Below are 288,358 nucleotides of genomic sequence, written 5' to 3' on the forward strand. Positions count from 1 at the left end.
TGAAAACTAAGACGCTGATGAAAGAAACTGAAGATGACCCAAACACATGGAAAGATATACCATGTACTTGGATTGGAAGAATCAATATCGTCAAAATGACTATTACTACCCAAGGCAACCTAAAGATTCAATGCAATACGTATCAAATTATCAATGGCATTTTTCACAGAATTAGAACAAAAATTTTAAAATATGTATGGAAACACAAAAGTCCCTGACAGCCAAAGCAATCCCGAGAAAGAAAAATGGAGCTGGAGGAATCAGGCTCCCTGGCTTCAGACTATACTACAAAGCTACAGTAATCAAGACAGTATGCTATGGGCACAAAAACAGAAATATAGATCAATGGAACAGGATAGAAAGCCCAGAAATAAACCCATGCACCTTTGGTCAATTAATCTACAACAAAGGAAGCAAGTATATACCATGGAGAAAAGACAGCCTCTTCAATAAGTGGTACTGGGAAAATTGGACAGCTACATATAAAAGAATGAAATTAGAACATACTCTAACACCATACAGAAAAATAAACTCAAAATGGATTAAAGACCTAAATGTAAGGCCAGATACTATAAAACTTTTAGAGGAAAACATAGGCAGAACACTCTTTGACACAAATCTCAGCAGTATCTTTTTGCATCCACAACCTAGAGTAATGAAAATAAAAACAAAATGAACAAATGGGAGCTAATGAAACTTAAAAGCTTTCGCACAGCAAAGGAAGCCATAAACAGAACGAAAAGAGAAGCCACAGAATAGGAGAAAATATTTGCAAGTGAAGCAACTGACAAGGGATTAATCTCCAAAATATATAAATAGCTCAAGCAGCTCTGTATCAGAAAAAACAAATAATCCAATCAAAAATGTGCAGAAGATCTAAATAGACATTTCACCAAAGAAGACATACAGATGGCCAAAAAGCACATGAACAGATGCTCAACATCACTAATTATTAGAGAAATGCAAGTCAAAACTACACTGAGGTTGGGGATTCCCTTGCGGTCCAGTGGTTAGGACTCAACAATTTCACTGCCGCTGCCCAGGTTGAATCCCTGGTCGGGGAGCTAAGATGCAAGCTGCATGGTGGAAAACAAACAAACTATCAATACAATGAGGTATCACCTCATACCGGTCAGAATGGCCATCATCAAAAAGTCTACAAATAATATATGCTGGAGAAGGTGTGGAGAAAAGGGAACCCTCCTACACTGTTAGTGGGAATGTAAATTTGCACAACCACTATGGAGAACAGTATGAAGGTTCCTTAAAAAACTAAAAACACAGCTACCATATGATCCAGCAATCCCATTCCTGGGCATATATCCAGAGAAAACCATAATTTGAAAAGACATAAGCACCCCAATGTTCACTGCAGCACTATTTACAATAGCCAAGACATGGAAGCAACCTAGATGTCCATTGACAGAGGAATGGATAAAGAAGATGTGGCACATATATACAATGGAATATTAGTCAGCCATAAAAAAGAATGAAATAATGCCATTTGCAGCAATGTGGATGGACCTAGAGATTACCGTACTAAGTGAAATAAGTCAGAAGGAGAAAGACAAATATCATATATCACTTGTATGTGGAATCTAAAAAAATTGATACAAATGAACCTATTTACAAAACAGAAACAGACTCACAGACTTCAAAATCAAATTTTTGATTACCAAAGGTGAAACGTGGGGGGGGGGGGGAAGAATAAATTAGGAGTTTGGGATTAACATATACACACTACTATATATAAAACAGATAATCAAAAAGGACCCACTATATGGCACAGGGAACCCTACTCAGTATTCTGTAATAACCTATATGGGAAAAGAATCTGAAAAAGAATGGATATATGTAATGAGTAACTGAATCACTTAGCTGTACGCCTCAAACTAACACAACATTGTAAATCAACTATACTCCAATATAAAATAAAAATTAAAAAATAAAATCATACATCAAATTTCAATAATATTTTACTATAATTAAATCAGTTATACTTCTCTCCTGAATTCGAGAGCCTTTTATTTTGTGCCCCTGCTAGTGTTTTGTCATTATAATACTTAAAAATAAAGAGTGTTATGTGACCAAAAATGTTCGGGAAATTCTGCACTAAACCATGTGCTTCTTGGGAGAGTATTCTGGGAAATGAATTCTGAAAAGATAAGTGGTATCCAACAACAGGTGGCCTGGATGTCATACAATGAAAATCAGTAAAAGATTTTAACAAGGGAAGTTCATGAATAGATTTTTTTGTAATGATAAGTCAACTGGTACTATGGGAAATTAATTATAGAAGGCGTTTTGCATCAATGTTACCCATAACTATTATGCATTTTATGTAATCTCTAATAAAATCCATTATATAAAAGAAAAATATTAAAAATTAAAAAGTGTAAAAAGAGAAACCAGCTAGGATACATCCCTGGAAAATGTAAAGAGTCCCTAAAAGTTCATGTGAAAAGACAACTTAATAGAGGAATGTGCAAAAAGTGTAAACAGAAATTTCAAAGAAGAGAAAATCTGTAGAGCCAATAAATACATGGAAAGTGTATAATCTCCCCAATCACCACTTTGGCACCTATGAGATATAGCAAAACTTTAAGAAACAATTCCAGAATGCTGAGAAGGATGTGAGCAATGGACACCCTCATATACTGCAAGTGAGAGTTTAAATTGATAATGATTTTGGAGAATAATTTGGAAATATTTAGCAAAGATAAAATCCAATCTAGCAATTCTTCTCTTGGATATATCCTCTAGCAGCAGTCCTTAAAATTTCTGGCCCCAGGACCTTTCTTCTTTAAAAAAATATTTATTTATTTATTTTTAAAAAATTTATTTATTTATTTACTGGCTGTGTTGGGTGTCGGGTCTTAGTGGCCCTTCGTTGTGGTGTGTGGGCTTCTCTCTTGCTGTGGCACGGGCTCTAGAGTGCGTGGGCTCCATAGTTGCACCACTCAGGCTCTCTAGTTGTGGTGTGCGGGCTTAGTTGCCCCATGGCATGTGGGATCTTAGTTCCCTGACCAGGGATCTAACTGACGTCCCCTGCACTGCAAGATGGATTCTTAATCACTGGACCACCAGGGAAGTCCCCCCAGGAACTTTTTAAACCTTGAAAAATCATTGAGGATACCAAAGACCTTTTGTTTATGTGAGTGATGTCTATCAGTATTTACTGTATTAGAAAATAACGTTGAGAAATTTAAAAATACATTTATTAAGTCATTTAAAAAGTAACAAGCCCATTACATGTTAATATGAATAACATTTTTACAAAATAATTATATTTTCCAAAACAAAAATTTTAGTGATAAGAGTGGCATTATTTTACATTTCTGCAAATACCTTTAGGTCTAGCTTAATAGAAGACAGTAAGTTTATGTAATGTTTTAAAACTTTTGTTGTTATCTCAACAATCTTCATAACATCTTTACCAGGAGTAGATTCCATCTCAAGAAACCACTTTTTTTGCTCATCCATAAGAAACTCCTCATCAATTAAAGTTTTATCATGAGATTGCAGCAATTCAGTCACAACTTCAGGTCTCACTTCCAATTTTAGTTCTCTTGCTATTTCCACCACATCTGCAGTTACTTCATCCCCTGAAGTCTTGAACCCCTCAAAGTCATCCATGAGGGTTGGAATCAACTTCTTCCAAACTCCTGTTAATATTGTTATTTTGACATCTTCCCATGAATCATGAATGTTCTTAATGGCATGTAGAATGATTAATCTTTTCCAGAAGGTTTTCAATTAGCTTTGCTCAGATCCTTCAGAGGAATCACTATCTATGGCAGCTAGAGCACTATAAAATGTATTTTTTAACTGTTAAGTCTTGAAAGCCAAAATTATTCCTTGATTCATGGGCTGCAGAATGGATGTTGTGTTTGCAAGCATGAATAAATCTCATTGTACATCTCCATCAGCGCTCATGGGTGACCAGGTGCGTTATCAGTGAGCAGTAATATTTTGAAAGGGTTTTTTTTTCCTGAGCCGTAAGTCTCAACAGTGGGCTTAAAATATTCAGTAAATCATGTTGTTAACAGATGTGCTGTCATCTAGGTTTTATTTTTCCATTTATAGAGCAGAGGCAGAGTAGATTTAGCATAATTCTTAAGGGCCCTAGGATTTTCAGAATGGTAAATGAGCACTGGCTTCAATTTAAAATCACCAGCTGCGTTAGCCCCTAACAAGAGAGTCAGCCTGTCCTTTGAAGCTTTGAAGCCAGGCATTGATTTCTCCTCTCAAGCTATGAAAGTCCTAGATGGCATCTCTTTCCTATATAAGGCTGTTTTGTTTACACTGAAGATCTGTTGTTTAGTGTAGCCACCTCCATTCAGCACTTACTGCTTCACCCTGCACTTTTATGTCGTGGAGATGGCTTCTTTCCTTAAACCTCATTAACCAACCTCTGTTAGATTTCTTCTGCAGCTTCTTGGTCTCTCTCAGCCTTCACAGAATTGAGGAGAATTAGGGCCTTGCTCAGGGTTAGGTATGGCTTAAGGGAATGTTGTGGTTGGTGTGATCTTCTGTCCAGACCATTACTACTTTCTTCATATCAGCAATGAGGCTGTTTTTCTTTCTTATCATTCATGTATTCACTGGAGTAGCACTTTTAATTTCCTTCAAGAACTTTTCCTTTGCATTTACAATTTGGCTGTTTGGTGCAAGAGGCCTAGCTTTTGGCCTGCCTCAGCTGTTGACATGCCTTCCTCACTAAGCTTAGTCATTTTTAGTGTTTGATTTACAGTGAGAGATGTGTGACTCTTTCACTTGAACACTTAGAGGTCATTGTAGGGTTACAGTTGGCTGAATTTCAATATTATTGTGCCTCAGGGAATAGGGAGGCCCAAGGAGAGGGAGAGAGATGGGGAAAGGCTGGTCGGCAGAGCAGTCAGAACACAAGCAACATTTATCAATTAAGTTTGCGTCTGATACAGGCATAGTCTGTGGTGCCCCCAAACAATTACAATAGTAACAAAGATCACTGATCACAGATGACCATGACAAATATAATAATGAAAAAGTTTGAAATACTGCAAGCATTACCAAAATGGGACAAAGTCAGGAAGCGAGCAAATGCTGTTGAAAAAATGACTTGCTTGATGCAGGGTTGCCACAGACCTTCAATTTATAAAGAAATGCAGTATTTGCGAAGCACAATAAGGTGAAGTGCAATAAAACGGGTACACCTGTAAAGTGTACAAACTTCACAGTAATGGTGTCCTTCTCCCTAATAACGCCAAAAAGATATTCAGCTATATGGGGCTGCCTGTTTTCCTTAGCGGTAAGGACCACTCAAGCTCACTATTTAAATAGATTACCTTCAAGTCATTCCTTCTCATTTACAGAAAGCATCTCTCCATCTCTCCTTGCAGGTATAAACCAAAAGTGTCTGCTCCCACAGCAATCCAGACAGTTTAGAGGCTTCAGTTTTCAGCATTCTCAGCAGCCACAGCTCTGTGGCATCTGCTGTTTTAATTCCATCTTCAGGGGGCTCCTTGCCCTCTTGAACTTTGTAATTGAAGTGGAAGTACTTTGCTCTGCTACCGTCACTGTAACCTCAGCAGCCTTTGAACTTTCACCTTACTCAACACTGCCACCCCAAGCCTGTCCTTTCCAGGGATTTGAAAGGTAGAGCAAACTGCCTGGGCTTAGTTAGTGGTAACAGACACCAAAATAATCGTAATTTGCATAATGGCCTTTTCATTTTGCGAGACAACCTCAAGAGCAGGGCAACTGGTGAGGCCTTAACCCAAGTTAAATTAGTCTCTTGATGTATTTAGCGACATTCCTTTTTTTTTTTTTTTTTGCGGTACGCGGACCTCTCACTGTTGTGGCCTCTCCCGTTGCGGAGCACAGGCTCCGGACGCACAGGCTCAGTGGCCATGGCTCACGGGCCCAGCCGCTCCACGCCATGTGGGATCTTCCCGGACCGGGGCACGAACCCGTGTCCCCTGCATCGGCAGGTGGACTCTCAACCACTGTGCCACCAGGGAAGCCCGTGACATTCCTTTTTAATGTATAATTCATTTTCTTGTTTTTTTCCTGTTGATTGTGGTCTCCAAGATGAATGCAGTTTTAATGCCTTCATCCAAATCAGGGGATAATTTCCCTAGGAGGGCTTTAACCACTTCAGAGATTTTCTGTCCAGGTGGGATATGCTTCCACTCGTCCTAAAAAAGTGTCCACACAAACACTAGCAGGTTATCTGAAACTTCTTGCAGTCTAAGGCATGTGAGTAAAGTCTATTTTTCAGTCCTTGGTGGGACAGGTTCCTCTGTGTAGAGTTCCCATCTGGGGAGGTCTGACAGCAGTCTTTGGGTTATTTTTCAAGACCTTGGGGGAAAGAGCTCTGTCTCCTTTTCTGGGGTTTTCATGAGTGCCATCTGTAGGCTTAAAGCATGTTCTGGTGAGACTCTGATGTCAAGCTATTCTGGTGAAAAACTTCAGGGTGAGGTCATCAGGAAGTTAATCAGCTCATTCCCCACTGTCAGTTTTACCCAGGGAGATCCTTTTGTGGAGAATTAGGCACTCAAGTCCAAGGGAGGCCCTGGGCCTCTTCAGAGGTTCCTCTCTTTCTACCATGAGAGGCTCTCGTCTTTTATTGCTCTTCTGTTTTAGCCTAGGCAACCTGTTTTCCACTGTTCCTCCTCCTTACAGTAAGCACATTGTTCCTTCCCCAATGGGGGCTTACCTCTCTTCCAGTTACTCGCCTCTGGGAATCCAGTGCTGCTGCCAAAAAAGTGGCATTTCCTTTTGCATCTTCTTTCTTCTGTTGTTGTTCCCTGTTCAACACTTTAAAAGCAACATCTAGGGCTTCCCTGGTGGCGCAGCGGTTGAGAGTCCGCCTGCCAATGCAGGGGACACGGGTTCATGCCCCGGTCAGGGAGGATCCCACGTGCCGCGGAGCGACTGGGCCCGTGAGCCATGGCCGCTGGGCCTGCGCATCCGGAGCCTGTGCTCCGCAATGGGAGAGGCCACAACAGTGAGAGGCCCGCGTACCACAAAAACAAACCAAAACAAAAGCAACATCTACCAGTTGAGAAGGGTTCATTCCAAATGGCCCATCTAATTTTTGCAACTTTCTCTTGATACCTGAGGCACTTTGCCCCAAAAGGTCAAATTGACCACTTTAATATTTTCAGGGGCCTCGGGATCTGCATTAGTATGATGTCTGTAGGCCTGATAAATCCTTTCCAAAATTCAGAGAGGTTTTTGTTTTGCTGAATTTCTTGAATTTTGTTCAAAATCTTTTGCTTTGGTTTTCCTTTCCAAAGCTCTGCCAAGATGCACTAATAAGTAGTGCTCTAATAAGGGCCTTCTTCCCTTACGGGGGTCCCAGTTTGGTTCAGCTGTGAGTGCTACCAAGTGGGCTTCAGGTGTAGAGGATCCTCCCTATAAGGAGGGTTGCGATCTTTCTAACTAAAGAAGTCTGAGAAACCTAGCCGGCTGGTCGTTTGCATTTAGGCCCCCTACGAGATAATGGCACGAGAGAAATTGCACGAGAGAAATCCCCTGTCCTGAAACCAAATTGGGTGCCCTGTCGAGTCTTAGATCGCGATACCAGACCAAGTCCCTGTGCCAGAAACTAACACAGGATTTTCTAATCGATCCCTATAAGGAGGGGAAGCCCTGAGCCTCAGTGTCAGGAATTGGGGCTGCATAAGAATGGAAGGTGGTGGAAAGGGTGGATATATTGGCATAATGTCCAGAGCCTCTGGAACAGCTAGCTCAGCCAGAGGAGTTAAGGTTTGAAGCAACATATCCTCACTCTCACTCCCTTCTTTTTCTTATGTTTCCTGATAATAGTACAAATGCTTGCACATGAAGGATTTCACCATTCTTCCCTGTTTCTTCACAGAATAGCTATAGAGTTATTCAAAAGCCACTGTAAAACCATAGCTAGCAATTGATCATCTAACCATTAAAAGGATGGCTTTTTGCTTTGGCATCAACCAACTGGGATTACAATGCAATTGAACAGAATCTTGATTACCGCCGCGACAAACAATGTAAGATAATTAGTAAAATTATGACTGGCTTCACTTACCAGCATATACCAGAATTTCAGAAGTCCCATACAATTTCTAGAATGTGTATATTAATAACATTTACTCATATGATACAATCTAAGAAGTTTTATCACCACTCATTTGATAATGCCTCCCATGCAGTTCAACACACCAAATAAGCCCAATTAGTTTAATATTCCTCTCTCTCAGATGGAGAGAAAACAAGTAATGTGAGGTGTTCCAGGAACCCTCCAGAAAGCCCCAGAGTTAGCCAGAGACCAAATGAACCTCACTTAGAACTTGATCTTTGGGAAGTTTGTCAAAAATATCAGAAAGTTTTAACCAGTGATAAAAGATCTCAATGGCAAATACAGGTCACTTAAAAAAACTCACAATTACCAAAAGCAGTTCAATATTTTACGAAAACTTTGACCTCTTAGAGAACCAAATTCATGTTTTTTAACCACTTTACCTTTAAGATTTATTTTCTTAATTAAGTTCAGTCTTATTTTAGATTTTAGTTTAGTTTCAAGTTATGAAAATCTAGAAACACTATTCTAGATAGATATTCCTAAAACATTATTCCCATAGTTTACCCAAAACTCTTTACTTCATTTACCTCTATTTTATTTAGTTAAAAGCTTTTGTAACAGGAATAATAAGGTCTTATTTGATTTCTAGTAAACCTAGGCATAATAAAAGTATTATACTTAAAGTTGATGACTCTAAAGATATATCTGTATCAAACCAACAACCTTACGCTAACTGTAACACCAGATATTAATTCAATAGTGAATAGTTCCTAGATCACGTGAACCTGAAACTCATTCTGGCCAGTTTCTTTTATATTTGAGTATTTATATAAGAACTTAATTTCCTTTAACCAAATTAAATAGAGTTCTTTTACAAATTAATTTTGACAATGCCACACATCTATAAACACATGTACAAACACACAAACACAGGGACCTCATAGTTCCCATTCCAAAATTTTAACCATGAATTGGGTACAACAATGTAAAACCCATCAGTTGCAAAAGAGGCTGGATTCAAATTGGATTTCTGGCAGATGGGATAAATCAGGGTCACCCATCTAGATAGCTAAAGCCTTTTAAACTAATATTTATGGAAAAGACACTTCTGTTTCTATTTATAGTTTTGGTGATTTTCAAGTGGAACCTTTCTCTTCTTCCTCGGAATGCCCCACTCTTGGACAAGAACAGACAGTTTTTTTTTCCTGTTCCTTTCCTCCATTTGACATCAGTAAAAGTTTTAAGTATCACAAAACTGATTTGGCTATAAATGGAGAAACAGTACCAAACAAAATGAAAAACCCAAAGAACAAACAGAAAATCCTAAATAAACCCTCAGGTTTGGTCTTGGCCTTTTACATATGCCAATGACACAGGAGACCATAAACGACGTAATTAACACAGCAAGGGTAAGCAGTACATGGTGCACAGGGTGCCGAGATAACCCTGCCTAACCCTCCTGTGGAGATCCTAACAGGTATTGCAGCCATACATTGTTACAATAAAATATCATCTTCCTCTCACCCATGGGGTCATAGCTGTAATCAGATCCCTTATCCAAAATGCACCTTAGAGGACTTTCTTTAGGGATAGTTGAAACATTCCCCATTTTTAAAGATAGAAATTCAAGACAAACAAAACACAAACGGCACACACAATGCTAGCATCCAAAGAAACAAACGAACTGGTTCACAAATCGGGTAAAAGACCAACAACTCTTTCCTCTCTCCCACAAGGTACCCCACTCAAAAACAAAACAAATTGGCTTATTCTGGAGAAAAAGCCCCAAACAGAGAGGAAATAAAGTTTCCGGCTGTATACACTGTAGCAACTCACCCTACTGGATGGAGCCTGTTGGCTCCCAAATGTCGATTCCTTGCTCTAACTGCCAAGTGCTGGGGCAGCCGGTGCTGCTTGGGGGAACTTTGAAAAGAAGACTCTCAGGACAAGTGGTCCTGGCAGGTGCTAGGTCTACCTCCAAAATTCCCCAACTAGGACCGGCTAGCCACGAGCAGCAAGGCTCCTGGATGGCTCATCAAAATTTGTTACTGAGCCCTAGCTTGTACTGCTTGCCACACAACAGGCCAATAAACTGAGAGATGAGTTCCTGGGGCAAGGAACAGCGACTCTATTCAGAAACCCAGGAAAGTGAGAAGATGGTGGACTCGTGTCCCCAAAGAGCCATTTTGCCTGTGTTAGAATTCAGGCTTCTTCATGAAATTTAACTCTTAAATATGCCTTTCTATAAACTGTTTTATCCTGTTGCATCTGACCATGCTCCATTACTCTGTTTTTATTTCAAAGATTAGATGTTGGATCTTTGTCAAAACTGGGGACTGTTAAATCTAAATTCATGTTTGGTATTGTTTCATTTATCATTTTCATTCATTGATAATACACAGTGATCATATATTTCTATAACACCAAGACAGAATAAAATAAATATAAGATGCATCTCTCATCCTTAACTATACCCCTCCCCCTCCCTCAAAATAAAAAGAATTTGGGCTTCTTTATACTAAAAGGGGAGGGAGTAAAGTCATACATTTCCTGGTTCCAGTCAGCTTCCGGAGGGTGTGTTAATTCTTCCTCCCTGCAGTCATTCACAGGTGGGCCTGGTTAGGATGTTTCCTGTGAGCTAAACAAAGGTATTTTAGCTTAATGCTCATTACCTGGGAGGCCGGGTTCCCAGAGATGGGCCATTATGTATAACTTAAGCTTATAGGCAACATCCCTTTAGTGATTAACTTGTAATAGAATACAAAAGGTTCTTCCCTATTACAATATTATATAAATAAATAATAGAGAATCCTAATTCCACTTGGAGGATCATTGTGAAAGGATGCTTGAAAGTTGTGCAGTCAATCCATTCCTCCACTCTAAAATGTATCCCTTAAAGAAGGTGTGGTACATATATACAATGGAATGCTCAGCCACAAAAAAAGAACAAAATAATGCCACTTGCATAAACATGGATGGATTGGAGGGTATTATGCTAAGTGAAATAAGTCAGACAGAGAACGACAAATACTGTACGATATCACTTTTATGTGGAATCTAAAATATGACGCAAATGAACCTATCTATGAAACAGAAACAGACTCACAGACCCAGAGAACAGACTTCTGGTTGCCAAGGGGGGAGGGGGATGGGGGAGGGATGGATTGGGCGTTTGAGGTGGCAGATGCAAACTATTATATATAGAATGGATAGGCAAAAAGGTCCTACTTTATAGCACAGGGAACTAAATTCAATATTCTGTGATAAAACATAACGGAAAAGAATATAAAAAAGAAGGTGTATGTATGTACAACTGAACCACTTTGCTGTTCAGCAGAAATTAACACAACATTGTAAATCAACCATACTTCAATAAAAAAATACATCCCTGACTTAATTACACCTTACCACATGCTGTCTGTCTGGAGCACATAGTTTGAGCCCCTCACCCAAATTACTTTTTTTTTTTGCGGTACGCGAGCCTCTCACTGTTGTGGCCTCTCCCGTTGCAGAGCACAGGCTCCGGACGCGCAGGCTCAGCGGCCATGGCTCACGGGCCCAGCCGCTCCGCGGCATGTGGGATCTTCCGGGACCGGGGCACCAACCCGTGTCCCCTGCATCGGCAGGCGGACTCTCAACCACTGCGCCACTAGGGAAGCCCCCAAATTACTTTTATTTGTTCTATATACTAGTGTTGTGCTACTGGTTTTCACTGCAGAATATTATTTTGAAAAAATGATAACAGTCTATTAACCAATAAGCTTAAAAAAATCTCTTGTTATTAATTTGATCTCCTGTAGACCCATTTTTGCCCTCCCCTCCCACCTCTACCTTCTCATTCAGACTTTAGGAGGTATCCATTGCCTCAGAAAAGGGATGTGAAAAGAAGTTAGAAGTAACAGTGAATTGTCAGCCTTTGAATTTCAGAATAAACTTCTGAGACTCAGAGCAGAGATAATACTTTGAGAAAACAGGGTTTTAAGTCTCTCAAGTCAGGATTTTGAGGTTAAAAATTTCATGACCATGAAGAACCTTGGATATGAACCTTGTTGCATAAATAATACATTTGAGAATACTGTGGGGAAGGGGGACTAGGAAAAGCCTGAATAAATGGCGACTATTCCTAATTGGCTGAGTTTCCCCTGAACTGACTAAGATGACATTTTTTTCACCAGGTGAAATGGGATCCAGGGCTCAAGATATAAATTAAGTCTAATATAAAGTAATAAAGAAAATTACACATCTCGTGTAACTTTACACATCTCGTGAAACACGCTCCTGCCCTGAGCAGGGAGATATAGAGGCTATTGTTGCTATAGGGTTCTCATGGGGAGGCCCCACAGGAAAAAATTCTTGGGTCTCAGTATCAGGAATATTTTCTTCCTCTGGGCAAATGGTTTATTTTTAGTCTGGGAAATTGTGACTCATGGATCTGATTGAATGTCTCTCCTAATTTTGGCTGCATGGAAGCGTGGAGTCAGCTCTGAACCCTACCTGCCTTTTGCGGTGGGTAGAACCTCACAGCATGCATTTCATCTGCTTACGTCATACTGGTGACTATTTTTTCTGCTCTATGCCTTTACTTACTTTCAATCTGGCTGGACTTTCTGGGAAGCAGACCTTGAGACAGAATTTAAGGTGCAGGATGTTTACTAAGGAGTACCCTTAGAATCAACACCTATGGGAGGGTGTGGAGAAGAATCAAGATTGGGGAGGGGGAGAAGCTGAGCTTTAACGCAGCCCCAGTGATAGCCTCAGCTGACCCCATGGGGAGCTCTGGAGGTAGAATGGGCTCTCAGAGCTGTTCAAATTTGTGCTGGGGCACCAAGTTCTTCACTGGAGAAGGGCCTTGGTAATGCATCAGTCTGAATGTTTGTGTCCCCTAAAATTCAAGTGTTGAAACCTAGTCTTTGAAGTGGTGGTGTTTGGAGGTGGGACCTAATTTGGGAGGTAGTTAGGTGATGAGGGCATAGCCCTCATGAATGGGATCAGTGCCCTTATAAAAGAGACCCCAGAGAGCTCCCTCACCCCTCCTGCCATGTGAGGACACAGCAAGAAGATGGCCGTCTGTGAACCAGAAGCGGGACCTCACCAGACACTGAAACTGCTGGCACCTTGGTCTTGGTTTTCCCAGCCTCCAGAACTGTGAGAAATAAATGGCTGTCATTTCTATGCTACCCAGTCTAGGGTAATTTGTTATAGCAGCCTGAACACACTAGGACAATCAGTGTCCACCACACTTATTTTTAAAATCTACTATAAATTTTTAAAAAAATCATAAATTATTTTTGGAACAAGGGCACAAATAAAATAAGTAGTTAAAAATAAGTGACCCCTTGGGCTTCCCTGGTGGCACGGTGGTTGAGAGTCCACCTGCCGATGCAGGAGACACGGGTTTGTGCCCCAGTCCGGGAAGATCCCACATGCCACGGAGTGGCTGGGCCCGTGAGCCATGGCCGCTGAGCCTGCGCGTCCGGAGCATGTGCTCTGCAACGGGAAAGGCCACAACAGTGAGAGGCCTGCGTACCGTAAAAAAAAAAAAAAAAAAAAAAGAAAGAAAAAAAAAGTGACCCTGGGGACTTCTTTGGTGGTCCAGTGGTTAAGGCTCCATGCTTCCAGAACCGCAGGGGGCACAGATTCAATACCTGGTTAGGTGACTCTGTCCTCATTCTTGCTTACTTATGTTATGTCGTCTCTTAACTTAACTTTGATCCTGAGTCTTTGCATGCACTGTTCCCTAAGACTAGAATGAGCTCTCTCTTCTTTGACTGTGAGAGTGTGAAAGAACAGGTCTACAGTAGAAGAAAACTGGATTCCTTCTCCAAGGCCCAGAATGTTATCACCTCTTCGGTGGAGGGTTTGCTACCCCCTCTGAAGAGTCAGCTGCCTCCTTCTCTCTCTCTGCCAAGCCCCCAACATCACACACTTATAATCCCTCCTCCACAGACAAGACTTGTCCTCAAATCTGACCCCTTTTGAGCATTCTCTTTATAGAACAGTGCCACCACCAATCCACTGGTGCCAGAATCCTGAGGGTGGGTTCCTATCTATCGCCAAGTCCTGTAATTTTTATTTTAAAAATATCTCTCTAGCCCTCCATTTCTATTTCCAGTGCCACTCCCTCCTTACAAGCTCTTATTATATCTCTTGCCTGTACTATCTTAGTAGCCCCCTGTCTTTCTCCCAGTGTCTATTCTTGCTGTCCCAGCAACCCATTCTCCACACAGAAGCTGGAGGACTTATAAAACTGTTCACCTAATCGTGTCACCCTGTTTTAAGCCTGTTAATAGCTCTCCCTCTGGGCCTGCAAGACTTGCCCATATCCCCTGTCTCACCACCCTCATCAGTTTTCCTCTCCTCCCTGCTGTTTTCTGGACACACTGGCTTGTTTTTGATTCCTCCAATGGGCTGTGACGTTCTTCTCCCCACGGTCATCTCTCATTGTGATCTCTCTTTCTGGTCTGCTTTTCCTTCACCTCTTCTGAAGACTAATAACTCCTGTTCATCCTTCAGATTTCAGGTCAGAAAACTCACCCTCCAGGAAGCTGTCCTTAAATTCCTAACTAGGTCAGCCCTCTCATTTCATGATCTCTATCCATTGTGCTTTCGCAAAGTACTGGTCACATGGCAATTTCATAATTAAGAAAAGACTTTAACATCTTTCTCTTCTACTAGAATATAAATTCCACAAAGATTGGGATATCTTGATGACCTCAGCATTCCCAATGCCTAACACAGGTCCTGAACATAAGAGGTGCTTTCTGTTTTGTTTTACATACTGGATAAATATGTACTTATTTACTGAGTTTCTTAAAGGCATGGACAATTTACTAGTCAAGGTCCTGGCATAGTATCTGGCATATGTTGGATATGCAATACATGTTTGTTGGATGAATGTCTTGAATCAACTAATTGAAGGGCTGTCTTGGGGAAGAGGAAGCAGACATTTCGTGTGGCTGCAGGAAAGAGAATTAAGACCAAAGGTTAGAAATTACCAAAAGGCAGAATTTTCCAAAAAGCAATCCAAAGGATGAGTAACCTAATAGGAATCACATAATAGGATGCTTTTGGGTTTTGGGATTATGGGAAATTTTTGTTGTATTTTATTTTAATAGTCCTTTTTTGTTTTCTGCACTTTCTACAATAAATATTATTTTTATAATCAGAAAATATTAATTTAAAAAACATGTGGACTGGTGATAAAGTAATGGATTCTCTGTCCCTAGAAGTGTTTGAACAGCTGGGAATGACACCTGCCAATGATGACAAGGAAGGGACTTCTCCGTGGTTGGGGCAGAGGAGGTTGGACCCTACGTGCTCTAAGGGTCTTCTAACTCCAACACCCCATGATACTGTTAACTGAATGATAAGTGCTGAGCCCCCTTTCTTGGAAGAACTTGGCCTAGTTTACATGGCTGTCTTACATTCTGCCACTGACTTCCTTACACTGGAAGCTCACAATGACAGTATTGGCTGCAGTGGAATTTGATTTGTGTTCACCTGAGGCTGATATAACAGGAGGGTTTCTGGACATTATAGTGATGTCAAGAACATGAATATACAGGTGAGGGATGTTTGTGTGTAAAAGCTTAAGATATCCCTCTATGAAATGTTTTAGTGAGTCCTGATTAAAATGTTCTCAAATCAGCACTTAAAGCACACATATCCCAAGGATTATACTTCATGGTTAATCTTTCAAGATAGACATTTCCAAACCGTGGTTTTGGTTAAATTAAAAAGATGGGCCTTACTCTGATTTTTGTGTTTATGAGCTAGTTTGGGCAAACAGGATCATTGCTTTTCTCTCTTAACAGAAAAGACGTTTAGAACAATTCCTCCATATTACAATAGCTTTGAATTAAGAGGAATAGAATACTTCCAGAGGTTATCGCATGTGTAGGAGTGAATCTCAGTTAAGAACAGTGCAACACACACAAAGTTCTTCTGATTACATGAAATCCCGGCCTAATTACATAGATAGAGAGAGCGAGGGGGAAATCTAAGACAATGACATAATAAGACTGATTTCTACAAACTACATGTCAACATTGTTTTGCTGTCACAACTCCTGTGTAAAAGAATATGTGTATGTATATATGTATAAATGTGTACTATACTGACAAATCTGTATTATCCTGACATAAGTGGACTGGTAGTTAAAGAATAAAACAAGGCAAAAAAAGAATTCTAAAAGAATTCAAAAAAGAAAAATTAGAATTTACTATTATCTGTCTCCTCCCAAGTTTCCAGTGAGGTCTCATGGAGCACTTGTTATTTCTATTAACAAATAAGTTTGTCATTTGTTTGCGTACTTTCCACTTTTACATTACTTGAGTATTTTATAACTCTTCTAAGTTCTCAGTACCAAAGTGAATTCTAATCATTTTATGACTGAAAGACAAAGGAAGTGTATTTTCTTTCTATTTGACGAAAGCTTTAAAAAGGTTTGTTCAAAAAGGCATCAGGAATTATGTAAACACAATGTGTCTGATTATCATCTTATAGAGTAACGCACAAGAAAGTTCTAGGATTTCTGGCTCCCCTCCCCATACCCCCAGAAAGTTTTTTCTTTGAAGTAGACAAGTTCAATATGTGCGGCGTTGGGGGTGTAGAATGAGAAGAATGTCAATATGGAAACTGCTCTGCGAGGCTGGGGTTCTCATGGCAGCACCCAGGAGCTCAGGCCTCCAGTGGAGCTGGTGGCCTGTCCCACCAAGAACAAGGCTGGAAGGACTTGTGTAACCTGGTAATAGAAGGACAGAGAAGAGGAGGTGGAAACCTGTCTCATCAAAGCGCACTGAATAGAAGCTTCCTTACCCAGGCAAGTACCTGGAAAAGCCCAGCCTTGGGGCCTGTCCTGATCTGCTATAGTTCATACAGTGGATCCATTCTACCCACTGTGCTCCTCTGTGGGTCCCCAGCTTCCAACTTGGCTCCAGGCCTTGCCTCCCTACTCTTGTCTCTGGCATGACTGACCTCTATAGGACTCATCTGGATATGCCTCCTCCTTCTCGGTCTGGATTCCTCTTCAGACACCATCCCAATTTACCCCCATGCTCCCCCATCTGTGACAGTGGATAAAAGACACACCACATGCCCCTACCCTCAGCCCTGCCATCTTAGTCCATTCCCTATGGAGCTTCCCTGCCAGGGCAGGGTACTTGGATAAAGGAGAGTACAGGAAGGGAGGCACAGAGGCACCAGAAACATGGCTTGTTGTGTGGACATTAGCTATTTCTATTTCCATCAAAACAGAGGGTGTGGTGGTTAATTTTATATGTCTACTTGACTGGCCCAAGGGATGCCCAGATAGCTGGTAAAACTTATTTCTGGGTGTGTCTGTGAAGGTGTATCTGGAAGAGATTAGCACTTTGAATCAGTAGACTGAATAGAGATCCACCCTCACCAATGTGGGTGGGTCTCATCCAATCTATGGGGACCTGAACAGAACAAGGAGAACCCTGGCTAATACAGAGGGTAAGCACGCACAGGAAGGGCTGATCTCATACCTTTGAGAATGGGTGCATTTTGAAAGATTTTAAAATTTCTTATATTTGCCATATGATTTACTGTTCACAAAACTTTTACATACAGTTTTGAATACTGTGGAACCCTTAAATTAATACTTACTTTTGATCATTTATTTGCATTTTTTCTCCTATTATTTACCAGTTCTGAAATTGGGAGGTGTCTTACAATCAGTGGTGTTTTGCGATCGTCATCCGGCAGGAATGACTGTGACCAGGTATCACTTGAACTGGGCCCCAGCTCTTTGTGTTGTAACTTCAACTGAATTGTGTACATGGTTGACACTACATGTTTAGTATGTAAACTGCTGTTTAGTATGTCTTAACAAATTATAATATGATTTGACTTTGAAACAAAAATTTATCATGTACATAGAAAAGCACAGAAATAGAGGATTGGGATGAAATGTGACATTAGTGAACCAAAGAGCCAACATTGGAGTAATGACCACGGTTCCATATGGTCATGCAAAGCAACCACCAAGTGTTTTACCTAAGAAAGGAAGATATCAACACGTAATAAAGCCATGTTTCACTGTGTTGCTGAAATAGATACCAATCTATAGAATTACCTATCACATAACATGCAAAGTACCTAAAGTCAGAAAGAAATTGCTAAATCCCTCAGAATAGATAAAAGACATTTTGGTAAAACACTACTCATTGGACTGTTATTAAGGTATTGCATCATAATGTCATTGGTAGGATTTCTTTTTTCCATAGTGGTAGATAAAAAAGTGGAGTGTTATTACCATGCACCTATTAAGATAAAGGTTCTCTGCTGGAGGCTTTTACATGACATTTAATCCTCATAACAGTTGTACTCCATAGATAATATTATCCCCAACCCAGAGATGAGAGAGGAGTGATTTTCTCAGGTTGGTAATTCAGTTTGGGTAGAAGTAGGACTCGAATCCTCACGTGTCCATGCCCAAATCCTGTGCTGCTTTCTCCAGACTCCGCTGCCTGGGGAGAACTCTCCCTGATTTTCCAACCCCTTTGTCCTTCAGAAGCATCCCTGGGGAGGAACCTCCCCACCCCCAAGGGGTCTATACCCTGGTGCTATTCTGGAACAAGACAACATCTTGGGTTTTTCATCCAAAAACTTAGTTAGCTTTTGGGAACTAGAAATACTGACTGGGGCATCTGTGGTATTTACTTCTCTGCAACGCACCCTGAATTTATCTCACATATTCTCTTGCCTCATCTCAGAATTGTTTCCTAAAATGGGGAATGTTTTTTCAACCAGGTAATCTATATTTATGTTTAAGAATAAGTCATAATAAATAAGCCCTAAAGTAGGCAAACGGAAGATGACCCAGTAAATGTCCCTCAACATCACCAGCCAAGGATTTTCTAGAAAACCTAGTGTTAGAAAAATATTGAATATTTATTTTTACCAAACTCCAGGTTCTCAAGAAGTAACCAGATGGGAGTCTCACACATAAACATTTATGTTTCCACAGCTATCTGGGAGGAAAAAAGAGTCAAAATGAAGTCAAAATGAAAACCACTTGAATTTCTGTCTATGATTATAATTGTATTCATACCAACATATTTAAAGGTTTAAACATGTTTAGAAAAGTGGTTTCTTCGTAGGTCGGGATCAGCAACAGCAGCTCCCTTGGGAAAGGCCAATCTGTGGTAAGCCAGCTGGCCACAGGGGTGCAAGTGCCAGAAATATCAGTGGGAAGACAATGATTCTAAAATGCCTAGTGTGATGCTGAACTCGGGAAAATCTGCCTGCATTTGGAATTACTGCATCATGGAATGTAACCAGAAAGATCAGTCTTTACATTTCATATATTTACTTCTTTTTAGAACCGGTTCAAAGGCTCTGAGAGTTGTGCTTTAAACTAGAGGCATCTAGTTAATTAAACCACAAAAATAATTCTTTTCCTCCAAATTGAGTTCATAGGGCCATTCTCTTCTTTTTTTAAGACAAGCATTCAGTGAAAACAGAATCAGGGAGTAACTGGTGTTTTACTGTAATCCCTCTTCTGTGAAAGGTTTGAGCACATTACTGGCATTTAAATTATTAATAATATAGTGTCACTTACTACTCTATTTCTATTTGTCTGTTACCAATTTTTCCTAATTGATGAAACCATCTAGGGTTACTCACTGACTCTTAAGAATGAGCTGGCAGATTTAAAAACACTATTTAGAGAATTATTTAGGACTATGCGTATTCTCACCCTTTTCCTGCCCAACTTCATAGAAGGAGATGTCCCTTTAGTCCAAGGTGAATCACTTATCTAGACTCTGAATGTATACATTAAAATTAAATTTACCACCTGTCTCACCTCTCAAACTGTTGCTTTGGAATTTTCTATCTCAATGAATGCTATCATCATGCATCAAGCTTCCCCAGAGCACCTTGGAGTCATCAGAGACTCCTTCCTTCCCATTTTTATACCCCAGCTCCATCCAATCCACTAGTGTCCTGTCCATTTGATTAGTTCAATATTTTCCCTGCATTTCCATTTCCCTCTATCTCCTCTGCTACTACATCGGTCCTCACTACCTTCCAAGAACCTCCCAAATCACCTCCCTACTACAATCCATTCTCTATACCATGATCAAAATTATTTCTCTAAATGCAAATCTTCTTAAAACCTTTCAATATGTTTCACCATCTTAAGGAAAAAATTCAAGATCCTTAGCATGGAACCAAGCCCTTCATGCTATGACCCTGCAGGCCTTTCCAGCATCATTCTGCACCATCTCCCAACAGGTCCCTTATGTTCCAATCCCAGGCGAGGACTTGCTGTTTTGCAAGTAGACCATGTTCCCTCTTCCTCCTTCACCTCTGCAAGGCGGTTCCCTCTACTGGCCATTTGCTCCTTGTCTGCCCATGACACTCCTACTAGTTCTTTAAGACAAGCTCATTCTCTAACTCCTCTGGGGAACAGTAAGGGAGCCCAAGCTGAGTTCAAAGTCACTTACAGTGGTGCCTTCTCTTATGTTTCCTCAGGACCCTGTGCATACTTCCATCAAGGCACTTGCCACATAGCATTTCAATTTTTGTTGTACATGTCCATCTCTTCCACTACACTGTTAACTCCTTGAAGGGAAGAGCTGGATCTTTTATTTTTCTATCTCCAGGCCAACCATGGTACCTCTTTCTTGGTAGCTGCTCCATAAATTGCTGTGGAAAAAAGGAGTTTTAATCGTTTTCCTTCATTTCCGGAAACTTTGCTCAAGCAAAGTTATTTTTCCTCTTTCTTTCTGTGTTTTAAACTTCTTTCCCTTAAGTCTAATGCATCCTTAAAGCAAACAACAAAAAACACTTTCTCCATCTTAGCCCCACATTACTGAAAGGAGAGTTCAATTATTGCTTTAAACTCTTAATCTCCTGTTGATTCTTCAGTCCACTGAGATTGACTTTCACCTCATCACTCCAATGAAATTGTTCTTGCCAATGACACCAACTGCTTCTTGGTTGCAAAAGTCATTCTTTATCTTAAGTGATTAGTCTTCAGGATTTCACATGGCTGATCTCTCTCTTTTCCTTGAAAAACTTGGTGCTTGTGACATTATTTCCTCTGGTTTATAACATCTCTGAACACTAATCAGCCTCCTTGCTTAAATCCTGGGTGTCCCAAGGAAGCCCTTATAAATTCTTTTGTCTTATTCTCCCTGAGTAATTCCATCTTATCTCACATTTTCAGCAACCATCTATTTATATGATGAGGCCCAATTTTCACGTTCCAAATTCTATTTCCAACTTCTAAGAACTTCTACGATTCACAATACTCTCAAACTTTATGTTAAAACTTAAAATTGAATTGTTTCCTTCCCCAAACTTGGTTTCTTTTATATCTCCTATCCTAGTGAGTTAGCAGTAGAGTCAGGGTAGAATTCAGGGTATTGACCACTTATAATCCTTCTCCACGTTTCTACACTAGACTATGTTTAATAAATTTCAAAGAAAAAAATTAACCTGTATGTGCATTACAAGTAAGCTTTTGTATTAGTTATCTATTGCTACGTAACAAATGACCACACACTTAACAGCTTAGAACAGCACTTGTTTATTATCTCAAAGTATCCATGGATCAGGAGTCCAAGCATGGCTTAGCTGGGTCCTCTGCTCAAGGTTTCACAAAGCTGCAGTCAAGGTGTTGGCTGGGAATGGGCTTTATCTGAGGCTCAGGATCCTCTTCCAAGCGGCTCACTGATTGTGGCAAAGTTCATTTCCTTGAAGCTGTAGAACTTGTGGCAGCTTATTCAAGGCCAGTGGGAGAGACTCTGACTTGCTCACCCTCTTTCAAAGGGCTCAACTGATTAGGTCAGGCCCACCCAGGATCATATCCTCTCAATTAACTCAAAATCAGCTGATTAAGGACCTTAATTATATCTGGAAAATTTCCTTCATCTTTGCCACGTAATGTAACATAATCATGGTAGAGACTATCCTATCCCTTTTGCCATATTCTATTAGTTAGAAGCAAGTTATAGGTCCCACCACACTCAGGGTGAGGAGGTTATACCAGGGTTTGGGTCACTGGAAGTCATTCTAGAATTCTGCCTACTACAGCTTAATTTTTTTTAAATTATGGGTAATGGCAAAAACCAATAAATGTTTGTAATTTGGAGATATTAAAGTGCTGAATACAAAGAAGAAACGTATAGAACTTTAAAATCTCAAAGTTTAATGGAAATGACACATATTTTGAAGATGGGAAAATGGTTTTCTGTGCTTACCCTGGCTTACACTTACTGCCTTGGGCAGGAGAAATATCCAAGTATCTAAACTTTAGATCATATTATATGAACCTAAAAGGAATAATCAAATAAGGAGTTTGAAGGACATTTAATTACATAATTGGCTTAACTTGAGAACCATTTTACAAAGTGTTAGCCTCACTTGTATTAGGAGAGGATAAATGTAATTATATTTCCGTAAGTAAGTTATATGGTTTTCCTCAGTGTTCATCAATTTGACTTTTCCTTGTAGGTTTTTTTTTCTTTTAATACTTTTTTTTTTTTTTTTTTGTGGTACGCGGGCCTCTCACTCTTGTGGCCTCTCCTGTTCCGGAGCACAGGCTTCGGACGCACAGGCTCAGCGGCCATGGCTCACGGGCCCAGCCGCTCCGCGGCATGTGGGATCTTCCCGGACCGGGACTCGAACCCGTGTCCCCTGCATCGGCAGGCAGACTCTCAACCACTGCGCCACCAGGGAAGCCCCTTCTTTTAATACTTTTGACAGATTATTTTTCATCAGAAGTACATAATCTTCCCTTAGGATAGGTAGTTCAGGTATCTTTTAAAGTTGTTTTCTTACAATGTACAATAACATGTCTATGGAAGTTTCTAGATCCCTACTCTCCCCTTTCTGGCTTCATACCATCTGTAGCTCCTTTTCCCATATGCCTCACACAGCTGTTCTGGAGTTAATGCAAATGCTATGTGGATCTGAAATGTACTCAGGATCTTGCCACTTTTAGGTCCTGATTCTTGGGGAAAACTGCTCCATTGGTATTTAATAAAAAAACAGCATGACATGGTGAATTTATCTCTTTTTCCTGACATTGGCAATGACAGTGCAATGCCCATTGTATACAACTGGTGTGAGGTCGGCTTGCAAATCCCTACAGATATGTGGTTACTTCCCTACTTTCCCTCTCTTTTGCTTGGGCAACTGCCACATTGATGCACTGGAGCCACTCTTCTGCATTCTTCTCATCCTTGGCCTTGAAAACATAGCTTTTATTGTCTGTGAAGATTTCGAAAGCCCGAGGGAGAGAGCGGTCCCTGCGTTTCTTGGCCACAACTTTCACACTCTGTACTTTGCTGAGTTCTATTGGTGAGTCATCAGGATCATCTTTCTGAAATGCATGGGAAGGAAAGAACATGAGCTAGCTTTCAACAGCATGGAAAGATCTCTGGCTCCTGGAGAATTTTCTAAGAGGATCAGAATCCTTTCACTTCACGTGGCTTAAGACCTTTGTTATTTTGGGTGCTAAAGCCTCAAAGAGTCATTAGAGCAAATGAAGGAGTGAGCAACTGGCTTTTTGTTGTACTATCTAGGGTTGAAACAAAATAGCCAATTTATAGAAAATTATTATACAGTGGGATTGGGAAAAATGCTTGATTCATATTTCTTTGACTTTATGTCATTTTCTACTGACATTAACACTGTATTAATAGAGCAAAATGCAGCAGTACAATTTGGCGTAATATTAACTCAGAATCTGAGATAATTTTACAGGCTTGACATTTAATTTTCTTTTGTGTTACCTCTGAGAAAGAGGTATTAATTGAACAAACAGGGTTCCAATGTTTAAGTCGATGAAACTGTTTTTGAAACTCTCTTGAGCTTTGGAAGCATGATTTGTCCACAAACATTAAGGGAAGGAATATTTAATGATGTTACATTTTCTTTGCATTAAAGCAGATGCTTAAGGATCTCTCTAACACCAGAGTCATCATGATAGGCTAGCATGAATATTTTTAAGGAGTCAGATACTTCTTTAAAGCAATTTCAGGTCTTTAATATTCCTGAGCCCATTCTGTCCACTGGAGAATGTACCTGTGTTTGAGAATCTTGCCTACCCTCCTTTCCCATCTCCCTTTCACAATCACCCTTCTCTCACTTTGCAGTGGAAAGGCATCTTTTTCACTCGTCCTAAACTTTCTATGGTGTATTGTCCACCTTGGAAAAATCTCAGGAGCATCAAACAAAAAGAGTAATTCAAAATACTGATGTCAGCAGAAGAGAGAGTCCAGAAATAAACCCACCTATGGTTAATTAATCTTGAACAAAGGAGGCAAGAATATACAATGGGAAAAAGACAGTCTCTTCAGAAAGTGGTGTTGGGAAAGTTGGACAGCTGCATGTAAGTCAATGAAGTTAGAACACACCCTCATACCACACACAAAAATAAACTCAAAATTGAGTAAAGACTTAAACATAAGACATGACACCATAGACCTCTTAGAAGAGACCATAGGCAAAACATTCTCTGACATAAATAGTACCAATGTTTTCTTAGGTCAGTCTCCCAAGGCAATAGAAGTAAAAACAAAGTAAACAAATGAAACCTAATCAAACTTACAAGTTTTTGCACAGAAAAATAAACCATAAACAAAACGAAAAGACAAACTGCAGAATGGGATAAAATATTTGCAAATGATGCAGCTGACAAGGGCTTAATTTCCAAAATATGCATACAGCTCATACAACTCAACAACAAAAAAACAAACAACCCAATGGAAAAATGGGCGGAAGACCTAAATAGACATTTCTCCAAAGAAAAAATACAGATGGCCAATAGGCACATGGAAAGATGCTCAACATCGCTAATTATTAGAGAAATGCAAATCAAAACTGTAATAAGGTACCACCTCACACCAGTTGGAATGGCCATCATTAAAAAGTCTACAAATAACAAAATGCTGGAGAGGGTGTGGAGAAAAGGGAACCCTCCTACACTGTTGGTGGGAATGTAAGTTGGTGCAGCCACTGTGGAAACAGTACGGATGTTCCTCAGAAAACTAAAAATAGAATTACCGTATGATTCAGCAATCCCACTCCTGGGCATATATCTGGACAAAACTGTAATTCATAAAGATACATGCAACTCTATGTTCATAGCAGCACTATTCACAATAGCCAAGACATGGAAACAACCTAAATGTCCATCAACAGATGAATGGATAAGGAAGATGTGGTACATATATACAATGGACTATTACTCAGCCACAACTACCAAGCTCACGCACCACAACTACTGAAGCCCGCGTGCTTAGAGCCCATGCTCTGCAACAAGAGAAGCCACTGCAATGAGAAGCCCACACACTGCAACGAAGAGTAGCCCCCGCTCACCGCAACTAGAGAAAGACTGTGCACAGCAACGAAGACCCAGTGCAGCCAAAAAAAAAAGTGAAAAATAAGACACTATAGTCTTTTAGTTCTTACTTTAAAATGCACATTTTCCTCATTTACAAGAAAATCCCTTTATGATGTGGCTGAAGCTTCAGCTGGACTGCTGACCACTGCATGGTTACTGTCTCCCTGGGGATGAGAGGGATTTTGCTGTGGTCTTCATGCTATATTATATTATTTCCTAATATTTGAGCCAAATGTTCTGTCATATTTCTGGAATGTCAAACCATTATTTCCTGATAAAGATGTCAAATAAGTTAGCCAATTATACAATAGCTTATTCTCTAAACTTTATTAAAAAGCTCCGAATCAAGAAGTATAAAGGTCATTATTTGAGTTCAGGGAAAACATTCTTATGCACTAACTCTACTTTGTTAATGCATAAGAGGGATCTGAAAAATCACTACATCTTAACTTCTATTCTGATTTCTTTAATAAAGACAGGAAATTCAAATGGTCATTTTAAACACTTTAAAAATGCTTCAGTGTGAACTTATGCTAAAAAAATGTTTCCTTAAACCGCCAATAACTTTTCGAATTGAACACACCATTATACTTCCCATTTAAAAAGACCTTCAGCCCATCTGTATATTTTATAAAACACACAGATGAAGAAAGTAACATGAGTTCAAAATAGATGTCACCAAAATGTTCTTTTTCATTCAAAAAGTTAATGTGAAGTCTTATTAACTAAAAGAGCGTTGATCAGAATTTGTCATAATCCAGATACACCATACTTGATTCCTGTTGAGTAGTAAGTTCAAATAAATTTTGTAACGAGCACTCCAAAGATACAGTGCATGTGCTCTTAGTGAAATGTAATTTTTAAGTAATTTAACACTCTCATTAATTAATTCAGACACAGTTTGGTTTGCCTCTGACCCTGTATTTTAAGTGTACATGGGAAGCTGGACAGTGTACCCATTTAAGAACATGCTTTGGTGTCACATTGCCTGAGCCTAACTCCAGTTTTACCCTTTCTCACCTTACTGGCTCTAACCTTGGACAAGCCTATCAGTCTCTTTGTGCCTCAGTTTCTCCATCTATAAAATGGCAATAACAATAGTGTTGTCCTCAAAGGATTGTTCCGAAGATAGATAGAGGCAATCCAGTGTGGCATGTGATAAGCTCTGATAAGTTATTATTATTATATCTCAAAATGGTCAAGAAGTAGGTCAAAATTTCATGCTCCCTGATCTGTAATGAGTAGAGTTTAATGATAAATAAAACTGATTTGAAAAGAAAGGGATAACTTTGCATTGTTGATTGCAATAGAATATTATTTCACAAGTTTCCCACTGAAAATTCAGAATATGAATATTTACTGAGCATCCTACTTCAGATTGAAAATTATATTAAATGAATATTTATTAATTCTTTCAGAATTCTATTCTATTCATTAACTGAATATTAAATGAAAGAAAGATAGTAATATTTTTCCCTAATCAGAATTGAATTTGGTTGACTACAAAAAGTACTTAAAATAAATCAGCCTTTTTTTCTTCCTCCCTGCCTACTGTCTCCTTCGTCAGGTCCCTACCTCCAAATATAACCTTCAATCCTAAAAGAAGTCAGAGTCAATGTCATAAGCCACACATTTATTTAGGTGATCCACAAGGAAACAGAAGGTACGGTATTCAAGTCGAGATCCCCGGGTACACCTTCTGTGGTTCGTCTTCTAAAACTTAAGTTAACCAAAAAACCCTCCCGTAATAAACTGAAGAGGTACAGTGAACCAACTAACACAGGAATGAACAGAGTAGACAGTCAAAGGGGCATATATAATAAAATGACACTGTAAAATGGAGAAGGAAAACATTATTGGCCTTTTAACTCAAGACAAAATGCCTAGCTGGCAGAGATCAAGACCTTAAAAATGCAAGTGTAAAAGATGGTAGGGGTACTTACAGACTTTCCTTTTTGAAACAGAAGTTGATTTCCAGCCAGTGTAAAATAGCGAGTTTTCCACCTTTTGATGAACTTCCATCTGACTTGCTTCTCTTTAAGTTTTCCTTCTATGAGAGGCTGGCCATCTTGATTTACAACTGTTGAAGGTAACAGAACGATCAAGGCATTTATTTTCCATTATTTATTTGGCAAGTGATCAAAAGTCAGAATTGTACAGTGAACCAGACCCAGTAAGTACATTTGGATAGTGGGCTAACAAATTATTAATTTGGTTAACCTTCCCCCTTTGTCCCTAAAAGAATGCACAATTTAGATATGATAATGGAAAAGTGTTGAAAGCCCTCATTGAGATTTGCAAAAGGAACATAGTTCACGAAAAGAGCATTTGGTTAGCAGTTTTTTTTGTTTGTTTGTTTGTTTTTTTGGTATACGGGCCTCTCACTGTTGTGGCCCCTCCCGCTGCGGAGCACAGGCTCCGGACGCGCAGGCCCAGCGGCCATGGTTCACGGGCCCAGCAGCTCCGCAGCACGTGGGATCCTCCCGGACCGGGGCACGAACCTGTGTGCCCTGTAATGGCAGGCGGACTCTCAACCACTGCGCCACCAAGGAAGCCCTGGTTAGCAGTTTTGTAAGGTTCATCCAGACATTCAGCTTTCTGTGCTTCCTAACTCCTTTGTTTCATGGTATTCTGTTCACGTGAACTGCTTAGAAATATAACTTTATAAATAATCATAAACCAAGTATACTTAGCTATTTGGCAGCAAAAGTCAATGTAGTGCTCCAAAAGATGTGTTTTTCTGAATCCTTAACAGATGCAAAGGCAAACTTACCTAACTCTTTTGAACATGATTTTTCCACTCTGGTACACACACACTCTGTCTCCACTGTCCATATTTGAATCTTCACCTAGTTAAAAACTGATCGTTTCATGTTTCAACTCAAACGTTGCTTCCTCTGGGAGACCTTTCCCAAACCCAGACTCGAGTGACTTTGTCTTCTACACGTTCTCAAAGCAACTGGCGTGTTTCTTTTCTATCAGGTATCATCATTCGTAGATGATTATTGGTATTTACCTTATTAATGTCTTTCTTTCCCATTCAACTGAAAGCTCCATGAGGGCAGGGTCTTTGCTTTGTTCACTATTGTTACATCAGGCATCTAACCTAGTATGGAGTCTATAAATTTTTGTCGAATGAGTGAATGAATGGATTCATTTTACACTGAAGTAGAGTGTGTATGATTACACATAACCATAGAATTAGAAGTCCGGTTACAATGTCAGAAGTTTAAATGTTGAACTGAAGAATTCCATTTGTTTTACCAACTACATAAGATTCACTCTTCAAATTTCAAAATCATGTGAAAGCATCTGATTTCTGGGGAGTATGACAATATTTATTTATATACATTAATGTTCAATTTTCATAGCACCTTGAAAGTGATGAAATTTGTTCACCACTATGAAATTTGGACAGTACCTCTTTAACCATATGAACACAACCTATCCTTCCCATCTACCATTTCTCTTATCTAACGTAGGTAAAAAAATTACCTCAGACAGGGGATTTGTCTACCTTAACAGCACTGTTGGGTTAAGAATAATGCAATGTATAGTTTTTATAAACAAAGTTCTATTAAAGTTAATCTAGCTTTTTTCCCTTCTTGTCTGATGACTAGTCAATTGGATGTTCCATTGTCAATCCCAAATTAAGGCTAATAACTGAAACAACATATGAAATATATTGTTAGATAGTGATAGGGTTATGATGAAGATAGAATAGAGAGTGAGTGACTTGGGGGTTGGTGCACATGCATTTAAGTGGTCAGGAAAGAGCTTGCATATTTGAGGTGGCATTTAATCTGAGGCTTCAGTGATGAGAAGTGTACCCCATTTTCTGCGATGCTCCACGGTGGCTAGTACTAGGTATAGCATAGAGGGTATGGAAAGCAGTCACTCAAGAATCATTGACAATCAATGTCAAGAAAATTATCTCAGTGTTCTGCTTTGCTTTACTAGGAATCATCTGATTTAGAGCTTTCTTAAAGCTAGTATGCTCTTTGCAAATTTAAATTTTCCATAAACACAGTGCTTGCTTCCTTTGTGCAGCAGGTAAAGCACTTAGGACACCATGTCTTCCCCACGTGCTACTGGTCCTAGAGGGCAGGGACAGCCTGCTTGCCATGTGCTCACAGTGTCGTCCTGGGCTAGGGGTTCCATGAATGTCTGCTAACACGTGCTGTTGAGTCATGAAGAGTACAGCAGCCTGTCTGGGAGGAGGAAGGGAAGGTCCAACGGAGTTCCAAGAGGAGAAAACAAACCAACAAGCAACTAAGTAACAACAAGGAAAAACCCAAGCCAGAAATAGGATTAATTTTTTTCTAAAACACTCATTTCCTATGCTTTCAAATTAGAAAAAAATGCTGATCTAATTGTAATGTTGAAGGATTTTTGAATAACAATTCAGAAGAGTTAGATTCGAGTCCTCTTAACCACTGATTTCTGCTCAGCAAAGAGGAAATAATAATCGCTCCCACCTGCTTTACAAGGATGTTGAGAGATCAAAAATCAAAATAAAGAGATTTATGTGAGGACACTAGGTGAGTAGCAAAGAACTACTACCCCTGCCTCCCTCTTTTATTAAAGAATGTACTTCACCTTTTGTAACCACATTGCTGTCTTGCCATTTTTAATGGTAAGATGATTTAATATAATGCAATGTCATTTTTTTTTCTTTATAAATTTATTTATTTTTGGCTGTGTTGGGTCTTCGTTTCTGTGCAAGGGCTTTCTCTAGTTGTGGCAAGCGGGGGCCACTCTTCATCGCGGTGCGCGGGCCTCTCACTGTCGCGGCCTCTCTTGTTGCAGAGCACAGGCTCCAGATGCGCAGGCTCAGTAGTTGTGGCTCACGGGCCTAGTTGCTCCGCGGCATGTGGGATCTTCCCAGACCAGGTCTCGAACCCGTGTCCCCTGAATTGGCAGGCAGATTCTCAACCACTGCGCCACCAGGGAAGCCCCTGCAATGTCATTTAATAACAGAATATTTTTCCAGTCTTTCTCCCATATTTACTCAAAGAAACATTTGAAATAGTCATGATACCTGAGCTGATTTGAAATCACTATTGGTTTAGGTAATATTTAAGCACGTGTGTCCTTCTAGATCTGACATAGGGAATTAGCTACAAGAACTTCTCCTCAACACAGATCCAAATCTCAAGGCAGGTCCAAATGGTTCACTTTAAGTGTATGTGACAGAAGTCGCACTTGGCAAAATAGTCAAGGGAATTGTTTGAGACATGGAGTGGCTGGGATATCATACCCACATACCCACATGCCCACAATGACTGTGAGAGACTCCAGAGAAAATGATAGGCTTACTGGAGAACAAAAGGATGAAATGCTGCTAAGTGAAGACTTTTCACTGTAGCCCAGTGAAAGTGGATCCCAGGGGAAAAGTCCACGGAAAGGATTTTAGGAAGGAAATGTTAGCAGCACTTTAAACTAGCTGCATGTTAGGGCCTTAATTTAGGCATCAGAGTCGGCTTCAGATAATATGTAAAAGTCAGGCTATCTGTAGCTGTAGGATTAATTTAAAAATAGTTTCAAAAGGCAAAAAAAAGACTTAAATTTTTTTCCAGTGGCTATCCCAGGTCCTAAAAAATTTTTTTTTTATAATTATGTCTGGTTTATGCGTGACTGGCCATGTGTCCTTTTAATAGGCCTATTGCCCATAGCATGTCCTGGTAAGCAATAATTCTCATATGATATTGCAGTTTCTTCATGGTCAAAACAGGGAACTAATTCTTTCTAAGGATGATCATATTCCACTTGAAAAATAACATGTGGAATGAGCCTATGAGGGAATGATTGTGTGTCTAAAACTATCTTGTTTGCACATAATGCATAAAGGATATTTAAATATTTTCTCTCTTGCCAATTAACACATAATTTCATTCAAAGCACCACAATTTGGCTAAGACATTCTTTACCAACCAGGATCTGTTCCTTTTTTAAATTATCAGTTGGCTGAAAAAACTATGGAATATTAAACTGAATTCTCTAGTGCAATTGGAACCCAAACTATTACCGTGTTTATCAACTTAAAAGTCTTTTAGAATGCTAATACAAATGGTCATATATTAATTGTATTCCTTTTGTGCACCAAGAGTTGAAAATATTTATGTTGATAAAAGATAAAATTTGAAGGTGTTAGTCTTACTCAACACAAAGTTGGTGAATAAGAGTGAAATAATATCAGACCAGATACCTTAAAGCAAGAAAGAATATTCCTCTGTTGATCTACCAACGATATCCAGTCATCTCACACATAATTTTGAGCACAGATAAGCTGTAAGGCACTGTGTTTGGATCTGAGGGGGTCATAAAGCCCAGCTCAGAGAGAGCTTGAGTTTATCATCTTGTGGGGAGATAAAGCATTTTACGAATTTGACAACTCAGTGTAGAGTTTGGCAAGTGCCCCTGCAGAAGTAAAAGCCAAGCATTACAGAACTCAAAGAAAGGAAATTCTTCCAGCTGGGAGAGGGTGACATGGGGGCTGGGCCCCCGCTGAAGAAGGGAGAGAGGAACTTCTAGGAGGAGTACAGAGAAGACCTGAGGTAACAAGTGGGACGTGAGGGAAAGTGCATGAAAAGAAAAAAACTTAAAGAAGCTGGAAGAATCAATGAACTCAGAAGCAAGTTCACTTCTTTTGCAAGTAAAGCAGTCACTTTGGTCAAAGTCATGAGCTGAAGGTGGGGGATCGGCAGGCGACTCAAGACTTTTTGGTGTAAGATCCAGGAAAGAGATTGGGTATCAAATAGTCATGGGGAGGCCATATTGGACTTCATTTGAAAGTTCTTCTGAAATCCCATTAGAAAGGACCTTGCTTTTCTTAAGGACCAAGGAGGGGCCTAGAGCCCGCGAAGGTCCAGCTAGCACAGACATGAAGCCTCACAGACCCCAGATGGGATCTGCTATGGATCAGGCATGGCTGCAGCAGGAAACGGGGGCACCTCAAGCTGGGCAACTGAGGGCAGTTGATAAAGGGACTACTTACACAGATGTGGGCAAGGTGTAGGAAAAGCACCTTAGTACTCTGGGGCCAGGAGCCAGGAGGAGGCATAACACCCCTCTCTGGCTGAAGAGGAAAGCAAAGAGAACAGTTAGGACCCAGAAGGAGACCTGTATGCAAGAGCGCTGCCTGACAGGAGTTGTGGCTGTGGATTGAGGACACAGTCAACCTGCGGTGACCAAGCAGGGAGGGAGTCGGGAATAAATAAGCAGACCTCACTCTGCTCCCTCCCTCTGATCTCCTGCCAGAATGTAACTGAAAGCCAGAAGTAAGGAGAATGGAACACCCTGGGAGGCAACTATTCTAAACTGGGTGTAGGAAGCAGAAAAGCTTCTTGGAGAAAATGTGTCTGAGCTGAACTCTGAAGGACAAGTAGCAGTGATGAAGGTGAAGTGAAGAAGGATATTCTGGAAAAAAACCCCAAAACATATGCAAAGGGCTGAGGCCGACAGAGTGGGCATGAAATGCATTCTAGGAACTGTCACTCATTCTTTGTGATGGAACCTGGTGGGGCTTGGCAAACAAGAGATGTGATGTGAGATTCAAGAAGAGACTCATCCTGAAGATCCCTGGACATCGTGCAAAGTGGAAGCTAATACTTTGTAACATAACATCATAAAAAATAATAATTTCTGTAGTCATATAACCCCTTTATCTCAAGAGCACAAGAGCTCAATAATTCAAGGTCTCCACCTTGTTTTAAGATCTGTTGCAATTGTGAATATGTTTTTAGCCAATTATAATTTAGTTAAACATAGTGTGTTGAACGCCATGTTTACTCCTTACTATAATAAATCATACAGGGCTGTACCAAAGACTTTCTCTGGCCTAGGCCTAGGGCTGATGAGGTAAGGGCAGTGACTTTGGAGTCAGACCTCAGCTGAAGCCCAGAATCTGTTACTTTAACAGCTGACCTGTCTTGTACAAGTTGTTTAACTTCACTGAGCTTCAATTACCTCTTCTCCAAAGATGTCATGCTTAACAACAGGGCCACTGTGAATGGCTGTGCACTGCACAAAAACACTCAGCCAAGGGGTAAGTAGGGGCTGAAATTCAGCCCGAATTTTGCTGTTTAGGTCTACACTCCCAAGTGGACATCAACCACCATAAATAAAGGCACAAAAATGCTGTAAAGGTTAACAGTAGCCTTGCTTAACTAAGTCCTGGTACATAATAAGGGGTCAACAAATAGTAGCTACTATCATCATGATCATGACCATGATCATGAACATAAAATCATCATCATCTCTTACTGTGATGATGAACAGGTGGTTTTTATAAATACCATATCCTAATGACTTTAGGATAAAACCCATCTCCCTCCCTCCAATTAAGGATGCAATGAAACCTATACTATATTAAAGTGTTAGGAACAGTGAGAGAATTCAGAGTAAGACAGGAAACCCTTTTAAAGTTCAAGGACTGCAGGCTTTGAACTTGAGGTGTCACAAGCAATTCAAAGAGTCCCAAAGGGAGGTGAACTCTTCTGTTGTTGAGTAACAGATCCACTTGTTCACAAAGACTGCCATATTCAAGTTAATCCAATAGTGGATTGGGCTGCACTGGGAGCCTTTTCCACATCATTGGTGGTCGCTCCCTTTTATTCCAGAGTTCCTGCTTATTCTTATGACAGTAGGTGGTGACATGTCCCCCACCGTTAACTACTATTCACATTGTACCGACCTCTATCCATACCCAGAAGTTCCTTATATGTATGCTTTCTGGCTTACGCAACTTTTGTCTTGAAAATATTGCATTGTACAAGAATAATTAAGACGGTTGTGAATTTAATTTGTGATGTTCGAATTCTTAGATATTTTTTCTTGATTGTTAAAGACAAATACCTTCAAAAGAAGGCATATTCTGGAAGAAAAAATGTCAATCTCAAATACTTAGTTTTAAAAGAAGAACTGAGAAAAAGTATCTTTTAAAAACTTTTCCCTTGAAATGACTGCTTCTGGGAATTACAACTCCTGTACAGTCTGTGGGGAATTATTATTTATGTATTGAGAGTCTCATCTTTACTTCAATTCCCTTCTATGGTTTTACTGATTTTCTTGTATGTGTGCCAGTTCTAATAAAGCCAACTCTAATTACAGAGGATATGCTTAAAGAGGGATAGAATCATTAAATGAGGAGGTCATAGGAGCCACATTTAGTAGGCTGAGCATCTGTGGTTTCTGAAATCACTGAGGATTGTAATAAATGGCATGTTTCGTATGAATATCCAGGCAGTGTTTTAGAAGCTCATATTTCCTTACAGTAGTAAATAAACGAGGCGGTATCATCCAGCCTCCATTTTGTAACATTCTACAAGATGCGTGGGGCCCAAAAAAGGACAAACTCATTTTGACAGCAGCCCTTTGAGGGCACTTTCACATGTGCCGAATGGCTTCCTTTCTCAGTAATTTCATACCCATCAAAATGTAGTCTGCTTTCTAGGCTTTTCTATTAATCACTGAAATATTGTTCTAAAAAAAGCCTCAGAACTACTCTTTTATAAGCTTGTAGAGCAGTGTTTCCCAAACTGTGTTCTGAGGGCCACCTACATCAGAATTACCTGCTGGCTTCTTAAAATGCACGCTACAAGGAACCACCCCAAACCTACTGAAGCAAAATGTTGGGGTAGGGTGAGGGACCCTGCGTTTTTAACAGGATCCCCAGGTTATTCTAACATAGCTCAGGAACTTCTAGGAAATGATAGTAGCCTCATGGTAGACGACAGTAATAGGTCGTACAATATCCAAAATAGTAAAACTGCAAAACCAATAGTGGGAAGAAAATTGTTATGACCTTTCCATAAAATTAAAGAATTGGATAGCAGTATAAGATCACATGCATGTCCTTGGCTTAAGTTAATAGAGTTATAGAAGAAAATGTTCAGAATCAATGTTTGTGGAATTCGGCTTACTTATGGTTTCATCAGTGAAAGAAAAATTCTAAGGCCACTTGCCAAGCAGGTAACCTGCTCAGTAAGTTCTGAGCAGTAAGTATGGTCACCTTTGTGCCCTTATGGGAACCTATCAAAGAAGACTGGCCCAGACTTGCCCAGTAACGACTGACAGGGACCAATGGGAAAAGATCAGGGGTGGTAGAAATGAATGGAGAGAATCGCTCAAACTTATTCTTGAACTTTGAATAAAAAAGGGTTCCATACACACTTCCCATGTTGGTCCCATGCTGTCATCTCATTAATATGATGTCATAGATAGGTACTGCTGGCAACGCCTGACCATAGGATTTTAGACAGTTTAAAATGCTGAGTGCTTTCCGGCACGGCCTTGACATTGTACAGCTTTCTTTGTATGGAAAAAAATAGATCTGACACACTTGTACCAGCTCTGTGATAAGGAGGGTCACCTTGTTTGGGCTGTACAAGTTGCACACGTTAGCATTGTCCCACCTGCATGCACGTACATTCTTGGTGTTTAGGAGCATTCTAAGGTGTGTCTACACTGATTTTGTGGAATTACTTAACACAATTTCCATCTGGTGTGGTTCAACACTTGGCCTCAAACCTTTTGGCAATAAATAGAAGTTTTACAATGTCTGCATTGGAAGCTTTATCTGTATCATATACACCATAACAGTGTGTGCATTTGACATACATACATACACACACAATAACTACTCTCTGTTAAAATGATCTCTCATAGTACTTTTGAGAAGAGCTTATTTAAGAAAATACTGTTTATACAAAGAATACGTTTGGCACAAAAGATACACTGCAAATGTCATCATATGAATACCTTGTTTCTCTTACAATGAATTACTGTGAATTCATTAATTCGTTTTTTGTCACCACTTGCCTACGAAAAATTTTACTAAAAATTTTTTGAGAAAATACAAAATTGGTCATTCATTTATTTGGCAGATATTTATTGAGTACCTACTGTGTGCTAGGGGCTGAGGATAGATGGATGAGGGGGACTCCCTCCATAGAACTTGTTTACTGCAGGAAGTAGACATTAATCAGATAATCACATGCAAAAGCCAACCAAATGAAAGAATAACAACAACAAAAAACAAGATGACAGGTATATCAAGTATTATAGGGAGAGGCTCCGAAGTACTTTGAGGACCTTAGCATAAATCAGGAGGTTATAGAAAGGCAATGAATCTGAGTTGTAATGGGAAAGCTAAGATCTACATTAACTAGGTGATGAGGGGAGAAAGGGCACTCCTAGCAGAAGAACAGCAGATACAAAAGCATAGTGGCAGGAAGAAGTGAGGTGAGTATAAGAAACTGAAAGGAGTTCTTTCTGGGCAGAGCAGAGAGGAGCAGATGGCACTGGGGACAAGATGAGGCTGGAAAGGCTGGGAGGGAATGTTGCATGTGAAGCTCTCAGGCACATGATATGGAGTTTGGTCTTTAAGCTAAGAGCTGTGGGAAGCCATGGTAAGGTTTTATGCAGAGAGTGGTCCCATCAGATTTGTGCCTCGAAGAGGTCATTCTGGCTGCAATGTGGGAAGGAGGTTGGAAGGTCCAAGTAGCACAGTCAGGAGGCTATTGCCATTATTTTAGGTTAGAGGTGATGGTAGTTTGCTTTAGGGCAATGGAGAGAGGTGAACAGAGTTGAGCACAGTTGAGAAGGTAAATCCACAATACTGGGTGATAGATTAGATAGGGGTAGGAGAGAGGGCAGTGGGTCTCTGGCTGATACATCAGAATGAGTGATGTTGTATTTACTGAAATGGGGAATGCTGGAAGAAAATCAAGTGTTGTTTGTTTTTTTTTGCGGGGGGAGGGGACAAGGGCAGGACCCTTATGAGTTTTAATTTAAATGAACTGAGTTTGAGATGCCTTTGAAGTACCAAGCAGGTGATGGGAGAAGTCAATCAGAGGAGGGGCCTGGACTGCAGATACACATTTGGGAGTTTTGTCATAGAAGAGGTTACTGAAGCCGCAGAAGCAGTGGAGATCGACAGAGGAGAGAGTTACAGTGAGGGGAAGAGAGGTGCTCTGACAATGAATAGGTGGATAGAGGAAGGTGGGCCTGGAAAGGAGGCTGAGAAGGAGTGTCTAGAGTAGGAGGGAGACCCAAGGAGTGCTGTCTCAGAAGGCAAAGGGAGAAATGTTTGAGGAAGGAGGAATTGGCCAACAGAATTGAATGCTGCTTAAGGTAAGTGACACAAGGACTGAACATACCCCGTGCCTGGGACCTGTGTGGCCTTAAATGACCACAGAGATAATGGGCTTAGAGGCCAGATTAGAGAGGGTTGAAGCAGGAGGAGAAGGAGGCAAGGAAATTCAGAGTGAGCAGTGACGGGACTCTTTTGGCTTTCAAGAGGAGGTGAGAGAGAGGCAGTAGGTAAAGGGAAAGGAGACGTTAAGCCAGTTGAAAGTGTTTAAAAGCCCATGGGAGTTAAAGTTGGAGGGAGACATTGAATAAAAAAGAGAGAAAGGGTAATCTACGCTGTGGAGTTTCTGAGAAGGTGGAAGGGCTAAGATCCAAGGCAAAATATGAGGTATTTGATGACTTCATTCTCAGTGGCTGCTAAACGCACTTATATGTCTTTTACATAGGGGAGCTTGTGGCTGAAAAATAAATTTCATGCCTAATGTATTTGTATAGGTAGATAAAAAATTAAGATTACTCTGAAAGGTGATGACTAGAGCTCTTTTAAGAGATATTAAGTTCTTTATTTTAGAAAACTACATAAAAATTCTTATGTCACTTCAAATCTGTAAAGTGATAGAGACTGATTTATTCACTCTAGTCTGCCTTTCTAAAGCATGCTTCTCCTCCTCCACGGGTTGTGACTCGGCTTATTCTCTGAGTGGAAGAGGACACATTTCAATGCCTGATGATTTGTTTGTGGGTAACCACAGAGTGATTCACGCTTTGCTGCAAGTAAACTTTCAGCCTACCAAGATAAGATTGTTGTTGACCCAATATGGAAAGGCAGAAGGATTAGGATAGTGACGCTGGTTGAAAAATGGAAATTAACCCCTGCAGGGTATTAGGCTACTGATCTTAGCTTATTTCTCATAGAGGCTCACAGGTTATTAGCAAGCTTACTATGAACTCTGTGTGTATTGAAACCGTTTAGTAAAATATTAAAATTGGGTAACCATATAGTGTTGAAACTTTGTACATAGCAACATTTTCTTCTTATAAAAGCTTACTTTGCAAAAGCTGCTATTTCAAGGTTTCAGTTTAGTAAGTTATTTTTTTAATTTTGAGAAAGAATTAGATTTTAAAGTTGCATTTCAAAACAAATCTTATTTCTTCTATCATCATCCTATCACTTTACATGATCCATGAATTACTCCGTCATCCATCTATATGCCAAATACTTGTTAAATGTTACCATGTGCCAGGTACTGGGTAGGGCATACAAAGAAAAATAATGGATGGTTTTTCCACCTCTAGTTTACTGTCTAGTGGGAGAGATTGATGGCAATGTGCTGTGTACACTACAGAAGGTGTGGGCAGAGAACGGAAAGGACAGAGAGGAGAGAGTTTATTCTGTTGGGGTGGTGTGTCCATGTATGCCAGTGTGTATGCACGTCTGTGTGTGTGTGTCTGTGTTTGTATGTGTGTTTGAGAGAGACAGAGAGAGAATGTGAGTGTGGGAAGGCTTAACAGAGAGGCATAGAACAGGGAGATGGGAAGAGGGGAAAGGGAAAAAGATTTCAGGATAAGGATAATAACTTATCTGAGTTGATGAGCATGTATTTATTTTGTCATTAACTAATTCAAAGTATCTTTGAACAACAGTCTGGGGTTCAGTCTTATGAACCGAGACATTAACAGTATATACATGTGAAAATGTGATGTTATCCTGCCCAACCACTGTCCTGTTTTTGGCACTCCAACCACATTTAACATGGAAGACAACATGCTCACACACTGTGGTAGGAGAGAAGGCATCATAAGACAAACCCAGTCACTGCATAAATCCAAAGTGGGTTTTCTTTTGTCACCCTTAAAGTTCTGTGAAAGTTGGCACTAAAATTAAATGGAAAAGTTTCATACTAATGGACCCACAGGCTATTTATGTCTTATGAGTTCGGTCCTCAGAGGTCATTTAGCCCATTTTCTTTTTTTTTTTTTCGCCGTGCGGCATGCAGGATCCCAGTTCCCTGACCAGTGATCAAACCTGTGCCCCCTGCAGTGGAAGCACGGAGACTTAACCACTGAACCACCAGGGAAGTCCCTAGCCCATTTTCATGTTGGTGTCTGGAGTGGAAAGCCATCTAGCTCACGCTGAAGGTGTCCAGCAAAGGAGAGCCACACTGCTGTTACCAGTTTCTAGTGTCTGAAGAATATCTCCTGACAGAGGTCTTTCTTATCCTGATAGCATTTTGAAACCATCTCTATTTGCCCATGTGATATAATGGACAGCATGTTCTTATAGCACAAATGTTTGAAATCAAATTCTAAAGAGGAATCAAGATAGATGGTTGAAGTCTGTCTGAAAAAATGTTTTTCATTCTCTTTTATAACCTAAGGAGACCTCCTACAGACAATCACATTCAATATCTAAATATCCAGTGACTAAGAGAGTGATCACACTGGCGAGTGCTCAGATCTACAGAGGGAGACACAAGTGCCAAAACCAAGACATCGCTGAGTTGTTTTCTGTAGGGTGTAAGAACAAAGGCATCCCATGTGTCTCAAGAAACAAGAGTGAAAGTCACGATTTAGTTCCTCTTCTTCCTTTAAAAAAAACAATGTGACTGAATAGACAGCCAGATGTGTTCCAGGATGGTCCAGCTGATTAATTCTTACTGTTAACATGCACTAGTAGTTCCAGGACACAAGGATGACTGATAAAGGGATGTGTTTGGTTTTCCAGAAATAGATTCTGTTCTGTTTGATCTATTTGCTCAACCTCTATTCTCTCATTCATGTGGGGTAATGGGATTGGCAATAAACACCAACAAGCAAGTCTCTGAGGATTCTTGAGTTACTTCAGTGACTTTCTAACCTTCTACTCTGTACTTTTATAAAATGATTATCAGAAACTGAATCAGCAGTTGGAGGGATTGGAAATAGCTTCTACGTAACCATTTCCTACATGTAATCATTTCCCACACATTATCATACCAAACCCCCTGCTCATCTTTGAGTAGATTAAGTCATCAGAGAGGTATCAGTAGATCACTCCTTGGTCTTTCCAATGCAATATAACATTATGAAATAACTGTTCTTGTAATTTTCAATATTCCATGTGCTTAACTTGGATTTGCCCTAGAGATTGAAATTTCAGGTTCAGGAATTAACCTGGATTAAAATCCTAGTTGTACCACTTAGTAGCTGTGTGACCTTGGAAAAAGTACTTAACCTCTCTCTGTGTTTCAGTTTCTTGATCTGTAAAATGGACTCAATAATGGTGAGAAAAATGCATGTAAGACTTAGCACATAGTTAGTATGATAAATGCCAGCAATTATAATTTTAAGACCTTTACACTATGCTAGCATTTAGTTTCCTCTGACTTCACACCCAACTGGAAAAAAAAATATTTTTCTGAATACCAAATAGTAAACTTCTGTGCATTTCTGTGTGTTGATGGTAGAGTTGATGGGAAGATGACTGGGAGTTGGTGGGGTGATGTGACTTTTACCCAAGGAGGAGAATGTCCTTAAAGTGACCATGGAAGCCAGTTGATTTGCTGTCAATTTCTGGAGTCCCACAGTTTAGTTTACACATTATTAAGAAGGATTTATATTTCAGGATGACTTTCCTGATGTCTAACTGAAATGTTCTAATGGCCTCATTGAAAATATTGGAACAACAAATATTTGAGAACATTGTACCATTTGCCAATACCTTAAAAAAAAAAACCCAAATGCAATTTCTTCAGCCTTTTGTCCTAGGCACCAATCCTATCTCTTTAGATCCCTCCTCCCTGAGGCTGACAGGGCATCTGGGCCTTGCAGGAGCGCTCACCAAACCAGAGCAGTAACAGGACTTGGGCACAGTACATCAGGAGCAAAGACAGGGAAGCAGACTCTGATGTATACACGGTGACTTCTCTCAAAGAGGAAAGAAGCACCAACCTCCATTCACCAGACCCAGAATGCAATGGGTATGGTATAGTGATGTACTTGATATTATTAACACATAATCACAGTTTTGAAACATTTTAATATTCAAGATGTATTTGACTTTTCCATTTCTAAGTATTATTCATTCATTGACTCACTCAACAGGTATTTATTGCATGCTAAAAACATACAAGGAAGTATGTTAGATGTTTCCATATATGTCTTCTGGCCCTAACTGGATTATGAATCCTTTCAGAGCAGAGATATTGTACCTTATTCATATTTTATCCCAAGGCTCAGCCTGGAGAAGACATTCAAACAAAACAACAAACGTGCATTTCACAAATGAAAAATGGGACCCAAGTACTATGCTAGCTGTGCATAACCAAATAACAAAATATTTATTCCTTGGAAAAAAAAATTTTTTTTCCCAATATTTATGTCTTGATCACCTTTAAACTTACAATTTAAGTATAACATGAATGCAAATATCATCCCTATAAATAATATATGTGTCAGCAGTATTATGTTAGACCTTTCACTTAAATATATAATTTATATGCTATATAAAAATAAGAAAATTAGATCAACAACCTATATAAACTTTTCAGGGAGTCAAGAGTTTTTGGTGAAAATAATAATTTAAAATAGGATTTCTCTCAGATTCAAATCCCCTTTCATGGAGCAAAAGGAAATGAGAAAAGAAACCTAAGCACACTAAGTTTTCGGCACCAAACATTTTGATTCAGAATGTTCTGCTATAAAATATTTGGCCTTGTTTGAATTTTTATTGCTATATGTTCTCAGTCTATATTTAATTGTGAGAAACACAAATAAGAACGAGTGAATGTGCAAAATGTTCTTTTCAAGTGCATGGCAGTGAATTTGAGAAAACATATATTAAAGGAGCGATTTGTGGTTTTAACTTGCAGGCCCTTTCCTGAGCCTCCCTTGGCCAGATACGATTCAATGTTTATTGAACTAAGGTAAGGACTCAGCTTACTTGGAATGAAATTCTTAAGGGCCTCTCAGAGCCACCTCAGATAAGCACCTTACTTCGCCACGATCTCAAATAAGGTTTCTTTTATGCTTTGTCTTTTTCACAGGTGAAATAAGGTCTAATTAGAAAGTTTCATAATGGAGACATTCAGTTCCTCAATTCCTTCTTTGCTCAAATTAACTTTTTAAAAATTGGGGCGTTCATTCTGGCATCAGCTCAAACTTGGTCTGTAATCATCCAGCAATGTGTGCCTCGCGAAGGCTGCTATCCTTAATGCCAGCTTCTTCCACCCATACCATCTCTGTGGGGTAATACATTTTAGTTGGTGCCTCTCTGAGAGACCCTCACATTTCCATCTGGCCAAATGAACACATTTTTTTCCCGATTCAGTCTCAACTTCTTGGCTGCGCAAGAGGATAGACTTGCCACAATGGATGATCTTTAAGATGCACAAAATCCCCCAATTCAAGGAACGGGTACAGGTGGTATAATCAACGGCTCTCTAGAGGATGGTTCATCTACAAAGTGGTTTGTGTTCACCAGTGTTTTAATACCGTTCTCTTGGTCTAAACTGCAGTTCCTGAGCAGTGTCAGTGTTGAGAGCTCTATGCCTTCTAAGAGGGCACATGGGTGATAAAGTATTCTGTTCCCAAGGACAGCATAACTTTGTGAAGATTAGACTTTTTATCAACCTATTTCCACTGGTCAGACTGGGGCAAGCGTAACTGGGAGGGAGCATGGAGAGTTGGTTAAGAGCATGGGCTCTGGAGTCAGATTGAGTTCAAATCCAGATGCTGTTAACTTATTACCTGTGTGACCTCAGGCAGTTCCCAAATCCCTCTGTGCCTCAGTTGCCCCATCAGTAAAATGGAGATAATATTGGTACTAGCCTTATGAGATTACTGTGAAGGTTAATGAGATACTGACATGTTTAACATAGAGCTTGGCTCAGATTCACCAACAATGATTATTTTTTAGGCAAGGTCAGTAGACCAAGTTCCTTGGGCAGCAGAAAGGAAGGGAAGGGTAAATAACCAGCTATGAAGCTATTTCTCAAATAATTCCTTACTCTTTAAATGTCTCACTTTTCACCCAGTTCAATCATCAAGCACAAATGTAAGGGAGGACTATGAGATGAGGAGGCCTGTGCAACCATTCACTCATTTAGTGTGGTCTCGTTTCCTTGGGCTTCTTGACAGGATGCTTGTTTTTCTCTAACCCTCAGGGTCATCGGGGTCGAAATGAAGAATGTTTTCAGGGCAAAATGGCCAGCACCACTTTCTTGATAGCCATATAATTGTAGGCATTGTTTCTCTTGCTCATTTCTCGTTTATGTTTCTCTCCCTTTCAACATCCTCCCTTTTTCTCACTCCCACTTTGGTGAGATACCTTTCTCAGCAAGAAGCAGAGGCAGTCAGGCCCACCTCTGTGCATTATGCCAACTTAGGATGTTTATGCAAGAAGAAAGCCAACCAGAACGGTGGGGATCATGCATCCCTGTAAATCCCAGGGGCACAAGTGATTCTCAGCAGCCAGGGGAGGGAGGCTCTTACCAGTTGCTTTCTCAGGGTTGTTGCACATGAAGCATTGCCACGCTCCTGCTGCTTCGCTGAAGCCAAACACGTCAAAGAACCTCACTTCTTCCAGATGCAGCTGTACCTGGTCCAGATCCTGTTTCAGGAACACAAAGCACAAAGAACATAAGTGGGTCTGCCTGCCACATAGCATTCTGAGAGGGGGAAAATGGGATATGGAAGCAGGACGTCCAGGGCTCAAATTCACTGCCAGGCACAAGGAGGGGGCATTGAGCCAACCTCTCTTGGCCCATTTTGGAACACAGCAGCAAGTTCAAACTCTCCCAGGGCAGTGCTCTTAAATGCGGAAGGCAGCGAGCATGGGCCCCAGGGCTGGGCGTCAGGCTGTGGGGAAGTGAAGTGGCCCAGAATTTTCTTACATCTAACAGCAGCTCCAGAATTTCTAAAAAGTTGGGGTATCCAAGTGGCAGTGTGGTTGAAAGGAATGCTTCTGGGGGACTTGTCTTTTATTTACACTTTACATAACATTGAGGATCAATTATTCATACCAAAAAATTATTTTTATTAGGTTGGCTTCACAGGGGGCTGATAGAAAATGTGTGAGAGGGTTTAATCCCTCAGCCCTTGGCTCCAGCCCTGTTTTAGTTTCATGCTTATCTTAAAAGCGGATGCAAATTTTGCATGCTAGTCCATTATATGGCTGCATTGGTTTTAATGGAAAATAATGCCTTAAATTACTTATCAGTAAATTAATTATCTTTTCCCCTCTAAATGGTTGAGTAGAATTGACACACCAAGAAGACCGCCCCTGTTTTATGTGCCCTGTGGCAACCTGCCAATGTGTTCCTGTTTAAGAGGCAGAGAAGGGAGGTTCCATTACACTGTAAATGGATGGAAAACTATTAGCTTAACCAAATTAAATAGCTCTACTATCCTCCTGAGGCTTTCCTATTATGTAAATGACTTATAGCCTCTGCTACAGAGTGGTCAGAATTGCACTCTTAAAAAGTTGCTTTCCTAGCAGGGATTTAATGTCTTTTCTAGCCTTGCACGTGCCCAGCTGATTTCTCTGTTTGTCGTCTATTGAGCTGTGATTTTATTTCCTTTCCTCTGGTCCACACACTCATCTTCTACCCATAGTAATGGCTCTTAGTATGCCAAGAGCCAAGGGATGGAGGCATTGTTAGCCCTGCTTACAGTGGATCTAAAATAGAGAATGATCAGTGGCTACCCAGATCCTACCTCAAAGTTCCCTGGGTCTGCCTTTCTTGACACAGGTGAGAAGTATGCTAAACTCTAAGCTCCTTGAGAGCAGAAACATATCTACTGCGTCCACAAGTTATAACCCCAGAATCTAGTCCAACATCAAGAATGGATGAATATCATTGGTTTGCAGGACCAGTGCAAAGTTTTCCAATGAACTATACGAACAGTATTATGAAAATTTAAAGTGAATTCTTTTTCAGGAACATTTACACTCACTGGAACAAAAACCCAATGAAGGCAGGGACTTTGTTTTATTGGCTGCTCTAATGTCAGCACTAAAAATAAGCAAGCATTAAATAAATATCTGTGGGATAAAGAAAGGCATAAACTGGGACTAGAAATGAATTCTTTTTAGCATCCTTTATTAAGACTGTTACGGCTTGTGTTCTGGGATTGGACATTTTGGAGGCTCAAAATGCTGAATACAGTGTTTTGAGCTGCTAACATTTAATACCATCTTTTAGGCATTCCAATAGGCACTGTTTATAAAGAAATGTTGTTTTAGCAAAAGTGAGGCTGAATGTGTTCAATGAAAAAAAGGAGATGTTTTAAAAAAGCATGTTTCCAAGATAAAGACTGAAGAAGCACCTGGGAGTTTTGCAGGTTTCAAAGGACGAAATCCATATTAAAATTTATGGGGAAAAAGCAGATGTTCATAAATATCAGTTTCAAAACTGCTAAGTCTCTGAAGTCTATACTTGGCCATTGACATGCAGATCACTTCTCTATTTCCCACACAATTAAGGATCAATTTATCATTCACCACAAACACTGCTAGCAAACAAAGTACTTAAAATAATACTTAAGGGTTCCTTTATTTTTCCTGTTCTGAGACCAGAAGTGTCCCAGGTTGTTGCTCATAATCCACGTGTCTTGGCAAAAAGTTACTTTAAAAGTTTAAGACAGATGGCAAGCGAGATCCCAGTGTTCAAGTTCTCAAGTCAAAAGCAGACTTACTTCTTCAGAGGATTTAGGTGTCGTGCAAAGGGGACTGAGTGAGGAAGTAGATGGTAATTCTATGAACTGTTGAAGTTGGCAGTAACAGTCAACTTTGAATAGAGAGACAAATGAGACACAGGTAGTTCCAAACACTGGTGGAAAATCAAAGCAAAATAAATCACGAAACAAGCAAACACAAACCATCAACTCGTGATACCTAAACTTTTGGAATTTTGACTTCTTCAATGTGCTTGAGGTCATTATTTCTCTTTCCTACTCATCTTCTTTACCCTCCTGGGTCCTGTAGCTTCTCTAGGCCTTGCCCAGGAATTGCTGTATGGCTTTTTTTTTTTTTTAAGGCAAGAGAACTAAAATTGATTTGGTTAGAGAATTACAAACTTCCTTTAAGACAACTAGACTCCAGAAGAGTAATAAAAATAATTTAGATCTAAGTAGGGTCACTCATTGAGTGTTTCTGTTCAATGGCATTGTGGTGGACAGACCCTAGGGTGACCTTTTAATAATTCCCACCTCCTGGTGTTCACCCTTTTGTATAATCCCTTTCTCTTAAGTGTGGGAGGGACCTGAGACTTGCTTTTAACCAAGAATATGGCAAAGGTGATAGAATATTAATCTCGCGATTGTATTATTATGTATCTCCTCCCTCCACCCCCAACATACACACACACACAAAGCCCATCTAGCCAGCAGATGCATAGGGAAACTCTCCTGCTGGCCTTGAAGAAGCAAGCTGCCACACTGTAAACTGCCTATGGAGAGGGCCACATGGCTGGGAACTGGGGGTGGCCTCTAGGACCTAGAGGCCACCTTCAGCCAGTAATAGATCCAGCCCTTCAGTCCTACAACAACCCCTCCACCCTGCCAAATTTCTGCCAGCACCCTGAGCAAGTCTGAAAGCTGACCCTTTCCATTGGAACCTCCAAATGAGAATACAGCTCAGCCAAGACCTTGACTGCAGCCTTGTGAGACCCTGAGCAGAGAACCCGGCTACGTCACAAGCAAATTCCTGACTCAAGGAAACTGTGAGGTTAACAAATGCATGCTGTTTTAAGCTGCTAGGTTTGCGGTGATTTGTTATGCAGTTTTAGGCATCAATACTGAGACTGCGCTCTGAAGGAGAAGAGGAGGGGACACTGCTGGCCAATTTTCAATGAAAATGATGCTTCTACTTAGAGGGGTCACATTCTTTCAAGTACACACCAAATCAGGCCTCAATAAAACCCAAAGAATATTGAAGTCCGTATTATTTCTGTTGACTTAAAGAAAAAAGATACACAATCATAGTAAGCATGCATTAAGAAGGATTTTCCTGATAAACACCATCTAATTCAAAAGGGGTAAAGGCCCTTGGAGGGGGAAAATGATGTTTTTAAAACAGCTGATTAAGTAAATGTTTGTCCAGTTTTAGAAAAAAAAGTCATTAATGGGAGTAGGAATTTGGAAAACTATATAAAAAGTCTCTTGCAAAGCCTAAGGGAAAAATATGCCAGGCAGCTTGGAAAGACGAGAGAATATTTACAACATTGTTTTGATGACAATGACAGCATGAGTCAATGCTATCGATTCTGTAAAAGTCCAAAGTGGATCTTATAACATGGTCTATGTACTGTGAGAAGGTATTGGGAAACAATTTTCCAGAAATCAGTGAAAGGATACATCTGGAAGAACTTTGGGTTCTGGCACATTTAAATTCTGTTCTAACTCTATTTTTGCACAGATAACGAAACGTAGGATTGCCTCACACGCTCTATGTGCCTATGGTTAATAGGATCAACTCTTGGCACATACTTCAAGCATGTTTTAAGAAATGTAAACAAGAGTTATTTTTTAAACAATCTTAAATATTTTCACATAATAGTAACACTTTACGTCTTTATGGTTACTTCTAGTGCACATGTTCTAACTGTATGGAGTTCAGGGTGTGAAATAAACTTATTGAGGGAAGAAAATTAATGATTCTCCTCTATATTGTTCATCTTTATGTTACTCATGTTGTCCTACATTTTGTAGTCATACTGCCTTGTAAGAAACACTGTATGTTGAATGAATAAACTAACAAAAGAGACACTAAAGAATATTTATGCTCTAATTTTAAAATTTTATTTCAATTTCTGAGAAGTATCACTGTTGAGTTTAATTCATATCACTTAGAATTAAGAGCACCTGGCGTCAGGAACCAAAGACAAATAGATGAAGGAGACACAGTCCTGTATTCCAAGGACATGAGAAGGCAATCCACTGGGTCCACAGTATTTCTCACAGAAGGAAATTAGAACACACCTTTATTTGTGTTTGGCTGTGGTTATTATTAACCTTCTTCTTATGTGACTTCTTTGGCTCTCAACTGGATTAAAGTTCCTTAACAATTTCTATATTATTTTGTAGCTTATTCCTATATTATTTTGTAGCTTCTGAAATTAATTAGCATAGCACTCTGCCCATAGGAGCTGTTCAACGAATTTTTCTAAATTTTTGCTAATTGAGCCACATTTATATCAGCAGTGGCATTTAGGTTTTCAATTTTCATGTCTATTCAGTTATGACTATTAAGCTCTTTTAGAACATATTTACTTTAAAAAAATACCTGTGTCTCTATGTATATTACAGGAATTCATTTTATTTAACTTTATAAAACAAGTTTTTAGAATAAAATGTAGTAATTGAAGAAGAATGTTTGCCTGAATCCATCAACATAGCATGTTGACTGCTTGTTTTCAAGACCCTCAGCTTTTCCAGATCTCCAGTTCTCAGGAGGTATTGGCATCAGGAATCCTGGGGAAATCTGTTACAAACATCATATACAGGTCTGCCTCTGGAAGCCTAACCCAATAAGTCCATGTTTGGGCCTGGTAATCTGCATTTCTAAACAAGCTCCCCAAGTTATTCTGGCATGCACTGACTGGGAAATTAATTCTACACCCTTGGGAACAGAGGTGGGGATGGCTGATCTGTCTCCATTAATTGGTATTTGAGGAATTTGTCAATCCTCATGTGCATATGTTCATACTTTTCCACAATAGTTTGGTTTCATATGACAAAATACATAATCTGGTTGCAAGAGCAAAAATTCCACTCTTGATAATCAGAGATGTTTTTATTCCAAATTTTGCAATACAGAAGGAAGAGTTGAGGCATGAATACTGAACTTGTTGGGACTTATCTGAAACTTGGCAGGAGGTTGGGATGTGTGAGGAGGGAAGTGGGCAACAGCTGGGAGACAGATTCTGAGCAGAGGTGGCAAGGGTGCTGACCTGGAAGAACTCACAGCGTGCTCCAGTATTCAACATGGATGTCGTACATGTGCTACATTCCATTGTCTCTCCTTTTTCCATCCCAGATTAGGAAAAGAACCCTAACTACACATGAGGTCAAAGTGGCAAGCTTTTTACTATCACTACAGATCATGAAATAGACTTGACCTTCTTCCTATCTTTTGAATCCCAGTGTGTTGAGAAGAACTGAATTGCTTCCTGGCAAGTCATGACAATTCTATGGTTCTGGCTCCAAGTGGCTGGAAGAAGGCACCCATGTTTGATTTATTTCAGAGAGATGTTTTGAAGAATTCTTTCATTCAAGAACCAATAAATATGATAGAATATTTGATTTGATTCAAAAAGCCAAATTTTCACACTCACCTAAGGACCAAAAAAAAGTGATATTTTTGATTACAGAATGTTGGCAGTAAGCATGACAAGAGTTTAAATAAAGTAGTTTATGGAAAAGTTAATATAAGCATATATGCATTGAGTCAAAATAAAGGTGGCAAATTGGGTGAAGCTTCATAAATGTTTGATAAACCCATAATTAATTTCTTGAAGGATCCAATTTGTTTTATTTTTTTCCCCGGTGGTTAATTTAATTTATTTAAATTAATTTTTCTTGGAGTATAGTTGATTTACAATGCTGTGTTAGTTTCTGCTGTATCAATTTCTTTTAAATGTTAGCCCATTAAAACCAGCAAAGTATTTTTTATCAGAGTGGAAGCAAGGGCAAAAGACTACCAATGTTCAAATGTCATGAAAATGTTGGCATTTCTACAGGGTGTCAGCAGTAAATGTAATCACCAGAACTACTGGCAATGAAAGCCTGCATTCCCACGGGATCTCCTTTCATATTGGAAAACAAAGAATTGCAGTGATTTTTTTTTTCTAATCAGTGGTTGCCACCCGCATTTAACAACTACGTATTGAGCATTTAGTACTAGTATGTATTATTATGTGTACTAGACCATAGAGGTGCTGATGTGGAAAAAGCTCATTCGAGAGGCTTTCTTTTTCTTCATTTGGAATCCATTAGTGAGATAATCATACGCCTCAGCTCTGTACGTTATTTTTTTGGGGGTGAGGTCCTTCTCTTGCTGTCTTAATTTTCTTCCTTTATCCCTGATACTGCTCTCATTCTCAGACTCTCCTCCCATCTCCCCTTTATATAAGTTCTCACTCTTTGGGGTTTGATATGTCTTTGAACAGATATGTATTCCTGAAAAACATGTAGCAATGCTTAGGGTATTTGTCATTTTCATAAATACATTATATCATAGACCACATTCTATTTCTCGCTTGTTTCACTCAAGATCTCTACAAGGTTTTGTATGTGTATTTAGTTTGTTGCCTCTACTGCTGTAATGTGATTTACTAGTGCATTTTCACCACCCACCACATTTTATCTAACCATTCTCCTAAGTATGGGCATCAAGGGTGCCTCCACCTTTGCACCTAGACGGACCATGCAACAATGAATATTCTCATCATACATGTCCCCTTGTGGACATGAGCAAGAATTCTTTTGGGATAATCATTCAGGAGTGAAACTGCTGGATCATAGGGTATGTATAAGAATATAGAGAAAATATTTTTATGGTTTTGCAGAGTTTGGGCTTTCTGAGCAAATTTTACTGAAACTTGGGACCTGGGCTAAAAGAAAAAGCTTTAGAAGTGAATTCATAACTAATCAGAAAGTGAGAGACCATCTAGAGAGATTTATCTTCCCAGAAGTATGTGTTCACATTTCAAGGTGGGGATGAGACCCAGGATTTGGAGACATCCCTGGGTTATCAAGCTGGAGACACTAGTCTTGTCCTCTCCATGGAGCGATTTATCTGCATCCAAAAGGTAAGAGTAAGAACCCAGCATCCTTCCCAAGGAGCGAAGATTTTTCTCCCCTTCTTTCAGATGAATGGGGGCGTTGTCCCTCCCCTATGTAAATATCCAGATTCATGTTTTCATGGTTCCTTACCTATAATGCAGACCTTGGTATGTGTAGGATGACATGTGGTTCTCATCGTGTTGCCTGAGGGTAAACAACTGAGGCAAAGGGGAAGCGGTGAGGTTATCCGTTGTAAACAATAATAATCTGCTCTGCTCCAGAAACCTTGTTTGCATGACACATTAAAAAATTTAACATTATGCGTATCTTTAACTTCTCTAGGTTCTGATAAATTGCTTTTCAGGATGGCTGTCCAATTTACATTCCCACCAGCACAGCATGAGGAATTCCTTTTCCACATCACAATAAGGGACTTTCTAGACTCTGAAGTTTCTCGAGGAATTTCTATCCAACAACCATTTCTAATGCCTGAAATAGGCCATGCTTTTGGTGACCACAGTCACCGTGGTTTGCTTGCATCAGGGGCTGGCAACAGTCTCCAGTGACTTCTAAAACCACTGCTTCTTAAACCATGGGGAAAATCAACCACACTTCTGTAGAAAACACTGTATTTTTCTCTACCTTTATTGCCTTTTGCTGTCATCAGAAGCATTCCAGGTTCTGGGCATCAGACCACCCTTTTTGGGTACAATTATTTTAATACACTAGGGCATATCAACATTTGGCCAGGGTCTAGTTTTATTTTAAGAATGATCATTCTGTCGACTTGTTTACTACTTGGAATAGTGATCAAAGGGATAAAACTGACTCTTATCATGGACTTAAGGAGAAGGCATTGTTTCCCATGATATGGGAATTTCAAATGTCTCCGTTTAGTCTTTCAACAGAGCACAGTGCTAAGCACTGGTGAACCAGTAGAGATCAAGGCAGATGGGATAAGATGAACTACTCCTCAGTAGAGAAAGGGATGAAGCAAACTCTGGTCTATTTACCCAATGGAAAATTCCACATGAGCTAGATCTACATGTATGAACAGACATATTTTTAAAACACAGAAAGCATATTACAAAAGATGTATGCAATACAGTAACACATATGTAAAATTTTAAAACAATGGTACAAAACATTCATGGAAATAATACACACCGACCTCAGGAGAGTATTTGCAACAGTTTCTTTCTTTTTGTAAAGGAAAATATTTGAAGTAAATATGGAAGAAATGTAAACCCCTCTTCTATCTTGTGGTGGGAATGGATGTCATCTTTCTGCACTTTCCTGAATTTGTCAGTTATTTCATAATCAAAAATAAATAAAAGTGAGGCAGAGAACACAGTTCAGTGAAGCAAAGAGACTGGCAGGGGTTAGAATCTGTGAGGAACAAAGGTTCTACATGTGGGGAGGATTCCTTGGTGCCCTTCAAATCCCTTGTAGAGGGATCTCCTCATTTTGCCTGTGTGAGGCTGGCTCAGTGGTGATGGTCGTTAAAGGAACATTTATTTCTCTTGATTTTTGCATTTATTCTTGTTGGGTGGCTCCATATGAAAGCTTCTTTTACTCTAGCTCTTCAAACTCAGAGACAAAGACATGAAATGCAAAGTGTTTGAAATATGTTCTACTGTTTTGTTTTAGAAAACAAACCAAACCTAAAGAACACTGGCACCCAGTTCTACGGTAGGGAAGTGTTACAGAATGGGTTAGATGACACAAGTGATACTTAGAAATAAGGTTCTTCTCTGCACAGTGGGATGGTATAAAGAATGTAGGTTTGGGAGCCAGAAGATCTGAGTTTGAGCCCCGCTACTGTCATTCACTAGCAGTTCTTGGGAAATATCTTAATTTCTCGGGGCTTTCAATGTACTTCTCAATCTGCACAATGACTGTGATCCCTAAGCTGCCTCCTTCAGAGAGCTGTTGCCACAAATCAATTCACGGATAACTATGCTACTTTGTAAACTGTAGAGAAGTAATACAAAGTAGTGATAATTATGATGATATGAACGAAGTAAGATAAGACACTCCTTTTTATGCGTATAAAATATACAGTGTTTTTGTCTCATCTAGATAAATATATGTAAATCTTTCTGAAATGAATGACTTGTTTAAGAAACACTGATATCAGGCGTCTGAGAAACATATTTCATTTTCTAAAGGCAAGTAACATATTTATCTGCCTGTTTTCGTTAGTTTGTTGTCAAACCTACGAATATTGGGTATAATGAGATGCAAACATAGAAGGATGTAATGCAACGTGAACACCTGAAAGGGTGGTAATGACGTGTGCATGTCCGATGGGGCCACAATGAGATGAGCAAATAGAAATGCACATAGAAATGTGCCTGGGCAGTGGGGTAATGAGATGCATAAATGGTTGGATGTAATGATAAAGGCATTTGTGGGGGACGTAATATGATTTATAAATGGAAACATTAAATAGGGAGGCTGGAAAGGGCAGGTTGTGATAAGCAGCAGAGTGAAAGAATGCAGTGCTGTGTATGAATGGGGGAGCTAATAATATGTGCATGACGAGGGTGTAATGAGATACAAATGGAATGGCATAATGAGGTTCACAGATGGAGGGATGTAATGAGCTGTGCAGAAAGGAGGGAATAATGACAAGCATAAAAGGAAGGATTTAATACTATGAATAAACAAATGGGTGTAAGAAGATGTGAGGACCGAAAGGAGGAGCAGAACAAAAAAGGGAACCTTGGTGAAGGGATGGGAAATAACAAGGTGGCAAACGGAGCACTCTAATGAGATGCTGAGATTAAAGGGTGCAGTGAGGTGTGCCCACTTAGAGAATAATTAGACACACACATAGGGTTATAATGAGGTATCTGAGCCCTGCTCAGACACAGACCATAGCACTCAGTTCTTACAAAAGGAGTGAAAATGGAAAAAATTCAAAGCAGGGCCATAAATATATCTAAATGGTTACAAATCCAAAAAGAGAAAACTAAACAGGTGATTTAACCACAGTCTGGAAGTTTATGAAGTAATGGTTTTATAGGTGCTGTTTATGGGGCACTTACTCTGTGCCAGTGCTCTGCTGGGTGCTTAACTAACTAAATGCATCATCTCATTTTCCCTTCCTAGCAGCCCTACGAGGCGAGTGGGTTTCCGTGAGGTTAACCAACTTGAGCAGATTCCCAGAGCGTGTTGGTGGTGGAGATGTGATTCAAGCCAAGTCAGCTGGATTCCAGGTGCCTTTGCCTCTTTTCTGGTGTTTCTGTAAGAGTAGACTGTGGGACATACTGCCTCAGAATCTCCTGGATCGTTTGTCTACGATGCAGATTCCCAGGCCCACCCAAGCAAGTACCCCTTGAAAGATCTGCAGAGGCCCCAGGAATTTGCAGTTAAACAAGCTCTCCAGGGACTCTTGACGTGCTAAGGTCCGAGAATTACTCAGTGAAACCAGCACTGGAGTGACGGTGTTCTAATGCGTCCCATTAGCTCTGGGGAAAAATCACGGAGAAAGGGGCTTACGTGCAGTGTGGGCGGCTGTGATGCCTACAAGTGGGACTGGGCAAGGAATTACCAGACCCTGGAATGAGGCGTCAGATGATACTCTGGACTGTATTTAGCGGAGGACTTAAAAAAATGGCTCCTTCCCCTCAGACTGGTCTTCATTAGGAACCCCAAATTATATTGAAAATAGCATAAAAATTCAAAGATGTACTGAAAATAATTAGACTCTAGGAAATATTTGTTTACTGAATTTAAAAATATGAAGATTACTCCACAGTCTGTGACCTCTAAGGGAAAGAGGGTCATGTGTTCTTAGGACCAAAAGTTTGCCAATCTACATGCAACTTTCAGGGTCCTTAAAAAACAAAAAAAGCCAATAGTCCCACTGATTCTTCTCCTTCTTGATATGTCTAGTATTGAGATATATAAATTGCTATGATTTTTTAGATTAAAAAACCCCAGAATTTATATCTTGAAATGAGTCTTAAACTTGGATGATGACACACGTTTTAGTGACACAGCCTCTGCCTTTTTAGAAGTCTGTTTCGGAATTGTTTTTAGAGTATATTCGTGAGCCACACATGAAAAAGTTTCATTACTTTAGTGAAGTCCAACTTTTAACTTGGAAACTATTATTCAGGTTTTCAAAAATATATTTATTTGTTTTTGGCTGCATTGGGTCTTCGTTGCTGCGTGCGGGCTTTCTCTAGTTGCGGTGAGCTGGGGCTACTCCTTGTTCCGGTGTGTGGGCTTCTAACTGCGGTCTTGTTGCTGAGCACGGGCTCTAGGTGCACAGGCTTCAGTAGTTGTGGCACAGGGGCTTAGTCGCTCTGCGGCCTGTGGGATCTTCCCGGACCAGGGCTCGAACCTGTGTCCCCTGCATTGGCAGGCGGACTCTCAACCACTGCGCCTCCAGGGAAGTCCTATTACTCAGTTTGAGTAGTCTCCTTTTATAAGAGACTTAAGCCTGGATACATTTTGGCTATTGTGAAAATAAAGCTCATTCTCAAAAGATGAAAGCTTTGTCATTCATTTTGTTGAGAGGGGTCTTGCACAGGAAGTGCAGGAAAACAATACTAGTTCCGGTTTATTGAGCTCTTACTATGTATGTCCCGGTCACTGTACAGTGATTTTGCATATATTTCCAAATCTCATAACACCCCAGTGAACTGGGTACTAGTGTTTAATGCACTTCGCAGGTAAAGAAGATGAGGCACGGGGGAATTAGATAAAAGAACTGGTAAGTAGTGAAGCCAGGATTCAAACCCAGGTCCTGAGCTTCAAACTACTACGCTTCTACCTTGCTTGAAGAGAGGTGCTGTTTTTGTCTACTAGCTCAGTGCCCAGTGTCTATAGGCATTCATACAATATCCATGACAGCATCAAGGGAAAAAGAATAAGATTGTACTCATGCACTGATTATTTAAGAAAAGAATCTAAACCACTATTGAATTAGAACAGACATTTCAGAGGGACTGCATACTTCTGTTCCCCCAGGAATAGAGGTATTTCGTTAACTATTTTCTGAAGGGTTTTTCTTTTTCTTTTTTTAATTTCCTTGACTGATGCAGAACATCTGGCTGACTGTGAAGGAATGTTCACTACAGTAGTAAAATTGACATGCTTCATTATAAGACAGTCTGGCTTGTGAAACATGAAGGAAACACAATACGTGTGATCAGCCAGGATTTAAAATAAACCAAGAAGATATTTATGCCGATTTTAATTTCTTTAAAAAAGCTTAGGTACAACATAAGCACAGTATATGTGAATGGTGGTTAGGGGGATATTACTGGTGTGTATTAATTAGCCAAGTAAAAGGGTAATAATTTTCTAGTTTTTAAATAGTGAATGGAACTGTCACTTAGGTTTAATGTGTTTACAAAATCATGTGCAATCACTTAATATAATGAGTTGTATGTACGGAATTGTTTAAATGAGGGGCTCAATTAGATTGTTATAATGTATAGCTGTTAAGGGGAAAAAAGAGTGAATCCAAATGAAGGTAGAGACAGAATTTAGGGAGGCAAAGTTTAGAATCTGGCTGGACTTCCAAACTCAGTGGTCCTAAGACATCAATAAAAGTCATGCTTATAAAAGTTCCAGAGGACGTGTCAGTTCTCAAGGAGTCTGTTCATCTTCAAGCCTGTCCTCTTATGTTCATTGTGGTAATCCCAGATGAACTATTACGTGGCTATGGTGAAAGAATGCAAGTCCACTGATACTAGATAAACTGTGATAAAAATTCATCTTATGCTTAAGCTAATGCTCAAGCACTGAGTATTACCAATACTTAAGCATTGGGAAATGCTTCCCAGCATCGCAAGCCTTATGCACAGAGCACGGTGTAAACGTGGCCGTAGTCACATTTAGCCTCATCTGGCCTCTCAGCTGTTGTCTGTCTGCCTTCACTTTGGTGAGGAGCTCATGGATGAGCTTCTGCCCTTGTTTCCAAGGGGAATGGCAGAGCATAGGTTGGTGCTGGGAGAAGTAGAGGGGTCTTGTGAAGAGAAGCTCAGCACAAATCCATTGTCTTCATTCAGAAAATAACTTTGCTTTTTTCTGGGCTCTAAAGACTATCTTTCTGTTTCTCAAGTGGAGTCTCCTAGGTGTACACTCTTCCTCTTCCTCTTCAGCATAAATCTTTTCTTTGGTCTACATTTTTTTTTTTTTTTTTTTTTTTTTTTGCGGTACGCGGGCCTCTCACTGCTGTGGTCTCTCCCGTTGCGGAGCACAGGCTCCAGGCGCGCAGGCTCAGCGGCCATGGCTCACGGGCCCAGCCGCTCCGCGGCATGTGGGATCTTCCCGGACCGGGGCACGAACTCCTGTCCCCTGCATCGGCAGGCGGACTCTCAACCACTGCGCCACCAGGGAAGCCCTGGTCTACATCTTTACCCTGTATCTTCTCAAACATAGATCTCCCCTACCTTGAAACTTTTCACGATTTCATTACCACTCAACCAAAAGACAAAAGCCCAAGCCTGGATGAACTCCATTTTAGCCCCTGAACAGCTGATCACTGCTGGAAAAAATCATCTGTCTGTTTCAGTTTAAATCTGTTATCTCAGAACCCAAATGGATGTTACTTGTTGCCAGACAGTCCTGCCATCTTTCTCTAGCAAATTCATGGATCCTTTCTGTGAGAATTTCATTTCAAACTTTCTCTTTCCTCAAACCTCCTACATTCCATTCCTCCTTCCCTGACTCCACATTCAGCTGACGGCCTCACCTCTTATTTCATTGAAAAAGATGAAAAGCCATAAAAAAGAACTCACTCATCTTCTCACCACCAAATCCACTAATTGACCTGGGCCTGTGTGGAGTCCTTTTTCCTCTCACCTGCTCATCATTCTCGCCCTCTCTATTGCTTTATCCCAACAACTTATAAAGGTGATCTGGGGGCTTCCATTTTCAACCATCTCCACACTTCCTCCATCACCAACCCATTCAGCACCATACTTTTAAAATGGCTCCCTACATGTTCTAAGTCTCCTTCCTCATTCTTTCTTTCTCAGTTCTCCACTGACTCCTGTTTGAACCCTGCTCTTAAAGCTCCAGTAAAACTGCTCTAAGTTGCGAAATTGGATGGATGCTTATCTGTACTTACCTTCCTTGATCTGGTTGCCAAATTCCATCCAATTCCCTTTCCTTTCTTTCTTGGACTCTCTCTTGAGATATGTGACCTCTACTCTTTCCCGGTTTCTTTTGTCTCTCGGCTGTTCTCTGGCCTCAGTCCTGAACAGGGTCCTTTCCCTCTCTGTGCTCTCTTCCCAGATGGCTTTAATCTTCCCATGGCTTTCATCATCTCTGTGCCAACAATGCCCTCATTTATATTTCTGGCCTAAACCATTTCCCGTTTGCCCACTAGACAATTCCACCGGAACATCTCACAGGCATTTTAAACTTAAGATGTTCGAAAGTCTCCCTCACCTTTACACCCCACTCATTTACCTCCAAAATTTATATTGAATGTGTCATTTATTTCTAGCCCTCCAGGACCATCCCAGTTTTAACTACTCTTTTTCTCTCATCTGGATTAGCAATAGTTTCCCTTGTGATCTCCACGATTCTACTTTTGCCCCTTTCTGATCTAGTCTCCACACAGCAGACTGAGTGATCTTTCGAAGACAAGCTGGGTAATGTCTGCTGCTTGAAACTCTTGGGTGGCTTCCCACATAGTGCAATAAAATCTCTTTGCCATGGCTTAAGAGGCCAGGGGTAAATTCCCCCAGACCCACTCTCAACCCCTTAATCTTCACTCTCCCTTTGTTCACTGGGCTCAACCCTGACCCTTACACTCCTTCCAACACTGTGGAAGGGGAGTGAGTTGACTCCTGCATATGAATGGCCATTCACTGGGATGTAGGAAGAGGAAAATGGAATTTCCACATTCTTTTTCATCTCCTCCTTTACAATTTCTGTTTTTGAATATGTTTTCTAATGGAAATAATGAGTATAATACATGTATATAATTTATAAGTAAATAAATATAAACATGGAGGGTGCTCACTCTAAAAACTTTTCTGATTGGATGTGTGATTTAAATTTGGAGAAGAATGCTCTAATATGCCAAGGTTTTGACTTTCTTTTTAAATTCTTCTTCTTTTGTTTGTTTGTGTGTGTGTGTGTGTGTTTTTAATCTCAAAGCCTTTATGCAAATAGGCTCCTTTGCCAGGAGAACTTGGACACCAGCTCAGAGAAGACTTCCCTGACCATCCATCAAATGCCCTCGTCCTTCATCTCTTTCTTCAGGCATTTTATGCTTGTACAGCATCTGTCAGTGTGGAATTGTGTATTTATTTACGTGTACATTACTTGTCTCCATGGGGCAGGGTGTGGTTGTTTAAGTTCGGTCTCTGCACAGTACTTGGCACAGAGCAGGCATTTGTAAAAAATATTTTTAACTGAATGAATGAACTTGAGTCATATTTACCATGACTTCGCTGAGATCTTTTGTCTCTTCCATGTTACTGCTCATGTCATTTCTCCGTACATGGAACCACTTTCCTCTTTCTTTTAAAAGCCCAGATCTTGTATTTTAATGTCTACCATTCCCCCCAACTTTGCATCTGCATCCACACTTCGCCCTCAATCTGCCCTCCCAACCCCTTCCTATCATGACTTGCATTCCCATGGAATTTACCCCATAATCAATGGATTTACCACTTGCCCGGCTTCTTTGGATGGATGCTTATTCACACCTTCTTTTTATCTCTTTACCTCACCTTTGCTTCTTAGATATGCCTGTCAGGTTTTCCTGGTTCTGAGCTCATAGCCTGAAAGCCTAAGAGCCCTCCACCCCATCTAGGCTTCTGAAATCTCGAACCTAATTTCCATCTACCCCATTATTATCTAGCTTGCTCCGAAAGGGAGATTCAACACAGCTAACCTCTCTGAGACACCTGGGTTCACACTGTTCTCTTTTGAGGCTGGCCTACCAACACTTGTCACTTATATCACACATGTACACTTGAATTTCCGGTAAGATTTTGAAGTTACATTCTATATATAATAAGCCCACTACTTATTTACTTATTATGTATTTATTTATTCAAGCACTATGTTAACACGGTAACTCAAAACACTAAATCTAAGCCTTTGGGAGCATCAGAAGGTCTCTTTTTGTTCTACCAAGAATTGGAGCTTTGGTTTTATTTATACTTTGACACTACAGCCAGTTACCCTGGGAACTGTCAAGTGTGTTCGTAGCAATGTGGACTGAAAACAAATCTCCAAGTGTTAGCCACATGGGGTACATTTTATTTCAGCAGTAAATTTAAATTTTTCTGGTTTCGTTTCCATAATGGGCATAGCTTCGAGAACTCATTTCTATGGCATATGGAATTTCTCCATGCTTTGGGAACTGGAACATGTGTGTCAATAAAAGAGACCCTCTCTCACATTCCAGCCCTTCAGCAATCTCTGCATCAGCTTTGTCAACTGTCTGGTCCTCTGATAATCAGAGCACTGCTCCCTCTGAAGGGCTGGGTGCACGTGCCCTGGAATGGAATTATTAATAGTATCTCTAGTTACTCCACAGAGGCCATTCTCTTCATTTCTTAAATAAATCAATGGATTTTCTGCCCTTTTTCTAAAATCCTTATTTTACAGTGAAAATTGGTTATCTGAAAATGGAATTTTCTTTTTTTATTATGTATTTTTAAAATTCATTCCTCTATCTTCAGCATCTAGAAGACTACCTGGCAATTGTAAGCACTCTAATTATTTACTGGAAACATAAATGAACATCTCCTCCTTCCTTAAGATGTTAAAGACCAATATCTTTGACACTGCCAATATGATGCTGCATCACTCATCTCTGCTTAGTAAAATAAAATTTCCCTTATTTAAATAAACTGCTCAGTTACTTCCATTTACTTACAAAAAGCAATATAAGTAAAAGTGGTACTTCTGTAATTATATTTTTTGCTTGGTTGTAAAAGAAATAGATACTTAGAGAAAATTTAGAAGATAGCTAATCCCATCAACCAGAGCTAATCATTGCTAACATTTTGGTATATTTCCTTTCCGCTGTCTTAATGGGCAAATCTCAAATAATCTTCTTTATATAAATAATTTTGCATCCCACAATGTGGTATCTGACGTAAGCATTGTTTCATGTCATTAAACATTTTTCATAAACATGATTTTTCATGGTTTCTTAACATTCTTCCCTGTAGATGGATGTCTATATATATGTATTACTTTAATTGTCCCATCTTTAGACATATATGTTATGTACATTATTATGATATATCACATATTGTAAATTATTTTATTTTAATAATCTAAATTATATATTAGAAAATATTATACTACATTGTGTTATAATGTGTATATATATATTTTTAATAGATCTTTATTGGAGTGTAATCGCTTCACAATACTGTGTTAGCTTCTGTTGCACAACAAAGCAAATCAGCCATATGCATACACATGTCCCCATAACCCCTCCCTCTTGAGTCTCCCTCCCATTGTCCCTATCCCACCCCTCTAGGTCCTTGCAAAGCACGGAGCTGATCTCCCTGTGCTATGCTGCTGTTTCCCACCAGCCAACTATTTTACATTCGGTAGTATATATATTTCGATGCTACTCTCACTTCGCCCCAGCTTCCCCCTCCCACCCCAAGCATATGTACATAACACTTTCATTTTCCCACCTTTAGACATTTAGGCTGTTAACAGATTACTCCAAAGTATTTTTTTGGTGTGGGGTACCTTAAGTTCTATACACATTTCAGATTATTTATTTAGAACAGATTCTTAGAAGTAGAATCACTGTGTTAAAGGATATGAATATTTTTAAGACTCTTGACCTGCATTGCTAAATTACGTATTTAGAAATGTTGAAATAATTTACACTCTGACTAGAAATGTGTGAAAGTGTCTAAACTCCCTTACTCTAGCCAGCACTGATTATTGCCTTTTTAAAAATGGATTAAAAAGGTACCGTTATTTTATTTTCAATTTTTTAATCTTGACTAATAATGAGGTTGAATACTTTTTCTGCACTCAAAGTCTCCTTTAAATTATTTGCTCATGTCTTTGGCCCACTGATTATTGATTTGCACGAACCCACAGTATCTTAAGGATATTAAACTTGTCTTTCATACTTGTTACACATATTTTCAAGTTACTAAATAGATTTTGTTTTTAAAAATTTTATATTTTTTGTAGTTAAATATATTAATCCTCTACTCTTAGACATTACAGGTTTAATCAGAAAAAAAAAGAAAAAGAAAAAAAGAAAGGAAGAAAGGAAGGAAGGAAGGAATAAAGAAAGAAAGAAAGAAAGGAAGGAAGGAAGGAAGAAAGAAAGGAAAAGAAGGAAAGAAAGAAAAGCATGTACAAAGGATAATGTAACAAATACCCATGACCCTGCAGGCCAAATTTAACAAATGCTAATATTTTGTTTCTTATTTTTTAAAAACAAAATTATAGATGCAATTGAGATCTCCTTAATTTTCTTCCCAGTAACACTTCCCTCCTTCCTTTCCCCAGTTCCTCGTTATCCAGAGGCAATGCCATCATGAATTTGGTGTGATTCTAAATATGCTGTTGTATTTTTATCACAAGTATATGTACCTATAAATAATGCATAATACTGCTCAGTGTGTTTCAAAAATATATGCAAGCTATCATACTATTCATATCATAATTTTGCAACTTGCTTATTAAAAATCAATATTATGTTTTTAAGATTTATTCCATGTTACTACACATAGGTCTAATTAATTCACTTTAACTGCCTGTGTGGCATGACTAGATCACGACATTTTTCTGTGTCCTTCTAATGATGAACATTTGCATTGTTCCTGATTTTTTGGTGCAAACAATGTTCAGGTAACATCTGTATGTCTTCTGGTGCAAATATGTGAGAGTTTCACCTAGAAATGTAATTGCAAGATAGTAGAGTACATGAATTTATAATATAACCAGCTATTGCCAGATTGCTCTTTTAAAAAGGTTGTAAAGGAAAATTTGTCTTAAACCTTGTCTAGGACAGAACATTTTTATATGTTATAATATAAAACCTCCTTGTGGAAAGAAATGAGCATTTCCTACTTAAATGTTCTGAAAGAAGAAAGAAAGAAAGAAAGAAAGGAAGAAAGAAAGGAGGGAGGGAGGGAGGGAGGGAAAGGAAGGAAGGAAGGAAGGGAAGAAAGAAAGAATATGTGAGGTGATGGATATGTTAATTAACTAGATAGGGGAATCCTTTGTGGGGGAAAATGCTTAAGGGTTTTTTTCTGATAAGTTGTAAATGTAATTAAGTAACTTCTGGAAAGTTACTCACCTACCCTGACTGCCAGCTAGTTGTCATTTATGAATCTAATTATTGACTACATATATTTTTTTCTTAAGTACTTTTTTCTTTTTCTTTTTTTTTTTTTTTTTTGTGGTACATGGGCCTCTCACTGTGGTGGCCTCTCCCGTTGTGGAGCACAGGCTCCGGACGCGCAGGCTCAGCGGCCATGGCTCACGGGCCCAGCCGCTCCGCGACATGTGGGATCTTCCCGGACCGGGGCACGAACCCGTGTCCCCTGCATCGGCAGGTGGACTCTCAACCACTGCGCCACCAGGGAAGCCCACTTTTTTCTTTTTTAAGGAGATAAACCTGTTTTAGTCTCATATGTCATGTATGAACATTCTTATATTTTCACATCTTTGCCAAAACTTGTATTGCCACAATTTTTTATTCTTGCCAGTCTGATCATTGTAAAAAGTATTTCATTTTTAACATTTTAAATCAATTATTTCAATGATTTTTAGTGAGTCTAAACATCCTTTCTTAGGTGTTTTGGCGACTTGAGTTTTTGTTCAGTGAATTTTCTGTTCATGTTCTTTGCCCAGTTTTCCCTTGGGTTGTTTGTCTCTTCCTTGTTGATGTGTAGGAGAGTTTTGTGTGTTACATATATTTTATTTTATTTATTTATTTATTTTAATTTTTAATTTTATTTATTTTTTATACAGTAGGTTCTTATTAGTCATCAATTTTATACACATCAGTGTATACATGTCAATCCCAATCTCCCAATTCATCCCACCACCACCCCCTCACAGCTTTCCCTCCTCGGTGTCCATATATTTGTTCTCTACATCTATGTCTCAACTTCTGCCATGCAAACCGGTTCATTTGTACCATTTTTCTAGGTTCCACATACATGTGTTAATATACGATATTTGTTTTTCTCTTTCTGATTTACTTCACTCTGTATAACAGTCGCTAGATCCATCCATGTCTCTACAAATGACCCAATGTTGTTCCTTTTCATGGCTGAGAAACATTCCATTGTATATATGTACCACATCTTCTTTATCCATTCGTCTGTCGATAGGCATTTAGGTTGCTTCCATGTCCTGGCTATTGTAAACAGTGCTGCAGTGAACACTGGGGTGCATAGGTCTTTTTGAATTATGGTTTTCTCTGGGTATATGCCCAGTAATGGCATTGCTGGATCATATGGTAATTCTATTTTTAGTTTTTTAAGGAACCTCCATACTGTTCTCCATAGTGGCTGTATCAATTTACATTCCCACCAACAGTGCAAGAGGGTTCCTTTTCTCCACACCCTCTCCAGCATTTGTTGCTTGTAGATTTTCTGATGATGCCCATTCTAACTGGTGTGAGGTGATACCTCATTGTAGTTTTGATTTGAAATTCTCTAATGATTAGTGATGTTGAGCAGCTTTTCATGTGGTTCTTGGCCATCTGTATGTCTTCTTTGGAGAAATGTCTATTTAGGTCTTCTGCCCATTTTTGGATTGGGCTGTTTGTTTTTTTACTATTGAGCTGCATGAACTGTTTATATATTTTGGAGATTAATCCTTTGTCTGTTGATTTGTTTGCAAATATTTTCTCCCATTCTGAGGGTTGTCTTTTCGTCTTGTTTATGGTCTCCTTTGCTGCGCAAGCGTTTAAGTTTCATTAGGTCCCATTTGTTTATTTTTGTTTTTATTACTCTAGGAGGTGGGTCAAAAAAGATCTTGCTGTGATTTATGTCAAAGAGTGTTCTTCCTATGTTTTCCTCTAAGAGTTCTATAGTGTCCAGTCTTATATTTAGGTTTCTAATCCATTTTGACTTTATTTTTATGTATGGTGTTAGGGAGTGTTCTAATTTCATTCTTTTACATGTAGCTGTCCAGTTTTCCCAGCACCACTTATTGAAGAGACTGTCTTTTCTCCATTGTATATCCTTGCCTCCTTTGTCATAGATTAGTTGATCATAGGTGCGTGGGTTTATCTCTGGGCTTTCTATCTTGTTCCATTGATCTGTTTCTGTTTTTGTGCCAGTACCATATTGTCTTCATTACTGTAGCTTTGTAGTATAGTCTGAAGTCAGGAAGTTTGATTCCTCCAGCTCCGGAGTTTTCCCTCAAGACTGCTTTGGCTATTCGGGGTCTTTTGTGTCTCCATACAAATTTTAAGATTTTTTGTTCTAGTTCTATAAAAAATGCCATTGGTAATTTGATAGGGATTGCATTGAATCTGTAGATTGCTTTGGGTAGTATAGTCATTTTCACAGTATTGATTCTTCCAATCCAAGAACATGGTATATCTCTCCATTGGTTGGAATCACCTTTAATTTCTTTCATTAGTGTCTTATAGTTTTCTGCATACAGGCCTTCTCTCTCCCTAGGTAGGTTTATTCCTAGGTATTTTATTCTTTTTGTTGCAATGGTAAATGGGAGTGTTTCCTTAATTTCTCTTTCAGATATTTCATCATTAGTGGATAGGAATGCAAGAGATTTCTGTGCATTAATTTTGTATCCTGCAACTTTACCAAATTCATTGATTACCTTTAGTAGTTTTCTGGTGGCATTTTTAGGATTCTCTATGTATAGTATCATGTCATCTGCAAACAGTGACAGTTTTACTTCTTCTTTTCCAATTTGTATTCCTTTTATTTCTTTTTCTTCTCTGATTGCTGTGGCTAGGACTTCCAAAACTATGTTGAATAATAGTGGTGAGAGTGGACATCCTTGTCTTGTTCCTGATCTTAGAAGAAATGCTTTCAGTTTGTCACCACTGAGAATGATGTCTGCTGTGGGCTTGTCATATATAGCATTATTAGGTTGAGTTAGGTTCCCTCTATGCCCACTTTCTGGAGAGTTTTTATCATAAATTGGTGTTGAATTTTGTCAAAAGCATTTTCTGCATCTATTGCGATGATCATATGGTTTTTACTCTTTAATTTGTTAATATGGTGTATCACACTGATTGATTTGTGTATATTGAAGAATCCTTGCATCCCTGGGATAAATCCCACTTGATCATGGTGTATGATCTTTTCAATGTGTTGTTGGATTCTGTTTGCTAGTATTTTGTTGAGGATTTTTGCATCTATATTCATCAGTGATATTGGTCTGTAATTTTCCTTTATTGTAGTTGTCTGGTTTTGGTATCAGTGTGATGGTGGCCTCATAGAATGAATTTGGGAGTGTTCTTTCCTCTGCAATTTTTTGGAAGAGTTTGAGAAGGATGGGTGTTAGCTCTTCTCTAAATGTTTGATAGAATTCACCTGTGAAGCCATCTGGTCCTAGACTTTTGTTTGTTGGAAGATTTTTAATCACAGTTTCAATTTCATTACTTGTGATTGGTCTGTTCATATTTTCTATTTCTTCCTGGTTCAGTCTTGGAAGGTTATACCTTTCTAAGAATTTGACAATTTCTTCCAGGTTGTCCATTTTATTGGCATAGAGTTACTTGTAGTAGTCTCTTAGGATGCTTTCTATTTCCGTGGTGTTTGTTGTAACTTCTCCATTTTCATTTCTAATTTTATTGATTTGAGTCCTCTCCCTCATTTTCTTGATGAATCTGGCTAATGGTTTATCAATTTTGTTTATCTTCTCAAAGAACCAGCTTTTAGTTTTATTGATCTTTGCTATTGTTTTCTTTGTTTCTATTTCATTTATTTCTGCTCCGATCTTCATGATTTCTTTCCTTCTGCTAACTTTGGGTTTCGTTTGTTTTTCTTTCTCTAGTTCCTTTAGGTGTAAGGTTAGATTGTTTATTTGAGATTGTTCTTGTTTCTTGAGGTAGGCTTGTATAGCTATAAACTTCCCTCTTAGAACTGCTTTTTCTGCATACCATAGGTTTTGGATCGTCGTCTTTTCATTGTCATTTGTCTCTAGGTAGTTTTTGATTTCCTCTTTGATTTCTTCAGTGATCTCTTGGTTATATAGTAACATATTGTTAGCCTCCATGTGTTTGTGTTTTTTACGTTTTTTTCCCTGTAATTCATTTCTAATCTCATAGCGTTGTAGTCAGAAAAGATGCTTGATATGATTTCAATTTTCTTAAATTTTCTGAGGCTTGATTTGTGACCCAAGATGTGATCTATCCTGGAGAATGTTCCGTGTGCACTTGAGAAGAAAGTGTAATCTGCTGTTTTTGGATGGCATGTCCTATAAATATCAATTAAATCTATCTGGCCTATTGTGTCATTTAGGCTTCTGTTTCCTTATTTATTTTCATTTTGGATGATCTGTCCTTTTGTGTAAGTGAGGTTCTAAAGTCCCCCACTATTATTGCATTACTGTCGATTTCCTCTTTTATAGCCGTTAGCAGTTGCCTTATGTATTGAGGTGCTCCTATGTTGGGTGCATATATATTTATAATTGTTATACCTTCTTCTTGGATCGATCCCTTGGTCATTATGTAGTATCTTTCCTTGTCTCTTGTAACATTCTTTACTTTAAAGTCTATTTTATCTGATATGAGTATTGCTACTCCAGCTTTCTTTTGATTTCCATTTGCATGGAATACCTTTTTCCATCCCCTCCCTTTCAGTCTGTATGTGTCCCTAGGTATGAAGTGGGTCTCTTGTAGACAGCATATGGATGGGCCTTTTTTTTGTATCCATTCAGCAAGCCTGTGTCTTTTGGTTGGAGCATGTAATCCATTCACGTTTAAGGTAATTATCGATATGTATGTTCCTATGACCATTTTCTTAATTGTTTTGGGTTTGTTTTTGCAGGTCCTTTTCTTCTCTTGTGTTTCCCACATAGAGAAGTTCCTTCAGCATTTGTTGTAGAGCTGGTTTGGTGGTGCTGAATTCTCTTAGCTTTTGCTTAACTGTAAAGCTGTTGATTTCTCCATCGAATCTGAATGAGATCCTTGCCAGGTAGAGGAATCTTGGTTGTAGCTTCTTCCCTTTCATCACTTTAAGTATATTATGCCACTTCCTTCTGGCTTGTAGAGTTTCTGCTGAGAAATCAGCTGTTAACCTTATGGGAGTTCTATTGCATGTTATTTGTCATTTTTCCCTTGCTGCTTTCAATACTTTTTCTTTGTCTTTAATTTTTGCCAGTTTGATTACTATGTATCTCGGTGTGTTTCTCCTTGGGTTTATCCTGTATGGGACTCTCTAAGCTTCCTGGACTTGGGTGGCTATTTTCTTTTCCATGTTAGGGAAGTTTTCAACTATAATATCTTCAAATATTTTCTCTGGTCCTTTGTCTCTCTCTTCTCCTTCTGGGACCCCTATAATGTGAATGTTGTTGTGAATAATGTTGTCCCAGAGGTCTCTTAGGCTCTCTTCATTTATTTGCATTCTTTTTTCTTTATTCTGTTCTGCAGCAGTGAATTCCACCATTCTGTCTTCCAGGTCACTTATCCGTTCTTCTGCCTCAATTATTCTGCTATTGATTCCTTCTAGTGTAGTTTTCATTTTAGTTATTGTATTGTTCATCTCTGTTTGCTTGTTCTTTAATTCTTCTAGGTCTTTGTTAAACATTTCTTGCATCTTCTCGATGTTTGCATCCATTCTTTTTCCGAGGTCCTGGATCATCTTCACTATCATTATTCTGAATTCTTTTTGTGGAAGGTTGTTTATCTCCACTTCATTTAGTTGTTTTTCTGGGGTTTTATCTTGTTCCTTCATCTGGCACATAGCCCTCTGCCTTTTCTTCTTGTCTATCTTTCTTTGAATGTGTTTTTTTTTTTCCCACAGGCTGCAGGATTGTAGTTCTTGCTTCTGCTGTCTGCCCTCTGGTGGATGATGCTATCCAAGAGGCTTGTGCAAGTTTCCTGATGGGAGGGACTGGTGGTGGGTGGAGCTGACTGTTGTTCTGGTGCGCAGGGCTCAGTAAAAGTTTAATCCACTTAACTGCTGATGGGTGGGGCTGGGTTCCCTCCCTGTTGGTTGTTTGGCCTGAGGCAACCCAACACTGGAACCTACCTGGGCTCTTTGGTGGGGCTAATGACAGACTGTGGGAGGGCTCACGCCAAGGAGTACTTCCCAGAACTTCTGCTGCCAGTGTCCTTGTCCCCATGGTGAGCCACAGCCACCCCCCACCTCTGCAGGAGACCCTCCAACACTAGCAGGTAGGTCTGGTTCAGTCTCCTATGGAGTCACTGCTCCTTCCCCTGGGTCCCGATGTGCACCCTACTTTGTGTGTGCCCTCCAGGAGTGGAGTCTCTGTTTGTCCCAGTCCTGTCGAAGTCCTGTAATCAAATCCCACTAGCCTTCAAAGTCTGATTCTCTAGGAATTCCTCCTCCCATTGCTGGACCCCCAGGTTGGGAAGCCTGATGTGGGGCTCAGAACCGTCACTCCAGTGGGTGGACTTCTGTGGTATAAGTGTTCTCCAGTCTGTGAGTTTCCCACCCAGCAGTTATGGGATTTGATTTTATTGTGATTGCGCCCCTCCTACCGTCTCACTGTCGCTTCTCCTTTGTCTTTGTATGTGGGGTATCTTTTTTGGTGTGTTCCAGCAACTTCCTGTCGATGATTGTCCAGCAGCTAGTTGTGATTCTGGTGTTCTCACAAGAGGGAGGGAAAGCACGTCTTTCTACTCCACCATCTTGGTTCAGGGCCCTTACACATATTTTAAATAACTTCTCCCAGGTTGTGCTTGCCTTTTAACTTTGTTGTGGTGTAATTTGTCATACAGAAATTTAAACTTTTTAAGTACTCGAATCTATTCATATTTCCTTTATGATTTCTGTTTACTTATGTCTGAAATTCTTTCTTATCCTGAAGTCACAAAGACAACTATGGGTATTTTCTTCTACTTGTTGTAAAGTTTCATTGATTACATTTAGAGCTTTATCTAGAGTTAGTTTATTTATTATAGTGTCTGGGTGGGATCTAATTTTATCTTTTCCATCTGAAAAGTCACATGTCCCCCATATTATTTTTAAAATATTTTATTTTCTCCTCACTGATTGGAAATCTCCTTTCTATCATCTACCAAGTGTCCATATATGCTTGGAACTATCTCTGGACTCTTTATTCCTTATTAGTATTAATTTATCCCTACAGCAATAATCACCTCCTCATCTTATTGTGCTTTTAGAATAAGTTTTCATTTCCTAGTAGAAAAATTTTCTCCTCTCTGTTCTTTTGCAGAACTGTTTTGGTTATTTTCAAATCTAGGATCACTTTGTCAAACTCCATGAAGAAATTCTGTTGCTATTATGATTGGAAATAAATTGTATTTATGATTTGAGAGAAAATTTCCATTTGTGTAATCATTGTTCCTAGCCACGAGAAGGGCATATCTTTCCATTAATCCATGAGAAGGGCATATCTTTCCATTAATCCAAGTTTTTAAAAAATGTTTTTATTACTATTTAAAATTAAGAAAAGTAGTCAAGATAGATAGGTTATACTCCCATAACAAACACCAAAACTTCTGTCTTTAACAAAACAGAAGATTGTTCCTTCATCATGCGAAGTGTGTGATGGGTCTGGGTGTCTCTCCAGAGCAGCAGTCCTCTATGTGGTAGTTTGGGGTTCCAGGTTTTGTCCGTCTTCTGACAACTCAATATCAACATTTGCTTCTGCAGTCCCCATGGTAGGGTAAGAAAGGGAAGATGGAGAATGGAACACTGGCTTTGAAAAGCTTCTGCCTGGAGTGACACATATCCCTTCTCATATATCATTGGCTGATCAAGGCTTACTTCAAGAGGCAGAGAACTGTAATTTTACAAGCCAGAGTAGAGAAAACCCAGATATATTGGTGGTGGACCCAGTGTCACCATGGTGTATGCTTGTGCTCTAGCTCTGAACCTGATTAGGTAGGTGACCTACGACAGGTCCCTATGCTTCCAATTTTAACATCTGGAAAGTGACAGAATTTATTTACTTATTCAATTGATACTCATCATTTACTGAGAGCCTACCACGTGCCAGGCACTGTGTGACCCTGGAAATATAATGGTAAACATAGTGCATCCCTTGCCCTCAAGCACTTTACAAATTAATAGATAACTTACCGTTGATTTTCAATTCTAAAATTCCAAGATTTTATTAAAATGAATTCTCAGTAACAAACTCTCCAGAGCATTATATTCTAAAGATTTAGGCATTTTCTCAGAAGTGTCTTCCTTTCTTCTATACCTGAATCCAGTTGGCTGCAGTATTAATTCTATCACAGCAACAGATACACACATGCCCATCATTTTCAAATCACTAGTGTATGTACAGACTGGCACATATGGTGAAAATAAAGCAAACTTTGGACCATTCTCACAGCTGTTGTGAATTTCATGGGAAGAACACTTCATAAAATAAAGAGAGTAGAAAATCAATTTGATTGAGAAAGACCCAGGTTGATAAACTTTGTCACACAGTGCACATTCCAGACATCAAAGTTTTTCTATTAGTTATGAATAAACCAAATTATAGAGTTTTAAAAATTTATAAAACATTTTGGTTTGCAGTTAATTTTTCCCTAGAGGAATATTTATTGGTATGAAATAGAAGAAATATGAATAAGTATACTTGTGAGCATGCACAAAACTGGTTTGTGAAGTTCTGGGGTTTTTTTTCAACCTCTTAGGACTTGAAGCAGTCTGCTGAGGTTTAATTTACAAGTTCCCTCTAGTTAAACTACAGTTCACTATGAAACATTTATAAGAATTTGAGGCATTGTCTTTAAACATGATACAAAACTTTAAAATTTGCAGGAAATATGCAAAGAATTCCATTCTAGTTTGCATTGATGCAACTATGGCATTTCTTTTATTCTTAATACTACATGTCTAATTCTTAAACCAAAGCCAAAAAATAGTGATGCAATAATTGGGTGTGGCTTCAGTGTGTTACAGACCATACTAACTAAACTTCTGATTAATCACACCCATTTCTCATCTTTTCACAATCCTTCAGCACTTAAGAGGTATTGAGTTATGTTTCACAATGTAACAGCTTTTGATTAATTTGCTAGTTGTTTGTACTTTGAGTTTATTTAATATTAGTATGTTTGTTCCCCTTCTCAATAGTAAAACAAGGACAAAGACCATGATCATATACTCTCAGAATCTCTGGTTTGATCAGTAAGCATCCAATGCTTATTACTGGGCTTTCTTGAAGGCAAAATAAGGATAATCAGGATCTCTGAGTATGAGAAGGACTTACAGAAGCTGGCAATTTACTAAGGAGAGATCAATAACCATTCTCTATTCTCATTATCCATGTTCTTCCTGAGTTATCCAGTCTACTGTCATGACATCAAGTGCTATCTTTGACTCCCAAATCCATTATCTCCAGTCATGTCCTTCTTCCTGAGGTCCACAGTGGCAATTCAACCACCATTACCATCTGGTTATCTACACAAACCACTCACACTCAAAACATGTAAGCCAGAATGATTTATCTTCTTCCTCCACATCAGCTTCCTTTGTGGTCTCTCTTTTTCAAGATGGTGCCATCATCCATTGGCCACACAATGCACCTGGAGTCATCCTTGGTTCTTTCAATTTCCTTATAAGGACCAAGTCCTGTTGATTCTGTTTCTTTAATGGCTCTTGAATCCATCCTCTTACTACAACTTCCAACTTTAGCTCAGGCCTTCATTTCCTACCTGACTACAGTAGTTGCTTCCTTTGTAGTCTTCCTGTCTCCAGTCAGGCTTCCTCTAATCATTCTCTCCATAGCCAGGCCTGTGACCTTTCTCATGGGCAGATCTGATCACGGCAGTGAACGTCCACTTCTGGTTACACTCTGTTGACTGGATAGGCGTAGCTCCACATTTTGGTCCTTTCCCAGTTCAAGGGCCTGCTCGGGAGATCTCAGCCAACTGTGTTCTGAGAGTGATGCCCCTGTTTCCACACTCCTAAAATGCTCTGTCTCACATCATTCTTGTCTGCCTCAACAGAGCTCTTTCCCACCCTGACCTTCCTGTTCACCTTGTCTTCCCTTTCTAGCTTTGTGGTGACAACAGAGGGCAAGGTTATGAGAGGAAGTATCAAAGGATGAAATGAAAAGCACTAAAGAAGCTGGAGCTTGATTCCCCAATGCTCTTTCCTTTTCAGTCCTAGAGTTGTCTGTCTTCTTTTGTAAAATGTTTTCTATTCCATACCATGTGTGTGGTTTTTGTGTGGCTCTGAGTGGGCAGTATTATGTCAGTCTGGGAGCCTCAAAGGGCAGTGACCTTGTCTACTGATATCTCTAGGTCCTGAGTCCACTATAGCATGACATGTAAATCATTACTTAGTGTTTTCTAATAATAAAAGAAAATAAAGGAATGAAGGGAAAAAACTGAACTATCAAGAAAAGGCAAACTGTTTCAAGCTAATCTTGAATCTTGGTTTAAAATAACATGTCCAAGGAAAAAAGCATTTACCTTCTGCTGTGGGAATGTGGACTCCATCATGGCTGTTTCAAAGCTGTGAGCACCCTCTGTCTGGGTCTTCTCCCACAGAGCTCTGAGAAATTGCACAGAACGGCTCTGTATAGACAGGGGCTCAGGAAATAGGCTCTGAAAGGGCATTAATGAGAGAAACGTGACATGTTATCTCTTGTCCTTATTGTTTGATTGACTGCAAAGCACTATTAGGCTTGGTCTGAACTTAAAAAGGGTTTAAATTTAAATAAAGCTACAGGGAAACCTGTCTTGAAGATCAAACATATGGTACATTTCATGTTTTTTATTTCTTAACAGAAAATTTAACATAAATAGGATTTTTTTTTTTTGCGGTATGCGGGCCTCTCACCACTGTGGCCTCTCCCGTTGCGGAGCACAGGTTCTGGACGCGCAGGCCCAGCGGCCATGGCCCACGGGCCCAGCTGCCCCGCAGCATGTGGGATCCTCCCATACCAGGGCACGAACCCGCGTCCCCCACATTGGCAGGCAGACCCCCAACCACTGCGCCACCAGGGAAGCCCATAAATAGGATTTTTAAGACAGTTGATATTGATCTCTATAAATATGCCTAACCTTTGTAATGTAGTATTTACTTCAATCATTTCTCAAGCATGTTACTTAATTGGAAAATGGTTAATATTAATATATATATTTATTTTTCAAAGATCTGAGAATTAAGGTATAAAATTAAAACAAATACCAAGAGAGTACAGAGTACAAATATCAAGTTTATTTATACAGAGTAAATCATGAAGAATAGACATGAAATAACCAAGAGTTCATTGTTCAATTGCTCAGATGTGAACAGTATGAGTGGGGGGGTTGGGGAAACACAAACATTTTCGGTTATAAAATGTGTAATGGCTGAATATTCTTAGAGCTTTAAGATATTCTCAGTTTGGGAAAATGAGATTGTCAATGTAAAAAAAGAATCACATTTACATATATATCATTCAAGCCAATGAAAATAAACATTTTTTAACATCTTTATTGGAGTATAATTGCTTTACAATGGTGTGTTAGTTTCTGCTGTATAACAAAGTGAATCAGCTATATACATATACATACATCCCCATATCTCCTCCCTCTTGCATCTCCCTCCCACCCTCCCTACCCCACCCCTCTAGGTGGTCACAAGCTGATCTCCCTGTGCTATGTGGCTGCTTCCCACTAGCTATCTATTTTACATTTGGTACTGTATACATGTCAGTGCTACCCTCTCACTTCGTCCCAGGTGGAGCTTGATTCCCCCTCCCCGTGTCCTCAAGTCCATTCTCTACGTCTGCATCTTTATTCCTGTCCTGCCCCTAGGTTCTAAAATTTTCAAAGGAAGATTTAAACTGTTTGTATGTTTACTAACCAATTATGTGTTTAACAGTTATTTACATGTTGTGGTGTTACATCTATGAATGTGAGAAGTGTCTCAATTCAAGGGAACAATTTTATAAAAACATATAGAACATAAAAGTCACAAAATTATACACACACACATATAAAATACCATATATATTATCCTTTATGTGTGAGGTATAATAAAATAATGATTTTGCCTTGTAAAATCCCATTTTCTATGTCAATGACTGTCCAAACATTGACTTATAAGACTCTCTAGGTGGTCTTTGTGTACAAAGTTTCTATTTAGTAAGTGAATAACAATTTTTTTCCCTAGAAAAATCTTATTGTTATCCTCAAGATGAGCTTCTTTTTATACTGAGTGGGAAAAGGCAGAGGATCTTATACCCTGAGTAAGTTGCCCACAGATTTAAAAAGGTTAAGAGCAGTAACAGATTGATTGTGAAACCCAAAATGTACACACATGCTTTGCTGTGCACCTGAAACTATCACAACGTTGTTAATCAGCTATACTCCAATATAAAATAAAAAGTTAAAAAAAATGTGGACACATCTGGGAATTTCTTGATTATTATCAGAAACTTATACAGCATATGATCTTTCACTTAAAGAAGAACAGGACCTGATTTAATTAATCATCATTCCAAAGAGGTCCATTTAGACTGGAATCTGTTAATTTGAGAACTGCATGAAGGTATAAACTGACAGAGAAGGGGAAGAGTCTGGCCCAGCATACAAGGCTAGCACTGGGTTTGTAACTATCATGTCAAAGATTTGATTTTTATTTACCTCAAAGTCAGGCTTCATCCAGATCACATAATATCAAAGGTGTGGAAGAAGAAAGGAAACATTATAGTAAAAAGAACAAAGAAGAAAAGCAGCATAAACATGTTTTTTGGTGAGTTTGCTCAAAGAGAAAAACAAATAATCAGACTAAGTCAATAAAATAAGACTGAAGGGGCAAAAGTAAAATCAAGTTTTCTTGGTTTGTTTTTGGAAAACTGACAACTGTTAAGAACAAAGCCAAAGATGAAACCCATTTGAAAAACATTAGTAAAGTAGAAGTTTAGTAAAGATCGTTAGTTAGAAGATTAGTTAGTTAGTAAAGTAGAGTAGTTAGTTAGTAAAGTAGAAGTTTAGTAAAGATCGTTAGTTAGAAGATTAGTAAAGATCGTTATTTCAAGAAAAGGAAGAAAAATCAATGCTGTTTTTTATATTCATATACAATTTGATTCACATCAAAATGTGAGTTGTTCTCATCAAGGAGCCACGATGAATGTGAATTATACACACCTGCTGAAATAGGAACATGATCTGGATCCACGGCTGAGGTTCTTGGCTGATGAGAATAAAACTGGATTTACTGTAGAGGCAATAATGACCCTTTAGGGAGCAAGTGAAGAACAGCTTTGCTACACAACTTCTAACAGAATCTAGAAACAAATACACATAGCATTAAACATTAGATTCTTCCCAGAGTTACACCTTATACTTCAACATACAAACATCTTTAGAAATACATTCTTTAGTTTTCAGTCTGTGAGCTAATAACTTCAAACAACTATGGATTTGGGAGTAGATCCATTTCATGGAATGTGGATTTAAATGTAGCTGCTTTAAGCAAGCTGTATTCTATTCCTCTTTTTCTTTTGATTAACAATGGATGAGAAGTCTCCAAGCAACTTGCAGGGGAGGAAAAAACCTCTTACCAATAGAAATGGAGATAGGTGTCATTTCCATATGATTGGGAACTTTGAAATAACCTGGGAAGCATAAACAAATGGGTGAAGGAAACCGAGGCATTTTCTGGGCAGTGATGGTGTGCCATGACCAGGGGCACTGTTCTCTTGGTTGTACAGAGGCCCCAGAAACAACCCCCAGAATAACTCTGGCCAGGGGGTGGCTTCCTGTGAACTGTCCTGGTTCAAAAAGGTTATTTCATCTTGAAGAGCTTCAGCAGGGAAACTTAAAGAGATCATCCTTTAGGAACAAGAAAGTGGGGGAGCATGGTGGTGGTGGCATAGAGCAGAGATGCTGAGGAGCCATGTTTAGGAGCCATTCGATTTTTACAACCCTACAAGATGGGTGTTACTGTTTCTATTTTAAGTATGAGGAATCTTAGCCCATTAAAGGGTCAACTTAGTGAACCACTGTGACTGCCTTGTTCACCGCTATGACCTTGGCACGTGGCACGCAATAGATGCTCTAAAGAGAGTTTCTGGAGAGATGAATGATGCTCAGGGATCCAGAAAAAATTGCTCAAGTTTGCCCTATCTGTGGCAGAACCAGGATTTGAACTCAGCCAAACTGTTGCCACGTTGGGATGCTTTAGGCTCTACCATACTGGGAATTTTTAAATCTGTAGAGTCATATCGATAGCTCATGGGGTATTTATTGTTTCAGAATTAATCTGACATGTTAAATGAAATATTTTGAAAATAAATAGATTAATTATGCCCTACTATTAAAAATGGAAATGGACTAGAGTTTATTAAAAGCTGATGGGAACCCTAATAAGGTGGTAGAGTCAGTCCCAACCCATGAGAGTGCATGGGGTTCCCTAGAGAATTGTGGGGACGGGGGAAGCTTATCTGTGCACCATCAGGGCTCAGGTGTGAAGGAATAACAGGCTTTTGGGAAAGAGTTTGGAAGAGTTCAGGGAGGGTGGCCAATGATAGATTAGAGAAGACGACATTGGAAACCAAACAATAAAGCCACAGGGCAATTTAGAAACATATTTAGAAATCTTAATAAATAATAACTTTCTGTGTGATTCTGAACCATTGGTATAAAAGAGGACTAGTTTTCATGTTGTTAGCTGTTTGGGGGAAATTTAAGCATTCAAAATCTTGCATGAAATCAGAAATCATTTCTGCATTCTGTGGGTGAGTGGATCATGAGATATAAAGAGTGCTTGAAAGTTCAGTGGAAAAGACCAGGAGGCCTGCCACTGACAGGGAAAGACTTCATAGAATAGAATAGAGCACAATATCCACTTAAAATTGCCCTACCAGAAATTGTTTGAAAATGGTAATTAAAAATATTTTTTTGGCATTGAAAAATTGAATTTAAATTAATCAATACTAGAGAAGGCAGAAATCAAGAATTCCATAAGAGCGCATACACAAAAAATGGTTCTATTGGAAATCAATCTAGCTGTAACGTATACATTGAGACAGCACCTTGTTTTGTTTTAACAGAAAGTTTCAAAAGGGAAAAAGATCGTTTGTAAGAACCTGTGCAGTAGCTTGACAGTCCAAGTTGGACTTCGGGCCTCTGACACGAAAAAAACATTTTTTTCTTTTTCCTTCCCCTAAATGACTGCTCGTTCATGTATTCTTTTGAAAATGAACATTGATTCAATTTATTTTACTTGCCCTGAGCCTACCAGCTTTCTGTACACAAACCACAGGGGTCCCAGATCACGGAAAATGGGCAAAGCGATAGAAGCTTTGCCCTTTACCTAGAAGCATATACACCAGTGATAAAAACACATCAGTTCTGTGATATAATGCTTCTGTTAATGCTTTCAGTAAACTGGATCTGTTTCAATATTTTTCTCCTCTTTTTTTTTTTTTTCTGAGCTTTGCTGGATTAGAAAGATTTTCCAACATTAACATTTAGTTGTTAATTTTTCTCTGTAATTTTCTCCCTCCAGTTCATTCCATGGTATTGAATGGTGGGCGTGCAATAAATGGTTTTGGATGAATGAATGGGTGTCAGACACTGTGCAGAGACCAAGAGGAGCCATGATTCTGACCTTGCTCTTAAGAAGTTTACAGCCAAACGGGAGAAACACCTATAAACAACAGTTGTAAATTAAGTCCATGGGATAATGGAGGGACACACAGTACCGACCACTCACAGCAATGAGCAGCTATCATCCTTGGGGAACCAGGTGAGGCTTCCTGGTAGAGGAAATATTTGAGGTGACCTTAAAAGCTAAGCCAAGATTTTGAACTTAGAAAAAATGTGAGAGAGACAAGCATTTTAAGAGTAGGGAACACCCTGAAAAAAAGCACATAAGGCATGAATATTCAAGGTAATTCCGTGTAGTAAGGTTAGTGTATCTGGGTTATTAAGATATTTTTTATTTATACAATTGATGCCCAAACTGTTTATTTTTCTAGATTAAATGTTGAAAAGAGAGGAGGTCATGCTTCGCTAAATATAGAATTGTGGCTTATTTTTGTAAAAAAAAAACTAAAAAAAAAACAAAAAAAAAACAAAGGATTTGGTTTGGTCTTTAAAAATACTGAAGTTAACATGAGCAGCAAGAACTGTATAATATAATGTGTTGTAAGTTGAAATACCCAAAATATATACATTACACACATGGATAAATTTAAAGACATGATACAAAAGAGCATTTGATTTTTTTTTTTTTTTTGGTACTCGGGCCTCTCACTGCTGTGGCCTCTCCCGCTGTGGAGCACAGGCCCCGGACGCGCAGGCCCAGCGCCCATTACTCACGGGCCCAGCCGCTCCGCGGCACGTAGGATCCTCCCGCACCAAGGCACGAACCCGCGTCCCCTGCATCGGCGGGCGGACTCTCAACCACTGCACCACCAGGGAAGTCCTGATCTTCTTTTTAAGTCAAAGTATTTAAGGATCATTTTGGAATTCTTTTTTTCCTCTCACACTTTTCTCCCACAGTTCATATGCTTTTATTCCTACATTGCATTCATTGTACGGTATTAAAATTTTGTTAGCATTTTTTTTTTTTTTGCTTTGGTCCTTTTATTTTTTATAAATTTATTTATTTATTTATTTTTGGCTGCATTGGGTCTTTGTTGCTGCACGTGGGCTTTTTTTTTTTCTTCTAGTTGCAGCGAGCAGGGGCTTCTCTTCATTGTGGTGCACAGGCTTCTCATTGCAGTGGCTTCTCTTGTTGCGGAGCACGGGTTCTAGGTGCATGGGCTTCAGTAGTTGTGGCTTGCGGGCTCTAGAGCGCGGGCTCTATAGTGCAGGCTCAGTAGTTGTGGCGCACGGGCCTAGTTGCTCCGCAGCATGTGGGATCCTCCCGGACCAGGGCTCCTCCATGTCCCCTGCATTTGGCAGGTGGATTCTTAACCACTGTGCCACCAGGGAAGTCCTATGTTAGTATTCTTAAACAAACTTTTGCCTTAGAATACTTTTAGATTTACAGAAAAATTACATATATATAATTATAATATATAAATGTATAATTATTATATATTTATATATTGTATATAATTACAATATATAGAGAGTTGCCTATATACTATAACCCAGTTTCCCCTCTTATTAATATCTTAAGTTGCTATGAGGGACTTTCCTGGTGGCACAGTGGTTAAGAATCCACCTGCCAATGCTGGGGACACGGGTTCAAAACCTGGTCCTGGAAGATCCCACATGCCGCGAAGCAACTAAGCCCATGTGCCACAACTACTGGGTCTGCGCCCTAGAGCCCGCGTGCCACAACTACTGAGCCCGTGTGCTGCAACTACTGAAGCCCACGCGCCTAGAGCCCCGGCTCCACAGCAAGAGAAGCCACCACAATGAGAAGCCCGCACACCGCAATGAAGAGTAGTCCCCGCTCGCCACAACTAGAGAAAGCCCACGCGCAGCAATGAAGACCCAATGCAGCCAAAAAAAAGTTGGTATGATACATTTGTTACAAGTAATGAACCAATACTGACACGTTATTATAAACTTAAGTCCATAGTTTATTCAGATTTCCTTAGTTTATACTTAGCGTCTTTCTTCTGTTCCAGGATTCCATTCAGGACACTACAGAACATTTACTCATTACGTCTCCTTAGGCTCCTCTTGGCTGTGACAATTTCTCAGACTTTCCTTGTTTTTGATGATCTTCACAGTTTTGAAACATTTTGTAAAATGTTTCTCAGTTGGGATTTGTCTGTTTTTCTCATGAACAGACTGAGATTTCGAATTTGGGGGAGGAAAACCACAGAGATAAAGTGCCATTTTCCTCATATCATATGGAGAGTACATTTGATCTACATGACCTATGACTATTGATGTTGACCTTGAACATCTGGCTGAGGTAGTGTTCACCAGATTTCTCCACTGTAAAGTTACTCTTTTTTTCCCCCACTTTCCAAACTGCCCTCTTTGAAAAGAAGTCAAAATGTGCAACCCATACTTAAAGAGTGGGGAGTTAGCTTCACCTCCTGAGGGCAGAATAGCTGTATAACTTATGTGGAATTCTTCTGCACAAATTTGTCTCTTCCTCTTCTAGTTATTACATTCAAATTATTTGGCCAATTATTCTATCAGTATGTACTCACAGATATTTATTTTATAATTCAATATTATTTTATTTTGTTGCTCTAACTGTTCCAGCTTTGGCCACAGGGAGCTCTTTCAGTTGGTTCCTGTGTCCATTTGATGTGCTGTCATCATTGTGTGTGTGGTTTTTTATTTGTTTGTTCATCACTTCCTTACTTATATCTCACATACAAGATGCTCCAGGCTCATCTTGTATGTTTCCTGCCCTGTCTTAGAATCAGCTGTTTCTCCAAGGACTTCTGGTTCCTTTCACTGGAGAACTGTGTTAGAAACTAAGAGTTAGGTACTAGGTATGCTCGCTGTTACTTGGGTGTCATTGTTCCTTGGCCTCCTAAGGTGACAAAGCAGGGAAATTATGTGTGTATATGTACACATATCTATTTACAAGTATTTCTATATGCAACCATCTGTATCTATATTAAGCTAAACATGAGTTCATACCCATGGTTTCAATTCTAATTCATTACCACATGGATCATTTAGCCTCTACCCCTTGCTTACCTGTAAACTCCCACTTCAACAGTGAGGAGCCTGAGTCACACTCTTAGTATTTTTATCTCTGTCCACTATAAAAGGCAGAGTTCTTTTCCTCTTCCTTTCCCTCTCTTTCCCCCCTCTCCTTCCCTTCCACCCTCCTCTCTTTCTCTCTTAAAAATCTTTGTGGGGCTTCCCTGGTGGTGCAGTGGTTGAGAATCTGCCTGCTAATGCAGGGGACACAGGTTCAAGCCCTGGTCTGGGAGGATCCCACATGCCGCGGAGCAACTATGCCCGTGAGCCACAACTACTGAGCCTGCGCATCTGGAGCCTGTGCTCTGCAACAAGAGAGGCCGCGATAGTGAGAGGCTCGCGCACCGCGATGAAGAGTGGCCCCCGCCTGCCACAACTAGAGATAGCCCTCGCACAGAAACGAAGACCCAACACAGCAAAAATAAATTAATTAATTAATAAACTCCTACCCCCAACATCTTAAAAAAAAAAAATCTTTGTGTATTTAGTACCCACCATAGTACCTGGCATAGAGAAGCTTACCTCAAAACATAATAATGATATTTTATTATACTCTTTCTGATTCCTTCTGGAGCAACAATGATAAAACCAGTAGGATATTCCCATGAAAATAATGAGAAATTATAATAGTAATAATACAATACTAATTTTCATGTTGAAATTTTGGCTTAAATTTAACTAAACATTCCACATTTTCACATCTGGCATGAAAGATATAGCTATTTGTTTATTTATTTATTTATATTTTTTAGTTGCATCCGGTCTTAGTTGCAGCACATAGGATCTTTTGTTGTGGCACAAGGGCTTCTCTCTAGTTGTGGTGCACAGGCTTCTCTCTAGTTGTGGCACATGGATTTTCTCTCTACACAGCGCATGGGCTCTGTAGCTTGTGGCACGCGGGTTCTCTAGGTGAGGCGTGCAGGCTCAGTAGTTGCAGCATGCAGGCTTAGTAGCCCCGCAGCATGTGACATCTTAGTTTCCCGACCAGGGATCGAACCCACGTCCCCTGCATTGGAAGGCAGATTCTTTACCACTGGACCACCAGGGAAGTCCTGAGATACAGCTATTTGTTAATGTGAACATTCTTCCTCAGCTTAGTCACTTGTATTTTAGCTATACTTCAGATGCTAGTAATCTTGTTATGATCTTGGTAAAGAAATACTTCTTTATTCATTTTATGGTTGTAAAATATTAATGTAAAAAAAGTTAGAAATTCTACCAATTAACATTCTAGAAAACATTTTAAAATTAGAAATAGTACTAAATTATATCATAATGTTTCAGAAGTGGGATATAGCCATGGAACCCTGAAAGCACCCTATCTTGTCAGAAAGGAGTTATAATTTATAATAATATTTTAAAAGTCTAGTGGAAATTCAAAAAGCAATACTCATAGCAGACAAAATAGACTTTAAAATAAAGACTATTATAAGAGACAAGGAAGGACACTACATAATGATCAAGGGATCAATCCAAGAAGAAGATATAACAATTGTAAATATCTATGCACCCAACATAGAAGCACCTCAATACATAAGGCAAATGCTAACAGCCATAAAAGGGGAAATCGACAGTAACACAAAATAGTACGGGACTTTAATACCCCACTTACACCAATGGACAGATCATCCAAACAGAAAATTAATAAGGAAACACAAGCTTTAAACACATTAGACCAAATGGACTTAATTGATATTTATAGGACATTCCATTCAAAAACAACAGAATACACTTTCTTCTCAAGTGCAAACAGAACATTCTCCAAGACAGATCACATCTTGGGTCACAAATCAAGCCTCAGTAAATTTAAGAAAATTGAAATCGTATTGAGCATCTTTTCTGACCACAACGCTATGAGACTAGATATCAATTACAGGAAAAAAACCTGTAAAAAACACAAACACATGGAGGCTAAACAGTATGCTACTAAACCACCAAGAGATCACTGGAGAAATCAAAGAGGATATCAAAAAATACCTAGAAACAAATGACAATGAAAACACGATGACCCAAAACGTATGGGATGCAGCAAAAGCAGTCCTAAGAAGGAACTTTATAGCAATACAATTCTACCTCAATAAACAAGAAAAATCTCAAATAAACAACCTAAGCTTACACCTAAAACAATTAGAGAAAGAAGAACAAAAAACCCTCAAAGTTAGCAGAAGGAAAGAAATCATAAAGATCAGAGCAGAAATAAATGAAAAAGAAATGAAGGAGGGCTTCCCTGGTGGTACAGTGCCAATGCAGGGGACATGGGTTCGAGCCCTGGTCCAGGAAGATCCCACATGCTGTGGATCATCTAAGCCCATGAGCCACAACTACCAAGCCCAGGCACCACAACTACTGAAGCCCGCACACCTAGAGCCTGTGCTCCACAACAAGAGAAGTCACTGCAATGAGAAGCCAGCGCACTGCAATGAAGAGTAGCCCCCACTCACCACAACTGGAGGAAGCCTGCGTGCAGCAACGAAGACCCAATGCAGCCAAAAATAAATTAATTAATTAATTAAATAAAAAAAGAAATGAAGGAAACAAAAGCAAAACTCAATAAAACTAAAAGCTGGTTCTTTGAGAAGATAAACAAAATTGACAAACCATTAGCCAGACTCATCAGGGAAAAAAGGGAGAAGACTCAGATCAACACAATTAGAAACAAAAAAAGGAGAAGTAAAACTGACACTGCAGAAATACAAAGGATCAGGAGAGACTACTACAAGCAACTATATGCCAATAAAATGGACAACCTGGAAGAAATGGACAAATTCTTAGAAACGTACAACCTTCCAAGACTGAACCAGTAAGAAATAGAAAATATGAACAGACCAATCACAAGCACTGAAATTGAAACCGTGATTAAAAATCTTCCAACAAACAAAGCCCAGGGCTCGATGGCTTCACAGGCGAATTCTGTCAAACATTTAGAGAAGAGCTAACATCTATCCTTCTCAAACTCTTCCAAAATATAGCAGAGGGAGGAACACTCCCAAACTCATTCTATGAGGCCACATCATCTTGATACCAAAACCAGACAAGGATGTCACAAAGAAAGAAAACTACAGGCCAATATCACTGATGAACATAGATGCAAAAACCCTTAACAAAATACTAGCAAACAGAATCCAACAGCACATTAAAAGGATCATGCACCATGATCAAGTGGGGTTTATCCCAGGAATGCAAGCATTCTTCAACATATACAAATCAATCAAAGTGATACACCATATTAACAAATGAAGAATAAAAACCATATGATCATCTCAGTAGATGCAGAAAAAGCTTTCAACAAAATTCAACATCCATTTATGATAAAAATCTCCAGAAAGTAGGCATAGAGGGAGCTTACCTCAACATAATAAAGGCCATATATGACAAACCCATGGTCAACAACATTCTCAATGGTGAAAAACTGAAACCATTTCCACTAAGATCAGGAACAAGACAAGGGCGTACACTCTCACTACTATTATTAAACATATAGTTTTGGAAGTTTTAGCCACGGCAATCAGAGAAGAAAAAGAAATGAAAGGAATCCCATTTGGAAAAAAAGTAAAACTGTCACCGTTTGCAGATGACATGATACTATACATAGAAAATCCTAAAGATGCCAAGAAAAAACCACTTGAGCTAATCAATGAATTTGGTGAAGTAGCAGGATACAAAATTAATGCACAGAAATCTCTTGCATTCCTATACACTATCAACAAAAAAATCAGAAAGAGAAAATAAGGAAACACTCCCATTTGCCATTGCAACAAAAAGAATAAAATACCTAGGAATAAACCTACCTAAGGAGGCAAAAGACCTGAATGCAGAAATCTATAAGACAATGATGAAAGAAATCAAAGATGGTACCAACAGATGGAGAGATATACCATGTTGTTGGATTGGAAGAATCAACACTGAAAATGACTATACTACCCAAAGCAATCTACAAATTCAATGCAATCCCTATTAAATTACCAATGGCATTTTTCACAGAACTAGAGCAAATAATTTCATCATTTGTATGGAAACACAAAAGACCCCAAATAGCCAAAGCAATTTTGAGAACGAAAAACGGAGCTGGAGGAATTAGACTCCCTGACTTCAGACTATACTACAAAGCTACAGTAATCAAAACACTATGGTACTGGCACAAAAACAGAAATATAGATCAATGGAACAGGATAGAAAGCCCGAGATAAACCCACGCACATATGGTCACCTTATCTTTGATAAAGGAGGCAAGAATATAAAATGGAGAAAAGACAGCCTATTCAATAAGTGGTGCTGGGAAAACTGGACAGCTACATGTAAAAGAATGAAATTAGAACACTTCTTAATACCATACACAAAAATAAACTCAAAATGGATTAAACACCTAAATGTAAGGCCAGACACTGTAAAACTCTTAGAGGAAAATATAAGCAGAACATTCTATGACATAAATCACAGCAAGATCCTTTTTGACCCACCTCCTAGAGAAATGGAAATAAACATACAAAAAAACAAATGGTACCTAATGAAACTTAAAAGTTTTTGCACAGCAAAGGAAACCATAAACAAGACGAAAAAACAACCCTCAGAATGGGAGAAAATATTTGCAAACAAGGCAGCTGACAAAGGAGTAATCTCCAAAATATACAAGCAACTCATGCAGCTCAATATCAAAAAAACAAACAACCCAATCCAAAAATGGGCAGAAGACCTAAATACACATTTCTCCATAGAAGACATACAGATTGCCAACAAACACATGAAAATATACTCAACATCACTAATCATTAGAGAAATGCAAATCAAAACCACAATGAGGTATCACCTCACACCAGTCAGAACGACCATCATCAAAAAATCTAGAAACAATAAATGCTGGAGAGGGTGTGGAGTAAGGGAACCCTCCTGCACTGTTGGTGGTAATGTAAACTGATACAGCCACCATGGAGAACAGTACAGAGGTTCCTTAAAAAACTAAAAATAGAACTACCATATAACCCAGCAATCCCACTACTGGGCATATACTCTGAGAAAACCATAATTTAAAAAGATACATGTACCCACAATGTTCATTGCAGCACTATTTACAATAGCCAGGACATGGAAGCAACCTAAGTGTCCATCAACAGATGAATGGATAAATATGATGTGGCACATATATACAATGGAATATTACTCAGCCATAAAAAGGAATGAAATTGAGTTATTTGTAATGAGGTGGATGGACGTAGAGTCTGTCATATAGAGTGAAGTAAGTCAGAAAGAGAAAAACAAATACTATATGCTAATACATATGTACGGAATCTAAAAAATGGTTCTGGGACTTCCCTGGTGGTGCAGTGGTTAAGAATACACCTGCCAATGCAGGTGACATGGGTTTAGTCCTTGGTCTGGGAAGATCCCACGTGCCGTGGAGCAACTAAGCCCTGGGCCACAACTACTGAGCCTGTGCTTTAGAGTCCATGAGCCACAACTACTGAGCCCATGTACCACAACTACTGAAGCCCATGCACCTAGAGCCCATGCTCTGCAACAAGAGAAGACACCACAATAAGAAGCACATGCACCGCAACGAAGAGTAGCCCCCACTCACTGCATCTAAAGAAAGTCCGCATGCAGCAATGAAGACCCAACGCAGCCAAAAATAAATAAAAACAAAAAAACAAACTGGTACTGATGAACCTAGTGGCAGGGCAGGAATAAAGACGCAGAGGTAGAGAACGGACTTGAGGACACAGCGGGGGATGGGGAAGTTGGGACAAAGTAAGAGAGTAGCATTGACGTTGACATATATACACTACCAGTGTAAAATGGATGGCTAGTGTAAAGCAGCCACATAGCACAGGGAGATCAGCTCGATGCTTTGTGACCACCTAGAGGGGTGGGATAGGGAGTGTGGGAGGGAGGCTCAAGAGGGAGGGGATATGGGGATATATGTATACATATAGCTGATTCACTTTGTTATACAGCAGAAACTAACACAACATTGTAAAGCAATTATACTCCAGTAAAGATGAAAAAAAAAAAAGTCTAGTGGAAATTCGAAATCAAGTAAAACCATAATCAAAAATAAAAATCAGATTTTAGTTTGTGTGTGTGTGTACTACTTAAAATATTAGAGCAAGTTGATGTGTGGAATAACTAATGTAAGTATTTACTTCTTTACCAATCACTCCATTAGATGTTTTATATAATTATCATTTAATCCTTATAATTATCTATTATCTCTTTTCACTTAAGAGGTAAAAGTGTCAGAGAGTTAAATGACTTAATCAATTAAGATGCAGAGCCAGGATTAAGACGCAAGTTCATTAAAATGTAAGATCCAAGACCCAAGTTCATTAAAATGTAAGATCCATGTTTTGTTCACAAAGTGATGACCTCATGCAAAGTCATATTGTTTAATGATCTTGAACTTCCCCAGTTGAGCTATCTGTAGCTTCTGCAGGGACAGGATGGACAATCCAAAATAAATTGCCAGTATGTTTAACAAGACAACATAAGTTGTTCAGGCTTAGAAATATAACCCAAGGCATTAATTTCTATGCAATTACTATATAGTCAACATAATTCTCTAACCTGGGGATAAGACAAATCTTCCCATAAAATATAAAGAGCTGTGGCAAATCAATAAAGAGAAGTTCTTTAGAGGCCTATGTAAATTGGGAATAACTGATCTCTTTTATCCTCAAATGTGGTAGGAAGAAGTAGGAGAGGATGCTAAACTCAGAGGGAATAATTAAATAACTAGGCTTATAGTTCTTAGAGGTGGCGAAAGCTGTAGAATCAGGTGAAGGGGGACGGTGGTGGTAGCTGTGATGCCCCGTGATTCTCTGCTAACAGTTGATAAGCGTGACTATTTTTCTAAATATATTGGATCTCAGAAACACCATTCTTTTTGGGAGATGAGACACAACTCATCTTCCAGGGTTGTACTTATATCTAATCCATGTCATTATATAGTTTTTATTTAGAGATAAGTGCCTTTTAAGAATAAAAATAGAGTATGACTTCGAGTTTTTTATAGCTAGTGGAAATACCAAAGAGTTGGCTTTATTTTTTGGAAAAAGGAATAAGTTAGCTCTTTTGAATTCTTTACCAAACTTACACTTTAAAAGTTCTCTCCCAGCTAAATAAGGGTCAAATGAGTGTTTCTGGCTTGTGTCCCAGGTTTTTCAACTGAATCATTCTTCTCCATATCCAAACTGTATTTCTAGAATGATTTATTAAAACTCAAATACAGGAATATCTTTGCAGAAATTGCTAGGTTGAAAGTATTAGCACATTGAACATAACATAAATAAGCAACAAATTCAGAGAAGGCATTTGAAGAACTTGGCAGAGAGTTCTTCATTGACTACTTACTTCATACCTAGGTGTAAGTGTAACAGATTACACTGAACCCTTATGAAGTAGGTTTAGTTATTCCCACTTTATAGAGAAGGAAATCTCAAGGTCAAACTTCTAGGAGCTGGAATTTGAACCCAGGTTCCAAAGCCTGTTCTCTTTCCAGTATATTATCGAACAGCTTAGATAAAATAGAGGTAACAGAAGTACCTCAAAAAGGAAGTATGGTTCAATGGAAACATCACTGGCCCAGGAGTCAGACAACCAGGGTCTTAGTGAGTAGACTCTTGTTATCTCTTCTCTCTGTCTTCTCAATTCTTATCTGTAAAAATGACGGCAGGCCAAAGCTGATCTAAACTGTACTTTAAAAAATTTTACATTTCTAATTGCTTATTATCTTTCTTTTTCTCCTAGATTGTAAGCTCCATGAGGGTAAGGATTTTTTATTGTGGTAAAATAAATATAACATGAAATTTACCATTTTAACCATTTCTCGGTGTACAGTTTAGTGGCATTTAAGTACATTCATATTGTTGTACAGTCATCACCACCATCCATCTCCAGAACATTTTCATCTTCCCCATCTGAAAATCTATACCCATGAAACTATACTTGTCCATTTCCCTCTCCCCTCAAACTCAGGGAACCACTATTCTGTTTTCTATCTCTATGAATTTGACTGCTCTAAGTGCTTCACGTAAGTGGAATCATATATAAGGGATCATATTTATCCTTTTGTTTCTGGCTTATTTCATTTAGCATAATGTCTTCAAGTTTCATATAATTTGTAGAATGTATCAGAATTTCATTCCTCTTTAAGGCTGAATAATGCTCCATCGTATGCATATAACACATTTTGTTTATCCAGTCATCATTCACCCGTCAATGGACATTCGGGTTGTTTCCACCTTTTGGCTATTGTGAATAATGTTATAAACATGGGTGTACAAATATCTCTTTTAGACCCTGATTTCAATTCTTTTGGATATATACCCAGAAGTGAGATTGTCGGGTCATACGGTAATTCTATGTTTAATTTTTTAGGAACTGCCGTACTAGAATGTACTTTTTAGCTCAGAAATTCTATGATTCAATGAGGGCCTCTAGGGGCCCATGAAGAAATGTGTCTTTGATGATTGTCCAAAGCAGGGTTGGACATTTGCCCAGGGCTGCCAGGACTTACTCTCAGCACTCAATACAGGACAGATGGCAACAGGGTCTGTTGGAGTAGATTTCCCTCTCCTGTCCGACACTAGCCAGACAGGAACCACTGAAGCCATTTCTTCCATCTCCCAATTAACTCTCCTTTGATATATTTCAAAGACATGGAATTCAAAATACTGACCCTGAATGAATGAATAATACTGTCATTTAACTGTATAAATATCCTAAATTGGACAGAAAAAGAATAGGAGGAAATGAAACCGGTAATTTGTCTGATGAGAACATTTCCACAGTATTTTAAAAATCATGTTTTTGAAGTAAAACATAAATTACAATTTTGGGGAAAAAATGTAGAACAAACTCATCACGTAAAAATACTCTTGCTTTTGCCTGAAAAAAAAAAAATGGAAGAAGACATCACAAGCCAGTGTGGACCACTTATCAAACTTTAATTCCATATGATTTGCAAAATATATTTTTATCTTAGACTGAAACTATACTCCCCTGTCACTACCCAATTCAAGTTTAGAAGTTTTGAACAGAATAACAATTATTCCACAACTTTGATGCAGGAAACAGAAGGAAGGAAATTCCAAGGTAAAAAAAAATTAGATTCTCAAAAGTGAAGATGAATTTCTGAAATGACTGTTTGAAATAATATTGAAAATTTCTCAATGTCCGAAGACACTGCTGTAATCATCTTGGTATTTCCAGGGCTTGGTGCTATCGGTTCTCTGAAATGTGAGCTGTTGAACTAATATGTGCTAAGGAAAGACTACCAAATTTCTCATTTGATGAAGAATCTAGGGCAGGAAGGTAACAGGAAAGAGGACTTTGCCTCATTTTCACTAAGTTCTGTTTATGATATTACTGCCTGAGAAATACATGATCCTTTCTCAGAAGCTGGCTGGCCACTGGCCATATCACATGCACGTGGGTGCAACATCCCCACCCAGAGCAGAAGTACTATGCATATTTTCCTGCTCATGGCAAAAATTCTAGCCAGTTGTCAAACAAGCATGACAGATGCTTTTGTTCTGTATCATCAGAATGAAATAAAAATCTTTTGCAAGGGATTACCTTAATAATGCAAATTAAATTCAGAGATGTGAAGGGAAATTTGGTAATTTTATATTTAGAAATATACAAACCATAGGTGTAGAAAGTTCTATTTTGGAAAAAAGAAGTCAAAATTATGTATTGGTATATAAACCCATATATTTATATAAATGCATGGGAGAAAGGTCTGTAAAACTACACATCAACAATTGACAGTGATTATTTCTGGGTCGAGAAGTGGGATTAGGGTGGGGAGCAAACCCTATTTTACTCCATATACTTCTGTATTATTTTAATTCTTTCCCTATGGGTTTATATTCATGTATTATCTGTATAACTTAAAAAGAAAAAAATCATATACAATGAAAAAGTTGTTAGTTAAAGGAGGTAATTTAAATGATGTCTCACAAAATTACCATGAAATGAGGCTAATAGTTATAGTTTTAAACGTTATTTTTCTCTTTTGCCTTCCTGAGTTCAAAAACTTTGCTCTAGGGTGGGCGTGGAGTGGCAATGGGGTATAGACTGTTATAAGAATACAAAGAGGAAGACTAAGGTAAGAAGGAATTCATTTCTTAACTGCCAAAATTGTATTATACAGCACAACACCTTGCAAGCAAAGTTTTGTCTTGAGAAAGGATTTTCTAAATTTCTTTATCTCCCTTTAGTCTATCAACCCCTGAGCATGGAGAACTTCCATTAGAGACCTGTGGTGTGGAGGGGATGGCAGCTATATCAGTTCTACAGTTGGTAGGGAGAATATAACATAGAAGAAGCAAAAGAGAAGACTTTTCAGTTCTGGCAGGGCAGATGGTGGAGAGGAGAGAGATAAGTGTGACATCATCAGAAGTGGGTCCTGACTTCATTATATTTGGACTTCAGCTTGGGGAAGGGGGAGTACATTAGATTAAGTATGGTAACATGGAGAGCAGTGGTGACCCTTAGGAAGGAGATCCACTCCTAGGTGGCTCTCTGCACCAGTACAGGGCAGCCAATTTAGTTAAAAGCACAGCTCGGAGGCAAGCAGAGGAGGTATAAGGCTCAGCTCCCATGGGCCACCCTTGTCCCTGTAATGGAGTGGACAAGAGGAGGAAGAAGCAGCTGAGGTTCTTGTTGGACAGCTTTTCAGAGAAATCACTGTAGTGGGGAGGAGCTCTGTCCAGTATACAGCAGAGAGAACTGACCCAGCTAGGCTTCAGAGGGGGCCACAGCACCAGTGGGTGCTGAGTCGCAGTCAGATTGCTAGGTAAGAGCTATGCACACAGTGCCTGGAAAATAAGTAACATCACCCATAACTTCAGCTGGGAGGGTGATAAGCAAGCAAAGGACATTATCCCTTAGGCAAGAAGACACTCCCTCTCACCCTGCTACCCCCACGCATGATGCTTTTCCACAACCACAAGGAAACAGGACCCAATTCGTCATGCCCCCAAATGCCACCTTAGAGAGATAAGCATGGCAGGGGGTAACAGGAAGAACATTTTTATTCAAATGAGAGGTTGTTTCCTAAACATACTACTCAAATGATCAGATGGGATTAAATTTAAATAAGGACTCAGTTAATTTCCCCCTTACTAATCAGTGGTTAGTTGTTCACAAGGAGTTCTAGACAAAATGATGGTGCGTTTTCTCTGCAAAGCTAAGTTGTAATGTGAAATTTTGTAATCTTACAATAAGTAAAAATAATGATAATGATAGAGAATAAAACTATCCTGAACAAGAAGACCTGGGTAGAGAAAGAAATCTTGTCCTAATAAAAAGAGAGTCTTATTAATATTCACACAGCAAAAGGTAGAGGGTGGGAAGTTGACCGAGGCAGGGTATCAGGATATTTTGCATGTGAAGGCTGAAATCTAATCACACACAGTGGACTGTAGTGTCTCTTGGTGCATATATACTTGTAAATGTCTTACGTGAAAACTGTTCAGATATTGTACCAGCTTGCTGTTTTGTGTTGCCATTAAAGAACAGAGTGAGACTTGCCCATTAACCTTCAGGTGACAGAGACTCTGGGATGCTCTCACAACCAGTGTCTCTGCCCTGAGACAGGGACTGAAAAGCCCATCCCTTCAGAAGCCATTCTAGGGCCAGTTGTTCCAACCCCTCATCCAAAATCCAGTTCTGTTCCATGGTGGTGGTGCAGAGCCCAGACTCTGGAGCCAGACTCTTCTCCTTACTAGCTTTGTGTCATTAGGCAAGTTACATAACCTCTCTGTGACTTAATTTGGAATAATAATAAGAGCATCTATTTCTAAGGGATGTTTAGTGTGATCAACCATCCCTATTTGCTTGGGACTGAGGTGGCTTCTGGGACTTGAAATTTTTGGTGCTAAAACTGGGAAAGACCTGGACAAGGCAAAAGGAATTGGTCACCCTGGTTAACGTGAGCATAAAATGCGTTAATTTAAGTGAGATTTTCAGACAGAAGTGTGCTCAGCACAGAGCAAGTGCTTAACAATGTTTCTTTGATCATTATCATGATCGTTATTACAACTACGACTATTGTATATGGGGAAAGAAATCAGCCCTCAGCCAGGAGGGCTGCTATAATGCTGTTTTTTAAAAAAAATATATTTATTTATTTATTTAGGCCACTCCTGGCGGCATGCGGGATCTTAGTTCAGCGACCAGGGATCAAACCCGTGCCCCCTGTAGTGGAAGCAGAGTCTTAACCACTGGACTGCCAGGGAAGCCCCAACCATAATGCTGTTTTGATTAGAGAAAAGGGGATCCTAATGACCCTTGGAATCTCTAGGTCTCTTAGTGTCCTGAAATTTTCACCTAATTGCTTATTGCAAAAATAACTTAATACAAAGCTAATACGTGCAGGCTGAAATAAAATTCTACACAACTGAAATAAATTTCTCTGGGGACATGACAGAAGAAGATCTAGCAAGAAAGAAGATTCCGTAACAGTGCTTGAAGCCATTCACTTGGTCTCTCCGAAATCCTTCAAAGTTCTAGTACTTCAAGTGGTGAGCAAGTGACGCTTTTGATATTGATGCTATTTTGAGGCTCAGTAGCGTAGTCATGTAGCAAGAACACCACCAGGAAGCTCTAAGGAAAGGCTTAACATTTTGCTGTGTTCAAAGCATCCTAAGTAAGAAGATGACTTTCTTGCACCAAAAATGGAAAAAATAGCTAACATTGACTGGTTGGTTATTATGTGTTGGGCACTATTCTAAAAGCTTTTTGTGTGCTTTGCCCCTTTATATTCAAAACAATCCTGTGATGTAGATACTTCCAGTTTAGAAGAAGAATCTGAGACTCAAAGATGTTGTGATTTACTATGTCTGATTCAAGCAGCAACTAATAATAGTTGAAGTCAAAGAGGATTTAATTTATACCTAAGTATTTTCAATTATATAAATCCTATTATAAATTGTGTATCAATTTCATTTGCACAGTATTTAGACTTGTTGATAGTTTGTTTTCAGTTTTGATTGTGGTTTTGATCTGTATAGTACAATTGGATGAGTTATGTGGCACATTCTCATTCTTGCTCAAACCTCTCTTGAGGGAAGCCCACATGATTGACCCATGAAATACCAACTCAAGATACTACTGTTCCCCAATGGGAACCACCCAAACTGAAAGCATAGCAATCAAGGAAATAAGCCAAGGAAATAAATTGTCTCTGTCAAGTTAGCCTGGGAAACCAGAAAGTCTCTAGCAGAAGTGAATATCATAATCATAAAATTATTTTTCTATAAATCAATGTTACACATGACAGAGGTCACTCTATCTTTGAAAGCCTTAGTTTCATCCATTGCTTCTTGCAAGTTGTGTTTAAGTGTAACTTGTTTCATTCTTATGTGACCTAAAATCCAGTGATGATGACATTAATCATCATAGTTAACATTAAACAGAGTCAACGTTTTTACTGTTTCTGGTTAATTAATTATTTCTACCTTCTTTTTCTTATTGCTGTCCAGAGAAGTTACATCATAAAAGGGAGTAGCAATGTCATTCAGCTTCCAGAAACTCAACTTTCTGGTTGTAAATTTGAAACAGCTGGTTATATATTTTGTCCTATAGAGGAAGACAAAAAGATCTATTGAAGAACCAAAGTGAGGGTTAATAGTCGAATTATCCCTGCCTCAGTTGGCTATTTCCCAATAGTACAGTGGGTAACATAAACTTTGGGGTGAGAAGATAATCAACATTCATTCAACAGAGGCTGCAGGAGTGGCCTCTTGCCCTGCTCCCAGAACTCTGGCATCTCAAAAATTTGCCTTATGCGGGAAATCTGATGCCAGATTCCAGTTAAAAAAGTCCTGAAGTCCCAGAGCTAGAAGGGTTTTGAATGGTAGTTTCTCTAAGACAGAATTGCAATGGAACCAGTTCAGGAAGCTATTCTTTTCCTTAATATCTTGAGATTCAAATCTCTTAGAAGCATGGCAAAGTGCACAGTTCAATTTCCTCCCATATATTTAGATTATAATGGCTTCATTTTGAAATTAAAGTATTTCTACACTGACTAGCTTCTACACCACATGAGTTCAGAGGGTGTCATTCACAAAGGCCACAGTGTAAATGGTGCCCTTCTAGAGGTGGGCAATGCAGAGGCCTTGCAATGCAGCACAAGAGAGCCTCACTCCTCAGACAGTGTGATTTGGGATTGTATGGAGATCCCTGGAGGAGGCTGACATTTTATTTTAGTCAGTTTCTTCTCACCTATCACTTCTTACCCCATTCTCTGTGCTTATGATATTCTTTACTTCTCTCAGCCCCCTGCATGCTTCATGGCCAAGTCCCTGATTTATGACTCAACCAAATCTGACTTAGCTTACTATGTCTAGCCCCTGGAATGCAAGACTGGGGAAGAGAGAGAGATTTGAGAAACTGCAGGTAACTCTTGTTCCAACAGAAGACTGCAAAGGGCCACATGATACCTCTGACCACAGCCAGCGGCCTTGCACAGCACAGTGAATTTGCACTGAAAGAGAACTGTATTTCTTGTAGTTCTTTCATGGTATGTGTATGTTCAATGGTAATTAAACCACTGATTTAATTGATTACCTGGTAATCAAATACATACTATAGGCAATAGAAATATGCTTGTACTTTGCAGATATGAATAAAAATTATCTGTTCTTTAAGAACTGACACCTTATCAACATTGTTCTGGGAGCCTGAGAACATGCTGCCATAAGCACATCAGCTTTATAATCACAGGACAACATTAGCTCACCCTACAGCACAGCAGCTAATGGTACAGACTCTGTTGCTAGACAACCTGGGATCAAATCTCAGGTCTACCACCAGCAAATTACGTGGTCTGAGGCAAATTTTGTTTTCACTTCCATATTTCAGTTCCTGCATTTGTAATTTAGGAATAATACTTGCTCAGGGTAGAGTAAAGCATTTAAAATGGCGCCTAGCACATTGTGCTTGCTGCTACTAGTAGCACAGAGACATTAACTCAGAACCATGCTATAATTATTGAGTACCTGCTGCTTATTAAGTATGGAGTTTGTCACAGAATGTGTAGTCATATATATTGTTTTAAATTTTTAATTGTAAAACACGTGACATAAAATTTACTATTTTAACCATTTTAAAGTATATAATTCAGTGGCATTAAGTACATTTATGATGTGAAACCATCACCTCTATCTAGTCCCAGAACTTTTTCATTACTCCAGATGGAAACCCTGTACCTATTAAGTAGTCAATCTCCTTCCCCTTAGTCTCTGGCAACCACAAATCTGCATTTTGTTTCTATGGCTCTGCCTATTCTGGATATTTCATATAAATGGAGTCGTATACATGTGGCCTTTTGTGTCTGACTTCTTTCATTTAGCATAATGTTCATTCAAGAGGTAACATGTACCAGTATTTATTGTTTTTGATGACTACTTAATATTCCACTGTTGGATATGCTACATTTTGTTATCTATTCAATGTCAATCATTGACAGACACTTTGGTTGTTTCCACCTTTTGGTTTTTGTGACTAGAGATGCTATGAACACTTATGCAGTGTATGTATTTGTTTGAATACTTGTTTTCACTTATTTTGGGTATATACCTGGAGATGGAACTGCTGGATCATAAGGTAATTCTATGTTTAATTTCTTGAGGGATGGTCACATTATTTTCAACACTGATTTCCTTGTTCTTATAATGTCCAACTTTAAAAACAAAACTGCATGGACTTCCCTAGTGGTCCAGTGGTTAAGACTTTGTGCTCCTAAGGCAGGGGGCACGGGTTCGATCCCTGGTCGGGGAACTAACATCCCACATGACATGCAGCACAGCCAAAAAATAAAATTAAAAAAAAACACTGCCATATTAATTGTGAAAGAGATGTACTTAAATAACGACTTCTGCAGTCACTTTCCTGGCCCCCTGATTGTGCAGACAGATGAGTAGCTACCCTTATGAATAGTACTCAAACAGGAGTCATTTCTGATTGCGTGACTGACTGCTCATAATTGCAGAAAAAGGTTATGTGGCAGCATCATTCATAGTTGTGGGTTAATTTCAATATTGTTTCTAATATTTCCAGCCAATACTCCTCCCAAAGTAAGAATAATGAAATACAACTTATGAAATGAATTGAAAATGGAACTTATTTTTAAGTGACCCCATTGACATGTTTATTACTTCTCCAGTGAATTTTTGGTAACCACTAGAAAGCGTGCACCTTCCAACAACAGTGATGAGTCTAACTCAGCCCTAGGAGGAGGACCCTGAATACTTATCCAATTACAAAACCTCTAGGGGAAGTTCATTTGGAAGAACTCAACTGTTTCCTACCATGTACTCTTGATGGTAGTTAAATACAAATTAGATGTCCAAACAGTAAGGGTACAAAATAGTCAACAGAAATATGATCAGAAACAAATCTGGGATATTTTCATAGGAGCTAGTACAATTTGCAGACATGAAAGTAATTTTGAAACTTATATGAATTTTAAATTAAATACACACATATATAGATGTATGTGTGTGTGTGTATATATATATATATATATTTTTTTTTTTGCATGATGCAAATGTAGTTGATTTCTGGCAATGATAAAGAGTCACTCTGTGGTCACACTGAGTCAGTGGAAGCCCATGTGTTATAAATAAACATTTGGCTCTACCTAGCAGAGATATATCAAAAGTTGTATGGAGGCAAACAAGGCAGGCAAGCCCTGATCCCCTGCAGGTACCATGCCATGTGCTACCAATTACTTTACAATTCTGCAAAATGTATAACAGCAACCAGATTTAGGGCACAGGAAATTTTAGGAAATTTTATTATTAAACTCCACTAAAATGGGTCTGTTCACATGTTTTTCCCCTGAGGAAAGGAGGATGAGCCTAAGATTGTCTACACGTGAGTCATCTAACTCATTCCTCTCTCAGTTGGCATTTCTGAACTAAAGCATTCTGGCCTCACTGTCACCTGACAGCCTTAATAAAACACTCTTTAGAGAGTGATATGTATTTACCAAGAGGTTCGATGATGTCAGATAGGTTGTTGCAAGTTGCACAGGACCTCCACACAGTATATATGTACTGTCTCAAACTTTTTTAAAAAAAATAAATTTATGTATTATTTATTTATTTATGTTTGGCTGCACTGGGTCTTTGTTGCTGCGCGCGGGCTTTCTCTAGTTGTGGTGAGCAGAGGCTACTCTTAGCTGTGGCGCGCGGGCTTCTCATTGCGGTGGCTTCTCTTGTTGCAGAGCATGGGCTCTAGGTGCGCGGGCTTCAGTAGTTGTGGCGTGAGGGCTCAGTAGTTGTGTCTCGCAGGCTCTGGAGTGCAGGCTCAGTAGTTGTGGTGCACGGGCTTAGTTGCTCTGTGGCATGTGGGATCTTCCCGGACCAGGGCTCAAACCCATGTCCCCTGCATTGGCAGGCAGATTCTTAACCATTGTGCCACCAGGAAGTCCGTCTCTAACTCTTTGATGATCTTGCAAGAAGTGGCCTTTAGCAACTCCTAACTGAGCCTGGCTTTTCTAAGATGTCCACTAGGAAATCTATTTTGATTTCATAATCATGTATCTGACATGGGAAAACTAGGGAGAATCTTATTTCATTTGCTGCTGCTCAATGAGGTTTCGCTGAATAGAAAGCAACTAATTTTGTGCAGCCAGTTCTGAGATATACTATGAAAATGGAAGCTAATTTTAGAACATAATTCTAGACTTAAGGGAAACTCAATACTGTAGGCCACAAGTATAACTGAAAGCCTCTGAGGAAGGTATTTTCATATGAACTGTACTCTTAGAGCATAAATTCTGAAAGATGTTAGAGATTAGTTGCCACTGATGCAGTTGCTGTGACAATATGAATAGCTGGTAAGCTTGAAGAAGGTTGATTTCACTTGATATCCTGTCCTGCACCAGGGAAATATCTAACAACATCATCATCAACAAATACTTTGGAGATTTATCAAGTATGGGGCATTGGGCTGGGTACTGAAACTATAAAAAGACTCATTGAGAGTCTTACAACTTAAAAAGAGATATTAGGAATATATGAGTATTAAAGAAAAAAGAAAAAGCAATCCAAGGTAAAGTACAAGATGCACAGTACCTGCCATCACTGAGGACAGAGAAAGTAAGACTTGATCTAGACATGATGAATGGTGGCCCTAGAGAAATGGAGCGGAGGGCACCTAGAGGAGCAATGATGTGGGCAAAGGCGTGGAGGGGGGATGAAAATGGCACGTCCAGAAAGGCAGTGTGGGATGGACAGACAGCAACAAGGTCATGTATCCAGGGCTGAGTCCTGACTCTGCCACCCACCGGCCATATTACCATAGCTATATGACTTTCTCTTTTCTCATCTATAAAATGAGGACGATGATCACTAGATGGTATATGCTTTTCATCAGGATTAAATAAAAACAATTATTCGCTTATCCTTTTAGTCAACAAATCTTCATTATGCAACATAAAGATGCTCAGTAAAGTTAAGCTATTCTTACCCACAATGAGTCAACCCATTTGGAAAGAGCAAGTCCATGTGGGAAATTATCAGAGCTGGAAACTAGAGGGAGAAGCCACATGAAATACAAATAGCAGCCACCATCAATTTACAGCCCCTCGACACTATCACTGATACAAAGACAAACCAATCGAAGAAATCGAACAATGGTCTATTTCTAATATTTATCATCTGTACATTGCTTTGTTCAATAATTTCCAATGATTCTCTATTTTCTTGTTTGTTTTTAAGAGGGTAGAGGGTTAGCTGTAAAGAAGGTAGTCAAAATAGAAACTGTAAAAATAAAATCCCAAATATCCAGACATACAAAGGTTAGATTGGGCTAATAGAGCTCCTAATAAAAATTCGTTTTTCTAAGCAGTAAAAAAAACATATTAAAAGGGGTTTAATAAAGTATAGACATAGATTCATAGGAATTTTCAAAAGGTCATTCATTCAACATGTGCTTACTGAGCTCCTACAGTACAGACACTGAATATGCAGTAAATGTGCTACCAATTTTATCTAGCGGATACAAACAATAAAGAATAATGCACAAAAATACAAGTGTGTTAAGTACCATGAAGGAAAAAGAAGACGGAAAAAAACCTCCAAAGAACAATATGGGAACAGCTAATTTAGACTGGGGTGGGGGTCAGAGAGAGCTGCTCTGAGGAAGCAACGTTTGTGTTGAGACTTCTAGGACAGGCAGGGGTGAGCAAAGTGAAGGGTGAGGGCAGAATGGTCCAGCTTTGGGCCTCGTGGTGGGAAAGAACCTTGGCTATGGGGCTGATGTACACAGTCCTCAAAGACCACGCTGGTGCTGGTAAGCCTAGTTTTTTCTTTTGAAATGTGTATAAACCTTGACCACGATAGATGACTTCAAAGCTAACTTGGTCTGGATTACCTCTAAGATCCGTTGGCAGTTCTCGGAATAGAACTTTGAAAACTCCATATTTTTGGCTGCAGGAGTAGTCTAATTCTCAAGCATATATAGAAGGATGACTTACAAAAGACTCTCCAGCTTCAAGAGACCACATTCACAAAAAGCAACTCAAATCAGACCGTGAATTTTCAAGAAACCATGGGACTATGCTGTGCTCCAAGAATAAAATGGTAATAAAGAGTATAACAAAAGGTGGTAGAGGTAATTTTACTTCCTTATTAAGTGTATAACTCCTCCTCTCTGCTTGAACCACTTGCACCTGGCTCAGCGTGAGATGGCCAAAGCTCTTCCCGCAAGTCCAACATGGCAAATGACCACTGTTTTACCTCTCTCTGATCTTGCTGAGTCAGCCTTTCCCCAAATACAATTATCACTTAAATCCAAGGGTAAAAGCTGCAGGTTGTCTGCACATGTCCTTACAGATGGTCCTGGGTATGTGGGTGCCTCAGGTATCCACATTAATGTAAAATCTAGTAGGCGGAGAACCAGAGGCCACCGTGAGCAGGCAGCATCTGGTGGGCAGTGATGGCAGAGCTAAAGCTCTACCACGAGGAAGGGTTCACGGTTCCTTGTACTCCATGCCTTTCCTAACCCCTGTGGAAAGGAGGGGCTGCTGAATTTGATTTGATTTTAATTTTACCTTCTGCCCAAACTGAAGATCAGTGACCAGCCCCTTCACCTAATCACCTCTATCAATATTATGACACCTTATGCTCAGTAAAATGCTCTCTGAGAAGCGCCGGGGAAAAGCCCAAAGTCTGTGTGTATGGGGTCTCAGGGGTGGTTTTTCTTTGACATTCTCAAAGAAAGTAGACCAAACTAAAGAATGAAAGGGATGTGCATGGGAGAAGTAAATGCAAATACAATGAACTGAGACAGGAGACAAGAACATCAAAGAGAGGGAGAAGATAGGAAGATTCATTATGAGAAAAGGAAGTCAAATCAAAGGAAACACAATAATGGGACAGTGTTAGTAATAACACAAGAAATCCAATGTTCTTCCCTCTGAATAGGGCAAACAGGACCTGAATATGACTAGTGTCTGTTTTGGGACAAAAGAGAAAACAGAGCACGAAAAGGGTCTATCTCAAAAAAAAACAACAAAAAAAACGTAAGTCAACTTCTTTTTTTTTTTTTCATCAATTCTCTAAATACTCTGCTGGGAAAAGGAGATGGGAGTTCTTAGCTCAGAGTTACTGAAGCTTGTTATATATGACCCCAGTGACCCTTGAAGTTTGCATCTGTCACAACAGAACACGCGGCTTCTTAACACACTGCCTTTGTCTGCCAGACTCATGCAGGGCTGTGGAGTGAGACACCCGAATAAGCCCATCTGGCGCCATAGCTACCAGCCTCCCTCAGTCTGAGCTTCCTTCTGTGGACAGAGACCCAGACTTGCAAATCTGCAGCCAGAAGCCTCCTTTCTGCCATTTCTTGTCTTCCGACTTTCTGCCCCTTCCTTCCTCACATGATGGAAACTCATCAATGGGTGCTAGAAGTGACCCTGCAAATAAAGCAAATTGTTCCCTTGGGTCTCAGAAAGAAGGCTGAAGGGAAAGAGTTTCAGAATAGCTTACTAGCTCTAAAAGCACTAGCAGTTAAACTGCTAGTTCTTGTTGGCACTATTCTTCTCATTCCAAAAGCCCACTGAATACCAAAACGTTAACAGTTGGAGTCAAGACCTCCTCCCCGACCCTCATCCAATTACTTTGAGTTTTACAAATAAGCTAAGTGTGGCAGCTCTGGCAGTGACTGCATCAGGTTCTGCGCAACTTTCCTGAGAAGCAGTTTGCTGCCTCCAGCCCTACCTAGATCACGAGAGCTCAGCAGAACTGTACAAGATCCCTCTCATGTGGCACCTCCCTTGGACCACAAATGCTATTACCCAGGCACTGTTTACTGCCAAGTTTGCATCTCCTTTACTTGGCCAAACCTTTTGTTGACATCCTTTGTCTGCTGTCTTCTCCATTCTCCTAAGTTTATACCTTTTAATTCCTTTATTGTGATTTATGTGGCATTTCAGTGGTAGTGGAGATAAACATGTGTTCAACCAACCATGCTTACTGGAAGTCTTGTGTGTATAAGGGATGCGGGAAGGGTCAGAAACCCTTAAGCTGCATCTAAACTCTAGGTGAATGTGACAGCCAGTAAAAATTGACTGTCTAGAACAAGGCTTGATAAACTACAGCTGTTGGTCAAGTCTGACTCACTGCTTGTACAAATAAAGTTTTATTGGAACTCAGTCATGCCCCTCCATGTATATATTACCTATGGATGCTTTTACACCACAGTGACAGAGTTGAGTAGTTGCAGCAGAGACCTCATCGACTGCCTCCGTCCAAAAATATTTACTACCTGGCCTTTTATAGAAAGTTTGCCAACCTCCAGTCTAGAATGAAGCTGGTAACAATGATTAATATTGCTAGGCTTGATGTAAATATTTTTCTATGTTTCAAACTTGTTTGAAGAATGTTAACGTTTTTTAAATTATTACATTTAATCTTAGCCTCAAAGGGAATGCCGCAGCCAGGAAAGAAATATATTTTACTAAGGTATGGCAAAAAAATATCCTTTTAAAAAAAGGTACTGATCTAAATTCAATATCTTGTATCCGATATAGCTGTGAGATAAATGTTATTCATAGAGGGAAATCTGACAATTCTTCACATACTAAATTCATGTTAGTTGACTAGCAGGTCTGTTGTTCCCGGTGCTTCAACAAAAATATTCCATTTAGAAGATTATCCTGCTTAAATTTTGTAGTAAAAGGTAGTTATAATTACACATTGCTGGCTTAAATTGTTAAATTGTACTTTTAAATTAGTCCACAATTTTCAAACCCAAATGTTCACTGTCTGATTAAAAAGCGAATCATCTTTGAAAAATAGCCCTTACCGAAAAGGTCAAAATATTTTCCAATATAGTCCTGGAAAGAAATACATAAAATTTCTAACAGTGGTAAAATGATAAGATTAAGGATGATTTTCTTTACTCCTTTCTCTATTTTGCAAATTTTTACAGTGAACATTATGCTTTTATAACTGTAAAAAAAATTAACTTCTCTAGGAATTTTTTCCACTAGGAAATGGATTAGAATTGAGTTGTGCTATTGGTTGATAAATTCAATTAATCTACCAGCTGTCACACAATTATCACAGTGGGCTAGCCTTCTGAAGGATAAGTGATGAGTTAAGTTTGTTTTATACATAAAATAATTTCAGGCAATCATAGTCTCAGAGGTACAAAATACTCAGAAACTAAGAATTGTGTCTGAAAAACATCCATTGGATATAAATAAATAGGCAGCTTTTTCCAGCTCACATGTCTCATTTTTAGTTTGAAGAATAAGATCATTTTCCCTGCAGGTGACACCGGCTGTGGAACTGTTCTGGGGAGAAGTCTTCACCTTGTCCACTGCTCAGCCCATGCCTTTCCTATATACGGGCGGTGGGGCACTGTGGGGAGTTACACTGCGCCCTCACCCACCTCACCCCTTTTCTCCTACAGATGAAAATCCACATGTAATTAATGTCCATGATAGCTGGAGCCTGCAACATGAATACTGATTGAATTCGAGTTAAAAATACTAAAAGCTTTTAGGAGTAATGCTTTTTAGATGCATATCTCACTTAATTCTCAAATATGCAATGAATTGGCCATTATTGTGGAAGAGAGACTCCTGGCCCCAACTCTGGCTGCCTGAGCCCATGCTTCTAACAGCTCTACCCCACAGCCTCACTCCTGCACTTTCCCCTCTAACTGTATGAGTAACTATAAAGAAGCTCATTTATCTGCATAGAACTAACAATGATCAGTTTTCACTAATTCAGTACTTTCTTCAATCTATCAAATGTTTTGAAAAATACCATGTACATATTGCCAGCAAATGATTAACCATTTTGCCTCTTTTTTAATGCTGAGTTTGAGATCTAATTTCTTTATTTGTGGCAGTCTCTGTGGGTTTTCAACCTCTTATGTTGCATAACAACACAATAAACTTTTCCTAATGAAATATCGGCTATCAACCTAACCGTAAGCGAAAAGTCACATGCACTGTGAAAGCCCACTTGGCGAAAAGAGATTCAGTTGCACATTAGTCGTACACACGGCATCTACTAGGTCAGGTTCTGGGCGGGCCTGCTCCTGCTCTTCATTTGTTGGTTCATTTGTCTGTTCATTCATTCATTCAGCCATGTGTGTTGAGCACCTGCTTTGTGCCTGGCACTGTGCTGGGCACTGAGGTAGAGAGGGTCCAGAGCCTGCTGGGCTGTAACAAGATATAGACTCAGACCCCTGTGCTGCCTGCTTCTCATCTCAGTTGCTGGGGCTGGAGTGATGCCCCACTCCAGCTCCATTTCTGGGACTCCAAACCCTGACACCCTCTCACAAGGTGTGTGAGAGTGGGGGATGTTAGATAATGGTTATTGAAACCAGTGCCCTAAAAGCCAAGGTATTGGAAACCTAAAAAAAGGCACCCTGAGTCCTACTCTAGGGCCCAAGGAATCTCTTCAGGCTCCAAGTGGTACTGCTGTCCCACCCTGGACCTGGTCAAGGCCCCCATGGGCTGAGAAGACCATAGCTGGTGACCCAGGCTTCTGTTTACCCAGCTGGGAACTTCATGCAAGGGTAGAGAAAGGCTCCAGGAATCCCCCTTTCAGGGCACAAAGAAGCATTTTTGGAAGGTCATTCATCTGATGAAGGCAGTGATCTGTGACTTGAGAAGGCCTAAGCTGGCTGCAAGGACTGACTCCAGCTGGACACATTGCTGCAATGGATTTCTTTCCCTGGTCAGCTGCCCACCAAAGATGTCAACCTTGCCGGTCCTCCCGGGCTGGTGCTGTGAAGCACTGGGCCCTGCACGGGGTGGGCAGGTGTAAAGGCAGTTGAGGGCTCCGCTTGCTCTTTGGATACTGAAGACATTCGCTGGGGACAGCCCACTGCCACACCACTCTTTAAGTTCTTGTGTCTCCAGACACTCATCTGTCTGGACAATGTCAGCCCCTTCTGTTTGGGGGAAAGGGACAAAGAGTGAGAACACAAATAAATGATTTGCTAAGAGAAATTATTTGAGGCTCCCCCCAAGAAGGTGGTGATGGTGGTATAGGCTTTGGATTGGAAAAAAGAAGGGGAATTCTTCTCAGACACTTCAACTGATTTATTGTACCTAATCATTAATTTATCACAGGGATGGTTCCAAGCCCACCTTGAGTAGAATGACCAGTCCCTATCTCCCTGTACAAACCTTGCCCACAACCAGCTGATTCTATGATTCCGTGTCATCATGTTTTTTTTTTGTTTATGTTTTTTGTTTTTTTTTTTTAAACAGTAACTGAGATGGAAGAAAAAGAGTGTGACCAAAACCAGAAAAAGATCTTTGTCTTCAAAAGTCAACAGGGTCAACATTTCAGCAATCAGGGTAGATTTCTTAACTATCAGCAAAAGTCATTTCTTGATGAGATTTTTATTATCAGTAAAATACTTCATATGGATCAGAAGAGTTTACCAAACCATATCTTGATGGATTAAGTGAAAATGAATTTGAAACACATGGATTACATTTCCTTAAAATGTGCATGAGTTTGAAAGTTAACAATAACAATGCTTGACTAAAAAGCATTTGGGAATTTCTTAAGCCCCAAGAGTTTGAAAAACCAGTTTCTCAGTTGGACTTAAATAGGTACCCTTACCCATTAAGGCACTATAATTTACATGAAAGGTATTCACAGGTAACACTTTAACAAACCAAGGATGGCAATATGCTATCAGTTTATTCTTTGCTTCGGAAATTGCTTCATGTTTTAGTGCTTTAAATTCTCAAGTAAACCCTTAAATTTATATACATACTAAATTACTTTAAGAAGACAGAATAATTCTTCTTGCTGTCACACATAAATTAAAAATCCACAATAATCCAGGCAATGCAAAGTTAACCATGACAAAATTTCTGGAAGCGTTAACAAACACCTTAAGTGTTCAATGTACATTTGACATTGGAATTATGGAGAGGTCGTACAATATCAATGTTGTAAGAATATAAAGGATGCCTATGCTTGTCTTGATTCTTTTACTATAGATTCCATTATTTTTAAGAGTGCAAAGGCTTTGTTAAAAAAAACAATCAATCAAACAAACATAAACCCCCAGGGTATAATTGTATTTATGAAGTGGTGTTACTGTAAAATAAAAATTCAGTAGAAAGACATGATAGGGGATACAGGAATAGTCTCAACTGTCTACTTTACTGGAAAAGATAGCTTTATTTAAATATTTTCAAGGTTCTTTTCAGAAAAGCTTAGAAAAAATGATATAGATTTAGTAGAGAAAAGATGGTCCAAAGTACAATGACATCAGTTCCAATTAAAAGGAATGATGGGACTTCCCTGGTGGCGCAGTGGTTAAGAATCCATCTGCCAATGCAGGGTACACGGGTTCAATCCCTGGTCTGGGAAGATCCCACATACCTCAGAGAAACTAAGCCCCTGTGCCACAGCTACTGAGCCTGCGCTCTAGAGCCTGCGAGCCACAACTACTGAGCCCACATGCCATAACTAGTGAAGCTCATGCACCTAGAGCCCATGCTCTGCAACAGGAGAAGCCACCGCAATGAGACACCTGTGCACTGCAACGTAGAGTAGCCCCCGCTCGCTGCAACTAGAGAAAGCCGGCGTGCAGCAATGAAGACCCAACACAGCCAAAAATAAATAAATTAATGTAAAAAAAAATAAAAGGAATGAAGGCCAAGTGGATTAACCTGTAAATATCAATGGTAGGTGTATTCACGTACAGATACTTGTCTCAACCCATTTTTCAAGGTTTTGCAATTTGGAAAGCATACATTGCCTCCAGCATATTTTTGCTTAATTTTAGTTCTATGCATATTTTAAGGGAAATGTAATCCAAATGCTTCTAACTCATTTACACAACTTGACTAAGCATCATTGAAGATATATTTGATACACATGGTATTCTGCAGTTATTAAAATTACCTTCTATGAGGAACTAAATGCCATGTTCATAAAAAGTCAGAAGGTCACATAGTACAAATTCAAACATATACCAAGGAGTAGAGCTTCCGGGCTTCCAAGCTTATTCTTCCTTTTTAAAACTCATATCCTGTGAGAAGAATCAAAGAACTGGAGCCACAAATTCAGTGCCATAAACAGTCCAAATGACTGAACCCCATATCCTTGAGTGTCCTTGCGATGAAAACTCATCTCCTCAGTTAAGAGGTAAGCATTAAATGAAGAGTCAATTAATTAAATCACAAAGTTACTGTAAGGAAGAAAATTATATTCTCTACTACTAGGACACTACGGAATTTCTCATTCCTGCAGCAGTACTGCTTCTTAAACTTTAATGTGCATACGAATCACCTGAGGGATCTTGTTAAACTGTAGATGCTGATACAGTAGGTCTAAGATGGGCCTGAGAATCTGAATTTCTAAGTCCCCAGGTGATGTTAATGTTGTTGGTCCACGGACCACATTTTGAGAAACAAGGCTCTGTTGCAGAGTTTCTGAGCCATTACTGACATTTGGGGCTGAAAAATTCTTTGTTTTAGTGGTGAGGGGGTCGGGGGACGCTGTCCATTCACTGAAGGATATTTAGCAGCATCCCTGGCCTCTACCCACTAGATGACAGTAGCACCTACCTCACCTCCCCAACCAAAAGTCCCCAATCTGGCCATAAGATTGCCTCCAGTTGAGAACCACTACTCTACTGTTGTGTTTAGTGGTTAACTGTTCGTTGCATAATGTAAATACCTTTTTTGATGATCTAGATTCACTGGGCACAGCCTTATCAACCAAATAAACAAACAGCTTTCTTTTTTTCCCCCATGAGCAATTATCATACTTTTACTTATGGACACTCCAGATTTTTTTAAACTAATTTTATTTCCCTCCTTACTATGGCTGCTAGAATGCTCAGAAATAAATTTGCAAACCACATTTAGAAACTGTGAAAATTTCCAGGGATAACAGTTCTGAAAAATAACTCAACTACTGGATTTATTTCTATATGTTTGTTTTGTTCCCCTTAAACTGAGCAAATTATGTCTTTTTATTTTATTATATATTTTGGTAGGCTCCTTTCTACACAATTTGAAATAAGATTGGTTTCTGTTAAGTAAGGTAAACCAAACAATTTGAATAGAAATAGACCAGCTAGGACAGGCACAATGCACTAATTTACTGATCATGATTGGTCATTGGCTATTTGATAGATACTGATAAATCTGGGCAGATAGTGAGACAGGCCTCAAAAGTATTGAACAATCAACTACATATCAATAAAAAAAAAAAGGTAAAAAAAAAGTATTTAACAATCTGGCTTATTTTCTCCCAACAAACTATTATAAATTGACAGATACAGATATCTGGACAAAGCACAGAAAATTAACATAAAAGAAAAGTGTTTAACTTTACATTAGAAATATAAAATTAGCAATAAAGTTGAGGATGATTAAAAATGTGGCCAAAAGACAAATATCATATGATATCACTTATATGTGGAATCTTAAAAAAAAATGATACAAATGAACTTATTCACAAAACAGAAATAGACTCATAGACAGAAAACAAACTTACGGTTACCAAGGGGAAAGTGGGGGGAGGGAATAGGAGTTTTGGATTAACAGATACACACAACTGTATATAAAATAGATAAATAACAAGGACCTACTGTATAGCACAGGGAACTATATTCAATACCTTGTAATAACTTATATGGAAAAGAATCTGAAAAACTATATATATATAGTTTATATATAAAACTGAATCACTTTGCTGTACACCTGAAACTAACACAACATTGTAAATCAATTATACTTCAATAAACAAACAAAAAGTTGTCAAATAACGAATGTTTTACATTTTGCCAGCTCTGACATAAGACACTTAGAATTAATTTAGAACATAAGGCACCTTAAAAAAGGACCTTAAAAATGATGCAGCTCAGTGCTTTTCAAGTTTCTTTAAGCTGTGGAATTCTTGGTTTAAACACCTATCAGGAAGACCAACGTGTAACACCAGGTACATGAGAGGTGCTCTGTCTGCAGGGCAGAGAAAGAAAGATGGGGTGTCCGAGGCCCTTTGAAGGGGCCCCAATGGTCTTCAGGGAGCACAGGTTGAAATCTCATGACCTTGTAATATACTCTTGGGATAAATGTGAGGAACTGGTGTCACAGGAGATCAAGTAATCTGTTGGAGGAATTGGAGCTGCCCAACAGCAGAGTTAGGACCTCAACTCAATTCTATAGACTCTGGGCAGACAGGACTCTGAGGAGTCTGGAGTTATCACCTGGGTCCAAGTTATCAGCATGTCTTTTTATTACTGAAGGGAGTTACAAAATTGTTGTTATAAAACTGTTACAAAATTCCAAACCTTGAAGAAATGTATACTTTAAAATGTGCAAGTTTCTCTTTCCCTCTCTTTTTCTGCACTCCCATCTCCAATCTGATTCTTCAGAGAAAACCAGTGGTGATAGTTTGACGGGTGTCCTTCTAGAACTACACACACACACACACACACACACACACACACACACACACACACACACACAATGTAAATCCTTTTCTTTGTCCTGTTTCTTCTTAGCCAGCTCTATTTCTACTTTTTTCATGGCACTTATCACTTTCTAACGTCCTCCATACTTTATTTATTTATCATGTCTATTATTTATTGTATGTCTTTTCCTACTAGAACAGTCTCTGTGAAGGCAAGGATATTTGCCTGTTTCGTTCACTGATGTTTCCCAGTTCCTAGAATGATGCTGGCATGTGGCAGGCACTCAGAAATATTTGTAGAATTAATGGGTGAATTAATAGGATTAATAGGAAGAGCACAGAGGATTTTTAGGGCAGTAAAACTAGTCTATATGATACTACAATGGTAGATACATCCAAACAATGGAATATTATTCAGTACTAAAAAGAAATGAGCGATCAAGCCACAAAAAAGAACATGCAGGAAGCTTAAATGCATATTACTAGGTGAAAAAAAGCCAATCTGAAAAGGCTACTTGGAAATTAGGGGTTTTGATATGAGAAACAGAATCGGAGTTTCTGCAATGGCATTATGTCTCCTGAATTTGTGGCTTATTTTAATGATGGCATAATTGATAATTGATGTGAATATTTCATCTAAAAATGAGTATTTTCCATAAACTATTTTTAAAAGTCCACTGAATCATTTATTATGAAAAGAAAAAATTGCCTTTTATAATTTCTCACTGGTCTCTAATGTGGACAGGTCAAAAATGTTGACAGAGGAAACCCAGGGACTTGGTGTGCTTTAATTAGCTCTTTTTCACTGACCCCAAGTGGGTCTGCCAATATGTGACATGAGGCTCTGCCTGCTTTAGACAGACTCATCTGCTCTTTGTAAATATGCACCTCTATGGCAATGGACTGTAACACAAATAAATGCCACCAAATTATCAAACACCTGAATTCCTGATTGCCAACTGCGTGATTGCCTACGTTTTTGGAAAAAACATTTAAAAATCCTCCATCATCTAAAGTTTGATGGTTAATGTGGAGCAAACAAGAGGAAACCATCTTTTTTCCACCCACCCATTTCCTCTGTCATATCAAAACCCTTTACCCAGCCATATAATCTCTTTCCAGTTTCCTGGCTACCAGCTCTTCAACAACAGAGCTCAGAAATATAGATTTGCTCAGTTTTTAAATGAGATTTGATGATATCTAGGGACCATTTTGTTTCCCTACAGGGCACATACTGCCAGTTTCATAATGAAAGTAAATAAAAAAAAAATAACATTCACTTTCCTGAAATTTGGTTTGTGGCAAATTGGATTGGAATGTACCCTTCTGCTGGGGACCATCAGTGGCTCAGGACCATTTTGTCCACCACTGTATGTTTTGGAGTAAAGACAGTCCCCAAACAACAATAACAGAAGACTGATAATAATCTCTGAGTATGAGCTTCCCTAAAAAAAAGATAAAAATACTCACTACAGACATAAAAGTATAATGCCATATAGCCTTCTATTTTACAAATAATACATTTAGAAGAATATATTTAAGAATATGAAATATGTCACAGCGGACTACTTCTGCTCCTAGCTATCTCCTCCTTTTCTTCCTCCTCTTTCTTCTTCTTTTAATGTGGCTACTTTTAGGGCGAGATATACTGCAAGGCACTCCTATGCATTTTTTGCTCAGTTTATGTACTTACTTTTGCTTCTGTTTATTTATTAGCACAGTCCCTTTAAATCCATTAGACACCTACCCAAGGTGGACACTATATTAGAGGAACTAACTATTTCAAGAGTTTAGTTGACTCGTTTCATTTACTGACAGATAATTTCTCCCAATTTCCATACAAAACGTGCTTATTAATCTCACTTTGCACTGTTTCCTAGCTGGATGAATAAACATCTCATCCATGGATAATACCAGGTAAACCAAATGCAAGCATGCAAATAAGCAGCACACTTCTTTGTCCAACAGCACAGTTAGGGCATTTTTCTTTAGTCATTTATTTGAATGTGCAAAGGAAATCAAACTTTTTATTTTTTAATAAGAGCTTGTGAAAATATAACTAATGAGAAATAAAGTTATCTGATGCCCTCTAGCAGAACAACTTAGGTTGTGGATTTAAGCGCATAACATCCTTACCAGTGACATGGTATCTGTCTAGGCCTTACAGCTACTCTTGGCTGGGGATGAACAAGGGCAGTGACTTGATGTTAACTTGATAGAGGAGTTCAGAAGGGGTCTTTTCATATTATTTGGGTGTTTCTCATGGGCCAATGTAGATTACAGAAAGCAGGATGTGTGTGGCAGGAGAAAGTGAAGGGGAGAACCCTGCCACAATCCTACCTGTCTTCTTTTGATTCAAATCCACTCTGGAGAAATGGGAACTGGTGAGTAGGTCACCCAAGATAAATTCCAAAGCACCAAGAAAAATTCTCTAGAAAATTTTTTCCCTAACAAGTGTTCTCCAAACGAGTTCAGTGGACCACATTGGTGAAATGAGGTTCCAGAGAATTTGTGACATCTTCCTATTTTGTTTTCCCTCTCAAATTGTGTGGAAAAACTTTAGGATTTTTTTCTACCTGCATATCTTACAACTCTTCCCATGGGTAAATGATTCTAATCCTAGGATTAAACCAATCTATTCTAAACAAGAAAGAAAGAAACCTCCCCCAGAACCATTAAGTGGATCAGTGTTACCATTATCCTCCAGATTGGACCAACTGAGGAGAAAGAGGTAAAAGACTGGTGCGGGCTTTGTCTCCTCGGTCATCCCAATATGAGGCTGGACTTGACTACATGCAAAATTTCAATAAGGAAGCCTTATTTATCATTAATTATGAAAACAGCACCTGCTTCTTGATATTTACAATGAGCTGTATTTTATTTTTGTAATTCTCATATCTGTTCGAGTCAAGAAAAATCAACTCATGTGGGTCTATTAGAGAAAGGACCACATTACCAGCTTTAAAATTAGCTTTCTGCAAGTCAGCTTTGCTGATGTGCTCTACAGATGGGATGTATTTTCACCCAATCAGGAAATACTTCAAAGCGAACCAAGGCAGCATTGATGGGTTCTTGTAAGATTTTATATCTTCCTTTATAGAACTCCAGTGATGGGCCAGATTTTCAAGGATTTATTTCAATATCACGTGCTTTGTTTTTAATCTCTAAATCATTTTTGTACACATAAATGAATACCAGTGGTTCAGATTTTTAAAATACCCCTTGGCAGATGAACAAAATTCCTCTGGTCTTTTATGTAAACATAATCAGGCAGGTATTAGACTATCACTCTGCACATGAATACATTAACTTTCAGTGGCTGGCAAACCTGCTCCTATGCCAGAGGTCAATGGAGCCCAGGAGAGAATAACTGACTAGGGAATAACAGGCTTTCATACCCAAAATGAACTGCTGACCCAGCTTCAATAAGACCTGGGGTTTGACAATTTTTCCAAATATGATGATAGATTTGTGCTGATCTATTATTGCCCATTGCCTGTTCCCACTGTGATCAATATCATGCAGTAATAAGATGGCTGACTGAGGACAAGAATGCTATTTGTGACTTGATTCACCACATACTGAATTCTGCTGTACAGTGACTATGAGGCTCCTGTTCTTTCAACATATTTTATTACTGAAGTATTATGTTGAACCATATGAAAGTGATGTTTTTGTCAGTCAAAATAAGGAAGTTGAACATCAGTTTTTTTCATATGATTCAAACCAATACAAAAAGAACTTCTTTAAAGGATTGTTTTGTCATGTGCTTTTAGCACAGTCTAAAATTATTCTTAATTCTTTGTTGTTGTTCTTATTTCCTGCTGGCTTATTTGTCTTTTTAATAGTGTGGAAGTGGTTTTTATGGTTCTCCTCTATGTTTCTTGATTACTTTGCATAATTTAGCAAGAAAGACTAAATATCCCTCTTTTATACCAACAATACATTAAACAGAACACAAATCCTAAGCCTAAATCTTTCTTCATTAAATTTTTAAGGAAAGAAACACAATATTGTTGAGCTGAGTGATCTCATGACAATAAGCAAAACTGTGTCAGCCAGATGACTGCTGGAGTTTTGCTGAGTGGTTTACACAATCTGAAATAATAACAATGTGTCCCCTGCAGTCAGTACCAGTCCCTTCTCCGTGGATGTATTTACAGTGAGTCATATAAATCTTCAATCCCTCACTCATATCTCAGTGCAAGGCATTTCCCAGGAACTTCCAGGAAATTACAAAAGCATGAATGAATCCAAAATGTCAACTTAAAAAAATACATTCTCAGTTCTAGGCCATGCTTGGTAGAAAACATGAAAAGAAAAAACTTTTTTTTTTTTTTTAAGTAAAGATGATGGATTCTTTCAATATTTTGTGAAAAAAACCCAAGTCCCCTAGTTAACTCTCAAACTCCCAAAAGAATTCAAGGCCATAAGAAATATCACTTTGACAACTAGATGCTTGAAGTAACTCTGCCAGACTTCTTTCACATTTTCACAAGATTAAACCTCACTGTATAGTACATCTTTAATGATTTAAGCTAAACTTAAAAAAATAAATAAAAAAACTATTCCAGTAGATGAAAAGGTATCTAACTTTATATTTGCTACAGACGTCCTCTGTCAAACTGGGAAGTTCACTTAACCTTTCTTATATTGAATTCTCCAACATGTGTGTTAAATACATAGATAATTAGTGAAGCATGCAATTGTTAAGAGTGTGTTAATTCAGTCTTATTGATTTTAGCCATTCTCAAGTCCTGGTGTACTTAATTATCCAAAACTTATACTGAATATGAGCAATATCACTTTTATTGTTACCATTTCAAAAAAGAGTTTTAAGAAGGCTAATCAATAAATTAATGTAAACACTTTTGAAAATGTCAGATTCCCTAGAGATCACCACACTAAGTGAAGTAAGCCAGACAGAGAAAGACAAATATCATATGGTATCGCTTATATGTGGAATCTAAGAAAAAGATACAAAATGAACTTATATACAAAACAGAAATAGACCCACAGACATAGAAAACAAACTTATGGTTACCAAAGGGGAAAGGGGGAGGGAGGGATAAATTAGGAGTTTGGGATTAACATATACACACTAATACATATATATAAAATGGATAAACCAACAAGGACCTACTGTATAGTACAGGGAGCTATACCCAATATTTTGTAATAACCTATAAGGGAAAAGACTCTGAAAAAGAATATATGTATATACACACACACACACATATATATATGTGTAACTGAATCACTTTGCTGTACACCTGAAACTAACGCAACATTGTAAATCTACTATACTTCAGTTTTTTTAAAAGAGAAAATGTCAGATTCTATACAAACATGCTAAACAGTAATATTTGTCATTACAAAATGCTTGAACCGCCCTTTTCCTTTGGTAGCATGAGAATCTACCTTCCTCTGATATGGAGTGGGAGAAGGGAATAGAAAGTAGAGTATGAAAAAACCCTCCTAGTACCTAAACATGAAAGGGGATGATGGTCAGTGGGTGGGTAAATATAAATTGGATTCCCCATCCTTCAGCTGTGTTTCTTTCTAGAAGAGAAGCTGCCTGGCTTTTTCTATGAGAGCTGAAACCTGTGAAAAGATGTTATGTCCTAGGAGTGGGCAAGGACCTTAATCTAAATCTCAAGGGAAGAACATGGCTGCTGCTTAAGAGTGACTGTAGGAAAGATCTAATTAGCCCAAGAGTGCCTGCAGCCATCCATACTTGCTCAACCCACTACCAGAAGGGTAAGCCTGCCCTGGACACTCTGCCATTTTAGTACCTGTGTCTCCAACCCATCATCTTTCCCGGGGCCAGGACTAGGGCACAGAATTTAAAGGAGCACCAGAAAATTTAGTAGTCAAGATAAATAATATTTTTAAAAATCAAAATTAATACAAAAAGTCCATGATAAACAAAATATCAAAACTGTAAATAAAGACATGCTCAATATTACTACTTACCTCCTTTTGCCTCAGCTCATTATGGCTTGGCAAGATGTTGTTACTAATTCTGACTTTACTTAAAATTTTACTGAGCTTTCTTGGCATCTCCTTAAATGGGGCACCTCAGGGAAGTTCCGGCCCTGACATTCTTTTCTTACTTTGTCTGTTGTTTTCTGACTAGCTCACACTCTCACTGGCTCCTGACCTTACATCACCTCCTGACTATGGCTTCGATCTTTTCTTTCGATAGTCTAACCTCCAAGAGATCAGGGAGTGCGTCTGTTTGGTTCATAACTGAACCTTTGGCACAGTGCCTGGCATACGGTAGCTGCTTCATAAGTGCTTGCTGAATGAATAGAAGGAAAATCTCTTGGAGCTCGACGCTGCCCATAGCTTTCTTGCATGATTATGTGGATTGAAAATGCCTCTGGTTGGACACCTACCCCAGAGTCTATTTTGGGGGCCACATATCCCTTTCCAGAATTTTCCTGAACACTATGGATGGGAAACCAGAAACAATATATTTTGAGGTTTGAAAAAATCAGAGTTGGTAGATTTAGGTAGATTCAAATGGAATCAAAAAGATGATTAAACTTACTGGGGGAGAAAAGCAATTAAAATAATGTAAGGGTATTTTCAAATTATCTATTTTGCAAAAGATCCAGAAGGGTATGGCGATTTACATTACTGGAGTTTTATTTTTTTGTTTTTTCTAGCGATACCTGAAATTTCTTAAGTTTGGTGAGTTCAGGTCACTTACCTTCAATGGTACACTGGTCAGGGACTGGAATCTTCTTTCCCATTTCCACAGCATATGCTTTCACTTTACTGAGGTTTTCCTTTAAGTGCAAGTAGAGCTTATCATGGTATTCTACAGGCCTTGAGGTTGTATCTGGAGTTTCTTCCTGATAGTTTTCTTTAACTGTTTCTGGCAAATTCTCAGATTCTATATGTATAATACTTGGGTGTGAAACTGAAGAATTTACCAGTTGTGATCCATCAGTGTCCCCCTTAAAGGGCGACCTGTCATGTCCTTGGCCAAGTGGGTCTATTTCTGAAAGAGAGATGCTGGCTGGCGTATCTCCACTCTCTACAACTTCCCCATCCTCTGAACTCAAGTCATTCGTTAGCGCGGTGTGCAAAGCCAAACTCTTTGACCTACAATACAAACAAAGGGAAGGCTGAGGCAGGTAAAGAAGCTGGGCTACTGTTTACTGACAAGGAAAAGAAAGAATAATAACACTGGGGCAAAAGTTACTTCCTCTAGAGTGTGAAACTGAAAATTGGTGCTATTAACAGAATTTGATAAAACATACACATTATGTAATAAGCTAAACCTTTGTAGATCTAGGCTACCTCCCAAAACAAAGATTTAAAAATCAGTTTCATGGCAAAACTGGCTGGGAAATGGTGAACTTACATATTTATATTCTTTTTCCTACTTTTGCTTCTGCTTTTTCATCAGAAATCAAGAAAAGCTTTTGACAGTCATTCTCAATATCAGCATATTTATATTTAAGAAGTGTTTTTAAAAAATAAACCATAGGTTTGTGACTTTTATTTGAATTCTCCTTCTAATATAGCGAGCTTCTTTGGGTAACGAAAGCACTGTGGATGAATTTTGCTATAGGTAAAAGATATTTAAAAACCACTTAATAAAAGAGTGACAACAAAACTAATAGCAAACATGAAGCACATATTCTAAAAACCAGCCAAACAAAATTTATACCTATTACATCTAATGTCTTTTCTTTCCTCCTTAGAAATTTGGTCCAAACTATATCTTCTGATTGAGCCAGGGGTGTTGCCCTCAGCATTTATTTTCTCTTCAAAAGCCTGTATTTTAACCTGGAGCTTTTCATGATCTTCATTTTCATCAACAGTGAGGCTGGCTTCTTCCAGCTTCTCAAGAAATTCGATTTCAGTGCTGGGTTTTCTCCTAAAAGAATGAAAATCATTGCATTCGATGCTCATCACATATACCCTTCAGAACAATGTTAACTGCTAACTGCTTCTTATTCAAAACTGAAAACTGTACATGCTCAATTTTTTAATTTGTCATTTGACAAATATTTATTGAGTAACTACTATGGACACAGGTCTTTGAAATTGCTTCTACAGTGTATTCTGCCAGAAGTTTAGAAACATTGGTGTTTATGGCAACTTTGTATCAGAAATCCTTTTGAAGGATTCAGAGGATGAAAAGCAGTTTTTATGGTCATCTACCATATTCTTATCTAGCTTTCCAAAGCATGCTTTCATATGAAATTCATGCCAGGAATTTTCTAGAAAACTTATATATGCTGATCTGTTTGTACTGAAATTATTAGAATAAGAACATTTCAAATGGACTGTGTAAACTCATGGTTTTGTTATTTTAAAGAAATCAGTGGGACTCTTCCATTTTATGAAGCAAGAAAAATCTTTCTGAATTTTATTATGTTGGAGGAAAGAGGTTTTCCATGAATGACATTAATAGTTCCAAATATCTTGTATAGTAGAATTTATAAAACACTCTGTGGGTCATTAAAATTACCTCCTTTAAGGCAGGGGCTATTTGTGAAATAACTTTGTTACCTCTCTAAGGGCTAACAGTGGCTTAGACAGAGTAAGACCCCACAGACAAGCTGCAGAAATAGCTCACTGATGCTCACTGAGGTGCTGAATGATTAGAGAAAAGTAGTATGCATTTATATTCCCTTTTCTGCCTTCTAATATCGAGCCAGACTAGAGCTACTTTAATTTCAATTTAATAATCACTATCAATCATATAATTTGGGGTTAGGATTAATTCTTTCCTTATAAACACAAGGGTTAATAATCTCTAGGAATCCATTCACCAAGATGGCTTAATAATTCTGTTGGTTGTCTGTGTGTATTTACTTGGTTTTCGTATTTTTCCTAGAGGTTGAGGGAAGGTGCCTCAAATTCACAGAAAAATCCTGGCTTTTTCAAACATATGGTTATTTTTCCATAAGGGCCAAAGTAAACCTGTCATATTTCTTAAGTTAGGGTGAGAAAATAAAATTTCGGTTTTCTTAGCGGCACTGCTTTTTTAGGGAAAACCAACATAGAGGGGCTGTTGATGATTTTTTTTCAGTTACTTTCCACCTATTCTGGGGCCATGTCTGTGGTGGGCATTGTTGAAGGGTTGGATCCTGCAGCTTTTCTGACTGGCCCAGAGAGGGGTCCTGGCCTTGAGGGAGGGTTCCTAGTTTTGGGTCCTCAGGGGTTGGAATCCTCCTGTTAGTCCACCCCAGGGAGAGATGCTGAAGGTGAAAACTGGGAAGGAGAGTAGATCATACATTAAGTAATAGGACACTGTTTATTGTGTAATAAGCTATTTCTGAGAAAATTTAAATGCATTTTTAATATAACTTTTATAGGCTTCCTATGGTTTTGCATAGATAATGAAAAACTTATTTTCCATCCCATGACTGAGTGAAATATACATGAGTAGATTTCAAGAACCAGTGCATGGGAATAAATGCTCATCTTGAACACGTTTCCCTTTCTGACACACATAAGATACTGGCTGCCCACAAACACATGGGAGGTTTTTACATCTTCCAGCCAGAAGATTCTAAAAGCTGAATTTTTACTCCTATTCCAAATAAAGTCAAGATAGTGCTGTCATTGGATGGTATTTTAAAAACCATCATGATTACAAAGGTTAATTTTAAAAGATCCTTCTCAAGATGAGAAATTTGGGGGCAGTATTTATTTTCTATCTACGTTAGTCCATGTATAGTCGCCAAACTAAAGTATTCCTCTGGTTCCTTGGAACCTAATCACATTTCAAAAATGAAAGATACCTTTATTTTTGAACTTTATTTTAGAAATTTCTATAGCTGGGATTATTAAAACTTAAAAATTTGTGAAGCACAAAGTATACCCCAATATGTATATATCAGATGTTGAGCATTAAACAAATTTTTAAATCTCAAAACATACAAGTTGTTAGAGGTATAGTTTCTTATGCATTTACTAGTTTTTTCTTTCTACATAAAGCTCTGGGTTATAACAACAGTTTAAATAATAGCATTTTCTTCCAAAAAACTTCAAATTTCACATGATTATAGTAAATCTCCCTCAATAATTTTATTGGATCAGTTTCTGATTTTTTTACATAAAATTTTCTTATTTATGGAGATCTTTTATTTCATGTCCTCTTCATACCAATTTCCCCATCTACAAAATGGAGATAATAACTATACTTAACTCATAGGGTTGTTGGGAAGTTGAAATGACAGAATCGGTGTGAAGCACTGTTCCTAGCACAAAACAGGAAGTCAGGAGATGTTAAATTTTATTATTATTATTAATTGTTATTATTATTATTACTCCTCTGGAAGCTTTATCTGTCCTTGTCTAGGCATTGTGTTAATGTAAAAAGAAAACACCAATGGCCTAGACACAGGCAGATCAATATTCCATATCCTGGAAGGTACTGATGTCCCCTGGAGAATGCTACAGCATCAGACTTTAGGACAGGACAGTCACTCAGCCCCCTTTCCCTGCCCCTGTCTCCAGTCACCAAGTGTGGGCTGTTAAGCACCATGGACTGTGTGAGTCAGAGCTCTCGTACCTGGGAGTATGCCTTCCCTCACTCAGATTGCCTTACAGCATCCCTGAGGGGACTCTGGGCATGAAAGAAGTTATGGGTTAACCCTAGACATCTGCTGACCCAAGAGGGTTAGGTCAGGTGCCTCTGGGGCAGGTTGCCAGGTATCTAGCCAAATGTGAATTTCAGATAAACAACAAATTTTTTTTTTAGTATAGGTATGTCTCTAATGGGACATAGTAAAAAATGTATTGTACTATACTAAAATGATTATACTTATACTAAAAAATTATTTGTTCTTTACCTGAAATTTAACTGGATGTCTTATATTTCTATTAGTTTCATTTGGCCACCCTATTCCTGGGTAAATCCCTGCTGCTCAGTGGGCAGGGAACTATAATGCTCATCCTTGTTCCCCTGTGCCTGGTAGAGTGCTTGACACTCACAGGTTCCTGAAGTGTTTGCAGAATAAATGAACTGAGACCACCTACATCTCTGAAGCCAGCCTGCTCCCTGCACCCACAAAAAACCCTCTGGAGGTCTACCAGATGTCTATGAAGCACTGGCTGCTTCTCCTGGTCCATGGGGAGTAGGGGATGGGGCAGTGTCATTTGGTAAATATCAACTGTGGAGAGAAACAAGGAGCAAGAGTAGGAGTGAAAAGAGGGATTTGCAAAGGGCTAAATAAGTAAAGAAGCAACGATAAAATGTCTGGGCCAGAAAAGTAATCTCTAGATACGAGGCTGATAAGTGTTACTGATGAGTAGGTTTCTCACCACAAAGAATTTCTCTCTTATACACGATCTTCCTTGTTTTTATGATTTGGAGATTTTATAACACAGGAGTCAGGGGTTAGGGGTGGTAATGAAGGGTCTCCAAGGTAGCCAAAGCCACAAGATGGACCAGAGAGAATTTTCTGTTACTGACCATCAATCCACCTGGATTTGTCACAGAGTTTTGCTGGCAGAGAATTAGGATAAGTTTTTGTTCCAATAGGTTGAAAGGTCAGAAAATGGTAGGCAGAAGTTTGAATTTATTAAAAAACACTCACTGCTCTTTGACTTCTCCTCTTGGTTTTTAAATTTAGTATAAATAGATAGGAGAGAATTGTTCAAAAACAAAAATCTTTTAGAGAGAGGAACTCTGCATTCCTTTTAGAGCAAAGAAATGCATCACAAATGTGAAAGTATGGGTGGAGAGTGGAGGTCCCGGTCCTGTTTACATTTATTTGTGGGGGCCAGGGAGTTGGGCTCATGCAAGGGGGTTGTTATTTTTTTTTTCCATTTGTTGCTTTTAACTCCAGAGGTAATTTTACAGAAATCTTTGTCAGAGTTCTATAATCCCCTAAATATTAACTTGGCTTTAACTCAACATGCCACATTACAAGAGGCTCAGATGATTTCCAGTCTGAACAGTTTTTGGTGTCTATTGCCAAGGTAAAGTTTGTAAAAGCATCTCTAGGGATACCTAGGAGGGGCAAGGGAAGGCCTAATTATCTCCCTCTTGTGTGAGCGGGACTCCCCCTTAGAAACGAATTGGTCCTTGGGCAGTTCACTGCTCTCACTAAGCTGGGAGATGAGACTATAAAGCTGGCAGAGGTGGAGAGATTGGCAGCCTCTCCTCCTGGCTCCTTAAATCAAAGAAAAATAATATTAGTTAACTTTTGATGAGCTTGGCTTATGATCCCATGCCCAGGATATGTATCCTGCAGAGTTGAGCTTGTTAGAGGAGAAGTAGGAGAATATCATGGACCAAATCCACAGTCCTAAATTCTTAGGATGTTATGTTCCCTACTCTTCAGCAGTTTCTTGGGTCATCAATCATCATAAGAATGACAGAGATGATCCCCCAGCTCCACGGCACTGTCATCTGTTTTGGAACTGAAATGAGTAATGCCTCTGGAAACGCTAAAATTGAATACTAAGGTAAAGGACAATGTTGAATCCAAATTCTTGGTACTCTCTTCTGCCCCTGACTGCCTCAGTGCACAAGAGCAGAGACCAGCAGGTGCTCAGTTATATGGGCACCAGAACATAGAACTCGCTGAAATGAAATGACTCCATGGTTTATTTCATCCACAAGATTCTTTTTAGGGGCTTCGAAAGGAGAGCGTGGCTGGGAAATAGACTGAATATGGCCTTCCAGGGAAAAGATCTAGGTTTATGACTCCAATCTCCTGTTAGTGACAGGCAAATCTCTTTATGACTTTTCTGTTATCTAAAAATGGGATCAATGATACTGTATCACCAGATTGCTGAAAACATTATAGAAGATAATGGATTTGACAGTGTAGCCCAATACAGAATGGGCATGAAAATGTCAAATGGTAAAACTCTAGGTGGCTACTGCCCAATGTGGACATTTGATACCGAAAGAAGGCAGCTTGTACAGGTGATACCCAACCTGGAAGATAAGCTTCTTCTTTTTCTAAGCCAGGAAGGACCATACAGTCCCTCCTACCTCTGCAGCATCCTAAAGACTGTGGACTATAGGAGAGCGACCCTCCCTACTGTGTGAGCATACAAGGACTGGGATATAGAAATGGTCGATTTTTAAAAAAATCTCTGTACTTCAAGGATGAATTCTGAGCAATTGCAGGCATGGAGAGAGAACGTTCTGCTAATAGAACAAAAGTTTAAAAGTCCTGATACGAGGAAGTGATCACTCTAATACAGATGCTCAGTCATTTGTTTTCTTTTCATTTAACCAACACGAAAAGGAATGGGACACAGAAAAAGATCAGCAAAAAGTGCAAAGCCCCTGCCCTTGCTGCTTAAAGTGAGGTTGCTGGACCAGCAGAATCAGTATCACCTTAGAGGCTGTTGGAGATGCAGAGTCTCGGGCTCCATCCCAGACCTGCCGAATCAGAGTGTGCACTTTAACCCAATCCCCAGGTGTTCCAGTGCATATTCAAGTTTGAGAAGCACTGGCCCAGGCACTGAAAGAACAGAATCTTAAGCAGACCAGGGCAGAGGCACTTTCTCTTAATCAAGCAAAGCTGCCAGGGGTTTCACTAATTCTGTAGTGAGGTGAGACTTAATAAACTGTGTGTGGGACTTCTCTGGTGGCAGAGAGGTTAAGACTCCGCCTGCCAATGCAGGGGACATGGGTTCGACCCCTGGTCCGGGAAGATCCCACATGCCACGGAGCAACTAAGCCTGCGCTCTAGAGCCCGTGCTCCGCAACAAGAAAAACCACCACAATGAGAAGTCTGCATGCTGCAAAGAAGAGTGGCCCCCGCTCGCCACAACCAGAGAAAGCCCGCGCGCAGCAAAGAAGACCCAACGCAGCTAAGTAAATAAGTAAGTAAATAAGTAACTGTGTGTTATTTAGAGTGTGGTAAACTGTATGCAGTTCCCTCACATTCCATAGCTTTATCCTTCTCAAGCCTTCCAGGGTCTTTATCAGTTCTGAGGTAAAGGTACCTTTTCACTTTTTGCCCCTGACAGATACTGGTTCAGATGGACCCAGAACTGTTAGTCAAGGTTCCCGAGCCTAGAATGGGCAGACCTGGTGAGCGGCAGCCTTACCAGAAGGCTGACAGATCCTAATAAATTGTCATCTGGATGTGGCACAAGTTACAAAAGCACTTTGAAAATTATAAAAGAGTACAAAAATGTAACATAGTAATGTCATCAGAACACTCTGAATCAGGGGTAAGAACTGTAGAGACAACATGCTCCTCCTTTTCTAGGCTAACTTTTTTTCTGGGAACGTGAGCAGGTAATGGGGGCTGGCCATGAGGATTAAGGGGAGGGTATCTGCCATGAAATGCAACCACTGGGCCTGAAGAGGGAAAAAGGTAAGACGTTGTCACTCACCATTGTTTAATACTGGAAGAACAGGGCAATGGTTAAGTTATCCTTTTTGATACATCCCCTCATCCGGTCTGCCCATTCTACTAGTGAAGCAGGCCCTTTGCCATCTCCATTTCACAGATGGAGTAGCTGAGACACAGAGACGTCAACTAATTTACTGAAGATCAACTAGCAAACCCAGCATTAAACTCAAGTATCCACCTCCAGGGCTCACCCGCTTCATACCCTCTTCCCCCTGCCTCTCAGTAGGTGTTTCCTTCAGTTTGCCTTTGACTCTACCACAGGAAGAAGCAATACATATTTTGGGACTGGTGATAGCACAGTAACCAACAAGAATTATTATATGCTAATGCCACCGAGTAACATCCTGTGGGAACACACCAGAACAGAGTTGACATATAATTGCTGAGCAACCCTTCACAGAGGTCTGAAAAATAAATTCTGGTGTCCCCTTTAACAAAAACTGAAAGGTGTTCAAAACTCAGGAAACAGCATGCAAGTAGCAACTTCAGAGTTCAATTATGATGGATACCAAAAAGGAACAGGGAGCTTTTGGGGAATGAAAATAGCAAACAGCTGGGTCATCATGGTCAAGTAGAACAGTTTTTCTTTTTGTTTGTTTGGTTTTTTTTTTGCGGTACGCGGACCTCTCACTGTCGTGGCCTCTCCCGTTGCGGAGCACAGGCTCCGGACGCACAGGCTCAGCGGCCATGGCTCACGGGCCCAGCCGCTCCGTGGCATGTGGGATCTTCCCGGACCAGGGCGCAAACCCGTGTCCCCTGCATCGGCAGGCGGACTCTCAACCACTGTGCCACCAAGGAAGCCCAAGTAGAACTGTTTTATCCTCAGCGGTCACCCTTCCCACAAGGGGCCGTCTAGGGTCAAGTCCCTCTCACCTCTCCTCCCACAGCACAAGTTTTCCTTTCCTCCAGACTAAAGCTCTGCTGTTCCCTGTCTTGTTTGGAAGGGAAAGCCAAACCACAGAAGCCTGATGAAAAGCTATTTTCTCTCGTGTGTCCTGTGTTTTGAACACAGCTGTGTTACAGGAAAGGGGCCTGGTCCCCCCCGGCAAAGGTGTGACTGTGCCGCTCACACTCCGGGCAGGGCTGTCCACACTGGCAGAGCCAGCCCCTCTGCGGCCTTGTGCTCCCTGGGGCTGCTTCACGGGCTCCAAAGCTGGTAATGCTGTCTCCCACCTACCTCTCTTGCTGATAAATGAATTCCTGAAATACCTTTCCAGACCTTTGCATCACCATAAATGCCGCTTTAAGGAAGGACAAATGGTGGAAGTAAATGAACAGCAGATGGAACGTAAATGGTACCACATGACAGACTTAACTTCTTCAGTAAGAAGAGGGGCAAAAAACCAAAGCCCTTCCTTCCCTACACATGGAGGAGTAACAAGAACCACAGCTACTGCCACAAATGGTTGTTCCGATTTTCTTTTTATACAAGTGACCACCCTAGACCTCCCTAGATTGAAAACATATACATGTTTTTTATGAAAACTCTGGTTACCTTGGTGGGGTGAAATTGCATTCAGCTTTTCCTAAGCAGGGGGCAACACTGACCAGAACATCACATGTTTTTAATTATGGTCCTGAACCTCCTTATGTACATTTTTCGAGCCAACAGTTGCTCTCAAAGAATCAATTTCTCTTTGTATAAACATGTCTTGCCTAAAAAAGTGGGAGCTCTTGTAAGCACTTTTAAGACTCTATTTTCCTTCCACAGTGCATAGGCTCTGAATATTAGCTCTGTCAAGTTTGGGGGAGACTGGAGGGTAAACAGAAAGATGCCTAGCACTTCAGTGCAGGACTTCAGGTGTGGAGGAGTGGAGAGGCAATGGGAGCTGTAGCAGGGCAAGAGAGAGAAGGTCACCATGGGCATGGGTGGGTGGGGAAGACCTCCTGGGGAAGGGATACCAAACTGGAGTCCTGGATAAGAGCAGCCTTCAGTGGGAAGAGAGGCACAAACAAGGCATTCTATTGATAGGAGGTAATAATAAAGGTTAGTGTGGTATCACTTTGGGGAGGAACAGGCAAGTCACCCCTGACATTCCTTTAAAATTCCTTTATTAATGAAGTACTGTGGACACTGTAAATCTTGTACACACTACAATTTGAGATACACTGGACTACACTAAAGGAAGAAATGAAAGAAAACTCTATGAGCTGATGTCTGGGCATTTACACTATTGCCCCTCGAAGAACTACCATGAACCTAGAGGTGAGTAGGGGCTGGGTAAAGAATTTTACTTTGGGGACTTCCCTGGTGGCATAGTGGTTAAGAATCCGCCTGCCAATGCAGGGGACACGGGTTCGATCGAACCCTGGTCCGGGAAGATCCCACGTGTCGTGGGGCAACTAAGCCCGTGCTCCACAACTACTGAGCCTGTGCTCTAGAGCTCGCAAGCCACAACTACTGAGCCCACGCGCCTAGAGCCCGTGCTCTGCAACAAGAGAAGCCACTGCAATGAGAAGCCGGAGCACCGCAACGAAGAGTAGCCCCCGCTCGACGCAACTAGAGAAAGCCTGCGCACAGCAAGGAAGACTCAACACAACCAAAAAAAAAAAAAAGAATTTTACTTTGTTCTTGCCCATCCACAAAGTTTTCTCCACTATGCTTTAGTATGAAGCCTCTGTAATCCTAATATATATTAAAAGATGTTGCTGTTGTGACGACGTAACAATATAACATAGTAACAGCTCCCAGAGCTGAACCCATCACATGGTAGGAGCTGGTTAAAAGCTTGATCAGACTCAGAAACATGGCCTTCTCTGAAAAGCTGGAGAGAAGAACCTGGCTCCCTGCTCTCTGCAGTTTGGCTCTGGACTTGGTAAAGAGCCATCACTCCTAAACTCTCAGGCTGTGCCTTCAGAGACTGTATATCACACCAGGGTTGGGTTCTGATGTGATTCCCAGATGTCAAGATGGGAACTCTGGAATGACAGGTTGCAAAGGGTCTCACAGTTGGAAAAGGGTCTCTGCAGTCCATGTTGCTTTGCTATACATTCCAGACACACATTGACTCAAATCCCCTGTTCCACCCTGTCATCCACTTCTCTGATGTTCAATGCATGAAATTTAGAATAAAAAAAAACTCTGGGGTGACTCCAAGGAGGGGAGATGTCCTGGAGTCCTTTCCTTGTGAACATAATCTCCTTATTCTATCTTCCCTTCATTCTCTCCCACATACTGTTGTTTCATTTCCTTCCCTCCACTGTGTCACTGCTTTCCATTTACAGGTTTCCCCCGCTATCTGAGCATTCCTATGAAACCTTTCCTAAGCTGAAATGGGTATAAGGCGAAGAAGCAATTACCTTTTTTTTGTAAAAGTGAAAATCCTCTTTGGATTTCTTTCTGTTAGCAAAAACAGATACAACTGGCCCTCCATATCCCCCCTTCCGCATCCTCAGATTCAACCAACCACAGAATGAATTCTGAATTTTGATCTGCAATTGGTTGAAACTGAGGGTGTGGAACTAGCCTATACAGGGGCCAACTGCACTACACCATTTTATAAAAGGGACTCGAGGATCGATGGATTGATGGCTTTTGGTATCCGAGGGGTCCTGGAATCAAGACGACTGTACTAATGTAGGTCTTCCCTCAAAGCAAAGGAGCGTAAAGTGAACTTTTGAAAAGTGAGGGATACCTGTATCCCGAAATCAGATTTAAACCTACCGAATAGGTTTTGACTATATTTTACCTTCCATTGCCTACCCCTCACCTCCCATCTGATTCTTAACAACAAAGAATAAACACAGTCTCATCACTACTATCACCATCACCACCAAAACAACCAAAGAACATACACCCATTTAATCAAGCCAGAGGTTAATGCTTTGTGTTAAAACTTTTCTTAAAGGTAACTTTCTCCCCCATGACTTTGATGGCTTTGGCTAGCGTGTGAAAGCTGGATCTGAGGGAACTGTGACCCCCCCAGGCCTGGGACTTAGGGCTGTGTCAGGTGCCCTTTCTCCCTTCCCTCTGCTTTCCCCTTGTGCCTTCTTCCTGGCCCCTCTTTCTCCCTACCTTTTCTCATTTCTCCTATTTACCCCCCCACCCCTGCTTTCTTTTCACAATTTCCATCCCTCAAACCTTCCATCCCTAGTTGCGGCCAAGCCTAACCTCCTACTAAGACCACCAGTGACAAACTGTCCCCAATTCTGTGGTCCCTGGCACCACAAGCATTGGCAAAGGTGTCTTCTAGTCCAAGGATCACTGACTGCTCAGCCAGCACACAGCTGCCAGGAGCCACCCTCTCTTTCCCCAGCTTCCCATGGGTCCCAGCAAGCAAATGGTTCAATGGTTAGTGGCCACCCAGCAGGCTACTTAGGGCTCATACAGTTGTGAAAGGTATAGAGCTTTTCTCCTATCTTGACACCCTCTCTTTTTTATTTTTAAAAATGTTTGAATTAATTTTTATTGGAGTACAGTTGATTTACAATGTTGTGTTAGTTTCTGCTGTACAGCAAAGTGAATCAGTTATACACATACATATATCCACTCTTTTTTAGATTCTTTTCCCATATAGGTCATTACAGAGTATTGACTAGAGTTCCCTGTGCTATACAGCAGGTTCTTATCAGTTATCTATTTTACATACAGTAGTGCATATATGTCAATCCCAATCTCCCAGTTTTTCCCTCCCACCCCTTCCCCCTTGGTAATCATAAGAAAAATAGGGAACGCTTCACGAATTTGCATGTCATCCTTGAGTAGGGACCATACTAACCTTCTCTGTATCGTTCCAGTTTTAGCATATGTGCTGCCAAAGCAAGCACCACCCTCTCTTTTTTAATCCACAATTGCTGTTATCTTTCTTTTGATTCTCCAGAATTAATTTCAGAATCTAAATGTTTTGCATGGCTGTCCTGTTAGTCAGCCTCCGGTGGTTTATTATTTAGATAAAAACATTCATCCTGAAATACAGGTACAAGAAAAGTGCAAGTGTGCTTACCTGGTGCATCAAATAAAAAATCACCCGATTAATTCAGTCATTTGGTGCAAAGGAGGCTCCCGTCTCCTCCATTTTTCATTCTCTCTAGGATGCTAATTGTTTTCCTTTTGATAGTCTTGTAATTTGGGCCTGAAGTCTAAAATCTGGCCTGCTGGGCTATGTGTCAGATTTGTAAATTAGACGACATCTGTTTTGAATTTAATCCATCTTTAATTTTCTTTTGAGCTCTCTTCCCTTATTCATTTCCCCTTCAATTGTAAGGATCAGACTTTGCTGGATGCTTTAGACAAAAGTGTGGACCTTTCTGCTTTGTGGGGCACAGATTAAAATTACTGAAGCTAAATGGTCACAATGAAGGCTATTCAGAGAAAAGATGTGGGGAGAGAAGCCTAGCAACCATCCTAGAGAGGATGAGCAGCTAATACAAAGGCCTGGCTGTCCACACCAGCCTTTTTGAGATTCCCACCGAATACTTACAATCGATTAGAAGGAGACTGACAGAGAGGGTTGAAACGGGTGAAGTATTTTGAATTGAGAGAGGCTGAGGTGGTGGCAATGGTGGTGGTGGTGGTGTATGTGAAGGGAGTGGTGACCTTTCATCTCTTCACATTTAATTTTTTCTTTTTTTTTTTCCCCTCAGAAAAATAATAAACAGAGGAGAAATGCATTTTCCTAATACAGACTCATATTTTGACAGTGAGACCTCATTTTTTTCTCCTGTCTATATATCTCCTAAATTCTTCTTTTCATGTGGAAGTTGTTTATTGCTAATTGGATTGGGCCTGCTTATTAAGAATCATTTTTCCTGTCAGAATGCCTAATGTGACACCCTTGTATAACATGTTTCTCCTTTATACAAACCCTTTTTCACACATATAATCTCATGGAGAGTCAACTGGCCTCTTGAAACTTTGCCTGTGTAGAGGCAAGAAAGAATGGATAGACTGCTGGCCAGAACACGTGCCCGAGCTTTCACATCTGACGCACACACCGGTCACCACTGGAAGAAGAAATGAGCAGGCTAGCTGAGCACAGAATGTAAGGTGGCTCCCCCGAACACCAGCTGTAGAAGCTCTAAACTGAAGTTCCCCACATCATGAAAATTGGCCAACAGTGACTTTGTGCTTGCACATAGATGACAAATCATCCCTTCATGATGCTGGCTTTGGATTTTTTGGATGCTGCCATGTGTAGGCTGCTGCTAGGCAGGTCATGGGGTCTGTGTAAATGCTGTTTTTAAATGGAATACGTAAATAGCAGTGGTTCTCAACTGGGGGTGATTTTTGCCTCTAAGGGGACATTTAGCAGCGTCTGGAGACATTTTTGGTTGTCACAGCTGAGGGGGAGGGTTGCTACTAGCATCTGGTGGGCAGAGGCTGGGGAAGCTCGTAAGTACTATAGAATGCACAGAACAGCTCCACAACCAGGAATTATCTAACCCAAATGTCGAGAGCACCAAAATTAGAAACCCTGGTATTATAGGCATCTATACTAGACATTGAACCAGGCAGCAACAGATTTTTATATGCTCAATCAAAACTATGGTGTTGAGAGAAAAGGGCACTTGCTATCTGGCTTCCTCAGATTAATAGCTATTGTTGACTTTGATGACCATCTTGGGCATAAAATATTCTCTGTGTGGAGTGGGCCAAGAGGTCCTCCAGATGGGCTCCCCTCCTGTTACGTCTTTTCTCGGTTTTCAGCATCCTCTTCCAGATGTATGTGGTCACTCAAGCTAGATATCTTTGGGTTTTCATTCACTCTCCTCCCCTTCTCCTCACCCCACCTCTCACCAATAATCGATTCTTCCTAATTCCAAGCTCTCTCCCTATAAAGATCTGTCCTGACTTCTTAGGTTCCCCACCTCTGATTTAGCCCAGGCCTCGCACACCATGGAGGGAGCCTACTGCTAAGCCCCCAGTAACAGCATCCTGGCCACTCTCTCTCTTGCCAGCCTGCAGCTCCAGCCAAATCCATTCAGGGCTCCAGCACGTCAGCCACTTCCTCATCCACCTAGTCCTTTAGTGAAGAAATATTTATTGAGTGCCCGCTATCTGCTAATTACTGTGCTAGGAGCCGTGTTCATTCCCTGGATTAAAATCTTTCCAAGCCGCCATGTTGCTTACAGGACAAACTCCTTGCTTCTCTGAGAATCTGCCTTTGACCTAACTTTTCAGTTTACTCTCCCACCCTCCACTGATGTATTCACTCCAGCCACGATGAACGAATTGCTTTTCATTAGTCTGGGTCACACACTCTTAAGCTCTTTTATCTTTGCATGTGAGGAGTGTCCTTTCTATTTGGAGTATCCTTTCAACGCTTATCTGGGGAACTTTCATTCATCCTGTGCAACTTAATCTGGTACCTACGCAGATGCCTGGCACATGGAAGCTACTCAATAAACATGGAATGAACTTAAATTTCACCTTCTTTGTGAAACATTCTTCGTTTCCCTGGCTGTATGTCTCTCATGCCTGCTATACGCACTTCCATTAACCCCATCACATGCACTGACTGTGAAACCTTTGAGGTACGGTGTTTTATGTCTTATGTTTTGTTTTATATCTCTTGGGACCTCCAGGCTCTGTGCCATGCTGGACATAAAGTGGACCCTTGTGACTAAATGTTCACTATTTTGTAAGGATGGCTTCTCGTGTTTTTGGAATGCTGTTTCAGACTGAAAATGATATGCATCATTTGTTAGCCCCAAAACTCACAAAATCTGATGCTAGTCTCAAATGTGCCCTGCCCCTTCTCCATAAATGAATACCTTCCAGTGCATAGGATCTGAAATTTGAGTCCATCTTTTATCACTTAGTTACTGTGTAACCTTGGGAAGAGATTTAACCAGTCTCTGAGCCTTTGTTTCTTCTTCTATAAAATAGGAATGATGATAATTGCCCTTCTTACCCCTTAGGATGATCATGAGAATCAAATGAGATGATGAATTTGAAAGTACTTTGTAACTGCTAAGGTCATAAAACTTTCCAAGTGCCTCCTTATTCAAAATGTAGCAAAACATAATAAAACCCCTCCCTCAATCTTGCATGGTCTTTATTTTTTTCCACAAACTTCTTGAAAGGACCAGATTTGTTTATTGTAGCTATCCTCTCCCTTCAACCCCAGGCATCCTGTTTTATGTCCAGCCATACCACTGGCAGCTCACTCACTACAATCATCAATAATTTTCTAATTGCTAGTATTTGTGGACACTTTTCTGTCCTTCCTTCATTTGACCTGACTCCAGTCTGCCTCTGCCTGAGATGTTCTCTGCACTGGGGCCAGAGTGAGCTTCCTGAAACATGGATTCTGATCATCTCCTAACATGTAAAAACCCACCATGATTCCTCACAGCCTCCAGGATAAAATTCAAACTCCTTAAGAAGGTCTGTCATGTCCTGCATCATCTGGTCCCTGCCTACCACTTCATCAGTGTTACCTAATGTCGCTCTCCTTATTACACACACCCTAGCCAGACAAAATGACTTCTGTTTTCCAGAAAGTGCTGTGCTCTTTCACATGCTGCCCCAAAGCCAGCCTGGTACAATCTGGTCATCTTTCAAGACTTGGTTCAAAATATCACCTCTTTTGGGAAGCATTCCCTGATCTCAGCTTCCCATTCCTCTCCATTCCATGAATAAGTAGGTACCCCCATCTCTGTGTTCCCCAAACTCCTTGACAGCATCATAATCAGCATAATCTTCCCACTATTCTCTAATTACCCACTCAATATTTACCTCCTCGCTAGACAATGAGCTCTTTGGGTAAAGGAACATGTTTTATCTCTCAATATGTCTAGCTTTTGGCAGGGTTCCTGGTATAGAGTAAGCAACTGTTAAATGCTTGTTAAATAAATAAACGAGTTCTACAAACATTATTATTTGCACTACATTCTTATTCCCTTACCGTATTTTTTACACTTTTTTTTAGGATTGTTTTGGTTACATTCTGGTTTTCACAGATTTAGAAAAAATTCTGGCAAATGTCATAATTTATTCAGAAGTTACTCTATGTTGAGATAGTGAGTTTGGCTTTCTTTGGGAACTTTTATGCTTACAAAAGAAAACATAGCCTTTTGTGCTATGTCTCAGTGGGTTCACAACAGATCCTGAGGTACCCAGGGATCCCTGCTCACCTGTCACTTCTGGCCTTGGTGGTTTCCAGTTGTCGCGTAAGGAGCTTGGCAATGGCAGTGAAGCTGTTGCTCATGCGGAAGATGTCTCTGCTCTGAGGGCCCAGGATGGAGGAGAAGGTGTCCGTGATGCTCTTAATCTCCAAGAGGAGAATATGGTGAAACGAGTGCTCCATGCTGGCCAGCTGACTCACCAGGAACGGCAAGCAGCTCCTGGCTCTCTCCTGCCAAGAACAATGGAGAACGTGTACAACTGTTGGCGGGGATGGAAACTGCTGCAGCCACTATGGAAAATAGTACGGCAGTTCCTCTGAAAATAGAACTACCCTATGATCCAGTAATCCTACTTCTGGGAATCTATCCAAAGGAAACGAAGTCATTATCTCAAAGAGATATCTGCACTGCCATGTTCATAGAAGCATTACGTACAACAGCCAAGACATGGAAGCAACCTAAGTGTTCATTGACAGACGAATGGATAAAGACAATGTGGCATATATATATAGAACGAAAAGTTATTCAGCCACGAAAAAGAAGGAAATCCTGCCATTTGTGATTACATGGATGAATCTGGAGGCATTATGCTAAATGAAACAAGCCAGACAGAGAAAGACAAATACTTTATGGTATCTCTTATGTGTAGAATCTAAAAAAAAAAAGTCAAACCCAAGAAACAGAGGCTAGAAAAGTGGTTGCCAAGGACTAGTGGGTGTGGGGGGGAAACAGGGAAAAGTTGGTAAAGTGTATAAACATTCAGTTATAAGATGAATAGGGTCTGAGGATCTAATGTATAACATAGTGACCATAGTTGATAACACTGTATCATGTAATTGAAATTTGCTAAAACATATGGGATAATGGATGGGTTAATTAACTTGATAGGGGGAATCCTTTCACAATGTATATGTATATCAAATCATTTGTTGTACACTTTAAATATCTTATAATTTTACTTGTCAATTATACCTTAACAAAGCTGGGGTGGTGGTGGTGGGGCAGAACGATGAAGAATTAAGGTCTATATTTAAAAAAAAAAGTCAGAGTCCCATGACCTGCAGATGACAATTCTATGGGGAGTTTACTTAGAGAGCTAGCTGAAGCTAACAATGTTTCATTCATAATGCCTCTTAATTGGCTTCTTTGAGGTTTTGATTTTTTTCCTGATTTCCAAGGCAATTAAAAAAAATAAAATAAAACCTTTTTCCTGTTACTCCTTTCTTAAAAATATGTAGTCTCATGAGCCTATCTTGCCAGGTCCAAATCTCTCAACTGTCGTTAATGATCTGACCCCCACATTCACCCTTCCCAACTCTGGTTCCTCCTTGGGCCAAGCCTCTATGCCTATGACTCACTAACTCCATGTGGACAGGGGAGGCCTGGTCAACGGCACCCCCCCATCCATCTGTCTGTCAGATGATGCCATGTACCATAATGGTATACCTCCTCTCCACAGGACATCCTCTCTCATTTGTTCACTTTAAGCATTTGTCAGCATGTTACAGATTTTATGTGCCTGGTCGAATGAGTAGATTCTATCACTCAGCTTTAATCAAGTGAACTCTCACAGTTGACTTAAATACGTTCCTTCAAAAAACTGAAGATGAAGAACAGCATGAATAACTCAGGCGTGAGTGAATAACAAGAAAATGGCTTAGCTGACTTGTCTCTTATACCTATGATAAATCCTCTCATCAGTCATATTATGAGGTGACATGATTTAATCCAACATGATTGGAAGTTAGCCAAAAAATTCAAAATTATCAAGAACGTTATTTGAAATGTAGATTTATGCCCAATATAATGATATACCATTAATAAATAAAAATAATTAAAAATATGCTTATTTTATCTTTAACTGCTCTTTTAAAATCTTATTTTTTAATGTATTTAAAAACTTTCATAATGGTAGTATAATAGACCATATGGGGGCTTCCCTGGTGGCGCAGTGGTTGAGAGTCCGCCTGCCGATGCAGGGGACATGGGTTCGTGCCCCGGTCCGGGAAGATCCCACATGCCGCGGAGCAGCTGGGCCCGTGAGCCATGGCTGCTGAGCCTGCATGTCGGGAGCCTGTGCTCCGCAACGGGAGAGGCCACAACAGTGAGAGGCCCATGTACTGCAAAAAAAAAAAAAAAAAAAAAAAATTGACCATATGTATAATTATAAATAAATATATATTGGAGGCTGATGCTCAAAATCCTTTTAAGTGATAGGTGTGCAGGTGTAAATTACTCTTCTAGCTAGGAATTCCCCTGTCCCCTTTGTTCTAGCATTTGGGGCCTTCATTTCTTTCAAGATGTAACTTCTTTCTCCTCCATGAAGCCATTCCCAACGACCTCTTCTGTCTGAATTTTCACTGTATTATCAAGTCTTTTAAAAAATCTTTTTAGTACTTGATTGCATTTGATCATTTGTTTACTCGTGCTTTTATTGCATGCCTGTAATATGTCTGTGCTAGACACTAGATGACAAAGGTGAATGAGAAGTGGTCTCTGCCTTTAAGGGACCCACAATCCCCCCTTCCACATATAATTCCCTAACGGTTACATGTACCACTCAAGTCTCCTAAAGGGGCCACTTCTCATACATCAATCATCAGCCAGGCACAGAACTGAGCCTGTAGTGTCTACACTCGGTGTGTATGTCTTGATTCACTGATTTAAGCAAACCTTATATGCCAAGGCATGACTTTACAAATAAAGGTATGTAGTTGCAAAAGAATTCTGTACTTTAAAAGAAATATTTATTACAGAACAGATTGCAGTAGTGAACTTCCCTAGTCTTTAATACTTAACTTGTTTTCAAAGAGTCCATGTACAATTGCACTGGAACACATCTCTTAGGGAAGGGGCTACATTTGCCATCAATCCCTTAATAACTATTTGGTAAGAACCCCTACGGCACAGTGCTCTGTCTGGATATGTGGGACTAAGGCTAGCACTTCAGTGAGCTGGACAGCTAATTGAAGAGATATTTACTCATTGAAGGATAACAATATTAGAGGAATGAAAAATAAACACCATTGGAACAAGTTCCTTGATAGCCCATTTTATACTTTGGCTCATATAATTGTCAGGTTGCAGAAGGACACCTAAGTACTCTTGAGTCTAATATTTTTTTCAACATAGATGCTTTCATTCATGCAAGGGCTCTGTATGTGAATTCACGGTGTGCAATGCATCACAGGGACATTTTCCCTTCCTCATTTCAGGCAAAAGCTGGATGTGAGGGTCCCTACCCTGCACCAGACACTGTTTTAGAAGCTAGGAACATAGCGCTGAAGTAACAAGATAATCTCTGCCATGATAATGAGGCAGACAGACAATAAACAAAATACATGTGTAAAATACAGAGTGTGTTGGATGGAGAAATGTACCTCAAAGGAAGATGAGGCAGATTAGGGAGACCCACAGAGGGGGGTTAATGTTAAATAGTGTAGTCAGGTCAGATTTCACAGAGAATATTACATGTGAATTCAGCAAGATTTTAGGATCTAAACCCAATAGTCTCAGTAACCACAGAAAACAGTTACAGCAAAAAGTGTCCTGATTGACAAAGGGAGGTTGGAAGAGATAAGAAAAGGGACACGGGAGATGTGGCACTTTACTATGGACAATGCGATTTCAAATTTCAAGTAACTTCCTCAGCTTCAGCTTCAGGTTCTTCTTTAGCAGTTTTTTTAGTCAGTCCACAAACATTTCATTTGCTTACCTAAGAAGTGTCCCTACGGTTTCATTAAGAGCCCTTTTTTGAAAGCACATGTCTTCCTAAAGGTGAGGATGGCTGTGTGCGTACTTGCTGAAATCAACACAATTCTGGATGATTTTCTGGCAGCCAAATTGAGCTGAAGGAAAAATTAATCACAGTGTGGGAACAAGAAAAGTTATAGCTGCTCTGGAACTAACGCATGAAGCCTAGCCAACCTCACATCGCTTGTTCTGAAAACCTGGAGCATGCCCATGTACCTCACAGGGGTAACAGATGTGATTCTGGATTAGAAAGTGTGATGTTAGGGTAAGAAGGGGTTTAGGAGATTCTGATTTCTTTCTTGGCTCCACAATATTTCATCTCTGGGGACCAGTGACTGCATTTTTCTGCTTTCAGTCATCCCACCATGGGGACAGGGTCAGCAGCACCGGTGTGCCTTAATGGCAAGCCTGACCTCATCCCTTCTGACATAAATTGATTATTTAATATTAAAATAATAATAGCTGACCCACAGAGAACACTTAAATCTAAGTGCCAATCCTATTCTATATGATTTTTATGTATTTATTCATGCAATCCTCCCAATAATACTGTGATCACTGCAATTTTATAAGAAGAAAACTGAGGCACACATGGAGGACTAATTCACTCAGGTCACACTGACCCCCGTGTCTCCAAAGCTGTGTCTTCTCTGGCTATACTTCCATCCCTCCCACCCCAAATCCCAAACCCACCCTTGCACATATTTTCCCACTCCTTTTTCCTGTCTCTTGTTCATCATCAGTTATAGGATCCTTTTCACTTTATTTTGATTTAGTGGTGTAAATATCATAAATACTCTGTAAATACAAAATAGACCAACAGGTCTCAAACTTTTTGGTCTCAGGGACTTTTTACTGTCTTAAAAAGTTATAGAAGACACCAAAGAGTTTTTGTTCATCTGAGTTATATCTATTGATATTTACCAGTTATTAAGTTAAATAAAAGCAATTTCAAAAAATGTCTGGAGACATTTTTGGTTGTCACTGCTGGGGGTGTTAGGGGGGACAAGCTGGTCGTATCTACCGGGTAGAGGCTGGAGACGCTGCTAAACATCCTACAGTGCATAGGACAGCCCCCCGGAAACCAAATATCAAAATATTTGGCTCAAAATATCAACAGGGCCAACCTGAGTTAAGTGAAACTGGCTTTTTGTTTGTTTGGTTTCTTCCCTGCAAACATGTGGTGGTGAAGGCGTCGATGAGTACGTTTTGGTGCCACTGTCTTGATCTGTGCTAAGGCACTGGCAGTTTTACCCATAATCGCTTTTGTCCTTTCAGTGCAAATGTCAACACAGTGAAAAAGGTCAATGATGTGTGAGTATTAGTGTGAAAATAGCTTGGACCTCGCAGATCCCCTGAAGGGGTCTCGGGGGTCCATGGACCGCACTGAGAATTGATGAACTAGAATCAAGGGTCAGCAAACTGTTCCTGTAAAGAATCAGAGAGTAAATATTTTTGGCTTTATGGGCCATGTGGTATCTGTTATGGGAAAACCGCTACAGACAATAAGTAAATGAATAGGTGTGGCTGGATTGGGGTCACAGGCAGTGATTTGCCTTGGTCATACCATTCATTTTTTTTGTGTTATTCATTTTGTTTGTAAAATACTGCTATTATCTCATAAAACGCCTCTGTTATTCTTTGTTAGGATAACAGAATGTAAATCAGAAAGCGGCCAAAAATGAAAATGTGGGTGCCTGGTTATGGTGATGATTGTTTCCCTCTATTAAGCATCCACTGTGTCCCAGGTACTTGGCATCTGCTTCCTCACTTAATCCTCATGACAACCTTGCAAAATGGTAAGAGGATGAAGATACTGATAAGAGGGCCAATCACTGGACCAAGATTACACTGGTAATACGAGTCTTGGTAGCAGACACAAGAGTGAATCAAGATCTGCCTGATTTCAGTTTGAATATTTCCACTTTGGCTAGGCTGAAAAAGATGGCTTAGTGCAGCCCTGTCTGCTGCTACCTTCCTGTCTTCCACCCACAGCAGGTATCAGCAACTGATTTCAGCGTTCTCTGCTGAACTTTCCCAAGACCCTTTCTCAACACTATGCTCCTTGTGAGAGGGTCTCAACCCTGGCTGTATGTTAGAGTCACCTGCGAAGCTTTTAGAACAATTCTAATGCCCAATAATTCCCCTCTTCCCCCCGCCCCCATTTCTATTTAATTTCATTGTGATGGGTGGGGTCCAGGCAGAGGAATTTTTAAAACCTCCCAAGTAATTCTAATATAGAGCCAGGGCTGAGAATCACTAGTCTATATAGAGTTCCAAATCTCTGAAAGTTTGAGAATTTGCTGATTTTAGGAAATGTGGATTTGGTCCTAAAATCCATACTTTTCTCTCTGTCCTTTATCAATTTACAAAAGAGTTAAAGAAAATAATTTATTTTGCTGCCTGAATGAAAATATTTTATTTACTGGGCATCTGTTATTCTTGCTTTTTTACTGGGCCATTTCATTGTTATTTTTTCATAATTCAACTCTTAGACGTCTCCACACACCAAAAAGACACTTGCAAGGGGCATTAGGAATGTAAATCAAATGAGCTTGTTAATGCTTTCTCAGTGAAGCTTTGCCAGGGAGAGCCCAGCCTTTACTTAGGAGCCCTCAGAAGCCTGAGTGAGGCCAGCAGTTGCTTGGTGGTGTATTTATTCCATGAGCCTCTTTCCTAATGATGGTGGGGATACTAGCTTCAGAGCAAGAGCTGAAGGGTTAGTATGGGCCCCTCCTCCACCTCAATTACCTGGCTTCAAGAAACTCTAGAGTAGGGGAGCCAACTCTTTCTGATTGGTCCTGGGATTTTCCTGGTTTTGGCATTGAAGGTTCCAAATCCTGGGAAACTCTTCAATCGAGGGCAAATTGGGACAGTTGGGCACCCTACTCTGGAGTCTGTGAGAAGGTGGGAAATTATTTCAGCTCAGAGGACTCTGCTAGACAGCCTCACACTGCTGGTGAATGTGATGATATATCACTGTCTGTCTCTCTATGTATATGTGTATGTGTGTGTGTTGTGTGTATGTGTGTGTTTGTGTACACAGAGTCGATTATTATTATTCATAGTAGCTATGCTCTATAAAGTCATTTCAAACACTGAATTAGCAAATACTGAAGCATTGCTTCTAGAGCAAATATAGAGGTAGGTTCCTGAAAGTCTCTGGTCACACATTTTCATCAACTGATCAATACATAACCTTGTTTTATGTGTGTTTCTATCTAAAGACATCTTCAGATGAATGGATAAAGAAGATGTGGTAGATATATACAATGGAATATTACTCACCCATAAAAAGGAACGAAATTGGGTCATTTATAGAGACATAGATGGGCCTAGAGACTGTCATACAGAGTGAAGTAAGTCAGAAAGAGAAAAACAAACATGTATATTAACGCATATGTGTGGAATCTAGAAAAATGGTACAGATGAACTGGTCTGCAAGGGAGAAACAGAGACACAGATGTAGAGAACAAATCTATGGACACCAAGGGGGGAAAGCTGGGGGGGGATGGTGGTGGGATGAATTAGGAGATTGGAATTGACATATATACACTAATATGCATAAAATAGATAACTAATAAGGACCTGCTATATAAAAAAAATAAAGTAAAATTCAAAAGAAAAAAAATAAAGATGTCTTAATTGATACAGATCATTAAAATTGAACTCACAGTTTAATTCATTAAATTGAACTCACAGCTAACAGCGCTATAACTCGTGCCTGAATGCAGCCTACATAACACACGAATTTTCTCCATAAGGTGCATCACAGCCTTCTCACACTTGGGAACACTAGAGAGCACTTCAGCACTAAACTTGTGGACATTTTAAGCAATGAAGTCACCAAGAAAGAGCACAAAGATTAGACTGTGGCACTAAATAGACCATGAGAAGAACAGACACTTGTTTACAGAGAGAGGGGAACTGAAACAAGAAGGCAGAGCATTGCCTTGTTCAACCCCAGCTGGGAACCTGTGCAGTGGGCACTATTCTGTGCAAGTCTGTGAGTGACCGCACAAGCACCTCGAGTATTGATTTGGGGTTACAAACACAGTTTAGAGACTAGGGTGAATTCTGTGAATATAAAATCAGTAAGGTCAATAGAAAGATAGATAGATATCAATAGATAGACAGATAGACACGTAGATAGGTGGATCGATTAATCAATCTTGCATCTTTGTGGACCTCCTATAAAAGAAAATTATCTTCTGGTCAGAATTGAAAGATATTCCAAACTGCTGGGCCTGACTTTCCATTCAGCCATCAGGAATGTGAGCTCAGCTTAACCAGGTCATATGGAGTTTGGTTTGAGTTTAAGTCTCCAGCTCATCTTGCCAGTTTCTTTCCTTCTATTTTTCACCACAGGCAGATTCTCTCCTTGCCTTTAAACTAATTGAAACGTTCTTTCCTTAGTAAGTTACTGTATATCCAAATCCACATGTGCTCTGTTTTTCACCCACATATTAATTCTTTTCCCCACCACAGATGGATTTGTATATATGACCCAACTTGGGTGTGCAGATTGAAGGCTGGCGACAGCCATTTGCTTTTTGCTTGCAACTCAATTGTTTTTTGTTTTTTATTTTTAACAAAACCACCTCAAAATTTATTTAGCAATTGGTAAAACTTCAGGGAAAAATAGATCAATGAATATTTGTAGTTGGAGATTTTAATATACTTCTCTCAAAATTGATAGTTAAAGCAAGTAACACACAAGTAGATATATCAAAGACCTAACCATATAATTAATACATTTGAGCTATTAGAAATATTTTTTAAATCCTGAACTAAATAGGATGCACATTCTTGTACACCTGAATTGAACACAATATTGTAAATCAACTTCAAAAAAATAGTATGCACATTCTCATTGAGTATGACTGGAACAGCAACTCAGTTATTTAGAGCAGAATATGAAAAACATGGTAACATGACATATTCTAAAATCCTTCTTTGCCTTTTTTGATTCTTTACAAAAAAAAAAAAGAAAAAAAGAGGTTAGAATAATGCCATTCTTTTCAAAAAAGGGATCCATTTGGTTTGGAACACTGAATGAAGCTCTCCCTGAATGAGAATTGTAATTATGAGAAAGCCAAAGGAGAAACTTATCTGTAAATCCTTTTCTAATAGATTCTGATATGCTCGGTAAGACATTTATGAAGTGGTGTTCATGTTGGAGATACTGAGATATGCCTTCTTCTCGGAGCTATCTGTGGCTAGGGGTTGTTGCCATTTTAAAAGACCACCCTTAAAATCGTTTTCTCTTCTTCCATCTCCTTTAGCAACCCAGTTTCCATCAGAAACAGATGTCTTCCATTAGGGCAGACTGTTGGCTACTGGAAGCCCTTCCTCCCCTTCTCTTCCTTGTACCCTCCCACACGTCTTTAAACCACTTCAAACGTCACCTCTTCTGTGAAGTCCTCCTGAACTCTTCCAGCCAAAGTTGCTTGCACCTATCTCTGTGTTCCTCAGACCTCTGGCTGTATCTTCATGAGAGCCCTGACATCCGTGCCTGCAATTTCTGTGTCACTGTCACCTTTCCCGGTGTGCCCCTCAAAGGCTGGACATGTCATGTTCATCTTTGTACCTTCAGTGCTTAATGTGTTGCCTGACATAAAGTTTTTTATTGAAAATCACCATCAACACCCCAACACTCCTGACATGGCTCTGGAACCATGAGGTGGGGAAACCTCATGCTTTTCAGCAAAATAGGATTTGTTAAATCTTCCTACCTCCTTTTGGGGAATGGCTGTACTGATAGATTTTTTTTGGTATGGCTGGACTTATGTTAAGAAAAACATGAGATGATTTTGGGCCTGGTGTTTTTATTAGCTGTATAACTTTGAGCATCTTATTTAACCACTTTGAGCCTCAGTTTCTTCATCTATAAACTAGAGCTAGCAATTCAGTGGCAGATATTTTTGCTTGCCTATCAATAGTCATATCTCATCCTATCACCTTCTTTCTTATTGGTAAAATCTCCATCCTGCCATAATGTGAAAATGACAGCTATTCAACTCCTCAGCCTCCTTTGTAACTAGGGGACGGGTATATGAGTTTACCCGTCTTGAGGGCATTTGGACTTGAGGTGAAGTTTTCTGGGGTGAGAGATTGATGGAAAAGGTTTTTCTCCCAAATAAGAAGAGAGACATGGAAGGACACCTGCCTTTTCTTTAAGACACAGACATTGCTGTGTCTACATCATGTGTCTACATCATGTGCTGCCTGGATCTGTGGCAGTCATCTTACAAGCATGAGGGGACATACTTATGGGGCCAAGTCAATATACTGGGGAGGTGGAGAGAAAAGAGCCTTGTCACCAAGGGTTTTTGATGACATTTTGGAATTTTTGAAGGAACTTGGACCCATCAAGTCTTTCAGACTTCTTAAATGAGATAATAAATATTCTTATTATTGAAGCTGCCTTTAGTTTGATATGCTATTAACAAACTCAGCTGACACAAATTCTTCAAGACTTTGTTATGAGGAATAATGAAATAATACCTATAAAGGACCTGGCATAGAGCAAATGGTTTTAAAAAATGGTAGCAATCAATTGTTATTACAAGTATTATTCTTAATAAGATGTGATTATACTAGAAATGTCAATGAGTTAAAAAATAAGCCATTTAGTAGAGGCCTATTGTTTTATTATATTATTGTTGTCAATGCCAGCCATACTATTTGGCACATAGTAAATGTTTAATGGGTTTTTTTTTATATTATAGAATATGTGCTGCATATGAAAGAATATGTATAAACATATTTAAGTAATGAAACAGAACACTGGCAATACCATTGAAAGCACCGGTGTGCCCCTCCCTTGTGCTTCTCTCTTTCTCTGAATACCTCCCCTGCAGAGAAATCAATGTCAGGTTTTAAAAGTCATTTTTAAACAGTGGGAGTCCCTTTGAAACATGTAAAGTTTTACTTACTGGTGATGTATGACTCCTGGTCCTATTCTACTGGAAGACTTTTGGTCCCTCCTATTCTATTGTCTGTTCAGAGTTTGAGATATTAACCTTTAAAATAAAATTTTAAAGATTCTATTGACTGATGAGTTTATAGTCACTCTTCTTAGAAATTCCAAATGACTGAGTCCAGTTCATTAGAGACCTTCTTTTCTGTTGGATTTAGCTGGTCTGTCTGTGCAACGTGCAAAGTTTCTCCATCTCAGCCCCTGCTCAGGCCTCTCTGAACTGCACTCACCCTGAAGATTTATAGCTCTTTCTGAGACACCTTCTAGCAGCAGCCTAAGTTGTTCCACTGCCTAAAATTTCCCCTTGAAACAATGAGTGTTTGCCTTTCCAGAGGTTTCCTTTACTGCTTGGAAAGTAGAATTGGTGAGTAAGACACTAGCAGGGCAAACAAAAAGAGTATTGGCTGTTTGAGTTGTTGATAAGTGTGAGAGATTTTCTTTGGATACATATTCCCAGAGGAAGTTCCACCCTCAGAGAACAGAAAGGTGGCAGTCCCATGGAAAGCCCTCCCAGCTGAGAAGAAGCGGGTGGTGGTGTGGTGGTCACAGTGTGCTCAGAAGCTCCTTCCTGTGTTTGAATCCTGGCACTGCCACCAGGCAGTCATGGACCTTGGGCAAGTCACTTAACTCTCCATGGCTCAGTTCATAAAACAGGTTAATGGGTCCGCCTCATACAGTGGTTGTGAAGATTCAGTGAGTTAAAAACAAAGCATTCAGAACAATGCCTGGCACAGGGAAATGCTAAGTAAATGTTAGCTAATATTGTTTCAGTGTCGAAAATCCTAAATGTAAATGCAGACATATCTAAATTATCACCAAAACTAAAATAAGCTGTCTCAGAAGCCATATATTCCCTTAATTTTTCTGAGTTAACTTATTTTGTGAATTGATAAAGGTTTGGAAGTTCTAGAGATGTCCAAAACCCCAATACCCGCTCAGGAAGCAAATATGGGCCACTGTTTCAGTAACCTGCGGAACGGTTTAGCTAGAAGTGAAATTTGCTCAACATTTTACCGAGAAAGCCTATTTCTCTTTTTAAAAATGTCACAGGATTAAGTCAAAAGACTATATAACTTAAGGTTTTCTTAGTGACTTGAATCCTCATGATCTATCAATAGCTAGATCCTTTTCTCTTTGCAATTATTTCCCAGTCTTTCTCAATATTTTCCTGTATCTGAAGCAAAAATATTCTACAGTTATAACATTTTCAATTCCACAAAAAGTCGCCAATTGAAGTAGACAAGGCAGTAATGGTCCAGTAAAATAAAGTCATCCAGTAATCTATAAGTTCCAAGATAATTCTACAGTTAATAAATTTTACTCTTTAAAAATTATGCTACCCCCAGACAAGGATATGCTCTTCTAGCCTGAAAATACTAGCACAAAAATATACACAAAATGCTTGCACAGTAAGTAGGCATCAAATGCTGTTAGTTTATCATGTTCAAAAGCTAAGATTTGATATTTTATTTTAAATAGAACATTGAGAGAGCAAGCTGCCTGAGAACTCTTTTTGTGGAACGAAGTAGAGAATATACAAACAAAAACACTGTTAATGTCTCCTTAGGCAGATAATCCTCCAATTTTGAGCTGATTTTTAAAATAGCGTTCCAAAAAGTCGTATTCCTCAATTCTTTCTTCTATCCTCTGATCAAGCCTCAATTTTCTTTATATCAGCTTGGACTTAATTGAACATATTTTTCTTCCCATTGAAAAACAAAGCTCTATTATAATTTAAACATATTTACATATTCTAAATGATCATTTAATCCAATGTAAAGGGAATAACTTCCCATCCTTTCCTTATGATTTTTGATTTAGTTTGCATGATTTCAGGAACACACAGTTTCTGTGGGCACATGAGAGAGTAATAAATCATGCCTAGTAAAACAATACTGCTTAGGCAAAACAATTAAAAAGAATAAGTCCCAGTAATAAAATTTAAGAAGCAGCTGATGAAAACAGATGTATCCTTTGTTTTGAATGAACCTCAAATTTTGTAACATGGCAAAAATTAAGGATCTACTGGACTCAGTTCAACTCCGTGCATTAGGCACAGAATGCTAAAGTAAACCCTGCCCTTGTAAAAAAAACAAAACAAAAAAATACAAGGTATAATTTTTGCACTTATAAAGCAGTTATGGCTTTTATTTAAATGTTGAACTTACTATGTCTTCCTCAAAGAGAGGTTTCAATGAAGTTGACTTAGGATTTAAAGTAGAAATCAGAGAATGTGAAATGTCTTGCTATTTGAGACAATAATGTAACCAAATAAATTATGTTTTTAGTATGATTGATTTTTTTAAAGGCCAGAAAACTGAACACGGTCTGCTGTCAAATAAGTGTTTCAAATTTAAGATTATTTTTCCCTAAATAGCATTTGGTGTGGCCACATTTATGTCTGAAAACCCAAATCTCTCTTCATTTGTGCTGAGAGTTTATTTCCCAGCATCTTTTCTTTGCATTGACCCCCAAATACTTACAGACCTTAAAGCTTGTAGAAATCTATCTAATTTGAGTTTTGAACATAGTGTTATTTTGTGGGTTGATAAAGGATTTAGAGGTTCTACAGTTCGGATTTACTCTTTAAAAACTGGGGGCTTGGGAACTTAGCCTTTTAAAGGTAAATCTTTTGTGTGGGTTCAAGCGACTCAGAATGAATTATACGGAGCCAGAATTTCTTCTCCCACCACACCACGGTCCCCTCATGTAAATGACCTCTCATTGATTATCCCCAACAATGGTTCCACTATTTCTTTTGCTTCAATTAAGGAAACTTTTTGAAAGACCATTGGGGATTTTAGCATTGAAACATTTCTAGAGAACTCAAAGAAGCAGCCCATCTTTAACTACACAATATCTGTTTTGCAAATGTGGTATAATCACAGAATGATAGAAAAAAGTAACCACAGGTCTTCTGGCCCAATCATGGAAACCATTTTGAAGAAAGTTGCTTATTACAGGTCCAAAAAGAAAGAAAAGAAATAGGAAGAAAGAAAAATGAAAGGAAGAAAGAAAGAGAAATTGTGTTTGAACCTTTTGCCAGGAAAAAAAGAAAAAGTGCTTTGTGGTCATTAGAAAAGGAACAATATGGTAAGATTTAACTCAGTTGAACTATACATCAGCTACAATTGAACTTTCCATACTTTACTCATTATATTACATAATTTACTCATTATACAATTAAATACAAGATGCCTATCTTTCTTTACACCTACTTACTGTCAAAAAAATATCACCAGGATGTTTTATTCATGGTAGCTGAGACGTAACTCCTAAAATACAAGTTAGACAGAAATACTTGGATAAATATTATTTCATTACTTATAGGGGAGAATGAAATGGAAAAATGCAGTCTGCAAATGTGACCCTGCCTGAGATTGTTGATTTCCTTAGCTAGGATAGTTTAAGTTTTTTTGCTACTTGCCCCCTATCCCCCCAATGCTCCCCTTTCTCGTTCCTGGATTTTGCCTTGGGTTAATTATTTCTGGTCTCATAGCAACTATGTTTTCATTGTGAACTGCCTGAACTGCTTGCTGGAAGTCAGCAGGGCATAAATAAATAAGTAAATCAAAATATGCAAACAAACTGCAGTTAATAGGATGGGGGTTTGAAGGTATGTCTGTCTGGCCAGGATGTGCTCAGAAGAGAAGGTCTGAAATGTAGTAGCTTGGAGGAAAAAATTACTTTCCAAATTGCCTTCCACTGACTTGTGAGCTCACCTTTATGTAAACAGTGGAAATAAAGCAGAACAGCATTTTAGGATTTTTAGATAAGGTTGTGTTGAGATCTTGAATGGACTCATGTTTTGTCTTAGTCTATTTGGGCTTCTGTAACAAAATATCACACACTGGGTGGCTTGTAAACAACAAATATTTATTTCTCACAGTTTTGGAGACTGCAAAGTCCAAGATCATGGTGTTGGCAGATTTGGTTTTTGGTTCCATGGAAGAAGGGGGCAAAGGAGCTCTCTGGAAACTCTTTAATAAGGGCACTAATCCTGTACATGAGGGCTCCACCCTCAAGACATAATCACCGCCCAAAGGCTCCACCTCCTAATACCATCACCTTAAGGTTAGGCTTCAACATAGGAATTGTGAGGATGGCCATGCACATTTAGACCATAGCATGATTTAATCTTGCCATTCCTCAGCGGAATAATAGAAGAGTCACCTCATTGTATCCATTGTTTCCATTTTATCTACTGTATGGGATGCTAAAATCTATGCATTTAGCCTTTAAGGTAATTCTCACTTTCTAAAGTGGAGAAAGGTAGAATATTTCCTTCAGGAAATCTTTGTAACTTCCCGTTTCCTCCCACTACCCTCCTTCCCTGACAATCAGTTTGTACTTACCAATCATGAAGGAGAAAGAGTTGGTCACCAAATAATGCTTTAGGAATGTGGAGCTATCATAGAGAAGGTGGGCTCTGGGAAGTGTTTTGAAGGAGGAAAGGGACATTTGATTGAGATAGGGACCACCGTCACAGAGAATGCTACGTACAGCTGAAGGACGTTTGTCTTCAAAGAAGAAGGCAGTCGAAGGAAGAGCCAGAGAAAATGTAGACATCAATAGGAGCTTAGTATAATCCAGGGATTTCTAAAATCAACCATACTAAGTAAATAAAGATTTCAGTAATGGGAGATAGTTAGGAAAGTGTTTGTCTTCCACTTCTCTGGGTGAATTGCCAGATATTTGAAACTCTATGGGATCTACATAGTGCTGAAGTTGGGAAATCTACAGTTCTGAAAACATTTTCCAGACATCTTAAATTTACTAATCTTAAATAGCAACTATTTCTTTATCTACTCTAGATTTATTCATTACTTAACAAGGAATAAACTGATGTTAAGATACCCTTCTCAGTGTAATTTGTTTTGTGTTATATACATGTGGATAACAAGACTCATGCTGGTTAATGCTAAGAACTATAACGTGAACATTTCAGCGTGACTGATCAGCCAACTGTCAGATACATCTTTTCTTAGGGGCTGTGAACCAGCACCAAGTTCCCCATCCCTATTCACTACAAAATAAAATCAGGCTTACAGTTTTTGATAAATAAGGCAGAGAGCTGAAATGTAAATATCAGCTCACATAGTATAGTTATGGCTATGCAACAAAATTCATCTACTTTCAAGTACTCTCCTCATATTTTTTGAGAGTACAGTTATTAAAAAAAAACTTTACATCATGGTGATACCATCTATGTGTCAAATCCTGCTGGGGGTTTTGGGGATGCTTCCAGATCCTGGTCAAAAGATGATGAATTGAGTAACAAGGAAAAAAAAAAAGTTAAGCAATAGGAAAATCTTGTATATATCCCCTATGTTATTTAAAACTGTTAATTAGGAACACTCTCCCCCCATCCTCCCCTCATTGCCACCTCATTTTCCATAGGAGTGGGGATGGGGTGAGGAATTCTAGGAATGTTATACAGGAAGTGTCAAAGCCCACTGAAGGATCATTTCTAAGTGAAGAAAAACCAAAGCCCCTTCCAACAACACAAGAGCTGAATTTTATTTAACTTTACACTCTCTACAGTGCCTTGCACACATCAGATGTGTGATAAATGCTCAAAACTGTATAATAAATAATGTTTGATGCTCCCTGGGTTTCTGTTTACCCTAACATTGCCAAAGATGATCATTTTTAAAGGTTATTGATTTATTTACATTGAAACAAATGGGTCTTACAAAGAAACCTGCGGGGGTATGGCTGTGTCTATAAACATACATGAATCATGCATGCATATACGTATGTGGGCATGCCCAGACCCCCGGGGGGATCCTATAGCAGATAAGCCCTGTGGGGCCTGGATCCTTGAGACGAGTGCCTCTTACACTTTCATGTGCACACACATCACCTGGGGATCTTGTTAACTTGTAGATTCCGATTCAAGTTCCCAGTGGTGCCCAAAGCTGGGGACCACACTTTGACCACCACACAGAAAGGAGACCAACAGAACCTGAAAAGCAGTAGCCACCACCCACAACTGGAACCCAATGTCTTTAATGTTCCTGGTCTTCCTCACAACCTGCCATGTCATCAGCTGCCGTCTACTAGTACAAGACTTGTACTAGTGTCCAGTCAAGTTCCAGTCTCTATGTAACAGCTGGTATTTTTTTTGTGGCCCACATGCTAGGAGCCACAAATACAGTTGCAGTGCAGGGTAACAAGGAAATGTAAGGTATTAGAGTGGGTTGGGAGTGTGTGGATTCATACACCAAGCGAACAGAAGACAAATGCAACCAGAAGAAAGTCAGGTGCAGACTCCACATTACAGCTGTACACTCTCATATGCTCAGAGCAGGGAAGATGGTGATGGCCTGGGAGGGTATGGAAATGACTTTTTCTTGGATTGGGCTCCCCAGAAACAGACCCTGAGATGATTTATGTGCAAATCATCTATTTGGAAACTGCAGCAGATGAGTACAGGAGTAGAAGAGTGAGGCAGAGAAGGGAAATAGCTCGGAAGGGATGCCAGGAGATTCTGGGAAAAGAGTTACCTCATTTGAGGAGTGACAGAGTCGGGGTATAAATACCCCCATCATTGGTTGAAGGCTGCTAGTGGGGCTGGGGGTGATATTCGTCACACATCTATCCTGCCATGCATGTCAGCGGGTGGCTTGTAGAGTTGGGGAAAACCACAGACTCAGAAATGCAGATGCTGGCAGTTGAAGGGAAGCAGGAGAGAGACAGGCCCCTGGAGCAAATGGTTTGAGTTCGTTCCCTGTGGACAGATACTCCGAGAAGGGACTAACAGGACAATTGAGAGAGGAGGCTGGGCCCTGCCCAGATAGACCACATATTCCTCATTCTCAAAGTCAGGAGACCTCCCCAGCTACACATGCAGAGAAAGGCTCCTTGGAGGTCAAAAGCTAGTGGGAAGCAGCCGCATAGCACAGGGAGATCAGCTCGGTGGTTTGTGACCGCCTGGAGGGGTGGGATGGGGAGGGTGGGAGGGAGGGAGACATAAGAGGGAAGAGATATTGGAACATATGTATATGTATAACTGATTCATTTTGTTACAAAGCAGAAACTAACACACCATTGTAAAGCAATTATACTCCAATAAAGATGTTAAAAAATAGTAATAATAAAATAAAATATAAAAAAGTAATGATCTTGCAAATTTGCGAAACAAAAAGAATTTTTAAAAATAAAAAATATTATAATTGAAATTAAAAAAAAAAAAGGGGGAGTGATACCAAGTGGCCAAACCTACACATAGGCCTCTTCAGTGGACTCCACCTTGGCTAAGAGATGTGTGTGCACACATGGAAAAATCCTGAGCTATACCAAATACGGACTCTGAACCAGGTATGGACTCTGAACCAGGCAGATCAAAATGATTGGCCAAAGGAAACCCGGAAGAAATGCCCCATAAAAGTGATTCAAACTGCCACGAGGGCGTGACTCTCTGAGCCTGCCCGTGTGTCTATCCACACGTACTGTACTCGTTTTTCTCCTAATAAATACTTTACTTGTTTCACTACTTTCCGTCTTTGTGGGAATTCTTTTTCTGCAAAGCCATAGGGCCAGGGCCTTGTCGCTGACCACTGGTCCAGTGGCTAGGATTCGGTGCTCTCACGGCTGCAACCAGACCTCAATCACTGGCCAGGAACCAAAACCCTGCTTCAAGCCGCTGCAGGCCGAGGCCACCAGAGATCAGAAGAGCTGGCTTATGCTGAAGTGATTTAAGCCTAAGGGCTATGGGCAGAGCAAGGTCTGTGCTACAGCCTTAAAAGAGCAGCAGGATTTGAGCTGGAAGTAGCAACCCACTTGCTGCCAATGCCACGTTGTCCTTTCTGATGAATCCAGGATTCGTTTACATCTTAAGCTCAAGCCTAGAAGGGCAGTCGCTAAGTGGAAACTTTATGCTTTTGGTGGGGCAGGCACAGGCCTGCTTCCTCACAGACACCGGTATAAGAAAGGCAGAAGTCCCCTCTGAAAAGAGAAGGTGAGATCTGTGGGGACCAGGCTAACTATCCTTGGGGTTCAATCCTGAGGGGAGATTGGTCAAGCAGAGGCCCCTTTCTAGGCCTTGCCAAGCTCTCCCCTCACAGAGCCACTGAGAGACCCTTGTGGATTTGGTCGGTTGGCCTAAATTACAGTTGATAATTACAAGACACTGTTGAAAATTGCTGCAACATGTAACTTTTGTAACCATTACTATCCTACATTTGCAACTATTTGTGGGGACTGTTTGTCCTTTTAACAGGCTCTTTAGTTTCTGGGGAACTCTGAGGTACACAGTATTCATTTGCTTGTCTACACAATAAAGGGAAACAAAATACTGTTCCCACGTGACCTGGACACCAGTGATAAGTTAAGTTTGGAGAGAGAAGGTAGAAAACAAGAACTGCCTGCTAATCAATGAGGAGTTTCCATCATCTGGAACCAGTCTACCATCCAGCCTCATCCCTCTCCCCTCCCTCCATTATCCAGGCACTTGAAACTCTTCATGGCTTCCAGAAGGCTTTCCCCCAGCTGCATGCCATTGCACCAGCTGTGTCCTCCCATGAATACTTTCCTCCTCCTCCCCTGACATAATCCTATCATGCAACAAGCCTCACTTAGAACACACTTCCAAACTCAGCCACACAAGGTGAGTTCTTTCCTTCTTGATCCAGTTCAGAAATCAGTAGTTAACAGGCACCAAGTTAAACTCTAATCATCTGTTTGTACATCTCTCTTGCCCCCCATTCACTGTGAGCCCCTCTAGGGCAGGGACCATGTCTTTCTCCTCTCTGTGTTCCCTTCACCACCAGCACTGGGGTTTGCACTCAGAAAGAATCAGCGACTCAACCCTATATCATTGAGAGAGGCTATGGAAAATCAGCTCTGTTATGTGAAAGCATATCTTGTATATACTTAAAAGATTTTTTTGTTTTCTTTACACTCTGCGAGAGACTTATTAATATCATTTCAATTAGCATGTACCCTTTTTACAATATAAAAAACAATAAAGCTACTTGCATTTTGGAAAAAAGAATCTTCCCCGATGATGGCAATTCTGTAGTATTAAGTAGCTGCCGGCTGGCACCAACCAAGGCTTCCCCAAAGACATTGAACCTTCCAAAGTTTTAACTAAATCCCCCACCCTTGGGGAAACTGTGGTTTTTAAGTCACAGGTCCTTCATCTTGTGGAATGGCCCCTAGGGCCCTTAGTCTTGATTTCCTAGTTAGAGATGCATAGCATCCATCCAGCTCCTATGTCGCAGGATGTTTTTCCACACAGTCAGGATGAGGACAGTAATGTGGTTCTCAGTTGCCTTTGTCATTCTTTTCCTTTTCCTCCTGCAAGTGTTTTTGTGGAAGGCCTGCCGGATGTCACAGAAACGCGACCTGGGCAAGATGTGTGTCACTTCTCTACTTGAAACGTGTCCAAGACTCTGAGCCCAGAGAGGATGTAATAAACACACCCTGGTGCTTGGCCAGCATATTCCAGCCAGTTAGGAAAACAAGGCAGAGGGCACAGGATTTCACACCCGCCCTGGCAGTGGCCGCCCTCAGAGGGCATGCCATTTGATTCTTCACAGGTGCAAACTGCTGGTCTCCAGCTAAGGAAAACAGCTGGCCGTAACATCCTTCCACGTACTATGAGATAATGTGTAAAGAGCAGTTTAGGGCATCTCTGTTTCCGCCACATAGGTTGGCTGCCTTGCGGGTCTGGCATAGGGCGGGGGAAACACAGCTATGGAGGGTGTGCTCTGTAGTAGTGTGTGCCTTCTAATGAGATGAGGTCCTGGTGAGGATGGGACTCTTAAACTAAAATTGCTTCAGTTCGTTTATTTGAGACTTAGGTAGATGGACAGAACACATGAATGCAGTTTGTCCTCTCAAAAAAGTCAAAGCCATTCCTAAAGAAGTCTCTTTTGCATGTGGACCCACATTGGGAAAGAGGGTTGTAATAACTGCAATACCCAACCAAGGGGGCTGAGACCACCTGCGTGGCTCAGAGAGTCTAATGAGTGAAGAAAATAATGAAAAAAATAAAGCCTCTGGAATTGAAGCATTCTACTTCAGTTCTTCATGGGCAAGAAAAGGCAATCTGGCCTGGATCTAATTTAAACCACTTCAGATTTAGTTAATGAGAGTTTTTTAAAAAATTGCTGCAAACTTATTTGAGCTGTTTTTATAGGTGGGGAGCTGGGGACCACCTGCCCTTTATGGAAAGCAATGCACTTCCAGTGCCCCCAAGAAAACTAGGCTTATTTTAAATTATAAAAATTTTTACAAAATGTGGCTTTATTATTGTTTTTGTTACTTTTATTCCCCTCAGGAATGGTGGTCTACAATATAAATATAATGCAGAAATACATTCCACTCTGAGGAAAAAAATTTATATATACCAGTTATTTCCTAACAAGGAAAGAAGATACAGCCAGTCCCGCTTTATACCTTTGATGGTACATGCAGTACCTCATTCCTTTTATTTCTGTCCTTATTTTGACTTGTCCCCCACATACACATCCACTCAGTCTCTTTCCCTGAGGCACACCATTAACCTGTTCCTGTCTTCCCTGATTTCAGTCTGTTTGGCTTAAGTTTCAGTCTATATCCAAATAAATGCAATGAGAAAGCCCTGAGCACCACTGAGGAAGTAATAAATTGCTGATGTTTATCGAATGTTTACCATTTGCCAGAAACTGTTCTCCATGGTTTAACTCATTAAATTCTCACAACAAAACTACGAGGTAAATAATGCTGCTATTCCTATTTTACAGATGAGGAAACTGAATCTAGAGAGGTGATGTAACTTGCTCAAGGCCACACAGTGAGTGAGGATTCAAACCAAGGCGGTCTGACTCTTAAGACCACCCTCTTAGCCACCATGTTACAGTGTATGGATGTCCCCATGGGCAGCAAGATCATTCATGCAATGCGTTCTTACACAGACATATCCTAGGTGGTGATCACTGCTCAGTCTACAGTGGTGAATGTTCCTCCTGGGAGCTGTACTTCAACCGGTTTGCTGCCTGCTGAGCTCTCATATATAAAAACCTCTTTTCTTTCTTTCTTTCTTTTTTTTTAAGATTTTTTTTTTTGATGTGGACCATTTTAAAAGTCTTTATTGAATTTGTTACAAAATTGCTTCTGTTTTATGTTTTGTTTTTTTGGCCATGAGGCATGTGGGATCTTAGCTCCCCGACCAAGGATCAAACCCACACCCCCTGCGTTTGAAGGCAAGGTCTTAACCACTGGACCACCAGGGAAGTCACTGAAAACCTCTTTTCATGATCCACTCAACATCATTTTTCTCTGATGTCACCTACCAAGAGCCAGGATCTTTGGGAATCACAGATAGACATGGCTCATCATATGCTTTCTGGTTAATAACGTCAGGTCCGCTATCCAATTTATTCTCATCCTTCACCTGTTAGGTATTAGAGATAAATTGTGTAGGCTCTGAAGAGTCAACAACACTTTCCATCTTAATATTTTCTTCTCCTTTCTCTTAAGTTATAGTTATGTCACCTAGAAGAATTAGACAGAGACTTGACTGAAGGAACGTGGCTAGTGAGAATCCAACCTTCAAATTCTTAGTTAACAGTACTCTAGAGTACTCATGAATTCTTTTGGCCACAGGCGAATTCAGATGGATAAGGTATGATTCCTTCCTATGAGAGCTCAGAAACTCATGGAAAAGACATAGACATGGACAGGCAAATTATGACATGGCACAGTCGGTATGGCCTTTGAGGTACAGCCAGAGTGAGGTGGGAGCATAGAGGGGGTGACTAACTGCCTAAGGGAACTGGAAGAGCTTACACAGGAGGCGACATTTGCTCTGGGTCAGGAAAGATAAGTAAGAGCAGGGGATGGAAACTATCCAGGCAGAAGAATAGGCTGTGAGGATCACGACGTACGTCAGAGCAAGGTGTGCTCAGGGAAGGATGTAAAATGCTAACAGACAGAACATAGCGGGGCTGGAACAGCCTGGACAGATAAGAGTTAAAGCTAGAGAGGGAGAGTAGGGCCAAGCCAAGATGATGGCATCCTATAGGCAGTGGAGGAGCCAACAGAAGACTTTGTGCAAGGAAGTAGGATCACACTTGCATTTTTAGGAAAAAAACTGGTAATTCTACAAGAGATGCATTAGAGTGGGAAGAAACACATTCCTCTCTCAGTAACACTCTCCAACTGGGTAGGATTTTATTATATTGCTGTTGTTTTTATTATTACTATTATGAGTTGAAATGTATCAAGCACTTACCCGATGCCAGGCACTGTGCTAAGGGCTTTATATGAATTCTCTGGATGTAGGTCTGAGGATGGACCCTCAGAAAGTACTAAGTCATTTCTGCTGTTGTCTGGAGGTCTCCACTATATAGTCTCCTCATTTGAGAAAGACAGAAGGACCTGTGTATTTTTGCCATGCTGAGGACATGTCTAATAAAATAATATTCCTTATTTGTGCATCTGCTTCAACTGAACACACCACAGAAGTGGGGTGTATCCTGGCATTATGAAGAGCCAGCTGTGTCCTTTACTGGACAGGGCCAAAGAAGGTACACCTCAGAGGCAACCACTCATCAGTTACCCTAGAAGTGGGTAGATTTCTCTGCCCTTTGTTCCTTCTAGTTTCACTCTCCATCCAACATATGTACTTTGGATGCCGGAACACACCTGAAAATTGCCTGTGAGTCACCACCCTACAGCCTCCTATAGTGACACAAGCACCATGGCTATTAAGCATGGTTTCTTTCCAAATCTGGGCAAAAAAAGATCCCTGAGGTAATTTGGGAGATAGCGAAAATAAGTATCTATAGGGTGTTATTTTTTGTTTTATAGATACAACTTTCCTCTGCTGGGTTTACATCAGCAGATGGGAAGACTGTGACTGCTAGCAGCTGCTGAAAACAGTTTGCCCACCCAGATGGGTGCTGATTTGAAAGAAAGGCACACGTGGTATGGTTCCCCATAGCCAGCCCTGCAGTTCCTACACTTGGCTTTATGCAGGCACAGAAGGTGGGGCAGAAGTCAATTAATAACATGTGTGATTGATTCCACGCTGACTCTACCCCTGAGGCTACCCTGGGCCTGACAGCCTTACATCCCCTGGAGACTCCCCTCTTCCTCTTAAGGATCAAACAGTGCAGTTTGCTGGAAGGCAGGCAGCAAGGGAGGGATCAACAGTAGGCTCCAATCAGTCACAGACTGCGCATCTCAGAAGTTGAAGCAAGATACTCAAATTGCATCGGCTTTTCTGTATTTCCAAAATCTTTTAAAATCCTAGCAACAGAAATCATCTGATACTTGGAACCCCTGAATACATCTGAAAATTTTACTCTGGTGTCAAAGAGAAAAAATATTTTAATGACGTCAATTTTTAGATGAGGCTGGGAAATTTTTAGATGAGACTGAGAAAGAGGATCCTAGGGCCTGAGATCACTAGGGTCCTGTGGCTGTCTCATCATTAACACCCTAAACATCTCCATGTCTCATATATCCCCATGTCCCTTTATGTCACACAGACCAAGCTCTCCACACAGAAAACAGCTGGGCCTTTTTAGGGCAAAGTTCCTGCTGTTCTCTTTTTATTGCAATGTCCTCCTCCATAGGTAGCCAGGAGCCCATACTTGACTTCTGCCCTCATACCCACCTGGCAATGTACTTCAGTAACTCTCTGTTTCCTTCTGCAAAGAGGTTGGAGAGAAATAACCATACACATGTATCTTGCTTATTGGTTTTGGTCTTTAGGAATATGGCTCCACAAAATTTTTAGAACATTGAACAGGTTTACTCAAATTAAGCAGTTAATAGCTGCTTAGACTACTAATTCTTGGGACATCTGAATTTTAGCATTCTTAAAACTAAAAGAAGGACTTTCAAAGGCTGATATCTTAGGCATTATTTCTGAGTAAAGGATCCTGACTAACATTTATAGGTAATTGTGTCAGTCTGATCTTAAATGAAATGGAATAATGGAATTCAAGAATATCAGAGCCAGAAGGGCGGTAATCCAGTGCAAAGACATTACTTATTTTTGAGGAGAGAAAAGAGACCCAGAGAAACGAATGACTTGATGAACTGCAACAGAGACATTCTTTGTCCCCTGTCATTTCTTTCTGTCCTTCTCTTTTGATTAGCTGGGCATATGGCCACCTAAATCCAGACTAGATGTTCCAGCCTCCCTTGCAGCTAGGTATGGTCATCTGCAGCTTTGTTTTATTTAGCCAATGGGCTATAAACAATAGGTTGTGTTTGACTGTCTGGAAGAGTTCTTCTCCCCTTTCCCCTTCCTACTGGCTGAAATGTTGAATTGATGGGTGGAGAGGAGTAGCCATCTTGGACCATGAGATAGAAGCCCTGTGCTCTTTGGTGTGCTCAAGGATAGGAGAGCAACAAAGGAGAAGGGGCCTGGGTTTCTGAAACATGGAGTTCTAGACTGACTGCCTTCTAGACTTCTTTATGTGCAAGGGAAATAGATGTGTATCTTTGTTTAAACCATTGTTGAATTTTTGTGTTATTTATTCCTGACCACATGTAAACTGCTATATCAGTAGTCTGGAAAAGTTTTAATTGATTAACATGACTTGATGGAGGAGGGCAGGATGGGTGATGGACAAGGCCTGACTGATCCTTTGTCTAAAAGATAAAATGCTTTAAATATGTTATGTCAAGGGATCTCAAATACTGATCCACAAAATGCTGCATCAGAATTACCCTGGCAGACGTGGGAGAGGGGTGTCCCATAAATCCAGATTCATGGGTCCCTTTCCTGGAGTTTTTCATTTAGTAGGTATTCTATGGGGCCCAAGAACTTATTTTGTTAAAAAAGTTCCTAATATAGTCCTGATATCCAGAAACATTTGGAAAGTATTTGATCTAAAATTGTTCTCTGCTGAGGAGGTGAATCAGAAGCAACAGAAAAAATTTTTTTCTCTCCCAAACATAGATGCCTCCATGGGCACATGAGAATGAGAGATAGAGATAGAGATAGAGAGAGACAGAGACAGAGAGAGAGAGGTGAGAGAGACAGAGATGAGGAAATATTCTGATATTCTGAATTTTGAAATAAGTGATCCCTGAGGCTCTTTGGACCCTCCTCGCCTTCTCTCTGCACTCACCTGGAGTCACAAAAAATGTCACCTAATAGTCCATTCTCTCTCAAGTTAGCCTTAGTTCAGATAAACCTACAGTGGCTAGTGTTTTTTGTTTGTTTTGTTTTGTTTTGTTTACAGATTACATTTTCTATGGGAGGTGTAGTCACTTTCAATGTGCATCACTACACATTAATGAATCGTAAATGTATTTGTGACAAAAAGAACTACCACTTGAAGATTCCAAGGCCTTGCACACCAGAGGTTGAATTTTTTGGTCCATGCAAAAATCTGCAATGTCAGCAGATTCAGGCAAACAGCTGTTGGTTACAGTTGGCCTAAAAGCACTTGGGCATACCAGCAGCCTCTCCTGGCAGCAAAGGCGATGGGCACAGAAACTGTTACCACAAGGCAGATCATGGCAGGCAGGAGACATTCCAAACAGCACTGAATGGAAAGGGATTATACTAAGCAGCACGTCAGTACCGAGTAATCCTTTTACAAGAATCACTGTCACATTCATAAATACACACTGCTTGGGAGACCAGTTCTCCCACCTTCTTCTGGGAAACTAGAGGAGTAAGGCCCTCAACCAGGAGGAAGCCTGGCATTCACCAGGCTCTCCACAAATCTCAGCAGAAATCAAACAAAACAGATTGCTAAACTTGGTGAACTATGAAATCTCTTTTAAGAGTTGTACAATTTTATATTTATCTAATAGGAAACTACAGTATGGGTAAGTGGGTGAAAGTAAAAGCTTTCCTCTATCGATTATATATTTGCTTTTATTTTTAAAAGATAAAAATCCTAAATCCCAATATGAAATCACCAGAGAGACATGCATGTGTGTGTATACATGCAGGCACACACCCTTCAGAACTTTAATTTCTGGAAATTCTTTCTTAGTTGCCTAGTCCCCACAAGCTCTGGCGGCATCCTGTTGTCCCTTCCGAAAGATTTTATTATGCAAATATTTAGACTAGGACTTTTAAACATCCATGAACGTTTACTGCACTCTCTCAAGTAACATCATGTAGAGGGCTCAAAACATAGAGTCCAGGCAATTACTGACAGGATAGCTATGGGTTCTCATTAATATGCAGTCTCTGGGACCTAACTCTGTGTTTACTGATGGTCTCCTGGTTGACCAGAATTGCAACCAGAAATGAGATGAAACTCTTACTGGTTGCTGTTATTACAAAGTGGTCTTGAATCTGTCATAGTGCTCTTTCCATTGTAACCCTTCGCCTTCCTCACTGACACTCCAGCAATGAAATCTTCACTTCCTGAACCTTCCACATAACCCTGCTACAATGTGCCCTTGATCCAGAGGCTGCTGTCCATGCATTAAAAAAAAAAAAAAAAAAAAAAGAGAGAGAGAGAAAGAAACGAAACTCTCAGAAGTCTCAGGACAAATTTGTAGGTCATAGAGCTCCTATGGATTAAGTGCTGATGGAATTTAGGGAAATGGAGAGAAAAAACCCATACTTACTTCATCCACATGCCCAACAGCTCCATAGATTCTCGCCATTTGTCCAATGAGGTAAGGGAATCTCTCAGCAATCTCTTTCAGCATTGGAAGAAAACTGTTCAAAGCCACTGGCTCATAGCTTGCTATCTCTATGAGGATGCTTAGGATGACGTCGTTATGGGTCGAATCCTTCAAATGCCCGATTAGGAAAGGAATACACTTCTGAACCACCTACAGAAAGAAAGGAGAAGAAGAGGGAAGAAAGAGAAACAAAGAGGAAATTAATTAAGTCAGAATCAACCTAATATTTTTTGTATTCAATCTGAACTCAACACATTCTGAGATTATTACTCTTGCTGGAACTCAAACAAATCTCCCAAGTCTGAAATTTTAAATTTACAATAAAATTTCAGAGGCTTCAGTTCCTTTTGCTTCCTCTTTAAATCTGCACTCTGCTATTGAAGAGTAAAGGCTGCAAAATGCTTAAATGTTTCTATTCGTAAGTCAAGTTTTGATGTGCTATGTCCTTATCGGTAGTGTTACATTTCCTCCAAACCACCCTGAAAGCTTCAATTTTTTATTTTTATTTTATTTTTGGTGCTCATATACAATAGAGTTTTCCTAAAGACTCACGGAAAACATTATCAAGTAGTGTTCTCAGAAATTGGTTGTGCTGTCCATTATCAACTGTGCTGCATATATTGAGAAGAATGAATTTGACCACTAATTAAATTGAATTGAAAAGCATAGATGGCATTAACAATATTTATTGAATACCTATTATGTACCCAGAACAACTAGAGATTCCTAGAAGTTAGGATACTAGCCAAAATTTTTAACATGGCCTACATACTCAGTCCCTACTTGCCTACTCCTTAGACATCATCTCGGACATGACCACCTTGCTCTCTCAACTTTAGTAACAATGGCATTTTTTTCTCTCTCAAATTCCTCTCACCATGGGACCTGTGCACATATTATTCCCTCTCTGTAATAAGGTCTTCTCCACTACCTCATTTCATCAGTTAACTCCTAATTATCCATAGACTATCAGAGAGTTTCAATTTAAAGGACAATATAAGTATGTAAGAGATCCTTGACGATGACTTTAATCAGAGCCTTCAAACTGGAGAAATATGGTGTGGAAATATTTAATAATAAAAGTAAGGAAGCAGGAAAGAGCTCTTCCATTTTCTTCCATTTTCCATTTGGATCACAAAAATGTAATACGATAAAAAATTATTAATTTTTATTAAATAATTATATTATATATTAATTAAATAATTATTAAATAATAATAAATAATTATTAAATAATTTCTACCATATTCTCAATATCCTAATCTTTCTTAATTTTTAATGCTTTTATCAATATAAAGATGCAATAATTTGTATTAAGGAGAATGTGACTTTTTTGTGGAATAAAGTCTCTATATTAACACATAGACACATTGCATACTGATGATTTAATGAACTGTTTTGTCTGCTAAAATAAAAGAATTAGAAAGGACAACCTGTGGAAAACTGAACAAAGAAGTACAAACTATTTGCCCATCCATACTTCTACTATGCTTATTTCTTTTGTTTGTTGTTGGTTTGCTGTTTTGGTAAGGGAAACTTGAAATGTAGATTCCAGTATAAAAACTGAATCTGATGCACAGCTCAATCTGCTGAATTTATCCCCTGCCCAAAACCTGCTTTTCCCACCTCTCTAGCCCCAAGTGTCTTCTTTCCCCATAAATGACACAATCATCTGACTGCTCAAGTCAGCAGTCTGGGAATCATTTTTTTTTTTTTTTTTTTGCGGTACACAGGCCTCTCACTGTTGTGGCCTCTCCCGTTGCGGAGCACAGGCTCCGGACGCGCAGGCTCAGTGGCCATGGCTCACGGGCCCAGCTGCTCCGCGGCATGTGGGATCTTCCCGGACCGGGGCACGAACCTGTGTCCCCTGCATTGGCAGGCGGACTCTCAACCACTGTGCCACCAGGGAAGCCCTAGGAATCATTCTTGACAACTGTTTTTCCCTTATCAGCAGCTTCATCCAAGCAATCACCAAGTCCTATTGATTCCACCCCCCAAGTATCCCACAGATGGGTCCACTTCCCTCCATGTCCATTCATCTATCCATTCACTCATTCACAAATATTTATGGAGTCCTTCCCATTTGCAAGGTACTATTCTAGGTGCTGGAGTTAATGTTTCTAACAGGTCTGACAGGTTCCTGCCTTCATGGAATAACTCACTGTCTAGTAAAGGAGATACTTAGTAAAACAAATAGTTACAAAAGAAATACGTAATTATAAGTTTTAATAAATGTCACATAGGGGAAATACAGGGTGCTGTGAGACACAGTCCCAGGGCCCTGATTTAGGCTGGGGGTCAGGGAAGTCCTCTCAGCAGGGACATTTAAGCTGAGACACTGATCTAGTCACCCTGCACTTGGGTTATTCCAACAGCCTCCTAACTGTTCTCCCTGCCTTCAGTCTTGTCCGTCCAATCCCTTCTCGACCTTGTGGCCACAATGGTGACCCTCTCCTGCTTAAATACTTCACTAATTTCTCATTGCTCTCAAGCCAGAGGTTCACTATACCTTTTCTGAACTGACTCCTATCCACCTTCTAGACTTAGCTCCTTACCCACCTATTCTACTGTCTCCCCATCCAGATCCCATCACATAACACACTTCCACCATGTTGGATTTTTAAAAAATGTTCTTGACCTGCTAAGTTTTCTCTTGTGTCTGGAATTTTACTCATGTGATCCATTCGGCCTGTAGTTCTTATTGCCCCCAATTTGCTGGATAACTCCTTATCATTCTTGAGGCTTCACATTAGCTATTATTTCCTTTAAAAAATCTTCCTCAACTCCTCTTCTTTTCCCCTCTCAGTCTCATGTCCCTGCTAAAGCTCCTACCCTCATACTTCCTTCTCATTGCTGTTCCAGTGTCTGCCTTGCAGACTGACTGAAATCTCTACAAGGTCAAGAATCATTTCCATTTTGTACCTATGAATGTATCCTCAGTGCCTAGCACAGAGTCTGGCCTGAAAGTAAGTCAATAAATATTTAAGGAACAAATAAAAGGAAGGCAGATCTAAATGATTTTATAGGGTAGTTTTGGGATAACCCCAACTCCCACCCCACACCATAGTACTTGAATAGTTGTACATAATGTTTAAACATATATACTACCATGTGTCATATACAACATAAATAATAAGGACATAAAAGAAGATAATTTTGAGATCACTAGGATCATCCTGTGTATAAATTTAAACTTGATATTCATATCCAGTACTTGCGGAGAAAAGGACAGAGGTAGTTTCTGGTAAATGGCACATATGAATGAACAGTTCAGTAAAGGCTGCCTGTGCATTGGGGTTGACCGTATGTCCTTTGGGTGAAACTATGAGAGGTCCCTGGCACCTATGGCAGAAGTGTCAGCCAGCTGCTCCGGGTCAGGGCAGCATACTTAACCTGAGGCTTTTAGAAATGGAAAACGCTTACACATTTCCTGCCCCATTCTACAAAATTCCATTTCCTAGTCCTTATTCTTCATGTCCTATTCCTGGAACACCTGTGACACGTGCTTCCAGTCATGACAATTTTATTTAAACTCCAGCCATACATCCCAAGCCTATAAAGAAAATTTTAAAAGGAAAAGAAAGAAAAGGGGAAAGGAAGAAAGAAAAAGTAAGAAAGGCAGGCAGGCAGGCTCAGGCAAATATATATACTTCTGGGCAGAGTTGAATCCATAGGAGCAAAGAAAAGAGAAACCCTGAATAATGGGAATAATAATAAAATGTGAATAATGTGAATGAACAAAGGCAGATATTTCTTGAAGTTTATCACTCACATTTAAGGGAAGTGGTGCTTTGGGCTTTAGATATTCTTGGATAAGGAGAAATTATATTTTCCAAACACAGGGCATTTCCTTAGGTTGGTCTCTTCATGGTGCCTCATTGGAGTCATCTCATAACTCAGAGAAAGCCTTCTTTGGCTGAGAGTAGAGTAGCCACTAAGGTAACATAGATGGCTGGCAAAGAGCAAGCTAACACGGCCTTTGTTTAGGCCACAAGCCCCACGCCTTGGACTCTGACAGAGCTTCCAAACTGACCTCCTAGCCTCAAGTCTTTTCCCCTTTCTTCAGCCTCCTCACTGCCTAAAACTTCATCTGCTTATGTCAAAGATTCCCCATGGGGCTTCCCTGGTGGCGCAGTGGTTGAGAGTCCGCCTGCCGATGCAGGGGACACGGGTTCGTGCCCCAGTGCGGGAAGATCCCACGTGCCACGGAGCGGCTGGGCCCGTGAGCCATGGCCGCTGAGCCTGCGTGTCCAGAGCCTGTGCTCCGCAACGGGAGAGGCCACAACAGTGAGAGGCCCACGTACAGCAAAAAAAAAAAAAAAAAAAAAAAGATTTCCCATGGCGCATGGCTGGAATCCCAATGCCACGGCATTCTAGGGTCTTCGCTTACGGGTATATTTGCTGGCTCTTCCTCTGTGAACCCTCTGAGCCAGCAACATGCCACTGACCACCCACAGTGGCTTGAATACGGAGAAAACTCATACTTTCAAAGCTGATCTCAAATAGCTCTACTTCTGGGAAGCCTTCCCTCCAGGCTGCTCTAACATACACAGAACCTGAAGCTAGAGAACAAGGGAGACCCCCAGACCACACACTGAAATATTCTGCAGTCTTATACAGTGTTCTATCTTCTTACCTGACACATACACCTTTATAACAATCTGGGAGGCTTGATCTGAATTTAGAATTTTTGGCCCCTGTAGAGGGAACAGGAAGAAATGACCCTTAATCCCCATCTCTTGCCCCTCCCTTCTCTTCCTACCCCGGGCTTTGCCCTCAAGGAGTCTCCTATGCATATATGTGGATACCCAAGCCCACATATGCAAGCTCATCTAGGCTGCCTCTCAGACCTATGGGGTCACACTGTTGGCATGGCCTGTTCTTGGGAAAACAGGCCCAGGGACCAGACCTTGCATCCTGGAAGCAGGATGGAGACTTACAGGAAGGGGATTCCAAGGTCCCAGTTATCTGGACTATGTCTAGTAGACAGGGAAGTGCATGGGAACTGGGGGCACAGGCAGAGGAGGGCCAACCAGAACAGTATAAAGCAAGTAGCCCAGGGAAGGGTCCTATCCCTGACTTTTCTGGTCCTTCCTGAGCAGAATTAATCACTGCTTTTTCTGTCTCCCAAAGCAGTCTGCTGACAAGTTTAGCATCTTGTCCTTGAACTGAAATTTTGTGGACACAGCTCATTACTCCAGCCCATGGGGACCTTGAGGGTGCGACCATCTGAAAACATAGCTCCATAACTTAACTAGCAGCAAATGACATTTAAATTCTTACTTACAGAATAAAAAGTCGAGCTATTGTGTACATGTACATGTGTATGTGCACGTGTGTATCCACACTCCCTCTTAAATTAGTCCTCAGGTTCAATTTTCTCTTTCAATTTAATTTGGATAGTACTCAAGTTCTATTAATCTCCAGAAACCTATAAAATAACTGCTACTCTTTTCATGTATTACTTATACCCACCATACTAACGAAATATATATTCTGAAATCCAGGGTTCTGCTCCAAAGGTTGTTTGAGAACAGTCTATATATATTCCATCACTCTAACTTAATGCTCTGCAACTGGCTTCTCATTTTAAATAAATACCAAGTGACCTCTGAGTCTTGTCAGCCTGGTGATGCTATGTTAGGTGCTGTAGGATTAGGTATGTGAATAGGAATGCTCTACACTGCTGAGAGAAAATCCTAGAAAATGACTCTAGGGACCAGACCACAAAAGCAGTTCCTCTGGGTCTGGACATTAATCAACAGAGGGCTGAACTTGCCATTTCCTGCCACTCTTCTCTGTATGGTTAGGGCTAGACACCTACATCCTGGGGATAATAACACATATGTTCATATGTGTTACTAAATTCTGTTTCCTTCATTGACTAGACTACAGCATGGTTTTTGGCAGCCGAGAATACAGACTTAGCCCCAGAAGGCCACTTGGAAAATTGACCACCCAGCCTTTTCCTATAAATGAACTCGGAGAATCCTCTGGAGATTCCAGCCACGAGTCACTAGCCAAGAACTGCCTCCCTCCACCTAGGAAGGATAGCCTCCTAAAAGAGGGATACTCTGAGGGCAGTGATGGAGGAAGGGATACCACATGATCGGGCAGCAACATCAGAAACTCACAGACGGATGGATGTTGACGCTATGTCACGTTCACAACCTCATGGACTAGTCAGCTATACATAGAGAAGATTTTTTTTCAAGGGCCAACTGTTGACCCTCCAGCCCTGGAGAGCCCAGTTATCACTGGTCACAGAAGGTGGGTAATGAGGAGTGCATTCAAGAAAGCATGAAAACATTCCTGCACTTGCCTTCATTGGAGAACCAGCTCAGTTTACCTCCAAGTTACAGAGCACTGGCACAGCTTTTATGCAGAAGGAAAAAACCCCCTTTTAATCCAAATGTCACAAGGTCAAAATCCTTCTCATTTAGCCTCTTATTTCATCTGAAATTGAATTAACTAGACTTACACTGAAAGCCTCAGTCTGTAGATTTGATTGTTGCCACGTATTTCATTTTCCTCTCTCAGTAGACTTTTCTCTGTATCCCTCCTTTTCCCCTTGACTGCTGTCTAATTAATGAACATGAGAGAGAGGAGAGGTGAATCAGGGATTTCTCTAGCTCACTGCCTGAGCATCTCAGTAACCAGGTGTTAGCTGACAAAGAGCTGAAGGAGGCAAGGGGGGTGGGAAGGGGCAGGGCTGCTTTAACAGGAAGAGAAGTGCTGAGGGGAAACAAAGGGTTGGGTGGTGCCCTAGTCACCACTTCCTGCCACCAGTTAGGATCCTGGCCCTGGTGGGTCCCTTCACGTCATTATGGGTGCTTCCTAATCCTTTGCTTCTTCATTCTAGGATCCACACTCAGCACCTACAGGAATACCTACAGCAATCCGCTTTCCCATTCTCTTTCCCCTTCTGTTCAGTTCTCCTCCTTTTCTTGTCTAGCTTACCTTTCTACTGTGTCCCCCGGCTCGCCCATTTGTTTCACAAGCCACAGCCTTACAGTCTCATTTTTTTAGCATGTTGAGATCAAAAGATCTCACTGGCTGGAATTAGACTGGGTTGATGAGGTAGCTCAGCCTAATCTGTATGGCTCTGCGAAAGTTCCCTAACCAGTGTCAGCCCCAGATTTTCTGTAAATGGCAGTCTTAGGGGCGGGGCATTGTGACTGTAATGGCCTGTGGAAGACATGGACATTGCCCGTCTGAAAGCTGGAGGGGCCGATAAAGATAAGGGGGGCATGAAAAGCCACCTCACCAAGTCACTCCTTGGTACCAGCACTGTTCTTGACCTCTCCAAACTTCAACTTCTCTGTTTACAAAATGAAAAGGTTGTGGAGAACAAGTGAGATAATCTCTGTAAAACACCTACACAGTGCCTGGTACTTGGCATGAGCTCAACCACTATTGGTGCCCCTTGTCCACCCTCCCCTGCCTTCTGTAACCTGGTAACACTTCCCTTGTGGCCTTCTGAAAGTGGAGGCTACTCAGTGACTCCCCCAGGCCAAGAGAGGAGGGGGTTGGGAGTCAGAGTGCTGGACCTGTCACTTACCGCTTACTACTTGTGAGATGGGGGCAAGATAACCTCTCAAAACATTCTTTTTTCTTTTTTTTTTCTGATTTTAACTGATTTATTTTTAATTTTTATACAATTTTTAAAGGTTACACTCCATTTGCAACAAAGCATCCATTTTGACTGGTGTAAAATGGAGGAAAAAATAACACATCATAGAGTTATTGGTAGGATTAAATGAGATATTAGATGTTAAAACAAAAGTCCTTTGTGAATGGTAAAATCCTCTGCAAATTTAGGCACTAATACTAACTCATCTGTCTTAAGAAATATTCGTGGAGAGACTTGTGTGTGCCAGGTACTATGCCAGGCACTGGGGACACAGTGATGGATAAGGTGGTCCTTGTGTCTCAAGCATCTGCATCACAGCCAAGGTGATCCAGAGGGAGAGAGACCAGCAGAGACAAATTCATGACAGTGTGAAATTTGCTATGTCTGGGATTAGGCAGAAGAAAGGAGTCAGAGAGGACTACTGGCAAGAAAGCAACACCTAAGCAACTGTCAGCCCAAAAAGGGTGGTCCTGGTTAGGAAAGAACATTCCAGATGGAGAACATAGCATATATGTAAAAACTCAGTGCCCTGATAGAGAATGCCCACCTGTGGTCCCTAAGACTGTATAGTTGTTCAAGGTGTAAGGATTAAAGTGACCCTACGAGGCCAGGCAACAGTCAAGGGCCTGGTTTTAAATGGCCTCATAAGCCCTTTCCCGAGTCTCTGGACAGCCACAGAAGGCCTGTAACCAGAGGTCTGACAGGACCTCTCTGAACACCACACATGGTGCCACCCTCATTCTTGGACCCTACCTTTTTGGGTCAGGTGACACCAAGGCCTTTCCTCTCCCCCTTCCTATAAGTGAGCCTCCTCTTGGTTTCATTTACCTTTATGCCCATCCTTTACCCTATGGGAAATAAGTTAGCTTATTCTATTTGGATAGAACTAGCTTATTCTATCCAAATCCCCCTTGAACGTTTATTGAACCTGCCTTTCCAAAAACTGTGTTTGTTTTGCTTTTGTTCTCAGGCTGCAGATCAAATGGCATGCCAGCCACCTCCTTTATGAAACTAGGTTTGGCCTGTTAGTCACCTCTCACTATTCCCCATATCACCTGGTCCCCAGTCTCTATCTGTGGTAGGCAGAATAATGACTTCCCAAAGATGTCCACACCCTAATACCCAGAACTTGTGAAAATGCTCCCTTCCACACAGAAGGGACTTTGTAAATGTGATTAAGTTAAGGGTCTTGCGATGGAGAGATAATCCTGGATCATCTGGGCGGCCCCAATGTACTCACAAAGGCCTTGGAAGAGGGAAAAAGGAGAGTCAAGCAGAGACGAGAGTGATGCAGGCCATGGGCCAGCCTCTCGGAGCTGGAAAGCACAAGGAAACGTATTCTCCTCTAGATTCTCCAGAAGGAATGCAAGCCTGTTGACCCATTTTAGACTTCTGACCTCCAGAACTATAAGGTAATAAATTTGTGTTGTTTTAAATCACTACATTTGTGGTAATGTTACAGCAGCACAGGAAACGAATACACCATCCTGTCTGTGCCCCCCTCACCCTGAGCCTTCTTTTAGGTGACCCAGTGATCCCTCAACTCCACTCTCTGCCCAGCCCAAACTCTGCTGTAGCTTTGCCCATCCTTTCTGTCCTTAATCCTTTCTGAAACTCATTTCTCCATCTGTGCTCTGGAATTCACTCCCAGACTTCCTCTAGTACCTTATTTTATCTAATATTTTCTCCCACAACCTCAATCACTTTATTCTTACTGGATGTTGTTAAACCCTCCTTATTTCTCCTAAACTCCCACACTCGTGTGGTCATTTCCTACCCTTCCCTTCCACACACAATAAGTAATGGATGCCTGCCACTCCCCACTTCACCCCACAGACCACTGCCTCTCGTGGGTCACTGGTGAGTCCCCAGCTACCAAATCCAAGGTCAATTCCCATCTCCAATCTCCTTTAACTCCCTAGATCTTGACCCTGTTGAGCCACTTTCCCCCTCTGGAGACCACACACATCTTTTTCCTTGTTCTTCATGGTCTTCACTCTCTTTGGCCTCTTTTGTTCATTTATTCATTTCCAGATTCAACAATGTTTTATTGAAACCCTATTAGGTGCCCAGCACTACGCTAGGGAGTTCATACAAATATGCAGACACACTCTTTGCTCCTCAAGGAGTTTAAGGTGCACTGGAAGAGATGGATGGGGAAAAAATAGTGACAATATATTATTCTAAGGGCAAAAGCAAAGATGCATACCAGGTAACAGAGAGGTGCCCAGTCCTCTGCCCGACTTCTAGCCTTACTGCTCAAAGTGTGGTCCCTGAAGCAGCAGGGGCAGCATCACCTGGGAACTTGTAAAAGGGCAGAATCGGGGACCCCATCCTAGACCTATTGAATTGAAACCTCTGGGGGTGGGGCTTAAGCCTGCTCTCCAGTGTCCAGGTCTCCCAGCCCAGTCCCCACTTCCTGAAGACCATTTGCCCCTCTGCTCCACCTGACATAAAGCTTCAACATCTTGCCTGATGCCACTCCCTTTGTGCGTCTTCATGGAACCTATTTTCCCCTAAGGTAGAACTCACTATCCCCTGCCCGCCGTTTATACCTTTCATAGGGCACTTATCACCCTGTTTAGTTCACTTTAGTTTTATGAATGTTTATTGAGTGCTCTCAGATACTGTACCAAGATGTGGGATACAAAGGAAAAGAAGAAATCATGCCTTACCACAAGGAGCTTACAGTCTATTGTGGTTAATTATGCATATGACCATTCTTGCCTGCCTTTCTTTCAATTTTGATGTTGAATCCAAATGTTCCAGGCTTCACCTTAGTGTTGACTGGTTTTTCAAGTGGTGGATATTGATATTATCAGGAAAATGGAGCGAAGATGCAGCCATATATAACCTTGGCTGACCATTAATCTGTACTGTGCACATGTCTTGGTGCCCTCCAGAATCCAATTCTACTTCCTCCTTCCTGGCAGCCTCTAGTTTCTATGTGAGTATCCTCAGGGTTCAGGAGAAGCTGCAGGGGTAGAGCATGTGTCTGAAACAGAGACTGTCAGGACTTTGGTTTGGATGTTGTAGGAAAGCATACTGCTTAGAGAACCCCTAGCCCCATCTGGAGCCCACAAGGAGAAATCCTACAGAAAATGAGAGCCAACACTGAGAAATCAAAAATCTGAGAAATGGAGATACAGAAGCTGCTCTGCTCACATATTTGAGCCCCTGATCAAGCCTCATCTGAAGGTTTTACCCCATTGCATGTGCTAATAAATTCTTTTTGTTTAAACCACTGTGGGTTGGGTGTTTGGTTACTGATAATCACAAGCATCCTAATTATTACAATCTTTTACTTGAATCCAAATAACAAGTAATCTGCTATCTAGAAAGTGAGGCTTTGCTCTCACTGCAGTCTGATTTCCCCATAACTCAAGGCATGTGTAGGTCTCCTCCTTGGCCCTATCTGAGAAACTGTAGATTCCTAGGACTGCACGACCACACTGACCTTTCACTAAAGCTGTCCTAAATGGCTACAGATTTGCACATTGGTTGTGTTTGTATTACTGTACTTGTGGTGGTTAATTTCATGTGTCAGCTTCACAGAGTCAGAGGGTGCCCAGATATTTGGTTTAACATTACTCTGGGTATGTCTGTGAGGGTGTTTCCAGATGATACTGGCATCTAAATCAGTAGAATGAGAAAGCAGATTGCCCTCTCCAGTGTGAGTGAACCACATCCAATTTGTTGAAGGCCTGCATATGACTGCTTGAGCTGGGACATCAGTCTTCCCCGGGCCTCAGGCTGGGACTTACACCCTCAGCCCTCTGGTCCTCAGGTCCTTGGACTGGAACTATATCACTCGCTCTCCTGGGTCCTCGGCTTGCAGACGGCAGATTGTGGGACTTTTTAGCCTCATAATTGCATAAGCCAACTCTAATTCCTCATGATAAATATGTATGTATGTATGTATGTACAGATAGATAGACAGATTGATTGACAGATTCATTCTATTGCTTCTGTTTCTCTAGAGAACACTAAGACAGTATCCAACTTCTGCCATTACCTCCTCACTTTTATGATTCTAGAAGAAGTGAATGAGTGCTTTTATGTAAAGGTGAGCATGCACAGATACATGAGAGAGGAAAGCTGAAGCATACCTCCTGTCCACATACCCAGAAACAGACCCAGTTGTATGAACCATCAGGTATATAACGTAAACTTTACCTCCGGTTGCTTCCTCTTTGCAGCTACATGCAAAAGCCGTAAAAGATGGTACTGTTCTGGTTGTTCCAGCTGAGACATCAAGGCTAGGAGTTCTGTCAGGTGTCTGTTAATTGGCTGAGGCTGCTTATGGTACACAGCAGGTAACACCCTCAACAACATGGCATTACCTGTTGAAGGAATAATAACAGAAATGATGACTTTATCAGCCCATGAGCCATAGAATACCATTATTATCAATGCAACAAATTTTGGACCTCCTCACATATTAAACAGCACAGACTAATGGCCAAATCCTCTGCTAAAAATAACATGGTACCTTATTCTGAAAAATCACTGAATCATTATTTAAACAGATTCCATAAAAGGGAATATTTTATGATATGATCAGCATTATTATCTAATGAAAATTTTTCCTGAGTAATGCACCATGGGGAAAAGAAAATTTGACAGTAACCAGACAACACCCTTGAGAAGGAAACAGTTCCAATAAAGAATTCCTGACGAAAAACAACATTTGGATGCTGTTTAAATGAAAACTAAGCGGTGACATAAGCATGAATGAAACTGAACTAAAAAAAAAAAAGTGCAGAGGAATGTATTCATGTTCCTGAGAGATATGGAGGCACGATTCAGACAACTGATACGTGGAAACTATGCCTTATTTTTACGAATAGTTAGAAAAGTAGCAATGCAAATTTAGATCCCCAATTTCTGCACTATTTCAAGGGAAGTTTACACTCAGGTTGTTTCTCACAGGTGACCTGCCTCAAAGACTTGTATGGACAACTGGGTTTAAAATGGCGGAACCTGAAGAAAAAAATATGATGTAAGGTTTGCAGGGACTCATCAGCAAACAACATATGGGAAACATCTGCTTATCATTTTATGGTATGGATTTTTTCGAAAAATCCTCTCAAGAACTTAAATGTCTCAGAATTTGTTTCTAGGGATTTCTAGAACAAGAATTTTCTTGCTTCTATTTACTTTAAATTTGGCTCTGTATATAGAAGACTTACACAGAAAGAATCAAATAAGCAGTGATTATACATGTGTAGACCCTTACTAAATGGTGGGGACATTTAGATATGAGGATTAAGAAAATAAGGCCAGAATTTTCAGAATCTCTATGACTAAATTTAATGAAAGGGTGATCCTGGGTCATGGTGAATATATCTTGGTGACGATAAATAATGAGAATTGCTTTTTCCACACATGGTTCATAGAATTAGTCTCAAACAGATTTTAGGCATATGCTCACAGACTCCAAGGTATTGGAAATATTCAGGTTTTTTTTTTAATGTAAAAAACATTGTTTTATTTTTTAATTTATTTTTGCTTATTTTTACTAATTTTACTAAGAGCTTTTTCTTAAAGGATCAGGAATTGTCAATGTCATGCCCAATCTCTACAAAGCACATTAGCTCATAGAACTTAGCTATGTAGACATACTGATTAACTGCTAAAAAAGGTCACAATAAATGGAACTGTCATTGTAATTGAAGACAGGAACAATACTCATTAAAGGTCCTGGGACCCCTGAAGAGGGAAAACCCAGATTAGTCATCTTTAGCTGACTTGGATTTTGATCAAAGAATACAAAAATAAATAAGGGCTTTTTTAAAAATTTGAAACTGATGAAGACACTTTGGTGTAGAAATCCTATAAATTTCATTCATAAACTAATATATTCTTCTTCATTATGAAATATTTCAAGCCATTAGACAAATATAGGCAAAAATATAAGGACCACTGGTGTGCCTACCAACCAGCTTTACCAAAACTTAACCTTGTACCATAATTGCTTCCCACCCCACTCACTTCCTTTTCTCCCCAGAGGCAACCACCAACCTGAAATTGGTGTTTACCATCTTCGTGAATGTTTTTACACTTCAATTGTATGTGAATATATCAATAAGCATTTACAGTGTTCTTTGCATGCTTTAAAATTTTATATCAATAGTATATTGTACATATCTTTGTGCAACATATTTTTTCCCATCCAACATTGTATTGAAGTTTTATATCCAAGAAGTTCTCCTTCATTTATTCTCACAGCTGTATGGTATTCTATTGTATAAATATGCAGCAATTTATTCATATACTATATGGTTGGAAGATTTTTATTATTGTTATTATTATTTGCTTTCACCAATAGTGCTGCAGTTTTTAGACTATTTCGTTGTGCATAAATGGGTGATATTCCCTTGGGTACTGATTCTGAGCTTAATGTGCTTAGAAATGACGTGGGCAACTTGTTAAAACACAGATACTGATTCAACAGATTGGAGGTACAGCCTGAGAATCTGAATTTCTAACAGGCTCTCAAGTGATGTTGATGGTCCCTGGACCACATAATTAAGTAGCAAAGCAGTGGGGTTTTCCCTCGGAGTTAAGTTTCTAGATGTTCCAAAATTTCTTTGCAACGTGGTTGTAGTAGTTTTCTATAGCTGCCATAAGAAACTGACAAAAACTGTGGCCCCAAATAACACAAATTTATTATCTTATATTTCCATAATACAGAAGTCTGGCATGAGTCTCACTGGGCTAAAATCCAGGTACTGGAAGGCCTGGGATCCTTCCTGGAGGTTGTAGGAAGGAACCGTTTCTTGGCTTTTCTAGCTTCTGGAGACCACCAGCATTCCTTGCTTTGGGGTCTCCTTCCTCCATCTTCAAAGTCAGCTACAGAGCAACTCTTTGATCCTGCTTCTGTCACTACACCTCTTCCTCTGCTTCTCTCTTCTGCCTCTCTTCCACTTAAGCACCCTTGTGGTGACACTGTGTCCATCTGGATAATCTAAGATTATCTCCTTATATGGTAACCTTAATTCCATCTTCTGTGCAATGAAACACAACATGTTCACAGGTCATGGGGATTAAGATGTGGATATCTTTGGGGAGGGGTTCATTATTCTGCCTACCATCACGATTATAACAATTTACATACCCACCAGGAGCATGAATGTTTCTGTTGCCAACATTTGGTCTTGACAGACATCGGTTTTTGCCAATCTGATGGGGTGTAAGGTGACACCTCATTTTTTGTTTTAATTTTCATTTATTTACTCACTTGTAAGGCTGAGCACCATTTTTATATGTTTTCAGGTCATTTCCTCTGCCGTGATTTGGCCATTCATATCCTTTACTTATTTTCGATTGGGATGTTTGTGTTTTCTTATTGATTTGTAGAAGTTCCTTATTTATTCTGGATACTAATATTTGGTCTATTAGTTTTAAAGTTGCAATCCTAATGGAGTTGATTTTTAAATTTTTTATTTTGTGGTTTTTAAAGATTTTGTTATTGAGAAATTTTTCCCTAATATAATGAATATGTTCATAAAAATATTCTACTATATTTTCTACTAAAAGCATTATGATTCTTTTTTAAATTTATTTTATTTATTTGGCCGCGTTGGGTCTTCACTGCTGCGTGCAGGCTTTCTCTAGTTGCGGCGAGTGGGGGCTACTCTTCGCTGCAGTGCATGTGCTTCTCATTGCAGTGGCTTCTCTTGTTGCAGAGCACGGGCTCTAGGCGCGCAGGCTTCAGTAGTTGTGGCTCTCGGGCTCTAGAGTGCAGGCTCAGTAGTTGTGGCGCACGGGCTTAGTTGCTCCGTGGCATGTGGGATCTTCCTGGACCAGGGTTCGAACCTGTGTCCCCTGCAATGGCAGGCGGATTCTTAACCATTGTGCCACCAGGGAAGACCTATGATTTCGTTTTTATGTTTGTCTTTAATCCATCTGGATTTTACTTTTTGTATATATGAGGAAGGGATCTAATTATAAATATATATTTGTGTGTATATAAACAATTGTCCCAGATCAATTTATTGAGTGGCCAACTGTTTCCCTTCTGATTTGTAATACCTCTTTCATATATAAAGTTTCCCATGTATCTGGATCTGTTTCTGGTTATTTGTCATACCTTCACCAATTATATATTTTCTTCATTACAATAACTTTATAATAAATCATTATATCTCACAGGGCAAATTTCTTCATCTTCTACTTCAAATTCCTCTACTTTATATAAATTTTACCATTAGTTTGTCAACTTCCTTGAAAAACTAGGTTAGGATTTTTTTCTTCACATTGAATATATAGACTAATTTGGAATAATTGACATCTCTGTGAAACTGAGTTTTCTTATTCAAGAACTTGATATATTCTTCTATCTATGTAATTTTTTTATGTCTTTCAAAGTTTTGTGATATTAGCTGTACCTTATATATCTTTTGTTAAATAGATTCCTAGGTATTCCATATTTGTTGTTGCTATTGTAAATGAAAGTTTTTGGTCTTTTAAAGATATCTTCTATTTATGTGCTGCATTAAGAAAGCAACTGATTTTTGTACATTGACCTTTCATCCAGCAAAAGTTTAGTTCTTTTATTAATAAACTGTCTTCAGAGTCTCTTAGATTTTCTGCATATAGATAATCAACTTACAATAACTGATGAAAACTTCGTTTCTTTCCATCCTTATTCCTTACATTTCTTTTTTGTCCTACTTTACCGGCTGGGACCTCAAACACTTTGATGAATAGAACCAGTGTCCACTGGTATCGTTTTATTATTCCTGTCTTTAGAGAGTATGTTTCTAAGGATTCATCATAATGTATGTACATGTTTCTACACATTTTTGGTATTTAGATTTTATCAGTTTAAGTTCCTGTCTTTTTCCTAGTTTGAACATGAATGAGTGTTGAATTTTATTAAACGATTTTTCTGCACCTGTCCACATGACCATATGATTTCTCCTTTAACTTGTTATTGTAGTAAATTAATGAATATTCTAATGTTTAATCAATCTTATACTCTTAGAATACACTCAGCTTGGTTATGATGCATTTTAATGCATAGATTGCTGGATTTTGGCTCATACTTCATTTAGAGCTTTCACATCTATATCCTTAAATGAGACTGACTTGCAGTTTTCCTTTCTTGTACTGACCTTGTCTCTTTTTAGTATCATACTTACTAGACATATAAAAAGAATTTAGTGCATTCCTGCACACTCTATTCTCAGAGGCCGTTTATATAAAATGGGGATTACATGTTCCTTGCTTGGTAGAACTTGCTTATCAAACCTTCTGAGCAATGTTCCATATATTTCATCATATCAAAATTTAAATTATGTAGTTTAAATTTCCGTATCCTTTCGCAGTTTTTTGGCATTTGAATGATCAGTTATGACAGAAGTGAACCTATCAGTTATGAGAAGTACGTTAAAATCTGTCTTTATGATTATGGATTTGTCAATTTCTTCTTATAAGTCTGTCAATATTTGGCATATTTTTTTGAAACTACCAGATAGTTCTGAGATATCTTCCTGGTAAAGCATTTCATCATAATTTAATTTCTCTCTTTGCTTTAAAGTCTACTTTTAATAAAGATGTTAAAATGAAAAAAAAAATCCCTCAGCAAAAATAAAAAATAAAAAAAAAATAAAGTCTACTTTTGACTGATATTAATACTTAACTATGCTAGCTTTTTTGAATTGCCCTTGTTTGGTATATTCTCTCACCACTTTTAAATTTTTTTGTTTTCGAGATTTCTAGATTCTTATGTTTTATGTGTGACTCTTGTAAGTGACTTATAGCTGGACTTAAAAAATATTTCTATCTGACAAACATTTGTCTCTTAACTGAAAGTTTGTTTCATTAATATTTATAGTGATTACTGGTATATTTGGATTCATTTTTACATTACATTGTGCTTTTTACTTATCTTGCTCTGTCTATGCTTTTCTTCCCTACTTCACTGCTTCCTATTGAATAGGTCAAGTTTTTTTTTTTTTTTTTTTAATTCACTCTATTCCTTCCATTTGGACATTTTATTTCCTTTTGGTTTTGGTGGCTGTCCTTTAAAAGACAAACATTCTTTTTTTTTTTTTTTTTTTTTTTTGACAAACATTCTTGAACTAACAAAGAAAAATTAATTTTCCTGTCTTGAACAATGAAAGGATTTTAGAGTTACTTTCTTAGCTCTTTCTTCCAGTTCCTTAATATTCTCTTCAGCTTCAGCCTAATTTGTCATTTAATCCATTCCTTGAATGTTTTAAAAATTTCAATTAACTTTTTTTTAATTCTAGAAGTTATATTTGATTCTTTAAAAAATATCAGTGTCTTTTTCTTTTTTCATGTTTCCAATTCCTTCTTGTAGATCTTAAATCACTTTAAACACACTTATTTTCTAGTTTCTAGCTGATATTTTAAATAAGTGAAATTCTTGAGGGAGGGGTGTCTAATCCCTTTTGGTTTCTGTTGGTTCTAATTTATGGTGGATTGTTCCCTCATATGTTTAAATAATTTTTATTATGAATTTATTTTTAATAATAAATATGTGTCAGACAGTATACATTTGAATCTGGAACATGTATGAGGGCAGGCCCAAAGTCACAAACTCTCAGAGACCCTGTAGAGTTCAAAGAGAGCTATGCTTACTTCTCACTTTCTTGAGCTAGGGCAGAGACCAACTGAAATCCAATAGGTAACTCCTCATCCTGGCCTAAGCCTTGTTCCCATATGGCCATTAACACTTGGTTATCACAGAACGGACAACATGTCCTCCCCTTCACCTCCCCTCGGGGGAGGGGGCCTAGCATCAGCTCTTGGGTCTGTTTTTGGTTCCCTCTCTTTGGCCTCTGGATATCTCCCTTACTTTATTGGAAGCTTATTTGTACATTTTAAGTTCTTATTATTATTCTAATGTAAACACATTTCTAGGTTTTTTTTTCACCAGAGTTTTCAGCTTATATAGATCTCCATATATTGGCAGAAGCAGGAATCCCTAAATTTACTTTAGAAATATGATCTTTGACTCTAAGCCTAGTGAAATAATATATCCACATAATTTCAGGTTATGAAAAGAAACACACCTAAAATCAGTTAATTCCTTTTCCCCAGCTCCTTCTCATTCTAGGTTTACCAGTTTTGCTGTGTTTGTCATTAGAAAGTCCATTTATAAAAGTATAGTTGCAACTCCAGAAGGATTAAAGGTGGAATAACTCGGAATGGATTTGGCTTCTAGAGCCATACAAATTTTTACTGTGTTGGTTTATCTTGAAATCAGAGTAACTTTCACAGTTTAGACCTGTAAAACTGTGTACAAAGAAAAGTGAAAAGAAGTTTTCTATACATAACGGTGGTGAAACAATGCGAGTGCACACAAAATGCTGAAATGATGCTCTTGCTTTCACACCTCTATGCCTGCTGAATTATTTCTCCCCCTAATACCCCTCCCCTCCCTCTCATCCTTCAGTGCTACCAATTCAAGTTACAACAGCTAATCCCCAGGGGGAGACAGTCCTAGCCCAGTCTCCCCACCTCTTTCGCCTCTGACCCTCTTCCAATTAATCTGACTGCAGTGCAAACCTTTGTGGTTTACTATTGTGCAACTCCCCACGTCTCCTTCGCCCTCCCACCCACCCCTCCCCCTCCAATTCAGGGGAACTCCCGTGAACGCAGTGCCACTGGCATTACTCATTCATCCCCATTCAGACCTTCCCCAGCATTTATTAAGGGCTCTCAGCTCCTGCCTCTCACTCTCCTCCGCTGCTTCTCCACTCACTTGAGAGCCTCTTGCCTCGTCCCCTCCCGACGTCTGTGGGAAGAACTTTGTCTCTTCAGCAATGCATCTCCCTGTGATTCTGTTTTGTGCTCTCTGGTCTGCAGTGTCGGCCGAGAACTCGGATGAATATGAGCTCATGTATGTGAATCTGGACAATGAAATAGACAATGGACTCCATCCCACTGAGGACCGTAAGTTCATTTTAACTGTTTCTCTGCTAACCCTAATTACATATCCGCCTCTTTGGGTCTAAGTATTATACATATATTTTGTAGCCAATGAAATAAGCAAAAAAATTAGTTTGTTTTACAAAAGAGAAAAGCACGTTAGGGAAGGGAGCGTTTTCAAAAAGTTACTTCTGTCAGAGATACATAATGGGTCGAACTGTATGAAATCGCCTATATTCTCGTTTTGAGCTCCATGAACGGCAATTTCATAGAGTTCAACTTCATATAAACTCGCATGGTTTCTGTCATACTCGAGATATTTACATGCTGGTTTTTTGCAGGTATCCTGAAAGGAAAGGGGGGGGGTACTGGGGATGAGTACTTGGGACCACCGAGGGAGGTCGGCATTTTACAAGGCACACCCGAGGAGGGCCTGGGCGGGTCGGTAACGCGTGTGTCCCGTTCTCTAGCTACGCCGTGCGACTGCAGTCGGGAGAACTCCGAGTGGGACAAGCTTTTCATCATGCTGGAGAACTCGCAGATGCGGGAGGGCATGCTGCTGCAGGCCACCGACGACGTCCTCCGGGGTGAGCTGCAGAAGCTGCGGGCCGAGCTGGGCCGGCTGGCGGGCAGCCTGGCGAGGCTGTGCACGCCGGTGGCCCCCGCCGAGGCCAGGCTGGCCCAGGCGCTGGATGAGCTGCTGCAGGCGAGCCGCAGGCTGGCGCGCCTGGAGGAAGCCGGGGCGCTGCAGCCGCAGGAGGAGGCGGGGCGGGCCCTTGGCGCAGTGCTCGAGGAGCTGCGGCAGACTCAGGCCGACCTCCGCGCTGTGCAGGGCTGGGCGGCAGGACGCTGGCTGCCAGCAGGTGAGGACGCTGGACCGGGCGGGGACCCCCACGCGGCTTCGTTCTCGGAGCGCGAGTTGCGGGAAGCCGAGTCAGCCAACCCTCTACAGGAGGCTTTAGTGAGAAGAAACACACACACACACCCTTCTGTTTCTCCATGCATGGTCACAGAGCTCAGACACACCATACAAGGCGGGAAAATTGCTTTCAAAAGTAGTCTCCAGTCCCGAGGAATCCAGAGGATAGATGTGCACGTAATCATCACAGTCTTGAAATAGACGTCAAGGGGCCCCACACTGACACCCGATCCGACCAGGCGTTACAGGAGCTCTATTGGCCGGTTATAACCGTGACCTCTCTCGGTGTCAGCTTCCCTCCGTTAGGGATTTCCACTTCGTCTAATTTTAGCCGGCTTCTCTCTTTAGGGGAGCTCTGGTTCCCCGCGCTATTTCAGGGCACAGCCTAATTTTTAGGAAGGTTTTCCAATCCCTGGGCTGGCCCCTCCTCCCTGCCTGTTCCAAACAAAAGACTTGAGGCTGAATCTGATCTCCCAAGGGGTCCCCCCAGCCCTCGGGTCTGTGAAATGAGCGCCAGAGTGAGGTCCAGGGTGTGAGGTTTGGAATAAACCAGAGGCTGAGGGATCCAAAGAGAGACAGTAAGATGTAGGAGCCAACTGGTATCCAGGTGGCACCCCAGGGATGAGGAGGATCAGGGTGAAACAGGAGAGAGGCAGTTCAAACCAGATGCAACCTGTCGAAGTCCCATGTAATACTAAGTGAATTTTCAAACACATGTGAGCTCAAAATAATACATTCGAAAGACAGTTCAAGGAAATAAAGAGTAGATTTGGAGCCAAGTAACACTCCTTTGTAAGTCAAAATTTCTAAGAAATGGTGATGTAACAATTGTGGGTTACATTAGAAAATCTGTGTCCTATGTAAGAAAATATGACTTACACTTTTCCTGAGCATCTTATGAACAGAAAACAATTACAAAAAGCACCATCCTTTCTTTATGTCCAATAAAGCAACTCTTATTGGATGGGGTAGGAGAAGAATCATGCATGTGTGAGAGCATGTTGCATTTAAAATTGCAGAAACCATACCAGAATATGAGTCTTTCCTAAATAACTGAGGACTATCAGTACAGAACATATTTTTTAAAATATTAAGTAGGGCTTCAGAGGGGGGAAAAATCATAAAATCAAACATACAATAGATCCTCAATGTAAGTGACAAGGAGACAAATTATAATTCTTTAGCTGTTTTAATGGATGAAATTTCTTGTCTTTTGCAAACCATGTATAAATCATTGTACATATCACATACCAGGAAAACTGAAGAATTACGCTGTTTCACTTCCACCTCTGCATACTAGTTAGAGCAGAAGAGGGATGTATTTCTGAATTCAAAAATGTTAATTTCTTATTACAATACATCCTCTACTAATACTTTTACCCACATGCTTTGATTTCTTCTCTCTTGGTTTCCTGCCAGCTTGGCTCCTAAGGGATTCCTAATCATTCTGTTGTCAGCCTCTTAAGAACCTGGTTTTAATTCTGTTTGGTCTTTGATAATATAATCAGAAAAACCTATTAGTTAAAAGCCATTTCATGAGAGAGTTTCTGACATTTTAAAGACATATCAAGAGCCTCAATCACTGGCCCCCAAAAGAAGCCACAAAAAAACTTGTCAACATGCAGTTCTACTCCATGAACTCACATAACCAGTGCAGCCAACAGGGGAAGCTGGGTCTCTGAGAAGCAATCAAGAAAGGCTTTGGAATGCAATCCTAACTGCCTGGGCTTATTTAAACAGGAAATCAGTTCATGAGATTGTAGTTGGCACCCTCTCTGAACACTACTGAAACATTACAGAGAGTATGTCAAATGCCCATGCATATGGTGATCTTTTGTTCCATGATCTTTGATTGATTTAAATAACATAGCTAGAAAAGCATGTACCTACCAATTTCATCTGAAAAAAGAATCAACACCTCATTAAAAATTAATTTAAAAAAATCTTCAGAAATTCAAATTATTCAGTGAAAAAGTTAATACCAAAGTATGACAGGACCAATTTTGTGCTTTAGTATGATAGTTATTTTTCTAGGATTTTCTGAACCTCATTATCTTCTCTGACTATTTCTAAAGGATAAGGTCCATCTGCTTAATTTTTTCAGGATGGAGCCTAGCCTTCAGCCACTTGTAGGCAGTTAGCTTAGTTTACCACACTTTGCGTGGATATTTGGTTCCTGTAAGTTCTATTCACCAGTTAGTCTTTAAAAGCTCTGAGAGTTTGCTTTTTAAAGGTATCTTATGGTAAATCTTCTTTAGGTTGTTATAAACTGAATACCTAGCCCTACTTTAGATTTTTTAAAATTCTTTCTTTATATGGTCTTTTATGCATATATGAGGTTAGCACAAGGCAGAGCTCACTTGTTAAAGGCTTTAGCACATTATTTCCTAGAGACACCTAAAAGGTCTTCACTTCAGCAGCTGCAGCTCCCTGACTTGGCCATGTGACCTGGAGATGGACAGAGGTGGGAATTTACTAAGCTCCCAACCCCCAAGTTTGAAAGTCTCCTTCTAAGTGCGTATTAGCAGAAATATATACTCTATCCGACCCCTCGGAAGAATTCACTCTTCCTTAAAGGTTTTCTGTTACGGCTTACATAGCATTTATAAGCATGTGGACAGAGTAAGAATTTTTAAGCATATCTTTGGTCCACAGAGCTCTTCTCGACTGCTACATGCTTGTTCTTTACGGACTTGCAGAATATTACAAGGAGAATGGAAGAGCCTTTGACAGATAACTATAAAGCCTGGAGAGACTGTGGGGCTCATCGAAAGCAACACAGCTTACTAGTAGTAAAACAAACTGAATTCCAGCTCTTTTAGCCAAATCCAGGGCTTCTTCTACCACTAAGAGGCAATGCAGTGTGCTGGTTAAGGGTGTGGCTCCTGCTGCCAGAGTGCCCAAGTTCAAACCCAATTTTACCATTTCTCTGTGTGCCTTCTTTTCCATTTACATGCTTCTGAATGAGACAGTTGATTTTCCTTATTCCTGTTTTCTTTCCTTTATAGAGATTTTATACTTGGGCGCCTCAAGTCATAACATATTGCTGCATATAGTTTTTAACCGTAGTCATTAAAAGGCCCATCCTAAAATGCCTAACTGCCAGAATCATTTCGGAATGAATTTGTATTTTCTTTTATATTCTTACTCCCTTGCTACTCTAGGTTGTGAAACAGCGATTTTATTCCCCATGCGTTCCAAGAAGATTTTTGCAAGTGTGCATCCAGCAACACCAATGAAACTTGAGGCTTTCAGTGCCTGCATTTGGGTCAAAGCCACAGATGTGTTAAACAAAACTGTCCTGTTTTCCTATGGCACAAAGAGGAATCCGTATGAGATCCAGCTGTACCTCAGCTATCAGTCCATCGTGCTTGTGGTGGGTGGAGAGGAAAACAGACTGGTCACCGATACTGTGATTTCCCTGGGAACGTGGACCCATCTGTGCAGCACCTGGAATTCAGAGAAAGGGCACGTGGCCTTGTGGGTAAATGGTGACCTGGTGGCCGCCACTGTAGACATGGCCACGGGTCACGTTGTTCCCGAAGGAGGAATCCTGCAGGTTGGCCAAGAAAAGAATGGCTGCTGTGTGGGTGGTGGCTTTGATGAGACATTAGCCTTTTCTGGCAGGCTCACGGGCTTCAACATCTGGGATCATGTTCTCAGCAATGAAGACATAAGAAAGACCGGAGGAGCAGAGTCCTGTCACATCCGGGGCAATGTGGTTGGGTGGGCAGTCACGGAGATTCAGCCCCACGGAGGAGCGCAGTACGTTTCTTAAGTGTGGTGAAACTCTACTTAAAGCCAAAGAAAGAAACTCACATTTTAAGCATATGCCACTTGGGAAGGTCTAAAAACCTGAATGCATTACTAAGAAAACTTGAGACTAATGAAGGAGAGAGTTGAGATCAATCTTTATTTATCTTGGCAAAATACTGAATAAATAGTCGAAGGGGAGACACTGGAGAAGGCTTTTGGGGATATTGTTACTAGACTTTATGCCATGTGCTTTCAGATTAATGCTGTGTCTTTGTCAGATAAACTCTCAAATAATGAAAAAAGACTGTATGGTTGAACAGAAGGACAATTGTTTTACTTTTCTTTGGCTAATTTTGTTTTGGCCAGAGATGAATTTTACATTGGAAGAATAATAAAATAACATTTGTTGTCCACTGTTCATTGTATTTGGTACATACCTTATTATGAAAGAATGATGATAGAACATATTTATACTACCATGTGACTTAACAAATACAAATGTAGTGTGTGTTATAATCAAATGTCATTTTTTGAGGAGATAGTTATATAAGTTATATTGTAAAATGGTTTTGTATTAATTTTATTGAGACTATTTTTGTAAATCTCTTCTGTAAATAAAATATTTTATAAAAATGAGTCCATGTCATCTAATTATAAATTTAAAATGTTTGGGAGCAAATCCACACTTTTTTTTAATCTAAAGCAGGCAATTAGTTTTCAGATACTAATCTGTTATGTAAATAGTAATAGTTACTATCGTTAGAAACAAACTATAGAGTTGTTTTAAGCATTGGCTTCCTATAAATCATAGGCAAGAAATATGATCTTGGCTAAGTCAATTCATCTCTCTGGGTTTTAGTTTCCTCAACTGAGAAATCAAGGAATTGAAGAAATAATGATTCCTTCCAATTTGATGATGCTATGAGCATATACAACTTTCTGTCCCATGTATACAGGGGAAAAAATATGAATTATATTCAGAGTTCCTCAGATTCACATGATACCTGCAAGAGATGGTTTAGGACTGTTATTGGGGAGATCTAAAAATCTGGAAAAGAAACAATGACTTCTGCCCTTAGTACACATCCCATTCTCTTACGCATAAAGGAGAGAACAGTCAAGTCCCTTCAACCTGTAGATGGGGAGATAACTCTCTACCACACTAATGTTCTCTTCCTGTAGAGGCGACGCAAGCAAGGGCTGACAGAAGAACCACAAAGCCACATGTGAACATCAGTAGGAAAAGTGGTAGAACCACAGTGATGATGTGTCCACCTAAAGGTAGGACCTGAACAACCACAGGTCATCTCCTGTTCATGAGGTGTGGAGAAGGGAGCCAGGAGTAATTGTCAAACCACATTTTGTAACTAACTATCCTGGTCTTGTCGAGACAAGTTATTTAACTCCTCTGGAACTTCTCAGTAAAAGGAGGGGGTTAAACTCTTAGAGTCCAGGGCTTCCCTGGTGGCACAGTGGTTGAGAGTCCGCCTGCTAATGCAGGGGACGCGGGTTCGTGTCCCGGTTTGGGGGGATCCCACGTGCCGCGGAGCGGCTGGGCCTGTGAGCCATGGCCGCTGGGCCTGCGCGTCCGGAGCCTGTGCTCCGCAGCGGGAGAGGCCACAACAGTGAGAGGCCTGCGTACCGCAAAAAAAAAAAAAAAAAAAAAAAATCATAAAAAAAAAAAAAAACAAAACTCTTAGTGTCCAGTGAAATTCTATAAATCTAGGAATCTTTGAAGATATACTCATGGTATCAATACAGCTTCACCCTACTCGTGAGACCCACAAAGCCAGAGTGAAGTGTCTCAAAGAAAATCCTTCCCAGTTTTGAGGTCACAGGTCAGTCTCAGACACTCGGAGATTACATAATTCAAGGTTACAGTCCCTGTTTAGCCACTGTCTATGACTCTGAATGCTGAGCTGAAGGAGGAAATACTTGACCGAACCTTCAGCAGAGAGTTAGGCATGCTTTCAATTCCTTTTCACATTTCAGCATGAATTACATCTGTTCAAGAGACCCAAGATGATGCTGGCCAAGAGATATGCAAATTCATATGCTGATAGAGTTAAATGTAAGGGAACTTTTAATTTTTAACAGGAATTACATGTTGAAGGCAGAGAAGAAACAAACTGAAAAAAAGAAAGTAACCCTTGAGTTACTAAAGTAGAAATTACCTCTGCTACAGCAGTAAATCTGGATAAGTGTTCTAGGGACTTCTAATTGTTCCCTGATATCGATTTTCCCTCTTTTCCTAAGTAACAGAATTCTGGTTTTAATGGTATGTATGGCCACTCGGAGTAAAGTCTCTATTTTCCAGCATCAATTGCAGCTAGATGTGGCCAAATGACTATGTTCTGGCTGATGGTGAAATAACGAATGTGATTCCCTTTCCCTTCCTCCTTCTGACCGATGGGAATATGTTAATCACGGCTGGAATTTCAGCAACCATCTCTTAGATCAAGAGATTTAGCATAACAATATAGAATAAGCTTGGGCCTTTAATATTATGAAGCTGTCTTGCCAGCCCTAGGCTGCCTGTACCTGCACTTCTTTTACACAACAACAACAAAAAAATACACCTTTATCTTTTCTTCAATCCACTATTGGTTGACCACTTAATCTAATCCTGATCCCGTGGAGCAATTTTTCGTTTTAATAAAAAAGACCAAGCACTTTATTCCCTCAAAATACTCAGACTATATGTACAAAATACACTTTACAGTCTCAGGAAGCTGGCTATCTGACTCTTTTCTTTACACTAATAGCATTTAATGAGTTTTAGAATACACAGTGTCAGCAAAAGGAGGAAGTAAGAAATGTGTAAAATAGTGATAAAATAATCTAAAGAGAAATATCAGTGTGCTGGCTTAGTCTAGCACATTGGCAAAGAGTTTCACTCACCAGGATGGTTACTGAGAGCATCGTCATATTATAGCACAGTAAAAGAACTGTGCAAGATGGCTCAAGTTATTCAGAGGAAAAATTACATGTATAACTAATATATAATACATGTACAAAATATAAAATATTATGTATGTGTGCTAGAGTGACAAACTGTCCTGGTTTGCCTAGGACCAACCCAGCTTTAGTACTGATAGTCCCCTGTTCCAGGAAATCCTTCAGTCCTAGGCAAACTGTGACACTTTGTCACTCTAGTACCTACATATGTATGTAAGTAGAGCAACTTTTTTGCAGAGAGAGTATCTGAACAAGATAGAGTTGATATATTTTCCTTGTCTATTGCAATGTGAGTTGGCTTTTAATTAAGTATTAATTCCTTTAAAAAAATCCAGAACAGTTGACTATTAAGTATATATTATAGAATATTAGAGCTAGGTATTTGCAATTACTCAACTAACTTCACTTTAATAAACAGATTTGAAAACAAAGAAGAAACTATAATTGATTTTTATTTCATCTCTTCTTAAATTTTATATTAGAAAGCTCTTCTTTGAGAAGCTTACTAAGGCCAAATGTTTCCAGAACTGTATTTTAGCCACTAAGAAATAGCACTCAAAGACTTCCCTGGTGGTTCAGAGGTTAAGAATCCACCTGTCAATGCAGGGGACATGGGTTTGAGCCCTGGTCTGGGAAGATCCCATATGCCGCGGAGCAACTAAGCCCGTGCGCCACAACTTCTGAAGCCCGGGTGCCACAACTACTGAAGCCCGCGCCTAGAGCCCGTGCTCCGCAACAAGAGAAGCCACTGCAATGAGAAGCCTGCGCACTGAAACGAAGAGTAGCCCCCACTTGATGCAACTAGAGAAAGCGCACGTGCAGCAATAACGACCCACCACAGCCAAAAATAAAAAGACAGAAAAGGAAGGAAGGAAGGAAGGAAGGAAGGGAGGGAGGGAGGGAGGGAGGGAGGAAGGGAGGGAGGGAGGGAGGGAGGGAGGGAGGAAGGAAGGGAGGAAGGAAGGGAGGAAGGAAGGAAGGAAGGAAGGAAGGAAGGAAGGAAGGGAGGGCACTCAAAAAGTTAAAAATCTTGGTCAAAGTAATTGTATGTGTTCACTTATATATTCCTGGATTCAGTGAACTTGAAAACTCAGATTGCTGACCCTTGCATTTGGTTTTATAAATCTGGAGTATAGAAGAAAGCTTGCTGGGCTTGGGGTCAAAAACACAACATTCAAATCCTAGCACCATTACCCACTAACTATAAAATGTCAGGCCTGCTAACTAATCTTTATGAATCTCAAATTAGCCAAAAAACTGGGGATAACAGGACTTACCTACCTTGCTGAAGGGGCATTATGAAAATGATACAACAAGAGATAATGTATCTAAAAATGCTTTATAAACCCTAAAATAATTTTTGAAATGAAATAGTTATCATAAAAATGTTTTTCAACTTGTTCCCAGTGGATTAAATAAAAAATAAGCAAACAAAAATACAAACAAATAAATATAAAGATTCCCTTCCATTGTGAGTAAGTTATTCTCAGAGTTCGGCCCATGGATGCTTATAACTGTGCAGGCCTTATTCTACTTCACAGCAACATCTGCTGGTGAAGTCAGGAAGGTGCAAACTCTGGCGTGCATCAATCAGATCCAAGACTTGGTTAACGATTCAGAAGAGATTCTTTTCTGATTTAAGATGTGTCTCTATTTCTTGTTGCACATTTGTATTGACTTCTATAACATTATATTTAATATTTCCCTATATCTATTAATATTCAGGTTGAATATTCTTAATGAGACTACTTTGGTAGCCTGTTTTCTAGAATATTTGATTAGTAAATTCTTTCTCAACAGCCTGTAATATGGTGAACTTAAAACCTTTTCCTTGAAGAATAACTGTATCATGAATTTTTAATGGCTAAGTATCTCCCCAGAAATTACAAAACTATACAAATGGATGTGATTCTGCCTTTAATATTTTAATATGGGCTTGGTATAAAGCAGACACTCAGTGATGACAATAACGATGATGATGATTATGATGATGGTGATAAAAAGAAGAATCATGGTAACCGCTGATGAACTGTGGGCCCGGCACTGTGCAAAGTATAGCTGCTTTATCTATTTAAGCCTCACATCCACACTATTTGGTACATATTATCACTGCCACAATAAACGGGGGGTCAATTTCCTATCTCGATTTCTCTGAGACAGCTCACCAATCAGTGGTTTGAACTTTGTCTCACATTGAGAAAGAAATGAGGTGAATTTATCATAATTAACTAGACAGTCTTTTCTAGGCCATCGCCAGGAAGTCAGAAAGGAATCTGGACTCTTGCTGAGACAAGATTACATTTCTTTCCAAAGACTTTCTACTTAAGTTTCAAATCATTTGAGGTCGTCTTGTGATTTGTGCCAGAGGACCGTGTAAAAGGCATATTGACAGAGAGGAATATTTCCTTATTATGATCACTGATTCAGAAATGCAGATGAAAGGACGTCACTGTTTTTAGTTTTGATAGTAGTGGTGTGCATTGCATCAGAGTTCCAAATAAAAATTTGGAAAGGATTTCCCTATAGGCTCTCAAATAATCCCTTACAGTTGGTGATACCCTCATTTTAGGGATCACCAATAATATTGTCAACTTCCTAGGTGAAAGATATGCTAACTCATGCTGCACTAAGCATTGGTTGTGCTTTTATATTCCAGTACTGGACAGGTTTAACAAAGCATTTTCACATAGCAAAGAACAAGTCTGAAGAATTATTCAGGACACTGAAAAACATATCTCCCACTCTGAAAAGGTTCTGATGTTACAAAATATTAAATTGCCCTGATATGATTTAAGCAGAAAACAAATTAATTACCCAAGGGACATCCTTGTCTTATCTTTTTAATTCAATGGGAAAGCATTCAACATTTCCTCATTAAGTATGATTTTAGATGTAGGTTTTTGCAGATATCCTTTATTAGATTAAGGATGTTCCCTCTATTGCTAGTTTGCTGAGAGGTTTTTTTTTGTTTTTAATCATGAACAGACTTTGAATTTTACAAAAGGAAAGGATATATATATATATCTTAGTTATATACATATATATATATATTATATCCTCTTAATGTTTCAGGAAGTTCTCCAAAATTCCTAGATTGCATTCTTTATTTTTTTTCATGAATGGATACAGAATTTTATGAGATGCTTTTACTGATCAAATGACTTTTTTCCCTTTTAGTCTTTTACCGTGGAGAATTACATCTTGAATATTGTCATCCTTGAATTCCTGGGATAACTTTTATAAAAAGAGGATAACAATAGTTCCTCCCTCATAAGTTATTAGGAGAATTATATGAGTTAAAAGACTAGTACCTGGTACAGAGCAAGAACTCAACGAATGTTAACTATTATATTCTTTATGCATTGCTAGAATCACTTTGCTAAAATTTTTGTGATTTGTGCATCTCTGTTTATAATTAGGATGGGTCTATATTTTCCTTTCTTATATTGTCCTTTGGTATTGATATCATGGCTATACCAGCCTTATAGAATTAGCTGGAGAATGTACTTTTTTTTTTAAATTACCACATTAATTTATTGTCAACACAGCTAAGTGCAGGCAGGCATATATAATAACGTGTAAACTACCAAGCAAGCAGAATAAAAGGGAAACTGTACTGTGATTCACCTGCAAGATACTGTGCACGTACTCATTAAAGCAGTATTTTAGGTTCTGTTTTGTAGTTTCATTAATATTGTTATACAAAAATCTGTGCCCATACATTCCCATAATGCTTTGTTTTTTCATCTTTATTGGAGTATAACTGCTTTACAATGATGTGTTAGTTTCTGCTTTATAACAAGGTGAATCAGTTATACATATATATACATATATATAGCATATATACAGTTATACATATATATACCCCCATATCTCATCCCTCTTGCATCTCCCTCCCACCCTCCCTATCTTCTTTTTTAATTATATGAAAAAGTTTAGATAAGACTGTAATTACTCCTTGCATATTTGTTCTAATTTGCATATAATACTAAATGTGACAGGCTTTTTTTTTTTTTTTTTTTTTGGTGGGTTGATTTAAAAATACTGACAGAATTGTCTTATTAGATATAGGGACATTCAAGTTCTCTATCTCCTTAGCGTTCAAGTATTAATACAAATCAAGACAACATTCTGCTCGTGCCTTTAATCCTTTCTCCAAAAAGAAGGACTTTCAGAATTTCCTTCTCACTGGGAGAATTCAAAGAACACAAAACAGACAAATGGAGTCTAAGCAATTTGAATAAATGAATTCATATTTACATTTACTGTAAAAGTAAATAGTATTACTCATATACAACCATTAATAATGGGAAGTAGTAAAACATTGGCTTGGAACTAGCCTTCAGGGATAAATATTTAACCCCATTTGACATTCTCTCATGATTTATTTAAGCTTAAAGGACGCATTTGGTTTGGAATTAGGGATAGACATGTATATAACACAATTGAAAAAATATGATCAATGGAATAACACCAACCAAGGGTAAGGGGTTAGTTGCCACTGGTACACCACAAGGCTTGCCTGGCCCCATTGGGTCTACCTTTTCATTACCGTTTTAAAATGAAGATAGAGTGATTCTGTTCATAAAATCTACAGATGACAAGAACCTTGGAAGAATTGGAGATATATTGAAATGGAGGATCATTATCAGTGAGATCTTGGCATGCCAAAGAAATGAACTGAATCTCTTAATAAGTATGAAGGGATAAAAGTAAATATTTACATAAGGCTACTTTTTGGTACCCAGTATTAATTTACAACACTGTTGGCTACAGTCCTGGATTTTCAGGTTATCTACTCCTCATCCATATGGTTCTGCTGAGTTTACTATCAGCTCCTGCTCTGAGGGTGGTTCATGACCCTAGTCCGGCCAGTTGAAGTACTGTATCTCCCAGCAGCAATGATGGATTGGTTCAGAAATGGGCATGTGGTCAAACAGGGACAGTAAGACTGGATATGGAGTTTCTTTTTCTTAACTGGTATTCATGATGATGTGAGCTCATGTGAGATCTCATGATGAGAGAGGCCCATTATATGAAACATGAAAGTGAAACCAATCCACAGGAAGCAGAACCGAGTAATGACTTTTTGGGACCACATTTGAGTCCTGAATCAATCCATATGGGAAGTCTGATACATTCATGCATTTTTCAGTCATGTGTGCCAGTAAGGAGTTCCTCCTCCTTCTTCTCCTTCTCTTCCTCTTCTTCATCATCATCATCAAGCTATTTATACCTGGGTTTCTGTTACTTAAGCTATAACTAATTGGTAAAATGGGATAATAATAGGACTTCTGTTACGGAATTCTTGTGGGGATTAAATGATTTAACCAGTATAAAATGCTTAGTACAGCATTTGGCATAAAGAGAGCATGAAATAAATTCTAGCCATTGTAGTTATTACTGTTATTATAATTATTATTGTTATCACTGAATGGATGACAATTTTGTGGGGATTCATGCACTGCCCGGGTAACTGAGCTGAATCAACCTAAGATTCTACAATTTTACAATTCTAGTCTAATAAAAGCAGATCAAATCAAATAACTCTAACACTTTAGCATTTTCTGCAGAAGTAGAAAAATGGGAGAATAAGGATTAGGATAATATAAATCAAGGAGGAAAATCGAAAGGGGAGAAAACTACATGTAAAGAAAAAAGAAATCCCAATGATGCCTCCTAAGGCTGTTTTGCAGGGGATATATGACAGAGATTTGCAGAGCAGGAAACTTACTACTCAGAGACACAAAGATCCCTTCCATTTTGCAAATCAGAGTTTGATAGGCTTATGTGAGTGATTGCAGAGTTTTACACACACATCAGTCCTAAAAATCTGACCCTGAAATATTTAGTCCCAACCTTTTATAGGTTAAATTTTCATTTATTTTATGATGATTTTCATAGTGCCAGATCAAATAAACGAAATCATTTGTTTATTTTAAATACTAGCCGTTAATTCAGAAAGCGTATTTTGCGTTTCAAAAGATTTCTTTGTCATTGAAAGTGCATTTCAAAAAAACAAAACAAAACAAATACATGAGTTAAGTTCTTGGCAGGTGCAAAGAGACAATTCCATTTTTTCCCCTCATAAATCAGTTACTTGCAAGTCTAACTATCATGGATTTAAAATGTGTGGCGTGTGTGTCTGTAATTTCTATAAAATGTGTACCAAATATGTAGTCAAGGTGGTGAAAAAAGCATAATTGTTTTCCTGGACTTTTAGCAAATTTAGATCATGCATAAAGAGGAATTAGCAGTTCAGTCCTGTAGCCAAACCCCACTGTCATGGTTGGGGTTCAGACAAACTGGGCATCTGGCAGACCACTGGGGTGGCTGGTCAGATGTCCAGGGTTGGGGGCAGGTACTAAGAGCTCTTCTTGGGAATGTCTGGTATGGTGAACAAAATCTTGGTCCTTGGTGGGCTGTAGAAATTTTGAGAACTGGTGGACTAATTTGTTACTAGCCTGACTCTTGGGTGGATAGTTGAGCCCAGGGAAGAAAGAGAGAGTTTTAGATCAAATGGAACAACATATTCTACTGCGAACTCAGTACCATACTTTGACACTGGGAGCCAAGCAACCTTGCTCTGGCTGTCTACCAAAGCCTAACACAAAGGGGAAAGACAGGTTCTCTTCCCCATCCTACCACAGTGGACTGAGGACTGGTGGCTTCTGAAACTTCAGGGGTAACAGCACAAAGGGACAGAGGCTGCCATCCCAGGCAGGACAGTGTGGGGCAAGTCCATTCCTGGGGCCTCCATGGTAGCAGTCCACAGAGTTTGCTGGGCTCAGAGTGGCAGAGATGGGCATCACCACACTATGCTGTGGCAAGAAGAGAATACTGGGGCCTTTCAGAAATACTTGGTCTGGGAGCACTTTCCAGAAGGCGGATGCTCCATTTGAGTATGTGGGCCTGTGGCAGTCAAATGTGGGCCAAGATACTCATGGACCTCAGACATTATATGGCTGGGGATATTTGGGTACCTATCAAATAATACCATATATTGCTCTTTGATCCCAAACCAAAAACAAACAAACAAAAAAAGGTTTCTGATAGATCTAAAACCAAAGGAAAACAATACAAGAAAAGAGAATATTCTGACTGCACTAACTTGATCTCTTTCATACAAATATGAAAACATTAACAGGGATGTCCTCATTTGATACTCTATGGTAGTATTTAACACAATTATAAATCAGTCCCAAATCGTGTTCACATTTAAGAGGTCTTTACACATTCTCTGGTGTATTTTATCTAGCATTTTGTGCTTTTGGAAAACAAAGGATGAAGAGCTTTTCCATCTGCCACCGACAGCAGTGGGACACATTCCACTTAGTACAGACAGGTTCTGCACAGTTGGTAGTTGGACAAGATTACCAGAAGCACGGAAAACACAGTTCTCCAAATGAGACACGAAGAGTTGAGAGGAAGCGTGCGACTCATCTAATGAGTCCAAAGAATTCATCTGCCTGGTGAAGAGACCCCGACTCAGTCAGCTCAAGTAACCTTATCCATGTTCCCCAGCCACCTAGTGGCAAAGCAGAGAATCTAACGTACCTCTCAATACTCAAAGTCTTACTTTGCACAAACCATAACTGCTTCATGAAAATACTTTAAAATGATTGTTAAAACACGTCCCCAAGCTCAGCCGTTGCACCATACCTTGGAGTATGCTCTTTACTATAACCTCTGTGTGATCGGCCAGGAGGTCTGCCTTGGTAATTGCAGCCAGGGACAGGTAGTTGGACATATTCCTGCACAGTTCCTTGTTGCCTCTGTGGAGGAATTTCACTGCAATAGGGATGGCTAATGCCATCACAGGGGGCCGGTTGTAATTCTGAGGAAATATAAGAAATCAACAAATAATAAGTGGTTCATTCTTTATTCATTTATTCATTCATCCGAAAAATATTTATTGAGCTAAGCTCTCAGAGTGCAGCTGTGAAAACACAGGGCCCGCCTTATTTTCCTTGTATTTGGGAACTCTGGGAACTCTTGTTCTTGTTAGGGAGACTTCGAGGCAAACTGGCGCTTAATAGCATAGGCTAATGAGGGCCATGATAAGGAATGTGCAGGGGGATAAGGGAGCAAAAAAGGAGCGCTTAATCCAGTCTGAAGGGGGTGTCAAGGAAGACTTCCTGGAGGAGGTGATGTCTTCCCTGAGACCTGGTGGATGAAGAGGAAATGGCTGGGAGATAGCTAGGAAAGGAGTGGACAAAAGCAAAAGCGTGTGTGAAAGCAGAGAGGTGAGAGAACTTGTGCATCTGAGGAACTGTAAATAGTTCAGTATGGATGATGTGGGGTACACATGGGAAAGCTGGGGTAGGAGATGAGAGGGGGACTGGAGAGGTAAACAGGCTTGATTATGAAAGGTCTGGCACCATGCTAAGGAGTTTGGAATTGATCTTTAGGGTGATCAGGAGTCACTGATGAGAGGAATAACTTAGATTTATACTTGAGAAAAAAAACCTACGGAATGTTGAATCAGTTGCTTCCTGACTGTATGTTAAAAACTAAAGTTTCGACTGAGATTCGGAAGGAAAAAGATGAATGAACGTAAGGCTAAAAACTAAAGGAATTCTGGATCCTGAAATAATTCTCTTTTTGATGTACTTTGTGACTGAACATCAATATCCTTACATACACAATAGTGCCATCAGCATTCAATTACCTAATTAGGGAATACTATTTGGAAAATACAAATTGTTTTCTTACAAATGAATGATATGTCTTCCCTACCATTAACCATTCTAACCATCAACCCCACCCCTTAGGTTAACTATAAAGCAAAAGTTGCACAGTGCACAATTTGTTCAACTTTACATTACTACATTAGAAATAAAAAGTGGTTGTTTTTCTCTGACCGTTCATGTGAAAAATGCTTCTATCTTTCTACCCATAGATTATCCCCTCTAATACCTCCCACAATTCTAGGTTTATGGCAGGTGTTCAATAAACATTTGTCAAGTTGAATAACTAATGAAGAAAATACAAATCTATAGTGGTAGTTATGATTGGGAACACAATGTGGTGGGAAGGAGGAAGGGCAGGTGATGGGGTTGGGAAAGGGCCTGCTCGCTCCCACCTTCTTGCTTGGGTCACCAACTGCCAGCAATGGCCTCCAGTGCCATCCATTTTCAGGGCTAGTTGATTGGGCAGGTGAGTTGTTACACACTCCTTAGCAAATAGGACTTCTACGGCCACCTCCCAGGTACTTCTAATGAAGGCATTTACACCCTTAGCTTCACGGGCCGTCAAATGACTCAGACGCTGACCAACCAGAGAATCACATTTCCAAATGATAAGTTCAGGGATGGGCAAGTTACCCAATTATAATGCAGGAGCCATTCAAGGTCTCTGTGAAAGAGACTCTCTCTCTTCTGTTGTATTCAAAATGCTGAGAATGGAAGATCAAGAGTAGCTGTCAGGGCTTCCCTGGTGGCGCAGTGGTTGGGAGTCCGCCTGCCGATGCAGGGGACGCGGGTTCGCGCCCCGGTCCGGGAGGATCCCACATGCCGTGGAGCGGCTGGGCCCGTGAGCCATGGCCGCTGAGCCTGCGCGTCCGGAGCCTGTGCTCCGCAACGGGAGAGGCCACAACAGTGAGAGGCCCGCGTACCGCAAGAAACAAACCAACAAACAAACGAAAAAAACAGTTTGCCACAAATAAACAATACAGTAAAAAAAAAAAAAAAAAAAGAGTAGCTGTCATTTTGTGACCTCAGTAGGAGAGAATCTGTATGAGATTCAAGGCAACATGGATCTATCTGAGACAAGTTAAGAGAAACATGGTGGCATCATTTGAGCCCCATGTATTAGGCTGTGCCTGAGGCCAGTTCTATCCCTAAATTTTTCTAAGTGAGCCAGTTAAGTCTCTTATGCTTAAACTTTTTTTCTTCCCAGTCCCTAGAAACAAAAATAGACCTGATAAATCCATAATCCATTCCTGTAGTTCCACCCATTTTTCAGATTCAAGGATCAGTCTGACTCCTGAGCAGAGAAAATAGGTATTCAACAACCTAAGTTGATGTCTCACCATGAAGTCAGCCATGATGAAAGCTCTGACCCTATTCCTTGGTGACGAATCATGTGTTTATGTATCAGTTCCACTCAGTAAGTCTCTGTCTTATCCTTCTTAAGAGTTCCTAACACCATCTAACTATCAGAACCAGGGCCTGCAGCCAGACTTCTCTCAGATCAGGCTTTATCTAGAGTGTCTCCCCTCCTGGTAATTTAACTGTGCCTGATTAGACTGGGCCATTATTGGAGTGATGAGCTGTCAGGCATCCCTGGGAGGCTGGCTGCTCCCCACCCTTCAGCATTAGAAGTCTGCCTGTGTACTTGGCCAGGCCTTACAGAACTGTTTGCATCCACTGAGGGAAACTCACACCGAGGGATTTCCAAAAGGCTGGTGCATGATCAGGTAAGCCAATTTACTCTCTCACAGTGACAGTGTTTTCAGGTCAGACCCTTTCACACCATTAGGAAATCAGGAGCCAGATTACTAACCAGAATGTTCACTCATGGGCACAAGAGCAGATCAGAGCAAAGGAATATCTTGAGGGCTATTTCATCTACGCCATGGTGAAACCTAACGGTCCTGCCCTACAGCCGAATCCCCATGTCTGGTGATTGGAACTTTCCTCTCCATCAGACTAAGTCTCTACCCACCCTTCACCCCCACCCCCAGACAGTGCTGAGGAAATGTGTCAAAATAATGACCTCATACTGAGCATGCTGTTTTTGTTGACATGCACTTCAGACATGAGGTGTTTAGGAAGCCCGAATGATTTGTCGATTTTCTCTGTTATAATCTTGTTCTATGCCCGCTCCCTTAAGGTTACACTTAAGTTATACTCCAATTTGAACAGAGTATTTCCCAAACGCTTCCGTCTCATCTATCAATTTTCTTGGGTTGCCCCAATCTCTCCATAGTGTGTAGATTTTTGCTAGTTTACCTTTTACATGACATATCTTTGTCCCTGTCATGGTTGCCAAAGCTGTAGTTTTGAGAGTGGAACACAATCACACAATTCTTCTTAGAGCTTTCCAACAAAGAGTATCATGGCCCAGTTACTTTATCTTTTCTGTCTTTAGTCAAAACAACTTGCAGCTAGAGAAGTATACACCTTCCATTGGAGGAAAATGTCTCTAAGCATATTTACCTGTAACGTTTTGAGAAACCACGATGGTGGCATTGGAAGTACAACTCAAGTGTTTCCTACTAACTGTGAACACTGACAGGCATAGTAAAAGATCAGTGAAAATCATATTAACAGCAACTAATGTTTTTAAACCTTGGGAATGAGCTAACGTTTGCCAGCAACAATGAAAGAACAGGCTGTCTTAACCAATTTGGTCATATGTTTTTTACAACAATTCTAGATGTCTTAGGGAAAAATAGTGGGCAGCTATTGAAGTCTTTGAAGTGTGGTTCCACGTGAAAATTATTAAAAAAATTTTTAATGTATAATATCATTATTAAAAAACAAAACTATAACACACTCAATTTTTCTGTTTTCCTCCCACATATGTCATCTGGAAATCTCTCAAATGAGAAGAGAAGTGAAACATTAAGCAAAGAGCAAACAGTTCATATAAACACCAAGTAATTGCCACCAAAGGCTCTCAATCTCTAAACAGCATCTAGACAGTTCCTAGTGTCTCAAGAGACCATGGGCACTAGTGACAGCAACAGGATATGAGTGAGGGGTTGGTAGGCCAAGGTGAGGCTGGGCAAACATGGGCCCTATGGACCTCCTTCTAATGGCTGAGCTTTGCTCTCAGGTGAAGCAAAAGGATTTGCTAATGCAGTAGATCTCAGGCCCCTGAAATTATTTTATCTCTATGATTATCTGGATCCCAGGAATGCTAATGGTATACATGCAGACAAAGCCCCTGTGATTGCTCGTACAAATAAACCACTTTAACAGCAACTGTTAATGCCAGAGCTTATGCTACATCTTGTCCCTCCATGCAGATGTGAGCATGATGGCATGTGTATCTTCTTACGCACAATTCAATACTCAGTACTCAGGGAACAATTCAGTGAAGTACAAGGTAGCAATAAAGACTTGCTCACAGGGACAGTTATATCTAGCAGTAGAAGCAAAACAAGAGGGCTTTGTTCTACAGATGCCAAGAATTCTATTTCTTGACTAGATTAGCACCAATTTGAGCTGTTGGTGGAGATTTTCCTTTGGAAAATGCACTTTGGGAAGGTTTCCCAGTGTTTTATAATTGAAAAGAATAAAGCTAAGTAAAAGAGATAGATATCTGAGGTGATAGCAACTAAAAAGCTCTTTGGTCTCAGGCCTTGAATTCAACTAAGAGCCGTAAAAGAGTAATCTCAAGAAATATTAAATACCATATATTAAAATGGTTATTTTATTGTCTTTCATCCCCATCATGGATCAGATAAATCAAATTTTGGATTTATATATAAAATGCTTGGTTCTTAGAAGCATGGCTATATATAAAATCTAAATGGCATCCACTTAAGTTTTCCCAGTGTATTTTCTGACAGGCAATAAGGGAGTGGGTCTCAGGAACCTGGGGGGTAGGGGGGTGTCCCAATCTTCTCCCATTTCATGCCCCTGTCTTATGCAGCATTAAGTGAGGAAATGGTACTGGAGCCCACTCTGGGGTGAAGCACGGCTAGTACAAAAGCCAGAGGGCAGTCAGGTCTCCTGAGCTACTCATGTGTTCATTTGTCCATTAATTGATTCATTCAGTAAATATGATCTTGAGCACCAACTATGTGCCATTCACTGTTCTAGGTGATGGGACCATATCAGTGAATGAAACTAAGCTTCTATTTTGGCCAGGGGGAGACAGGCAATGAACGATGGCTAAAATAAATAATTAAATGACAAAGTGTTGATGCTATTTTAGAGTTTCCTGCAGATGATAATGATGACAATACCAACCAGAGCTAATCCTCATACAGCACTTCCTGTGTCTTAAATATTTTATGTCTATTTTTTAATGTCTATCCATCTAATCCTCACAACAAACTCATGAGGCAGCTACTCTTACCTTCATTTTATAGATGAGGAAATTAGGGCACAGAAAGATGAAATGCCCAAGATCACCCTGCCAGTAAATGGTAAAGCTGGGATTGCCTATTGAATAAACTTCTAGATGAACATGACCAGTCCTGCCTCTGAGAGCTGAAAAGGAAATGCTCTCAACATTGCCTAAGGCATTTTGCATGCCAGCCAGGGACAGATTTTGAATCTTCATGCAGCATTAACTGGGGAAGAGGAAATAAGAAAACTGAAGCGTGGAATCAAGGTGAATGGATAGTGGGGGGTCCTTCTATAAAGAAGGAAAAACAGATACTTTCGCATTTTCCCACAGTGAATTTGGTGGCTATTTCATTCTTCCCTCCTCCCTGCTTTGGCTATCTCCCTCTTCAAATGATCATCAACAGTGTGAGAAGATGTGGAGGAAGAGATAAAAGCCAGAGCTTACTTGGCATTAGCTCTGCTAAGCGATATGGTTGGTTGGGGAAGAGGCTGAAACCACTATAACTTGTACTGAGGAGAAAACCAGGCATTGGCTCTCAACATCATGATGGTTGGTCTGTCAGTTCTCTAGAATTTCATTCTAGCCCATCAGTTATGTCAGTAATTACAACCCCCTTGAGATGCATGTGTATTTTCTTCAACCCTCTTCAGGTTTTGATTTATCCTAGAATGTAATGTGCTTTGTGGAGGGGGAGAGGGGTATCTACTCTTTCAGGATTTTTCTACAGGCAAACAAATAAGCATTGGCCAACTCCATACAGAACCCTGGTCAGAGGAAGCTGTGGTTTGAAATAGGTACTTCCAGATAGTGGCTGGATCACAAATGGAGATTGCTTTTATAATAAAATTGTTCTTCGTGAGCAGCAAGTATTGTTATGCCCATTTTACAGATGGCAGAACAGAGGCTTGGAGAGATTAAATAACTTGCCAATCTCTCACTGATACAAGACCAAGAGTATCTGATTCTAAGGCCCTCAAGCTCTAAAGCCTTTTGTTCTACCTCTCAGCATCTCCTAAGGGAGTCAGAATTTCAGACTAGGAGGTGATCTGAGAGCTCACCTGATTCATCCTTCATTTTACAGAAGTCTAAGGACACAGGGTGGGATGGCAGGATAGTATCACCCACCACAAAAGAAACCAGAACTCACAAGTGCATGCCTCATACATGTACAGATTCTGCATTGAGGAAGGTATAGAAGGTGAATTCTGAAAACTTTAAAACTATTTTGAGGTAAATGTTGCAAGTTCATACAGTTAGGACCAAGAAAAGAAAGCAGTATAACCACTAATTATTAAAAGTAGAATAGGGGGCTTCCCTGGTGGTGCAGTGGTTGCGGGTCCGCCTGCCGATGTGGGGGATGCGGGTTCGTGCCCCAGTCCGGGAGGATCCCGCGTGCCGCGGAGCAGCTGGGCCCGTGGGCCGTGGCCGCTGGGCCTGCATGTCTGGAGCCTGTGCTCCGCGGCAGTGAGAGGCCTGCGTACCGCAAAAAAAAAAAAAAAAAAAAAAAAAAAGATATAAAAGTAGAATAGGAATGGTCATCTGAAGTAGGTTTGAGCGTAGGTTGAAAAAGGAAATTTAGGGAAAAAAAAAGGTTTTTTCTTGTGTGTGTGTGAACATATTTAGCTTCAAATGACAGCAAAGTGGCCAGAAAAAAAAAAAATGTTTAAGAATACGGGCAGAAGAACTGGTGGGCCCTTGCTTGATCAGGTTGTGTGAGGCTGGGATTGCTTATCTTGGGAGGTAAGGTGGGCGGAGAGGGAATCTTTGTGTGTGTGTAGCTAAAAATGTTGAGTGGTTGACTTTAAAGTTGACCTACTGTTTTATTTTACTGAAAAAACAAAACAGAATATGAGTCATCTGGATTTCTACATGTTTCCCACAAGAACCTATTTTACAAGTAGGACAAAATCTTCTTTTCAATATTTACCGCAGGCCAAAATGTTTCCCTTAAAATCTGATTGAAAGCTAAATGCCAAAGCTGCAACCACAGGCTTGCCTTTGGTTCGTGGGAAATGACTTTCTGGGACCACACCCCTAGGGGTAGCCTGGACAAATTGCTGCACTTTGCTCTGAAAAAGGCAAGTTTACATTTAGGCCTTTCCATCTTCCATTATTACACCTTCTGCCTGCTCAGAGGGCACACAATGGACGCCCTGTGACCACACTGGCCCTACAGGTTAGAATCTCCCACTCCTGTGACTCACTTGTCCCTCTCAACCAAGACGCCTAACCCTTAGCCCTTTTCTCTGTCCTTTCCCAAAATGTCAGTGCTTGTCCTCAGGGCCCTGCTCTCAACAATCTTACAAACTCATTCTCATTGATCAGCAGTGAGTTTCACGTTTTTATTTGCTCCCCACCATCCCCTTTTTAAAGTAGGAGACATAATGCCTTACCCAGAATGAAACACCCCTTTATGTTAGACTTTGGGGCATTTTGGAAGGTCAGCCTGCTTAGTTCTCTGATCTGGGTCTCATTTCACAAATTTGGACTTTTGTACAATCTGTTTTGTCTACTTGGAATGTTCTCTCACTCCACTTTTCCTACCTGGTAAAATTCCCGATAATTGCTCATAACCCTTTCAAATTCGATCTCCATCCAGAAAGCCTTCCAGACTCTCTAGAACTGTACCAACACAGGAGCCGAGTGAACCTACTGAGCCCCTGAATTGTGACCAGTGCAAAGTAACACATGCTAACACACACAATGGATTTATGAGACTTAGTAGACAAAACAAGTAAAACATCTCATTAATTTTTACACTTATTACATGTTGAAATAATGTTTTGGATATATTGGGTTAAGGAAAATATAATATCAAATCAATTTAATCTGTTTTCACCTCTTTTTAATATGGCTATTAGAAAATTTTAAATTCCATATGTGGCTAATGTTTGTAGCTTGCATTGTATTTCTGTTGGACAGTGCTGCTGGAATCTAGACCAGTGGTTTTGAAATCACAGGGGGAGCTGGAGAATCGGGCTGATTTATGAGTTTCTGTCTGAATGTCTGTTGGAGTGGCACTTTGGAGTGAAATAATCTAGGTTTCTGATGTATTTCAATAACATAGTCAAGAATAATCAACAAACTAGTGGTTGCCAGTGGAGGGGAGGAGGGGCGACATAGGGGTAGGGGAGTGGGATGTATAAACTATTGAGTGAGAGATAGGCTCAAGGATGTATTGTGCAACACTGGGAATATAGCCAATATTTTGTAATAACTATAAATGGAGTGTAACCTTTAAAAATTGTATAAAAAATAAATAAAATTTAAAAATTAATAAATACTCAAGATAAAAATAGAAGAATAATCAATGAAGAAAAGGTGTGTTAGGTCTTTGTTATTATATCCAAAAGCATTAATCTTCCATTAATTTCGCTGAAATTCCCATTTCCTCCCCTCCCATCTCTAACCCTGGGGACAAAGGAAAAACAGTATGATAGTGTGTGGAGACTCTTTTGTTCAGTTGACCAGTCCTGGAACTGAGCAGACAAAATGCAATATGCTTCAGTTAAACACAGACAACTGTGAGGAAAAACAGAAGAAAGGAAGCTAATATTAGCTGCTACACACAGTGCTAAACACTTTAACATAGCTGGAATTTCCTGACCTATGCTCAATAGAACACTAGTTCTGAGGGATGCTCATAAACGTTGTGTTGGGGTGAGATGGGGAAGGAAGTTACATGGTCAAATCAGACTGCAAAATGCTGTTCTAAACAATTAACCAGCTTTCTTTATTGCAGAACTTTTCAGAGCTTTTAATGTGCTATGAAACATTGTGACAGCTCAAAAGGGAAAAACTGAATTCAGTGTTTCCCAACTTATTTGACCACAGAATTCTTTTTAAAGAAACAACTATCAACATTACTGGTTGGTAAAATTTGTCACAATGTCACTTCATCTGCATTTTGTAGGGAGGAAACCGTGGCTTAGAAGTTATGTGACTTGTCCAACATTTTAATTTTAGATAATTATTTCATGGCTAAGCCAAAATTCCAAATTCATGTTTATGCCAAAGGAAAGAACTTAAACATGGTCAGAACAGGCAAATATTATTATAATGGAAAATTCACAGTACATATAGAAATGCACTTAAAAATGACTTAGCCGCTTCTCTCCACATATTCCAAGCTCACTGCCCCTCAACTCAGACTCTACCCCCTCTTTGGTCTCCTTTTCTGAATTTTCCAATGTTCCTCATTTGGACCTGGACACACAGTGCTTTACTGTTAGCTTTTTATATGTACACGTCTTATCTCTCCAAATAGATCAGAGCTTGCTGTGGTGTTACTTTGAATTCCCCTCAGTGTGTCTTGCATACAGTAGGGGCTCGGTACAACCTTCCCGGTTTATTAATTACCAGCCTGCTCAGCTTAGCTACTGATGGTTGGTGGTGTCTTTTTACAGTATCTGAATGCTACAGAAACATTGGCTCTCGGTTCAGAGACACCACGTGCTCACCTAAGCTGCCAAGCCGGTCTCAAATAGCATGATGCTGAACACTGACGTACCTGTAAAATGCAACTCATGATATCAGACGCGATTTTTGCGTGGGGAGTGTCTTCGTCTTTCCCGGACGGTCTCAGGTTGTGTTCCAGGCAGGAGTCCCAGAGCCCCACAAGGGCCTTTGCATGCTTTTCAATCGACTCTGTTTCTCTGATGGCTGTTGTGATTCGTGTGATACAGATTTCAACCACTGCTTGGTCATTGTTATTGGTTTGGTAATCCTGTTTGAAAGAAAACCTTCATGTTAAATAGTACTCTGGAAAGTTATCCTTTGAAGGACCTACAAAATATGAACTCAGTCACTTAGCAAATGGGTGTGCCACACTGCGGCTTTTAAAGGATGAGGTTGTAAAGCCCAATGCAATACCTCCTTCTTTGGAGATGAGTACTTTGTGGACTAGGCAGATTTGCAAACGTGCTAAAATGGAGCAGGTTTGTACTATCCCAGATACACAGACAGGGAGCAGAGAGAGTCCAAAGGAGCTTAATTATTCACTTGCACGTGGGTTCAAATTTCAGGCTATTTCAGTTTCTAAGTTCATTAGAGGTCAGGGTTTACTTTTTGCTCTGACATTTCAGCAACTTTTGTGAAATGTTTCAAATTACTCTCCAATTTCCCCTCAGGAGTGTTCTCTCTCTTTCTGCACATAACAGAACTTATCATTTCATCTCTTCCTTTTCAATTCAAATAACTACCAAGTCCATTGTAGCTCTCCCCAACCAAATTTCCTTCCATTCTCCTATTTTAATTCTTCCTCAAATACCTAATGATCTTTATGGAGAGGTAATATGACCCTTCAAAAAATCTAAATGTGAAAAATAGGTCCATCACTTTAACTTGGAAAATCGGCCTGTGAACTCTGTGTGGTGGATTGGTAAAACTGAACACAAAACAGAGCAGGGAAGAGCTTAGACTCTTGCACCATCATGTGCCATTAGAGCCAGGAAGTGGTGGGGCTTTCCTGTCCAACTGCAGGCTCTAGCTTGATCTTTTTTCTACTCTTACAACTAATGTTGCAGTAAATATCTTACGCGTGAAGCCCTCTCCATGCTGTAGATTATGTATAGTCCAGATTCACCAGAAGTGGAAATTTCTGAGACAAAACTCAGGAACATTTTAAGGCTCATGATACATACAGCCAAACTATTTTCCAGAAAGGTCTTACTGATTTAGACTCCCATCAGTTGGGTTAAAGCGAGCTCTGCCCACTGTACCTTTGCAAGAACACAGTATTTTCAATTTTTGCTAATTTGATCGGTGAAAAACAGTATCTCATTGCTGTTTTCCTTGGAATTTCTTGATCAGAAGGTTGAATATTTTCACACGTTTTATTTGTCATTTGTATTTCCTCCTTTGGGAATTGCCCACTGTATCTTATGTCTATTTTTCCTTAAATGACTTCATTTTTTTTTTTTTTTTTGGTCCTTCTTTGGTGAAATAATATCTTTTTCTATTAAGGATATTATGTCAACCTTTGGCATATTGGTTGTGAATATGTACCCTTGTTACATTATTTTTAGTTGTTTTGCTGCTCTTATTGACATGCTAAGGTTTTAGATAGCCAAATCTATCAGTCTTTGGGGACTTTATTGTTTCTCCTTTTTTAAATTGGAAATTAAAGTTAGTTAAATTATTTAGTTTTTTGAAAAGATAATACATGGACATGGTACAAAAATACAAAAGACACAAGGAAAAGATTTACACTGAAAAGTTAGTCTCCCCGTCACGTCAGTTCCCTTCCCTGGGGAAACCATGCTCACCAATTTCTCACGTATTTGACAGATGTACTCTATGCTCATACAAATCTCCATCTACATGCACTCCTTCCTTCCTCCCTCCCTCCCTCCCTCCCTTTCTTTGTGATTCCTTTAATAGCTTTTTATTAACTTCATGTTTTCTTTATTCAAAGGTTTAATAAAAATTTACCTGCAGACTTCCCTGGTGGTCCAGTGGCCAGGACTCCACACTCCCAATGCAGGGAGCCCAGGTTTGATCCCTGGTCAGGGAACTAGATCTCACATGCCACAACTAAGAGTTCACATGCTGCAACTAAAAGATCCCGCACGTGGTAACGAAAATCCTGCATGCCACAACTAAGATCCGGCACAGCCAAATAAATAAATAAATATTTTTTAAAAATTTACCTGTATTTTTTCTACATTAAAAAAACAACTCAACAACATTTAATGTTTAGTATTTTAGAAATTAATCTTTTAACCATTCACTTAGCTCTTGAGTCTATCTGGCATTTATGGAAGTAAGTAAAGATGTTCATTTTCTATGAATTAGCTCATCTAATTTTCCCATTATTATTCACTGAATAATGCATCTCCTAGTTATTGTTTTATGTGTATATCAGGTTCTAATTCAGGGCTGTCTCTTCTGTTTACTTGTTCAATTTTTTTTTTTTTTGTCTCTCGTAAGTATTTGTCATAGGCTTGCTCCATTAAAGCCACAGCAGTGCTACCTACACACAAACCTTGCCACAGTCCCAACTGGTGGGTTCCAGTCCGCGGTCTCCTGGAGCTGAGGCCTGGCCGTGCCACCAGAGGCCTCAGGATCAGCCAGTCTTGCCTGGTTCTCTGTTCATGCCAGCAGCTCCCCACCCCTACCGGGGGTGCCCCCGCCAGGTAGTTGGAAGGCCGGTGGGAGGAATGCAGGCCGACTTCTGGCCTCTCCCCACCGGAGCGGAGCCCTGGGGGGCTGGAGCCGGCTCTCCCAGCCCCTCTGTGGCTGCCTTGCTCCTGGGCTGCACTGGAGGCTCCTGCCTGGGCCAGGAAAGCGAGGGCAGGCCACCCCACCGGGTCCTTCCCTGTCCCGGCAGAAGGTGCTGAGAGTCCAGCCCAGTGCAGAAGCCACCACTCTGCCTTCCTTCTGGGAACAAGCGCCCTTCTGCCCCAGCTGCCAGGAAGCCACTTTAGGGAAAGATGGTCTACCTTCTGGGCCTTAGAGTTCGTTTCCTGCCTCTGGTTGTGCCCCGCGTAAATGCAGCACCTGCCACTCCTCAGGCCTTGCTGAAGAGTCCCGGGTGCCGTGTGCTGGTGACCGGGTGGCCCTGAGGCGACGGGAGTTCACCTGTAGCCACCTGCAAGCTAGCAGCCGGCGGTGCAAGATGCGCCTCAGCTGGCCTCAGAGTTTGGGCTCGGGAACCACCTGCGAACCCTGCTCTGCGTCCGCCTCCTGTAATGGCCGTTCCACTCTCCCAGGCACAATGTGAATCAATGAAGTTGTACTCCGAGGGCCCCCAAAAGCAAATTTCACAACACTGTGTGGCTGTTTCCAGGACTAGAAAGAATTCAGTGGTGCTCTTGGGGCCGTTGTGGCCGAGGCCCAAGAGGCAGAGGTCACGTGTGCTGTACGTCACCTCACACACTTACCTGATGACCACAGGTGAGGGGAGGCCTTCCACATTCCAGCTGAACTGAAGGAAAATGAGGACACAGGTCGAGGCCAGGATGGCTGCCCACGTGCCTGTCCCCCTGCTCCCCACAGGCCTCATCCCTGCCCTCCAGGGACCAGAAAGGTCATTTTAGGGCCCTCACTACTTGCCAAGCATAGCAGCCTCAGGAGGTCAGTAATCGTCATTCTTGGGTTTTTCCGATGAGGCAGGCCTGGTGGTGAGTGGGGAGCTGAGCCAGAGAGCAGGGCTTCCTTCTAGAACCCCATTTATTTTGGCATCTGGCAGGTCTGGTGAACGCAGCTCAGGTCAGGTCCCTCTCCAGGAGGATTCTGAGTTTGGCAGAGGCTGGACCCTGACGGGCAGCCCCTCGCTCAGGCCATGCTGCGGCTTAGCTGCATGGCAAAGTCCTGCGCATGCTCCTGCAGAGTCCGGCGGGCAGCCGCCTGGGCCCTCTTCTCCCGCGCCGCCCCTGCTGCAGCTTGGTCAGCCTCTGCTCCCGCCGCTTGCAGGCCTGCAGCTGGCGCTGGGCCTTGTCCAGGGCGTCAGGTGCGGCCTCAGCCCGCCGCTTCCAGAGCAGGCCGCTGCCCACCCGGTCGCTGGGCTCATTCTGGATGGAGGCTCCGGCGGGTGGCGGGAGGCGCAGCACGCAGGCCGAGGGGGAGGCGGTCCTCGGCTCCAGAGGCGACGGCTGCCGGTTCCCGCTTGGGTGCCGGATCAGTGCTGCGGCCCGCTTCATCTGCCTGGGCGCCCAGGGGACCCAAGAGGTCTGAGAAGCGCTACTGAGGCGAGCCTCCAGCCTCTCAGTGGGGGAGGTAGGCAAAGCGGCAGCGGCTGACGCCTCTTCCGCCGGAAGGCAGGTGACGTCAGGAGGTGGAGGCGGAGAAGTTGGCATTGTGGGCCCTTAGCCCTCAGAGCAGTGCTTACTGCGTGGCGGAGCTGGCTGACTTTAGGAGGTCCAAGTGGGTAACTGTGCCCCTGGCTCCTGGTCGTTGGGCGGAACTTGGAGAAGCACTCAGATATTGTGGGAACTGCTCCCTCCTTCAGCCTGTGATACCCACTGATTCCCACCAGTTCAAAGCAGTTCTCCTCAAAGTGTTTGAAGCAGATGTATTCGGGTGCCGGGTCCCACAGGCCCTGGCCACTGGGGTCCAGGCGCTGGTAGTTGGCCAGCCACAAGCCTCGCCTCTGGTTGTCCTTCTTGGGAAGCCTGTGGAAGGAGATGCCACGGTTGCACGTCTCGCATGTGTCCCACATACACTTCCCTGCACGGAGCAGTGATGGGACGTGGTTTCACCATTGCTGCGCTGAAGTCTGGCGAGGTGTGATACCGAGCCGTTTAGCTTGTCTTCTTTTTTAAAAAAAATTTATTAATTTTATTTACTTTATTTTTGGCTGCGTTGGGTGTTCGTTGCTGAGGGCAGGCTTTCTGTGGTTGCCGCGAGCGGGGGCTACTCTTCCTTGCGGTGCACAGGCTTGTCATTGCGGTGGCTTCTCTTGTTGCGGAGCGCAGGCTCTAGCCGCGTGGGCTTCAGTAGTTGTGGCACATGGGCTCAGTAGTTGTGGTGCACGGGCTTAGTTGCTCTGCAGCATGTGGGATTTTCCCGGACCAGGGCTCAAACCCATGTCCCCTGTATTGGCAGGCAGATTCTCAACCACTGCGCCACCAGGGAAGCCCTCTAGCCTTCTTAATTGTATTTTTTCTGATCATTCTCTTGGGTTTACTAGAAAGATTTCTGTATTGTATCTGCACCTTTTATATATCTCACGGCTTATTGTGTCAGCTAGAATTTCCTAAGCTATTTCACATAAAAAGGATAAAAGAAAGAATGCGGTTTAGTTTCTGGTTTTAGTTCCTGATTTTTGATATATACAATTTTATGGCCAAAAGCAAGAAAATACTGTGTTTTAAATCATATAGATGCACCACTTTCTATTTTGAAAGTTTAAATATTTGTTTTAATTTTTTTCATGTCCTTTCAGCATCTATAGAGGTAACCAAGCATTTTTTTCCTTACTTGGCTTATGGATGTGAAGTGTTACGTTATCATATAGTATGAAATTTCCGGATATTAATCCATCACCATATTCCTAGAATGAACATCACTTGGTTTGGTGGACTGTTTATTATATTTTCTTTTACCTTTCTCCTTTGTTGGTGAGTGTATTTTTAATTTTAATGCAGCAGACTTATTACTTGTGCCAGAACTTATATAGCAAATAGGTACTTATAGAGCCAAGTCATAGAGAAAAATGGAATATTAGAGGGCAAATAAGTGACGCTGACTTTTCCAAAAATCTCTGCAGCAACAGAAAAACCGAAACCATCCTCAGGGGAGGAAAATAACAGAGAACACCACTGGGCTAAAATCACTATCTTTGGCCATAATTGTTCTTGTAAAAAGCGGTTATTTTAATGGCATCATCTTCAAATATGAAGCAGCATCATATTGGTTACTTTATGTAATAAAGGGAATATACATAAAATCAGATGAAACAGAACCAATACCATAGACAGAAGGAAGCCTGTATTCCAAATGTAAATGCTAAGATGGTTAATATGATTGCTCCATAACATTTTCTCTAAGCTCTCTGGACTCCAAGAAGAGGAGGAAATTGTGTACCACAGTGCTTCCGGAACATATAATCGTACCTGGTACATAGTTGATGCCCAGTAAAGGTTCATTAGTTTTATTCATTTATTTAATTTGTTAAAAATTGAAGTATAGTTGATATATATATCACAATGTACAATATTATGTTAGTTTCAGGTGTGTTAGTTTCAGGTGTACAGCATAGTGGTTCAGTATTTTTGCAGATTATATTCCATTATAGGTTATTATAAGATAATGGGTATAATGCTATATAGTAAATCCTTATTGCTTATCTGTTTTATATATAGTGATTTATATCTGTTAATCCCATACCCCTGATTTGTCCCTCCCTTCTTCCCTCTCCCCTTTGATATCCACAAGTTTGTTTTCTATGTTTGTGAGTTTGTTTCTGTCTTGTATACATTCATTTGTATTATTTTTTTAGATTCCACATATAAGTGATATCATATAGTATTTGTATTTCTCTGACTTATTTCACTAAGCATAATATTCTCATTGGTTTTAATTGAATAGGAAAGAAGATTTTGTTGGCACTAATTTTCAGAATTTAATTATGTGAAAAAATATATTTATGAATCTTAATTTAAAATTTAATTTAAAAAATAGGAAATAAGATAAAAGCCTCCCTTTTCCCCTACTCATTACCCTCCCACAAAGAACCAAGTTATTACTTTCTTGTGTATCCTTACAAAGACTTTATATACATATTCAAGCAAATGTACATATGTACGTAGAGAAATATATGATACACATACATACGTGCATATACATATATACTCCCCCACTCCTTATTTTACACACAAATGGTAGCAAAATGGACATACACATCTGCATCTTGCTTTCTCACTTCATACTGAATCTTGGAGATCTTTTCAAACTAACATATGAAGAGTTTCGCCATTCACGTTTATGGTAGGATAGTATACCAATGTAAGGAGGTACCATAGTGTATTTAATTTGCCCCCTATTGATGAACATTTAGGCAGTTTCCAGTCTTTGGAATTATGAAAAATGTTGCGTTGTCTAACTTCATATGCAAGTTACTTCACACTTACAGGAGCATGTGCATAGAACAAATTCCTATAAGTGGAAGTAGATTGGTGTCTCTCCATTACTCTTCTGTTTTATATTTTTTCTTGGTTGTTATTATCACTACTGTGAGTACTACTGCTGCTACACAGAGGAGCTATAGAATCATCTTGCCTAGTTCAGAAAGAAAATTTCTGATGATGTTTTTATTAAAATATTTCAACTAATTTAGGGATAACTGACATATTTATGATGCTGAGTTTCCTATGTAAGAATACAGCATGCCTCTCTACTTTTCAGGTCCACTTTTGTGTCCCTCAGAAAGATTTTAAAGATTTCTTAATCTAGAGCATGCACATTTATTCATGCAGATTATTTATATATCTAGATACTTTATCTTTCTATTGACATTCTAAATTGGTTCTTCTTGGTGACTATTTCCACTAACTGGTCATTGTTATATAAAATCTACCAATTTCTGAACACTAATTTAATACCCTACCAATTCACTGAATTCTTTTAATGTTAGAGTGTTTTCAGTTGATCCTCTTGGATTTCCAGTTATGTTCTCATGTTATTTGCAAAAGATGGCAATTTTACCTCCTCCTTTTTAAACTTTTTGCTAATTTGATCTTATTAATTGTTTTGGCTAGAATCTCTAGAAAAATGTAAAAGAATTACATTATACTAGAAAGTTTTGTACAGTTCCTAACTTTAAGGAAAATACTCCTAGAATTTCTCTAGTAAGTATTATGCTGGTTTTTTGTAATGTTAAGATATATTTTATAATGTTAAGAAACAGCATAAACAGCATTATGCTGTTTTTTTATAATGTTAAGAAAGTACCAATCTATTCCTGTTTTATTGAATTTATCTTTTAATCAAGAATGGATAATGAATTTCATTAAATGCCTTTTTAGAATTTATAGATATATTATTTTTGCCCTTAGATCTATTAATATGATAAATTATAGACACAAATTTCCTAATGTCAGTTATCTTTGCATTCCTGGAATATATCCTATTGCATCCTGGGAAATTAATTTTTTAATGTGCTACTGGGTTTGGTTTATTAATATTTTATTTAATAATTTTGCATCAATATTTGAGGGATTTGTCTTTATCTTTGTCAGGTTTCATACCAACTTTATGACAATTTCATAAAAAGATTTTGGAAGATCTTTCTTATAGCCTTACTTAAATTTTTTTACTTTCATGTATTATGGCCCAAGAGAAGTGAATTAAAATTTCCTACAACTAATGTATCTTATCTTTTTTTCCTGGTATCTCCTAAAGTTTTCATTTTATGAATATTGTTGCTATATAATTTGATGCATAGATATTCTTAATCTTTATAACTTGTGAACCAAATCCTTTGTCGTAAAAATTTCCATTCTTTGTCTCATTTAGTGTTTTTGGCATATGTTTTTCCTTGTCTGATATAAAGATCATGAGTTCTTTCTTTTGGTTTGCATTTTCCTAGCATCATTTTCTTATTTTTAACATTTCTTTTACATACTTTGACATTGATTTACATCAAATGAATGGCTGTTAATATAACTTTGTATAAAACAATTTAGTAGTCATTATTCAATGCTTCTTAATAGCTGAAGATATGCCTAGTATATAGGTTATACAAAAATAAGAAGGTAGTCCTTGATCATATGATTCCAAATTATTCTGTCAGCACTTTTTTAAAATTAATTTTTATTGGAGTATAGTTGATTTACAATGTTGTGTTAGTTTCTGCTGTACAGCAAAGTGAATCAGTTATACATATACATATATCCACTCTTTTTTAAACATGGTGGGATTACATGCAGAGTTCACAGATCTTCATTTGAGAACAGAGGGCCCTGCTTTAGCAGATATGTGGACAAACTGCTTCTCAGAATTTTCAGCAAAGAGGATTAATTTTGACTCAGTGTTGACTTTGTCTCAAAGTGTCAGTTCATGTGCTTTATTTGGTAATTTGGCATGGTACAAAAAATAATAATAAACTCATATTAGTTTTGAATATGTGGCATATGGTTTTGCTGTAAATATCAAAAGGATTTGCTTTAATTTGAATTAATTTTAACATGTACTTTAATCAAGTAAATTATTGTTTTTCATCTTTTTATTTTTACATTTTCTAAATTATTTTATTTAATATATGTCTCTTGTTTGCTAGCTTTTGCCTTGTGATCCCATCTAAAAGTCTTTTTCTTATAACAGACAAGTTTGACCATTTAGATGAAATGATACGATAGATATATTTGATCTTAATATGTCATTTTATTTTGTACTATGATATTGTTTTTTCTTAACTTTTGGAGTCCAGTTATTTTGCTAGGAAGTGGCACATCTTGGGTTAGACACAAACAAAGCCAGAAGGCACAAATAAGCTGTGTGAACAGGTAGCCTAGACTCCTATGTCATCTACTACTATAGAAATGACACCTCCAGGACACAGTCATATGGCAGGTTCCCTTATGATCTGCTGACAGAGTAGGAAAACATCTGAACTTGGACTACTGATGGGTTAGCTCAGTATGTGGATGGAAGTCAAAATTTGACTGCTGTTACAGTGTAGACCTAGTTAGAAGTAGACCTTGAATGACAACAATAAGAGAAAATTCTCCCAATGGACAGAGCTTCAGGCTGTGCACTTGGTCATTAACTTTGTATGGAAAAAGGAACGTACAGGTAAGAGCTAAGAATCATGAGTGGTGGCAGATGGCTTGGCTGAATGGCCAAGGGCCTGGAAGAAGGAAGATTGAGAGATCAGAGATAAGGAACTCTGAGCAAGAAACATGTGGTTTGATACATGGAATTTGGCACAAAGTGTAGATATCTTTTTTATCCCATTTTAATGCCCATGAGAGCATTAACCACAGAAGAGGCACTAAAAAAACAAGTGGATAGAATGGCTTAGATGACATCAGCTTTATCATAGCCACTACAGTGTGATCCAGTGGGTGCATGAATGGAGTAGCCTTGGGATATAAGCTAGGCATCACCCAACAGCATAAGCTCCTATTCACCAAGGTTGATCTTGTTATTATTGTCATTGCCTAAGCGTGCAGTCTGCTGGCAACAGAGGTCAGTGCTGAGCCCCCAAAATGGCACTATCCCTCAAGAAAACTAATCAATCATTTGATGGCAATTTTTTGCTTTAGGTCTTTCCACTCCAGAAAAGACATCAATACCTATTGAAAAGATGTAATCAGAGTTTGAGTTTGCCTTTCCTGCCCCCAGGTCTTAAGCCTCAACTACTATTTAAGGGGTCACAGAGTATGTGATCTGCTGACATAGGATCCCACAAAACATTGTATCTGACCAAAGAACCACTTTACAGCAAGGAGGTTCAGCAGTCGGCACATGATCATGGGATTCTATCACTTGTTCTTATCACATACCACCTGAAACTGCTGGACTAGCAGATCAATCGAATAGGCTTTTGAAGGAGTAACTCAGCCAAATACTCTATATGAATGGGCCACCATTCTCCAACAAGCAATATATATACATACATACATGCTAAAATAATGACCATCGCATGGTGTTGAATTCACTATGGGTAGAATACACAAGCCTGGGAACCCAGCCACTCCAGGTTCCCGAGTCAAGAGACCAGCAGAAAACAAAAAGAGCTGCCATCCTGGCAAGGGTAATTGGCCACAGCATTAGGAGGAGGTTGGGCTGCTGTTACACAGTGGGGCATCTGTAGGCACTCCCTTGCCCAATTTTGATGTAAATGGACAATGGAGTAGTCGCAGCCTAAGAAGGGCATGGAGACCAGGGTCTCAGATCCCTCAGGAAAAAGCATCTGAGTCCCCCAACTAAGAAGCAACTTAAATCAGCAGAGGTGCAAGCTGAAGGTGAGGAGAATCTAGAATAGGTGGTAGAGGAGGAAGACTATATCAGCTTTCTTGTTGCTGCTGTAATGAATTATCACATATTTAGAGGCTCAAGAATTTGTGTTGACAAATTAATTTTCTTACAGTTCTGGAGGTAAAAAGTTGAAAATGAGTCTCATTGGGCTAAAGCACGGATAGTTCATCTGGAGGCTCTGAGGGGAGAATCCAATTCCTTTTCTTTTCTAGTTTCTACAAGTGATGTGCATTCCTTGACTCATGGCCTCCATGAGCCTCCATCTTCAAAGTACATCACTCCAACCTCGCTTCCATCATTCCATCTCCTTCTTCCGCCTCTGACTTTCTTGCCTCCCTACTGCAAGGATCCTTGTGATTATACCAAGCCCACCCAGATAAAAGAGAACAATCTCCCCATGTCAAGATCCTGAACTATATTACATCTGAAAAATCCCTTTTGCCATGTAAGGTAAAATCCATAGGTTCTGGAGTTTAAGATGTGGACATCTTTGGGGAACCATTATTCAGCCTACCACTGAGACGATGAGTACCAATTGCAGCACTGATACCAACTGGAGTGGTAGAGATCAATCAGCATCTCTGAGAAGCTGCTTCCGTATGGGGAGAAATGATTACATAAAGCAAATGGACTCACATGGTGCCAGGGGTAGACTGTAGTGGAGACTATGCTACACTGCCCAAATCCCCTGCTAGGAAAAAGACACTCATTTTCTCAGCTGGTTCATAGCCAAGTTTGCCTGCCAAAACTGTCCTTGGTCAAAGGAAATGGCCTCACCCAAGATTTTGTTTCTCCCTTGGAGCAGTCATTTTAAATTGGGTCCCTGGAACCCAGTTACCACAGAGCTTATATAGATGACATTGAGAAACATACTAAACCATGCCTAAACAATCATTTAACAACAAATAGCAACGAGATTTTCATTTGGATGAAACAAGCCTCAGTAAAAGTTGAAGGTGCAAATCAATGAAAGCACATGGCATATATATGTGTCTTGGTTCATGAACACAAAGTTCAATAACTTCCATGCTAAGAGAGTACTGAATTTTTAGGAAATTTTGAAAAAGCTGCCTCGGAATGACGCTGGAGTGTACAGGATAGTGTCAGTGAGATTGTTGAACCAAAGGCATATATTCAAAGATTTCTAACTAGCAAAGTTGAGCAGCTGTCCATAAGGATAAATCACTTCACACTGGTCGTAAGTTCAGCTGATATGTTAATATATTAGGTATAGGTGCACCAGTTAGGAACCTTCTTATTACTGTGAACCTCTTGAAGCTAATAATTTCTTATTCCATACCACTGCACTAAAAATAAAGAGATTTCTCAACTGGAAATTTTATATATTCAAATTCCTATGTATGACATGAAGAAAAATTTATTCTCTAAAAAGGAGATTTCCTCCAGTAAAGGGAAAAACCTGAATTAGTAGTTAACTGCTTCCTTCGGCAGATATTCAAAAAGACAAAACAAAACAAACAAACAAAAACAAAAAAACCCAACCTTTTAAATTCTTTTAATGATGTAATTGAATAGTTTAAAGCTTTTTGGTGAAGAATCAGCTTTGAAGTTAGGGTTTTCCTGATTCACATTCCAGGAAACACCCTGTTCTTATGAAATATATATGTGTTCATATGTATGTGTTTATGCTTGAGCACAAGATTGGGTTAGTACCCATGCATATTAAAATGAGTATCTTCCAAGGACCAGATCTATTTAATAGCAAACCCATCAAGCTGAGTTTAGAGATTCATTCTCACAGTGACCTGGTCATTGTCAATTTTAAAGTAATTTATCCTAAAGTGGTGGGCATGTCAAAATGGAGGAGTAGGACAATGAAAAAGCCACGCATCGTGCTGCTCCAGGTCTAGTTATCAGGATGGATAACTCCCACTCAGCCATAGACACCACACCTCCACATCACCATCCATTAACCTTTCAGTCACCCTTCTCTATGTTGTAAGCACTCTTCAGGGAATGGCCCACTGGCAAAAGGGAATGTGGAACCTCTGAAATAAAATGGTTAGTGGTGGGAAGAGTGGATTTGGCATGAAAGTAGAGGCTTGAGAGAGAAGAAGGGAGACATCTTATGGCAAAGGATGGACCATTTCTCTTCCCCTTTAGAGACAGTATAACATAGTGGTTATGAGCATGGGCTCTTGGGTCAGACTGCCCAAGCTCAAAGCTATGTTCTGGTCTTATCAGCTCCGCAATCTTGGGCAATCACTTATCTCTCTATAACTCAGTTGCCTAATCTTTAAAATTGGAATGTTGTTAATATTTACCTCCTATAGGAATAGTTGTGAGGATTAAATGAGCTAACATACAGGGAAAGGATTTACAACAGTGTGTGGCACATAGTAAGTACAGATAAAGGTTAGCTATTACTATGTTTATTATTTCTCTTAAGGATACCAGAACCCTAAAAGCCAGCCTTGGGTTTATAACTTACAGAGAATTACAGATATTGCCTTCTTTGGTTACAATTTTTATACATTTATTCCATAACCACTAAATAACATACAGCACAAAAAAGACCACATAGTTACTCCTCGGTTATGGTCACATTCTACATTGGCGTCCATACGGATAATCCTTTGTATCACTCTTTCCACTTTAAAAACCACACCTATATGCATACCTCATTTATTTTACCATTCCAAGAATCTCCAAACTCAAGACACTAACACTAACAACAACAACAAAACCAAAAGCTGTCCCAGAGATGATAATATCACTGGGGTTCCCAGCAGAAGCAAGTATAAAACTGCTTTGAGGGATAAAACACTCAACCCTCAAGCAATTCAGTATTCACACAAGTAAAATCCTTATTTAAACACAACTAAAAAATTCAGATTTATAAAACACTCAAGGAAATAAGAAACTAAGTCTCTAATAAGCAGATTAGATACTCAAAAATTTCAAGTAATAGAATTATTGATCTCAAATTATGCAATTATATGTTCAAAATGATTCAATGTATAAAGGAAAATTATTATTTTTTTTTGCAGTACGCGGGGCTCTCACTGTTGTGGCCTCTCCTGTTGCGGAGCACAGGCTCCGGACGCGCAGGCTCAGTGGCCGTGGCTCACGGGCCCAGCAGCTCTGCGGCATGTGGGATCTTCCCGGACCGGGGCACGAACCCGCGTCCCCTGTATCGGCAGGTGGACTCTCAACCACTGCGCCACCAAGGAAGTCCCAAAGGAAAATTATTTTTATGAACAAAGACCAAGTCACTTTAAAAAGGACCCAAAAGATGTCAAAAAGAACCGAATGAAACTTAGAATGGAAACCAAATGAAACTTGGATGGCAATCAAATTCCAACCCCCAAATACTCAGTGGATTGGAATATAGAGCTGAGGAAACGAAAAAACAAAGTATCACATAGAGATGGAAAATATAAAAGATGAAGAGACATAGAGTTCCAAAACATTTTTTTCCTGTGATGAGAACCTTTAAGATCTACTCTCTCAGCAGCTTTCAAATATGCAATACAGTGTTATTAACTATCATCACAAGGGGAAAAATTTGTAACTTTGATGGTGATGGATGTTAACTAGACCTATTGTGGTGACCATTTTGCAATACATACAAATATCAAATCATTATGTTGTATACCTGAAACTACCATAATGTTATATGTCAATTATACCACAATTAAAAAGAAAGAGAGACATCAATAAAATAGGATAGAATATAAAGGATATGAGGGCAATTCTTTGTGTCTGCTTTGTTTACCATTATATTCCCAATATCTAAAAACATTGCTGGAAGATAGTAGGTACTCAAAACATATTTTTGGAATGCATAAATAAGTAAATAAATAGGATTTCCAGAAGGAGAGATTAGATGGGAAAGGCAATATTTGATATAATATTTAAGAACTTTCCAAGTTTGATAAAAGGCATAAAACTCAAAAACACAATGAGGATTAAGTAGAAGTACACAAATAAAACCACATCTAGACACATAATAGTGAAAACCTATAACATCAAAGGCACAGAGAAAACATTAAAATAGAAAAAAGTAGATTATGCATAAAGGAATGACAAACTGACAGCAGATTTCACAACAGCAATAGTATAGATTACTGAGGAATAAAAAGACTACAAATCTAGAAATCTATATCCAGGTAATTATCATTCAAAATTAAGGGCAAAATAAAGACAAAAAGTCTGAAAAACAGAAAAACAAACATTGAGAGGGTTTATTACTAACAGGCCTTCACTGAAGGGGCTTTAAAATGTATACTTCAGAAAGTAGGAATTTGGATTCAAAAGGAAAAAAAAAAGGAGGAAGAGAATAAAAAAAAAAAAAGAATGGTGAGAAAAGAAACAGTACCTTAGGTGCTCAAAGTAAGCATTGGCTGAATTTAAAAAAACAAGTCAGTAATTTTAAAGAATAGTTTTGAGGGCATTAAACAAGGTAGAATAAAAGTGCTGCTTAAGAATATGTAAGATGAGTATTAAAGTGTTCCAACTTCCTTGTGGTAATAGGAGGAGAACAGAGCCATTGCATAACTTTAGACATTCATTATAATTTATCAGATGTAAGAAGGTGTCAATTATAAGACCTACCATTACGAAGAAAGAGAAAAATGTGCCATTTAATTGTGAGTTACATCATGCCTTAAAGAAAATCTTATGCACGGCACAAATTCGTTTCTTTGAAATTTCTTTCATCTATTCTAAGGGAATTGCCTGTTTCTTCTGCTTTCAGTTGCACTACTTACTATATTTTAATAGGCAATCTTTTACAAATACCTCAGTAATAAAAAGGTATTTTTATTTTGTTTTGTTTTAGGTTCCATAAAGTTCTCAGTTACTGTTTTGCAAGAAAAGATGGAATTTCTATCTTTCCCCTAATGATGAATATTTCATTCATTAATACAGAATTTATACCCTGGTCCTCTCTTTCCATGCCTTTCTGCATTGCTAATAAGTTTTTGTTTCAGTGCCACATTATATTTAGAAGTTTTGAAACATTTTAAATGTATATTAACTCAATATTGGTAATAATAATGCACATAATTCAGTTGGAATGGTAACAATATGCAAAGCTATGATAAGTTCATGCATACGTGGGCAATGACAACTATATTATGCCTATTGCCTGGCCCATAGCAACTGTTAGATTTCAATCAATTATAAAATGTATACTTGTTTCAGAGATATAGATATGTGAAAAGTATCTTAGAATTGATGAAATATAGTGACTATGTTTGCTAAAATTTTAAAGGTAACTACTAAGAGACTAGAAATAGAAATTTAAATTTTTTAAATGCCTCTCTTAGCAATTGGCAGTCCAAGCAAAAACAATTTTATTAAGGCTATAGAAAATTTGAACAATATAATTAATAAGAATTCTTTAATTGACAAGCTTAATGTCTTATGCTCAATGATTAGAAAATACGCATTCTTCTTGGGCACATATGAAACATGTAAAGAGGCAGGCAGTATAGTGTGGTGCTAAGAACTGTTTCTGAAGCCAAACTCTCCGAACTTGATTCTTGGCTCTACAATTTACTAGCTATATAATCTTGGACAAGTTAAATTACTAAACTCTCTGTCTCTCAGTTCCCTCGTCTATAAAATGGGGGTAATATTAGTATATTTATCTCAAAAGTTTAGAAAGGAAAAAGCATATTAACTTGTGATAAGCTCTTAGAACAGTTCCTGGAACAAAGCAACTGCTACATAAGCATTAGCTATTACTATGTACACAGATTAGCCATAAACTATGCTACAAAGCAAGTCAACCATTTCCAAACAATTGGTATCATGCAGTTAACATTCTCTGACTACAATGCAGTTAAATTTTAACTCAACAAGATTACAAATATTCTTTGGGACATTAAAGCACAACCTTCTAACTTACTTATGAGTCAAAGAGGAAATCACAATCAATAAAGTATTTAGAATTTATAATGAAAATACTATGTCTCAAAAACTTGTAGGATAAAGCTAAGTGGTACTTAGCAAGAAATCTATCATCTTAAGTGCTTATATTAAAAAATAAGAAAGTAAAAAAAAGCAATAAGCTAATCATACAACTCAGGAGATGAGTAAAAAAAAAAAAAAAAAAAGCAGAATACAACCAGAGAAAGAATAAAGAGGAAAATCATAAACATTAAAAAAGAAATTAATAAGAAAGAAAGATCCTATATAGATGCTAAAAGCTTTAAAAAAAGACAAAATTCTAAAAATATTGATGAAAGAAAATATCAGTGAAAAAGAGCATTTAAATACAGATGCAGCAGAACACACACAACATAATGCAAACATTTTTATGCCAATCAATTTGAAAACTCAGATAAGATGTACAATTTCCTAGAAATTATATTTTATCAAAAGTGACTGAAGCAAAAATCCTTCCATTTTCTTCAAAGAAATTGAATTAGTACCTCAGAAATCTACCCCAGAAAACCAAACAAACAAACTCATGGTGCCCCAAGGGTGTTTTGTGAGATCAAGGAATAGATCATCACCACCTTATAAAACTGTTGTATATAATAGAAATGTGGAGATATTTCCCAACTCATTTTATGAGACTAGTATTTATACTTTGATACCAAAGCCAGGTAAAATTAGTAGAAGAAAGGATAATTATAGGCCAAGCTTACAGTTCCAAAACTCCTTTAAAAATATGAAACCAAATCATGAAATATATTAAAATAAATGTAAAATTTTATTTTATCCCAGGAGTGTAACAATGGCTTTATATTTTAAAAATCTATTACTGCAGTTCACCACATTAACAGATTAAAAGAGAAAATCGGATTATCTAGAAAAAGCAGTTGATAAACTTTAACAGTTCTTAGAAAAATACAAATGAAAGGGAATCTCCTTAATCTGACAAAAGATATTAACCAAAAGCCTGGAGCAAACGACGTTATACTTACATTGCAAAGTCAGAAAGCTTCCTTTAAAGAAGGAAAAAAGTGTATCTGCTATTCCTATTGTATTCAACATTGTTCTCGAGAGCTAGTCAGGACAAGGAGACAGAGAAATCAAATAAAAGACGTAAGAATTGAGAAGGAAGAAACAAAACCATCATTATTTTAAGATAATGATTGTATATATAAAAAATTCCAAAGAATGTGCTTTTCTTTTCTTAAAAAAATCCTTTCTTGGACTCCCTAATTCTTTCTAATTACCACTCCATTTCCCTGTTCCTCTTGGTAGGAAAATGCCCAGAGTTGTCACGGCTCATTTTCTCCAAATCTCCTCCCATTCTGTCTTGAACTCCAATCCAGTTTTCACTCCTCTCTACCCAATGATACTGTTTTTGTCAAGTCACAATGACCTTCATGTGCTGAAATAATGGTCAGTTCTCAGTCCTCACATCACTTGACCTATCAGCAGCATTTGACATCGCTCTGTCCTTGATAGTGTCCACCTGGCTCTCAAGACATCATGCTCTTCTGACTTTCTTCCTCTTTCACTGGACCCTTCTCTCAGTGTACTTGACTTGTCCTCCTTCATCATCTTTTTGATCTTTGTGCGCTGGACTCAGCCTTTGGACTTTCTTCTTCTCTGTCTACACTCACTTCCTTGGTGATCCCATCCAGTCTCAAGGCTGATGAGTTCCAACATTAAAATGTCCAGCCCAGACTTCTCTGCTCAACCCCAGACTCATATATCCAACTATCTACACTATATCTCTGCTCAGATGTCTGACAGCTCAGACTTTACATGTCCAAAGAACTCTTGATTCCTTTCTACCTCTCCCCCACATCTGTTCCTCCCAGTCTTCTCCATTTTACTTAACAACAATTTTATCATTCTAGTTTTTCAGGCCAAAAATCTTCGAGTCCTTTCTCTCTCTCTTTTTACATGCTGTACCCATATTAATGAATTTTGTTTGTACCACTTTCAAAATATATCCAGAATCTGAACACTTCTTATCACCTCTATTGCTCCAAGAGTCTCTGTTGCTTCTTATATCTGGGTTATTGCAGAAGCAGGTTAATTGGCCACCCTGTTTCCACTTTTGCCTTTTTGCAGACTCTTTTCAAAACAGGAAAAGGAAAGTCAGATCATGTTACTTCTCTGGTCAGAACTCTCCAGCTCTCTGCCCAAGGACCAATACGATCCAGCCTGCCCTTTCCTTCTGACCCGATCTCCTATGATCTTTCCACTTTGCTCCCTCTGCTGCAAGCACACTGACTTCCTTGCTGTTCCTCAAACACTCTAGGCTGCCCTCAACTTAAGAACCTTTGTACTTTATGGTTCCTCTACCTGAAATGATTTCCTGAAGGTATCCACAGGTAATGCTCCCTCATCTCCTTCAAGTTTTGCTTAAATGTCAGCTTCTTAGTATGGCCTGCCTTGTCTGTTCTACTTAAAATTTCAAACCTCCAATTTTATGTCCCCATTCTTCGTTTTATTTTTCTACATAGCACTTATCCTCTTCTAATATACTACATATTTTCCTTATTTATTTAATTTTCTGCCTCACCCAATTCAATGGATGAAGGCAGAGGTTTTTTTCTTTTTTTTTTTTTTGGTCTATTTTACTTACTCCTATGTCCTCAGCATATAAGTGTCTGGAACATAGTAGGTACCTAATAAATATTTGTTGAATAAATGGAAAAAATTTATAAGTAATAAGAGAGTTGAGGGAGTTTACTGGACATAATATTACTATACAAGTGTCATTTATGCTATTATCACCTCAAAAATAGTTGAAAATATAATTTTTTAAAAGGGTACCATTTATAACTTCAGCTAAAAGCATAAAATATTTATAAATTTTAAAGAATGTATAAGACTCAAGAGCCTTAAGAAAAAAAATCATAAAACCTTATTGAAAGATATTGAAGAAGATCTAAATAAATGGACAGATGAACATTATCTACAGATAAGAAAACAGTACCATAAAGATGTTAATTTTCTTCAGATTAATCTATAGATATAATGAAATTTCAATCAAGATACTGACAGAATTATTCATGAAACTTGAGAAGCTTAATACCAAATTATTAAAGAACAGAATGAATCAAAACAATTTTAAAGAAAGAGTTTGGGGATACTCATCCTATCAGATACCAAGATGTTACAGTAAAAGGCAAGCTGGGCTTCCCTGGTGGCACAGAGGTTCAGAGTCCACCTGCCGATGCAGGGGACAGGGGTTCGTGCCCCGGTCCGGGAGGATCCCACATGCCGCGGAGCATCTGGGCCCGTGAGCCATGGCCGCTGAGCCTGCGCGTCCGGAGCCTGTGCTCCGCAACGGGAGAGGCCACAACAGTGAGAGGCCCGTGTACCGCAAAAGAAAAAAAAAAAAAAAAAATGGCAAGCTATATTTGGAGTAAGAGACATGCAACATGCACAAAGTGATAAAGGCTTTGTAGAAAAATATACAAAAAAAACTCCTTTAACAAGAACAGATTCTTTTTAAACCTCAAGAGAAAAATGGAAAGAAAAAAAAAAAAACCCAAACCATAAAGAGGTGCTTTACTTAAAAGAAAACTCAAATGGCAAATAGCAAATAAACATATGAAGAAATGGTCAGACTCCCTAATAATGAGAGGAGTGAGGGCTTCCCTGGTGGCCCAGTGGTTGAGAGTCCGCCTGCCGATGCAGGGGACGCGGGTTCGTGCCCCGGTCCGGGAAGATCCCACATGCCGCGGAGCGGCTGGGCCCGTGAGCCATGGACGCTGAGCCTGCGTGTCCGGAGCCTGTGCTCCACAACGGGAGAGGCCACAGCAGTGAGAGGCCCGCGTACCGCAAAAAAAAATAATAATAATAATGAGAGGAGTGAAAGTTTAAATAACAATCAGACACTGCTTCACTTAAACTGACACTTTAAAAATCTGATAAAAGCAAGCATTGATCAGGAAATAAAGCCACTGGGACTCTCATACTGTACATGTTTGATGGGAGTGTAAATTGGTAAAACCACATTGGAGAGCAATTTGGTGGTTTATCAGAAAATTGAAAGTACACAAAACGCCAAAATTAGTTGTTTCACTACTGATTTGTGTACACTAGATATTAAGCACATTTGCCAAAATTGTTAATTATAAGAATGTTCGCTGCAGCACTGTTAAAATAGTGAGTCCATCAAAAGAAGATTGCATAAATAAATTGTGGCATAGTCATGTGATGGAATACACCATTTCACTGAAAACAAAAGAATTGGAACTTCATGTACCAACACAGATAAACCTCAAAAACATAACATTGAGACTTATGACACTATTTATATAAAGTTTAAAAACATGAACTACAGTGCTATAAATCATTTTTGAGCCGTGCATATGTAGCAAAGAAATAAAAACACGTATGGATAAATACCACAACAGGATATTGGTTTCCTTAAGAGAGGAAAGGGAGGTGCATTGGGTTAGAGAGACACATGCAGGTGATAACAATTCTATTTAATTTCTTAAATTTGGTGATTTTTGTGTACCTAACATTTTTTTATTGTTAAAAAAATTAAAGAGAACTGGAAGACGGGTAGATCGATTAGGCATGGGTGCGCATCGTGGGAAAGGTGGTGCTGAGAGTATGAGAAGAGGCTGAATGGATAGGGAGAGAGTCTCACCTGGATAGTCTGGAAAGAGGGAGCCTAGGTAGTCCAGATAAGACTTGAAATGAAAAGACAAAACTTAAAGGTGTCTTTGGGAACTTAGAATTTCGAGTGAGAAGTCACTTTCTCAAATCAAGCCTGAGGATAAAATATTTTCGAGCTCTGTTTTAGAGTAACTGATGGGAAAAAAGGGCATAGACTGCAGAGCAGAGTCTAGTAACATTCGATTGTTTTATGAGTGACTTTGGGGGAAGGATTAGAGGCTTGCTTACTGAATTTTCAGATTCTGCAAAGCTGGGAATGATAACTAATATATTGGACAGAATCATGGTTTTTTAAAAGGTATAAACATTCTGGAATGAGGGCCTAAAGACAAGAATATTATTTCAATGGTTAAAATGTGACATTCTATACTTAAAAAATTTTTTCAGGTTATCTAATTACAAATTTTGATTTAACCTGAGGGTCTTGGCACATCAAAGGATAAATGTGGCCAATTGTGTGATGTTACTATTGAAAAGAAGTTTTAGAAGCAGAGTATCTGACTAGAATCAGCAACTGTTCCAAGCAATTGGTTCAAGTATTAGGCAATGATAAATTACAATAATAAATTTAAAAGATTCCAGAGGAGGGTAACCAAAATTCTGAGAACATAGGCTACAAAGAGGCATCCTCCAAAAATCTGGAAAAAAGATTGCCCTTTGAGGATTAAACAAACAAAAAAACCCACTTGTATGAGTGGGATTAGCTAATAACTACAGGGCTAACGCAAGACACTACCTATACATGCGTGACTTTACAGGTAAGTTAAATACAATCTCCGGGAGGTAGGGCTAAAATGTGATTATAATAGAGGAGGAAGACGCATAATCAGTAATAGTATTCCTTGTCTAGAGAAAGACTGGGTAAATAGAGTCGGGGAGAATAGCATGGAACACACAATAATTATGACAGACGTTATACTTTTCATTATAAATCACTAAGTCACCATTATGTTTCATACTTCTGATAGCATGATTTAAATAGCATTTCTCATGTACTGACAAAATTGAGTTTCCAGACCAGAGACTGGTGTAAACTATCCCTGCTACAGGCCCTTCTTTGTCCTGGAAAAACATAAGGATATTCAGCTGGGAGGAGAAGCCAGAGGTGAGACCTGATACCTATCTGCACATGTTTAAAGTTCTTCTTGTAGGAACAGAGGTTAGAGTCTCTTGATTGTTGAGGGCAGAGAATAGAACAAAGAATAGTAGAAAGAAAATACATAGACTGCGATTTTATTAGGCCAAAAGGAGGAACACACTAACAATTTGAACTTCCAACAGTGAGACAGCTATCTCTTTGACAGTTAGGATTCTTTGTTCATAAGCAGCAGGAAAAGTTTGGATAGCTGTAGCAAAATAAACAAACAAATAAAATAATTAAAAGATATGAGGTGGCTTGCAGATTTGAAGGGAAATTTGTAGTATCTAGCCTTAGAAAGACAATGACTGAGGCAGCTATAGTCATAGAGGGACAGGAAGCAAGGACTGTTTCTTTGGGACACCATCATCATGATAGCTCACCCTTTGCTGATTTCTTTTCTAGAATTACTGGGAAAGAAAATCTGATTGGTATAGCTTGGGTCAGGTGTCCCCACTCCTGCCTTCCCCCCTCCCTGTCAAAGGCAAAGTAGAAAACCTTGACTCAAGGCCCCATCAAGGAAGGCTTCAGGCAATGGGAAGGGGCAATTTACCAAAGGAAAATGGTGGAGCAGGAAAAAAATATCAGAAACGTACTATGTCCCCATCATTGCAAAAACAGAAGGAGAGGCCACCTATTTGTTGAGAATCCTAAAGAAGGGATTTCTGTGCTGTAAGGAAGTTGGACAAGACAGTTTAGAAGGTCCTTCCAGTTCTATGTTTCTAAAGAGGAATTGAGAAGTGGAATTGATTACTGAGACCCAGGGTCATTAGGAAAGGCCTAAGAAGGAATATTTATCTGATCTTGGTTATAAGGGAAGGATGGGATGCAGCTAACAGGGAAGTAACCATAGAGTTGGCATGGTCGTCCAGGGGACTGATCACTGGCCTTGGTCATTGAATGTCATGGGTATTGAGGCATCATGGATACACTTTGAACAATAGAGAGACATGTAATAAAACCTGGCTTAGGAAATTTAAGCTGGTAACTGTTAGTAGATTGAACTAGAGAAAGGCAAGGCCAAAGGCAGGGATATCAATTAGTTTGAGAGCCTAAGCCAAGGTGATAGCAGCAGGAAGGGAAGGGAAGCAGCAGATGAGAGGCATTTCTCATGCAGTGCCTACAGAACTTACAGGAAAAGGCGAGAGTGAGAGAAAGAGGTCAAGAATGACTCCAGGTTTCAAACCTGGAGACCTAGGAAAAGGGTAGTATAACTGGAAGAAAGGTGACAACTTCTAATTTAGATATATTGAATCTGAGGTGATGGATATCAATTAGTACGAGCTTGAAATTCATCGAGAGATATGAAGGCTGAAAACATAGATCCTGGATTCCCCCATGTAGAGATTGCACTTGAGGATATATGAATAGATGACTTTCTATAAGAAAAGTATAATGCAAAAGGGCAATTAAGTCCTTTTAGAAAGAGGCAACCACTAAGAACTAGAACCACTAGAAATCATTTCAGGAATAATGAAACTTGAACTGGCTTTTAAAGGAGGGGAGCTGGGAAGGAATGCCAAACAGGGACATGTTTATAACCAGGATTGATCAGCAAATTTCAAAACTGGATCGATCAACATGATCCCTGCATTTAAAAACTGGAATGATCTGCATGATTTCCTCTACAAAAAAATTATTCTTTTTATTCTGCCACCTATCTACTCTGTGCCATGGTTACAGATAGAGAATGGAAGAAATGGGATGTGACAGAAATTAGTAGATGTAGATCTCAAGAGAACTACTAGCTCTCCAGACCTACTTGTCTCGTGGGATGCTAAGTGGAGGGCTTAAAGTATGGACAGTGCTCTTGATGACAAAGGACATGCCAGCCTTAATGGTTAAAAGTGGGGACACATAATAGAACTCACCAGTCCTGAAATTCTGAATTTGACATCTGTGAGACAAAGCAATTGATGAAGAAACAGAAGAAATCACTGACACTAGTGACCTCTAGTGGAAATAGGCTTCAGGGAAATATAGATACAGATACCTAGATATACATACACATATTTTTCATTAGATTAGATAACATCAGTAGCACATTCAGCCAGTTTATTTCCAGAGGAGTATGAAGGAAGGGACTGCTGGAAATAGCACACAAATCCTACCCAGAAAGCGGAAATGTACCAGGAATACTTTGTTTTCTGAGTCAGACTAAGTTGATTAATTTTCTGGACACGTAATTGCTGTCAAAGACATTATCTGAGGAAAAAATAGTGTTTGGGCAGTGACTTCACTTGTCACTGGGCGGACTTGGCACGTTAATGGCAGCCAACAAGAGAACGTGCTGACAGATTTGAGGAGGAAGCAGCACTGGTTGCTATGCCTTTTAAGCATCTTTTATGACATGGAAGAAAGCTGTTATCTCTGAAATATGTACATATTTGCTATTCAGTATTTTATGGCTGGAGTCCTGTCTCTTTCCTTTGCCTGGTGGGTGTTTGTGCCAAGTGTTGGCAAAAACACTGTTGAGCTGGGAGGATGGGAGGGGATAATTGGTGGCCTTGGCCTTTGAAATGGGACCAACCTGCAAGCACAGTCAAGAAGGTCAACATCCGACCACGCCAGGCACTCCACACACGCTCTCTTTCAGAAGTGCTTTCAGGATATATAATCTTGACACTGAAGAAAAGCGAAGGAATGGGAGGGTTGATGGAGATTTTAAGTTTGTCTAATCATACTGGGGGCTAATAACGGGTGAGTTGAATTAAATGGGTGGGGGGGGGGCGTGTAGAAAAAGGAGCAAAGGAAAGGTTCAAAAAATGGAGATTATACAGAAGCAAACAGAATCAGCATGATTAAGCCCTGGGCAACTGTCACTTCTGGCAGCAGAGAGATAGCTGTCCTGGTCTCGTATTACCTGTGTGGCAGGAGGTGTCACCTTGCCTTCTTTCATTATTTAACCCCCATCTCAGGCGCTGCTCTTGTGCAGCTCGGTGAGTCTGCTTTCCCCCAGATTTGCTCCCTCTCCTCTCCATGTCATTTCAAGGATGTAGAAACAACCTTTAGACAGCCTTTTGTGAGAATTCCACTCTGGTCTGCCATTTCCAGAGTTCTGGTCTCTGTGAATGGGCAAAAGGTGGTCTGGGTGCTCCCCAAGTCAAAGACTTCCCTGGTATTATTTCTCAGATGCCAGCTAAACCACAGAGAAGGGTTAAGAGAGACCAACATGAGTGGTCCTTCCTCTTTCCTCTGCAAAGATCTTTTTCCCCAGGATATGTACAGTCATTTAGCTCCGGAATAGGTCATTTCAGGGGTCTAGTCTAAGAACGAGTTTACTTACTGAAGACGAGCTAATGATTTTAATTTGCTCCAAGGCTTCTGTCAGGCTGTCTTCAATCTCAGAGTCATCTAAGGAGAAGAGGTCGCCGGCTCGTGAAAGATCTTTTTGTCCCAAGACCAGTCTGAAGAGTTGATGCATGCTGAGGGGTCTGACAATCAATGGACTGTCTGCGGGCCCAGGACCATGTGTCTCAGTCACCAGAGGCTAGTGAGACAAAAACATGTAGCAGGACATAGACTTCGTATTCCTTGAAAGGTCATTTTTCTCCAGACTTTGAGGTCTTCTTTGACACGCTCTGCAAGAGAAACAAATGACACAAGATAGCCTTTAGTAGGATGGCAAGAGCTCGGAATGTGAACTTGGTGCCCAGAAGAGAGAGAGGAAAACAAAGACATTTGGAAATGTGCATGGGATCACAGATTCTGGCTTGACGATCTTCAAAAGAACTCTTTCCTTATTTTGTCTCAAAAAGTCCTGTCAAAAATGATTCTATTTCTCCAGAATTTAACTTGAGCCTCAAAAAGCAGCTTAAATCCCCTACTTTTCCCCTTTCTATATCCTTTCCATATCCTGTCCTTCTCTCCCTGCCACAAGGAAACAAGTGGACCAGCAACAAATATGCCCAATACTTGCCAGATTGTCCCCAAACAGATTCCCATGGGAACCAAACAGAAAAGGGCAATGAAAGGAAGATAGAACACAGGAAACACCTTTTAGACCCACTGCCTGTTTCCTGGACATGGAAACCAATGCTTAACTTACCTCCTTGGCGGGGCTTCTTGGCTGTATTGACAACAGGAGCTTCCTGAACCTCAGTCCAGAAGGTGCCCTATTCTTATGTACTCTCTAAACAAATGGCTATGAAATCAAGAACTCTGCCTGGGAGTATGAGACCAGATAAATCTCTATAGAACGTGAGCGTGAACTTGAACACAGAGCTTGAAGGTGAGAACGTTGCAATGAAGGCTAAAGGGGAAGGGTTTTAGGATCGGGCAATCCTCCCTCTATTCCCAAAGTTGAAATAATAAAGTCCCATTGTAGTTCTTACTTAATTAACAGCCCACAGAGAGTAAGGCAATGGTACCAATTAAATAACTGATTATTCTCATCAGCTCCTTTCTGGGCCTAATAAAACCATAGACCATTTGCACTGGTAGAGACCTTAGCAATCATTTCATAACCAGGGAGGTTTAAGACTTCTTTGAGGCCTCACAGTAGCTGTGGCAGTGCTCTTCTCCTGTTCTCAGGCCAGTGGGTTCCCCCCAAGTTTACATTAGAGTGGAGTCACCTCATACATACAGGTAACTTACAAATGCAGCCACTTGTTCCAAGAGTGAGAGCTGAGACTGATTTATGTAACATAAGCAGTTTATGTAACATAAGCGATTCTGCCCAGCATTTCAGTCTGAATGTGTTCCCCAGAATGAGTGTGAAAAGGGAAAGTCTGCTGCTCCCTTGGGTGTCCCCCCGTGAGCTATCACTGTGGCAGCACCTCTCTGTGCTGAAAGCACTTTTAAAGTTACATACTCTCCATACAACATGCTCTCTGAACACAAGCCAAATCCATCATCAGGCACCTAACTGAAGAAGCGATCTGTAGTATTCCAAATGGTGCAATTCACAGGCCAGTGAAGAGATGTCAAGGGTAGTATTGCCTACATGCAGCTTTTGCACTACCTACCAGCTTTAGAAAAATGACGCCCAATACTTACATATGCTTGTCTACATGCCAGATCCTGGATGCTTTGTAAACATTAACTCGTTTAATCCTCATAACAACTGTATGAGGCTATTTCATTCCTATTTTACAGGTGAGGAACGCAAGGCATTAAATAACTTGTCTAAGCCACATAGCTAGTAGATTAGAGAGCTGGGATTTGGACCCAGAGACTCCAGTGCTGGGCTCCCAGTCGATAACTGCTGTGGACTGATGATGACACGTAAGACTCCACGTGAAGCTACCATTAGGAGTAGAAACCTCATTAGTAACATTTGAGGGTGAAGATATGGGTAGGGTCATAAAGCAAGAAGATGAATTCCTCTTGCCTCCTACACTGACCCTGCATCCTTGTCCATCTACACCCTGGCATTCAGGCCAACCAGAGAGCAGGAGAGTCACAAGGAAGAGAGGCTTAGAGGATGAGAAAAGAATGAGAGGGGTGGGGAAGGTTTCAGGGGATGGGGAGAGAGGAGAGTGAGGATCCTACAAAGGACCTTTGCATCCTGGCAAATGTGGAGGGGTGAATTACAATATCTACAAGAAAAATTAGGGCAGTGTTTTCCTGAATTTTCCCCTGCTCCCCTCGCCCTCTCCCACTCAGGTATTTGCAATGGCAGAGTCTCTGTGAAATAATATTCAGGAAAATAAGGTATCGGATGGAAATTACTTCACCTTGACCAGTCAGCTTGTTGGTCACTATCAGGCACTTCTGGAAGCAGATTGAGCTGCCCCAGACATGGCAGAGCTTCTCAAGCTGGAACTCGAGAAGGAGCAGAAATACATGCTGGGGGAGAGGGGCACCCACAGGGTTCTCCTGGGCTCCTTCTTTTCTTTTCACACTTGCAGTGACACCTGGTGTGGAGTCCCACGTTCATGCTTCCAACTGCAGCTGTTACTCTTGTGTGTCCACCATGTGCAACATTGTTATTCAACACATAGCCATACATGAAAACTTTCACACATCCAGGGGTGGAGGAGGGAGAGAGGAGACTTGTACCAAACATTCTACATTACAAGGATGACCCAGAGAAAAGTCGCCGAGGTACTACAAAAGGAAGTTTGGGGAAGTACGAGGGAGAGAGAGATCTCTCCTAGGGCAAGATGACAAGGAATGGGTCTGTGGAGGAAATGGTGTTTAGCCAGAACTTTCAGGTTTCATTCAGTGCATGTGTGCTGAGTACATACTAAGCCACCTGCTTGTCTGGGGCCCCAGATTCAAGTTCCAGCCCAGCCAGTCAGTGGTCATGGGGCCTTTGGTTCATGCTCTGCCCTTCCCCAAGCCTCAGTTTTCTCATCTGCAAAACGTGTGTAAGGCACACCTCATCTACCTCATCAGGTTGTTTTGAAGATCAAAGCAGATAACACACAAAACAGCACTTTGTAAAATAATGACACCACCAGCTGATGTTTAGTGGGTGTTTACCATGTGTCAGGCACTACTCTTGAGAGTTTCCCACATAACAAGTCACTGAATTCTCACAACAATTCCATGCAATGAGAAACTGATGTCCAGAGAGGAAAACAAGCAGTCCAGGGGGACCTGGAGAGTAAGTTGCAGAGTCAGGATTGAAAGCAGTTGGTCTCCCAGGACAAAGCCCCTCTCAGGACTGTGTGTAGGTACATACATGACTGTGCATGGTAATTATTGAGCGCCTCCCTTCCATCTGTCCTCATTTAAAGAGCACCCTGCATCCTTATCCAGTCCTCCCTTTCCTGGATAAGAATCAACAGGGCATGTTATTTATTTTTCAGCAGCTCCGGTCAATGTTTTGCTCAGGTGTCTGGCTTCTCTTGCTGCTCTGTTTGCAACAGCCCAGAAGGTTAGAGCCGGATCAAATTTTACCTCATCTTCTGAGAAACTTCGTGCTTTTATGAATGTCATAGTCCTGTGGCCTATATGTAGGTGTACATATGCATCCACCGTACACACACAAGCACACGTATGTACACACACTAGGATACTTCCTATGTACCAAGTTCTTCACTAGACACTTTCTTCTCAGTTCTCCCATCAACCCTGCAGGTAGATATGATTACCGAAGAGGAAACAGGACTGGTGAGGTTAAACATCATGCCCCAGGTTACACACAGAGCCAAGATTCACATCCAAGTAGGTCAGCCTCCAAATCTTCTACTTTCTATGTTACAAAAACTGGCTTATAAAATTCCTTTTCATCCCCGCCTTTGGCCCTCCTAATTTCATTCCCTAATCTGACGCCCAGGTTCTCATTATTCAGTCTACATTTTTTAAGCAGATGTTGACTGACAAGTCGGGTTTCTGTATGGAGAAACAGACACCCCAAAAAGAGAAATTATTCTGAACCATGCGCAACACATTTCGGGGAGTCCCAGCTGTCCCCCCCAAACGCGCTTTACCTGCGTGCTACTCCTCAAAGGCGCACTTGCTGCTACTCAACGGTCTATTTTGAGACTGGGTGGGAGACTCGGGCAGCGGACTCCAAGGGCACAGGGAGTGGAATCTACTCAGCTCAGTGAACCTGAAGTTGTTCATTGCGGTGCCGGGTTCAAGAATTCTAGGAATGCCACTGGCAGCTCTGGAGCTGGTCAGGTGACAGGCTGCGCCTCACCCAGTGGAGAGTTACCTCTGAGTGAAACGCTCTGTTTCCTGGGGTGAAACAGAAAGCCTGCTCCAGTAAAGTGGAGTTGTTTTTAACAGCGAAAACAAAACTGCCTGTGTTCATGAAAATCTATACTTTCCCTGAGAAGAATGGAGGGGGAAAAAAAAAAAGCCACGCAGATAACACGGTTTCAATAGGAACTCAAGCAGGTGAATGGGACGGCTATCGGAGCCATTTCTCAACATCCACCCCCCTCCCCTCCCCGGAAGGGAGGAGAATTGCAGCTTAATTAACACTTCCCTCGCCCTCGAGATTTCACGTACAGAGTTTGAAACACTGAGAGTTTGTTCAGGAAGAGTCACAGCTCCTAAAGAAGTCATACTTTTGCTCTGCCTCTAGATCAACATTGTTGAAAGTTTCAGGATGCAGGAAGTTGCTAATAAAGAGAACAAACTCACCCAACAAAGATGCATACCCTGTTTTTTCCCACTTTATTTGCTGGGAGATTCTTGGATCAGACTTAGATTGGTACTTTAAATATTGCAGCAATACTCAGAGAAAATGTTTATCTGCTTCATCTGTTGATACTGCAGAGGAGAAAAAGGTACCTAAACCCTTCCTTACTGTTTCAAAAGTTAGTGACACATCTTTAAAACATGTTTTAAACCATATTATTCTCTACCCCTAGCTTGTCTGTTCCTATAGTAGGTCTGCTCGTCCCATGGATTCACCTATCTGCTGACAAAGTGCACAAAAAGTTGTGCTGCAGATAAATTCATCTGCACGATCACCAAGATGTGAACACTGCAGGTGTCTCCCCAGTGGTGCTACCCCATAAAGGTGTGTGCTCAGGGTGGCCACACACCTGCCACTGAACCAGGTCATATGCTTCAGGAGAATAACCTCTTAAATCTTCCTAAACACTTGGTGGTCAGTCTATTTTTACGCCATCCACATGTGGAGGACTGTCCCCTTAAAGAGTTTACTTTATAAAAATAGAGAACCTAGGGCTTCCCTGGTGGCGCAGTGGTTGAGAGTCCACCTGCCGATGCAGGGGACGTGGGTTCGCGCCCCGGTCCAGGAAGATCCCACATGCCGCGGAGCAGCTAGGCCCATGAGCCATGGCCGCTGAGCCTGCGCATCCAGAGCCTGTGCTCCGCAACGGGAGAGGCCACAACAGTGAGAGGCCCACGTACCGCAAAAAAAAAAAAAAAAAAAAAAATAGAGAACCTAGTCATCTGTGAGAAGGTGTATTCTCTCACTGATAATTTTCTGATACAGTAGCTGTACTCTATTTCCTTTTAATGGAATAGACTATATTTCTTTAGTCTTCCCTCTTCTTCATCCTCTATTCATTATTCACGGTACTTATCACTAGTTTTTATTCAATTTTCTTTCATTTTTAAATGAGCTTAGGGTCCAGATTTGGACAGAGTATGGGGACCCAGTAAGAAGAGCAGAGTGGTAAGTGCAGGGGGACCTGGACACATCTGGGCTCAGCTCTGCCGTTACCTGCAGTATAAACCTGGGCAGATTAATCAACCTCCCTGAGCCTCGGGTTCCTTATTTACACCTGAGGATGGTGATGTGGGTTGTTGGGAGGTTTAAAGAGATTATGTAAAGCATTTCACACAGATCTGGCGTACGGCAACCACACGAAGAGTGACAGCAATCATATCCTTAATAATATCATTATTCTTGTAGGTCATTCTCCTGTTTACACGTCCGCGTGCCATACCTTGTAAATGCTAACGATGACTGTACTGCTACCTGACATTGAATTCACAGCGTTAAAGATGCCTAGGTCTTCCCCATTTGTGTCATATTTATATCCTAGCTGTACTCTCCCCCCGTCTTATATCTGGGCAGGTCATACACTATCTTGTATGTGTCCCTGTTGATTTCTTGGCAAACTTGCCTTGTTCTCTTGGAGAGACAGCTTTACTGTGATGCTGTCCCCACCATGGCCAAACAGTAACAGTGAATTTTTTTACAGAGCGGATATGGACTGAAATACAATGTATCTCAGACTTTTTGTGGCCAGGTAATCCAAATACCTGAGCTTTCTACTTAAGTGTCACGCTCACTCCCATGTTTATTAGGAAGGAGGGAGGGTATTATACCCTCCAAGGCACCAGAGGGAAAAGTTCTTTATGACTTTTCAAGGTGACCTACGCTGAATGGGGGCTAATAAGACATTGCTGGTTTACTCTATTATGCATCAGTAGATTCTGCTAAACGAAAACACACTTGAACCAGAGGACTTAATCGCCCAGCTATTGGGATACCACTTTTGGGGGGATTTCAATAAACATAACTATCTCAGGAAGCCGAATTATTCTGAAGAAATGAGCCTCTAGCTTCCAACTCCAGGTTAGGATATTCTCTGGTTTCTTCACTTCAGACAATTCTAGAACAGCAATATTTATTTACATTATGCTTTGGACAACACTACTGTGCATCAAAAAATTCTCATTTTATTCACCTGTGTTTAAAATGCCCAGTGACTAACTTAGACCCATTTGGGTTCTAGAAACTTTCAATAAAGTTCTCAGATTTTCCCTTGAAAGAAAGGATTAAAGATCCTTTTCAAGGAGCATCTTTTTCACACAGTGTGAAAGAACTACAGGCGTTCCCATGGGAATGGGCCGCATACATTTCAGCCCTTCCCACAAGATGTCTATTGTTCCCTGGGCGTCTCTTGGCTCCCTCTGCTGTGACATGTTGCTACACTTCACTTCTACTGAAAGCCTTTGAGGCTGGGTTATTCCAAATGATGCTAAAGGACTCAACCCTTGGTGTTTTTGCTAGAACTCATACAGTCTAAGTTTGTAGCAGCCTTGTTATCATAGGCGCATACAAAAAAATAGGTTTGGTGACCTGTTTAGGCAAGAGCTCAAAAAATTCTACTTAATTTTGAAAATGTATTGCAACTTATGAGAACACAAATAGATAGGAAACATTTCATCAGGAATGAACGAAACATCTAGCAAACTTTCTAAACCAAGAATTTGTGATCTGTCAGAATGATTTCAAGGTGTATCAATTTTCATTTGTAAATTTTGACTTCACAAGACACGTTTGCTCTGGAATTGATACAAATCTCACCAAAAAAATTTTAATTCCAATTTTCTGGGTTTGCTTTTCCAGAGAACATATCCAGAGTTGCAAATTACAAGGAAAATTCAATGTTAAATGTATCTTTATTTACATTTAAATTTCATATATTAAACAACTGCATGACCAATTCAAATAATGCCCTAAGTATTTTTTTTTTCTAGTCTTTAAATTGAAAACATATATAAATGTCATGGAATTCAGCAGTTGAGTACTATAGCAATTTAAATATGTATTTGAAAAACAAGTGGCTAGATTCAGTTATGATTTGTAAGGTATCTGAAACATCAAGGGAAAAAAATGACAGCAACAACAAACAATAATGGTGACTGTCCTACCCAGTGATTGTAATGATGCCACTGAATTTTCTTTGAAAATCATAGGCAGAGCCAGTTTCTTTGCTGGTTGCAAAATGTTTCTTGAGGTAAACGAAAGTATGAAATAGAAATGAGCCTAGACTATTATGGAGTAAAACAAAAATGCACATTCTGTGAATCTAGAAGCACAGTTTTCTGCTCCAGAGGCCTAGAGACATGTTTTAATAACCCACAGAGAGGTTGCCTTTTTTTTTTTTTATCATAATAACTGAAAAGCATGCATACATGGCTAGACACACAGCTCCCAAATGCACTTTATCTGCATAATCAGCCACAGCCGCTGGAAGTTTCTCTGCCCCAGTCCCGAAGCCCACTCCTTGCCCCAGTACCGCTTCTGACGTTTACTTTAATTACCTTTTGTTTTTGCTGAACAAAAGGACAGGAAAGAAGACAGCCGTACCTCTTAGCACAGGAAACTCTGGCCATCATAGGAAATAGATGGAAAAATGCTTGATCTTTAGAGCAATTCGGCAGGAACCCACGACCATGCTCAGAAGCAGCCCAGTCGCCCCTGCCTGGTTCTGTCCTGTCGGCAGGCAGCAGCCGTGTTTTCCTGAGCTGCTTGTCAAGCCTGAGGTACACTTGATTCCCTCCCCTGGACTCACCATGCTGAATCGAGCAAATGAGTAACTTCTCCTCCCTCTTTCAAACTTCTGCTTAGGGCTAACAACTGGCACAAAGCTTCACTTATTTCTGCAGTAGATTTACAGAAGCCTCTCGGAGCAGATCCGTACATTGAAAAGAATTAGAAGATTTGCCTAACAACCAGTAATTTAGGTGCTGTTAATGAATAGCTCACTCTAAGGAATCAAGGAACTTTTAGGTTAATATCAGATGTGGGGCCTTTTATCAGGCAGGCATCAGTGAAAAGGTCTGGGGAGGGATGGAGGGAGGAATGTAGTGGAATGAGATAGTATTTAAGCCAAATATGAGAGAAGAAAAATACCACAAGAGAAGGAAAATAACTGGTCTCAATGAGCAAACAATCTAACTATATTAGTATTGCTAGTGAAACCCTGAACAACTAACTATATTAGTATTGCTAGTGAAACCCTGAACAACTGAATGAAGCATCTAGTAGCACTAGAGATCTTTCCAAGTCAGCACTGTCCCTTCCTGTGCCCATCCAAATTGCTAATTCACTTCCTCTTACCATCCAAATATGGAACTCCTCTTCTCAGGCCTAATACACTGAGGATCCCTTACAAGCAGTCCTACATATCCTTACATCTCTCTCTCCTTTAAGGAGAGTGTTCTTCAAACCTCTAATGCATAAATTAATTGGTGGTACCCAGTGGATTGTTGTATCTGGAGGCACTTCTCTCCCCTTATGTACATGACATGGGCTTTCTACACTTATTGATCTGAGGTTTTGCCTGCACACAAAGCAATAGAATATTTCTGAGCCTCTTCTAACTAGAGCTTTCAGTCAAATGAAGTATGTGAGTGTGGTGGGGTAGTGTGGTGGGGAGAATAAGATGTAAGTTGTACAACTGTACAAGTTGCACAGATATCAAGGTTTCCATGTCATTGGCAATCATGCTACCGTGTAAATAAATTGCTGGCTCCGTTAAAAGGCATTCTCATGGGGTGAAGAGGACTTTCTTCTGTGTTTACTGCCCAACATCCACTCATCCTACTTCTGGTAAAAACTATACCCAAACTTTCCTTGGAAATGATGTCCTTTAGATAGAGTTGATTTACATAAACAGGTTGGATCTTAGCCAATCAGAGAATTGGATTCTCCTAATCATAGTGATTAATTTAGGGGAGGTGTATGACCCCTTCCAGCCCAATGAAAGTCAAGATAAAGATGATTGTTTGGCTTTGGGGGGACAGAGTCTTTCCTGCTAGACTTGATGATGTGATACAAGGTCTGGTTGCTCTTGCCACCAAAAAACAAATCTTGTGACTTTGTTTAAGCTCTTAAACCAGCTGCTTCTGATATTGGCAAGAGCCACCCTTCACTGTAAGCCTTTATAGCTTAAGTGATTTCAGGTTGGGTTTTCTGCCATTTGTTTTGAAAAAGTTTTACGGGACAGAATCAGCTAAAGACAGGTTTGTGGATGGGCTCTCCTGGGTCCCCACAGGGCAGCTCCTTGCAAAGGAAGTGGACAACCACCTCTGTCAAACAGGCCTCTTCAGTGACAACCACAGGCTTCCACAGACAACCGGTAGAGACAGGAAAGGCCTACAAGGAATGTAGTCATTCAGTGTACTTGAAACTGGGACATTCCAAATTAATTCTTTTCAAACAATTATATGTTAACTTCCCCAAATATTTCCACTTTAACCACCTAAACTTGTTTGGTGGATCCTAGTCACGTACTATGTGACCTTAATAAACCTAATCATGGAATCCATCCATCCATGTACAATTGTCATAAATTCCTTTGGGTAATTAGTTCCACAGAGTATTGCTCTCCCCCCTCCCGTTTCTGCACAACTTCCACCCCTTCCCACACCCCCTTGGCAAACTTGAAATAAAGAATCTCTAACCACAGTCAAACTAAGATGCTTCCTTTACAGAACATCTATAAATTCTAAAATGGCTTTAAATGTGTAAATTATATATAAACACTGAGAATTCCTGGATGATTTCATTTTCTATAAATAATTTTTCTTACCTGAAACCACTCACACTGCTTCAGGTATACCATTTCTGTGTTCAGTCTCCCAGGTTTGCAAGAGTCCATTAGAAACACAGAAATTCACACAGGTCCAGGAACTTCCTTTTAGCTCAGCAAAATAACACATGGCTTGAACTGCAAGAGTTTGTTTGTTGTTTTTTTTGGTTTGTTCGTTTGTTTTAGGAAAAGGAGAATAAGGACCTGGGGCTAGGTTTATTGTCTATTTCATTAAAATAAAAAATACTTTGATTTTAAAAATGTGGTAGTGGGAATTCCCTGGCAGTCCAGTGGTTAGGACTCTGCGCTTCCACTGCGAGGGCAGGGGGCACGTGGGTTCGATCCCTGGTCAGGGAACTAAGATCCCACAAGCCACAAGGCTCACATACAATGACCCTGTCACATCCTAGATCCTGTCCATTCTGTGTCCTCCACATTCTTTATTATATGTGGTGGGCAGATCTTAAGGTGACCCTCAATGATCCGTTTTCTGATGTTCATACCCTGTGTAATTTTCTCTCCTTGAGTGTGAGTGGAACTTGTGACTTGTTTCTAAGAAATAGAATACGGCAAAGATGGTGGAAGGTTACTCCCATGATTACCTAATGTTATCTGGGACTCCATCTTGCTGACAGACTCACTCTCAGATTCTCCTTGCTGGCTTGATGAAGTAATTGGTCCTACGTGACAAGGAACTATGGGAGGCCTCTAGGAACTGAGGGCAGCGTCCAGCCAGGAACCAGCAAGAAGCCAGGGCCTTCAGTCCTACAGACACAAGGAAATGAATTCTTCCATCAACCTGAGTGAACTTGGAGGAGGACTCTTCCCCAGTCAAGTTTCCATAGAACACAGCCCAGCCATCGCCTGGATTGCAGCCTTGTGAAGCCCTGAGCAGAGGACCCACCTAAGGCATGCCTGGATTCCTGACCCACAGAAAATGTGGAACAATAGATGTGTGCCGTTTTAAACCACTAAGTTCATGACAATTTGTTATAGAGCAATAGAAAACTAATACATGACCATTCCCCCCTCTCCACTGTGATAGCTAGATAGCTTTGTTTCTGTTAAATTCTTTTTTTTTTTTTTGTCTATTAAATTCTTCATCCTCTCTTACCTGGATAGTGACAGAAGTCTCCTAGCAGATCTCCCTGCCTCCAGCATGGCCCCTTCAATTCCATTCTCAACTTTGATTAGCTTTCTCAAATAAAATATGATATATGACTCTTTTACTTAAAAATGAGTAAGTGACAGCTCACTACCTGAAGATGAAATCCGAACTTCTTTACTTGGTATACAAAGGGCTTTGTAATCTGGCTCCCACCCCCTTTCAGGCTTGCTGCACCACTCGCGCACACACAGCCCTGTGTAGTGAGGCCAGTGCCTTCAGAATACATCCAGGAGCCTATCACCTTTCACTCTCCTCTCTTCACTACCACTACTACTGTGATTCAAACACCATTATTTCATGTCTCACTTGGATTATTGCAATAGCTCCCTGGCTTCTGTTCTTGCCTTGTTAAAATATAGTCTTAACAGAACATCTAGATGATCCTATGAAAATGCAAGTCAAAACTGACTCCCTTCTGTCCAATACTCTCCGGTGGAATGGCTCTCCATCTCACCCTGACTCAGAGCCAAAGTCCTTTCAATGATCAGCAAAGCCTTGTATGATACAGCTTTCCCCCGCTTCTTCCTCCTTGTCTTCAACTTCATCTACCACTCTTGTTTTTGCTCTCTCTGCTCCAGCCACACTGGAGCTACACAAAGTTTTCTTCTTCCTTGCTATTCCTTGGACACAGTAGATATATTTCCACCAGAGGGCATTTGTATTTGTGTTTCCTCTGCCTGGAAGGCCCTACCCCCAGAGGTCCTTATGGCTGGCTCCTTGACTTCATATGTTTACCCACATATCACCTTAGCGTGCTTTGCTTGACCACTGTCTATAAAACAGTGACATTCCCTGCCTCCCTTGCATGTCTCAGTTCCTGTTTTATTTATTTATTTATTGGCTGCATTGGGTCTTCGTTGCTGCGTGCAGGCTTTCTCTAGTTGCAACGAGTGGGGGCTACTCCTCGTTGCGGTGCACGGGCTTCTCATTGCGGTGGCTTCCCTTGTTGCTGAGCGTGGGCTCTATGCACGCAGGCTTCAGTAGTTGTGGCATGTGGGCTCAGTAGTTGTGGCTTGTGGGCTCTAGAGCACAGGCTTAGTAGTTATAGTGCATGGGCTTAGTTGCTCCACGGCATGTGGGATCTTCCCAGACCAGGGCTCGAACCCGTGTCCCCTGCATTGGCAGGCGGATTCTTAACCACTGCGCCACCAGGGAAGCCCATTGCATGTTTTATTTTTACATTTTTGTCCATACCACTTACTGTCACCTGACATACTATATATGTTTTCCTCCAACATATATTTACTTCTTTCTTTGTAAAAAATTTTTATTACACTTCTTTCTTACCATTCCTCCAAAACTATAAACCTCATGGAGGTAGGAACTTTGTTCAGTTGATTCTGTAGAGTTCAACCTGGTGTCTGGCATATAGTATGGGCCTGACTTGTTGAATAACCTTTGAGTAAATAAAGGAAGGTAATTTAAGCTTAATCAGACTCTCCATGCAAGACTGTAATTTAGAAGTGAACAACCTGATGAAGGATAACTGTGTAGAACCCACTCTGTCATTTAGTTTGGTAAAGGAAACATCCATCTTTCATGGGCAGGAGTGGTGGCAAGGTCATGGTCCTGGCTCAACACAGGCACCTGTGGGACCAGGCTGGAAGTGGTTTCCCCACAGTTCCCAGTGCAGGAGCAGAAGGGGCTTCCCCACCTGTTCTCCAATGATCCTTCACTCCTCCCAGCATTCTGGGAACTCCTAATATGGATTTTTAATGAAAATCCATTTCTGTTTAATCAATCCCAAACTGCTTCCACTGCTTGCAACTAAAAAAAGGAACGATGATACAGCCATCATTCTCCCTTTTGCTACTGTGCCTTGTACCTGGCAGCCCCTCTACCTGGAATGCCTGGTCTGTTTATAAAGTGCCAGCTCATCCTTTCACCGTGATTCTTACCTCTTCCTCTCTGTAAAGATACTCATGCCAAGTAGAGCTGACCTCATCGTCTTTTGTTTCCACAGGGCACTTGTACAGAAGGCTACCATATTAATCTCATTATCTCCCACTAGCTGACAAACCCTTATGGGCAGGGACCAGGTTTTAATTCATCTGAGAAACTCCAGCTCTAGCCTACTGTCTGGCACGGAGGAGGACTTCAATAAAAATTTCATGAATAAAGACTTCCTTTTTAAAGCATCAGTAAAACAGTAATTCTGTAATTGAAAAGAATTCTGATGCAGAAACAAAGAAATATATAGCAAATAAATCAATTTGGCTGAGATATAATTATTTTCTTGTTAAATTGGTAAAAAAAAAATTTTTTTTAATTTTCCTAGTACTGGTAAGGAGGCATATCCTTTACCAAAAAAATTCTAACCAGCCCAATCAGAGAAACAGAGAGAAGACACAAATTACCTGTATCAGGAATAAAAGAGTTGACATCACTACAGATACTATAGGTATATAATACTTCAATCACTTAACAGTATAACATGGTGCTCTAGCTTATTCGTTATTTTTTTTTATTTAAAATTTTTTAAAATTTTTAAATAATTTATTTATTTTTGGCTGCGTTGGGTCTTTGTTGCTGCATGTGGGGTTTCTCTAGTTGCGGTGAGCGGGGGCTACTCTTCGTTGAGGTGTGTGGGCTTCTCATTGTGGTGGCTTCTCTTGTTGCGGAGCATGCGCTCTAGGAGCATGGGCTTCAGTAGTTGTGGCACGTGGGCTCAGTAGTTATGGCTCGCGGTACCAGTTGCCCCACGGCATGTGGGATCTTCCAAGACCAGGGCTCGAACCCGTGTCCCCTGCATTGGCAGGTGGATTATTAACTACTGTGCCACCAGGGAAGTTCAATTCATTCTTTTTAAATCTGCATTTTATTCTACTGTATGGATATGGCATAATTTATTTAGTAATGGGTGTTTGGGTAATTCCAATCTTTCTTCATTTCTATAAATAGAGTAGAAAATCAGAATAGAAGCTTTCAGCTTTTAAAAAATTCATCTTTCCTTTTATGGTTCATATTTTTAATGTCTAATATAGAGATTTTTCATATTTAGGTTTTAATGCAAAATTTATTGTTTATAATGTGAGGTAGGAATCTGGTTTTATTAGTATATATGTATATACATATATGTGTATGTATATATATATAATTTTTCTAGCATGATTTCTTTTTGTAAATAGTCTGCTCTTTACCCATTGATTTATTATACCAGCTCTGTTATAGTCCACATTTACATATATGTTTGGGTTTATTTCAGAAGTACCTACTATGTTGCATTGGCCTATTTGTTTTCCTCTGTGCCAATACTACACAGTTTTGATGATCTTAGCTTTTTAATATATCTTGCATATATCTTTAATATGTCTTGCATATGTCTTTAATATTGTATAGAAAGAGTACCCCTTCTTTGTGCTTTCTTTTTGAAATTGTGTAAGCAATTCTTTGACCTTTACAGCTTGTTGACCACATAAATTTTAGACTCAGTTAATATTTTTTCATAGAAATCAATCTGAGATTTTGATTAGAATTGTAATTAAAATTATATGGATTTTAATGAATTTTATAGATTATTTTGGAAGTACTGATTTCTTTTTTAAAATTATTTATTTATTTATTTGCACTGGGTCTTAGTTACGGCAGGCGGGCTACTTGATTGTGGCTCGCCAGCTCCTTAGTTGTGGCATGTGAACTTTTAGCTGCTGCATGTGTGTGGGATCTAGTTCCCCTACCAGGGATTGAACCCGGGCCTCCTCAATTGGGAGTGCAGAGTTTATCCACTGCACCAGCAGGGAAGTCCCTTGATATCTTTTCAGTGTTGATTTATTTAATTCATGAGCAAGGTACAATTTCCAGTTAATTCAAGTTCTCTTTTATGTTATTCAATAACATTTTTTTATGAAGTTCTTGCACATATTTGTAGGATTTGCTCCTAGGTAATTTGTAACTTAGGTACTGTTGTATAATTTTTTTGTGATTCTTTTTTTTAATTACATTTTCTATTTTATTATTCCTAGTGTAAGGGAGCCTTAAAGAAATTTGTATATTAATCTTGTATCCAAAACCTTGTTGAATACTTTTAGTAGTTTTAAAAGTTTATCTATAGAGACTTTTGAATGTAGATAATCTTACCATCTGTAAATAGGACAGTTTTATCCATCCCCCCCCCCAATTTATATTCCTCTTCTTTTTTATTCATTTGACCCCCTTCTGATTTTTTTAAGCCATTTTGCCATTAGTCATTTCAAAGAACCAGCATCAGTTTCGTTGGTCAGTCCTATTTTTCTTTTTAGTTTCTGTTTCATTAACTTCTGCTTTTATCACTATTGTTTCTTTTCTACAAATTTTATTGGGTTTACATTTTTTTCCCCTAGTCCCTTGGAATGACTAGCTTAGCCATATATAATTTTTAGTTTTCTAAAAAATTTCCTTTATATTGTATTTATAGATATTATACTCTTCATTACTTCTCTCCTTCTGCTTTCTATGGGTTTATTTTGCTGTTCTTTTCTATTTTCCTGAGTTTGAAGTTGAGGTTATTGATTTTCACCCTTGCTTCTTTCTTCATATTTGCCTTTAAAACTAAATTTTCTTTTAAGCATAGTTTTAGCTGTCACTCATAAGTTTTGATATGTGGTATTTTTATCATTATTGAGTTCATAATATTTTCTATTTTCATCATGACTTCTTTGACCCATGACTTATTTAGAAGTTTATTGTTTAATTTCCAAACATTTAGTGATTTTCTAGTTGCCTTTTTATTCCCCCATTTTAGGCAGAGAATCCACTCTATTCAATCCTTTAAAATGCTTTGAATATTGTTTTATGTCTCAGCATATGGTCTTTCAAAATATGATTGTATGTTGGATTCAGTGTTCTGTTTATGTACACTAGATCAAATTTACAAATTAGCTTTCCAAATGTTATATTACTTTTTTTTTACATCTTTATTGGAGTATAATTACTTTACAATGGTGTGTTAGTTTCTGCTTTATAACAAAGTGAATCAGTTATACATATACATATGTTCCCATATCTCTTCCCTCTTGCATCTCCCTCCCTCCCACCCTCCCTATCCCACCCCTTTAGGTGGTCACAAATCACCGAGCTGATCTCCCTGTGCTATGCGGCTGCTTCCCACTAGCTATCTATTTTACGTTTGGTAGTGTATATACGTCCATGCCACTCTCTCACTTTGTCACAGCTTACCATTCCCCCTCCTCATATCCTCAAGTCCATTCTCTAGTAGGTCTGTGTCTTTATTGCTGTTTTACCCCTAGGTTCTTCATGACATTTTTTTTTCTTAAATTCCATATATATGTGTAAGCATATGGTATTTGTCTTTCTCTTTCTGACTTACTTCACTTGTATGACAGACTCTAGGTCCATCCATCTCATTACAAATAGCTCAATTTTGTTTCTTTTTATGGCTGAGTAATATTCCATTGTATATATGTGCCACATCTTCTTTATCCATTCATCCGATGATGGACACTTAGGTTGTTTCCATCTCCGGGCTATTGTAAATAGAGCTGCAGTGAACATTTTGGTACATGACTCTTTTTGAATTATGGTTTTCTCAGGGTATATGCCCAGTAGTGGGAATGCTGGGTCATATGGTAGTTCTATTTGTAGTTTTTTAAGGAACCTCCATACTGTTCTCCATAGTGGCTGTACCAATTCACATTCCCACCAGCAGTGCAAGAGTGTTCCCTTTTCTGCACACCCTCTCTAGCATTTATTCTTTCTAGATTTTTTGATGATGGCCATTCTGACTGGTGTGAGATGATATCTCATTGTAGATTTGATTTGCATTTCTCTAATGATTAATGATGTTGAGCATTCTTTCATGTGTTTGTTGGCAGTCTGTATATCTTCTTTGGAGAAATGTCTATTTAAGTGTTCTGCCCATTTTTGGATTGGTTTGTTTGTTTTTTTGATATTGAGCTGCATGAGCTGCTTATAAATTTTGGAGATTAATTCTTTGTCAGTTCCTTCATTTACAAATATTTTCTCCCATTCTGAGGGTTGTCTTTTGGTCTTGTTTATGGTTTCCTTTGCTGTGCAAAAGCTTTTAAGTTTCATTAGGTCCCATTTGTTTCTTTTTGTTTTGATTTCCATTTCTCTAGGAGGTGGGTCAAAAAGGATCTTGCTGCGATTTATGTCATAGAGTGTTCTGCCTATGTTTTCCTCTAAGAGCTTGATAGTTTTTGGCCTTACATTTAGGTCTTTAATCCATTTTGAGCTTATTTTTGTGTACGGTGTTAGGGAGTGATCTAATCTCATACCTTTACATGTACCTGCCCAGTTTTCCCAGCATCACTTATTGAAGAGGCTGTCCTTTCTCCACTGTAAATTCCTGCTTCCTTTATCAAAGATAAGGTGACCATATGTGCGTGGGTTTATCTCTGGGCTTTCTATCCTGTTCCATTGATCAATATTTCTGTTTTTGTGCCAGTACCATACTGTCTTGATTACTGTAGCTTTGTAGTATAGTCTGAAGTCAGGAAGTCTGATTCCTCCAGCTCCGTTTTTCGTTCTCAAGATTGCTTTGGCTATTCGGGGTCTTTTGTGTTTCCATACAAATTGCAAAATTTTTTGTTCTACTTCTGTGAAAAATGCCAGTAGAGTTTGATAAGGATTGCATTAAATCTGTAGATTGCTTTGGGTAGTAGAGTCATTTTCACAATGTTGATTCTTCCAATCCAAGAACATGGTATATCTCTCCATCTATTTGTATCATCTTTAATTTCTTTCATCAGTGTCTTATAATTTTCTGCATAAAGGTCTTTTGTCTCCTTAGGTAGATTTATTCCTAGATATTTTATTCATTTTGTTGCAATGGTAAACGGGAGTGTTTTCTTGATTTCACTTTCAGATTTTTCATCATTAGTGTATAGGAATGCCAGAGATTTCTGTGCATTAATTTTGTATCCTGCAACTTTACCAAATTCATTGATTCGCTCTAGTAGTTTTCTGGTAGCATCTTTAGGATTCTCTATGTATAGAATCATGTCATGTGCAAACAGTGACAGCTTTACTTCTTCTTTTCCGATTTGGATTCCTTTTATTTCCTTTTCTTCTCTGATTGCTGGGGCTAAAACTTCCAAAACTCTGTTGAATAACAGTGGTAAGAGTGGGCAACCTTGTCTTGTTCCTGATCTTAGTGGAAATGCTTTCAGTTTTTCACCAATGAGGACGATGTTGGCTGTGGGTTTGTCACATATGGCCTTTATTATGTTGAGGAAAGTTCCCTCTATGCCTACTTTCTGGAGGGTTTTTATCATAAATGGGTGTTGAATTTTGTCGAAAGCTTTCTCTGCATCTATTGAGATGACCATATGGTTTTTCTCCTTCAATTTGTTAATGTGGTGTATCTCATTGATTGATTTATGTATATTGAAGAATCCTTGCATTCCTGGAATAAACGCCACTTGATCATGGTGTATGATCCTTTTAATGTGCTGTTGGATTGTGTTTGCTAGTATTTTGTTGCGGATTTTTACATCTATCTTCATCAGTGATATTGGCTTGTAGTTTTCTTTCTTTGTGACATCCTTGTCTGGTTTTGGTATCAAGGTGATGGTGGCCTCGTAGAATGAGTTTGGGAGTGTTCCTCCCTCTGCTATATTTTGGAAGAGTTTGAGAAGGATAGGTGTTAGCTTTTCTCTAAATGTTTGATAGAATTTGCCTGTGAAGACATCTGGACCTGGGCTTTTGTTTGTTGGAAGATTTTTAATCACAGTTTCAATTTCAGTGCTTGTGATTGGTCTGTTCATATTTTCTATTTCTTCCTGATTCAGTCTTGGCAGGTTGTGCATTTCTAAGAATTTGTCCATTTCTTCCAGGTTAACCATTTTATTGGCAGAGTGTTGTTTGTAGTAATCTCTCATGATCTTTTGTATTTCTGCAGTGTCATTTGTTACTTCTCCTTTTTCATTTCTAATTCTATTGATATGAGTCTTCTCCCTTTTTCTCTTGATGAGTCTGGCTAATGGTTTATCAATTTTGTTTATCTTCTCAAAGAACCAGCTTTTAGTTTTATTGATCTTTGCTATTGTTTCCTTCATTCCTTTTTCATTTATTTCTGATCTGATCTTTATGATTTCTTTCCTTCTGCTAACTTTGGGGTTTTTTGGTTCTTCTTTCTCTAATTGCTTTAGGTGCAAGGTTAGGTTGTTTATTCGAGATGTCTCCTGTTTCTTAAGGTAGGATTTTATTGCTATAAACTTCCCTCTTTGAACTGCTTTTGCTGCATCCCATAGGTTTTGGGTCGTCATGTCTCCATTGTCATTTGTTTCTAGGCATTTTTTCATTTCCTCTTTGATTTCTTCAGTGATCACTTCGTTATTAAGTAGTGTATTGTTTAGCCTCCATGTGTTTGTATTTTTTACAGATCTTTGCCTGTAATTGATATCTAGTCTCATACCATTGTGGTCGGAAAAGATACTTGATACGATTTCAATTTTCTTATATTTACCAAGGCTTGATTTGTGACCCAAGATATGATCTATCCTAGAGAACGTTCCATGAGCACTTGAGAAAAATGTGTACTCTGTCGTTTTTGGATGGAATGTCCTATAAATATCAATTAAGTCCATCTTGTTTAATGTATCATTTAAAGCTTGTGTTTCCTTATTTATTTTCATTTTGGATGATCTGTCCATTGGTAAAAGTGGGGTGTTAAAGTCCCCTACTATGAATGTGTTACTGTTGATTTCCTCTTTTATGGCTGTTAGTATTTGCCTTATGTATTGAGGTGCTCCTATGTTGGATGCATAAATATTTACAATTGTTATATCTTCTTCTTGGATCGATCCCTTGATCATTATGTAGTGTCCTTCTTTGTCTCTTGTAATAGTCTTTATTTTAAAGTCTATTTTGTCTGATATGAGAATTGCTACTCCAGCTTTGTTTTGGTTTCTATTTGCATGGAATATCTTTTTCCATCCCCTCACTTTCAGTGTGTATGTGTCTCTAGGTCTGAAGTGGGTCTCTTGTAGACAGCATATATATGGGTCTTGTTTTTGTATCCATTCAGCCAGTCTGTGTCTCTTGGTGGGAGCATTTAATCCATTTACATTTAAGGTAATTATCGATATGTATGTTCCTATTCCCATTGTCTTAATTGTTTTGCGTTTGTAATTATAGGTCTTTTCCTTCTCTTGTGTTTCTTGCCTAGAGAAAATCCTTTAGCATTTGTTGTAAAGCTCGTTTGGTGGTGCTGAACTCTCTCTGCTTTTGCTTATCTGTAAAGGTTTTAATTTCTCCATCAAATCTGCATGAGATCCTTGATGGGTAGAGTAATCTTGGTTGTAGGTTTTTCTCCTTCATCACTTTAAATATGTCCTGCCAGTCCCTTCTGGCTTGCAGAGTTTCTGCTGCAAGATCAGCTGTTAATCTTATGGGGATTCCCTTGTGTGTTATTTGTTGTTTTTCCCTTGCTGCTTTTAATATTTGTTCTTTGTATTTAATTTTTGATACTTTGATTAATACGTGTCTTGGCATATTTCTCCTCGGATTTATCCTGTATGGGACTCTCTGTGTTTCCTGGACTTTTTTTAAACTATTTCCTTTCCCATATTAGGGAAGTTTTCAACTATAATCTCTTCAAATATTTTCTCAGTCCCTTTCCTTTTCTCTTCTTCTTCTGGAACCCCTATAATTCGAATGTTGGTGCATTTAATGTTGTCCCAGAGGTCTCTGAGACTGTCTTCAGTTTTCATTCTTTTTTCTTTATTCTGCTCTGTAGTGGTTATTTTCACTATTTTATCTTCCAGGTCACTTATCCGTTCTTCTACGTCAGTTACTCTGCTATTGATCCCATCTAGAGTATTTTTCATTTCATTTATTGTGTTGTTCATCGTTGGTTTTTTCATCTTTAGTTCTTCTAGGTCCTTGTTAAATGTTTCTTGCATTTTCTCTATTTCCAAGATTTTGGATCATCTTTACTATCATTATTCTGAATTCTTTTTCAGGTAGACTGCGTATTTCATCTTCATTTGTTAGGTCTCATGGGTTTTTATCTTGCTCCTTCACCTGCTGTGTGTTCTTCTGTCTTCTCATTTTGCTTATCTTACTGTGTTTGGGGTCTCCTTTTTGCAGGCTGCAGCTTCATAGTTCCCGTTGTTTTTGGTGTCTGTCCCCAGTGGCTAAAGTTGGTTCAGTGGGTTGTGTAGGCTTCCTGGTGGAGGGGACTAGTGCCTGTGTTCTGGTGGATAAGGCTGGATCTTGTCTTTCTGGTGGGCAGGTCCACGTCTGGTGGTGTGTTTTGGGGTGTCTGTGGACTTATTATGATTTTAGGCAGCCTCTCTGCTAATGGGTGGTGTTGTGTTCCTGCCTTGCTAGTTGTTTGGCATAGGGTGTCCAGCCCTGTAGCTTGCTGGTCGTTGAGTGAAGCCGGGTGTTGGTGTTGAGATGGAGATTTCTGGGAGATTTTCGCCGTTTGATATTATGTGGAGCTGGGAGGTCTCTTGTGGACCAGTGTCCTGAAGTTGGCTCTCCCATCTCAGAGGCACAGCACTGACTCCTGGCTGCAGCACCAAGAGCCTTTCATCCACATGGCTCAGAATAAAAGGGAGAAAAAGTAGAAAGAAAGAAAGAGGATAAAATAAAATAAAGTAAGGTAAAATAAAGTAATTAAAATGAAAAAATAATTATTAAAAGAAATTTTTTAAGTAAAAAAAAAACCCACAAAAAACGGACGGATAGAACCCTAGGACAAATGGTGAAAGCAAAGCTATACAGACAAAATCTCACACAGAAGCATACACATACACACTCACAAAAAGAGGAAAAGAGGAAAAAATAATAAATCTTGCTCTCAAAGTCCACCTCCTCAATTTGGGATGATTCATTGTCTATTCATGTATTCCACAGATGCAGGGTACATCAAGTTGATTGTGGAGCTTTAGTCCACTGCTTCTGAGGCTGCTGGGAGAGATTTCCCTTTTTCTTCTTTGTTTGCACAGCTCCCGGCATTCAGTTTTGGATTTGGCCCTGCCTCTGCGTGTAGGTCGCCGGAGGGCGTCTGTTCTTCGCTCCGACAGGATGTGGTTAAAGGAGCCGCTGATTCGGGGGCTCTGGCTCACTCAGGCTGGGGGGAGGGAGGGGTACAGAGTGCGGGGCGAGCCTGCAGCGGATCCAGGGAAGTTGTCCCTGGATCCCGGGACCCTGGCAGTGGTGGGCTGCACAGGCTCCCCGGAAGGGAGGTGTGGCGAGTGACCTGTGCTCGCACACAGGCTTCTTGGTGGCCGCAGCAGCAGCCTTAGCATCTCATGCCCATCTCTGGGGTCTGCGCTGTTAGCCGCGGCTCACGCCCGTCTCTGGAGCTCCTTTAAGCAGCGCTCTTAATTCCCTCTCCTCTCGCACCAGGAAACAAAGAGGGAAGAAAAAGTCTCTTGCCTCTTCAGCAGGTACACTTTTTCTGGGACCCCCTCCCAGCTAGCCGTGGTGCACTAACCCCTTCAGGCTGTGTTCACGCTGCCAATCCTCTCCCTGCACTCCGACCGAAGTCCGAGCCTCAGCTCCCAGCCCTGCCCACCTCGGCGGGTGAGCAGAGAAGCCTCTCAGGCTGGTGAGTGCTGGTCGGCTCTGATCCTCTGTGTGGGAATATCTCCGCTTTGCCCCCCGCACCCCTGTTGCTGTGCTCTCCTCCGGGGCTCCAAAGCTACCCCCTCTGCCACCCGCAGTCTCCGCCCACGAAGGGGCTTCTAGTGTGTGGAAACCTTTCCTCCTTCACAGCTCCCTCCCACTGGTGCAGGTCCCATCCTATTCTTTTGTTTGTTTATTCTTTTTTCTTTTGCCCTACCCAGGTACGTGGGGAGTTTCTTGCCTTTTGGGAGGTCTGAGGTCTTCTGCCAGCGTTCAGTAGGTGTTCTGTAGGAGTTGTTCCATGTGTAAATGTATTTCTGATGTATCTGTGGGGAGGAAGGTGATCTCAGCTTGTTACTCTTCCGCCATCTTCCCCCTCTCTCTAATATTACTTTTTATATGGCTTTTTGAATTAGATATTTCAAGATGTGTTACAATTTTCTGCTATGTTTTAGAATTGTCCATTTCTCCGTTGGTCTCTTTTGAAGTTCTGTCTATTTTGTAATTATACGATTGTGAGGCTCTGTTATACTTAGAAAATTAGAATTGTTATCATCTCTGTTGGTTGAAAACTTTTATTATTAAGAAGCGTTCCTTACTGGTAATAATGATTTTTCTTCTAAAGTCAGCTTTGTTTGACAATAATTATGCAGTATATCTTTTGGTTAATATTTGTATGCTCTAGATCCTAATTTCAACCTCTCTTTATCCTTATGTTTTGGATATGTCTCTTTTTTACATCATATAGTTTTGACCCCTCAATCTCATTACTTTCATGTTTTAATTAGAATATTTAAACCATTTTCATTTAATCTAATTACTTATATATTTGGGTTTAAGTTTATCATTATAGTATTTGTTTTATATTTTGTTTTATGATTCTTTTTCTCTTTCTTGATTTAAAAAAAACTTTTTTTAATTTATTTATTTTTATTATTCTTTTTGGCTGTGTTGGGTCTCTGTTGCTGTGTGCAGGCTTTCTCTAGTTGCAGTGAGCAGGGGCTACTCTTCGTTGCAGTGCGCACGCTTCTCATTGTGGTAGCTTCTCTTGTTGCAGAGCACGGGCTCTGGGCGCGTGGGCTTCAGTATTTGTGGTGTGTAGGCTCAATCGTTGTGGCTCATGGGCTTTAGAGCACAGGTTCAGTAGTTGTGGTGCATGGGCTTAGTTGCTCTGTGACATGTAGGAACTTCCCGGACCAGGGCTCGCCATGTCCCCTGCATTGGCAGGCAGATTCTTAACCACTGTGCTACCAGGGAAGCCCTTTGCTTTTGTTTTGATTGAACATTTTTTATTCCTTTTGTCTCCTCAATAAGCTTCAAAATTACATACTCATTTACTATCTTTTTGTACTTCCTTGGTGAATACAATATGTATAGGTGTACACTGTGTAATATGTGTATATATAATGTGTATGTATATCTCCACAAGACTTTATTATTTTAACAATGACATTACGTTGTGCTTAGGTGTGGATCTATTTTAATTTATCCTGCACTTGGGATTCGTAGGGTTTCTTGAATTTGTGGTTAGAGGTCATTTTGGAATTTTTCAGCCTTTGTCTCTTCAAATATTACTCCTGTCCCATTTCCTCTCCCTCTTTTCCTTCTGGGTCTTTAATTACATGTATGATAGACTCTTTATAGTACTTTTTTTTTTCTAAATTTCACTTGTTTCCATCCTTTGATTTTCTGTTCTACATTATGGATATTTTATTCTGATCTTTCAGCTTATTAATTCTCTGTTCAGCTGTGTCTAATATACTATCCCATCCACTAAAATTTTCATTTCAGTTATTTTTTTGTCTCTAAAATTTTCATTTGCTTTTTTTCACATGTAGATTCCAGTTCCCTGCCAATTTTTTAGTCGTGTCTTTTTTTCCTCCTTGAATATCGTAAGCAAAATTATCTTAAGGTCTGTGCCTAATAAATCAAGTATCTGGAGACCTGGTGAGTCCATTTCTGTTGCCTGGTTTTCTTCCCCCTCTTGTTTTTATTCATATATGTTATCTCCTTGTATGCTTGGTTATTTATGTGTATGTGAGTATGTATGTGTGTGTGTGTGTGTGTGTTCATGTGTGTGAGTGAATGGACATTGTATTTACAAAATTGACTATAAAAATAATTTGAAACTAAGGATGTCTTCTGCTTGAGAAGAGGATTCAAATATGCTCATGGATTAGCACTGGTATCACCAATTTTAAGTATTGAGATAAGTTGAAACTTTATTTCCTCTATTTCCAGTTTACCTTGTCCCTAGGGTGCAGCCCTTTGGAATTTCTACAGGAGTTTCTTCAAGTCTCCTCCCTTCTTGATAGGTCCTGGACTCTAACGCCTATTCCCCTTTCTCTGTGAAGCTGTGAAAAGTAATGCTCAGGTTCTCTGCCTGTTAGACTTTCAGATTCCTTTTTGAGTCAGCAAAGCACATCAGGGAAAAATGGCCCCCAAATCCAGGTTCACTTCCCTGGTCTTCAATCCTCCTCTACATCTAGGCTCCCTGATACTTTATTATGTTTTTGCCTTTTCAGTGCCTTGAAACATATTTTTTTCCAAACACCAAAAAAAGTATTTTGTCCAGATTTTATTGTTGTCATCAGATGAATTGGTCAAATTTGCCTAGACTATATTGAAAGTGGAAGTCTAAAACAGTTAAGTTTTTATCTCTAAAATGTGTTATTTTTTTGCACGTTTAGAAAATTAGTCTGCACATGCACTGAGATTATAGTAAAATTGCATTTATGGATATTTTTATTATTTCTACAACCTTAGTTTTAATGGGTCAGCAGTTCACATTGGTGGACACAGAATAAAGCAATAATTTGCCTTGAAAAATGTCTGAACTTCAGTTATGCTTTACCAACATAGATAACTTTGTTCTTTATAAGCAATGGAATTACAGTTGCCAGGGAAACATCTTACCTAGCTCCTTTATCTGTAACCTTCATAATAGATTTCTATCTAAATTTTCCAGGACAAAACAATGGTTAACTTTCTTAACTAAAGGGGATTTCAGAAAAGAACTCGTATGGCTGATATGAAACATATGCTAACAAGGTAAGACCATGAAATTAAGTATTTTTTATGTTGGTATCATTGTCTTTATCTTTACTACCTCATAAAGAATGGTTTGTAGGCTGAATACAACCCCCATCCCTAATGTGCTTCATTATGAAAGCAACACTCAATTAAGTGGAGGACAAAGCCAGAAACATGCTATGGTTTAGAGAAATCTCTTAGTTTATTTTCAGATGTTTCTAGTTTGGAAAAAGCCGAAGTACATTTTGTTGAGCACATTTTATTCCTATGTGTATTATAAGGGAAATCTAACCCATGTGTTTTATTTCATTAATATTTTGCCAAGTTAAATGGTTCTTTTGCAAGATATATTTAATGTTAAGTTATTTTTATGAGGCTTTTTCCCTTGGATTATGAATTCATATGTCACCTAAAGTAAGTATACTTTGATCCAAATATCTTGTAGTTATGAAGTCAGAAACCCACAAAACTTGGGTGATTTCCCAACAGTGCCAAATGCAATATTTCATTTCTACCACTAACATGATTTTTTCCTCATATTTGTCAATCAGCACTTTATTGAGAAAACAACAGAGTTATTCTCCATTTTAAGCCCTGCTTTTTGATAAATGTCCAAATGAGGCTGTGGCTCAATTCGATATGGGGCACTAACTTCAAATTGTGGGCACAGATCTAAGTACATGGTTAATATACTGACTGAATCACATCTGTGGTTACTTAAAAGTATGATATAAGTGGGCACATCAGAGAACTTGATAAATACTAACTCCTAAGAGTGGCAAAAATGACTGGTGAAGATATGAGGCAACGGGAACTTTCAGTCAATGTTGGTGGGTGTGCCAATTAGTAAACTGCTGTAGAAAATAATTATTATCTAGCAGAGTTGCAGATACGTATGCCCTATATCCCAACAATTCCACTACTGGGTAAAGTCTCAGAGAAACTTTCCCATGTGAACCAGGAGAGGTGAAAAAGAAAGATCATAGTGTCATAATAACAAAAAACTGGAAACAGCTTAAATATCAATCAGTAGACAAAATGGATGTAAGTTGTGCTATTCATACAAAGAGCAATGGAAATGAGTGAATTATAGGCACATATATTATCAACATGGATGAATCTCAAAAACGTTGCTGAATGGAAAAAAGTCATAGTAGAAAAAAAATGTAGTAGTATTGTATTTATATAAGGTTTGAATGTGTGCAAAGAATTTAGTGTTTAGGAATATATACAAATATGTGACACTATAAACAAAAGTCATGGAATGATACAGATAAAATTCAGGACAGTCATTACTTTGCATGGGGTGATGGAAAGTTGAGGGGATAAGATACAGGAAGAGCTTCTAAGTTGGTTTTTTTTTAATGTTCTATTTTTTAAAGCTGTGTGGTGTGTGTACACAAGTTTTTGTTTTATCATTATTTTTATATTTTGAAATGTCTTATGAGTATGATTTTGTATGTATTCAACCTTTAAAAATGCAGATTTAAGCATGCCATCAAATTGCTGGGCTGTTTGCCTACTACTCCAATTCTCATGAAACTAAAGTGAAAGGTACAGTCTGTCAGAGTTTTGTTATGTGCTTAATGTTTCCCTTCCTGTCCTGACTTTTCAAGAAAAATCCCTTTGGGTTCATTCTATGTCTTACATAGTTGGGCTATTTCTTGTATTTTCAGATTAGATTAAATACTATCAGGCAGCTTCTGTCATTCTGCATAAGTAGTAATGATTACTTTATCAGAAAAAAAAATCTATAATAACATAGCATAGCAGTTAATGTTTGACAAGCAAGTCTCAGTGGTATACTATAGCTGTCAGTATAGCCGTTAGTAACAGGAAGACACAATGGGCTAAATTCTGCAAGAGAATAGAGCTCTCCCTCATCAAGACAAGAGTGAATTCTTTCCAGACAACAAGGAATCTCTTTATTATGTAGAATCAATTATTCACAAGCCCAGAATGGCCAGCCTCCTTCCCTCCCCACCCCATTCTTTACTTTTTTCCCTCCTCCTCTTCCTTCCTTTCTTTCCTTCTTTCTTTCACCAACTGTATTGAATATGTATTACATGCCAGGTGCCAAATGTTCAAGTATATGCTGGTGTCCCCCAAGAATTAACAGGACCTTTGGCAGTGCACATGCGGCAGTCATACTTCCTTTTCCTCTCTGGCATGGAATGACACCTACTTTGGTCAATCAAGGGGTACCTTCACAATTTTTGCCGTATTTGTTAGCTATATAATTCCTTTTGTCTTTTTAAATTGTAAACTCTAATATATACAAATGAATGTATTATTTTTAAATATACAATTTAAGTGATTATAATAAAATGAACACTCATCTACTCACCACCCAGCTTAACCTAGGGGTAAGACAGGAATAAAGACACAGACCTACTAGAGAATGGACTTGAGGATATGGGGAGGGGGAAGGGTAGCTGTGACAAACTGAGAGAGTGGCATGGACATATATACACTACTAAATGTAAAATAGATAGCTAGTGGGAAGCAGCCGCACAGCACAGGGAGATCAGCTTGTGACCACCTAGAGGGGTGAGACAGGGAGGGGGGGAGAGAGACACGAGAGGGAGGGGATACAGGGATATATGTATACATATAGCTGATTCACTTTGTTATAAAGCAGAAACTAACACACCATTGTAAAGCAATTATACTCCAATAAAGATGTTTAAAAAAAACAACACTGCAATTAGAATGTGTGCCCTTCCTCAATTTTCCCTCCCTTTCCCCACCCAGAAGTAATGAACTATTTGAATTGTATATCATTATTCTCTTGCTTTTTAGAAATAGTTTTATAACCCATGTTTTTATCTAAATATTTCACATGCTTCTGAAATAATAATTGGATAATAAACTATATTCTTCTGTGACTCAATGTTTTTTACTCAACATTATGTTCTTGTGATTCTTCCATGGAAATGTGGCTGGTTTACTTTTAACAGATGTATAGTATTCTACTCTATGCCTTTGTCCCACTTTATTTTTAACTTGTCAGTGGGCTTTTGGCTTGTTCCATTTTTGCTGTAATGGAGAGTCTGCTCTGGACATTCCTATACATGTCTCTGCATACAAATGTGCAAGTATTTCTCTTGCTCATACACTTAGCAGTGGAATTTTTAGGTCATAGGATATGTGAACCTCCCACTGTACTGAAAAATGCTTGTTTATTTTCCAAAGTAGTTGTCTTGATTTACATTCTCATCTGCAGTGGGTGAGAGTTCTTAGCTCCACATCATTGCCAACAGATTATTGCTTGACTTCTTAATTGTTGCCAGTTGGGTGAGTGTGATATTATGTCTCACTTGGGCTTTAAATTACAATTCCTTGATCACCAATGAGTTTGATCATCTCTTAATATTTATTTGCCATTCATATTTTTCTTCTGTGAAATGTTATTCATGTCTTTTTTCTGTTTGGTTATCTTTTTCTTGATGATTCATAGGAACTCTTTATATGCTTTACTGATGAGTTCTTTTCCAGATATTGGTAGTACAAATTTTGCACTACCAATAGTACAGTACTACCCAGTTTGTGGTTTGAATTTCATTCTCTTTATGACATTTTAAAATTTTTATTTATTATTATTATTTTGGCTGCATTGGGTCTTCGTTGTTGTGCACCGGCTTTTCTCTAGTTGCAGTATGCAGGGGCCACTCCTCGCTGGGCTTCTCTTGTTGCAGAGCATGGGCTCCAGGTGCACGGGTCTCAGCAGTTGTGGCACACAGGCTCAGAAGTTGTGGCTCGCGGGCTCCAGAGCGCAGGTTTAGCAGCTGTGGCACACGGGCTTAGTTGCTCTGTGGTATGTGGGATCTTCCTGGACCACGGATTGAATCCATGTCTGCTGTATTGGCGGGTGGACTCTTAACCACTGAGCCATCAGGGAAGTCCGTCTTTATGATATTTTAAAATGTCTTCTGATATTTTGATTTTCATGTAGTCAAAATTATAAATCTTTTTCTTTATGCACTGTGCTTTTTGTATATTATTGAAGATATTCTTTTGTACACTGAGATCATAAATATATTCTCTCACTGTCTTTTAAAAGGTTTTATAGTTTTGCATTTCACATTTAAGTTTTTAATCCACAAGGAACTGATTGTTGTATGTGGTGGTATGTAGGGATCTGTTTTATTTTTCCTCCTATTGTCAACCAATAGTCAGGTGCCATTTACTTATGAGTTTATTCCTTCTTCAGTGATCTGCGCTGCCATCTCTATCCATTTCCTTCTAGAGATGCTCTGTTTCTGAGTTCTATGTTTTCTTCTTTCAATATATAGGCTATCTTTGAACTAATAACACATTGTCTTAATTATCACATTTGGTAGAGCTAGTTGTCTCATCTTTTACTTTTGCAAAATTATTCTAGCTACTCTCAGCCCTTTGAATTTCCCTGTAAACTTCAGAATCAGATGGTAACTTCCATGTAAAATTCTAAGATTTGATTGGAATATCATGAAATTTACAGTTAACTTGAGGAGTGTTAATATTTATATAATATTGAATTTCCCTAAACATAGCATGCTATAATTCCAAAATCATTTAGATCTTCTTTAATGTTTTTCAGTCAATTAGTTTTTTCAGGTACAATTTGATGAGTTTGGACATATGCATACAGCCTTTCATGAAACTATAGGCACAATCTAGGTCAAGGTAATAGACAGATCCATCACCCCCAAAGTTTCTTTGTGCCACTTTGTTTTTGATTTTGTGTGGTAAGAATAATTAACATGAGATCTCCCCTCTTCATACATTTTTTAAGTGCACAACACAGTATTGTTAACTAAAGGAACTATGTTGTACAGCAGATCTCTAGAACTTGTTTACCTGTGTAACTGAAACTTTCTACCCAGTGAACAACCCCCCCCCCCCGCTCCCCCTGCCCCCAGTCCCTGCTACCCACTGTTCTATTCTCTGTTTCTATGAGTTTGACTGTTTTAGACACCTCACATAAATGGAATCATGCAATATTTGTCTTTCTGTGACTGGCTTATTTCACTTAGTATAGTGTCCTTCAGGTTCATTTATGCTGTCATGGATGACAGAATTTTCTTTTTTTTAAGGCTGAATGATATTCCATTGTATGTATATACCACATTTCCTTTATCTGTCAATGGACAAATTTAGGTTGTTTCCATATCTTGGCTATTGTGAACACTGTGCAGTGAAAATGGAAGTGCACATACCTCTTTGTGATCCTGATTTCTATTCTTGTGGATATGTACCCAGAAGAGGAATTGCTGGATCATATGGTACTGCTATTTTTAATTTCTGGAGGAAACTCCATATTGTTTTCTATAATGGGTGCACCAATTTACATTCCCACCAACAGTATACAAGCATACCAATTTCTCCACATGCTTGCTAATATTTGGGGTTTTTTTTGATAATAGCAATCCTAACAGGTGGGGGAATATCTCATTGTAGTTTTGATTTACATTTTCCTGACGATTAGTGATGCTGAGCATCTTTCCATATACCTGGTGGCCATTTGTATTTCTTTTTTGAAGAAATGTCTATTCAAGTCCTTTGCTCATTTTTAAAATGGGGTTATTCGGGGAGTGGGGTTTGCTACTGAGTTTGGATTTTCTTGTATATTTTGGATATTAACTCCTTATCAGATATATGGTTTGCAAATATTTTCTCTCATTTCATATGTTGCCTTTTCATTCTACTGATTGTTTCCTTTGCTGTGTAGAAGATTTTAGTTTGATGTAGTACCATTTATTAATTTTTGCTTTTATTGCCTGTGCTTTTGGTGTTATATCCAAGAAATCATTCCCAAGACAAATGTCAAGATTTCCCTCTAGAAGTTTTATAGTTTCAGGTCTTACATTTAAGTCTTTACTCTATTTTGAGTTGATTTTTGTATAGTGTAAGATAAAGATCCAGTCATTTTATTTTTGTTGCTATTGTAAATAGTGGGAGTTTAAACTGATAAAGGTATTTTTTAAATTTTTTTATTTTATATGGAATATAGTTGATTAACAATGTTGTGTTAGTTTCAGGTATACAGCAAAGTGATTCAGTTATACGTATATATTTATTTATTCTTTTTCAAATTCTTTTCCCATTTAGGTTATTACAGAGTATTGAGCAGAGTTCCCTGTGCTATGCAGTAAGTCCTTGTTGGTTACCTATTTTATTACTTATTTAATTTTTGGCTGCATAGGGTCTTAGTTGCGGTACATGGGATCTTTCATTGCGGAGCATGGGCTTCTCTCTGGTGTGGTGAGCGGGCTTCAGAGCTCATGGGCACTGTAGTTTGCGGCACGTGGGCTCTCTTGTTGAGGCGCACAGGCTTAGTTGCTCCGCGGCACGTGGGATCTCAGTTCCGTGACCAGGGATCAAACCCACGTCCCCTGCATTGGAAGGCAGATTCTTTACCACTCGACCACCAGGGAAGTCCCAGTTACCTATTTTAAATAGACCAGTGCGAACATGTCAATCCCAAACTCCCAATCTATCCCTCCCCCACACCCTTCCCCCACTGGTAACCATAAGTTTGTTCTCTCAGTCAGCGAGTCTGGTTCTGTTTTGTAAATAAGTTCATTTGTATCAATTTTTTTTTAGATTCCCCATATAAGTGATATCATATGATATTTGTCTTTCTTTGTCTGACTTAGTTCACTTAGTATGATAATCTCCAGGTCCATCCATGTTGCTGCACATGGCATTATTTCATTCTTTTTAATGGCTGAGTAATATTCCATTGTATATATGTACCACATCTTCTTTATCTGTTCATCTGTCAGTGGCATTTAGGTTGCTTCCATGTCTTGGCTATTGTAAACAGCACTGCAGTGAACACTGGGGTGCATGTATCCTTTTGAAAAATGTTTTTCTCTGGATATATGCCCAGGAGCGGGATTGCTGGATCATATGGTAGCTCTGTTTTTAGTTTCTTAAGGAATCTCCATACCTCCTTAAGTTCTCCATAGCGGCTGTACCAACTTACATTCCCACCAACAGTGTAGGAGGGTTCCCTTTTCTCCACACTCTCTGCAGCATTTATTGTTTGTAGACTTTTTGATGATGGCCATTCTAACTGGTGTGAAGTGATATCTCATTGTAGTTTTGATTTGCATTTCTCTAATAATTAGTGATGTCGAGCATGTTTTCATTTGCTTTTTGGCCATCTGTAGGTCTTCTTTGGAGAAATGTCTATTTAGGTCTTCTGCCCATTTTTTGATTGGGTTGTTTGTTTTTTGATATTGAGCCACAAGAGGTGTTTGTAAATTTTGGAGATTAAATCTGCTGCATTTCTATACACTAACAACAAAAGATCAGAAAGTGAAATTAAAGAAACAATCCCATTTACCATCGCATCAAAAAAAAAACATACCTAGGAATAAACCTACCTAAGGAGGCAAAAAACCTGAACTCCAAAAACTATAAGACTCTGATGAAAGAAATCGAAGATGACACAAACAGATGGAAAGATATACCATGTCCTTGGATTGGAAGAATCAGTATTGTCAAAATGACTATACTACCCAAGGCAATCAATCTACAGATTCAATGCAATCCGTTTCAAATTACAATGGCATTTTTCACAGAACTAGAACAAAAAAAATTTTATGGAGACAGAAAAGACCCAAATAACCAAAGAAATCTTGAGAAAGAAAAATGGAGCTGGAGGAATCAGGCTTCCTGACTTCAGATTATACTACAAAGCTACAGTCATCAAAACAGTATGTTATTAGCACAAAAACAGAAATGTAGATCAGTGGAACAGGATAGAAAGCCCAGAAATAAACCCATGTACCTGTGGTCAGTTAATCTACAACAAAGGAGGCAAGACTATACAATGGAGAAAAGATAGTCTCTTCAATAAATGGTGCTAGGAAAACTGGACAGCTACATGTAAAAAAATGAAATTAGAACATTCTTTAACACCATACACAAAAATAAACTCAAAATGGGGCTTCCCTGGTGGCGCAGTGGTTGAGAGCCTGCCTGCCAATGTAGGGGACATGGGTTCATGCCCCAGTCCAGGAAGATCCCACATGCCATGGAGTGGCTGGGCCCGTGAGCCATGGCCGCTGAGCCTGCATGCATCCGGAGCCTGTGCTCTGCAACGGGAGAGGCCACAACAGTGAGAGGCCCACGTACCACAAAAAAACAAACAAACAAAAAAAAAACACCTCAAAATGGATTAAAGACCTAAATGTAAGACCAGATACTATAAAGCTCTTAGAGGAAAACAGGCAGAACACTCTTTGTCATAAATTGTAGTAGTATCTTTTTCGATCTGCCTCCTACAGTAATGGAAATAAAAACAAAAATAAACAAATAGGACCTAATTAAACTCAAAAGCTTTTTCACAGCAAAGGAAACCATAAACAAAACAAAAAGACAACCCACAGAATGGGAGAAAATATTTGCAAACAGTGCAACCAACAAGGGATAAAACTATTTTTGGAAAACAATGACACTATCTTTTGAAGTGGAAGAAACACATACCTAGGACCTAGCAATTCCAGTCCTAAGTGTATACCCAAGGGAAGCTCTTGCCCATGAACACCAGGGGGCCTGTAAAAGCAGTATTGTGCATAATAACAAAAAGTAAAAACAACTGTAATGTCCATGAATAGTATAGTAAATAGATTATTGTGGTATGTTCACTGGAATAGTACACATGAGTGAAAATGAATAAACCAAATCTATGCATATTAACGTGTCAATACTAGAATCATAATATTGAGTGAGAAAATCAAATTGTACAGAATCCATACAGTGTGATTCCTTTAATGTAAAACTGAAGGACAGGAAATGTTAGATAAAATATGGCTTAGGGGTACATACACACATAGTAAGATTATGAAGAAAGGCAAGGGAATGATCAACATGAAACTCAGTAAAGTAGGTACCTGGGGATAGGAGGGAATGGGGTTGCTGTTCGTAGGGCACACTGGACACTCCAAAATACTAGTCATTTTCTATTTCTTAAGCTGGTTGGAGGGTGCAGGTGTATCTTATTATTTTAAAAATATACATATGTGTGTGTATGTTTATACATGCCATACATGCATACACAGTATACATACTTTTGATGCATGCTATAACTTATAATAAAATCTTCATAAAAATTTAATTAAAACTTTTAATAATCGAGAGTTATTTTTTGGTAATTCAAAGAGTACTTTAATGGTTTTATGACAGCTCATTAATGTGTTAGTGCCTCAAGGGTGTGTTCTTGGTCTGAGCTTCTTTGTCTCTTTCTATACAGCGAGGTAATAAGCTAACTGTGGTGTGTTTGCAGATCCTTTCATCTGTGTATTATAAATTTTTGTAAGTTACATTTCCTGATTTATCTAAGAAAGAGATTCACAGAGGCTCCCAGGGCCCTCATGCAGACCTGGGTCTGGCCCCCATGGCAGCATCGAGCCATGTGTAACGTGTGTCATTGAAACACAGTGTGGAAAAAATATCTGTTGACCCTGACCTTTTTCTTTTCCCAGGCTTATGGCTAGAGAACTTCCCTTAGCTCATTCAACAAATGAAAATGGGATAAGTGACAAATTTTGAAATCCTTCTTTAATTTCTAATTTGTTTATTCCTGTCCTCCAGTTTTCCTTTTCTATTTAAAATCATTTTAAACAGAAACACACATCTTTTCAACACATACACAGAACTGTTTCTTAGGCTGAATTACATGAAAACTTCTTACCAAAAAAAAATATTCTAGCCCAAATTTTCCTAAACTCCAGCCATTTGAAAAACATTTTATGATTTTTGACATATCCATTTATCATGTCTTGTTGTAAATGTGGTATTTTTCTTTAAATTTGCTTTAATTTGACTTACTTTTGGTATCTTTACCTCACTCTAACAATATTAGTCAAATCATGAGTTTGATGTGCTATTTCTGTTTTATCTAATATTCATGGAAATAGAATCATAACTATTACCATTTTTTAATGTTTGTCCATATACTACTTAAGACCCCAAATCATTCTAGGTATGACCATGTGCTATACTTTGGGAAAATCTAGCCAAATTTAGAAAGACAAAGAAAAGTCTCTCTCCCACCTCCTCTGCCCCAACAGTACATGTTCAACAGAAGGGCAACTGGCAGCCAGCTCCAACGTCAGCATTTGCCAGACTGCCAATTTTCTCCTTTGTCTGCAGAATATTTCCCATTTGGATTTGCTTTATGCCTTTTATTTGGGATTGCCATCTCTCTGTTGCCCGGCTCATTATAGAAGGGGGTAAATTTATGCCTGGGGAAACCAACACTCCCACAGCTGCAATGGCAGTCAGTCAGCCAAGATAAAGTAGCAGAGCAGAATTGATAGACTGGTGCCTACGTCCCTGTTTATATGCAGGTCAAGTCACTGGGGGCGTGTGTGGCTGTGTTGAAAGTGGATTGCCAAGCTCCCCATTAGCATCCTGCCAATAGCAGTGTGACAGCAGACCTCATAGTCTTCAGTGACAATCCAATTCACATCTCCTCAGTGATCATCAACCACTTGGGTTAGTTTACTCGAGTTCTCCACCAGCTTTCTAGCTGGGCATTCCTAGTTTATGAAGCCCTGCTTCTTTCTCAGTGGCATGGGGCATCTGTAATACAGTGTGATTAAAGAGCTTTTCTTTCCCCCTTCCATTTAGCTGCTCTTCAAGGTCAGGTAGTTTAGATATTTCAAGAGGCTGCCACTGCCTCTTAGTTGAACACATGCGAATATAATGGTATGGGCAGGGTCTTCCAGGAACATGGCTGAGTCCATTAGGACTTAGTGAAGCCTCAAAGGGAGGATCAATGTTTCATTTCATCAGAAGGCTCTCCCTCTCATCACATCATGCTGGACACAGGCTGGATAACATCTTACTACTAATCAGCTCTCTCTGACATCGAACTCTAAGGATTGGTAGTTTGAAAACCAACAGTATTAGCTCTGGCCTTTCCCGCTTCTCTCAAACATCTACCCCTTGCCAGAGTGTACAATTTGACACGCTTGTTCGTCGACTTCTCACTCATTAAACTGATCAAGATACAAAACTTGTTAGTTAACTTTTCATGCACTTGGGGGATCTGGTTGCATATTTTAATAATCTGCTCTCAGGATGTGCTGATCAAACTACGTATTTTGTTGATTTGCCATGACACATTCTTAACCGCATTGTTGCTTGCACAGGGTTCTGGGTGATGTGAGATGCATCCGGGAAGCATGGAGTGGCTGCCGTGTGTGTGTGTGTGGAATTCCCCATCTGAAAACTATTGCACTAATATGTATTTAAAATCCAGCTTGTGCACTCCTTCATTGAGTGAGAGAGATGGGCAGAGCCCACCAGCCCATCAGCACGGCTCCCGGAAGCCTCCTTCCTTATAAGACAGAGCCTTAGGCCCCAGACTCCAGGCAAACACAGCCCAACCTCCCTCTTTCCAGCTAGAGATTCTCAGTCGCACCAGTGCTTCTTGACCTTTTCAAATACCTGAATTTTTGGCAGCACATTTGAGGGAATTAAAAGACACACACTTTTTTTTTGTTTGTTTAAAGCAAGTTTCCAAAAACCCAGAAAACTTCCTGTAATAACCTGCTATTCTTTTGTTTGCCCACTCCACCATGTCAACCCTTGAGTGGAAATGGTTACTGCCCTGAGAATGTTCTCATGTGTTCTCCTGGAGTACAGCTCTTCTGGGTTCCTGTAAACCTGTGCCCTACCTGTGGTCCCAGCTGATGTTCCATTTCCCCCTTCAGCTGTCACTCACAGAAAGCTGACCCCTGCCCCATGCCACCCACCCTACCAGCCCTGCTCAGTCAACTCTCCAGCCCTGACTGGCTTCACCTCAACTGTAAAACTGTAAAAACAAATTGCTCACACAGATCCAAATGTGTCTGGCCACTGTTCTGTTAGGACACACACGGCAGATGAGCAAGTGCAACCCGGTTTACTATATCTGGGTGTCTTACAGAATGGTTCAGAAATCTCCGGTCTCACAACTTTCAGAGCCCCAGAGCTTCCCTCTGTAGTTGAATGTCTGTATCTGAAGGCATTTTTAAAAATAGAAATGCAAATGCCTGTTCCTGATTTTAAATGCACCCTTGGCAGGTAACAGTGACAGCTATTGTAGTACAGCAGTCACTATGCTAAAAACACTTTTCTAGACATTTTTTCATTTGTGCCTTGCAGCAACCCTGATCTACACAACAACCAACACCTCCTAGGGCACTGTGATTATCCTGCTTTACAGATGAGATGACTGAAGCTTAGAGGACAGCAAAGTGACTCTCAAAAGTCACATAGCTATGTACAGAGCCAAGATCTGCACCCAGGCAGCCTGAGCTCCCAGGCAACACACTTCTCCACCACTTTATGAGGCCTCATTCAGTGGCTTTTTCATTTATAATTCATCATAAATGATTCAAGTTTTCTAGAACCTAAGGCTGCAGGCTTAATTGTCCCAGGCGCTCCTTTCCACCCGGCTACACTCATTTCCTCATTTGATGACGTGCCTTCTTCTTTACACAGCTCTTTACAAACTGTGGTCAACAAGTATTTTATTCATTGCCTCCTTAGGCCTCTCCCCACCCTCAATTCTCACAAGATCTTGAGCGTAGTACCGATTCCTCTCCACTTTTTCTTACTCACATCTTCCACTAGGGGGCACATTCTGACCATAAAGCTTTTGATGTTCTTGCCAGGCAGCTATACAATACAACCAGCGTCACCCTAATGCTTTCATTCTGTTATAAGAAATGGCTTTATTCAAGCTACAGTCCTCATTGTTATTTCATGGAGGGGGAACAACAGTAAAAAAAAAAAAAAAAGGAAACTGTATAATTTTTGTGGACTGTTTCTCCATAATTCATTCACTGGATTTCTGTTATGTTGTATGGAATCCATTAAGCAGGATATTGAAGCTTATGAATGGAGACCTAGTAATTCCTCTTTAATAAACATGAGTTACTTTTATTTCTTAAACTTTATTAGGCGCTTACTCAAAACATTACTCAAAAATGCTTGTTAATAATATGAAATGATTTTGATTCCGTTTGCATTATTAGTATTTCTAAAGGCCTAAAATACAAAGTCTGGACTATTCATAAGGACCGAGAAAATGGCTGGCATTTGAATGTAAATCTTTGTGCCTGAGTTTCATTCCATCTTGACACTTCTCACCAAACCTTGTAAGGAAGGTGGCTGCTACCACAGGGCCCTTCTTGTGTAGCTGAGGAAACTAATAGCGGAGGAGACTTAGAGCTTTAGGAGGAGGTCATATATGAAGAACAGGCTGGTTTGTGTTGGTTCCCTGTCAGCTACACTATTCACCAAGCAGAGCTATCACAAAGAGTAAAGAACTATGAGTACATGTTTTAATTTAAAGTCCAGCTTACCTTGTCCTCCTTACCTGCCAGACCTCTAAATGCTGGAATCCAGCTATTTTTTGCCCTCTTTCCTTCTCCATCACACTCTTTCCCTAATCGATCTCATTCATAACCATGACTTTGAAGAATATTTATAGAGTGATGACTCTCAAACTTCTATCTCCTAAGACCTCTCCTCTGAACCCCAGGCTCATACCTAAATATCTTCTTGACAGTTCCATGTGGATGACTTCTTGTCCTATCAAACTGAACAAGTCCAAATGGAACAATGGATTTTGCACCACAACCCAGAAAAGGGATCACCATCATCCCAGCATCACCTTTTACCCAATTTTAGGAAATGCCCCTAACGTCTACCTGGTTATTAAAGCCAGATACCTAGAAGTCATCCTGATGCCCACTCGTGCCTCTTCCCAAACCTAGATGAACCAGCCAGATCTCCTGATCCCATATCTAGAATATATCTTATATTTTTCTACTGTTTTCTTTCCATTTCCTGTTCCACTTTAGTTCAAGATTCCATCATCTCTGGTCCGGACCACTGTACTCGCTGGCTCCACGCTCCCATTCTTGTCCCTCTCCTCAGCAATCCAGTCCCCAGACAACAGCCTGATTCATCTTCTTAAATCTCAATTATAGATTTGACTCTGATTTCTCCTGCTTAAAACCCTTCAGTGGCATCTCACTGCACATAGAATAGAATCCCAGCTCTGTATCATGGCCCACAAGGCCCTCTAAACTCTGGTCCCTGCCCATCTGTCCAACTTTATCCCAATCCTCAGTCCACTCAGCTGGCCTTCTGTGGAATCCAGAACAACCACTTGCAACACCTCAGGGCCTTGTGCTGGCTGTTCTTTCAGGCTTTTCCTGATCATCTTAGATAGGCAGGTGTCCTGATTATTCTCTGTCACCCTATTCACTTCCTTCCTAATGCTTTTCACAGGCTCTAATTATTTTATTTATTTACATGCTTGCTCATTTATTATGTCACTCTCCAATGATGTAATCTCCAAACCTAGTTTGTTCAAGAAGAATCACTGTCCTTAACACCAGTGTGCAAAAATATGACTATTTAAATGATTCCTTTTTGTTCACAAATTCCTACTCTACCAAGGCAGGTAAATCTAATCTGAATCAAGGTGGTCCCCCATCCACTTTCCTGGGGTTGCACCCAAGTGGTAGGGGGATTACATGGGTGCCCCCTCAAGATCTCCATGTTCTCCATCCACTAGTACCTACCAGGACACCTGCTGTTCTTCTGAGCCTCTGTCAGGCCTTTGGTTCACAAAGGCCACCAGAGAGACATCCTCTTCCTAATCCAAAGGCCCTTCAATCCAGTAGTTCACACCACGTTTCTATTAGATGCAAAACAAACTATTCTGCAGTTTCTACACCACTTTGGAGTCTGGGCAGTCTGTGCTGCTGGCTGAAGCTTGGTCTTCTCAATCTGGCTCTGCAGTCATTCCTACCTGGGGACAGGAACAGGGCCCTGTTCCAGAACCCATCAATGTCTGCACTTTTATTACCTTCCTCCAGATCTTCTGTACTCTCAGTTAAGAGAATCTTTTCCTAAAAGGAGCAGGAGATGGGATAAATAGAAGCCTCACTCTTATTTTTGAGTTCCCTCTCTCAAATATTTTGTCTATATGGAGTCCTGTGTGTTCCCGAGGGCCTAATCTTCTGAAACTCAAAAGCAAAGGCAAACTATTTTTCTCTACTTACTGTTTCACATAATTTCCATGATTCTATGAACCCAGAAAAACTTAACAAGCTGAACTGGGGGAAAGAGCTAAAAATAGGAGGTGGTAAAATTACTTTTATTTATTTTTATTTATTTATTTTTTGGCCACATCTTGTGGCATGCAGGATCTTAGTTCCCTGACCAGAGATCAAACCCGTGTCCCATGCAGTGGAAGTGCAGAGTCTTAACCACTGGACCACCAGGGAAGTCTGGCAGAATTTTTTTTAAATAAACTAATGCTTCAAAAATATTTCTTCATCACACTAGGATTGTGCCTGGTACATTGTTGGTGTGTAATAGGTGTTCATAACTTAGAAAATTATTAATAGATGAATAACTGAATGAATATATACTCAATAGTGTCAGAAAACTGCAGTTAGGTAAATAGAGAGGCCAGAACACAAATTAGGAGGTACAAGCACTATTCCTTACCCTCCGGCTGAGTGTCTGATCCTCTACAGCTGATTAATTATACCACTCCAAGCCTTCAAAATAGAGACAGAATTATGGTCAACAGATGATGATAGCCACTTAGAAGAGTTCTTTGAGCTCCTTATAACAAAACATAAGAACGTGATGCCAGGCCCTGCAGCCAGCCGCTCTGGAACACAGCCCTGCCCACCAGTGGACGAGCAGCGCCCCCAGGAGGCACCTCGTGGCAGCCAGTCAGGCTAGGGGCCAGCCCTGACTATCAGCATGCTCACAGTAGTTGGCCAACAGAAGGGCCACATGGAGGCCCTCCTAGAGCATCTAGCTCTGGGGACCAGAGGGGCCTGTGTTGCTGGGCGATATGGGACCTACATAAGGCCTCTTCTCCAAGACTGGGAAATGTAACTAACCTACCTAATACATAGAAATAAAAACAGAGAGAATCAGGCAAAATGAGGCAACAAAGGAATAAATTCTGAAAGAAGGAACAAGATAAAACTCCAGAAGAAAAATTAAACAAAGTGGAGATAAGTGACCTACCCAAGAAAGACATCAATGTAATAATCATAAAGATGTTCAATGAACCTGGGAGAAGAATGGATGAATGCAATGATAAGGTTAACAAAAGTTAGAAAATATAAAGAAGAACAAAACAGAGTTGAAGAATACAATAACTGAAATAAAGAATGCACTCTAAGGGATCAACAGTAGATTGAATGATACAGAGGAATTTAATATCCATGTATGATAACTTTCAACAAAGTGGGTACAGAGGGACTATACCTCAACATAATAAAGTCCATATATAACAAGCCCACAGCTAACATCACACTCAATGGTGAAAAGCTGAAAACATTTCCTCTATGATCAGTAACAAGACAAGGATGCCTACTCTCACCACTTTTATGCAACATAGTATTGGAAGTCCTAGCCACCGCAATCATAGAAGAAAAAGAAATAAAATAATCCAAATTGGACAGGAAGAAGTAAAACTGTCACTTTTTGCAGATGACATGATACTATATATACAAAATCCTAAAGATGCTGCCTAAAAACTATTGGAACTAATAAATAAATACAGTAACATTTCAGGATACAAAATTAATATACAAAATTAACAGAAATCTATTGTGTTTCTATGCAATAACAATGAACTATTAGAAAGAGAAATTAAGAAAATAATCCCATTCAGAATTGCATCAAAAAGAATAAAATACCTAGGAATAAATCTAACCAAGGTGGTAAAAGACCTGTACTGGGAAAACTATAAGATTTTTTTTTCAGATACATGTAATAAATTTTATTAGAAGTTGAGTATCTGTTAATTAACAGGCAGCTATATAACTTACTATAAAGCCACTACAATTCAAACATTGTAGCATTACTACATGAATGAACACATATACAAATTAAACAGAAAAGAATATCTACAAATAAAAACTATAAGATATTGATGAAAGAAACTGAAGACAATGCAAACAATTGGAAAGATACACCATGCTCATGGATTAGAAGAATTAACATTGTTAAAATGTCCATACTACCCGAGGCAATCTACAGAGTCTATTCAATCCCTATCAAAATACCAATAACATTTTTCATAGAACTAGAACAAATAATTCTAAAATTTGTATGGAAACAAAAAAGACCCTGAGTAGCAAAAACAATCCTGAGAAAGTAGGACAAGCCTCAAGGTATCATGCTCCCTGATTTCAAATCATACTATAAAGCTACAGTAATCAAAACAATATGCTACTGGCACAAAAAGAGACACATAGATCAACAGAACAGAATAGAGATCCCAGAAATAAACCCACGCTTATATGGTCAATTGATCTATGGTAAAGGAGGCAAGAATATATAATGTGGAAAAGAGAGCTTCATCAATAAATGGTGTTGGGAAGACTGAACAGCTACTTCCAAAAGAATCAGATTGGACTACTTTCTCATACCATATACAAAAATAAACTCAAAGTAAATAAAAGGCAAATGTAAGACATGAAGCCATAAAACTCCTAGTGGAAAACACAGGTGGTATACTCTTTGACATCAGTCTTAACAATATTTTTTTGTATATGTCTCCTCAGACCAAACCCCCCCCCCAAAAAAAAGCAAAAATAAACAAATGGGACTACATTAAATTAAAAAGCTTGTTGTACAGTTAAGAAAACTATCAACAAACCCAAAAGGCAGCTTACTGAATGGGAGAAGATATTTGCAAACAATATATCTGATAAGGGATTAATATCCAAAATATACAAAGAACTTATACAACTCAACATCAGAGAAACAAGCAACCTGATTTAAAAATGGGCAGAGAACCTGAATAGACATTTTCCCAAAAAAGACATACAAATGGTCAACAGACACATGAAAAGATGCCCAACATCATTCATTATCAAGTAAATGCAGATCCAAACCACAATGATATATCACCTCACTCCCTGTCAGAATGGCTATTATCAAAAAGACAAATAACAAGTGTTGGTGAGGATGCAGAGAAAAGGGAACCCTCATACACTGTTGATAGGAATGTAAATTGGTGTAGCCATTATGGAAAACACCATGGAGGTTCCTGAAAAAATTACAGATAGAACTGCCATGATCCAGCAATTCTGCTTCTGGGTATTTTTCCAAAAAAAAAAAAAAAAAAAAAAAAAGAAAACCACGAAAATACCAATTTGAAAAGATATATGCACCCTTATATTCATTGCAGCATTGCTTACAATAGTCAAGATATGGAAGCAACCTAAATGTCCACAGGTAGATGAACGGATAAAGAAGATGTGGCATACTTATACAATGAAATATTAGTCATAAAAACTTTTTTTGCCATTTACGACAACATGGATGGATCTAGAGAGTATTATGCTAAGTAAAATAAGTTAGACAGAGAAAAACAAATACTGTATGATTTCACTTATACGTGAAATCTAAAAAAGAAAAAAAAATGAATGAACATAATAAAACAGAAACAGACCCCTAGTTACAGAGAACAAATAAATGATTGCCAGAGGGGAGGAGGTGGGGGGGATGAGACAATAAGTGAGGGAGATTAAGAGGTACAAACTTTCATTTACAAAATAAATGAGTCACAGGGATGAAATGTACAGCATGGGGAATACAGCCTATAATATTGTAATATCTTTGTGTGGTGAAATGGTAACTAGACTTACTGTGGTGATCATTTTGTAATGTATAGAATATCGAATCACTGTGTTGTGAACCTGAAATTAATATGATGTTGAAGGTCAATTATACTTCATTTAGAATAGAATGTTATGGTTTATATTCTTTATAGAAATCATTTTATTATACTATTCTCCATGATCAAAGTATTTGCCAGGATTTTTCCATTAACTTGTTTTATAATGTCTCTAACAGACAATGCAAACTATGAGTTTGCATTCATAGGTTTACTTCAAGGTTTACTCTGAATTTAGATTTTTCCAAAAGTAGTTCAAACTAAAACAAAAAAGGTTATTCCACATTGAATGATCCCTTATCACTAGTGTACAGAAAAAAGAGAAGAGAAATATTGAAGAGAAATAACATGGCACTAATTATGAACATGTAAAACGTATCTGTGCTCCATGAGGTTGTACCCATGCCTTTATGCATTGGTTTTTCATCAATAAAATGGGATTCATAAGTAATACCTATTTCAAGGGCTCATTTTGAGGATTAAATAAGAAAGTACTGTAAATTTCTTATCTGTTGCCAGAACCAATAAATATTAGGTTTTATTGTTACTTCTTAACCAAGAAAAGAGCATCTTTGTCACTTACCTATTGCTGCATAAAAAACCATCTGATATTTGTGGCTTAAAACAAAGTTATACTATGTTCACAGATTCTGTGGGTCAGGAACAAAGACAAGGCACAGTGGGGACAGCTTGTTTCTGCCACATAATGTCTGAAGCTTCATCTGGGAAGATTTGAAGGCTTGGAGTGACACAACAGCTTGGGGCTAGAGTCATCTGAGTGCTTGTTCACCCAAATGTCAGGCAGTCAAGGCTGGTAGTCTGCTGGGATCTCAGCTGAGGCTATGGGCTGGATCACCCACTTGTGGCCTCTTCACTTCCTCACAGTATGGTGGCTGGATTCTACGAGTAAGCATCTCAAGAGAAGCAAGTGGAAGTTGTATCTTTTATGACCTAGCCTTGGAAGTCACAAAGTATCACTTCTGCCACAGTCCCAAGTCACTAAGATTCAAGGGGTAATAACATAGACATCCCCTCTTAACTGGAAAAATATCAACATCACATCATAAGAAAATCAAGTAAAAAGGGAGATCTTGTGTGGCCACCTTGGAAAATACAATCTGTCACAACTTCCAAATTGACATATCTTAGGACACGTTCACATTATTCTTGCTACTTGTCATTTGTGAACAAATTGTGTTTTGGTAAATGAGGAGTAATTTAATAGGCATGATTTATAAGGTTAAAGGACTTTCTGTCTATGGGACTACAATCATCATCGTCATCATCATCATCATCTTCTAGCAAGAGAGAAGAAATAAAAGAACCTGTAGGTTCTACCAAACTGATAATAGCATGAACTCTACAGGAATTCACTGCCCATAACACAGGACTGTAAAAGTACTACCACACCTGGCATAGCTGCATAGACATATACCCCAGTCAAGACTGCAGGGCTCTGAGCAGCCCAGAGTTGATGGTCAGCAATCCTACAACTAAAGAGGTGTGTTTAAGCTCTCATCTGTGTTGCTGCTGCTTACCGTTGGGCTGAGAAAAAAAGGAAGTGGCCCTCCATGTGGGACCCTGTATGTTCCCTAGGACAGGGCAGCTGAGGAAGCGGATTCCAGGAGAAAGAAGACAGGCACCTGAGAGGGAGCCTGGGTATCCCAGGTGGGTTGGCTGTGGTAATGGTCTCTCCAAGGCATTTTGTCCTTCAGGTAAAGAAATCTGATTCTAAGACTTTTGGAATCCAATCCCCCCACCGAACAAAACAAAACAAAACAAAAACAAAAGAAAAACATACAGCTACGAACTTTTAAAATTCTACTAAGTCCCTTTTTACAAAAAAAGAAGTCATAACTAAAACATTTCTATCTACTTTCCCCATTATTTCCTAGAGGAAAGAGTGTTTTTCCCCACCTCCAAAAGAGATGGGGGATGCTTCGGAAGGTCTTTATCTCAGAGCAAGAGCTGACTTCTTAAATGGAGTAAATGTAGTTTTATGAACAACTTCCTACATAGTCTGTACCTTTTTCACTTTGATTTGGACCAGTGAAAATTCTATTATGCATCTCTATGAAAATTCTATTATGTATCTCTATGGGATCAACAGTTGGTTTTGGGGAGCCATTGATTTCAGGACTCCAACTCCCCTGAGGGAATCTGAGACAAAGCAGCCGACTCAGTGCTGGAAAGAGTTGTCTATACTCCTGTCTCCTCTCCTCACCTTCCCTTCATCTTTCATAGTAAGGGCTTTCCTCTCCTGTCACTTCACCAAAAATGGTCTCCATAAGGTCACTGGTGACTTCTTACTGACCCAATCTAATGGGTACTTCTCAGGCATCTTTCTTCCTCTCACTGGTGTGGGAAATTCTTGATCATTCCTGTCATTCTTTTCCTTTTTCTCTAGAGTTATTACCCTTTACCACAGAGAATTAGGTTCCGGTTTTTCTGACTTTTCATATACAACTGAGCCAGGCAAGATATTAGCTACAAAATATTAACAATAATAAGGTAGGTGCATGTTTTGTACAGAAAAATGTTGGAAGAAGTCTTTTTTTTCCTATGTGGTAGTATATATGTAACACTGCCAAGGACAAATGATTTAGGAATACGAATATTCACTTCTTTTTATAATAGTGAGAAGCAGGTACAATCATGTTTTATCTCTAATTTCATACAATGAGAACAACATACAAAAATGGCTTTATCCAAAGCCCTAGAAGAGGATTTCTTCCTTGTAACTTACTGAATTGAATTTAACTACAAAATTACAAAAAATCAAGTTCTAAAGGCACTAAAAGCAATTATTCATGGGCAGTATTTTTTATCCTTATTTCTCTGAAGACAGCATTACAGTTTTTACATCTCTTTAAAATTTATGTCTAAAATGTATCTTTTTAGCTGATCTTTCATTCCTAAAACAATATTTTCCATAACACTGACATATAAGATATCCCTTTTTTGGTTTACTGTACATTTTAGAGTTTAACACTATCATGGGGGTAAAACTGGCCTCTTCCTTTTCGTAAAACCTTGGGGTTTTAAGAGCTAAATCATTAAATAATCAAAATACTGAACACAAGCTTAAACTTACTACTAACCTAAGAGTTTATTCATTTAAAATTTAGAAACATGTCTAAGAGAGCCTTCCTTAATTCTTGCACAGAGTAGGTATTCAAAATTTATTTATTGAGCTGAATCTTGCAAGGAATTGATGCAACATCTAATCACTTGGTTTGTATCTTTCATTTGTCACTTTCTAGCCTGCTCTGTATTAAAGTTACATTTATATATATTGATATTTCATATCACTAATGATCCTGTCAGTTTCTTGAGGTAGGAACCATGTCTTGTATAACCTTGTCTACTTCATAGAGCCTAGCACAGTTCCTTTCATGTTGCAAATGTTCAATGAATATTTAAACTGAGGGGGAAAAAAGGTCCAATACAGGACCTTATGAAAACCTATAGCAAACCTCAAACTAGTGAAATGTTAGAAAAATTCTCTTTGAAATCAGGAGTGAGACAGGAAGACCTGCTACCACTACTTGTATTCAGTATTGATCACTGTGCTGGAGATTCAGGTTGGCACGATGAGACAGAAAAAAGAGAGGGAACAACAAAGAAAGAATGAGTAAGGAAGGAAGGGAGGGAGGAAGGGAGGGAGGGAGGGAGGAAGGAAGGAAAGAAGAGAAAAGAGAACAGAAAAGAAAGTATGAAGATTAGGAAGAAGTAAAAAATGTGTAATTATATACAGGTGATACAATTATATATGTACAAAATCCAAAAGAACTTCTAGATAAGGTATTATAATTCATAAGAAAGTTCACCAAGGTTGCTAGATTTAAGATCAACGTATATAAGTCAACTATATTCTAAAACACTATAGAAAACATAGAAATACACTTAAAAACTTAATTTTTAAAAGATAGCTTTTATAATAGTAGGGATAGATAAAAGTATTAGGAGTAAATCTAACAAAAATGTGCAATACTTTAATGAATAAAATTATAAAACTTTGTTTATAAATCTTTAAAAGTTGAGAGACATACCATGGCTTTTTTTGGTTTTATTTGGCTTCACCTTGCGGCACGTGGAATTTCGCCGACCAGGGATCGAACCCACACCCCCTGCAGTAGAAGCACAGTCTTAACCACTGGACCACCAGGGAAGTCTGAGATATACCATATTTGTGTTGAAGTTATTTGCATGCGTTTCATATCACTAATAGGAAGACCCAATATCACAATATTCCCATCTGTATGAATTCAATGTTATTTCAGTCACAGTCTTTACTAGAGTTTTCATGGATATTGACAAAATGAGAATTGCCCAGATTATTGTTTCCAGTCAGGCTGAAGTAACAAGGACCAGATTTATCCTATACCTGAAAAACCAAAAACAATGGACAATATATATGAAAAAATGGTTTTTGTGACATTGGACATCAGGCAATGAAGGACAGTGATTCCTGAAATATGAAAAACAAATGAGATGAGCCCTATGTTTGCCCCAGATTATTGCCTTGAGAGAGTTTCCACACCAAGTTTCAGAGATGCTCACCCAAGGGGAGTCAGGTGGACTCTCTGAGTTGAGGAGATGGAGCTACAATCCAGAGAGACCAAGGTGGCTAGATGATGCATCTTGCATACCAGAGAGGAGAGAGCTGTTGTGACCCCTCTGTAGGACCTGTGAGTATAATAGACTTTGTTTTCCTGAGTGTCTCCTGTGTCTCCTCTTGTGGCTGAACCTGACTGACCATCACATAAAAGGACACAGAGCACAGGAAAACACTGGCTCTTTTATTCTGTTTCATTGGTTCACTTGTCTATCATGCTGTTAATCCCATACTAACTTCAAGATTAAAGCTGTGCTAATTAAGACAGCATCTTATTGACAGAATGACAGAAAAGTAAACTAGTAAAAAAAAATGAAAGAGCCAAAAAAGGTCCTATCAATATCTGGAAACAATACATTTCATACCTGGCATTGCAGACTAATGAGGAAAATAAGGACTACTTAATAAGTGGTGTTAGGGCTAATGATTGATTAGTCAAACGGTAAAAAGGAAAATTGGAACTTTATCTCAGAAAATAAATTTTATGTATAAGTAAATTGAAGATTAAAATGTGAAAATAGAGAAATGTTTTGAACTTGGAGAAGAAAATATTTCTTAAGATAAAAAAACTAAAAATAGTTCAATGAACTCATCTACACTAAAATTTAAAACTTCTGTTAATCATAAGATACTATAGAGTAAGTGAAAGGGCAAATCCCAGCTGGGAGAAAAATATCTTCAACACACATAACTGGCAAAGGACTGGTAGCCTGGATACATAAAGAACCAAAAAGAAAAAAGCAAACAACTTGATGTTTGAAAAATGGACAAAAGAGATGGACAGTTTACAGAAGATGAAACATAGATCATCCAAAAAAAAAAAACAAACCACGAGGGCTTCCCTGGTGTCGCAGTGGTTGAGAGTCCGCCTGCCGATGCAGGGGATACAGGTTCGTGCTCCGGTCCGGGAAGATCCCACATGCCGTGGAGCGGCTGGGCCCGTGAGCCATGGACGCTGAGCCTGCGCATCTGGAGCCTGTGCTCCGCAATGGGAGAGGCCACAACAGTGAGAGGCCCGCGTACCGCAAAAAAAAAAAAAAAAAACCCACGAAAGACACTCATCTATATTAATATCCAAGAAAATGAAAAGAGAGCCACAGTGGGAAGCTATTTTACACTCATCAAAGGCAAAGATCTAAAAAGTCTCAATACCAAGGGTTGTTGAGAAAGCGGAGTTTGAGGGACACCATTGACTGGGGTCAATGAAATGGTGCTATCACCCTTGAGAAAAATTCAGTAATACCTTGCAAAGTTGGAGAAGTGCATACATTTGACCCTGCAATTCCACTCCCCATTAAGAGTGCTAGAGAAGCACTCATATGTATGAATGAGGAGACACATATGAGAATGCTCATAGCATCATTTCTGTAAACCTTTGTTTTCACCAACCCCAAAAGAGAATTAAAACAAACAAGCAAAACAAAACAAAACAGGAGACTGGGTAAATAAGTTGGAGACTATTCACAAATGAAATAGTATAGAACAGTGAAAATTAATGCATCGGGGCTATAACTCTCAACATAGATGAATCTCACAAATGTAATTAAGCAAAACAAGCATACACAGACCATGAATCTTTGCAGAGACTACAGTTGCTTAAGCCACTCTTGTTTCCCTCTTAGCAACAGAACACCAATATTACTTGGTAAATTGCTTCCCAGATAAAGGGGACCTTGCAGCTTGGTGTGGTCATGTGATTTAGTTCTGGCCAATGAGCTGTAAGTATAAGTGATGACTAGGACTTCCAGGAGCTTTTAAAGGAGTTGCGCTCAGCTGCTAATGACCCTTTTTTGTCCTTCAGCCTTATTGCCTTCTTCTAGCCCACAAGGTGACCATAGTGGCTGAAACGCCAGAAGCTAACTTTAGACTTTAAGGTGCCTTGGAAAGTGGAAACCATGAGCTAGGATGAAACAGATTCCTAGGTACCACTGTATCGACACTGCTGGCCCACCCCCAACTTTCTCCTATGTGATAGAAGAATAAACATGTATTCTGTTTAAGCTGCTTTCATTTTGTGTTTTTCTGTTATATCTGTTTCTATTTACATCTGATACAGATGTAAATAAAGTTTCAAAAGATGCAAAGCAATTAGTATGTAGCAAAAGCCTGGAAAGCATGCAGTGGTAAACAACAAATTTAGGATAGTGATTACTTTTGGGGTGGGATGCAGGAGGGAGAGATGGGACATGTATATACAGCATGTATTGGGTTTCATTTTGTTTCGTTTTATTCTTCATACCTTTTTGCATGTCTTAAATGCTGGCATAATGCTATTTAAGACTTTGGAGCCCTTGGAGCTCTGGGAGCAGAAAGCATGTAAATATCATTATGGACTCTGCGTGCAATCTGCCTCCCTCAATTCTCATTCCCTTTGGTGACCGGAGTTGCACAAACAGAAATAAACTTGCTGATTCCCTCGACTTTTTTCCCTAAAGGCCAAAAACGGTCACCCTATCTACTGCCGCTCCTCCCCTCTCCTCTTGTCCCTCACAGATACACAGAGAAGCCTTCCCAAACATTTTCACACCTCCTTTCCAAGTGTCACCACAGCCATTCCTCGAAAGGGAGAAGCAGGAGGAGAGGAGGAGAGGAGAGAGGGCCTCTATCATCTGTGCACTTTGGGACGAAGTTTGGTTCTAGTGCACATTAAGTGTTCCTTTTCTCAGGTGGCATCATTCCAAAGAAGCAAAGAAGAAGGGGCTTTGCTATGGGGCCAGCTGTTGCTTAGTGCTTGGCACGTCAGCTGCTATCGCCCCACCATGCTAAGAGGATGTCAGATCTGTTGGGCATTTAGGAGCATGCAAAGAGCAGAACAGCTTCTACAATAACAGTGTAACAATTTCGCTCTGGAACGTTTCACAAATGGGTTGATGGGATTAGACAGTATGCCTTTTTAAGAAGACTTTATAGACACGATCGCTTATATAAAGATGAAAGTGGTGTTTTGGGGAAAATGCCAAGTTGCAAATCTGAGGAGGAGAAGATATTCCATTAACCTTGTATCTACGAGGCTGTCTATTAATTTCAAATGATAAAGAGATGTCAGATAAAGCCAATTAGCATAAAACACACTTAGTCAGCTTTGCAAACCTTCAACAAATAGCAACAAGAATGAAGGACATTTGGGGATGGAGTTTTTCCAAGGAACTATTAAAAGTGATTGTGTCTTCACTTTCTTTCATCTTGTAAACTCTATGTGCAAGTCCTAAGGCAACTACTAAGTGATTTTCTAAATCTACTCTTCTTCCTGTCTTTTCTCTCCTTTGTGATTTAATGTCCTGTATCTCTTTACAGAGAAGAGACAAATGGGGACCCATTCTTCTGGGAAAGGAAACACATGATTACACCTGATATCCACAATGTCTCAGGGTCTCTTGAACTGCTGGGAAACTGTCACTTTTAAATTCACAGTGTAACTGTAGTGATGAGGTTTCTACATGGGGTGATTTTGGTGATTAATAGGGAGGCTTGAGGTACAATAATGGGTGAACACTTTACAAATTGGGTTTGTGTGGTGGTGACACTTTGTTTTCCAAATATACCCCTCCCTGGGTATATTATTGTAGGTAAATTTTTAAGTGTTCACCTTATGCTTGGCTCTGGGTTGATCAACATGGAAGACACAGTAGGCATCTAAGGTATGGGGTTTTCTACTGCTATAAGGAACTTGGGGACAAGGGCCATGTCTTACTCAACTTTTTTCCCCCAATGCCTGGCATACAGTGGGTGCTCAAAAACAATTTTTGAGTGAATAAATCCATATATGTCAAACAAACAATGAGCCTATAGTAATATACCATAAACTAACAAAAATATTATATAATAATATAATATGATACAATAATACCAAAATGTGATACTGACCACAAGAGCTATAGAAGTTCCAAGAAGAGGAAGGACACATTCAGAGAATGCTTCATAGAAGAAGTAGAACTTGAGGAGCCACTTGAATACTGGTTACAAGAGAAGAACAGATGGCATTCCAGGGGACATTAATGTGAGCAAAAGTATAGAGGTAGACATGAATAAAGGATGCTTGCAAGATTAGTAGAACAGCCTTGTGTTGGAAGTATAAAGCATTCCTTTGGGGAAATAACAGCACCCACAGCATCCGTTACAGAGCCTCTATTTATCTTGGCTGCTTACCCTCCCATATGCTCAGGGAAGGTGACCAACGATGATGATTTCATTATTCTTACCAATGACTGACTAGTTTTGTCATGGGCATGTAAGCCAATCCTGGATAAGGAGTTGGGGGTCTTCTGGAAGAAAGGTCTTCTTCACCAATTAAAGAGAAAGCCCCTTTTCTTCACTGGGTATTGTCCTGTTTGCATGTGATCTCTGGAGCAACGGCAGCCATCTTGCACCCATGAGGAGAGACATCAGCACACACCAGAATAATGGGGCAAAAAGATGGACAGCACTAGGGTCTGTGACAACATGGTCTAGCCAATCATGAAAATATTGGCCCTGAACTTACAATGTGAGATATTTTTGCTTATCATTTAAGCCATTTTTGGACCAAGTTATCTGTTGCATCTAAAAGCATCCTACACACCTAATTTCCCCCAAACTTTAGTGCCTTTGGCCTCACTAAGTAATATAGAGAGACAATAATAATTATTACAATAACTATTGCTAGCATTTATTGAATGTTTACTACGTACCAGGGGCTTTCCTTAGTGCGCTACATCATTTACTCTATCACAAGAGGTAAATATTTGTATTAGTTAAGGCAATGCTACCTGTTCTAACAAAATTTAAAATGAACAGTGGCTCAAACACCATAGAAGCTTCTTTATTCATCTAAGTCCAGAATGAATATTCCTGATTGGCATAAGAGCTATATGATCCTCCTCCAAATGGAGATCCAGGGATCCCAGGCTCTTTCTACATTGTTGCTCCTTCATTTCCAATGTGTTGCTTCCTAGGATGTTCTGGACACTGACATCTAGCTGGCAAAAGAAGAAAAATGTGCAGAAGGCACCCCTACTTCCAAACCACATTAACAGAAAGCAACACACATCACTTCTGCTTACATTTCACTGAACTAACCACATATTCCTACCCAGAAACAATGAGAGCCAGGAAATGTAGTTCCTGGCCAGGAAGCCACTTCACAGAACAATTCTATACAGTGGAAGAGGAACAAGAATCATCTGTCCTTGAGGACCCTTATTATCTCCATTTTGCAGTTGAGGAAACTGATGCATAGGGAATTTAAGCAACTTGCCTGAGATCACAGTGGTGGTGCACATTGTTCTCCTTGGAAACATTCTGTATCTTAAAAATTACCACATGTTCTTGGGAATTTGCTTTGTTTATAATCATGGATACCTATTGCTAAACCAGGGACTATTAAGTTTATTGGGAAGAAAATGTGGAGGCCAAATTCAACCAAAATGTTGAAATTTAATGAGGACTGCTCCCTGCTCACGCCCCATCCCCCCCCCCCCATGTAGCCTCACTTCCCTTACCTCTGTCTAGAAATGTGTAGTCACTTTCAATTGTCACGAATACTGGGGTACTACTCAAATTAACTGATCAAAGCCAGGGATGCTAGATGTTCTATGATACCCGAGACAGCCTGACTCTATAAAGAATTTTCCCATTCAAAAATCCAGTGGCGTCCCTGTGTGACAGTAGACTAAGGCTGTCCCTTCTGTGGGGCGCTTACATGTCAGCTGGAGAAAAGATGTGGTTTAGAGGCAGCACAGATTCTGGGGTTGGAAGGTTTCTGCCTGAGTTATGTCCTATCACTTATAAGCTAGGTTAGGGGAATTTAGATTATGAGAATAGCTCAAGGAAGAGATGGAATGACTGTTTGAAGTATAATAGGGAGCAGAGGGAAGCCGGAGTCCACCTGGGAGGGGTTTAGCTCTGTGTGGACACAGGCTGGGCTTCCGGTAAGGGGTGAACGTGACCTCAATCAGCAGACAGAGCCACAGGGAGTCAATCACACACCCAGCTCTCTGGATGATTCCATCTTTAACGGAAGCATGGGGAGCATTGCTGGAAGGAAATGTGGAAACTGACCAGGGTTGAAGGAGGGTGGAGATAAGAGTTATTGTTTTCCAAGGGTAAGAAGCCCCTTTCAGCTTTTTCCATTACTGTTCCTTTTAGATTCTCTTTCCATAAAGTGCTGGTGTGAATTCCCTCTAAAGTGAGGTTCAGTGTCTGGACTCCAGTGATGATTGCAGCATCTGTGTGTCAGACAGGCCTGGTTCTAAGAGCTGTTCATACACTCTGTACCTACATATAGGTGTCTCATTTAACCCAGCCCCTGGCACAGTGCCTAGAACAAGGTAGGAGGTGACATTAATCAAGAATGAAAGCATGAATGTAAGTATGAGTGAGTCCTCCTGCCCTTTGGTGGGCATTACTGTTTAGGTTTTCAGGATGAGGAAACTGAGACTGCTCAAGTTTCTAGGGAAGAGAGAAATTAGTGCAGGAAAGGTGTCTGCAACCTTTTAACAAATGGCTTTAATGAACGGAGGAGCAAAAAGTTAAAAGAAAAATG

The 288,358-nt window shown here is 39.6% G+C and overlaps 2 protein-coding genes, 1 long non-coding RNA gene, 1 other non-coding gene and 1 pseudogene across 5 annotated transcripts; 2 read left to right on the forward strand and 3 right to left on the reverse strand.

The window, feature by feature from the left end:
• Positions 1–21,611: 21,611 nt before the first annotated feature.
• VEPH1 (ventricular zone expressed PH domain containing 1) lies at positions 21,612–236,524 on the reverse strand. Its single transcript, XM_019946334.3, has 14 exons — positions 236,437–236,524; positions 232,341–232,635; positions 206,426–206,641; positions 196,549–196,723; positions 173,523–173,689; positions 161,655–161,864; positions 134,384–134,604; positions 118,630–118,839; positions 117,661–118,058; positions 76,522–76,661; positions 73,855–73,989; positions 44,001–44,118; positions 27,380–27,516; positions 21,612–23,411 (listed from the first exon to the last, which is right to left on the reverse strand). Exons 2-14 carry the CDS (start codon positions 232,476–232,478, stop codon positions 23,175–23,177), a joined length of 2,502 nt encoding a protein of 833 aa, XP_019801893.1. The 5' UTR covers positions 232,479–232,635; positions 236,437–236,524; the 3' UTR covers positions 21,612–23,174.
• On the forward strand, positions 69,379–118,780 carry LOC117312130 (uncharacterized). 2 transcript variants are annotated; one of them, XR_012331357.1, is made up of 6 exons: positions 69,379–69,609; positions 78,887–79,126; positions 101,460–101,606; positions 102,450–102,547; positions 103,943–108,665; positions 118,664–118,780. It is a non-coding gene; the product is annotated as an uncharacterized lncRNA (long non-coding RNA). The 2 variants fall into 2 exon arrangements; XR_004526294.2 differs by having other exon boundaries at positions 104,802–108,665.
• LOC117312297 (U6 spliceosomal RNA) lies at positions 129,966–130,072 on the reverse strand. Its single transcript, XR_004526554.1, has one exon. It is a non-coding gene; the product is annotated as a U6 spliceosomal RNA (small nuclear RNA).
• PTX3 (pentraxin 3) lies at positions 181,059–186,564 on the forward strand. Its single transcript, XM_019946333.3, has 3 exons — positions 181,059–181,277; positions 181,724–182,116; positions 185,337–186,564. The coding sequence occupies exons 1-3, from the start codon at positions 181,148–181,150 to the stop codon at positions 185,948–185,950; spliced, it is 1,137 nt and encodes a 378-aa protein (XP_019801892.2). The 5' UTR covers positions 181,059–181,147; the 3' UTR covers positions 185,951–186,564.
• Positions 210,193–211,075, reverse strand: LOC109551854 (THAP domain-containing protein 7 pseudogene; annotated as a pseudogene).
• Positions 236,525–288,358: the final 51,834 nt, after the last annotated feature.

The sequence above is a fragment of the Tursiops truncatus genome, chromosome 4 (genome assembly GCF_011762595.2).
Source record: "Tursiops truncatus isolate mTurTru1 chromosome 4, mTurTru1.mat.Y, whole genome shotgun sequence".
NCBI classification, from domain to species: Eukaryota; Metazoa; Chordata; class Mammalia; order Artiodactyla; family Delphinidae; genus Tursiops; species Tursiops truncatus.

Excerpts from the sequence above, each read along its gene's own strand:
- PTX3 (XM_019946333.3), top strand. The coding sequence starts at position 181,148 with ATGCATCTCCCTGTGATTCTGTTTTGTGCTCTCTGGTCTGCAGTGTCG. Across the intron at positions 181,278-181,723 it reads ACTCCATCCCACTGAGGACC|CTACGCCGTGCGACTGCAGT; the intron begins GTAAGTTCATTT and ends CCCGTTCTCTAG. Across the intron at positions 182,117-185,336 it reads AGGACGCTGGCTGCCAGCAG|GTTGTGAAACAGCGATTTTA; the intron begins GTGAGGACGCTG and ends TTGCTACTCTAG.
- VEPH1 (XM_019946334.3), bottom strand. The coding sequence starts at position 232,478 with ATGCATCAACTCTTCAGACTGGTCTTGGGACAAAAAGATCTTTCACGA. Across the intron at positions 44,119-73,854 it reads CCACATTCCCACAGCAGAAG|GATCTGGACCAGGTACAGCT; the intron begins GTAAATGCTTTT and ends TTCCTGAAACAG. Across the intron at positions 27,517-44,000 it reads CAACCCTGAGAAAGCAACTG|TTGTAAATCAAGATGGCCAG; the intron begins GTAAGAGCCTCC and ends TACCTTCAACAG.